The sequence below is a fragment of the Pinus tabuliformis genome, chromosome 3_2 (genome assembly GCF_031772625.1).
Source record: "Pinus tabuliformis cultivar Carrire ecotype Pingquan chromosome 3_2, CPIR1, whole genome shotgun sequence".
NCBI classification, from domain to species: domain Eukaryota; kingdom Viridiplantae; phylum Streptophyta; class Pinopsida; order Pinales; family Pinaceae; genus Pinus; species Pinus tabuliformis.
In genome coordinates this window covers 989,519,291-989,807,648 of record NC_142302.1, presented here as the reverse complement: position 1 = coordinate 989,807,648, position 288,358 = coordinate 989,519,291, and the positions used below count along the sequence as shown (strand labels likewise).

General features: G+C 38.2%; 1 protein-coding gene across 2 annotated transcripts; it reads right to left on the bottom strand.

Moving 5' to 3' along the window:
- Nucleotides 1-94,139: 94,139 nt before the first annotated feature.
- On the bottom strand, nucleotides 94,140-240,309 carry LOC149183934 (mitochondrial inner membrane protease ATP23-like). 2 transcript variants are annotated; one of them, XM_089417330.1, is made up of 5 exons: nucleotides 239,939-240,307; nucleotides 239,581-239,702; nucleotides 222,327-222,464; nucleotides 168,763-168,846; nucleotides 94,140-94,213 (listed from the first exon to the last, which is right to left on the bottom strand). In XM_089417330.1, exons 1-5 carry the CDS (start codon nucleotides 240,051-240,053, stop codon nucleotides 94,157-94,159), a joined length of 516 nt encoding a protein of 171 aa, XP_089273456.1. In that variant the 5' UTR covers nucleotides 240,054-240,307; the 3' UTR covers nucleotides 94,140-94,156. The 2 variants fall into 2 exon arrangements, with proteins under 2 accessions (XP_089273456.1, XP_089273455.1); XM_089417329.1 differs by lacking the exon at nucleotides 94,140-94,213 and adding an exon at nucleotides 128,781-129,046 and having other exon boundaries at nucleotides 239,939-240,309.
- Nucleotides 240,310-288,358: the final 48,049 nt, after the last annotated feature.

Here is a 288,358-nt window from a genome sequence, read left to right as displayed (position 1 = left end):
CCATAAATGTGACCAATCCATAGCAAAACACCCATGTAGATTGTTGGACCACTCCCTATTACACAATACATCATATGCTTCTAAAATGTCCACAATTACTATATTTATACATTGGTGAACTCGGTGATCATATGATAAGTGAATAAGCGCATTTATGAGTTAACTAATCGCATGGACATGATTCATGTCTAGCTGAATGATGTGTGCATCTCTTTTATCCCATTTTGCGTTGATTTTCTATATGATGGATAATGGCATTAAGTTCACAGATTCACTATAATCAACTAAGCAATTGTGTATGTTATAATTACAAATTTCAAATGCTAACATAAACATAGGGCAGAGTGTGTTTGCATCTAGTGTTAAGGCATTAAGTACATATTTGAGGGAACTAGAGGTATTACCAAATCCCTTCTATGAAGAATCGTCATTACCTGAGGCGGATTTTTCGAGGGTGCGAAGAAGCAATTCTCATTGGCTCGCGATATTTGTTAGTTCTAAAAGAGAAATATTCACATGAGCTTTATTCATCTCTTCAACTATGTTATAAGCCAGTGCGGGGGATATTGCCAAAGTGTCTGGAGGAGTAACTTGGTCTGCAACTTCTGGAGTGATATTCTTTCTCTTACTGCTTTCAGAAGTAATTTTTACTGTAACTACATTTCCATACTTGCTATGAGTGTTTTTGGTTGAGTTGGTAGGAAGACTGATATTCCTTAACACATGATCTTTCAATTTCTGCTTCATCTACTCTTGTTCGGTGGCCGACCCTCAGCTTCTCAAATTATATCGATTGTTCTGCTTCTTGGCTAGGCCATCGCTCAATGGTTTCTTTTCATCAATGATCTTTTCAGCAACAAGTATGCAACTAAATGTGTTCTTTCTTCAGCTGCAGCAGTTTCTTCCTTTTCTTCTTCAGGCTTGGTCTACTCATCAGAAAGTATTATATCAATAAAATGTAGAGAAAGATCATTCATCCTGTGGTTCCATTGTGGGCATGTTTTTTTCTGACTGATATTCTTGGTGAAATGAAGAATATCGGTCCATGCCCATACTTTCAACAGTCAGCACATCGTTCGAGGTTTACGTGCACTTGGCTGACTGGTTGTTGCTACTTCCAGAGTTAGCAGTCCTTCTTCGAAAACTAAATTTAGGAGGCTTGTTGCTCATGGTGGTCTGCTTGACCTTTATTTCATCTCTACCAATTCATTGGATAGAGACTTGATGGTGTGGATCAAACTCTCAAGATCATTTTCTTCTTTCTCCTTGGCATTACTTGTGGAGACCTGATACCTTTTACCTATGCCTTTGGAGTCCTTTATTGGTTCATCATCTGTGATGACTCCAATCACATGCAAGTCCTTCTCAACTGTGATCGCTTCTTCATAATTTTCAGCTAGTGTTGGCTTCACAGTTCTTTTCACGAACTGCGTAATTCTCGCTGGTAAGGAATATGTGTAATAATCAATGGAGATGGATTCATGATTTTTTGTGTCATCGGGAAATATATTCAATATACGGTTGAACCTCTTATTTAAATCCTTCACTTTCTCTTTCTACTCCATCTTAAGGCTTCCCATATCTCTTAATAGCATGGCAGGGGTTTTGTCATCAGTAAAATTTTCAAGAAAGAGTTTCTTAAAACCCCTCCAATTCTGGATTGAGTTTGGTGGAAGGTTATGATTCCATACATATACTATGTCATCTAAGGTACACATAAAAAGTCTACATGCAACATCATCATAATGTACCTCAAGAATTTGTAGATGCAGGTAAAATTTTCCCAAGTGATCTTTAGCCTTCACTGCTTTGTCAGGGTCATACTTTGTCAATAGTTTCTCCAGGTGCCTCTGCATCTTGTGTAACACACCCAACAGTGCAAGTGGACCCTGAGTCATCTAGTCTAGATCTTGGTCCACCATGTATTTATCATTATTTTCCTCCTCTTCATCAAAATCTGATTGGTCTTCTTCTTATTCTTCACCGCCTAACCCACAAAAAGTATCATCCGAGAGTACCACATTATCATTGTCACCACTGTTGAAGGATGGAGGTTGTTCTAGTTTTTATGTGTTCTCTTTTGAGTATGTTAGCTCATCAAGGGTGGAAACAACCAAATATTCAACTGTCAAAACCATTATCCTTGTGGGGGTGGTTGGGTTCTTCTTTGGAAAATATGGAAGATTGTGTACTTTGGGTATCAATCCAATAACTCTTGCAAACTTACGGGTAATAGGGAGAATGGCCCAGGTATGGTCGTAAGATATCTCACAAGTTTGTATAGTCTCAAGCTGTGAAGGATTACTAACTTTAGGAATATGCACAGGGGAGGTGATGGAAATATTATTGCCTTGATCGGAGGAAGTTGGATTAGGGTGGGTGAGCTTTTTAGCCATAAAAAACAAAATGCCCTCCTTCTAGTGCCAAAAATTTTGATGGTACTAGACCCGCCAACATTCAATGGTTATCCCCGATATGTGGTCCCAATTAGACCTCACACTGCTTGGGATACGAGCCCCGTCCAGAATATGGTTTGATTTCCATTTGTCTTAAAGATATGCCTTAGCTTTAACTATTAGAAAGAGAGAGGAGTGAAAATGTGCCTTTGAAAAGCAAGGGGGCATTCCTGGTGAGTTTTCTGTCGTATGTGTGTCAAATTCATTTTACTACAGAGGGAGAGGATAAGTGGGCCTCTAGGATAGAGGTAATAGTACCACCCTAGTAAAGGCACACATAAACAAGAAGAATCCATTCAACATTAAGCGGAAGAGTCCACAAATATGCGATAGTCATTGCAACCAATGCAACAAGGAATATTTGTCTAATATCCAATGGAATAGTCCACAGGGATGCAACAGAGATAATAACAATTATAGCACAATCTCAATATGTTAAGTACCTAAATAACTAAAATATTTCAACTACTTTAGCACAGATGAAAGCATACATGAATTACAAACATTCACAGGACAGTCTTACAAATATCCATATTCCATGCATGAAGAACGTGTTTACCATAAGGCCTATGATATTAAGTAAAATTTTCAAGACACATGTATACAATGAATGCCACTAGCTCTAATAGTGGATAGTTGGAGCCACTCCTTGCTCCTCAAAAGAACTAGCTTGTCTCTCTAATGCTTTGCGAGAGGAGCCAAGGTGAAAATTCCTTTGCTCATACAATGAGGGTGTATATATAACCAATGAGGAGGTGATGATTCACCTTCCTTGTGACTCTTTATCTACCCTCGTGATTTTTTTACTTCCTATGAATTTTCATTTTTACATAACACTTCATATTCCATACATGTCCTTTGGACTTCCACTTTACAATACATTTTTGAAACATAATTTACATCATCCACAATATGGTATGGCATGTGACAACTCATTACATGACATGACATGGACTTCTTGATGATATGGCAATGTCAAGCCACTCTTTCTACTCCTTTCTATGTGTCTACTTGAGAGCATTCTTTTATCCACCTCTGTATGACTTGATAGTAAGAAGTCTTCAATGATATCAAGTCTTGAGTTGTGGTCACAAACTAGCGCCCCTTTGCATTCTCTCAGCTAATTAGCTTGCATACTCAGCTACAAAGAGGTATTTGAGCATGTTTCGCTTCTTCATATCCTTCTTCATTATCCTTCCATGGCATGATAAGGTACCTGCATCTGCAATTCACTCATGACAAGACGACAGCAGTCTAACAAAAACCACTAGTCTAAGATAGTGTACATTGATCCAGTGACTGAGTCAAAACATGGTGACAACCTGGGGGAGGGCTCAGTGACTGCACAATTGTTTATTTCAAGCAGTCAAGGGTGAGACTTGAGCCTTGATATTGTGCAATGTGAATTCTAGGCTAGGATGAGGGAGGTAACTACGTAATTTTGAAGGTCAGTGTGATAGGCTAAGGGGATGGGCACTGAATCAGCCCATTGTGCTATTCTAGGAGATAGAGGAGGTTGTTCCATTGTGCATCTTAGGGGCTCAAGGGTTTAGCTTAAGGCTAGGGATTGCACAATGTACAGTTGAGTGCATGCTTGGAAGATGTATTGCACAATTCTGGGAGCCAAGGTTCGAGCTTGAGCATTGGAACTGCATGGTGCAGCAGTCTTTTGATATGGAGATACTACATAAAAGGGGTAAGGACAAAATAGTAATTTATGCTCTCTCATGAAAATATGAAGACTCATTGTCACTTGTAGTTTCAATTGTAGTTCTATCAAATAAAATATGAAAATAATCCAAAATCATGTGCCAAAATCAATAATCCTATTCAAAACTCCAAATTCGATTGGAAAAATAAAATCCTTTGTATAAAGGAGGAATTTAACTAATCCCAAAATCAAATTCAAGTCGAAGATTCTTAAGGAGTCCCATGACCCACCAACAATAGGACATGTATTTTTTTTTAAATAATATAATGTACATTAATCATTTTTTTGGATGGGAATGACTAAATATATTCAAAAATATATAGGAGAATGTGATCAATTCCAAAAAATAAAAAATAAAAAATAAAATAATATGAATTCAGGGGTTGCTCCTTCCCTTAAATATTCCAAACCATTAATGTGAAGAATAATCGATGGAATTTATTGAAGGATTATCCATGTTATATGGAAAGGACAAAATCCTCTAAGTACTTGATAGACTCACAAAGTATGTACACTTCATGGGAGTAAATAAATTATATTTTGTAAAACAATTCATTGAAGTACATTGCAAAAAATGTCTACAAATTACAAGAGTTTTCAAAAATCATTGTTAGTGATAGAGATGCCAAATTTAAAGGGAAATTTTGGAAGGAACTTTTGAAACAAATTAGAACATACCTCAACAAGAGTTCATCTTATCATCCCCAAATAGAGGGTCAATCAAAATCGTCAATAAATTTTGTTTCTTTGTAACAAATAAATAGAATAAGTGACTTCACTGGTTACACCGTGTTAAATGGTATTACACCTCCACTAACCACACTTCAACTAAAAATGACTCCATTTCAAGCTCTTTATGGCTATGAGCCTCCTCTGTTGGGTGTGGAGCCTGATTATCTTCTATATTCAAAGGTCTCAGCCGGATGTATACCTCAGGAAGATTTTACACCCCTCCATGCGGGGGGGTGTGGGGAGGACTTGTCCCCCTTGTAGGGGTTCGGAGGGGGGGATCCCCCCGGCTAGGGGGTCCGGAGGCCAGCCGTCCCCCAGCGGGGGTTTGGGGGCAGCGCCCCTGAAGCTAAAAACAGATGTAAAATTGCCTTGTAAAAGTCTAGTAATTTTTAGTCAATCTGGACCATTCATTAGGCGGATGATCTGACTGTAGAAGTTATGTTTAATTTAGGGTTTTTTGCCCTAGAAGGAAACCCCTCACTATATATGATGGAATTGTATTGCGTCTATGCATATCTGTATTCTGAGTGAAGAAGAGAGAGGAGATTGAGAGCGAAGAGGGTGTTACATCGGATCTATTTTAGGTTGTATCTCTTCAGTTTACTAGCTAATATAATAAAAGAAGGACTGGTTGTTTCTCCGTGGATGTAGCCCAAACTGGGTGAACCACGTATATCTGTGTCTCTCTTGTTTTATGCATTTTGTATGTTTATATCTCTACAATATTTTATGTGTTCCATTGCTCCGTAATATATAACTTTCTAACAACTGGTATCAGAGCTAAAGGTCTATTTGTCTGATAAACTCGCAAGAGAGAGAAGGGTTCCTGGTCCGTGTGGGAGCAATGGCGGAAGATGGTAGGTTTAGGGTCGAAAAATTTAATGGCCAAAACTACCAGCTGTGGAAGATGCAGATGGAAGATTATTTGTATCAGAGAGATCTGTACCTACCATTGAGCGGAAAGACAAAGAAGCCGACGAGTATGACAAACACAGAATGGGATATTCTCGACAGAAAGGCACTTGGAACAATACGGTTGTGCCTAGCGGCGTCAGTAGCATTTAATATTTCAAAGGAAATGACAACAAAGGATTTAATGTCGGAATTGGCCAACTATATGAAAAACCCTCGGCCTCAAATAATGTATTTCTTATGAATCGTTTATTTAATATGAAGATGTCAGAAGGTGGATCTGTTGCAGACCATTTAAATGATTTTAATATAGTTACAAGTCAGTTAAGTTCTGTAGGGGTAAATTTTGATGATGAAGTTAGGGCTCTGTTATTTCTATGCTCATTTCCATAAAGTTGGAATGGTTTAGTTATGGCCATTAGTAACTCTGTCTCTGGATCTAGTACTTTAAAGTTTTAAGATGTTGTCGATGCAATCCTTAACGAGGAAATGCGACGGAAAAGCTCTGGTGAGACATCAGGTAATGCTTTGACTGCAGAGACTAGGGGAAGAAAAATGGAAAGAGGAAAGAGCCCAGGATATCACAGTAAGTCAAGAAAAGGTAGATCCAAGTCCAGATCGGGGATAGTGTGCTGGAAATGTGGGAATAAAGGACACCTGAAGAAAGACTTCAAGTCTTGGAAGGGAAAAGAAGGAGACACGCAGCAAGAAACTAATCATGAAGCGAATGTAACAGGTGATGTGTTGCAAGATGCTTTGATTCTTTCACTAGAAAATATTATTGATGCATGGGTGGTAGATTCAGGGGCCTCATTCCATGCCACACCTAATAAGAAACATTTTCATGATTATGTTCAAGGAGATTTTGGACAGGTTCGATTGGGTGATGATAAACCCTGTAAAATCGTTGGAATGGGTACAATTTTCATAAAACAGCAGAATGGAAATCAATGGCTATTGAAGGAGGTAAGGCATGTTCCAGATCTGAAGAAAAATCTGATTTTAACAGGGCAGTTGGGAGGTGAAGGTTGCGTAACTACTTTCACAGATAAAACCTGGAAGGTCACTAAAGGATCCCTAGTAATAGAAAAAGGAGAAAAGGTTGGTACATCGTACTTATGAAATGGAATTTCTAATTCTATTAATGCTTTAACCTCTACAGGAGAAGATACGGCATTGTGGCATCATAGGCTCAGGCACATGAGTAAGAAGGGGATGTAGATTCTTCACTCAAGAAATTTTTTGCTAGGTTTGAAGCATGTTGATTTAAAATTTTGTGAGAATTGTGTTTATGGAAGACAGAAGAGAGTCAGATTCCTTAGAGTTGGGAAAGAAAAGAAGAGCGAAAAATTAGAGCTTGTGCATATAGATGTATGGGGACCTACTCAGGTATCATCTCTTGGTGGCTCTCGTTATTATGTTACTTTTATTGATGATGCAACCAGAAAAACCTAGATTTATTTTATTCGAAATAAATCTGATGTATTTGATACTTTCAAGAAATGGAAAGCTTTGGTTGAAAATGAGATAGGGAAAAGGTTGAAGTGTTTCAGATCAGATAATGGAGGTGAATATTGCAGCAAAAAGTTTGATAGGTACTGTTCAGAGAATGGAACTCGCAGAGAGAAGACAGTTCCAGGAACACCACAAGGAAATGGTGTGTCATAAAGGATGAACAAGACAATCATGGAGCGTGCAAGGTGCATGATATTGCATGCAAGATTGCCTTTACAATTTTGGGCAGATGTTGTAGACAATGTTTATCTAATAAACAGAGGGCCTTCAAGTTCCTTGGATGGTGGTATTCCAGAGGAGGCATGGATAGGTAAAAAGGTAAACTACTCATTTTTCAAGACTTTTGTTGTGAAGCCTTTTTCCACATTAATAAAGAAAATAGAACAAAGCTTGAGGCAAAATCAAAGAAATGTACCTTTATTGGATATGGTGTTAATGATTTTGGTTATCGCTTATATGATTATGAAAATCACAAAATCATTAGGAGCAGAGATGTAATATTCAATGAAAAGGTCTTGTATAAGGATCAGCTGCAAGAAAAGAAACTGGAAAAAGAAAACAGAGAATACACAATGCTTGACGATATCACAAGAAAAGTGATGGTGCCCGAAAATCATAATGATCAACAGTTATAACAACAACCACAACAGCAACAAGCACCTCAAACACCTGAAAGTGGTGTTAGAAGATCTACCAAGATAAGTAGACCCCCTGAACGATACTCTCCTTCACTATATTATGTATTGTTGGCTGATTCTGGTGAACCGGAATTTTATGAAGAAGTAGTGTAGGTAGAAACCGGGAAGAAGTGGGATCAAGCCATGAAAGAAGAGATGGACTCCTTAGCACATAACCAGACTTGGGACTTAGTCAGGTTTCCTGCATGTAAAACAACATTGCAGAATAAATGGGTTTACAAGTTGAAGGAAGAAGATGGAGGTAGAAAAAGGTATAAAGCTAGACTTGTGGTGAAAGGGTTTGCACAGAAAAAGGGTATAGACTTTGATGAGATATTTTCTCCTGTTGTGAAAATGACTTCAATCAGAACTATTCTAAGTCTAGTAGCAGCTGAAGATTTGCATCTTGAGTAGTTAGATGTAAAGACAGCCTTTCTCCATGGGGATTTGGAGGAAGAGATATATATGCAGGGTAAAAGGGAAGGAGAAACTAGTGTGCAGGTTGAAGAAGAGCTCATATGGATTAAAACAGGCTCCAAGGTAGTGGTATCTAAAATTTTACAAGTTTATGTCTGAACAAGGTTATACTAGGTGTCACTCTAATCATTGTGTTTATCTCAAAAGGCAAAATGATGGCAGCCATATTATATTGTTATTGTATGTAGATGACATGCTTGTTGCAGGTTCTAACATGAAAGAAATAAATGTGCTCAAAAGGAAATTGGCAAACTCATTTGCAATGAAGGATTTGGGTGCTGCAAAACAAATCCTTGGTATGAGAATAACTAGAGACAGGAAGAATCGCAAATTAACATTGTCTCAAAGTGAGTACATAGAAAAGGTGTTGAAAAGGTTTAATATGCAGAATGCAAAACCAGTTAGTATACCTTTGGCTAGCCATTTCAAATTAAGTAAGGAGGCGTGTCCCAAGACTCGGGAAGAAATGGCTCATATGTCTAAAGTTCCATATGCATCAACAGTTGGAAGCTTAATGTATGCAATGGTCTGCACAAGGCCTGATATTGCACATGCAGTGGGAGTTGTAAGCAGGTACATGAAAAATCCAGGAAAAGAACATTGGATGGCGGTGAAGTGGATTCTCAGGTATTTGAGAGGTACCACAAATCAAGCATTATGCTTTGGTGGTTCAAACATTGCTCTACAGGGATATGTTGATGCAGATATGGCAGGTGATAGAGATAACAGGAGGAGCACTACAGGATATGTATTTACTGTAGGTGGAACAACTGTTAGTTGGGTTTCAAAAATCCAAAGTGTTGTTGCACTTTCAACAACAGAAGCAGAGTATGTTGTTGCTATAAAGGCTAGTAAAGAAATGATTTGGTTACAAATGTTTCTGGATGAATTGGGCAAGAAGCAGGAGTTGGGTAGGTTATACAGTGACAGCCAAAGTGCCATACATCTTGCAAAGAACTCTGCATTTCATTCCAAGACTAAACATATACAGCTCAAGTACCATTTCATACAGTCAGCATTGGAAGATGGACAGTTGAAGCTAGAAAAGATACACACTAGCCAGAATCTTGCAGATATGTTAACAAGAGTTGTAACCAAGGAGAAACTGAGAATCTGCTTAGTTTCAATTGGTCTTCAAGTATGATGAAGAATATGAGAAACAGCCAGGTCCAAAGTGGAGTTATTGTCTAGCAAATGAAGCAGCGGTGGAGTTGCTATAATCAGTCTCCAAGTGGGAGATTTTTAGGTGTGGAGCCTAATTATCTTCTATATTCAAAGGTCTCAGCCAGATGTATACCCCAGGAATATTGTACACCCCTCCACGCGGGGGGCTGCAGGGGGGACTTGTGCCCTTTGCGGGGGTTTGGGGCGACCGATCCCCCTCGGTTGGGGGGTCTGGGGGCCAGCAGTCCCCCGGCGGGGGTTCAGGGGCAGTGCCCCCGAAGCTTAAAACAGATGTAAATTTGCCTTGTAAAAGTCTAGTAATTTCTAGTCAATCTGGGCCATTCATTAGGCGGATGATCTAACGGTAGAAGTTATGTTTAATTTAGGGTTTTTTTCCCTAGAAGGAAACCCCTCACTATATATGATGGAATTCTATTGCGTCTATGCATATCTGTATTCTGAGTGAAGAAGAGAGAGGAGATTGAGAACGAAGAGGGTGTTACAGCGAATCTGTTGTAGGTTGTATCTCTTCAGTTTGATGGATAATATAATAAAAGAAGGACTAGTTGTTTCTCCGTGGATGTAGCCCAAACTGGGTGAACCACGTATATTTGTGTCTCTCTTGTTTTATGTGTTTTCTGTGTTTATATTTCCGCAATATTTTATGTGTTCCATTGCTCCATAATATATAATTTTCTAAAATCCTACATGGAAGGAATTTTCTATCAAGTAAATAAAAATTCCAACAGTAAAGGTTCATTAGAAGAAAGAAAATTGTCCTTCAGATACACCAGGAAAACCTAAAACTAAAAGAAATTACATGAAAGAGAAAGTTGACCAACATAGGAAAGAAAGAGAAATTTAAATTGGAGATTGAGTATTTGTGAAGCTCCAACCTTACAAGATTATTCATAAAACAACAAGGAAAGAATAGATTGGCACCAAAGTTGTATGGACCTTATTGTATTAACAAAAATATCAACCAAATAGCATATGACTTGAACCTACCTAATAAAAGTTGCATTCACAATGTTTTTCATGTATCATGCCTCAAGAGAATATTTGGTAAGCACCAAACAGCACAGAAAATAGTCCCTACCTAAATTGATGAAGGGAAGATCGTTCTAGCACCAGAAGTATCATTACCACCTAAGAAGGAAATTTTGTTCGTCGATAGTTAAAGAATATCTCATTAAGTGGAAGAGCCTACCAAAATAAGATGCCTCTCGGGAGACATAAAATGTTTCATCAACAATATCCTTTGTTACACATGCTTTGAAGACAAATCATATTCTTAAGGTGAAGGCAACCTTATATAATTAAATGATCATGTCTAAAATGTCATGACTATTCATAAAGGGTATGTTAGGCTATGTTTAATTCAAGCCCCACTCATTTAATTTTATGCAACAAAAAATCAATCTTCTAGTATTAATTGACACTCAAGAATTGATACAATTACATGCAAATGGCATTGCAAACAACCATAAAAAGGGGATCCACTACATACCCATGGACACAAACCCTTCTAGATGTAGATGTGATGAGACCATAACATACTAATATGGATACCAAAACAATGGATAATGAATAGATTAGCTAAGCCAATAAATGTCAAATTGTAAACATGTGGATATGACTTTTTTTTGTTGTTAAAATCAAGGAAGGAGATTAGTCATATAATCTTCCTTCAAAATCCAAAGTAATAATGGGTTCACTAACCAAAGATAACAAATATCATTGAATTTGTCAAAAAGATTTGTGCATTTTATCTATGTAGAGTACACATTTTAAAACAAAGGCATATGATAAACAAAAGTAGTTTCATGGTTTAACTTTGACTAATATGGATGAGTTCCATGTGGACAAAGGCAAGTTCAACCATAGTTCTATAATCATTGTTACAAGATCACTATAATGGTTACAGGATTACCTATAGCATGCATTTTCTAAACTATCTTGCAAGTTCAAGTCTACTTAGCAACAAATGGCTTTCAAAGTAGGGGCCTAGAGCTACCAAACACCTCTAGTTGCTTTTGCTTCTCTTTCATTTCTCTACATTCACTAGCAACAATTCATTTTGGCTCCAAAATTCAACAAAATAATTAGCCTTCATTAAATAAATCACTAGCATTTGTCTCAAATCTTAGCATGATCAATAATGGTACCAACCTTAGTATTTCATTGATGTACAGATCCCAGGTTCTATTTCAGAGTTTCTTTACGAGTATAATTTAATTCCTAAGGTAAAAAATTGAGGTGACAAACTTAATTCAAGTTTTTTTATATTAGAACATGGAAACGGTGTTAACAAAACCTTGGTCCTATTATATTGCACATGTTTTTCCCCTTTAAAATTTTTCATTCTAATCCTAACACTTGCCACTCTAATCATTCTCTCACCTCATCATACTCTTTTCATTCCAAATGGGGTCCCTATCACTATAACCCCACTCAGCCACCTTGTCAAATGATTGGTCATTACTGATAATCATGGTCTTCGCATATGATCATTCGATGGCATAATTCCCAACTTGTATAATAGTTATACCTTGAGTTGAGTTCTTAGCATGCATTCTCACTCAGAATCCACTCCTAATTCCCAATTTTCTTGAATAGTAGTAGAATTACAAAGAGACAGTGCACCTTGCCTACTCCACTATCCTAAAAATGCAAGAAGAGGAGGGAAAGATGTTCAAACCTCCACCAAAGCATATATTCTCTATGTCATTATGCATGAATGAATTATATATGTCATTATGCATCAAAACCTCTGCCTCGAGTATGGGTAAGCTTGGTGTGGTGAGTCAAGAGTCATGGTCCTTTGAATTCTTAGATGGTTATTGAAATCACAATGTAGGTAAATCAATTCTTAGTGGCATGTGATGGCTCCCCTTTCTTCAAAATTTTAATGGGCATGACAACACAGTGACAATGGTGCTTACACTGGGGTTTGATGACCAAGTTTTCCAAATCAGAAACATCCTAATGTCAGTAATGAAATTTTTTGTGGCCCAAGCCACCAGAATCCCACAAATAGGAGATCATTTGTTAAAAAATAAGCAGGTGGAGAAGGTATCATGGACGAGGTTCTTTTTCTCTACAAAGTTAAGTCCAAATTGGGGTAAATGCATGCTTTGGTCATGGATCGTGGACAAATGGCGGAACCTTATGTTCATTTTGCAAAATAAATAGCCTTTTAAGGTGTGTTTCCCATCACATTCCTTTATCATATCTAGTTGCTTCTCCATTTCAAAGTTGGTGAATATTTAAATTTTCCTTTTTATCTTACTAGAGTTTGAGTTGCATGGAAAAGAGGGTCCAACAAACCCCTAAACACATTGGGCATGTCCTATATCAGCATGGCCTAATTAAGATATTGATTATAGAGGATCTCTAAAAGGGCTTGGGATGTTTTCCTAACCATAAATAAGTTTGGTATTATTCCCTAAATATTTCCAAGGGAAGCAGGCACCTAAGAAGTATTCCAGAGAAATACCTGAATAAATTGATAACAATGAGTAAATTGAGCCTAAAAATAAAAATAACAGTGATGATGATAATGTGCATGAATTTGAGGATTATGGGGAGAGCTCCAAGAGAAATAAGAGGAAAGGTGGGTAACCTATCATAACAAAAAGAATAACCACAAGTACAACCAAGAAGGAATCTTCAAAGAATATTGGAGAAGCCTCACTACCCCCTTCCAAACCCTCTAAAAAGACTCCATATTCTCCTCTTCAACCCTTTAGAAAGGCCACCTCAACATCCTTATCGATCAGTCTAAAGATATTCCATATTCTCCTCCTCAACCTTCTAGAAAGGCTACCTCAATACCCTATGAGTTTCCTAAAGGTATTACTTCTATGCCCACTATAGACATTCATATCAAACAAAACAATTATGTGACCTCTTCGTTTATAAAATCTAGAACCGAGTTCTCATAATCCAAAATTCATGATTCTCAATTTTATGACTCTATTGGTCTGCTAACACCTATTTATTTTTAGCGCACCATTGACTATTATGATCCCATAAATCAAACTTTGTCTTCCACTTCTCCAAGAAAGCCTTCATCAAAATTAAAGAAGAAGAATGAGAAAATTGAAAAGATAAAGGTTGAAATTTAGGAATTCAAGGTCCTAGATAGGTATATTAAGAATGATAATACCATCCTAAGGAGAAAGGATTCCCAATTGCAAGAGGAAGATGACAGGATGACAGTAATGAACAAGCTTTAAGTTGGAAAAAAGTAGTTCAAAAGAAATAATTATCTGGAAATACACAACACGACCTTGGAGAAGAAGCTTCAAGAAGCATGGAAAAGGAGTGGGGCCAATGTGAAAATATCCATTGGCACCTATTAAACTGGTAATCCATCATCAATCTTTCTCAATTTTGTCCAATTTTGTACTGAACATTGATCAAGATCATATCATATGGATTTTGTTTTTGTGTGAGGACATGCAAAGACTTAGGCATTGGGGAGATGTTAGTGATTTAAATTGATGCCATTCTCATTGTCATTCAACCCCTTTTGACCCCATAAAACTTCACTTGTTTCTAAACATTATCTTCCTTTTCACACAATTAAAGGGGAAAAGTCATTAAAAGGGGATGTAGTTACTAAATAATTGTTATTTCCATTGTTTTGATGTATCAAAAGGCTTAATGGTCAATTATCACTAATGATATTTTTGAGCTAGGTCTTATAACCAACACAGTTTCTGATAACTAGCCTCTATGATTGATGTGGTTGCACACTTCCTCATCAAAAATCGCAACATGGGTTTTTCCTATAACAACCTCGAGAAGCTCTCATGTTTATCAAATCAGGTCGAAGATGGTCAAGGGATGCATTGGTTACTAGTTAACGCAGTGGTCAGCCAAAACCCCAAATTTGGAGTGCTCAACAAAGTTATTGGGCCTATGTAGTGATCCACAAGTTATTGCGCCTATGAAACAATCTACAAGTTATTGGTCCTATGTAATGATCCACCCAAGTCTCCATATGTCAAAAAAAATCATTTTGTATGGATTGGGTTCAAGTCTAATATTGTAAGGGAATCCATTTGGGTTACCCAATAGATCCATTATGATATATATTTTATAGTCTCAATACATGATATAGGGGACTCATTGAATCATCCTTCTCGTCCCATTCCCTATGTTAAATCTATATGATTCGACCCCTGTGCATGGGAGGAGGTCAATCAATTTGTGATAACATATTGTAAAGTTGTGAGTTTGAAGTACAATCAATTTGATCATTGAGTACCTATGCAAACTCCTCAAGTACTTTTGAAGACAAATAAATATAATTTATTTAATGGTGTTTTCCAATTACATTCTTTTTGTTTGATTTGTTCATGATCTAATTATCCTCAGGAAACATGTTGTTGGTTGGAAAGGAACCACCAACTCAGCCACATTACCCCTATTTCCATAGCTATGTAATGTAGCTATGTTCCTCATTCATTTATATATTGTATGAGTGTTTATTTATAAATTCGATTGTGCTAGATTGTTATATGTATTATATGGTTGGTTTGATTTATAATTCCATTGTGTGTGTGATAAATCACTTTAGAATCAAAGTATGTGATATTATTTCTCCTTTGTAATAGGGTTATGTATTTATTTCTTACACGATATGGTTTGGATTATATACCATTCATTCCAATCGACTTGCATATTAGTTTTATGCCTTATGAATTATAATTAAATTTGTGGATTTAATATTCCTTTCTTTCATAATCAAAATTATACTATCCATTCTGACTAATAACTAGACCTGCAAATTGATTTCTCAATTACATTGATGCTCTATTTAGTTATCATTTGTAGTTTTTTTACCTTTGTAAAGGAAAGATAAGACCATTGAAGGGTGGGGATAACACTTTGCAACTCTTTAGGGTTGTGTTTAACTCTTTGTTTGAGCATTGTGAAAGATAATATCCTATCAGAAGGGATTTTGTGTTAAAACACCCCAATGATCACAACACCTCTTAGGTTTTATTTCCTTCTTTTTTTCTTTATGATAATGATGTAATTTCTTACTGAAGGGACCTTAGATTGATACCCCAGATAGTAGACATCCCTTAGGTTACACTCAATACCTTTTTTATTTGTTATCATACACAATGGACCAAGTTATACTAAAGATAAGGCTTGAGACTTCTTATAAATACTCTAACTGAAGCCCTCACGAAACTACCCTTAAACCTATTAACTAGTGAATGAGTTCCTTGTGGTCTTGAGTGTGATTTTTTTGGTATTCTCACGATATTTTCCTTTTATAACGATAGATTATAAGGCCTATTAATGACCCAAACTATGCACATGTAATGTAGTATCTCTAAGTTTACTCTCCCATATTGATAATTTAATGTCTCAAATTTAAGCAATTAAATCGATTGCCACTTTTTAAAATTGTTGTTTGTAGTATTGGTTGAAACAATTAGTATTGTGTATTACTTTCCATTTCTAATCTCTATTTAAACACTATGTGTCAACCCTTATATCATGTTTAATAAACTTGGATGGCATAATAGAAATATCATGTATATCATGTTTAATAAACTTGGATGGCATAACAGAAATATCATGAATAACAAATTTATGGTACACTAATTGAATAGTGTAGAGGCAAGGAAAGGAGATGTTATAATCATATAATTTATTCCAAGTCACCAAACATAGTGTATGTACATTATGTTTCACACACTTACACCCACTAAAGACGTCCCACATAGGAGGTAGGTAAGACCAAGCATGCAAGCATACTCACAAAACAACCAATTAATAATTATGCTAGTAGAAGACACCAATCCCTCGTAAAGAAATTTGGAATGAATTAGATGAAGTAAAATTTGTAATGTTATTTATATTAGCCACCAATATATATGTTACAACATATGTTAATAAATGTGCCTTATACAAAATCTCAAGGCCCTTCAACGAAAAAATGTAGAAGTATATCGTACCACCTCTATTAACAAATTACGGGAATCCAACTCCAATACTATCCTAAAGAGAATAATTTTAATACAAGAATCATCAATGGAATGAGTGCAATGGTGATAGTTATTTTATGTATTTTGACCATCATAAGTTAACAAGTGGAGAAAAAAATTATTTCAAAACTGCCAGGTTTGATTTCACACTTACCAACACTGGCATAATTTATCATATTGATAACAATTTCTCAAGTCACTTTTGATAAATTTTATGAAATCTAATGGATGCACACCTCAAGGATAGCATAGTTTACACCATGAAACAAATGGTCAATAGAAAGTGTTGAACAAAAACCATCGTTCTTCTCTGAAGTGCTTACAACATAATCACCAACTGAATATTGTATTCACTATAATTTAAGGATACACGGGTGATTAATATGGTAGTTTCAAAGTAACTATAACAAAGTTTGATATCTATTGTAAGCACTTAAATTCATTAAACACCTATAATAATTATGTTACATTTTCCTAAGGAGAGATTCACAAGGTAGAGTTGAAAGAGAAAACATTTGAACACAGTCGATACTCATAGCATTGTAACTAGGTTGTAATGCATTTTCTCTTGAGTGTTTTTCAATTCCTATGAATTAATCCAATTTTAAATATTTATTTTTAACTTACACAAACAATTATTATTTAGTGAAGATAAAGTGCTCATAGTTTATGAGTGAAGAAAAAATCATCTAACTATATGAATGCATAACTTGCCAAGGAATCACTAGGTTATGCAAAGTTGACGAAGTTGGAAAACACAATAAGACAAAGAAATAAAACAAGTGCAAAGAAATCTTGCAACTTTAATAGATGAGCAAGGAAATCCTTGTATATCAACAATTTTAGAAAATGCAACCCTGTTGTTCCTTAAAACTACTAGCAGTAAATGAGAATCAACCTCATGGGATATATAAATACTTCCTACATTTTTATAGAGGTGGTACTTCCCCTTTCTCACTTAGGTAATAAATTTTTCTTTCATTCAAAATAATAAATGTATTAACTCATAACATCAGTTCCTAATAGTGGACCAAGTGGAAAGACCAAAACAATAGAAAAAATATCTTAACTAGAAAATGAAGAATAAATAATCCATTCTATCATGACCACTCATCAAGATCAAGAGGTGGTAAAATAAATAACATTAGATAGAAAGCAACACAATAGTCTAGTCCTGACGATGAGTCTTGTCCTGGCTTTTGTCCTGACGATGAGTCTTGTCCTGGATTTTGTCCTGATGATGAGACTTGTTATAGAATTGAAACATTGACACTAAAAATTACTATTGTGGATCTAATTCCGAAGAAACAACCTACCCAAGATTCTCACCTTAGAAATCTTCAAACACATTATTCCTTCGTAGATATATTTAAATGATTTCATGCAATTAATTTCATATGGGTGAAACAGATACTCGTGATCTCATTCTTTATTGAGAGTTTAAAAACTACAAAAGTTGTGAGCTCTATGATATCTCTCCACGGAACTCTTTTCAAGAATAATACAAGTTGATTGTTCAAGATCAGATAAAATGTGTGAAAAAATAGCACTAAATAATATATGTGATACTTAAATGATAAAATAAAAATGTGTTCATCCTATTGGACTAGGATGGGGCTCTTGTGGACCATATATATTAGCAGAGGCAACTTGAAAGAGAAAAAGAGATAATTAGGGATCAACTTTATAAAAAGAAATTAAACAATAAGGCTAGAAGATCATAGACTAAGAATAAAAAGGGGGAAATGCTTGAAAGTATCCTCACAAAATTTTGGAAATGGGAAATTATGGATGGAATCCTCCTCTCCTTTTCTCGTTGGATCTCTTCAAATAGGAGGCTGACATCGTGAACCTAACTAGTGCAAACACTTATTACATCTTGGAAGTTATTGAATAATAGTTATTGTATCTATCATCTTTTTGAGCCAATTTTCAATATAATCTCTTAATGGTTACCATTATGTCTTATTTGACTATAAGTGAAAATCATTATCTTCATAATTTTTTTATCAAAACATAATTCTTGTAAGGTAGCCAAATGGTTTTCATTATCATTCACAAAGGTAACCAACCATTTTTAAATTTCTTCTTCATGGAAATTAGTGATGTTATAAAACTTACTACCACATGAAATTTTGAGTATATATTATTTAGATTCCAGTTGTTCTTTGATCAGCATTGTGGCATCTCTTATTAGTGTTGGGACTTCAAATTTATTTACTATACCTAAGGTCTTTAGAAACAGTTCACTTCTCTTCCCTTCCAAGGTGTTACAACAAGCTATTACTTGTTGAAGGATATCATCCTTGCAAGCCAAAAATATTTTTTTCTAATTTATTATGCTTTTAGAAGGGAAATATTATTGTTTTATCCATGGCTTATACTCCTACCACAATGTGCTTTATGCATTTTTGTAGAATTTTCATCATTTTCTAAATCTTTTTTAAGATACTTAGTGAGGAGAAATTATATTTTCCAAATCACTTGAATTAATAGAAACTTCCAAGGCTTCCAAAATTGTATTCAGTCCTTTGTTTATGTTCTTAGCAACATATATTTTGATCTCAATTAATAATTTGGTAACCTTTTTAACTTTAGAAGATAATATGGATGTTCCTCGATGAATCTATAATGGGGTGATGATAGACAATGACTTTGCAAGCAAAGGTTTAGGACTCACATCATCCTCAAGCTCATTCATCCTTTTTTTAGTCTAGCATTCTCTAATTATTTATTTTTTATCAAGTAAGCCAATGTATCACTAGTAGCTTGCTGGAATTTGAGAATCCCATAAGCTTCTAGTTCCTTGATCTCAATTTTTGAGTTTCATTTCTCTCAAGATTTCTTATTCTTGACATTGAATCTTTCAACTTTTAGTTTTTGGGCATCTTTATTATGCACAATATGGTGCAGTGTAAGAAATTCTCCCTGAAAAACAATTATTCCTTCACTGAATAACTCCTTCGTAATTTGTAGTATTTCTTCCTTCTATATTTCTGCACAGGGGGATGCTTAATTGACAACATCAACATCCATTTTTACCACCTTGTCTAATATATTTTCAGAGTCTAAGGCATTTTTGTACATTGTCCCTTTCATTGTGCTACAATATGTGTTCTCTCCAATTGAGAATGATGGGAATCCCATCTATCTCCATCCCCTCACATTCTTCATCACTCTCTCTTATTTTGGTAATATGCCTGGAGTTATAATAACAAGAGTTATTCCTTCTACATGGACTCATATCCTATGTTTGGAAGCATATCTACTTTCACACTAGTAAACAAGCTCTCTAAAGTGAAATAAATATGGCATGCAAGTAGCCTTGACTATCCCAGTCGTCTAAAATTTGTTAGCATGCTTTAATTCTTGTGAGATATTAGAGTCCTACTTTAAAGCTATAGACCAGTGGAAACCTTTGTTTTAGTGAGCTTAACAAGTAATGGTATCTCTAGAGATCCCCAAGGGATAGCTCAGTTGGTCAACTTCCTGTTGCTAAGTACCTTTCATATCGAGAGGTCACGAGGTCAAATCTCCTCGACGCCCTAGGATTAGGCCTTGCTAGTTTGGTCAGCAAGTAGATCCCTTCCAATTTATCTACCTTGATTTTCTCATGGATGTAGAGGCCATGCAATGTCATTGAACCACATTATAAAAATGGTATCTCTAGAGAATGGTTCTTTTTAATTCAGTTTACCATCCTCACTTTTAATAAAATTTGATATATGTGTGGATATTATTGATATAAATCATGCCTCTTTTTTTAATAAGAAATTAAAATCATAACTAATCCTTAACGAAAAATCCTTTCAATGTGTACACATGCTCCAAAATTCATGTGAACTATTGGTAGTAATTGTCATTTATGTAGAAAGAGTTATGAGAAAATGCAACAATTCACCGTAATTTGCCTCAACTAATTGTCCTTATCTCATGGAATGTACCATCATATATACACCATAAATCACCTCAAGAAAAGAAACCATAAAAGGTTGCATAGTGGAGGAATGATACACTAAGTGTGTGATTCCAAATCTATGGAGCATGTGAAATGTGAGATGTGGAGGCTATTTATGGTGCAAGGGTGGAGTCTATGTAAAGAATATTTAATGTAGATGGAAAATTAATGTGGTAGGAAAGGCAATGCATAGGAAAATTTAATTTAGTTCATTTGCATGGTAACTAAAGAGGAACAATAAATAAACTAAGTTTACCATTGGTGTGGAGGTCCTCTATGTGGAATATGAAGAAGAAAATCATATGGTAACCTCAATGGACTAGTTAGGCAAGGCTCTAATCCCATATGTAGAGTGTGCAGTCTACAATATTTCTCCACATTACAAAAAGAGACTCATGAAGATGACTAAGTGTATGTGTGTTGATAAATGGAATGGAAAGAGGTACGATATGCATGTGTAATATGGTAATAAGATTAGGAGGAAAGCATTCTTGCTTCTAAATCTGCATTCAATAGAAAATGAATCAAATAAGTATCAAATGGTCTTAGGTATACTAATTGAACTATGTAATAAATAACACACAAGCCCAACTTTCAACAATTACATATATTCAAACCATGCACAATGATAAGTAGATCATACTTAATGTATAACATCATACACAACAAATGATAAGAGTTTGCAAGTGCAACTATCAAAGCAATGTATAATAAGCTTCCACAAACACACATTGCATTGAAATTTAAAATGTCAAGCAAGCATTTTTCCATGAAAAGACCACACAATGAACATGGCATTATTGGAATGTAATGAATTTATCAATGAGTGTAATGAGACATGTTTTGAAAAGTGAGTGATAATTGTTTAATTATCACTTTTGTTCTAATTTACATTGCATTATATTAGAATAAATGTATAGTGGTCCAGATTGGGTCATTTGTCACCTATCTCAATGCTTTTTAAGTGGAAATTTTGGAGGAATCAACTTACAAGGTCATTTTTACTAGCAGGTCCCATTTTAAAGAATTGAGGTTTGAAACCTTTCGGGGCCATTTTGAAGCTAAATGATTTTTTTGGGGTCAAAATTTTTTCACTTTAATGCCATACCTCGTGATGTTTTTCCACACACATGCCTTTCCAACAATGCAAGAGAGGCATAAATCTCAATTCATATGCAAAAGTTATGCCTCGTGGAAGTTGACCTTTCGATTTAACCACCATGGTTCAAGAAGATGTCACATTAGCTCTACTTACTCATGCAAAATGGGTTAGACACATGTGGAATATGAAGAATATTCTAGAAGGGTCAAAGTTGTAACTCTATTTGAGAGTTGGATGAGTCAAACCTGACCCCTAGTTTCCCATCGGGCTATGTTAAAATTGAGCCACTAGGAGTAGAGGTTCCATTCTATGCTATTGTATCTTGTTACAAAGTAGAGTAGAGCAACTAGGAATGGGGGTTGTAGAACATAATAAAGGGGGGTTAGTATTCTATAGCATCCTAACAAGCCACATGTCTTAGGTAACTTCATAGAGAGTGTCTTCTCCTTTGTACTTGCATTATTTTCATACTACAGAAACGATAATAGACCAACCTCACCTTCTAGCAAGCTTTCTCCCATAAGGGTTTCCCAAAGAAAATATAGGTATTCATTGTGGATGTTGTGTGATTGTATTTTTTTTTCTATTTTTTTAAATTTATCTATTTCATGCATAAGAATAAAATCAATAATTAACAAATTTGGAATATAAAGGAATTTAACCTTTATAGTATAGATTTCAATTTATTTTATCATATTTGTTGTAATGAATTGTCTAATATAATATCCACAATAGGTTATAGATAATTAAGCTCCAAGGTCTGAAAGGAAGAGGAAGTTCAATATGATTCTATTATGTCATATGAGTGGTTAAATCATGTTTCACTAGTTTTTATAATAACATATTGCCAAAAGACCTAGACATGGAAGCCCCTTGGCCCCCCTTTTATTTCCCTTAATAGCATAAGGGTTGAGTAGATCCTTGAAGGAAGCCATTAGGAATGGTAGCTTTAATGGGATTAATGTAGCCAATTCTTGTTATGTCTCACACATGTTTGTATATGAAATACTGATTTTTTGTGAAGGAACGAGGGTGGTTGAGAAACTCAAATAAATCAAAGATTTATTTCGTTCAAACACTAAATGATAAAAAAATGTTGCAAAATCAACAATTTATTTATATGTTACCTTTGAGTTGGATATATTCTTTTTAATATTATTGAGTTGGATAGTGGCCCAAAATATTTGGGCTTCTAGCTCAAGGCCAACATTTACCAAATATGACAATAGAAATGATTGATCGCTAAGGTGGAAAAAAACTCAACTTATGGTGTACATGTTGGTTATCTAGAGGGGCCATTTGGTATTGGTAAAAGTTGTCTTAGAGGCAATACCAATATATTGGATGCCTTTGGAATTGATCCCAAAAGGTGTTATGGAATTTATCAGAATATGATGTTATAGTTTTATATGGTCAAGTGAGAAATATAAAAAAAGGATTTCCTTTTGTTTCTTGGAAGAAATTTATAGTCCCAACGGCTCAAGTGGGTTGGGCTCTAAAGTATTCTTATTTTTCAAAGGCCCTAGCAGAAAATAATGTTTAGATATTACTACAAGGAAAAGGTCTATGGCACTAAGTGATAAAGGATAAATATATTGTCCCTCAATCAGTTGAGGAATGGATAATAAGTCTTGAAAAGAGTTTACACAAGATCTTTATCATCTAGAAAGTGGTACTTATTTTGTTTTCATTGGTTGGGAATTGGATAGTTTGGCATGTAGGAAGGGGAAAAAGGTTGAAATAGGTTTAGTGTTGGAAAATCAGAAAGGCAGTAAATATTTTATTGATATTGATAATTACTTGTGATGTTTCTTATTATTACGATTCTTTATATCTTCTTTCTTTAGTTTGTCAAGCAATTACCAAATTTAGCTGAAGTACATAAAAAAATGGACACAAGATGTAGGCACATGCCAAGGAAAAACCCTTTCGAGGGGAAAACCCAGTCAAAGTAATTATTCCTTTCAATACTATTCTTTGAGACTCTTCACCCTAGATCATGACCAGACCTTCCCTCCACACCAAGTCAGCCTCCAGAATATTGGCCTCTTCCTAGAAACTTCGACTATGCAACAACTTGCAGTGGCTAACAGCTTCCGGTAGCAGTCCAAATTGGAAGACTTTGATCTCCCAATCCAGAGCACGAAACAGAGAGAGACCACCACAAATATTTCAATTTTTCTTGACTCCTTAGACTCACCCAAACTCGCATTCACTTCGGCTTCTCAGCACTAGACTTTCCCAGCTACCCACTTTGCACTTCTGCCCGGCAACAAGATTTTTGCACTTCTGCCCAGCAAGAGTATTTTTGCACTTCTACCTAGTAGAGAGAATTCGAACTTGATGAGAAGTGATGCTCCAAATGAATTCGATGTCCTTCCTTTTATAGGCTTCTTGTGGGGTCGAATAGGGTCTTAGGCCAACTTGATATTCCCTTAGGCTAACATGTTGTGGAGGTTCCATAATTCATATGTGTCTCAATACTAAACCTTTTTACATTATTCAAAAGCCCATGAAGGGTCTCTTTAAATATACAATAATTCTATAGACTCGGAATAAATCCTAGAAGTCCTCAATGGTGACTTTGACCTAAAACATGGTGACCCAAGCATGAAACCCATGCTTTAATAAGTCACAATAATGATAATAAAAATTCTTTGCCTTATTCTTTTGACAAGTACATTATTGAAGATCGAACATAGTCACTTTTTCCAACACTCCCTCTTAACGAGGGAGGTATTCATAATGTACATATATAATGGAAGATCTCAAACTATATGAACCATGAATAACTTTAGGCACCGCAATGCCATGGACTAGATTCCTAACTAGGGAAATCTATCTAACTAGCCACTCAACAGTTTAGGAACCTGTTGTAGCGGCTACAACACCCTCCAAAATTTTGGCCTACATTCAAACTTCAAAGCCTTCCTTGGTTTTACCCCTGATGGTTGCAAACACTCAGGCTCGTTCCATGAGCTATTTTCGAGTCTTTACACCCTTTTTTCTTGATCGACCATCGGTTGTCTTTTGGAATGTTGATTTATATGTCATGCTTGCGGTCTCGTTATGGAAATTTTGAAGGTTTGTCTTTGTGTGCATGAGTTGTTTTTGCTCTATGAACATCAGTCATACTCACACACAAAGCTGCACACACTATCGCACAAGTGTCATCATGATCGTTAAAATATCTATCTCAAGTGTTGCACTTGTCGCTCTTAACCTTTAAGCACATGTTTGTCTTGTCGGCTTGAGGTGTCTTGTCATCGAGTCATGTTAAGTGTGTGATCACAATGTCATGTATGCACAAGTTCACTTTCTCTCACACTTAGTGATTTTTCTTGAAAATATGTTGACCGGACAACCCTCCTTCAACCGAACCCCAACTGATATGCACTATGCAATCTCATCTCTCAGTGACCCTGCTTTGCTCCCCATAATTGCGCAAAGCTTGAAGTTGTCCTTAGAGGCAGCCTACACTATGCAATCCTGGAAGTGAGTAGGCCAACTGTCTCCCGAACTACGCAGAATTTGTCCCCAAGTCTAATCCAATCTACGCTTCCCGCATAATCCCTCATCAAGCCTTCCTCTGGTCTATTGGAAAACATGAACTGCACTATGAACCGGGGCTGCATTGCTCCCTAAAATTGCACAAAAGTTTCCCAGATGCCTGCCCTGCACTGTCTGCAGAAACTGCACAGTCATGTGAGTCGCACCTCTGCTGCCTGTCACTTTAATATTCCAAGGAATTTTGTAGATCTTACTAGCATACCCCCCTACTAGCTTGCCCTTCTCTCCCTCTGAAATTTGCATAGTTTTGACTGGAACTCTCCTTGTTTCCCCTCTCTGCACTCATCCCAGAAACTACAGAGCAACTGCATGTCTGACATTATCTCTCAGAAATGCGTAGTTATGACCAAAAACTACCCATGGCCCAATCCATCCTTGCTCTGGAAAACTATGCAAAAATGCCTTCCAGTCCTTCCAGTTGCCTGTTATGTCCTCCACGGAGAAACTGCACATATTCCCGGCTGAAACCCAAGATGACCTGCCCAGTCATCTTGAAAATTGCATAGAATTTCCCAGCAGTTCCTCCCAACACCCTGCCTTATTCTCCTCCCCGAAACTGCGCAATTCTGCCCAACTAGGCTCTACCTTGTAACTAGCACTGTTTTCCCAGATTACATAAATCTGCCTCCCAATGACATCTGCACAGTTTTTCCTGAAAGTGCTCTGAAGCCTCTCATTCTGACCTAAGTTGCACTCTACACAGTTTCAGTGCCTTGTCCTCTCTCCCGATCACCTATGCCCAAAATGGCAATCAATGCATCATGCTAAACTAGGATATTTTTGGATTTTATGTTGCCTCGTCATAATTGATTGCAGGAAAAGGTACATTGATAAAACAAGGCGTGATGACAAACGGGATGAAGAAGGAGCACATGTTAGAATACTTTCTTACAGTTGAACGAACGTACAAAGCACATCGAGTAGCAAGTGAAAGGGACACATACACGTGCACAATCAAGCAAATGCAAAGACCATCGAAGACCCCACACACTTTTCCATGCAGAGGTGAAGACATATTACACCAAGAGAACATCCATCACTCAGTAGCATAGCAGCTCAACACGGACACCACAGTCATCAAGTACATGTCATAAGTGCCATGTCGAGTTGTGTCATGAGTTGTCTCGGCCACATCACTACTATGGGCCAAAATGTTTGTAATCAAATGTAATGTAATGTGAAATTCCAAGAGATGCACATATGAAGTTGAAGAGTCATGTAAGCCAAAAATTCACGGGAAGTCAAATAGTAATGAGGGAAGTCAAAGAGTCACAAGGGTCAGCTACCCCCCTTGGCTATATATACCCCCTCATTGTATGAGAAAAATACTTTTCACCTTGGCTCCTCCCACATAGCCTTGAGATTCTATAGTTTATTCTTTGAGGAGTGAGGAGTGGCTCCAATGTCCCACTACTGGGGCTAGTGATGTATGGTGTACAGATGTGTCTTGGAAATTTTGCTTAATTCATAAGCTTGTCTGCTTAACGGTTTTTCTGGATATAACCAGCTTCTGGTAGCAGAACCTGGCAGGCTTAAAACTACATTTTGTACCAAGTGGGGTACGTTTGCTTATCGAAGAATTCCATTTGGGCTGGTAAACGTAGGCGCAACTTTTCAATGTGCTATGGACATCTCCTTCCATGGGCTAATCGGACAGAGCGTGGTGGTTTACCTTGATGATGTGACCATCTTTTCCAGAAAATGGTCAAACCACTTGTGCCATCTCAAGAAGATCTTTGAGTGATGTCGAAATTATGGGATATCGTTAAATCCCAAGAAGAGCATCTTTGTAGTATCTGAGGGGAACCTCCTTGGGCATATCATCGCCAAGAGTGAGATTAAGGTTGATCCGGACTGAGTTCAGACTATCACGCAGATTCCTCACCCAGTTAACAAGAAATCTATTCAGTCCTTCTTGGGGACAATAAATGTTGAAAATGGCAACAAGAAATGCTAAAAATAGAATTTCTATAAATAGCATTTCAAGATATACTCCAACTCTGTTGGAAATAGAAAAAACTAGAAATGCTAAAAATAGCAATGTTATAAATAGCATTTCAGGATAGATTCCAATTTTAATTAGTCCCTGAATTAAAATTCGAATTTGATCTCAGTAGCTATTTGAAAAATAATTAATTAATTCATCTTGAGTTAATTAGTTGGAGAAATTCAAACATGAAGTCTTTGTGAGGACGTGCAACAATTATCCCTTTGATTGAGGAAGTTATCCCTTAATTAAGGAGATAAGGATGAGTTGTATTTGAGTTGTAATTAGTTAGCTCAGTTAACTGAGTTAAGTCCAGTTAAATTAGTTCCAAATAGTTGGAGGAACTAATTGTGAGTTCAGTCAGTTAATGCATGCATGCATGCAACTAGTGTTCTCTAGATAACTGAATATTCTCTCATAAATAACTCATGCATGTCAGTTCAGAGAAAGACCCAATTGAGATTAAAGGAAGGGATAGTGTACTATCAGTTGGAGGAATTTTCCTATAAAGGAAACTCATCCATGCAGAAGGAATTATCTCCTTCAGGTTTGTGCAGTTATTTCAGAGGTCAAAGCAGTGTGTGAGGGATTATTACACACAGGTGGTAGCTTGAGGACCGAGGAGAAACTGTGCAAGGAAATAGGAGGCTTGGAGGGTAGAGGAGAAGGTTTGTGAGAAGCCTTTGACTGTCTATGAGTAGCAGTGAGGGATTGTACTGAGAGCTGGATAGCTTGTGAGCTAAAGCTTTGTGTAATCCTGAGATATTTCCACTTGTATGATAATACAGATAGCGGGGTTTTTAATTGAGGCTTTCCCCAGAGTATTCTTATGTGTTTCATGTGTGATTGAATCTTCTTCTCTGTTATATGTGTTCTATTTGATCTTCCTCAAAATCGGTTAAGCTTCCGCAAGTTTAATTGTAGAAGTAGATTAAGTATTTTTCTTTAATAAATTGCATAATCAGTTTAATCTATGGTGAAATTTCTACAATCAACTTCCTCCGGAAGTTCATTTCAGATTATGTGCATATTGTTAAACCTATCCAATATATGATCAAGAAGGATGTAGTCTACAAATAGGGAAAGAAGGAAAAGGACGTGTTTTCTCGTATCAAGCAGGCAATAGCATATGCACCCGCACTATACAGCCCATATTTCAACAAATATTTCTTGCTTTACACATTAGCTTCTGACAATTCACTCTCTTCAATACTCATTCAGAAGGATGAGCTAAACAACAAACGTCACATCTCCTTCATGAGTGTGAGCATGCAGGGACCCGAGATCAACTATCCCTTGATAGTGTGAACAGGATGACAGGACTACAAGAGTATGATCTTGATATCAAGCCAGTTCACACTATCAAGGGTCATTGTCTCTACAGACTTGCAACGAAATTAGAACACACACAAGAGGAAGAAGAAGAGTTTGTTAGATGGGATCAAGAAATAGATATGTATGATGTAGAGCGAGCACCACCCACTTCGCATGACAACTCTTGGTACAAAGAAGTGTGCCAACACCTTGAGCATGGCACCATGCCCTCTCACTTTTCCATGCGTTAGAAGAGGGTACTCCAAGTCAAAGCCTTATCTTACCCATTGGTGCACAGAGTGCTTTACAGAAAACACAACAATGGAATTTTGCTCAGGTGCCTAGAGGCACAAGACTCAAAGAGAGTGTTATGTGATCTACATGACGAATCAGTCAAACGTCACTTCGCGGGCAACATAACTATGCATAAATTCATGAGAGATAGTTTCTACTGGCCCAGATTGTTTAAAGATGCACACGCTTATGCCTGAAAGTCTCCAGTCTGTCAGCGATGCGCCAACAAAACTCAAAGGTCAGCAACCCCATTGCAGCGTGTTGTAGTGGAAGAACCATTCCAGGAGTGGGGCTTAGACATCATTGGGGAAATTTTCCCACATTCATCAAAGCAACATTGCTACATCCTAATTTCTACAGATTACTTCACGTAATGGACAGAAGCAGTTCTGCTCAAACAAGTTAATGACCAATAATTCATCAGCTTCCTTCAGAAAAACATCATTTTGAGGTTTGACGTTCATGTATCTCTTCTCTTTTACAATGCAACTTACTTATCTTCATTGGAACTTTATGATTTTGCATTGCAATATGGCATTTTTCTTAAACAGTCAGCTAAATATTGCCCATAGGGAAATGGTCTTACCAAATCTATAAACAAGAATCTCATTCGCATCATAAAAAATATCGTTTACTCTGAACAATGAAACTGGCATTCCGTTTTGGTGAATTCTCTTTGGACTAGCCAAGTTACACTCAAGCCCTCTCTGAACACATCTCCATACTTCCTTGTATACATGAAAGAAGCCATCCTCCCACCAAATATCTACTTGCATGCTCTCTATTTATCCTAGGAATCCCAAGGCAAGTGGTGCATATTGGTTCAGCGTAGGATGGACACATTACACAAGTTACAGGAAGAATGGATGAAATAAAATGAAAAATTTTTACTCCACCAAAACCATATCAAGAGATGGTTCGGTCGAAATTTTGCAAGGAACACCAGCTTCATTGTGGGTGACTTAGTCTTGAAGTGGGATAAACCCCATGAAGACAAAGGCAAACACATGAAGTTCCAATCCCTGTGGATTGGTCCTTTCACAGTTCACAAAAAACATGGCCAACACACGTATCATCTACAATCACTTGACGGGACAATTGACAACCTTCTTGTCAATGACCAAGATCTAAAATATTATTTTCAATGATCTGGGGCTGCTCCCCACCCTATGTACGTAGTCTTTTCATTGCTTATTATGTTGCTTAACTTTGTTGATTTCACTTCGCTTTGCTTGGCTTTTATGTCTTGTCATTTCTTTTTTGTAAATAAGTGTTGTCTTATACTATGTTTTGGATTTTGAAGTACAGGAGTCGTGTGACATTGCAGTGCTTGGGCAGTCCTGTGTCCATCTTCTCTGTGCTTGGTTGTAACTTTTGGTTGATGAAGTCTTCAGGGAAAATACGATCCGTATGTAAGGGAAGCTCTGGTCAAACCATGAACCTGTGTCCAAACTGGGAAGTCCCATGCCTATACTTAGTCTTATGTTCTGTGTGTTCAAGCCTATCCAACTAGTAGAAATGGAGAAGGGGAAAATCTAAACGAGCAAACCTAAATCAAAGGTCTTACATGCATCTCTGAAGGGACAAACTCTTATGCTCTCAATAAGTCGGGATCCCTCTTCCACCCAAAAATAAATAAGTTCCTCTGCATAGTTCCCTTTCAAAAAAGTACAAAGGTGAAAGAAGAGAAAGGCTTCCTGCATAGAGAGGTGAAGCAGGAAACTCCATCGGGGTACTGACCAGGATCGTTGGCAGTGGAACAATGTTTGTGTTCCTATGTGACTCCATCAAGGTACTATCCAGGCCTTCTGGCAGCAAAGCAACACTAGAGATGAAAATTTACACTCTGAAAATCCAAGCTGGCGAGCCAAACTACCCTTCCTAATTTTGAAATAATGTGATCTAGCTGAAAATTTGGATGTGTTTAACTAGGTTGGTACAAGGTGAACCATGTCTGTCCATGGGGTAAGTGGGGAAGCCAAAGTAACTTGCACAATGATAAACACTCCCTGAAAGGCCAAGGCCATGTGATGAAAATAAATCGAAACAAAGCAGTTGGTATTCAAAAAGTGCATCACCTAGTGTTATAACGACTACAACACCTCCAAAATTTTGGCCTGCATCCAAATTTCAAAGTCTTCCTTGGTTTTTCCCCTGATGATTACAAACACTTGGGCTCATTCCATGAGCTCTTATCAAGTCTTTACAACCTTTTTTCTTGATCTACCATCAGTCGTCTTTTGGCATGTTGATTGCTATGTCACACTTGTGGTCTTGTTCTGGCAATTTTGAAGGTTTGTCTTTGTGTGCATGATATTTTTTTACTCTGTGAACATTGGTTGTACTCGCACACAAATTTTCATGCACTATCGTGCAAGCGTCATCACAGTCGTTTGAAGAATTGTATCAATTGTTGCACTTGTCGCTCTTAACCTTTAATTTAGTCTCACTGAGCACATGTTTTTCTTGTTGGTTTGAAGTGTCATGTCGTCGAGTCATGCTAAGTATGTGATCACAATGTCATGTTCTCATACTTAGCCATTTTTCTTGAAAATATAACGACCAGAAAACCCTCCTTCAACCGGACCCCAACTGAGATGCACTGTGTAGTCTCAACTCTTAGTGACCCTACTCTGCTACCCAGAACTGTGTAGAGCTTGAGGTTGTCCTCCGAGGCAGCCTGCACTGTGCAATCCTGGAAGTGAGCAGGTCGAATCTCTCCCAGAACTACGCAGAAGTTGTCCCCAAGTCCCATTCAATATGAACTTCCCGCAAGATCACTCATCAAGCCTCCCTCTGGTCTATCGGAAAACCTGAACTGCACTACGACCCAGGCCTACACTGCTCCCCAAAACTGCGCATAAGTTTCCCAGATGCCTGCCCTACACTGTCTGCAGAAATTGGGCAGTCATGTGAGTCATGCCTCTACTGCCTATCACTGCATCGTTCTAAGGAATTGTGTAGATCTGACTGGCAGGCCCTCCTGCTAGCTTGCCCTCCTCTCCCTCTAAAATTTGCGCAGTTTTGACAGAACTCTCCCTGCTTCCCCGCTCTGCACTCATCCCGGAAACTATGCAGCAACTTCCTATCTGACATTGTCTCTCATAAATGCGTAGTTATGACCAGCATCTCCCCGTATCCTAATCCAACCTTGCTCTGGAAAACTACACAGAAATGTCTGCTAGTGCCTCCTGCTACCCGCTCTGTCCTCCTTGGAGAAACTGTGTATATTCCCAGTTGGACCCCCAGATTACCTACCCAGTCCTCATCCTGAAAACTACGCAGAATTTCCCAACAGTTCCTCCCGGAACCCTACGTAGTTCTGCACAGCTCGATTTTAACTTGCAGCTGTCATTGTTGTCCCAGATTGCGCAAATCTGCCTCCTAGTGACATCTGCACAGTTTTTCCCGATAGTGTTCTAGAGCTTCTCATCCCGACTAGAGTTGTGCTCTCCGCAGCTTCAATTCCTTTTCCTCTCTCCCAGTCACCTGCACTTGAAATGGAAAACAATGCATCATGCTAGACTAGGATATTTTTAGATTTGATGTCGTCTTGTCATGAGTTATTACATGAATAGATACATTGATTAAACATGGTGCGACAACGAATGGGGTGAAGAAGTAGCTCATGCTAGAAGACTTGCTCGCAGTTGAACGAATGTATGAAGCACATCGAGTAGAAAGTGAAAGGGACACGTACACGTGCACAATCAATCAAATAACAAGAACATCGAAGACCTCGGACACTTTTCCATGTGGACATGAATACATGTTACACTAAGAGCACACCCATCACTTTGTAGCATAGTAGCTCATCACGGACACCACAGTCAACCAGTACATGTTAGCAGTGTCATGTCGAGTTGTGACATGAGTTGTCTCAGCCACATCACTACTATGGGCCATACTTTTTGTAATCAAATGTAATGTAATGTAAAAGTCCAAGAGACGCACATATGAAGTTGAAGAGTCATGTAAGTTAAAAAGCCAGAAGAAATCAAACAGTCATGAGGGAAGTCGAAGAGTCACAGGGGTTAGTTATCCCCTTGGCTATATATACCCCTTCATTGTATGAGAAAAATTTTCACCTTGGCTCGTCCCACATAGTTTGTAGTATGTTCTTTGAGGAGCAAGGAGTGGCTCCAATGTCCCACTATTGGGGCTAGTGATGTATGGTGTACAAATGTGTCTTGGAAATTTTGCTTAATTCATAAGCATGTCTCAGGCCAGCACGTTTTCACGCATGTTTGGTATATGTTTGTAAGACTATTCTTTAAATTTCTGTAATGCATGTTTGCTTAACCTGTACTAAGATAGTTAAGCTAATTTGGTTATTTGAGTACTTACATTGTTGGAGATGTGTTGTATTTTTTATCACAATTTTCTCGTCCATGTGGACTACTCTGTTGGACGCTGGATAGACCATTCTTTTGTTTTCTTGGTTATAATGACCGTTACCCCCCTGTGGACTACTCCGTTGGACGGTGTACATGTTTTTCCTTGTACTTTGGTTAAAACGACTGTCGCATCCATTATGGAATATTCTGATGGGTGTTGGATAGACCCTTGTTTTTTTTGCGTGTGTCTCTCCCTGGCTGGTACTACTACCTCTCATCTAGAGGCTCACTTTTACCCTCTCCCTTACAATACAAGAACTCGGACACAAAGTTACATTATGCACTCACTAGGCATACTCACCTCTCTTTCTTGAAGTTACAAGCATAACACTCTCATGTGTTGAACAGTAAGAGCTAAGGAAAATCTCTAAGATAAATGGCAACCAGGCCAACGTACCAGATGGGAATCCTACACCAAACGGTGTGAGGTCTAGGTCGGACTTCATACCGGCAAGATCCCTGAAATGTTGACAGGTCCAGCACCATCAACATTTATGGTGCTAGAAAGAGGGCCACCAATAGTTTATGGTTGAGTTTCCTCTCAACCGCACGTATCCATCATTTGGTCAAGGCAGTAACACAAACTCCCTCTCTCCCATGTGCAACTTTAAAGTTGGTTACTCCTCACCTCCCATACCCGAACAAGAAATTTCATATCATCACATTCGCATTGTTCATCCCATCACCTACTAGTTTTCCAAAGTTGTTGGGCTGACTCTAGGAGTACACACTCTTCCCTCTTCACAAAGGAAGCAAAATACTACACTCACAGGAGTGGTAATCTCATATTTTGAAGAAGTAATCCTCGCCATTCTTGAAGAGCTGGCTATTGGAAAATACTGGGGGGGGGGTGAATTAGTATTCCTTAGAAATTAGCACTTTTAAAACTTTTTAGATCATTAGTTAATCTTCAATTATTATTAATGTTTATGCAATAATAAAAGTAAATAAAATAACACAGGAGGCACAAAAAATTTAGGTGGAAAACCCCCTCTAGGTCAAAAACCACCGAATGCTTTTCTAATAAAATTTTTAATCTTCAACCCAAACTGAAATGAAAGCAACAACTTTCTATAATTCTATAAAAGCATTCTTCTCTGACTCCCACTGGAAGGACACCCCAATAAAATGGTACTGAATGGATGCCCTAACACCCTAGACCAATCTACCACCCTGAAGTTCTCACAGGCTCTATCTTGTAGGTGACTTCATGCACCTGCCTAGCACCTCCCTGCCACCCTATAATGACTGAAATGAGACAAGAATTTGGATTCACATACTAGGGACAATGATCCACAATAAAATATGATTTACAATGATTTTGACCAAACACCCAATCACACTATGACTTGCAACCCAACCATGACATCAGCCTGACAAAAACTCTTATACCTCCCAACAATGCCTTTTCAACTCTAGGCAAATTCATTATTTTACAATAATGACTCTTCAAATGATGACACTTTTACCATTGACTCTTTTACAACTTTACAATGATGACTCTTGGCCTTGACACTTCTTCACAATATACGGATGGTTGTCATGTCTTTAAATGATGTCCCGCTACAATGCTTCCTTTGATTTGATACTTCATCTCTTGAATGCTCGCTTGATGTTGTCCTTGATTATTCTTCTACTTGCATGCAAATTTTCCCAGCAAAACCCAATCTCAAAAGGAAAAACAAAATACCCTTCAACTTACCTCTGCCTACAAAACCCATGTAAGTGCATAATAATGAATAAATACAAATTAAAATTGCAATGCGTACCTAAAATGTTCTTTTCTCTTTTGTTGTTGACTTGTTGCAGCAATAGACAAAGACTCCCACTCTTGATATAGGCCTGGACTCTATGTAAAAGTATATCCAAAACTAACCTAAAGACGTATACAATAGAAACTGATGATAGGCCCTAGACTTGTGATGAACCAAGTTCTAAGTACAACAATAGAGACCTTTCTATCAACTGTGACAAGAAAAGTAACATGAACCTACAACATCATATAGATTTAGCAGACTTGGTGTAGCATCAAATGTTTAGTATCAAGAATAGGACATCCAAAATGTGGTGTCAAAACTAATTGTGACATATAGAGACATAGAGATATAACCAAGACCTTGTATATACTTATTTTGTCCTGCAAAAACATATGTCAGAGGTGATACTCAAAATTCAAATGTAAACACTTAATCATACACACCTTTCTGTAGGAGACTTACCCTTGACTGTTGACGTGTGGTCCTTACTACAGTGATCCTTGAATGCATGCTTTTTCTTACCTTCTAGGAGCTCGATGTTGAATCTATTGTCTCTATGTAATTTGAGATCTATAGGGTCTAAAATTTCGTCCTATGGTATCCCTCTAAGTCCTCTTTATAACCCCATAAGTCTGATCAAGATTGGATTTTTCAAGAAAGAGTTATGCCCAATCTCCCACAATGACCTAATTATAGCCTAGCTCAATAGAGCGAACTTGTAAGAAGTTCCACGTGTCACTGTTGTGACCTTCGGCCCTAAAAATACTACTCAACAAACTAAATTTCGTCCACTTTTTGATATTACAACCTTCCTCTGATCTTCCAACCTTCCTAAGAGAAAGCTTCCCCTCCTTGCCCTAAAGGGACAAGCGAAATAATACCCCTTGCTTGACGCGACCCAACGTTAACAAGCTGAAATACGCCTTCGATTTACTAATTTCGAACTCCTTCCATCCATTCACGAACCCCTCCGATCCGGCACTTATAAAGGTCTTCTAGATTCCCTCCAAAGCCCTAATGGTATAGGTTAAGTAACTATGTATTGATGGTAGGTGGGTTAACTATTTACGAAATTTGAATCCAATTCTCAGAGAGAAATTTATGACAATTTTCCCAATGTCACCTGTTTGACATGGAATTCAGGAACCTACAAAAACCCTAACTTACTCAGATCATATCTCCACAAATATAGTGAACCAAGATCTGCAATTTGATCCCAACGTTCATCAAGAGTTCAACTCAAACGGGTTTTAATTTCAGGTTCTTAAGCTTCACATAAAAAACTTTATAGCGACAATTCCACAATTTCATGTTCAAAGCCACAAAATCCCTACAAGAGGAAGATATGATGGTCATTATTTAGATGAATGTATTGAGTTGAGAGGGTCCTCAACAACTGAAAATTGGAGGGATTTTAGGAGAAAAACAATATTATTAATTATTAACTATTCAATGACCACAACCAATTATGAGTGCCATGCCACAACCCTATAGGGTTTTAGCCCACTAACAGGGGTTACTAACTTCAAACGCAAATAACTCTCAAACCGTGAAGAAATGGGAGGAATACCATATATCAACAGAAGTATCTTGACAAGTAGAATACATCAAGATGATCTTTGATGCAAACTAATATGAGTTTTCAAGTCAAAATTCCCATTCAAGATCGGGGTAGCCCCTGGTGCTGCTTGGGTTGACATCAATGACAACCACCGATCAACAATATCCCCCTTTGGCATTTATGTCAACACAAGTACTCCCCCTGCGATCATGACACCTCTTCCTACTACCTTCTCTCCCCCTTTTTCATCAATGGCAAATGGTAACTCCCCCTGACAAACAGCCATCCTACAGACCTGTAAACACCTCCACTCCCCCTTTCTACTCGAGTAAATAAGAGATAGAGTCTAATGAAAACTTGGGAGAATCCCAAGCTTTTGGTGAAGATACCCAAATTCTTCATGAGGTAATGGTTTGGTAAATATGTTAGCAATTTGCTCCTTTGTTCCAACATATTCAAGCTCGATATTCCTTTCGGCGACCTGCTCTCTAATGAAATGATATTTAATCGGAATGTGCTTTATTTTGGAATGCATCACAGGATTCTTGGAGATACTGATGGTGCTGGTGTTATCGAAAAAGATGGGAATAGGCTCATCAAAATTGACTTGAAGATCTTGCAAAGTTTGCTTCATCCAGAGAACTTGTGTACAACAAGTTGTTGTCGTGATATATTATGCTTTTGTTGTGGATAACAAGATTGAAGACTTATTTTTACTTAACCATGAAACAAGACAACCACCTAGATAGAATGCTTCTCCACTGGTACTATTACAATCATCAACACTTCCTGCCCAATCTGCATCTATATAAGCTTGGATAACCATATCATTTCCTTTGGGATACCATAGACCAGATTTCGTTGTGCCCTTAAGATGTTGAAGAATTCTTTTTACGATAATAATATGAGATTATTTTGATGCTACTTAGAATCTTGCTACTTGTCCAACTACCCACATCACATTGGACCTGGAGGTTGTCACATATATGAGACTACCAATCATGGATCTATACAACCTTTGGTCCACATCCTTTGACAAATCTTCTAATTTTAACTTGCAACCTGTTTTCATGGGGGTAAGGACTGGCTTGCAATCTTCCATCTAGAATTTTTTGAGCATTTCCTTGATGTACTTGGTTTGATATATGAATATTCATTTATCCTGCTGAGAAATCTGAAGCCCCAAAAAGTATGCCAGCTCACCAAGCATAAAAATTTCAAACTCACTTTGTATTTTTGTGGAAAAGTCTTTACTTAATTTGTCATCAATGCTTCCAAAGATTATATCATCCACATATACCTTGATAATTGTTAGGTTATATTGATCCACTTTCACATAGAGATTGTTGTCAACACTTCCTTTCTTGAATCCTTGTTGATGTAGATACCTATCAAGACGGCCATACCAAGCCCTAGGAGCTTGCTTGAGACCATATACTGCCTTCTTTAATATGAAAATGTAGTTTTCTTTGCCAGTGAGAAGAAAACCTTTGTGTTGTTCAATGTAAAATTCTTCCCAATTCACCATTTAGAAAGTCTGACTTAACATCCATTTAGTATACCTTGATTTTTCTCGAGCATGCATAAGTGAGAAACATCCTGATAGCTTCCATTTTGGCAAAGGGAGCAAATGTTTCTTCAAAATCAATTCCTTCAACTTGTGCATATCCTTTGCAGACTAATCTTGCTTTATTCCTAGTAACCTGTCCATCCTCATTCAATTTGTTTTTGAAGAGCCATTTAGTTCCAATAACATTTTATCCTTTTGTCGTGGAACCAATTCCCAAGTGTCTTTCTTCTCAATTTGATCCAGTTCTGTTGGCATTATGATACATATGTTGTACTTGATGGCAACCCACTCATCTCAGATAATAAATTATAGTGTAGAGAAAAGTTCACGCACTTATATGCAAAGAAAAGTTTATTTCATGTAGAGAAAGGTTCACGCACTTTTATGCAGAGAAAAGTTTATTTCATGTAGAGAAAAGTTCACGCACTTTTATGCAGAGAAAAGTTTATTTCATGTAGAGAAAAAGTTCACGCACTTTCATGCAAGGAAAAGTGCGTATATGTTGGAGAACTTACCTTTGGTCCATGGTAGTTAGTCCTTGGTATTTGAACCTATGAGGAAAAGCGCGTATATGTTGGAGAACTTACCTTTGGTCCATGGTAGTTAGTCCTTGGTATTTGAACCTATGAGGAAAAGCGCGTATATGTTGGAGAACTTACCTTTGGTCCATGGTAGTTAGTCCTTGGTATTTGAACCTATGGTTTTGGACCATGGTACGCACTTTCATGCAAGGAAAAGCGCGTATATGTTGGAGAACTTACCTTTGGTCCATGGTAGTTAGTCCTTGGTATTTGAACCTATGGTTTTGGACCATGGTACCTCGTCAAAAGTGTTGATCTCACGCACTTTCATGGTTGGTTCATGGTATTAGTCCGACAGTTTTTGATCCTATGGTTTTGGCCCGTGGTATTGCATCCAAAAGTGTTGATCTCACGCACTTTCATGGTTGGTTCATGGTATTAGTCCAACAGTTTTTTAATCCTATGGTTTTGGCCTGTGGTATTGTGAAAGGCCTAAGACTATAAAAGAGGAAGGAGATCATTTGGCAAAGCATCTTCTGAATTATCGAATATCTGATAAAGTGCTAGATCTGGAATATTGTGATTGGGTTTTGGTGCAGATCTGGATCTGAATGAAGAAGGAACCTGAGCGTAAGGAGAAGGATAAGTTCTATTGATGGGTCAAAATCTTAAGGCTGGAATAGTGGTATATCTATATGATTTTGATATGTGATATGTGGCATACGCTTGATCTATAAATCTAATAATCTGGGTCTGAATTATTGATGCATGTTTTATTTTACACATGTTATGATCTGGGTATGTCTGATGTAACAACTGCAAAGTTATAAGGAAATATTTGCAGATCTGTATGCGGGTTGGCTTTGGTGAAATAAGAGATTGATGATGCAAGTGTAGTTGATGGGTTTTTGATGTTCTTGGATCCAGTTTGAAATTTTATGAAAAGTGGTCCTTGAAAGAAAAGAAGTAGGGGGTTGTAGCTCCCTTCCAGGAGAGACTGGAAAACGAAAGAGAGAGTTGTAGCTCTCTGCAGGTTGTAGCCTGCGTACTGGTAAAGGACTGCACCAGTACAAAATCATTGTAAAAGGAGTTTCTTATTAAAAGAAGATAGAGACATATTGCAGCAGGTGGTTTTCACCCACATTGGGTTTCCACCTTATATCTGGTGTTCTTTTGTGTGACTATTTGCTTTTCTTGTTCCTGCTCATTATTTTATGATTCTGACATACAAAGTAATGATCAATATTTGAAGAATTATTCAAAGTATAAATAAGGAAGATATATTGAAAAGAATTTGATAATACTGATTCACCCCCCCTCTCAGTATTATTTCCAACAATTGGTATCAGAGCAGGTCCTTCTGAAGAAGCTTGATCGCTTGAAGGAAGATCTAACATCATGAGCAACTACGAGAGGGAAGCATCAATCAGGCCACCGATTTTTGATGGGACAAACTTCGTATATTGGAAGGTAAGAGTTACTGCTTATCTTCAATCTTTGGGTACAGAAGTATGGGACATTATAGAAACAGGGTATACTTTTCCATCAGCTACTCCTACAGATTCAGCTGAGAAGAAGAAATATGAAACAAATGCAAAGGCGGTTAATACTCTTCTAGGATGTCTATCTCAATCTGAATTCGTGAAGGTTATGCAATATAAATCCGCAAAAGAAATATGGGACAAGATTGTTTTGAGCTACGAAGGAGATGAACAGGTAAAACGTGCAAAACTTCAAACCCTCAAGATTCAGTATGAGAATCTCAGAATGTATAATGATGAAAGTGTGGCTAACTATTTTCTTCGTGTGGATGAGATTGTTAATTGTATGAAAAATTTGGGTGAAGAAATAAAAGAGGTTGTTGTGGTTGAAAAAGTTCTAAGATCTTTGTCACCTAGGTTTGAATCTAAAGTTTCTGCTATAGAAGAAAAGGAGAATCTACAACATCTTAAAATGTCACAACTACATGGAATTCTAACTGCTTATGAAATGAGAAAAGGAGGTCCATCTGACAGGAAAGAAGCTGCCTTCAAGGCTTCAGGTAAAGGAGAGTACTATGAATCAGGACATGGGTCAGAAGAAGAAGAAGAATCAAATTTTGTCAGAAATCTTCAACGGGGTGCTGGACAGTTCAGAGGTAAGTTACCCTTCAAATGCTTTTCTTGTGGAAGAGTAGGTCACTATGCTGCCAAATGTCCTCATAAGGATAAGATCGACAAGGGAAAGGAACCTATTAGATGGAACAAGAAACATAATGCAAATAAGAAAAGCTACTACACTCATGAAGACAGTGATGGTCTATCAAATAGTGATGAAGATGAACGAGGTAATGACTATAAACTTTTAATGGCCTTTGAAGATGATGATTACATGGATACTATAGATGTGGATAGTTTTAATGAAGAGATTTCTAGACTTAAGACATGTATAGGAGAAAAGAATATGATCATTGATACTCTACAATTTCAAATTGATGAAAAAGAAAAATATCTTGAAAAGTTAGAAGGTGAAATTGTTGGCCTTAGAAAAGAAATTGAGAAAACAAAGGCTATTAATCTTAAGTTTGTCAAAGGATCTGAAACTCTGGATGAGATCATCAATATACAGCGTTCTCCACTAAACAAGACAGGTCTGGGGTATAATGGAGAAACATCTCAAGCATCCACCTCAAAGAATTATCTTGATGCAGCAAGAAGGAATGAGCAAAAGCACAATGGAGATCACCAAGTAAAGCAGGGGCGAATTACATCAAGAACGAACAAAGACTATTAGGTAAACCAGGGGCAATCTGTCTTAAGGATGAACAAAAGCTACAACCAGCCACAGGTAAAATCTTCTCAATTTACTTCAAGAATGGATGGCAATAGAAATTACAATCATTTGGCCGGTAGATTTGATAATCGCAGAAGTTTCTTCAATGGGCAATGTTTCTCTTGCCATAACTTTGGTCAAAAAGCAGCTCAATGTGTTGCATATAAAACAATCATGACTAGAGAAGCTCAAAAACAAAGAAGTATGATCGGGATTACAAAAAGGACCTATAACAACTTTTCGGCTCTTGAAAATGAAGTTGAATGTTCTATTTGCAATAACTTTGGTCATGAAGATTCTGAATGCAAGAGCAGGTTTCAGCAGATAAAGGAACAAGCCTCAAGCACCAGAACATGGAGAATAAAGGAACCACAAACAGAAAGATGTGGGATAGCCTTTTATGCAGAGGGACAGGAAAATCTATGTTACATCGACAGTGGATGTTCGAAGCATATGACAGGTGATAAAGAAAAACTTGAATCTTATTCTGCTTTAGAAAAGGGAAAGAAAGTTTCTTTTGGAAATGATACTCCAGCAGCTATAAAAGGAAAAGGCACAGCTCAGTTAAAAGAAAAGGTCAAAGCTGGAAATGTTTTGTATGTTGATGGCTTGAAGCATAACCTTCTGAGTGTCAGTCAGATGTGCGATCAAGGAACCGAGGTAATATTTTGATCAAATGGATGTAGCGTTCGTGATCTTGATACAGGGAAAACAGTGATCAAAGGTAGAAGAACTCCAAATAATCTATACATATTTGAAGAAAGACAACAACAATGCTATTTGAGCAAGGATGATGAACACTAGTTATGGCACCGGAGGTTGGAGCATCTAAGCTTTTCACAAATAAGGAAATCATGCAAATATCAGGTAGTTCGTGGTCTTCCAGATATCAAAATTCCAGACAACACCATATGCAAATCATGTCAGTTTGGAAAGCAAACCAGAACTAACTTTCCAGAGAAGGAAGGATCAGCTAGCATGCCTCTTGAGCTAGTCCATACAGATGTATGTGGTCCATTTAGGAAAAGGACACCTCGAGGAGAAGAATACTTGATATTATTCATTGACGATTTCTCCAGGTTTGTTTGGTTAGGACTTATGAAGCACAAAGACGAAGCATTCGAGAAATTCAAATCCTTCAAAGCCTTGGTTGAAAATGAATCAGGTTACAAAATTAAGTGCCTCAGGTCTGACAGAGTTGGGGAGTTTACCTCAAATGAATTTTTTGATTTCTGTGAAGAACATGGGATAAGAAGAGAATTCTCTACAGCTAGAACTCCTCAGCAAAATGGAGTGGTGGAAAGGATGAACAGAACAGTCCAACAAATGGCTCGTGCTATGCTGGATGAGTCTGGAACTCCCGTAACTTTCTGGGGTGAAGCCGCATATGCTGCAATTGTTATTCTCAACAAAACAAATGTCCAAGTGAACAGCACTCAAACTCCTCATGAGCTCTGGTATGGTGAGACTCCTTCGGTAAAGCACTTCAAAATCTTTGGAAGCAAATGCTATATTAAGAATACTGATGAGCAACTTGGCAAACTTGAACCTAGAGCAGATGAAGGCATTCTTCTTGGTTATTCTCCACACAGCAAAGCATATAAGTGCTACAATAAAAGACTTGGAAGAATTGTTGACAGCATTGATGTAGTGGTTGATGAAAAGGGATACATTCCTAGGCAAGTAAATCATGAAAATATCGAAGAAGATGAAGACTACCCTCAAATACAGAATGATGAAGAAGAAGAACCTCAAGGAGCACCAGAGGAACAGATAAGAATAGAAGAGAAGACTCCATCCCGGTACGTTCAGAAGAATCATCCAGAATCTCAGATTTTGGGGCAGAAAGAAGCAGGTGTACAAACAAGAAGAACAATTGCAGAAGCTTCAAGCTATTTGGCATTACTCTCCTCCACTGAACCACAAAATGTAAAAAAGGCATGCAAAGATGAATGTTGGGTCAAGGCAATGGATGAAGAACTTGAGCAGATTGAAAAGAAAAACACTTGGGAGTTGGTTCCTAGACCAAAGGATAAGAATGTTATAAGGACAAAATGGGTCTTCAAAAATAAGTTGAATGAAAATGGGGAAGTAATTAGAAACAAGGCAAGACTTGTCTGTAAAGGGTATGCGCAGCAAGAAGGAATAGATTTTGAGGAAACTTTTGCTCCAGTTGCAAGACTTGAGGCCATCAGAATGTTCCTTGCTCTCTCAAGCTTTCAAAAGTTCAAAGTATTTCAAATGGACGTGAAATCAGCCTTTCTGAATGGAGACTTAGAAGAAGAAGTATACATTGAGCAGCCAGATGGTTTCATTCTTAGAAATGATCCAAATCTTGTATGCAGATTGAAAAAGGCTCTCTATGGTCTTAAACAAGCTCCAAGGGCTTGGTACTATCGTTTGGACAAATATCTTCATCAACAAGGTTTTTCAAAAGGATCAGCAGATAGCAATATTTATATAAAAATTGAAAATGACAAATTGCTAATACTTGTTGTGTATGTAGATGACATTATCTTTGGCAGCAATGAAGAATCTATGAGTCAAAGCTTTGCCTTGGTGATGCAGAAAGAATTCAAAATGTCCTCGCTTGGAGAATTGACATATTTTCTTTGTTTGCAAATCCAACAAAATGAAGGAGGGATCTTCTTGTCTCAAACCAAGTATCTCAAGCAGATTTTGAAGAAATATGGTATGGAAGAAGCAAAACCAGTATGTACACCCATGGTCACAGGATGTAACCTCAATGCAAATGATGAATCAGCAGAAGTGCATCAACCAACTTACAGATCTATGATTGGAAGTCTACTTTATTTGACAGGTACCCGACCAGACATCATGCATGCAGTGGGAATAGTTGGAAGATTTCAGGCAAATCCAAAGGACACTCATCTTCAGGCAGTAAAGAGAATCTTCAAATATCTTCAAGGGACTCAAAACTATGGCTTATGGTATCCTAGAGATACAGATCTCACACTTCATGCTTATACAGATGCAGATTGGGCCGGAAGCGTGGATGACAGGAAAAGCACAAGTGGTGGTGCATTCTTTATGGGTTCTTTATTAGTATCTTGGTTCAGCAAGAAATAGAGTTCGATTGCCTTGTCTACAGCTGAAGCAGAATATGTTGTTGCTGCATCTTGCTGCACTCAACTCCTTTGGATGATGCAGACCTTGCAGGATTTTCAAATCACTTGTACACCACCCATCTCCATCTTATGTGATAATACAAGTGCAATCAGCGTTTCAAAGAACCCAGTCATGCATCCAAAAACCAAGCACATACCAATCAAGTATCACTTTCTCCGGGAACAAGTGCTTGAACAAAAGGTCAAGTTGGAGTATGTTCCTTCTAAGGAACAGGTTGCTGATATACTCACCAAACCATTGCCTAGGGAGACCTTTGAATACCTCAGGCAAAAGCTGGGGATTGTTGATGCATCATCTTGTTGTTGAATCTCTTCTGATTGTTGGTTGTACGCAAGGTTCATCTGAAGTATATGCGTACATGTGCTGGGTTGCGGATTGGTCAAAGATCGAATGGCACAGGTTCGGGGGGAGCATATCATGCATTGTTGGCATTATGGAGGAAGTACAGAAGGAGATCATGGATGCTGGTCTGAATATTGCTGTAATACGTCTCTATCTCTTTCATGGTCATGGATTATGGTTCTTCTTTGCAGATCTGGTTTATAGTCAGGGGGAGCATGTTCTTAGGGGGAGCATAACCCTTTGCCCTTGATGTCAAAGGGGGAGAGTGATTGGTTGTTGTTGCCATCAAGTCCAAAGGGGGAGATTGTTGGCATTATGATACATATGTTGTACTTGATGGCAACCCACTCATCTCAGATAATAAATTATAGTGTAGAGAAAAGTTCACGCACTTATATGCAGAGAAAAGTTTATTTCATGTAGAGAAAAGTTCACGCACTTTTATGCAGAGAAAAGTTTATTTCATGTAGAGAAAAGTTCACGCACTTTTATGCAGAGAAAAGTTTATTTCATGTAGAGAAAAATTTCACGCACTTTCATGCAAGGAAAAGCGCGTATATGTTGGAGAACTTACCTTTGGTCCATGGTAGTTAGTCCTTGGTATTTTAACCTATGAGGAAAAGCGTGTATATGTTGGAGAACTTACCTTTGGTCCATGGTAGTTAGTCCTTAGTATTTGAACCTATGAGGAAAAGCGTGTATATGTTGGAGAACTTACCTTTGGTCCATGGTAGTTAGTCCTTGGTATTTGAACCTATGGTTTTGGACCATGGTACGCACTTTCATGCAAGGAAAAGCGCGTATATGTTGGAGAACTTACCTTTGGTCCATGGTAGTTAGTCCTTGGTATTTGAACCTATGGTTTTGGACCATGGTACCTCGTCAAAAGTGTTGATCTCACGCACTTTCATGGTTGGTTCATGGTATTAGTCCGACAGTTTTTTATCCTATGGTTTTGGCCCGTGGTATTGCATCCAAAAGTGTTGATCTCACGCACTTTCATGGTTGGTTCATGGTATTAGTCCAACAGTTTTTTGATCCTATGGTTTTGGCCCGTGGTATTGTGAAAGGCCTAAGACTATAAAAGAGGAAGGAGATCATTTGGCAAAGCATCTTCTGAATTATCGAATATCTGATAAAGTGCTAGATCTGGAATATTGTGATTGGGTTTTGGTGCAGATCTGGATCTGAATGAAGAAGGAACCTGAGCGTAAGGATAAGGATAAGTTCTATTGATGGGTCAAAATCTTAAGGCTGGAATAGTGGTATCTCTATATGATTTTGATCTGTGATATGTGGCATACGCTTGATCTATAAATCTAATAATTTGGGTCTGAATTATTGATGCATGTTTTATTTTACACATGTTATGATCTAGGTATGTCTGATGTAACAACTGCAAAGTTATAAGGAAATATTTGCAGATCTGTATGCGGGTTGGCTTTGGTGAAATAAGAGATTGATGATGCAAGTGTAGTTGATGGGTTTTTGATGTTCTTGGATCCAGTTTGAAATTTTATGAAAAGTGGTCCTTGAAAGAAAAGAAGTAGGGGGTTGTAGCTCCCTTCCAGGAGAGACTGGAAAACAAAAGAGAGAGTTGTAGCTCTCTGCAGGTTGTAGCCTGCGTACTGGTAAAGGACTGCACTAGTACAAAATCATTGTAAAAGGAGTTTCTTATTAAAAGAAGATAGAGACATATTGCAGCAAGTGGTTTTCACCCACATTGGGTTTCCACCTTATATCTGGTGTTCTTTTGTGTGACTATTTGCTTTTCTTGTTCCTGCTCATTATTTTATGATTCTGACATACAAAGTAATGATCAATATTTGAAGAATTATTCAAAGTATAAATAAGGAAGATATATTGAAAAGAATTTGATAATACTGATTCACCCCCCCTCTCAGTATTATTTCCAACAAGTTCTTCATTCATAGCTTCTACCTAGTGTTCATTTTGACTAGCTTCCTCAAAATTGCTAGGCTCAAAAGTCACTAAAAGGGAAAGATGGGCTTGTTGTGATGAACGAAGCTACTGAATTCTTCTGGTTCCAATTCCTTCATTTATGTTTCCTATGATATGATTTGACGAGTGATTCTTTTGATACCATTCTTTTGAACTTTTTGGTGAAAGTTCTTGTACATCCTGTTGATCATTTCTTATTTCTTCTTGGCTGACTGGTGTTTCCTTATTTGATTGGTCTTGCTCTGGAGCTTCTTCTTCATCCTTAACAGATTCTACCTCAAGCCCCTCAAATTTGCTTGAAGAGACGATCTCATTGTTATCCTTTAGAACACAGTCTTCGTCAAAAGTAAAATTTATACTTTCAACTTTTTTTTTTGCCTTAGATTGTAGCATCTATAAGCCTTTCATTTGTGCGAACAACCAATGAAAATACCTTCCTTAACACAGGAAACGAACTTGCCCAATTTTTGGTCTTCTCTTTTGATGTAGCATTTACTTCCAAATATTTTGAAGTATTTGATGTTAGTTGGTCTTCCTTTACATAGTTCGCACGGAGTCATGTTACAATTGTTCCTGAGCAGACCTCTATTTATAATGAATGCAGAAGTATCAATTGCTTGAACCCAGAATTTATCATCTAAGTTTGAGTCTTTTAACATGGTTCTAGCCATTTCCTGTACGATTCTATTTTTTCTTTCAGCTACTCCATTCTGTTGTGGTTTTTTTGCTTTTGAAAATTGCCTTTTTATTCCATGCTCTTCACAGTATTGTTGAAATGGTTTGGATGTGAATTCTCTGCCATTATCTTATCTTAGACATTTGATCTTCAAATCGATTTCATTTTCAATCAATTCCTTGTATATTTTGAAACATTTGAATGCCTCAGACTTTTTCTTCAGAAAACTGATAGTTTGTCATTCTGGTGTAATCATCTATCATTAACATAAAGTATAATTCATCGTCTAAACCTTTTGCTCTCATAAGACCACATAGATCAGTATGTATTAATTCCAATGGACGTGACACAAAATGTTCTTTTGTCTTGAACTTGACTTTTGTCTATTTTCCATGCCGACAAGATTCACATATCGTATTGGTAGGTTTTGAGATTTTCGGAATTTCTCTAACTCCTTCCTTTTGTTGATCTTGACCAGATTGTTGAAATTTATATTTCCCATTCATTTGTGCCATAACCAGCTCTTGTCTTCTTTTTCCAAGAAACACCCTTTAGGTGTCTCATCCAAAATATATATGTCGTTTGGATTTCTGCTTGCTGTAGCCACAATTTTACCAAACGTGCCTTTCCTGATTTCACATTTCTTCGAGTTGAATAACATCGTGTGTCCTTGATCGCACATCTGTCCAACACTGAGCAGGTTGTGATTCATATTTTAAAACAGCAACACATCCTTTGCTAATCCTTGCTTCCAAGAGTGATCGTACCTGCTCCTATTACGTTTGAAGACCCATCATTTCCAAAAGACATTGTTCCATCCTTCTTTTCTTTCAAGGATATGAAATTATTTCTATCTCCAGTCATATGCACGGAGCAACCACTGTCAATATACCATATGTTTCTGTTGCTTTGAGCCTTGAGAACGAGAGCACACCTTTCAGTCTTCCTTTTCCATCCTTGTTCATTCTGATTTTGCGAGAATTCCTTTGAAGAACTTCCAAGTCTACAATCTTTGGTCTAGTATCTAAAATTGTTACATTTGTAACATTCGACATCATCTCTCAAATGATAAAATTTGTTGATATTATGTTGAGTTTTGGAATATCCAATTTTTGAGAGATCTCCTGGAATCATATTCATTCCAAACATACATGTGACATTCTGAAGCTCTATGTCCAAACCTTCCACATGAATAACAATGACCATAAAAGATAGGATGATACCTGGGAGGAAATGTTCTTCGAGGAATTGTCTTCCAAGGTTCTTCCTGCAAGTCTTGATCTCTCGATCTAGCTGGGAGATCTACCTTCTTGGTAGATTTTTCATATCCATCTTCTTTAGTTGTCATAGAAGGACTTGACTCCTTTTTGGATTTTTCTTTATAACCAAGACCAGTCTTGTCGTTGCATGATTGTTGGTTATTGATGAGTTTGTCTAAAGTCTTTGATCTGTTGGCGTAGTTTTGAGGAGTTTTTCCATTTTTTACTTCCTTTCGTAAAGAAACGATTTCAACTTCCAATGCTTCTCTTTCCTTGTTTCTTTCCTTTAATTTTTTCCTAAGAGATTCTTCAATTTTTTTGTATTCTTCAACCTTGATTTTAAGATTTAGGACCTATTCCCTTTCTATCCTTAATTCGTATTCAAGAGTGTTGACGTGCTTCTTCTTGGCCTTGAGCTCTTTGATATCCCTAATCACTTCATTTTGAAATTCAACCTCAGCCATTTCTTCTTCTTCGTCTCCTTCTTTGTCAGGTTTCTCTTGCTTATTGTGCTTGGCCATAAACAATACTCTTCCATTGAATTATTCTTCATTATCACTGTCTTCTTTGGATGAGGAGCTATCTTCTTTGGAGAAGAAAATTTTCTTAAACCATTTCTTCTTGCCTTTCTTTTTTGAACTTCCTGGGACATTTATTTCCTTTCATAACAACCTCATTTTTGTGAGGACATTTGGCTGCAAAATTCCCAACCTCACCACAATCAAAACATATTAATGGAAGTTTACCTTTAAATTTTCCCGTACATGTTCTCATTTTCTGTGAGAAATAGGCAAACTCTTTATCTGAGAATTCTTCTTCATCTTCTTCCTTTTCCTCATCCTTACAATTGCAAGTTTTTTCTTTCGAATTCTGCTTGTCCTTACTATTCCTCTTGGATGCAGAAAATGTTGTTTCTAAGTGAGATGTATAATCCTCTTATTCAATCCTCATTTCATATGCCGTAAGAATTCCATGCAATTCATCTATGCTGAGATTGGTCAAAATCGATCTATCTTCCAAGACAGATACCTTAGGGTTAAATCTTGCTGGCAAGGTTCTGAGGATCTTTCGGAAAATAATTTTCGTTTCAACTGGTTATCCAAAAATTTCCAATGTATTTGTTGTTTCATCAACACGCTATAAGCATGTAGCAATATCTTCATCTTCCGTCATTTTGAGTTGCTCAAATTTTTCCCTGAAAAAATTGAAGTTTTGCTTCTTTCACCTTTGAGTCACCTGCATATATATTTTCAAGCTTTCCCCATACCTCTTTAGTAGTTTTGCAACTCAATACCTTAAGATAAATACATTTGATAAGCCCACTCATCATAAGAACTTTATCCTTTGCATCATATACCATAGTTTTCTTACCTTGTTCATCCTAGGTCGGTGTGAAGCCTTTGTCAACGATTTCCCATACTTTGTATCCTTGCGTCAGCAAATGCACCTGCATTCTTCCACTCCAAAGTGAATAGTTATTTCCATTGAACAAAGTAACTCTATTCTTAGTATACTCCATGATCTCCTTCCAGTTGTTAGCCTGCTATTGAAGCAACCAAGATCTAATACCAATTGTTAGAAAATACTGAGGGTGGGGTGGGTGTGTCAGTATTCCTTAGAAATTAGCACTTTTAAATCTTTTTAGAGAATTAGTTAATATTCAATTATTATTAATGTTTATGTAGTAATAACAGTAAATAAAGGAACACAGGAGGCACAAAAATTTTAGGTGGAAAACCCCCTTTGGGTCAAAAACCACCGAATGCTTTTCTAATAAATTCTTTAATCTTCAGCCCCAACTAAAATGAAAGCAACAACTTCCTAGTGTTATAGAAAAGCATTCTTCTCCAACTCCCACTGGAAGGATTCCCAAATGCCCTAGTTTCTTCATTAATCAACTAAATGGATGCCCCAACACCCTAGACCAACCTACCACCCTAAAGTGTTCACTGGTTCCAACCTGTAGGCGACTTCATGCACCTGCCTAGCACCTCCCTACCACCCTATAATGACTAAAATGAGACAAGAGTGTGGATTCTCGTACCAAGGACAATGATCCATGATAAAATATGATTTACAATGATTTTGACCGAACACCCAATCACATTATGACCTGCAACCCAACCATGACATCATCCCGACAGAGACTCCTATACCTCCCAACAATGCCTTTTCGACTCTATGCAGATTGATTCTTTTACAATAATGACTCTTCCAATGATGACACTTTTACAAATGACTCTTTTACAACTTTACAATGATGACTCTTGGCCTTGACACTTCTTCACAATATACGGATGGTTGTTATGTCTTTAAAGGATGTCCCACTGCAATGCTTCGTTTGATTTGATACTTCAACTCTTGAATGCTTGCTTGATTCTATGCTTGAATCTTCTCCTACCTACATGCAAATTTTCCCAGCAAAACCCAATCTCAAAAGGAAAACAAAATATGCTTCAATTTACCTCTGCCTACAAAACACATGTAAGTGCATAATAATGAATAAATACAAATTAAAATTACAATGCACACCTGAAATGTTCTTGTCACTTTTGTTGTTGACTTGTTGCAACAGTAGAAAAAGACTCCGACTCTTGATATAGGCCTAAACTCTATGCAAGACTATATTCAAAACTAACCTAAAGATATATACAATAGAAACTGATGATATACCCTAGACTTGTGATGAACCAAGTTCTAAATACAACAACAAAGACCATTCTATCAACTATGACAAGACAAGTAACATGAACTTATAACATCATGTATATTTAGCAAACTTCGTGTAGCATCAGGAATATGTACCATAAAATGTACAGTATCAAGAATAGGACATCCAAAAAAACTAATTGTGACATATAGAGGCATAGAGATATAACCTAGACAATGTATATACTTACGCTGTCCCGCAAAAACATATGTCATATATGATACTCAAAATTCAAATGTAAACACTAATCATACATACCTTGTTGTAGGAGACGTACCTTTGACTATTGATGTGTGGTTCTTACTGCAGTGATCCTTGAATTCATGTTTTTTCTTGCTTCCTAGGAGCTCAATATTGAATCTACTATATCATATAGATTTAGAAGACTTGGTGTAGCATCAAATGTGTAGTATCAAGAATAGGACATCCAAAATGTGGTATCAAAACTAACTGTGACATATAGTGACATAGAGATATAACCAAGACCTTGTATATACTTATCTTGTCCTACAAAAACATATGTCAGAGATGATACTCAAAATTCAAATGTAAACACTTAATCATAAATACCTTGTTGTAGGAGACTTACCCTTGATTGTTTATGTGTGGTCCTTACTGCAGTGATCCTTGAATGCATGTTTTTTCTTGCCTTCTAGGAGCTTGATATTGAATTTGTTGTATCTATGTAATTTGAGATATTCAAGGTCTGAATATTTGTCCAGTGGTAACCCTCTGATTCCTATTTGCAACCCCATAGTTCGTATCAATATTGGATTCTTCAAGAAATATTTATGCCCAATCTCCCACGATGACCTGTTTATAGCCTAGTTTAATAGAGTGAACTTGTACGAAGTTCCATGTGTCACTGTTGCGACCTTCAGCCTTAAAAATACTACTCAACAAACTACAATCCATCCTCTTTCTGTTAATATTTACTAAATTTGAATCCAATTCTCAGATAAAAATTTATGACGAGTTTCCCAATGTCACCTGTTTAACATGGAATTCAGGAACCTGCAAAAACCCTAACTTCCTCGGATCATATCTCCGCAAATATAGTGAACCAGGATATGAAATTTGGTCACGAGGTTCCTCAAGAATTCATGTAAGAGGGATTTTAATCTCATCTTCTAACGCTTCACAGAAAAAAAAGTTATAGCAAAAATTCCATGATGACCTGTTTGAAGCCATAAAATCCCTACAAGAGGAGGATATGAGGGTCATTATTTATATGAATGTCTTGAGTTGAGAGGGTCCTCAACAAGTGAATATTGGAGGAATTTTAGGAGCAAAAAAATATTGTTAATTATTGACTCTTCAATGACAACAACCAATTATGAGTGCCATCCCACAACCCCATAGGGTTTTAGCCCACTAACTGGGGTTATTAATTTCAAACAAAAATAACTCTCAAACCATAAAGAACTGGGAGGTGTACCATATATCAACGGAAACATCTAGACAAGCAGAATCCATCAAGAAGATATTTGACACAAAATAATATGAGTTGTCAAGTCAAAATTCCCTTTCAATATCGAGGTAGCCCCTAGTGTTGCTTGGGTTGACATCAATGACAACCACTGATCAACACTGGCAGAAGCTGTTGAGAATGAAGAGGAACCTCATGTTTTCCTAGAAGGAGAAGAAGTTAACAACTTACTCTTTGGCTCAAGTTTTGGTGGAGGTGGAGATGAACCAACAAATTCGTAGGTTGAACCGTCAGATTTAGAAGAAGATGATGAGGATGAAGAAGAGGACAATATGGCTGATCAAAATCTAGAATGGATGACATAGGGCCCATTGGCACTCCAGGGTGTCTTGCACAAGATTTCGAGACACGCAAAGAAGTTGTTAACAGAGTATGACCCTGACAAAATAGTGAAGGAAAAATACCATCTAGACACATTCTACCTACATCTACAGACACTCAAGGTACGTTATGACGATGTTGCATGTAGATTGTTTCCATGTACCTTGGATGGCAGAGCAGTTGTATGGTACCATAGCCTTCCTATCAACTCCATTCAGAACTGGGGGATGTTCAAGAGAATTTTCCTTGAGAAATTTGTTGAGGACAAAACCCCTGCCATGTTGTTAAAAGAGTTGGGTAGTCTCAAGATGGAGCAGAAATAAAAAGTGAAGGATTTTAACCAGAGGTTTAACCGTATCCTGAAAAAGTTCACTGCAGACACTAAACCTCATGACTCCATCACAGTTGACTACTACACATCTACACTACCGACCAGTATTGCGCAGTTCATCAAGCAAGCTGCAAAACCAACACTTTTAGAAAATTGCCAAGAAGCAATTGATCTAGAGAAAGACCTATGCATGATTGGAGTCATTGTAGATGACGAACCAGCTAAGTACCTAAAACACATGGGCAAGAGGTATCATACTATTGTGAGTAAGGTAAAGGAAAAGGAAACAAGTGAAATTGAGACCCTTACTCGTCTCCTCAAGTCCTTGACAACCAAAGTAGTTGAACTTAAGCAACAGATGACCAAGACAGCAGTGAGTAGCAGAACTCCCAAATTTGTGCAAAGGAAGAATGTGACATCATGTAGCAGTAGTAGCCACGCGGTTAAATCTGTGAAGAACTCCAATATTGTGTTCTAAGTGGACCAAATTACGAAGGATAACTTCTGCACGATCCACGTAGAACAAAATTCAGAGAAGTCTTGTCCAGAATGGGACTGAGTTATGAGCACTATGGCTTCAACATTGAATGATCATTTTAAATCTAATGAGAAGGTTTAGCCGAAGGACGAAGATGAAGAAGAGGATGTTGCATCTAATGAAGCTCCAAGTTTTTGGCACGTAATTAACATGTATTAATGTCTTAAGGCTACCCAGAAGAAAACAACTATTGAGAAGGAGCCCCCAAAGTATAATAGTTGATATAACTTGAGAATTCAAGGGGCTCCCACTATGTTTGAGATACAGAAAGAAAAATTTAAGCAACTGCTCAGAACAGTTGATCCACTGGCATTTCTAGGAAGACATCTACAACGAAAGATACATCCATGAGAAGAAAAGTCCAAAACACTCCACCGGACAATACAAACATAAGTCTTCCCCCAGATAACTCAGTGAGTCTTCCTACTTTGGATTACAATATTGTTGAAGATATGAAGAAGACTCATGTAAAAATTTCTCTGTATGATTTAACCAAGCTCACGGGTCAGCAGGATATTCTTTTGCACGCACTGGGGAAAACATCCATAGGCAATGTTGCCTCTTCCAGCAAGGGACCAAGAAAGTCTCCTGAATCACTCGCCTCTGTGCTCAACACACTTCGCATGATAGAAGCAAACTAACTATGCCCACCATTTTTGTTATCATTCAAAATATTCAACTTCAATGTCCACAACTATTTGGTTGATTCTAGCGCATCAGTCAACGTCATGCCACTCTCCATCACTAAACATATCAATGCGCAATGGAGTGGTATAACTATGCAGATCATCCAACTTGACTGAACATGTGTACCAACCATTGGTGAACTGTGGGATGTGATCATCTAGTTATGGTCTGACCGACGAGATCACCAGTGCATTAACATTGTGATTGTGGACATCCCGAAGCATATGGCTTATTAATCAGTAGAAACTGGTCCAGCAAGTTGCAAGGATATTTTGTGAAAAACTAGTCACACTTATGGCTTATGTACTAGGGCAGAAACAACCAAATCGAAGTGTTAATAGAGAGATATATGAAACATAACATTACTCCCTTGGATGGTCAGAATGAATCGTTGGCTTTCGCAGAACTTCTGTTCGGAAATTGCTTTCTGGAAACGCAGTTGGGGTGTTATCTTGCACAGCCAAACCCCACCCCACCAGATACACAGTTGGGTCTCCTTCCTTGCCCAACTGGTGGAAATGAAACTTGTACAATACATTGTAACAGTAGTAGTAGTAGTGTTAGCAGTACTAGCGTGGAAAGCGGTCCTTGTATAGATGACTTGTGGACCTTGTATTTCAACGGATCCAAAACACAGGATGGCTCTGGAGCCAAGTGTGTTTTGATAGACCCAAGGCAAAGGAAACACTTAATCTCAAGTCATTTGGAGTTCGAGTGCATGAACAATACTTCTGAATATGAAGCACTCATTTTGGGTTTATAGAAATCCCTCAGCCTCAATGTTGTTATGCTAAAAGTTATAGGTGATTCAAAAATTATGGTACGTCAGGTACGTAACACCATACACTATGTCTCACTTCGTATTAAGAGTTACCAACAAGAGGTATGGTGGATTATCTCTAATTTCCAAGCTTCTAATATCATCTTTATACCAAGAATTCATAATGCAGCTGTAGATGCTCTCGAAAATGTAGCTGCTAGGATGACAACGCTTAGGGATACATTTACTATTGAAATTTTGTATAAGCCATCTATCCTTTACAACATAACTAATTTGTATGTTTTTTATGATGATGAACAAATATTGATTTTCATGGCCAATGCTAATGTCTTCAAGGAAGGTGATATATGAAGACATGCACGAGCAATCTCTACAAGACGCGGTTGATGACAGTAAATGCAACCTCATCCCCAAGGGTGTGGTTTCACTCGAGAAGCTATATGACTTGCAGAATCACTTCAAAGGACCCAGGAACACTAAAACCCACAGTTCCATATAGGTGCACAAACAGATTAATCTGGGAACAGACAGAGATCTGAAGTTCATGAATCTCAGTACATGTTGCACACCGGAAGAGCAATAAGCCTTTGTCCACATGTTTAGACGATATCACGATGTATTTGCGTGGACATACGATGACTTTAAAACATATGACACACAAATTATCCAACGCATCATTCCAATCAAAGAAAGGGTCAAGCCATTTCAACAAAAGCTCAAAAAATTCCATCTGTCACTTGAACCCCATACATACATAATTGACTAAGCTGTTGGATTCTTGGATCATTTACAAGGTTCATCATTCTAATTGGGTTTCAAACTTAGTTCCTATGAGGAAGAAGCCTGGGGAGATCCTCCTATGTGTTGATTTCTGAAATCTGAATCGTGCCTCGAACAAAAATAATTACCTTGTGTTGTTTATGGAGCACATCTTGCAGACAATATCTAGAGCAGAAATGTTTTCTTTGCTTGATGGTTTTTTCCGGATATAACCAGGTTCTGGTAGCATAACCCGACATGATTAAAACTACATTATGTACCAAGTAGGGTATTTTCACTTATCGAAGAATTCCATTTGGGTTAGTAAACACAAGTGAAACTTTTCAACGTGCTATGGACATTGCCTTCCATGGCCTCATCTGATAGAGCATGGTGGTTTACCTTGATGATGTGACAATATTTTCCAGAAAATGGTTAGACCACCTGCGCCATCTCAAGAAGATCTTTGAGTGATGTCGAAAGTACGGGATATTCTGAAATCCCAAGAAGAGCATCTTTGCAGTATCTGAGAGGAATCTCCTTGGACATATCATCGCTAAGAGTGGGATCAAGGTTGATCCGAACCAATTTCCGACTATCACGTAGATTCCTCACCCAACCAACAAGAAAGCTATGCAGTCCTTCTTGGGGAATATCAACTTCCTCCGGAAGTTCATCTCAGATTATCCAGAGATTGTTAAACCTATCCAAGATATGATCAAGAAGGATGCAGTCTACAATTGGGGGACGAAGGAAAAGGATGCATTTTCCCATATCAAGCAAGAAATAGCAAATGCACCCGCGCTATACATCCCAGATTTCAACAAATATTTCTTGCTTTAAACATTAGCTTCTGACAATTCACTTGCTGCAGTACTCACTCAGAAGGATGAGTTGAACAACAAACATCCCATCTCCTTCATGAGCATGAGCATGCAGGGACCGAAGCTCAACTATATCATTGTGGACAAGCAAGCATACACACTATAAAATGTGGTGAACACTTCAGACCCTACCTGCTGAAAAACTATTAGATAGTCTTTGTGCCACATCCAACAATCAGATCACTGCTTGTTTAGCAAGAGTTAGTTGAAAGACATGTGAATAGGATGATAGGACTACAAGAGTATGATCTTGATATCAAGTCAATTCACACTATCAAGGGTCATAGTCTCTACAGTTTTCTAGCAAAAGCAATACACGCACAAGACGAAGAAGAAGAGCTCGCTGGATAGGAGCGAGAAATCGATATGTATAATGTAGAGCTAGCACCACCCACTTCGCATGACAACTCTTGGTACGAAGAAGTGTGCCAGTACCTTGAGCATGGCACCATGCCCTCTCACTTTTCCATGCAGTAGAAGAGGGAACTTTGACTCAAAGCCTTATCTTACTAGTTGGTGCATGGAGTGCTTTACAGAAAGCACAACAATGGAATTTTGCTTAGGTGCCTAGAGGCACAAGACTCAGAGAGAGTGTTACGTGATCTACATGACGAACCATCCGTAGGTCACTTCACAGGTAACACAATTGTGCATGAGGTCATGAGAGCTAGTTTCTACTGGACCATATTATTTAAAGATGCACACGCTTATGCCCGCAAGTGCCCAATCTATCACCAATGCGCCAGAAGAACTCGAAGGTCAGCAGCCCCACTGCAGCCTGTTGCAGTGGATGAACCATTCCAATAGTGGGTCTTAGACATCATTGGGGAAATTTTCCCACATTCATCAAAGCAGCACCACTACATCCTAACTGCTACAGATTACTTTACACGGTGGACAGAAGCAGTTCCACTCAAACAAGTGAATGACCATGAAGTCATCAGCCTCCTTCAGCAAAACATCATTTCCAGGTTTGGTGTTCCTATATCACTTGTTTTTTACAATGAAACTTACTTCTCTTCATTTAAACTTTATATCTTGCATTCCAATATGGTATTGTGCTTAAACATTCAGCTAACTACTGCCCACAAGGAAATGGTCATGTTCAATATACAAACAAGAATCTCATTTGCATCATTAAAAAGACCATTTACTTTGAACAGGGAAACTTACATTCCTCTTTGGTGAATGATTTTTGGGTTGAGCGAGACACACCCAAGCCCTCTCTAAACACATCTCCATACTTCCTTATATATGGAAAAGAAGCCATCCTCCCAAAAAATATCTACTTTCCTTCTCTCTATTTATCCTAGGAATCCCAAGGCAAACCGCGCATATTGCTTCAGCGTAGGATGGACACATTACACAAGTTACAGGAAGAACGGATGAAAGAAAATGAAAAAATTTCACTCCACCAGAACCGTATCAAGAGATGGTTCGATCGAAAGTCTGCAAGGAACACCAGCTTCATTGTGGGTGACTTAGTCTTGAAGTGGGATAAACCCCATGAAGACAAAGGAAAACACACAAAGTTCCAGTCCATGTGGATTGATCCTTTCACGGTTCACAAAGTCTTTTCCAACACATGTATCATCTACAATCACTTGAAGGGAGGATTGAAAACCTTCTGGTCAATGGCTAAGATTTAAAATGTTATTTTCAGTTATCTAGGGTACAGTCTTTTAATTTCTTGTTCTGTTGCTTTACTTTATTATTTTCACTTCGCTTTGCTTTGCTTTTATGTCTTGTCATTTTTGTTTTGTAAATAAGTGTTGTCTTATACTGTGTTCTGGATTTTGAATAAGTATGTGGCTGAAGTATAGGAGTCTTGTGACATTGCAGTGCTTGAACAGTCCTGTATCCGTCTTCTCTGTGCTTGGTTGTAACTTTTGAGTGATGAAAAATATGATCTGTTTGTAAGGGAATCTTTGATCAAACCATGAACTTGTGTCCAAATTGGGAAGCCCCATGCCTATACTCAGTCTTCTTCTCTATGTGGTCAAGCCTATCCAACTATTATAAATGGAGAAGGGGAAAATCTAAATAAGAAAACCTAAATCGGAGATCTTACATGCTTCTCTGAAGGAAAAACATCTTCTTCTCTCAATAAGTTGAGAACCCTCTTCCACCCAAAAATAAATAAGTCCCTATGCATAGTTCTCTTTCAAAAAAAATACAAAGGTGAAATAAGAGAAAGGCTTTATGCGTAGAGAGGTGAAGTTGGAAGCTCCACCAGGGTACTGACATGGATCACTAGCAGTGGAGAAATGTTTGTGTTCCTACGTGACTCCGTCTAGGTACTATCCAGGCCTGCTGGAAGCGGAGCAACACCAGAGATGAAAACTTATACTTTCAAAATCTCAAGCTCACGAGCCAAACTACCCTTCCCGATTTTGAAATATTGTGATCTAGTTGAAAATTTTGATGTGGCTGACTAGGTTGGTACAAGATGAACCATGTTTTTCCATGGAGTAAGTGGGGAAGCCAAAGTAACCTACAAAATGAATCAATACTCCTCGAAAGGCCAAGGCCCTGTGCTGAAAATGAATTGAAACAAAGAATTTGATATTCAACTAGTGTGTCGCCAAGTGTTGTAGTGCTGCAACACCCTCCAAAATTTTGTCCTGCATCCATATTTCAAATCCTTCCTTGGCTTTTCCCTTGATGGTTGCAAACACTCAAATTTATTCCATGAGCTCTTGTCGAGTCTTTACACCCTCTTTTCTTGATCGACCACTGGTCATCTTTTGGCTTGTTGATTTCTATGTCATGCTTGAGGTCTTGTTCTGGCAATTTTGAAGGTTTGTCTTTGTGTGCATGGGTTTTTTATCTCTATGAACATCGGCAGTACTCACACACAAATTTGAATGCACTATAGATAAAGTGTCGGGTCATTTGAAGAACTCTCTCAAGTATCGCACTTGTCACTCTTAACCTTTAAGTCAATTTCACTGAGCACATGTTTGTCTTGTTGGTTTGAGCTGTCTTGTCATCGATTCATGCTAAGTGTGTGATCACAAGGTCATGTATGCACAAGTTCACTTACTCTCACACTTATCCATTTTTCTTGAAAATCTATCAACCAGACAACCCTCCTTCAACCAGACCCCAACTTAGATACATTACACAATCCCAGCTCTCAATGACCCTGCTCTGCTGCCCAAAACTATGTAGAGATTGAGTTTGTCCTTCGAGGTAGCCTACATTACGCAATCCTGGAAGTGAGTAGGTCGATTGTCTCCTAGAACTGTGTAGAAGTTGTCCCCAAGTCCCATCCAATATCCACTTCCCACAAGATAACTCATCAAGCCTCCCTCTAGTCTATCGGAAAACCTGAACTACACTATGACCCGAAGTTGCACTACTCCCAAAAACTACACAGAAGTTTCCCATCTTCATGCCCTGCACTGTCTCCAGAAACTATGTAGTCATGTGAGTCTTTGTTGCCTGTCATTACACTGTTCCAAGGAATTGCATAGATATAACTAGAAGGCCCCCCCTACTGGCTTGCCCTACTCTCCCTCTAAAATTGGCACAGTTTTGACTGGCACTCTCCCTATTGCCCCACTTTTCACTCATCCCGGAAACTGCACAACAACTACCTATCTGACATTGTCTCTCAGAAATGCGTAGTTATAACCAGCAGCTCCCCGTAGCCCGATCCAACCTTGCTCTATAAAACTCCACTAAAATGTATGCCAGTGCCTCTTGCTACCTACTTTTTCCTCCTTAGACAAACTATGTAGATTCCCAGCTAGACCCCCAAATGACCTGACTAGTGCTCATCCTGAAAACTGTATATAATTTCCCAGCAGTTCCTCCTGACACCCTGCGCAGTTCTGCCCAGCTAGGTTCTACCTTATAGTTATCATTGTTGTCCCATATTGTGCAAATCTGCCTCCCAGTGACATCTGCGCAATTTTTCCCGACAGTGCTCTGAAGCATCTCATCCAGACCTGAGTTATGCTCTTTGCAGTTTTAGTGCCTTGTCCTCTCTTGGTCACCTACACCTGAAATGGAAAACAATGCATGATGTTAGACTAGGAGATTTTCGGATTTTATGTCATCTCGTCATGAGTGATTGCAGGAACAGGTACATTGATGAAACATGGCGCGACAACAAACAGGATGAAGAAGAAGTGTATGTCGCACGGAATGAGTCGATCTTGCGGACAAGATAGACCTTCCTAGAATCTAAAGAAGACCTAATGACAAGCAAACCAACCAGACACTATCTTTCTCTAAATATGCTTCAATAAACAATAGCAAACAAGTGTTTTTAGGGCCTACCTTTGGTCCAATGCAAGCTTGTGGATGCCCTCACTCGTTTGATCCAAATGAGCTCCTTTTCGCGAAGCAAACGAATTAAATATCACCTGAAAAACCAGTTGCACAAAACATATTTAACATGAAAGTCAAGGAGTCCATGAAACAAATAGCATTAGATACTTGTTGAGAAAAATGAGTTTGATTGTATTAATTCAAAAAAAAAAGAACTTTACAACCTTTGCCTTGACGTTGTACAAGCTCCTCCCAGGGTCCAACAATATGTCTCCTCTACTTTGACAAGTTTCACTCACTCTCCAATGGAACCAAGAGGTATGTGATCTCTCCTCTCAAGCTCAACCAAAGAGTCTTAATTTCACCAGCATTTACCCTCAAAACGTTCAGCTTCTAACCTCCCTAGTCCTCACCCCAATGCCTGTATTTATAGTGAAATGGAGGGAAGTTACTAGGTCCTCCTTCAAAGGGATAAAGCCCTCCTTCAAAGGGATAGCTCCTTTAGTCAAGGGATTAGCTCCTTCTCTTTTGGGATGCATGAACTACCTCAGAGCGAACAATCCACGTCAAAATTCCTTCTAGAAAACTCTAGAATTACCCCGAAGTGAGTTTTTTGAGATAAAACTTGCGCCTTTTGACTTTCACAGGGGTCTGCACCTACACCGTTAGGGACAGAGCGGGTAGGTACACAGCTTTTGTACACAGAAGGTGCGGGACCGCAGGTGACCATGAGAGAAAGTGTGGAACCAGAGTTACATTGATTTTTAATGTCTTTCTCCCATTTCCAAAGCTTGATTTGAAGAGCTGAGGTCTTAGACTTGCTTAGGAGGTCAGTACAAGTGATGATAGACCCATACTGACTCTAAATAATCATGGTGACGATATTTTTTTGTAACAAATTGCCCCCTAAAGTGCGAAGTCTGTAGTAGATGAGGATTTCATTTATCATATAGGAAGAGTGAGGTACTTTATCATTTCGAGGATCATCTTATGGAGAGCCCGGTCGGAACCTATAAAAACATTCAATGCAAGATATATATATGAGATCATATCATCGTTGAGGTAGGCATTCCCATACTCAGATCAAAACTAACTAGAGAACTATCTATTGCTCTGATATAGGGATGATCTTGTAAAACATCACAAGTATAGACTCATGTGAACACAGTATGGGCGCAGCCATCTGTTTATGAATAGTCCACAATATAATGAATACAAAATTCCTCACAGCCTGGATGGTGGAAACTAGATCCAGGGTCTTCATTTCTACTTCCTGAAATAGTACGATTCTATCCATGCGAATAAATGTGTTGATGTCGAACATGGTAGAAACCACTTGATTACCAGTCAATGATGTAAACTGTTAACAAGTGTGAGAGAAACCACCAGTGATGTCAATGGCTCTCAAAGTACCCAGTACAATCCATGAGATGTGAATAAATATGTTGATGTCGAACATATCACGGAATCCTTCGATCGAAAGTCAATGATGTAAACTGTCGTCAAAGGCGAGAAACCTGCCATTGAGGCATGCAGATCTCAAGGTACTAACGATTCCTAGATCATCTTTCTAGAAATGTGCTGATGTCGATAGAAAGCGATCCGTCGTAGGCAAACCCACAACACGAAATCATAGATCAAGTTGAAGAACTTTAGTTGCAAGGCCTGACTCAGGGATGGTCAAGATGGATGACAGATATTTTACATATGAATGGATTATTGGCAGTGACCTCTTGAACACATAACGACACGATAGATGGCTTGGTGACAATTGACCCAAAGTTAATACCCAGAAACCGGCTGAAGACTTCCAATGTGGTTTGATCAACTGTTAGGCAAAGGATTTCCCAACCCAGGTGAATAAAAGTGTCATGTTCAAGAGTGGTTACACAGTATGACAAACAGACTCATTTTTCTCTCTTTTCCCCCACCATTTCTGGCAAGTACCTCTTTATTTTTGACAAGCTTGAGGAAGATAACATTTGCTTGATTATAAGCTCATCCTTCGGATGAGTCCAACTTAGTTTAAATTCGAACCCTAAGAAGGAGTGGTTCGTTCCTGTTTGTAATTGAACAGGTCCTTTACTGTGAAATTTTAACGAGTCCAGTATAGGAGAAACTCAGCGTTTGTCAATTTTAGAGAGTCTGAAAAAACTTAAGAAGACTCCAGGGTTGACATTTTTCATAAGTTTGTGTCTCCCAAGCCCGAAAAAGTATAAAATAATACTTGAGAGAACCGCTTGATCTTTTACGACCAAGGAGTACTTTTCGTAATTAGTGTCCCTGATCCGAAAAAGTAAAAAAGCGATCAACGACACGCCGTTTTATAACCAATATCAAATTTGAAACGAAAAAAATCCGGCAATCTTTTCATGTTTTTACGGTCGGAAAAGAGTTGTAAGTCGACCGTCTTTTGATTCCGTTTTAACGAGTCTAAAAGAAAAACTCGGCGATCTTTTCATATTTTGAGAGTCTGAAAAGGGCTTAAAAGAGAACTCCAAGGTTTCACTTTTTCGTAAGCTTTAGCAAGTTCGAAAAAATGATAAAAATGTACTCATGGTTTTCATTTTCTCGTAGTTTTAATGAGTTCGAAAAAATGATAAAAATGTACTCATATGGTCGACTTTCAATTTAATTTATGAGCAGGAAAAGACGGAAAGAACTCGGCATTTTCATTTGTTTTACAAGAATGAAAGATAGCAAAATAATCTCGGGATTTTCATGAGTTTAACGAGTCTTGAAAATAATTGAAATTGACTCGAGATAGGTTTCATTTTTACAAAAGCTTGAAACAGAGAAAAACTATGCTTCAAAGTAGTTTCATTTTTACACAAGCTTGAAACAGAGAGAAAACTGTGATTGATGCCCCCTAAGCGTAACTGCTAGAGCGCATGCCCCCCAGCTTCATTTCATTCAACTAAGTACAAGCTGGATGGAATGAAGGTTCATTTACGAGATCATTTGAAAGACTCAACCTAAAAATGTAAGAAAATTATGCAAAAACTGAAATAACTAACCTAAATATACAACATTTATGAGATCTAGTCAAACTCTCGACTCAATTAGAGGAGGATTTGTTTCATTTTTTAACGAGCTTGACACAGGAAAAGAACTATGCTCGGATTCGGTTTCATGTTTACGCAAGCTTGAAACGAAAAACTATGCTTGTTATAAGTTCGCATGCCCCCAGCATAATGATGCAAATCAAGGTACATGCCCCCCAAGCTTCATTGCATTCAACCAGGTGGATGAAATGAAGGTTTACTTTCAAAATCTTGGAAAGACTTGTGGGAGTTGTTTCATTTTTTAGTGAGGTTGACACAGGAAAAGAACTATCCTCAAAACCCTTGTTTCATTTTTTAAACGAGCTTGACACAAGATAAGGAACTATGCTCATAACTACTCTCTACAATCTACCTATATAACCTATCCTTGTTTCATCTTTTAACGAGGTTGACACAAGACAAGGAACTATCCTCGAACCTGATTCATTTTTTAACGAGGTTGACTCAGTAACAGGAACTTTCCTCGAACCTGATTCATTTTTTAACCAGGTTGACTCAGTAACAGGAACTTTCCTCGAAACATCCAATTTCATTTTTTAACGAGGTTGAGAGAGGAACAAACTATCCTCGCTTCTACTCTCTACAATCTACCTATATAACCTATGACCCTTTGTTTCATTTTTTAACGAGCTTGACACAAGACAAGGAACTATGCTCCAGAAGTTCGCATGCCCCCCAAGCTTCATTGCATTCAACCAGGTGGATGGAATGAAGGTTTACTTTCAAGATTTAACTTGAAAAGGGAGTTGTTTCATTTTTAAGGAGGTCGACACAAGAAAATAACTATCCTCATACCTGATTCATTTTTTAACAAGGTTGACATAGGAAAAGAACCGTCCTCTTACTCACTGATTCATTTTTTAACAAGGTCGACACAGTAACAGGAATTATCCTCAAAACAACTGATTCATTTTTTAACGAGGTTGACATAGGAAAAGAACTATCCTCATGACAGCCTGTTTCATTTTTTAACGACACTATCCTCGCAACACCCTATTTCATTTTTTAACGAGGTTGACACAGGAACAAAACTATCCTCGCACTCACTGATCATGGCTTCCAACTGGAAGACAGACATGTCAATGGACACACCTTGATCATGGCTTCCAAGAGGTCTTCATCAGAAGGAAGAATAGTTCTATGGAAGGAACATATGTCAAGGGACTCAAAAGGGATAAGAACATCGCATTCAAGTAATCCCATAGAGTTTTCCATGTCAATTACCAGATCTAAATCAAAGGAAGATGAGCAAATAGTGAAAGGCTCACTTACATCGGTAACTGAAAACATGGGACCAGTTGCCACATAATTCGCCCGTGGCGGGGTAGATACCACTTTAGAATCAGGAACATTTAGGGGTGTCATATTGTTGGTAGTTGAAACAAGACTAGGGAACGAAAGCTGGTCTACAGTCACAATATTTCCATTGTGAGGGAAAGACATCACGCGAAAGAGTGTCGATACGACAGCTTTCATTTCATAAACATAGTCTCGCCAAAGGAGTAAATTAAAATCCAAGGGACCTCGAACTACAATAAGATCAATATAGACAGTTTTACCTTCCAAGGTAATAGAAAACTTAGGAAGGGTCCCTAAAGGTTCACTAATGGTTCTGTTAAAAGCTTTCAGATTCTGCGTAATAGGTGCAAGCTGAGGGGAACCCAAAGCTTTCCAAGCAGTTGAGGATAAAATACTAACAGAAGCACCTTCATCTACCTGTGTACGGTGCATGTCCCTACCACCAATCTTGACAATGATTTGGAAAGGGATGGAGGAAGGAAGACGAGGTTCTGTCAATCTATTCCAATCAAAGGAAAAGACCTCAATACTTGGAGGGGGTTCTGTAGAAACAGGTGAAATGCCCCCTGGCGTAGAAGAATCTGATGTAACAAAAAGAACCTGAGCAGTATGAAGTTCACTCTCTAAAGGGAAAGTGGGATCGATCGAATGTGAAATTGAATCGACCACTTGATCAACTAATGGATCATCAACCTGAGTGACCTGAGTTTCACTCTCTAATGGAAGAGTGTGATCGATTGTACTTGAAATTAGATCAATCACTCTGTCAGTTGACGGTAGGTTGGGAAAAAGTTTACGGTAACCAGTTGGAAATTCTTGCTGTGGAACAGTAAGGTTTTCCAACAATTTTGAGGCTTCATCCATGTGAGGGCAAATGTGAGTTTGATGACTCCCTTTGCATAACTTACAAGGAAACCTAACTTTACCCTTTTTCCCAGGAACCTGACTATCACTGGTTGATGGATCAATGGAAAGTTGATGAGATTTTTCTGACCATACTTCCAAGACCTTTGGAATACCAGGACAATTGATAAGGAAGTGGTCACCCTTACAAAGCCTGCAAGGGTATTTGGGTTTACGATGCATGTCGGAGTTTTCCTCAACACAACTAACACTTACAGTCGTGGTTGGTTGGTTGACTTCTTTCTTATCTTGCTTCTTCTTCTTATTCTTCTTATTCCCTTTCTTCTTCTTCTTAGCCACCTGGTTACTAGCATCGAGGCTTTTACCAAGCGAAGAGGAAGAAATGGAGGAAGAAAAATTAGGCGAAGAAGGAAAAGGGTCAACAGAAGGTTGGTGATGTTGAGATGGTGAACTCTGTTGAGGTGAAGCATTCGGTTGAGGTGGAACAATTGGAGTATTTGGGGCCAACGAAGTTGAAAATAACCATATCGGTAATCCTATTGTAAATCCAGGTAATGACAAAGTAGCCATATAAGGAGGACCAACATTTTCAAAATAAGGAAAGGTACTAGGATTCTCGTTAAGAGGGGTTCCTTGGTCGGTAAATTCCGGAACATTTGCCATTGTATTCAACTTCAGTGAATTTTATTAACAATTTAAGACTAAGATTAACAATTCACAATTCACACCTAACAATTAAAATTCACAATTCACACCTATGGTCTCTAAAAGTAAAAACAAACAAATTAACACGCGCTATCAAATCTAGGAGTCAAACCACACACAAACAGTAACTTTCCGTACTGAAAACACTAGTTGGTGATGAAATCCAACGTTGCAGAGTTCAGTACAGAAATGGCGGTTGAAACAGTTACCCCGGTAACCTGCTTAATGAATATACTGGCACAAGTTCCTCCACTTAACCGTCTCGAGTGAAGTGAACCCCCCAGAAAATCCAAGTGAGTGTAGCCGACGTCTGCTCCAGGTACAGTGGGATCTTCCCACCACTGTCACCTCAGGAAGAGTCCTAAAGAATATGGCCACTAAGGTTACCAACTGAGACAAATACACCTAGGGGAATAGTCTACGATCCGATACGCACGCAAGGGCAGAGTAGCAAGCTCAATCCCCTTGAAGGCTCCTTGACATAATCCAAGGTTTACCAACAAGTGACCCCAGGCTCCTCGACAATGGTTAATCCGAGGTTTACCGTTTTTAATACGTGAATATCTGGCGTCGTTCCCAATGAAGAAGGATTAATTACCACACTGGTTCGGACACGATCTCATGCTTCTCCTTTAAGAGGAGCTTTCCCAGAGCATAAATGCAACAATTGGATTTCTTCCCTACCACAAGATACAGCTACTTGTTTGTTTTACTGTCTTGGAGAGTTAATTACTCCCTACTCCAAGACACTAGCCTAAGCTATGTTGGTGGAAAGAGTCCTAAAAATGCAAAAATTACTAGATAAATTTTAATTAAGCGCTGTGTTATTTAGGTTGTTATTACTCAAAAGGGTAAATGGATATGAAACCAATGGTGTTATGACCCGACTCAAAACTGAATGCAATCGAATATGATAATGTAATCCTTTCAATTCGATGAATCCTAACTAGAGTAAGGGGAGAGTTTCCATTCACTTCCAACAATGAAAAAAAATTGATCACTAAGAGAAAATATAACAAATTCTCTAATGTGCTAATTTCATAAAGAAAAACTAATGCAAATCAATTCCAAAAAAGTTTTTTTTTTTTTTTTTTTTTGGGGTGTAAATTCAAATCAAAGAAAATTGATCTAAATCTACGATTGATTTTTCAGAATGTAAACTATGCAATTGTAATCTATGCACAATTCACTTGAAAAGTATGCAAATGTAATCTATGCACATTTTTCATTCATATTCTGAAAATGAGAATTCTAATTATGCAAATGTGATCTATGCAAGAGAATTCTCAAACACAAGATGATTCTAATGTAATCTAAGAACCAATCAAGTGCAAGTCAATAAAATTGGGTGAAAGTTCCAACGATCAACACTCAAAGGCGATTAACACTCATACACAATTTAGCCCCCCCCCCCCCCCCCGGGGGAATGAGGGGGAAATTTTTTTGCAAAAACAAAAGCAAAAAGATGCAAAATTGTGAAAAGATTGAGACAAACCTCCAAGTAATGACCAAAGGAAATCAAATTAAGAATTTCTCAAAAAAGAGACTCAAAACACCCAATTGATAAAAGCTTAAAACGAGAATGCCAATGGAATTAACCTAAGGAAAGCTTCTGATAGGTTATATGCAGGTCTGGGCAGTAGACAATAACTTCTAAACAAAAACTAAGCTGACTAACAGAGGAAATCCTAGGTTTTTAAATATTTTGACAGGGTCCGCAGGCCCACAGTTGACACAGGTGCGGTCCCGCTCTGTGCTAAAAGCCAAGCTGCGGGTAGGTACGCACTGTGTCAAACGGCTAGGGTGCGGTCCTCTCCCAAAGCTATGAAAAACGAAAAATAACCCTGGATCTACAAACTCTACCCACTTTTACACATAACAAGCCAAAAACAGAAACAAAAATAGAGTTTCTCGGGTCAAAGTAAAAACAAGGAAAACAATCAAGTCCCCAGTGGAGTCGCCATTTTGTCGCACGGAATGAGTCGATCTTGAGGACAAGATAGACCTTCCTAGAATCTAAAGAAGACCTAATGACAAGCAAACCAACCAGACACTATCTTTCTCTAAATATGCTTCAATAAACAATAGCAAACAAGTGTTTTTAGGGCCTACCTTTGGTCCAACGCAAGCTTGTGGATGCCCTCGCTCCTTTGATCCAAATGAGCTCCTTTTCGCGAATCTGCAAACACAAACAAGGCAAACGAATTAAATAGCACCTGAAAAACCAATTGCATAAAACATATTTAACATGAAAGTCAAGGAGTCCATGAAACAAATAGCATTAGATACTTGTTGAGAAAAATGAGTTTGATTGTATTAATTCAAAAGAAGAAGAACTTTACAACCTTTGCCTTGACGCTGTACAAGCTCCTCCCAGGGTCCAACAAGATGTCTCCTCTACTTTGACAAGTTTCACTCACTCTCCAATGGAACCAAGAGGTATGTGATCTCTCCTCTCAAGCTCAACCAAAGAGTCTTAATTTCACCAGCATTTACCCTCAAAATGTTCAGCTTCTAACCTCCCTAGTCCTCACCCCAATGCCTGTATTTATAGTGCAATGGAGGGAAGTTACTAGGTCCTCCTTCAAAGGGATAAAGCCCTCCTTCAAAGGGATAGCTCCTTTAGTCAAGGGATTAGCTCCTTCTCTTTTGGGATGCATGAACTACCTCAGAGCGAACAATCCACGTCAAAATTCCTTCTAGAAAACTCTAGAATTAACCCAAAGTGATTTTTTTAAGATAAAACTTGTGCCTTTTGACTTTCACAGGGGTCCGCACCTACACCGTTAGGGACAGAGCGGGTAGGTACGCAGCTTTTGTACACAGAAGGTGCAGGACCGCAGGTGACCATGAGAGAAAGTGCAGAACCAGAGTTACATTGATTTTTAATGTCTTTCTCCCATTTCCAAAGCTTGATTTGAAGAGTTGAGGTCTTAGACTTGCTTAGGAGGTCAGTACAAGTGATGATAGACCCATACTGACTGTAAATAATCATGGTGACGATATTTTTGTGTAACAGTGTATGCTAGAAGACTTGCTTGCAGCTGAATGAATGTACGAAGCACGTCGAGCAGCAAGTGAAAGGGACACATACACGTGCACAATCAAGCAAAGACCAAGAACATCGAAGACTTGCACACTTTTCCATGCGGAGGTGAATACATGTTACACCGAGAGCACACCCATCACTAAGTAGCATAGCAGCTCGACACGGACACCACAGTCAGCCAATACATGTCAGAAGTGTCACGTCAAGTTGTGTCATGAGTTGTGTAGGCCACATCACTACTATGGGCCATAATTTTTGTAATCAAATGTAATGTAATGTGAAATTCCAAGAGACGCACATATGAAGTTGAAGAGTCATGTAAGTCAAAAATTCACAAGAAGTCAAACAGTCATGAGGGATGTCGAAGAGTCACAAGGGTCAGTTATCCCCCTTGGCTATATATACCCCATCATTGTATGAGAAAAATACTTTTCACCTTAGCTCCTTCCACATAGTCTGTAGTCTATTCTTTGAGGAGCGAGGAGTGGCTCCAATGTCCCACTACTGGGGATAGTGATGTATGGTGTACAAATGTGTCTTGTAACTTTTTCTTAATTCAAAATCATGTCTCAGGCCAACACATTTTCACGCATGCTTGGTATCCACTTGTATGACTATTCTTTAAACGTTTGTAATGCACATTTTCTTAACCTGTGCTAAGATAGTTGAACTACTTCGGTTATTTTAGTACTTACATTGTTGAAGATGTTTTGTATTATTTATCACTATTGTCTCATCCATGTGGACTACTCCATTGGATATTAGACTGACCATCCTTGTGTTTTCTTGATTATAACAACCATCACCCCCGTGTGGACTAATCCGTTGGATGGTGTACATGTTTTCCCTTGTACTTTTGTTTTAACGACTACCACATACGTTGTGTACTATTTCACTGGATGTTGGATAGATCCTTGTTGTTTTCATGTGTGTATCTCCCTGGGTGGTACTACTACCTCTCATCTAGAGGCTCACTTTTACCCTCTCCCTTACAGTAAGAGAACTCGGACACAAAGCTACATTACACACTCACCAAGCATATTCACCTTGCTTTATTGAAGTTACAAGCATAACATTCTCATATGTTGAATAGCAAGACCTAAGGAAAATCTCTAAGATAAATGGCAACCGGGCCATTGTACTAGATGGGACTCCTACACCAAACGATGTGAGGTCTAGTTGGGACTTCATACTTGGGAGATCCCCTGAATGTTGGCGGGTCCAGAACCGCAATGCCATGCACTAGATTCCTAACCAAGGTAATCTATCCTGGTGGGACTAAGGTGGACTCAAGCTTTCAACCCCTCTAGGTACCATCAGGCTTACTTGCTAACCACCAACCCAAAATCTAGGTTTGTGTCAGAGCTCAATGAACAACGCCACCTTTCCAACTTCAGGACCCAGACATCAACACAAAGTGTCAGACATATGTCTACCCAGGCAATGCTTCACTCATAGAGCCTCAATACCCCTTGATCTAGTAGATCAAGAATGTTCAATCTCTCCCAATAAAAATTATTGGTAACCAGCATCTTATAAAATCCTTCGAGAAATTCATCTGTACAAACACAACCCCAATCAATAATATACTTTTACATGTACATAATCAAATACAAACCACCGGGGTCTTACAGAAAACAAATGTTGCTTCTCAAATTTCAATATAGGATTATCAAATGAATCTTTGACAAAAGAATCCTCAATCATACATTTTCTTCCTAATTCATATGCAGTAACATATTATTCAATCATATCCTACTTTCCTTCTTTCATCAGCACTTCAAAATGCATTCTCCAGTTTCCTTTTTCTCATTCATGGCATTCACTTATAATTATGGTTGTTAGTCATGGTCTAGTGCATGACACATGAATAAGAGAACAATATTTGTCACTCCCTCTCAAACAGGAAGCACCTCTTTATCCAGATTCCCTCTTACTCTTAGGGAGATCTCTTCCATTCATGCTTCTTCCAGGAGATCAGCTTCTTATTTTTGACATCGAAGAATCTTTCTTCTTCCAACCATTTTATCAAAGTTATCATCATCCCCATCATGCTTATCACATCAATGAGCATCTTCACCATGTTGAAGATTGTGTACCTGCAAAACTTCAATAGCAAGTAGAACCAAATCTACAGAAGCATGATGTTAGCCATATTAAAATCACGGAAGCATTTCAACTTTATTCATATCAGATTCCCAGACTCAAAAACAAGAGACATACTCTTCAACATCTTTCTAGGGACTTTATACACCCTAAACTACTGCATAAAAATATTCATTCCATCTAATGTTCAATGTGTCTTCCAAAGGTATGACATACCTTACTACAACATATAGAAAACCCTAGAAACAATTCACACAACCTTTCAAAATACATATGTTATACTTCTCACTAGGGATTCATACAATCCTAGATTTCATACAAAAGAGACAATCAAAGTCAATCACAGCTTAGTCATTAACCTGAACAGCTTCCACTAGGGTTAGTTCCAAACCCCTATATTTTCAATCAACCATCAATCATTCACTATCATGACCAACTACCACTGGGGTTTGTTTGCAGACCCTAGATTTCTGAGCAACCATCAAACCCAACCAAAATTTCAAATTTCAACAATCTCTTCAAAAATCTCAAATTATCACATTTCAGATATTTTACATTGACTAAGGTTTAACTCAAAAACCCTAGAATTCCATAATCTCAACAATCATACATAGATCTCAGATCGTTAAATTTCACACTAGACAATGCCACTACTAGGATTAAACTACAAAACCCTAGATTTTCATTTCCAACAATCACTTAATAGATTTCAAATTGTTATGTCACACGTACTAGACAATTTTATTTCACTAGGATTTAGCTACAACACCCTAGATTTCCAGATATCATCATCCTGGAATCTCAGACAAGGACTTCCATTAAATCCTAAAACAAGGATTTCCATTAAATCCTAAAGCTTATGACCGTTAAAAACTAGGTAAACACACATATCTAGGAATTCATAATCATTCATACATAAGCATATCATATGCCCAACAACATTAATACATCTGATCTAGATCAAGCTAGGATGTCCAACCAAAAGGACATATCTATACATGCCTAAATTTCATCATCATGTAAATATATTTCATATCATGTGTTAGTCAAACCCTACTTCACAAATCAATAAGAGTTAGGCACACAATCATCTTTATTACACTTAAGGTTTTATCAGACGAACATACACATACCAAAGGAAACATTTCTAAGACAACATAAGGGTCTTGCTCACACATTCCACCAAATTCTAATGGGCTAGGGTTCCAATGTAGAACACACATTCCACCAAACCCAAATGAGCTAGGGTTCCAATGCAGAAATATATTTCAACAAACCCTAATGTGCTAGGTTTCCAATGTAGAAACATAGAAAACCATATATTACCAGAATTCAAAGGTTTCGGGGTTTCAGACCTTATCACTCAATCCTAACAAGTTAGAATTTCCTGATCACGCCAAAAGCCCAAACATGACATCCTCAATAAAACTTTCACAATATCCCTAATCAACTTAGGATTTAAGACATTCACATTAGCATACCCTTCAGTTATGGTTTTCTAGAACCTATCTAGGGTTCTACATAGTCAATCAAGAATATGAGTGGGGTGGGTAGATTTATCAAGAGATGAATCACCCAAACAAGAATCACTAAGATTCAATACAGCTAGTCATAACAAAGTTAGTAATATATCATCAAATGAATAATCATTTCAATCAATGTATTCAAAGCATACCTTTGTTTCTTGACTAACCTTGTCTTGAGAGATCCTCCTTTTTGCAGATGTTTTTCCTAGTCAAGACAATAGAGGGAGAAAGGTGATTAGTACTTAATATAATCAAAACTAAATGAGTACATGAACCCAAAACTAAAAATACTTGAGATACTTATCTTTTTTTGGAAATCCCTCCAAAGCTTGAGGGAAACCTACAAACTTAAAGCAATCCAAAAAATGCCTTTTCCAAAGATATGTTAAAACCCTACAAATTTTAAAACATATAAAACAAGATATGTAAAGATATAATCAAAGGAATTAGTAGTGTAAGTCCCTAATGTCGAGTTCTTCAAGCTTGAATTTATTTAAGTCTCCTTCTTCATCTAAGTTGGCTTGATCTCTTCTTCTATTCTTATTCTTTGGCTTCTCGGGACAGCAGCTTTTGTAGTGACCCTTCTTGCGACATTGATAGCACTCTATATTAGACATGTCAACTTTCTTCCTTGATCCCTTCGATCTCTTGAGCATGATCAAGGTTAGATATGAATGGGAAAAGATTGTCTCTTATCCCTTCTACCATTAGATTCATGCCCACCAATTCTAGATCCCTGAATTTTACTTTGTCGGCATCACTGGCTTCTTCTGTAGGCTTCTTTACATTTCCTTTAACCAAGTCTAGCACCTTGTTCTTCTCGAGTCTTAGGTCAATCCTCTTCTTCCATGATCTGAAGTTAGATGCTCCTTCAATTTTTTTCTCACCCTTGATTGAGTTAGACATCTTCCTTGAATATAATAGATTATTTCCCTGAGATAGTGCATATGAATGGATCTGCCTTTTTCTTCTTTCTTCACCAAAGCTCTGATACCATGTTGGAAAATCAGAAAGGCAGTAAATATTTTCTTGATCTTTATAATTAATTGTGATGTTTCTTATTATTATGATTCTTTATATCTTCCTTCTTTAGTTCATCAAGCAATTACCAAAAGCAGCAGTACATAAAACAATGGACACAAGATGTAAGCACATGCCAGGGAAAAACCCCCTTCAAGGGGAAAACCCAGTCAAAATAATTCTTCCTTTCAATAGTATTCTTTGAGACTCTTCACCCTAGATCGAGACCATACCTTCCCTCCACACCAATTCAACCTCAAGAAGATTGGCCTCTTCCCACCAACTTCGACTATGCAACAAATTGCAGCAGCTAACAGCTTTTGACAATAGTCCAACTTGGAAGACTGCAATTTCCCAATCCAGAGCATGAAACAGAGAGAGACCACCACCAAAATTTGATTTTCCTTGATTCCTTAGACTCACCCAAACTTGCATTCACTTCGGCTTCCCAGCAACAGAGTTTCCCAGCTACCCACTTCGCACTTCTGCCAAGAAACAAGATTTTCGCACTTCTGCCCAGTAGAGAGAATTCGAACTTGATGAGAAGTGATGCTCCAAATGAATTCGATGTCCTTCCTTTTATAGGATTATCCTTTTTACATGATTCAAAATCCCAATAAGGGTCTCTTTAAATGTACAATAATGATATAGACTCAGAATAAATCCTAGAAGTCCTTAATGGGGAATTTGACCTAAAACATGGTGACCCAAGCATGAAACCCATGCTTTAATAAGTCACAATAATAATAATTTATTCTTTTGACAAGTACATTATTGAAGACCGAACATAGTTTAATTTTTCCAACATTTAGATACATAGATTGAAAGTTGTGAATAGTTCAAGTTACCACTTCAAATGATTTCTTAACTAATACCAAGAGAACATTGTACATTAGCTCAGTAACTAAGTGGAATATGACTACCTTTTTGGTGACATGAATAGCTTAACTAGAGGGAGGTTGGTCTAAATGAGGAGAATGTAGACACATGTCAAAGATAAATTGGCAATATTTAGCTTGATTTTAAGGTTAAGTGATGAAGAGGATCAACTTGTTTGGCCATTGAACCCTAATTTGAATACTACATTCATAAAAATGAATACAAAGCTCACGTGGTAAACAATAGAGAGGAAAAATAAATTTGATACTAGAAATTTTTATGGACATTTTAGTTCCATCAAAGTCCAAAATTTTCATGTGGCTATAAAGCTTCTATACGTGACATATTATAGAGGGGATATTTTAGGTTCAATTCAATGTAGGTTATGTAGACAAAGTGAGGAGTCAAACTTTCATTGCATTATGCCATATCCTTTTGCTAATTATGTTTGAAGGGAGGTAGAGGGTCTAACATTTTAAAAAATGTTTGGGTTGGAAACTCCATTGAGGAGGCTCTAAGGAATTCATGTTTGAAAACTACCATAAGAAAATTTATAGCTCTTCCCCTAAATATAGCATGGGGACTGTGGTTGGCCACAAATGAAAAGTTGCTTGAGGATAAATATACACTTCAATTAAATTTTGTTGTTCAAGGTCTTAACATTACATATGATTGTCAATAAAGAAATAAAAAATAAAAATATTAGGTAGCTTGTTGAAAAATATATTGCTAGTGGCATCCCCTAAGCTTCCTATGATGGAGTCTTGCAAGGGATTACGCCAAGTGAGAAGGGAAGGGAGGATCCTCACTTCTCAATTTATATTAGTATATATTTCAAAATTGGTGTGAGATACGACACAAACTTCTTCAAACTTATGGTGCTAAAATTGGTTTTGGTTCTTGCTTAGGAAAAAAAAGTGTTACATATCGAAATTTTTGGTAACTCATTATTTGTAATAAATTGGATGACGTAGTAATTTGCTTTGATGGACTTTACATTCCAACCATTGTTCAATGATGTTTGAGATCCATAGTCAATCCTTTCTCATATAAAATTTGTTCATGTTTATATGGATAGAAATGTTGTAATAGATGGGTTATCTAATTAAGAAATTTATTTGGACATAGGAGTTTGGTTAATGATAGCAAACAAAATGACCATCATCCAAATTACATCCATGATTCTTGGTTTTGATGATTTTCGTTGTTACTAATGTTAAGATTTTGGTACCACATGTTTTGTTTCTTTTTTTCTTTTGGATTATACACAACTCTCTTTTTCAAAAATTTGTTTATAATTATTAATGTTTTGGGCTCTAGGAAAAACATTTTATGGTAATTTTGATAATTAATTGCACTTTTGTAATGAAACTTGATAAAGTCATCAACTTTTGGGCCTTAAAGACTAGACTTGAATGCTTATAGCCTTTGTCATATGTAATTTGTTTATTATGAAATAAATTTACAAGACATCTTTCCCTAGGGAGAAAAAACATATGGCTCTACAACTCAACCTATGATTCACCAAGTCTACTTGACCTACAATTCAAACAAGATATTTTTCTCACAACATGGGTTGTATAACTCCAACCTAGGTTTAAACCCCTAGATTAGATAAAAAATAAATAAACTCACAAAGTCTACCCAAAAAATGAGAAAGCCTTCAAGTCAAAAAGATGAAAAACAAAGTAAATCAAAGAGTCTACAGAATCAATTTAGTTTGTCATTTTCACCATTATTATGGTTTTCGCTCAATGTTTTATAAGGGGCTTCTTTCATTGCAAGTGTTCTTATAAGATAAGAATGAATATATTTACTAGCATATTGATATGAATTAAATGGTTGGTAAACATCGATAAGGATCAAAACAATTATTTCATGATACATCTCACATTGCAAAAATTAAAAAACTCATCAAAAATAATTAAATTATAACTTTATTATTATTTATTATTATTAATAGCAATATGCTCTGCAGAAACCCTAATTCCTTCCTATTTTCTTTCCCATCCAGTGATGGCATCCCCACAGGGGGCTCCTCCCCCTCCTCAACTTGATGAAGTTGTAGCCTTTCAGGCGTTGGTGGTTACCATTTCAAACAGGCCGAGAAGCAAAGAAGTGCAATCCAGGTTCATTAAGAAGTATGATTCAATACCCTCGGTGGCCCTTCCTGTAACGGCGAAAAGAACAATTTTGGCCTTTGCGAAGCATTCCCTTGTTGAAAAAATCATGGAGATGTGGCCATCTCCCCATTCAATGCAAGCTTGGATTGGAAAAACTTGGAGATCAATGATGAAAGGAAAAATCAGGCTTTATGCATGTGGTAATGGCTTCTTTGATTTTGTTTTTGAGCTCAAGGAAGACAAGGATGTAATATTCATAAATGGTCCTTACTTCTTTGGTTCTAGAGGTATGTAATTGAATCAATGGTTGTTGGATTTTAACCTAGATGAAGATATCCCAATGTTGATTCCAGTATGGGTTAAACTTCCTCGACTTCCATTCTCTTGTTGGAGTGATGATTGATTGATTGAGAGCCATAGGAAATGGATTAGGCCGATGTTTGGATAGAGCTAAGCCCAAGGGATCTCAGTTTGCATGTGCCAAGATCTATGTGGAAGTAGATCTTGAAAATGGTTTGCCAACAAAAATCAACCTCACTTTAGGGGGTTCGACCCATTTTCAAACTTTAGATTACAAGAAAATCCCTTTTAAATGTCACTTTTGTCAAAATTACGACTACTTTGCAAGGGACTACAAGAAAGCCCCACCTGGAAAGCGGCCAAATCCGCCAACAAATCAAGGAGAACAATGGTAAAATTAAAAAAGAGGAGGAAACAAAGGAAGATCCAATGGGAACAGGCAACAACCTATCCAAAATAAAAATGGTGATTCTACCTCAACAAACTCATTTAATACTCTACAAGGTCTTCCAGAAAGTGATCAAGCGAATCCTAATCTTGATCAAAATAAGGGACCCCAAATTGGTAATCGATTCCTGTGTTAGGGTCCTATAAATTATAGGATCTCAAGGTGATTGAGTATTTTGTATTTGCAATTTCATATTGTACATAATTTCAATATTCAAATGGTTTCCAAAAATATATGAAAAAAAAGAATGAAAAGAGGGTATGTTAAAAAAAAAATAAGAAAAATGGAAATAAGAACCCCACAAAAGAAAAGATACAAAATAATATGGAAAGTGTTGCAAGTATAAATGTCACTACTAATAAGTTAGTTCTTTTAGTTTATTTTCAAATAAGGTTGTGTGAAAATTGTTTTTGAATGCCACGATGACTAAAGTTTTGTTCAAATCATATAGTTTAATCATGATTGAGCACATTTAAATTTCTATTGAATAGGTCAGTGAATAAAGATTTACCAAACAACTTAATCTTGGTAAATCAGTAGCTAGGTAGAAATAAAATTGATTCAACAGTTTAATCTGAATCAATGGTGAGATAAGTGATAGGATAAGGTAGATTTTCATTAAAAAGTGATTTGGGTTTGCTAGTCTAAATGCACCCTGCAAAGCATGAAGAAAAAATGTTAGCTTAGAAAAAGAATTGAAATGAGAAAGGGTAGGTAGAAGCACAATGATGATTTCAGGATAAGCATGAAAGTTTTATCCTAAGTTGAATTTTAAATATATTTTCATGTGCAGAAGAAAGGAAAAGGGATAAAAAATTTATCCTAAGGTTCGGTATATCAAATGAGGTTTGGTACATTATTTTACTATTCCTAAAGTTTCACTACCCGAAAATCCCTCCTCTGCTCATATTTTCATTTATTCGCCTCCCTCACCACACATCCAATCATATTCCATTAAAATCATTTCCCTACCCCACCATACGCCCATCACATCACGATAAAGTACCGCCACCTCTCACATCATCCGAGCCCACCTTTTTACATCCGACGGCATATATGATGTTTTTCCCCCCCTCACCATCCAAACTTTACCATCGTGGGGGTCTGAAATGGGTGGTATTCAAACCCGCGCCCACCGTAACATGTCACCATCTCATGTTTTCACACCCCCCTTAGCCGAAACCATTAACCACCTTCCCCCCTCTGAAAAATGGTTTCTTTGCCATGCGATACCACTGCCCTATCCGTTACGCTCCCGCAAATTCCCCTTCGCCACCTCATCTATCAGTTGATCACGCCAATCACATCTACTCCCTCTGAAATCAATCCGTTAAGTAATTTAATTACTTAACCATTAATATAATGGACTCGTGCCACCATAAATGGGAAGCCATAAAATTATAAATTTTACTCCCTTCACCCATTCATAGGTTACCATTTCGCACTCTGCCAATACCATTTTTATGTGACTAGTTTGCCAATTCAAGCTGCAAATGTTTCACTCGACCGAGCATCACACCTGCTAACTTTCGTTCAAGCCAGCGCCTCTGTTTCATGTTGTCTTGAACCCAAGACCCTCTATGTACCCTACAAACCTGCATAATTAAGATTCCGTCAGTGTTATTTCCCTTATCCAATGATGCCTCCGAAAGAAAAGGCACATGAAGAACTTGTAAGTCCTCTAATCCACCCTCCCATCACCATATACCTCTAGTGAATAGGGACTACAAAATCCATGAAACCCTGTCTGAATTTGATCTATTTGAAATGTATTTCTCGCTTGAAGACAAGTTCATTGACAAGTATAATGATATTGGACTATGGGAATCCAATTTACCCCATTATATCTTTCCCCGCACCCACAGTGCCCTTGAATTCATCAGAAAATGTCATGCTTGTTATCTACCCAATCAAAGAGCGATTATTGCCCCTACAGGAGAAATTCTATTTACCATAACTTCCCAATCAATAGATCAAATGATGCAAGCTCCTGTTGCAGAGAATGCCACTCCTTTCTCTCATGAATCCCTCATTGAATTGTACCAGAAATTGGACTTTGCAAAAAGAGCCAAAACCCTTGAGCTTTTCTTAACTGAAGATGCCCCTTTACCCAAGAAAAATCCTCCCTATCCATCCTCCATTTTCCCTAAGAGAGCCAAGCAAATCATCATTGTCACTTCCTACCTCCTTGGTTATTACTCATATCAGTGGGTAGATGAGGCTATTGTAGGTTTTCTTTCTATTTTCTCCACAGATTCCAAGCCTTCCATCTTGTTCAATTTCAACCAATTCCTTGCAGATTCCATCCATGAACAGTTTGTCAAATTCCAAACTGAGGAAGTATTCAAATATGCTTATGTGTTAGTATACATGTTTTTGTATTTTCAAGGAGACAACCTCAAGCTTGCATTACAAAAGTTGGATGAAGAGGGAAATCAACAATCAGTCATCTTCTGGACTACACTGGTAATGAAGGAGCAAAAAGAGTATTCATACAAACAATTCATAGAAATGTTTGTACATCCAACACTCAGTCTCCTAAGCAGCACTCTAGAGCCAAGAATCAGTGAAGAAATCAGGAAAATTTTGCAGTTATCAGACCAAGTCAAAACAGGAGATTGGTATCTTTACCAAAATTACACAGAGCTAAGGATATATGGTTGTGAACTTGCTCCTTACAAGCTGCCAAAATTCCTCCCAATGAGGATTTTTTCCTTAGAATACATCAGGAAAATGCTCAATGTTGATGAGATTCATTTTGTATCTACCAAGAAGAAATCTCAATTCAAAATCAAAACTCAAATAGGACCTTTAATTTGGAATAGCAGGGCAGCAGGGGAAGAAGCAACAAATTGCTGAAAGAAATGCAATTCAATGTCAGTTTCACATGGTAATATGATCCATTAGGGGTCATCTCCAAGTTAAGGGTAGAGAACAAATCTACTGCTTATTTTCATACATCCAGACCAGAGATTGAGAAATACAAGAACCAGCTAGAATGGACTGAAAACACTCTACAAGAGGCAAAGGAGAAATTGGTGTCAACTTCAACATTACAGACTCCTGTTACAAAGGAGAAAACAAGAAAAAGGAATAGAGAAGAAGAGTCACCTCCAGTGACTGATACTCCTAGTGAAGACTTCAAAATCATGTACAAGAAGAGGACCAAGCTCAATTCCAAACTAAGCCTAAGCAAGGATTCAGATCAAGAGGTTATTATCACCACCAAAGAGACACCTCTTTCCTCACTAGTAGGTGATCAAACTACACTTTCTCCTACCACCTTGACAGCTTCACAGGATCAACAGCAAGTTATGTAAACCAATACATCTACCATAGGGGAGACAGAAAAGAGCATATTTGATATTTTCAAGGAGATTAAAGTAAGAAATGAAGCTCTGAAGATCAATACATATAATCAGTTCTGGAAGAAGACTTCCAGTTCTCAAAGTAGACTACTATCAGCCTTTGACTCTGAGAAAGGCAAAATGCAGATGGCCTTCCTCCAAGCATAGATCCCATGGCCCAAGACAACGTCAGATTACAAAAATACTTCATTTGAATTAGAAATAAAGGACATACATCCCATTGATCAAATGGAGATGCACAAACAAATTGGTCAAATGATTTCATCCACACTCACTAACACTGTTATGAGTTTGTCTAAATTGCAGGTTACTTTAGCTAATGTTCAATCACAATTGAAGATGGAGAAAGTCTCTTCACTTGCCAAAGATACAAGGATCAAGACTTTGGAGGACTTGGTGATCAAGATAGGATATGATCCTTCAAATATCAATGCTACAGAAGAGCTCATAATAAAGAATAACACTGACATAATAGCATTGAGAAAACAGTTAAAGTTATCGGCCACAGAAGGCCCTCTGGCCAAAGACATTGAAGAGACAGAGTCACAGAAGGAAGACATGATGAAGCTCATCATGGAACAGAATGTACAGTTGAAACAAATGGAAATAGAGATGGAGAAAATAATCAAAGAAAAGGAGAAAGTTGCCAGAATGTCTATTGTCCCTTTGGAAGTTGTACCTCTTACAGCAGTTCCTACATCTACATCTTCTACAACAAACATAGGGAATGTTGCAGATCAGTTGGCAAGTGCAGTGGAGAATATGTCTCTCCAAATAGAAGAAATTAAAAGATTGTAGGCTCAAGTTAATATTCTACAAGACCAGAAGGCAAAGACTGAAACTTTCCATGCAGCAGAGCTACAAAGAGCTCAAAACTAGATAGAAGCATGGCGGAAATCTGCAACCGAATCCTCCATTGGCCACACACTAGCTCAAGTTAAGGAAATCATATGGAATAATATAATTGAAGCCATGGATGAAATCTGGCCATGTATTCAAATTATATTTGAACAGAAAGAGTTGATTGAGAAAGCCAATCAGGCCATTTCCACCATTAACAATGAGTTGGGAAATATGCCTGCCACAGCCAACAACATCATCAAGTTTTTAAATTCCAAAAATAGATATGAGTTAGATGATTTGGGAGTAGATGACAGGACAGAGACAATCTTGGAAGTGAAGAAAGTTCTCACAAAGAAGAATTTGATTGTGCAGCTTACAAAAAAATGTCATAGTTTGGAAATAGCAGTCAACATATTTTTCACCAAAATAGAGGCATTAACTAAGAGGGGTCTGCCTTCTTTATTTGTAATTAATGACAAACTAATGACCAAGGAAGATTATAAGAAGAAGCTTCAAGATATGGCAAAGGATACTGCTAAATATTACCACTTTAAAGGTGTTATGACAGGGAGAGCTTTTTCCAAAGCCATCAACAACATTATGTTCATTCAGCATGAGATAAAGCATATTTTCGTGGTAAAGCCCACATTTTCTAAATATACCGAGGTAGATGAGATCTACCACAAAGCAACAAAAATCACCATCCCAGATGAAGAGCAGTGGGATAAACTGTGTGAATTCCAGGATTAAAGAAAAGATCAGCTACATCCAGCACAACACCCAAATAGTGGCAACTCAGCAACTGTTCTCCGCGAAAATAGTGCCAGACCTCCAAATCACTTCACCAAATTCGCCTCTTTTGGTCACATTACTCAATTCTGTTAGTTTTAAATTAATAATAGATTTCCATGTCAATGCGGCATTCATTGTAATCTTTTTGGAAATTTTGTTTAAATACTTCATTCATTCGAAGTATTGAGGGTCGGTTCCTGATCATTGTAAGACTTCTTTTGAGTATTGTACTTTTTCCATGCTGCTGGAGCGTTAATAATACAAAGACTTTCACAGGATTCTTGTGCTACAATTTACTGGTGATGTTTTTCCTATTGTAACAGTTGTTCCTATTGTTTTTCTCTGCGTTATAATCATCTGAAAATCTAATTGTAAAACAGGAAATGTGAAAAATAAGATTTGTTAATTGAACACCTTATTTGGATTGTTTTTACAATCTGTATGTTTTTCTTCTGAAGTCTGATTGAAAATTTCTTAAATTCTTTTTGATCATTACTGAAATCACCTCTTCTCCATTTCATAATTCACTTTAAGGATCCAGTAAATGTAACTAGCTTGCCCTGTGATTACTCTTTTAAACATTTGATGCAATATCCAGCTTTATCTAACTCCATAGCCCAATGGAAAGTAAATAATTTGATTAGATCAACCAACCAAACTAATCAACCAAATTCAAACAAACAATCAAGAATAATCATAACTAGCCTAAAATCAACTTAAAAAACCAAGTTAAATCATAAAGAGAGATCCCTCTCTGAAAGCAGGCAAGGCTAGATCCCAGCTTCAAAAGTGGTTTGATGTTGTCCAATGTATTTACTCCAACAACCTCAAAAACACAGAATGATAACATCCTGAAGAGCACGAAGAAGTGGATTAAACGAGGAAGAGGAAGATAAAATATACATGAGCATGAGATCCTCATCAATCAGAACCGACTTAGGAAGTATCTCATACGGCTTCTCCTATAAACATGAGTAATTGCTATAAATATGGTGCATACCCTAGTTTGGGTTGATGACGGAAGTAGTCATGAGATGGAAAGCAATAAAAAGAAGCAAGGAAGACAGCTCAAGAACACAATTCGGGAAAGAGAAGAGGAGAAAAACAATCAAATGGGAAATTAGTCGATAATATCATATTTTCTCAAAATAAAAGGTCCCAAAGGATCCAAATTCCAAAACAAGCAGGAGGTCCCTCTCAAAACCCTCCTAAAAAATGATAATTTTGTATGGAATATAAGAGGTTTGGGAAGCCACATAAAATCCCAAGTGGTTCGAGATCTGGTGAAACAAGAGGACCCTTGGATACTCCTTCAGGAGACCAAGCTCGAGGAAAAGGATGTTAATATGGCAACTCAATATTTTAGGAGAGATAGTGGTTGAATAGCTCAAGGTTTGCGAGAAGCATCTGGAGGACTAGGTATGTACTCGTTTGATTTACATTTCGATATAATTGACAGTATGAAATCGCAGTATTGGCTAGCAGACATCCTAGAAAGAAAAGGTACGAAGGAGAAAATCCTTGTTCTCAATATATATGTTCCTATGCAATATGGTGACAAAACGGAGTTTTGGGACTCTTTAAATTGTATCAAAGCAAAATCATGGCATATCAACTATATAATCAGGGGAAATTTTAATACAATCCTCATATATAAGGAAAAATGAGGTGGATGTATTGTTCGAGACCCTTTCAAAGAGAAAATGGAAGACCTAATTAGTGATTGGAATCTAGTGGAAATTCCTCGTAAATTTGGAAAATACACCTGGACAAATTGAAGAAGTTGTAATAATCATAATGTTGCTCATATTGACAAGTTTCTCACTCATAACAATTGGTTATTGAGGTAATTAGATTGTGTTTCTTCAATAAGGGCCCAAGGTGAATCGGATCATCGTATGATCTCTTTGACTTTAGAGTACATGGAGAATTTGGGTCCAATTCTATTTAGATATAACCTGGCATGGTTAAGTGAAGTAGTTATAGAACTAATCAAGAAAGCCTGGAGAACCCCTATGACTAGGTCTTTGTCTTATGTATGGGAGTCCAAATTAAAACTTGTAAAGCAAGATTTAAGAAAATGGCTTACAGAAAATTATTAGCGTCTTGGACAAAAATGTAAGGAATTGGTAAAGTAGTTTGAGCATCATCAAAGCCTGATTGAAGAAAGTAAGGTAGAACCGTGGAATTTTGACAAAGAGAGGGAACTAACAAAACAATTTTGAAGCAAGAAGACAAGAGGAAGATTTATGGTGCTTAAAATCCCGAAGTTTATGGCTTCAAACATGAGACCAAAATACCTCCTCCTTCCATAAGTAGGAGAAAAGCTTGTGAATTATGGAAGAAGGTTAAAGAGATAGTCCCTGAAGGAAGGACGAAGATAACCTCCTTTGAAGAGATTAAACAGGAAGCTTATCAACATTTTCAATCTCTATATCTTGAAGATCGAATGATTGACATGGTCCAAGCTCAGGAGTTTATTCAATGCATCCCTACTCTAGTGTCAGATTATGCATGTTTGTCTCTTGTCAAAGAAATAGATGAAGCAGAGGCTTTGGATGCAATTTGAAATTTTGATCAAGACAAGGCCTCTGGCCCTAATCGCTTCATTGTAAGTTTTTTCAAGACTTTCTGGATCATGATCAAAAAGGATTTGCTGCAAATGTTGAATAGCACAAGGATAAAAGAGAAGCTTGGTGGTTCCACAAACTCATATTTCCTTGCACTTATCCCAAAAAGAGTCGAATCCAATGAACTTCTCTAGATTTCGTCCTATATATCTTTGTAACTCTACTTATAAAATATTAACAAAAATCATAGCACACAGCTTAAAGTTGTTTCCAGAGTTTATATCAAAGAACCAGGGGGGCTTTATGCAATAGAGGTAAATTTTTGATAATGTCATTCTCGTTGAGGAAGTGATTCATTCAAGCAAGGAAGTTGTTGAATCTAAAATGGAGATAAAATTAGACATGGAAAATGCCTTTGATCGGGTAAGACACTCTTTCCTTTTTCTAATGCTTGAGAAATTGGGATTTAGAAAGGATTTCATTCAATGGATCAAAGCATCCATAGTTTCCCCATGGATAGCATCATTGGTAAACGGCCAACCCACTCCTTTTTTCATAGCTTCCATAGGATTAAGGCATGGATGCCCTCTATGTCCTCTTCTCTATATCAGTATGGATGAAATTTTAAGTAGGAACGTGGAGAAATATAGGCAGGATGGTATATTTGTGGGACTAAGTATAATGCAGAATATAAAGGGGATGAATCATTCCCAGTTTGCAAATGACACACTTATACTTGGGGGTGCCTCGGATATCATTGTGGCTCGTTTTAAGAAGATTTTGGATTCATATTTCGCATTGTGAGGAGGGATGGTTAATAAAAAGAAATGTCTAAGTCTATGGATGTAATTGTTTTGAATCAACAATACTTGAGATAAGGATTCTCGAATTGATCCAGATTGGAGGTTCTTTAAATATCTAGGAATACCAAATTCTCTGGGTGCATCTAGTGTGGATGACTGGGAGGAAGTTATGCAAAAATAAAGGAAGCGAATTCGTTCTTGGGGTGCTCAATGGCTAAATGTCGCAGGTAAGGTAGTTCTAATAAAAGCGGTGTCATATTCTCTTCCAGTCTATATGGGGTCGAGTTTGCTAGTGCCAAAGAGTATAATACACCAAATTAACAGTCTTCGTAGGAAGTTCCTCTCGGAAGGAGGGAAGAATAATGAAAATTGATTTCATCTTGTGAATTGGAATATTGTTTGGATACCCAAAGCACTTAGAGGCCTAGCAATTAAGGATCCTAAGTTGATGAACCTAGCATTGGGTGAAAAAATAATATGGTGTCTCCTATCAAAATCCAAGGAATGATGGAAGTTGGCTTTTATTCGAAAATATTTTCACAATAATAGAATTATTGGACCAAAACATGAGACATGGCCACAACAGGGATCAAAGATATGGAAGTTGTGCAAAGAGGTTTCTCCTAATAATTTGGGATGGCAAACCGGAAATGGAGCATGTAATCACCTATGGAAGGTTCGAACTCCATTTGCAGAATTAGCAAATGAAAATGAAGGATTAAAATATTTGGCAAGTTAAATGGATGTTAAGGACTACAAAAATCTTATTGACATCTCCCAATGGGATCAAAAAATTCATTAGATTGGTTGGCATTGTTTTGATGCTCCTCCCGACCTTCAAAAATATCTGGTAACTATTGGTCAAAGCCTTAAAGGGATTCGCACCAGTCATAACTTCAAGGTTGGATCACCGAATTTGGATGGGTAGTAAAACTACCTCCTACATAGTAAAAGAGGCATATAACTTGTTGATTCAAAATCTTCCACACCCTCCTGTAGACCAGTTGTGGGGAAGAATATGGAATAAAAAGGGAATTCCAAAAATAAACCTCTTTTGTTGTGAGCTCATTCATGGGAAAGTGCTAATAGTAGAAAATCTATAAAAAAACATATTCACAGACCCTCTCGTTGTATTCTATGTGAAAAAACAAAAGATATTCCACATCTTTTTTGTTGGTGTCCTTTTGCTTTGGAGCTTTGAAAATTGGCCCTGGAAAAGGTATTAACTCTCTCAAACATTCCAAGGAATTGGGAAGAAATGCTCGACACATGGAAGAAAAAGATACCATGGAAAAGGAAGTCAAATTCGGTTGTTATGAGAAGTTGGATGGCCCTTTCGAAGTATCTTTGTTGGGAAATATGGATAACATGTATTCATGCAATCTTTAAGGATGTTTGTCCTAACGCAATTTCCACTGCCTCTAAAGATTTAATGATGCTTTTTGAGAAAATCTATGCTCGGGGGTATAATTTGAAGGAGCTTAACGATCTGTCCCCAATTGAAAAGGATTGGCTTAAATTGGATCAAACCTCTCATCATGTTAGCAGCTTCATTTCCAAAAACTTTGTTCCCAATTCGCTCTCCATTCGAATGGAACTTGATGAATTCCATACCTAGAGGAAAAATAAGGGGCATTTCTCATTATTCTTTGATGTATCATTGAAAGGCAACCCTAGGGAGGTAGGAGCGAGAGGGGTTATCTTTCGCCCCCACGAAAAAATGGAGATTCAATTTGCCTGGGGACTAGGGGTTTCATCTAACAAGCAAGCTAAATATTTAGCTTCAAAACTTGCCACTGTCTAAGGGAATTCATCACTTGATGGTTTTTGGCAATTCAATGATTGTTATTCAGCGAGTGAATAAATCCAAAAGAAACTTTGAGCAGATCTTAGCCCCTATTTTGCATCAAATAAGTCTTCATCTCAAAAAATTTGAAACAATTGAATTATTCCATGTCAAGAGACATCTCAACATGGTGGCAAACTCTCTAGCCAAATAGGGACCCACATTGGAACAAGGAGTTTTGAAGATGGGTGATGGAGACCTATTATTAAACCAATTCCATGAAGGGTATAAATCAATTTCAATTGATGAAGTTATTAATTGAATTTAATTTCAGAGAAATGGGATGGGAGGTATCTCTTTTCCTTGTCAGATCTTATCTTGAAATGATATTAATTATTATAATTCCCTCCATGCATTGGCGGATGCTTCCTTACATTGAAGGACGGGATCGTGTGGCCACTTGGATTGCACTTGTCATGCATCATCGACCAACAGACAGATTGAGGGTGGCGTTAGAGGTTAATAAATTTGATAGAATGTGCGGAGGCAGTGCTTCCTTATCCGAGGTGCAGAATACATTCGTGAGATCTTTGCCTTCAATGGAATTTGATCCAGATAGTAGTCCATAATGGTAATGGATTTCCCAGTCTGATTAGTGCCCGCGGTTAAATGTGGCATTAATGGTGCAAAAAGGAGTGTTGAATCATAGAGAATCGGCCCAAAGGATTATAAAGAGAGTTGGAGCAAACATGTTAGTTCATAATTGTTTGTGAGCTACATAATTTGCTAGGGTAGAAAGAAGGCCTAGTGTTGGGCACTTTCAATGGTTCGAAACCTCAATGTAGGAGAGGAGGATATTAGTCTCTATTTAGTGCAAATCGCGGGCGTCATGGAGTTTGTCATTTCAGTGATATTGAAGCATGCAGAGATGATATTTACTGAATCGCGGGCTCATTTCAAGCTCTTGAACCAAAAATTGGGCATAATCGAAGTCAAATTGGATATACCACAGCGGGTAGCAAAAATGCTAAAATTTTGTATGGACAATTTGTTCCCCGCAATGGAGGATCAAGCCTTTGAGGCACGTAGTGACAAGCTTGAGGAACTTCTGATGCAACGACAAGCGACCACAGACCTGCAAGAGATTGATTTTGAATCTCTCACAGGCCAGGCTCCCCTCGGTCTTAGCCTAAGCTAGAAGCAAATGAAAACTAGGTTATTGTTGTTTATGAGGAGAATGTAGTAGGATAGGTATCTCTTAGTTAGTTTTGTCATGTTATGCAAATATATAGCTATTTTAGGAGTTTTTTGGAAGTTGTATGAAGAAAGTCAATTCAGGCTAGTAGTATGCAAACAAGGTGTTAAATGTATCAATCTTTTTATGGAGTTTTTGGACATCAGCAAAAGAAATTTTGGTCCAAGATGTACAATGTTTTGGCTTTCAAACCAGAATATTTTAATGCAAAACTATAATTGTTTATGTGTGTGTGAGATAAAAAGAATTAGCATGAGCTAAACATATATATACATTTAAAAATACATGTAAAATATTTTTAACCATGGAAATTCAGCCTCATTTTAGCATAGAGATTCTTAATCTATAAATAGATTTTGTTACAATACCATGGGCCAATATCATGACTTACTAATATCACATGTCCAAAAAAATCATAACTCATATTCATATGAGAGATGTTCATATCACATTTTTTTGAATTAATCAATTTAATAAAAAAGACAAAAAGAACATAAATACTTTTGAAATCAATCTCAATCTTAAACATATGACTACTAAAAATATTCTAAAATATTTTATAAAAGTTAAATCCCTATTATCTATCTTTTAATTATTAATAATTAAATTGAAATTTGAAAACCATATTTCAAAATAAACTCTAAATAATTATTTAGAAATTATTTTAGTACTTGCCCTATAATTTTAATCACATACAATATTTAAACAGTGTCTTAATACTTCCCATATTATTTCAAAGATATACGATTTTAGTGTTGACTCTCAAATCTAGACAATTGACAATCACAATCGTGAATCATAAGCAGCCACAATCCATGGCAATTTTCAATCGTGATACATGAATGATAATATCGATATGATTGTTGATAATGATTATATTATATACATTGTACGATATATGACTGTTGATAATGATAATATTATATACATTGTACGATATACTTGTTATATTTGGATATGTTATTTTCACATTGCAATGCGTATGTGCATTATAATCACCAGAATCTATATAGTATTTTTAAAATGTTTTTCCTTGTCATAACAAATCTAGTTTAACCCCACCCAAAATCTAGTTTAACACCACCCAAATTGAGTCATGTCCTTGGCAAAATCTGGTGAGTGTCATATACGTATGAAGTTGCTAGATGATGTTAAAATAAATAAAAAAATAAAATAAAAATTAATTTTTTGCATTATTCTTTCTATATTGGACATCATATAGACAACAACCCATTCAAAAATACCTCCATTTTGATGAGAAACCTCTGTTCTCTACAATATTTCAAAAACAAAAAACAAAACAAAAAAAACAGCAAATGAAAGAGTATTAAAATCATCTTGCCATAAGTTTAAACAAAATTTTCACAATATTGTTAAGAATAGTCATCATATCCACCCAAATTCAAAACTTACTTGTAACATGTTTCCCTTGTGGTACTAGAATCTCACTCTTGCTCAACTGCTTGAGGGTGGGGACAAGATGTTTCCAAACTCAATTAGTTCAATCTAGTTTGAGTGGTTAGGGAGGAGAAATGTCATCCTCCATACCTAAGTTCAAATGTCACTTTTGTGACTAGTCGGGGTTCAAATCAGGCTTCTAACATGTTTCATGCTTTGTGACCCAATTGTTATTAACGCTATCAGTCAGTCAGAAATATTTCTCTTGCTTATAGACACAAGGTTGGGGTGAATAGTGAGTGAAAAGTAAAAAAAAAACATGTTCAAGAGTTTCTTTTGAAAAGATTTGTTGACAAAGTCAAAATGTTCATAAGTTCATTCTTCGTCATGATTTATATGTTGGACATAAAAGATCAAAGAAAACATTTGACAATTTTGTTTTCTATCTTGTCAAGAGTTAAATAAAAAAAATATTTCTCTTGCTTATAGACACAAGGTTGGGGTGAATAGTGACAAGTTAAAAAAAACCATGTACAGGAGTTTCTTTTGAAAAGATATGTTGACAAGGTCAAAATGTTCATAAGTTCATTATTCGTCATGATTTATATGTTAAACATAAAATATCAAAACATTGACAATTTTGTTTTCTATCTTGTCCAGAGTTGAATAAAAAAAATTCTATCTTATCAAGATAGCTGAATTTTTATTTTAGAATGTCTTAAAACGTATATAACATATTAAAACAAGATTTGGACAGAGTTCCAAAGATTAGACTGTAAATCTCAAAATGAAGTTTCAATCAAAAACAATTACTTTCAAATTTCTTGAAACACAACCATATACATAACTCAAATATAACAGTTATATATATATATGTATATATATAATTTAAATTCTAGTTGCACAATCCATACTAACCAGAATTCTAGTTCCACAATCCATACTAACCAGAATATAGTATCGTGAACAGCCCAATTATGTGAAGTATTCCTTTGCTTAACAACCAGAATATAGTATCCTGAACTACTACATTACAGCCCAATTATGTGAAGTACTCCTTTGCTTAACATGCAGCAAGCCACTGAGCCCGTACATAATAGAAACAGATTTTCTTAATAGCCATTTTATTGATGGAAACAGATTTTCTTAATGCCCATTTTATTGATGGCACTAAACATTTATAATCCACATATAAATGATGAAGGATTGAATTAATGGTCATCTTATTGATGGCATTAAACATGTAAAATCCACATACAAATCATGCAGGACTGAATATACGAATGGATACCCTGATTATAGCCTTACCAACAACCATAATAAACACATTTACTCAATTATATCCTTCCCAAAAATATAGTTGTTCATGTTCTCATGAGTTGCACTAGCATAACATGGATGTTCAATGGTCATTGTTCAAATGCTTGATTATGTCCCATTAATGTATTCATACAACAAAACTTTAACCAAACACTCTTTTGTGGAGATCTTACGAGACACAGCTTGTGGAATGTTAAAGTGCCATGAAATAGGTATAGCTAATGCATCATAAGATGTTTAGAGTACTATAACCAGGCCCATTATATCCATTGTGTATTCGTTGGAAGCCTATAACCAGGCCCATTACTGTTGGAAGCTCATGGTTGAACATCGTCGTCAAATCCAAGCTAGTTAGCATTTGAATTTGATGCCTGAGCTTTCTACTATCAACTACGTGCTCTGTCATTTCTGAACCAAGCCGTGCCCTTGGTAAATAACTCAATATGTTCATGTTGTAGTTGCACCAAGCAGGGGTTCAATGTGCGATGTAAGGAAATAATTTTCTTCCGAAAGAATCAGTCAGGGCAGCTTAAACTCAAACTCACATTTAGACAATTTATTTTGCAGACATCATTTGAAAAAAAATAAATTATACCATAACTCCATAGATTGCAAAACTCGGAGTAAGATATTCCATGACTCTCACTTAGCCAAGAAAATACCATTTTATTCAACAATTAACAACAGACTTTAGAAGAGAGTTTCACTTCGCACAATACCATGAAATCCGCAAATTATCCCCTCAAACTTATTAGACTATCTAATTCAAGACTTGGCCGAGGTTTGGTTAAATGGCTTAAAATTCAATTTCTGTGACAAAAAGGTAGAATAGTGATATCCGTGATTGGTGAAGCCCATCACCTTCACGAAAACTCGTTAAATGAAGAATTGAAGGCTCATGCAAATGGCTTTGTATCATTGTAACATATATCCCAAACAGCATCCATCGCCTGTTTTGCTGCTTCTTAGGAACAATGTGGATTTGCATAGACAGACTTTAGAACTCTCCTTTTCACGCATTCCTATAATTTAAATGCAATTCATGCAAAACCAATGATTAGACCCAGGGCAACTTTAGCATATTAAAAGATTCACACTGATGTGCATATCGCAGAGAAAGATTATGGCATCAGAAAAAATTCAATACATAACCAAGCTAATCCACTTATTATATCAACTATACTAACATCAAACTTGATAATCTAGAAGTAAAAGACACCACTTAATCCAGTATAAAATCAACGACTGCTAATCACAAACATGATATTGATGCATTACACAACCTTAAAGATGACCTATAGAATATGAATGCCCATTTCAAGGCGATGAAACAAATTGTCAATAAAGGCAGTAAGAAAGTAATCTCATAGTAAAACATACTACGTATATATTATGTTACTATTGTTGATTTTTCAAAGAGAATTATTAATTCTTTCCAATGATTTTTTAATCAAGCTGTTTTATGTCACATAAATTATTAAGCATTTATACATAATAAAAAAAATCTCAACAATAATGACAATAGGATCATAAAGAGACAACCAAGCACACAAAGGGACACAAATTTTCACCTGGGAAACCCTAACTTAGAGGAAAACCCAGCAAACTTTTCTAGGAGATATTCTTTAGTTCAACAAAGTTACAATTTGATATTCACAAGTCAAATCAGTTCAAACAGAGCACTAAAATCCCATAGGTCAAACCTCGTCAGCACCACAACTTGGTAAAACTGCCCATAACAGAGCTCGGTTAATTGCCTCATAAATGCCATCAAACTACCCATTACAGACTCAGTCTAAACCTCAGAAAACTCGATCAAACTGACCACGGAACAGCTCAATCAAAGCCTCATAAAACAAACTTCCTCGGGAAACACAGACTCTTCCTCAGTCCTCTTCGCACGTATGAGAGAGAGAAAATGTTTTTTTGTGAGTGAGTCCAAAATGAGGAGGTCAAGTGTCTTTATATAGTATTTGTTGGTCAACCTATGCTTTGGGGCCAACTTGAACAATTTAATTCAAATTTTAATTTTAATTTCCCTCCTTTCATATTTCTTTCATGAGCCGACTTGAGTAGTTGGGGAATACCAACCACAGCGACCCAAAAGATCAACACTTTCTCTTAGCTAGGGAGGTATTCACCTTGACTTCCTCAGATGTCTTCTTTGCTGAAAAATTTCTCCAGCCAAAGAAAAGATTGAATGAGCTCGCTATGTTAATGTATCCATCCACTTCATCTTCTATCCTATAACCACGCGGAAAGCATCCTGCATCAGCATCATGCAAAGGATCTAGTTACCCATTAATTAAATATCATTTGCAAATGGATCTAGTCACACAAACCAAATACCTTTTGGCAATATGGTCAAGTACCCCCTGACCAGAGTGAACACAAGACTAGTCCTAGGTCACCAGTTATCCAAGTCGTTACCCTAGGTCAGTGTCCCTGACCAATGGTGAAACCTAGGACCAATTTTGTTGAAGAATGTAACTAGTGTCAGTGTTCATAATTGAATTCTAGTCATGTATCTATCCTGTTGACCACTCCGTGTCAACGACCCCATAGCAGTACACCCCCTTTTTTTGCAAAATAGATATTGCTTGATTGATGTGTATATGTCGTCTAGCTATCATCATCATCATAATCATCATGTCATAATGTAAAACCCATTTTGCATGTATATGATGTAAATAATCTCAACAAATCGTGTCGTGTATGTAACAACCTAGCTAAACCTACTTTTCTAGTGACGATCTCCATTCTGGGAGGTTTTTATCTCAAACTAATCATTTTCGGATGGTCAGCAGAGCTTCTCCCTCTAGTCTTACTCCAAAGCTCGAATGGATTTTGTCACTAAGATCTTAGACGAGTCTTAGTGTTCTAGATCGAGTCTATGTAAAAGTAATTTGGGAATAATCGTAACTATTTGGTTAGATTGTTTTATTACAAATTGTTTGGTTTGTTGGATTATACTTGTGTCACAAAAATGGGTAGTCTGTGAGGGTTTGTAACAAATGGATTTTCCCCCTTTATGGTGTAAAAATGTGTAAATATTGATATAAATGTCTAGTGCATGGTCCCTCATAATTAGAACACCATGGCTAAACATTTGAGGGTTCGAAAAATAATTTATCCCCTCATAGATTAATTAATTAAATTTTCTCGCCCAAAAATAATTAAAATTCTAAGCCATAAATTTAATTAATTCTAAGTTTTAGGTAAATTTAAATTCTCCAAAAACAAAATTCGTTGGTCCTAGAAAATTAAATTTTAAAAAGCCTCGGGACTAAGGTAAATTAATTATTTTGATGAATTTTAAACCTTTGATCCCTAATGGTTAAGTCAAAGTCAATTTTTTGGGGAAATTAACTCAAAAGTTTTATTTTTGAGTTAATTAAAGTGAATTTAAATGAAAATTTTGAATTTCTTCAAAAATTAAATATTTCGACGAATGAGATTAAAAGATATTCTGATATTTATCAACAGTCGAAACTTTGACGGGGATCACTCAAACTAGTTGTTGGAGGATTTATTTTTAAATAGGAAGTCATTTGTCAATCAATCTATCCGATCTCTGAGTCGTGTGTTAAGCAAAAAGTTATTGTGTAATCTCTTATCGTAGACCAATGTTGGTCATTCAAAAGTTGTAATCCTCAAATAGATCTTTCTAACGGAGTATTGTACATGTCAAATGGAAATCGTATGCCAAAGTTATGACCCGAGAAAGTTGATGTACCAATTTACCCAAACGGAGCCCATAGTTTGGCACTTCATCTCCTAGGGTTAGGTTTTTGGATGTTTAGGGTTTTCCATTGTTTCTCAATAATAAATCGGCCTTTGAGCCTCATTGTAACACAGTTTAGAGGCATGTAGCCACCACATCTCTTCTCAGAGATAAGCTACCATCATCGAGCTAATCTTATTTCCATTATGTTTGTAAGCATATTTCAGTATTTGATATTAATAAAATGAAGTGTTATTTCTATTGCATCTTTGTATTTATGGTTATATCTGTAATTTGTTGTGTTTCTCTTTAAATCCAGAATCAGGTTCCCAAAGGCGAACCTCATGTTGGATGTTATCTTTTAAAGTCTCTATGAAGACATCAATCCTATGCTCCTTTGGAATATCAGTTACCATAATATTCAATTTTTGAAAGTCTTCAATGTGCTCCACCATTGAACCCTTTTGAAGAGATTTATCAATTGGTTAAAGAATGTGTTTATCTTTGTATCTTCATAATGTGCTATCATTTCCTCCATAAAAATTGACCAGGTGACAAGTGGTTTACGAGAACAAATCCATCTATACCATACAAACTGATTGGGTTCTAAATATAAAGATGCAATACATACCTTTTGTGAGTATTGCACATCATGTAGATCAAAATATTGTTCCATCTGTAGTATCCAAGTTATCGAATCCTTGTCATCAAACTTCTTCGTATCTATATTTTTAATGTGGTGGTTATTAAACCCCACATTGGAGTCTCTAAAATCGTAATTGATATTCCTTTTGTCTTCATCATGATTTTGATGGATTGCCTTGTCACCACTAGGATGCATTTCTTCTAGCAACTTTGCCAAACCTTCCTTCAACCCCTCTATCTTGACATTTATCATTTCTTCCATGTCTGCTTTTAAACCATCACTCAAAACTCTCACGTCCCTTTTTATACCATCTATCTTAAAATTCATCATGAATTCCAATTCATTTTTTGTTACTTTTTGCGAGAGCAAAAGTTTTTGCACTTGGTCTCGTAAATTTGATATATCATGTTGCATTTTTCCTCTTCTTCATGTGCCATAGAAGAGCTTTCTAACTTCTTTCTAGGTGTGTCCATTTTTTTGTTTCGAGGCATTTTGGAATCACACAATGATATTTATGCTTCAATATGCCCCTTGAATCACTTCAAACTGATTTTTCAAACAAAAGTTATGCCAAAAAAAAATTTAAAATACACACATTTTTCTTGTTTTTAGGAGCTCGATCTTGAAATGATTGTAACTCTGTAATTTTGGATCTCCAAGTTCTAAAATTTCTTTATGTGGTAGCTCTCTAAGTCCCCTTTCAAAACCCACAAATCTAATCAAGATTGGATTCTTCAAGAAAGAGTTATGTCAAATCTCCCATGATGTCTTGATTATACACTGGTTCAGTAGAGTGAAGTTGTATGGGATGCGACGTGTCGCTGTTTCAACTTTCGGCCCTGAAATTGCTACATGAAAAACTAAAGTCCGTGCACTTTTAGCTATGTTTTACAAAATTCAAATATGATGCCTGAAACGATGACGATTTTCCCTAGGTCACATGTTTGAGATAGAATTCTGGATCCCGAAAACACCCTAACTTCCTCAGAACATATATCCGAAATTTTTACACAAAGTTATATGAGATTTCGGCTCCACGTGGTAAAAATTTCACCTTCTGAAGCCTCGTAAAAAAAAATAATAATAATAAATAAATAAATTATAGTTAAAATTCCAAGATGACATGTTTGAGAATTGAAACCCTAGAATCCAAAGTTCTGATACCAAATGTTATGCAACCAGCTCACAAATAGATAGATCGACGACTTAAAAATTTTCATCTTCGAGGGGGAAACCTCCTTTACATTGCATAAATGAAAAATTCTTTAATGATACAAATGACAAGACCTCCTTTGTATATATAAGTCTCTAAGGGGTCACAATATAATCAGAGCGTACATAACAATAATAATGTAAGGGCACAACAATAACAATAAGGGGGGTACACTAGTAATATAGGACCTAACAATAATTATGTCATGAAAATACCACACAATCAACATGACATTATTGGCATGTAATGAATTGATCAATGAGTGTAATGAAACATGTTTTAAAAAGTGAGTGATAATTGTTTTAATTATCACTTTTGTTCTAATTTACAATGTATTATATTAGAATAGATGTAGAGCGGTCCAGATTGGATCATTATATCATTTGTCGTTTATCTCAATTCTTTTTAAATGGAAATTTTGGACAAGTCAACTTCCAAGGTCATTTTTACTAATGGGTCCCAATATAAAGTAATGAGGTTTGAAACCTTTTAGAGCCATTTTGAGGCTAAATGATGTTTTTTGTAGTCAAAACTTTTTCACTTTAATGCCAGACCCCGTGATGTTTTTCTACACACATGCATTTCCAACAATGGAAGAAAGACATCAATCTCATTTTGTATGCAAAATTTATGCCTCTTGGAAATTGGCCTTTCGATTTAACTACCATGGTTTAAGAATATGCCATGTTAGCCCATGTTACTCATGTAAAATGGATCAACCACATGTGGACTATGAAGAAGATTCTAGAAGGGTCAAAGTTTTAACTCTAGTTTAGAGTTGGATGAGTCAAACCTAACCCCTATTTTCCCATCGTGCTATGTTAAAATTGAGCCACTAAGAGTAGAAGTTCCATTCTATGCTATTCTATTTTGTTACATAGTAGAATAGAGTAACTAGGAATGGGACTTGGAGAACATAATAAAGGGCCACATGTCTTAGGTAACTTCATAGAGAGTGTCTTATCCTTTGTACTTGCATTATTTCTATACCAGAGAAAAGATAATAGACCAACCTCACCTTATAGCTAGTTTTCTCGCATAAGGGTTTCCCAATGAAAATATGTATTCATTGTAGATGCGATTGTATTTTATATTCTCTATTTTTCGCATTTTATCTATTTCATGCATAAGCATAAAATTAATAATTAACAAATTTGGAATATAAAGAAATTTAACCTTTATAGTATAGAATTAAATTTATTGTTTTATATCTATTGTAATGAATTGTCTAATGGAATATCCACAATAGTTTATATATTATTAAGTTCCAAGGCCTAAAAGGAAAAGGAAGTTCAATATGATTCTATTATGTCATTTGAGTGGTTAAATCATGTTTCACTATTTTTTATAATAACATATTGCCAAATGTGTTATTATAGGCTAGAGAGGAGACCTAGACATGGAAGCCCCCTCGGCCCCCTCTGATTTATCTTAATAGCATAAGGGTTGAGTAGATCATTGAAGGAATCAATTAGGAATGGTAGCTTTAAGGGGATTAAGGTATCTAATTATTGTTGTGTCTCAGACATGTTTGTATATGAAATATTGAATTTTTTTTTAAGGAATGAGGGTGGTTGAGAAACTCAAATAAATCAAATAATTATTTTGTTTAGCCACTAAAATGATAACAAATGTTGCAAAACAAACAATTTCTTTATGTGTTATCTTTGAGCTGGATATAAATTTTATCACATTTTTGTTTCCAATTAATATTATTGAGTTGGATAGTGGCACAAAATATTTGGGCTTCTAGCTCAAGGCCAACATGTACCAAATATGACAATAGCAATGGTTGATTACTAAGGTGGAAGAAAATATCAACTTATGTTGTATGTGTTGGTTATCTAGAGGGGCAATTTGGTATTGATAAAGTTGTATTAGAGGCAATACCAATATATTGGATATCTTTGGCATGGATCCTAAAAGGTGTTATGGAATTTATCAAAATATGATGTTATAGCTTTATATGGTCAATTGATCAATATAAAAAAGGCTTTCCTTTGGTTTCTCGAAATAAATTTGCAGTCCCAAAGGCTCAAGTGGGTTGGGCTCTAAAGTATTTTCCTTTTTTCAAAGGCCCTAACAGCAAATAATGTTTAGAGATTACTACAATGAAAAGTTATATGGAACTAAGTGATCAAAGATAAACATATTGCCCCTCATTTAGTTGAAGAATGGATCAAAATTCCTACAAAGAGTTTACACAACATCTCTATCATCTAGAAAGTGGTACTTATTGTGTTTTCGTTGGTTGGGAATTGGCTAGTTTAGCATGTAGGAAGGGGAAACAAGGTTCAAATAGGTTTAGATACATAGATTGAAAGTCGTGAATAGTTCAAGTTACCACTTCAAATGATTTCTTAACTAATACCAAGAGCACATTGTACATTAGTTCAATAACTAAGAGGAATAGGACTACTTTTTTGGTGACATGGATAGCCTAACTAGAGGGATGTTGCTCTAAATGAGGAGGATGTAGACAAATGTCGAAGATAAATTGGCAATTTGTAGGCTTGATTTTAAGGTTAAGTGATGAAGAGGACCAACTTGTTTGGCCATTGACCCCTTTTGAATACTACATTCATACAAATGGATACAAAGCTCACATAGTACACAGTAGAGAGGAAAAATCAATTTGATACCTAGAAATTGTTATGGACATTTTAGTTTCACCAAAGTCCAAGATTTTAATATGGCTATTGTTACATAATAAAGCTCTTATATGTGACATATTATAGAGAGGGAATATTTTAGGTTCAGTTCGGTGTTGGTTATGTACACAAAGTGAGGAATCAAACTTTCATCCCATTATGTCATATCCTTTTGCTAATTAGGTTTGAAGGGAGGTAGAGGGTCTAACATGTTTAAAAAATGTTTGGATTGGAAACTCCATTGAGGAGGCTCTAAGGAATTGGAGTTTGAAAACTATCATAAGAAATATTATAGCTCTTCCCCTAAATATAGCATGGGGATTGTGGTTGGCCACAAATGCAAAGTTGTTTGAGGAACTTCACTTAAAATTTGTTATTCAAGGTCTTAAAATTACATATAATTGTCCTCAAAGCCAAAATAAAAATATTAGGTAGCTTGTTGAAGAAGATATTGATAGTGACATCCCATAAGCTTACTTTGATGGAGCCTTGCAAGGGATTACCCCAAGTTACAAGGGAAGGGAGGATCCTCACTTCTCAGTTTCTCACAGTATATATTTCAAAGTTGGTGTGAGATATGGCACAAACTTCTTCAAACTTATGGTGCTAAAATTGGTTTTGGCTCTTGATTAGGAACAACGTGCCACATATCGAAATTTTTGGTAACTTGTTATTTGTAATAAATTGGATGAGGTAGTAATTTGCATTGATGGACTTTACATTCCAACCATTTGTTGGCTTATATGGGCTTGACCCAGGTTTGGAAGAATTATTTAGCCAAACAAATCCTGCAGCTACTGGCCCTTTCGGCAACAGCCCGCGAAGCGCGGACTGAGGTCTCACCCGAGGTAGCAAGGGAGGGTGCTGGAACCAGGTTTCTGCACCCTGGGGATGTCTTGGATGTGGTTTGGGGCTTGCGCGCTGTTCTGCAACCTCGTACTACGCTAGATCCGCGCAGATCGGAATACCCTTATCGCGCTTATTATAGATTGAATCACTTATTACTGGTTTGATCTAGTTAAAACGGTCTTTAAGCAAACATTTATTACTTTTGGTTACTTTGTGCATCAAGATTAACCCAGTTCACATGTATTCAACCGTAGAAAATGCAAAAATCATAATAGTTCATTTATCATAAAAGAGTAAAGTCGCAATCAACACAGAATTTAGAAGAAACTTATCTTTATTATCAATCTTCCACAATACATCCAGATCCACCCTGCGCACTCAGCTGCAAGGGTCCGTGCACACAGTTGCGGACTTTCCAGGCCTCTGTGCACACAGTTGCAGAGCCTCTACCTTCTACCCTACTCCCTTGACTCAGACTTACAGACGCTTTCAAGCTATTGCCTTAAAGGACCCATTACATTCCATTTTTCAAAGAACTCATTTCCCTCATAGAGCCCCGCTCTATTTATACTTTCCCTTGGCCCGCGATCCCTCCGCGGGCCGACTCTATAACTATTTCTTTACATTATTTTTGGGCGGACTACCCTTTGAGTCAACCTACTATAGTTCGCGCTCCGCACTTTCTGCGGAGTCTTTTACCCTAATACTCGTTCTACGGGGCTTGCGCTACCCAACACCATTGTTCAATGATGTTTGGAATCTATAGGCAATCCTTTCTCATATAAAATTTGTTCATGTTTATAGGGATATAAATGTTGTAGTAGATGGGTTATCTAATTAAGAAATTGATTTGGACAGAGGAGTTTAGTTAGTGATAGTGAACAAAATGACCATCGTCCAAATTGCATGCATGATTCTTGGTTTTGATTCGATTTTCGTCATTACTAATGTTAATATTTTGGTACCACATGTTTTGTTTCTTTTATCTGTGGGATTATATGCAACTCTATTTTTCAAAGACTTGTTTATAATGATTATTGTTTTGGGCTCTAGGAAAAACCTTTTATGATCATTTTGAGCTAAAATTGGACTTTTATAATGAAAATTGATAAAGTCATCAACTTTTGGGCCTTAAAGACTAGACTTGAATGCTTATAGCCTCTATCATATGTAATTTGTTTATTATCAAAAAAAATTACAAGACATCTTTCCCCAGGGAAAAAAAACATATGGCTCTACAACTCAACCTGTGATTCACCAAGTCTACTTGACCCACAATTCAAACAAGTTGGTCCACCTACAACATGGGTTGTATAACTCCAACCTAGGTTTAACCCCCTAGATTAGACAAAAAGGAAATAAACTCACATAGTCTACACAAAAAATGAGAAAGCCTTGAAGTCAAAAAGATGAACAAGAAAGTGAATCAAAGAGTCTATACAATCACTTTCTTTTGTCATTTTCACCATTATTATGGTTTTCCCTCAATGTTTTATAAGGGGGTTCTTTCATTGCAAGTGTTCTTATAGGCTAAGTAAAATTATATTTACTAGCACAGTGATATGAATAAAATGGTTGGTAAACATCGATAAGCATCAAAACACTTAGTCATGACACATCTCGCATTTCCAAAAAAACTAATAATAATAATAATAATAATAATTAAATAAATAAAAATAAAATAAAATAAATAAATAAAATAAATCATAAAAAATAATTAAATTATAACTTTATTATTATTTATTATTATTAATAGCACTATGCTCTGCAAAAATCATGACTCACTTCTCCCAATTTTCTTTCCCATCCAGCGATGGCATCCCCAAAGGGGGCTCCTCCACCTAATGAAGTTGCAGCCCTTCGGGCATTGGTGGCTACCCTTTCAAACACACCCAGAAGCAAAGAAGTGCATTCTAAGTTCGTTAAGAAGTTTGATTCAACACCCTCGATGACCCTTCCCACAATGGAGAACAGAACAATGTTGGCCTTCGCCGAGCGTTCCCTTGTTGGAAAATTCATGGGGATGTGTTGGCTTGACGGGGCCTGACCCAAGTTCGGAATTGTTTTAGCCAAACAAATCCTGCACTACCGACCCTTTCGGCAACAATCCACGGAGCACGGACTGAAGTCTCACCCGAGGTAGTATGGGAGGGTGTTGGAACCAGGTTTTCGCACCCTAGGGATGTCTTGATGAGGACTGGAAGGGTCACGAACCGATTTGCGCACTCGCGCTACTCTGCACAATTGTCTGGCCTTCGCATAGCTCGGCGACGAGGCACTTCTTAGATTCTTATTATTAATGTGTTTATTATAGATCAGATCTAATTCTTAAGGTCTTTAATCAAGAATTCAACAGTTATAACCAGCACGCACAACCATAAATCTTACAGATATGCATAAACTCAGAACATAAGCATAAACATATAGATTTGCGATCAAATGCACAATAATTCAGAAACACTTATCTTTATTAATCTTCTATTCAGTACAATCAGTTCCACCCTGCGCACTCAGCTGCAGGGGTCCGTGCACATAGTTGCGGACTCTACCAGGCCTCTGTGCACACAGTTGCAGAGCCTACTCTAACTACTACCAACCACAACTCAGACTTACAGACTCAGAGCGAATATTTCCTTCACAAAACCATAATCCTAAGATCAAAACCCAAAGAAAGATGCCTTCTACCCTTAGAGCCTTGCTCTATTTATACATTCCCATGGTCTGCGGACCATGGGCAGGCCGACTCGCTTTCTATTATTTTACATTATTTTTGGGTGGACAACCCTTTGACTTGACCTATTACAGTTCACGCTCCGTGCACTTCGCGGAACTTTTACAATATCGTTACCCTAAATTGTGGGCTTTAAGCCCCAAAACCATTACACGGGGGATCCGCTACCCAATAGGCCCCCAACACAATCATCGTGACTCGTCCCGAGTCACTCGTTGGTGCGGCGAGACACGCTGCCAAGGCATCGCGATTCACCATCCCTGTGAGTGATGCACTACATTTTGTTGCTCCATCCTTGCCTCCTGCAAAACTCCTTCAAGCTCCTGCTCCATTGCCTCTACTAATTCACTCAACCGATGATGCTCATTCTGCTCTGCTCGGTTAACACAAAGTGGCCCCTCATAGGATTTTAGCTCTAGCTGAGGCGCCAAAGGCGGGAATTCTTTGTGCCAAAGCAGCAAGTTTCCAATCTTTGGTCCAGTATATGCACTGTCTGGTGAAGCTTGTGTTGCATTTTTGCAAGAGAGATGTTGCTGTCTGTGAGATCCCAATCTTCAAGGTGCATCAGAGACAAACTGTTAACTGAAATTCCATCCTTTGTCCCAAGATTCACCATCCTTTCCTTATCTTTCATGGGTCGCCTGCCAGCCCGTGGTTTAGGCAGTGGCATCCGGACCAGTTCTGCTTCGTGGCTGAGAATTTCCGGTACATCCCCTACCGTCAGTGCTGAGCTCGACGCAGCATCCATGGTTGTCGACATCACACTATCCAGAAGGTCCTGCATCTTTGTTGGCCATATTAAAACCCCCGGGCTTACCCCTTGAGCGTCGAAGTTCAACGGTTCCATACTGATAGGAAGGCACAATAGCTTACTTCTCTAGACACCACAGATTGTTCAGTGGATGCCCCCCTATGAGTTATAGGCTTGTTGAAATTCAAATTCAGTCGTTCCCTCCTTTTCTGGCTCATTAATGTTAGGGCTACGGTAGATCGTTCTGAATCTGACTCGTACGTCGTATCTGAATTGCCCGCCGCCCGCTCCATTTCGTCGTAACTCGGACATCTTGTCATGAACAGTGACAGCAACGGTCACTTCTGTGTTTATCCACACAGCAGCGCAGCCCCTTTTGCGCATTCACGACCTTGGTGACAGACCGATCCTGCGTGCGCCCCTGATGTCACACAGCTCCTTAACAGACTGTTTTACCGTCCCTCACTCTCTTTCAACTATCAAGAGCGGTGAGACTGTGCTTCGGTCGGTTAGTCAAGTAGCCGGCCCGCCTGTGTAGAGCTTCAGGCGACTGCCATTTACTCTTCCTAGGAAGGACTCTCCATTAAGCTTGCCGAGCTATACCATGCCTCCATCTGTGACTTTTTTGACTACATATGGTCCCAACCAATGCATTCGGAGCTTTCCAAGGAATTTCTCGAACTTGCTATTGTACAGCAATACTAGATCGTTTTCTTTGAACGTGCGCAACTTGATATGGCGATCATGCCAAGCTTTTTTGCGCTGCTTCTGTACCTGCTAATGGAATCCTGCCAAAAACCATTCCTCCTCAAGTTCTTCCAGTTGCACGAGCCTCTCTTCCAAAGCCCCGCGGTCTGCCATGCCTGTCATTGCTGCTATTCACAAACTAGGTACAATGTATTCCATTGGCATGACAGCTTTCGTGCCGTAGACTAACCGAAAAGGTGTCTGACCCATCAACTTCTTGCATGTGGTTCAATATGCCCATAGCACAGCAGGGATGCGCAAATCCCAATCGTTTCGTTGCGCATTACATACTTTGGTCAATGTAGTCTCCAAAATCTTGTTGAAAGCTTCGACGATCCCATTCGCTTGCGGATGGTACGACGTACTTTGCTAATGATATATCTGGAATTCCTCAGTGAGTGCGCTGATAGTTTCATTTAGGAAGTGCATTCCGCGGTCACTCATTAGAATTTTTGGGCATCCAAACCGTGTCAACACGTGATTGAACAAAAATCTCGCAGTTGTAGCGGCCGTGCAGTCCTTAACTGGTTGTGCTTCCGCCCATCGAGTCAAGTATTCTGTCGCGGTGATGATATAGCGTGCACCCGTCTTTCCTTGAGGTGTGATAGGCCCTACAAAGTCGATCGCCCATTTTTCGAACGGTTGTAGTGTCATCTGTGGATTGAGCGGCATTTCATCCCGCCACGATGGTTTCCTAGTCCGTTGACATACGTCACAGGCCCAACAGTACGCTTTCGAGTCTTGATGTAAAGTTGGCCACCATAGTCTAGCACAAAGAATCTTATGTGTTTTTGTGCGTCCCGCATAATGTCCTCCGGCAGCCCCCCCATGTGCTTCCGCAAGGATCTGTCCTCGCTCAAATTCAGGTACATATCTTCATAATATTTCATTGTTTCCCATTTTGTAGAGGTGCCCTGCAATAACAGTAAAATCTGCCGCGCGTATCACCAGTTCTTTCCTCTGCTGAGCTGAATATCCCTACAGCGCAGTCCCTGTGGTTAAGAAGTGGATTATATCCTCGAAGTGGCCATCCGCGACACACACTGCATAGAGTTGTGCATCAGGTAGTCCTTCCTCCAAATTTGTTGGCTCCTCACCATTCTCAATTCGCGATAGGTGATCTGGACCTGTGTTTAGGTGTCCCAGCTTCACGATGACCTCGAAGTCATATTCTTGAAACAGTAACAACCATCTACAAATGTGCCCCCCCAACACAGGCTTATTCACTAAGTATTTCAACGTGGAATGATCAGTATACATCTTAAAGTGCCCGCCCAGCAGATAGTGGCGGTATTTCTGGAGTGCATATACCATCGCCAATCCTTCGCGCTCGGTAGTAGAATAGTTCTTTTCGGCTTTGGACAACCATCGACTTGTGAACGCAATGGGGTGATCAAGCCTTCCTGCGTGAGTATAGCGCCTAGCACAATACACGACACATCGACATGTACATGAAATTCGATGTCCCACTTTGGAAAAACCAAAATGGGAGCGGATGCCATTTTTTCCTTGAGAATCTCCAAACTTTTCTTACAATCATCATTCCAACAATATGTAGCATCTTTTTTCAACAACTGTTCCATTGGTGTCGTGATTTGTGCATAGCCCTTAATAAACTTGCGATAGTAGCTAGTGTGTCCCAATATGGTGCGGAGTTGTTTGACACTTCGCAGCGCTTGCAAATTGAGGATGACAGCAATCTTCGTAGGGTCCACCATCAGGCCTTGTCTGTAGACCACATGGCCGAGCAAGTTTCCGAAGGGGACGAGGAAAGTGCATTTCTTAAGCTTCAGCGTAATCTAGTGTCGTCGGCATGTATCCAGCATCAACCATAAGCTCGCGATGTGTTTCTTAACTAGCCCAAATACAGTCCAATCATCAAAATAAACTTCCAAAAACTTATGGATGAATTCCTTGAACGTGGCCACTACTACGCGTGAAAATATTGTTGGGGCATTATTTAACCCAAAGGGCATAACGGTGTACTGAAAACATCCCCATTCAGTCGCAAAGGTGGTCTTGCTTCTATCCTCCGGCGCGATCTTGATCTGATGGTACCCTGAGAACCCATCCGTGAATGAGTATGCTTCCTGTCCACCCACATTCTCCAGAACTTCATCTGTGAATGGGGTCAAGAATGGGTCATGAACGCAGGTGTCATTCAGTTTTCGGAGGTCCACGCAAATTCGAATTTCACCCTTCTGTTTTTTCTCCTGCACTATCATGGGACTCACCCAATCAGACTCTTCCACAGGTTCAATAATTCCTGCTACAAGCATTTTATCCAATTCTTCGCGGACCTTCTCTTTATACTTTGGATTCAACCGGTAAGGCCGCTGCTTAACTGGTTTCGCGTCCGGTTTCAGAGTTATCTTCATTATTCCTAGGTCACAGAGGATCCCTTTTAACTCCGTTATTTTGGCCACGAATAAGTCTTGATATTCGCGAAGTAACTCGACGACCTTGTTCACTGTGGCATCGTCCCAATAGTCCCCAAGCATTGTGTACTTCGGCTCCGCATCCGTACCAATGTTCACTTGTTTCGTTTTCAGTGGCGTGGTGATGTCAGGGTTCTCGATCGATGGTCCGCAAACCTCGTGACTCCCCTCTGTTTCCAAAATATTGATGTTTCTGGGGTCATCATCATCATCCTCTACTTGCACATTGTAACATTCTAGGGCCTGGCTTAACTGATGTGACCATACTGGTTGCACTATTTCTTCTGGTTCCTGTGGTATTTTGAAAATGGCAGCTTTCACAACTTGTAGCGCATCGTCAACAGTATCCATCCATTGGTCCTCAAATAAGAATGTTAATAAAAATCCTTCACGCAAGATATCCCATTCGCCTGTACCATGTCGAAGTTCTGTCTCAGTATACCAGTTCCTTGGGATGACATCCAGGGTATGATAAAATAAGTGTACCCACTTCGGCTGGGGTTCTTCTCCATAGGCTTTGGTCCATTTTGTGAGGTGCACGCACGGGTCATCATGTCCATCGTATTTCTCAGTTATTCGTAGTTCTGGCTTCCCAAACCTTATCTGCATCATCCTCCTATAGCCACACCAGTCTTCAAAGGTTCCTTCATGTGTTCCCCACCAACGCGCAGGCATCGCGCGCAGCACCCATTTTAATGCATCGAACCTTTGGTGCTCTAGTACTGCGCTCTCAAACTTGTTCAAGAATTCATCCACCATTGTCAACCCATCATATGTTGGTAGTTCTCGATCATGGGTTGTTACGCAACACAACGACCTAGTCATCATGTTGTAGTTTAACATTTTTACTTCGTTCAGCCGATTATGCCAACGTTCATCTTCTTCATCTGAATCCGAGGTGCAGGAATCTACGCGCCCACAACATTCGCCCCTTCATAGTCAGATTTACCCAATCCTAATCTCGCATAGTTATTTTGTAGATATAATCCAAGTCATCATCACTTCCATCGTCACGTACAGGTTCAGTGTAGCGCGCTCCTTCGATTGGATCTAGCAGAATCACTACGCGTAGGGACTTTTTCTCAAATATCATCTTCTGCTTCTTTAAGTTGATGACTCCATTCATATCTGTGGCCCAGTCTATTCCTAGCAATGTGGGGTAAGGGTTGTTGTCATCCATAATTTCTATTACCTCAAAATCCATTTGTGTGCTCACGCCTTCTATATCCATTGTTACTCCTTGCAATCTCCCCATGGGCAAGATCTTTTGTTGGTTCGCCATCCATAATTGAATAGGAGACCATTGTAATGTGGGCATGCCCATGCGTTCCCATGTCTGTTTAGGTAGCACATTCGCATCCGAACCCAAGTCCAGGATGACCTGATCCATTTCAAAGTCGCCAATCTACGCCGTCAATCGCATTTCCCACCCGATGTGCAAAGCATGCCTTCCGAGTTTGCGGACCACGCGTGGTTCACCTGACCCTGCGCACCTGGTTATCAGCTCTTGTAATCCCTTAACTGCCTTATTGTCACGTAGAAGCTTTATGCATGTCTCTAAAAAGGTAGTTAGCATAGAGGGATCCATTTCCGGCTCGGGTTGATCCTTACTACCTGAAGTAGAGACCTCCATGAAGCTCTTCTTAGCTTCCATAAACGTCTCCTTTGCACATTCCAAGTCAAACTCAGGTTGCTTTGTAGGAGCCTTGCGAACCCATGTATTTTCTTCAAGTTGTTTCCCTTTATCTTCCCCTATGGTTGCGCCACTTTTGAGCATCATGTTCATGTTGGGGTCTTCTTCACGCGGTTCGGACCTCATTATTTGGACATTCTGCATCGGCATAGGTTGTGCTACCCTTTTCTCGCGTATCTATGCTATCAGCATGGGACAATCTATCATTTCATGATCAAACTACTCACAGTATGAACATGATATCCTAGTTGGGTTGGTACAGTCACGCGCGTAGTGCCCAGGTCCTCCACAATTGTAGCAGATTAACTGTCCACGGCCTCGTCCAAGTCCCATTCCTCCTCGTCCTCGTCCTCGCCCCTGGAACCCACCGCGCGCTATTGCTACAGCTGGATCCTGACCTCGTGCCTTGGTCTGCATCCTATAGGCAGGTGTTCGATCCATCAACAATTCATAACTCCGATAGTCTCATTCATCGTGGCCCATCGATCTACAAAAATTGCAAAACAACTGCTAAGGGGTTTGTGTAAACTTCTGTAATAGATGACAGTTGTATGTCGTGTGCTTTCCTCCCACCTGACAGATTGCACACCAGAGCGCGGGCGTCGCGCTTGGTCCTACCTGCGCCTCTGGTCTCAACGGCATTGGCCCCCCCTGCCAAATAGTTCGCGAATACTGAACAATGATCCTTATCGTGGCCCTGGCTTCTACATTTTATGCACCACACTTCTTCTCACGCTTCTGGCCGGGGCGCCCTATCTTGTTTCAAATTCTGCATCTCCAAGCATAGGTTTTGTAGTTGCGTGTGGATTTGCTGAACTCCCAACCCAGGATCTTGTATTGGAGTTTCATGCAACCTCATCGCTATCTCTAATGCTTCAGCCTGGGTTGAGATCTTCTGCTGTGACAGCGTTGTCCTCAGATGTGGTGTCAAAGACGCCACAAACCATGCGCGGTGTTGCGCATCCGTCAGCATCATGTTAGCTTCGCGGATCGTGCTCTTCAATCTCTGATCCAAATCCCAGGGGGTTTCGCCTGGAAGCATCGCAATCTCCTTGAATCCGATGATCGACTGCGTCTCTGATTTCGGCCGGCTAAATTCTCTGTTTAGTGCAATCTGGATTTTCGCTATCCCAGCATTCGGATGATCATTCGAGTGCTTGATATACCAAGTCAGCACGCGATCCTGCAGCGCACTTACCAGGGTGGCCTTCTTAATGTTATCATCCATAACTCCGTGCGCTTCCCATACTGCTCTTACTACAAACCAAAATTGATCTGGATCTTCGCTTCCTACTCCTCTGAATATAGGCAACTTAATCGCGCTCGCCATGTTAAACTTCTGGGTTGGTGGAGGTGGTGTGGGCGAAGATGGGGGTGAAGGAGGTGACGTGAGTGGTGGTGTTAATGGAGATGATAGTTGTGGAATGTATTGCCTTATCAAACTGACCGCACTCCCTGGAGAAGCCCAAGCGCGCTCTTCCTCGTCCTCTTGCGGAGGCAAAATTAACAAACTGTTTCCTAACCCTTCGATACCCTTGTAGGCCCTCCCGCTCCGTGTCGTTCCACTCATTAATGGATTTGCATCACCCGTTTTTCACATAACAGCATCTTAATCCAGGTATTCAGGGATTTGATGTACCTACCTCACGGTCCCTTGAGAAAACACTGCTCCGCTTCGCTGTAGCTCACGGTTGTGTCTATCACGAACTCAGTGATAAACCCTCCTATTATCTGATCCAGCCAATGATCTACTACTTGTGCGATTTTATCTTCAGATGCCTCTAGCCTGCGCACCAACTCTGGAGTCCACACGATGGGTTGTTCAAGTTTGCACCTTCCCTAACTGTCAGCTAGCCTCGCGATCCACTCATACAGTTCTGTCGAGAAGGACGCGAAGAAGATCTCGTGGATTTTCGTGTATATGTAGCGATCCAGCCACCTCTTCTCAGATATTTGCAGAGTTCTATTTTCCTGTACCACAAACTCGTGAAGCTTCTGATCCAACCAATCTTCAATCTCTTTCTTCGTAGGGTTCCAGTGTTCCGACATCAGACATCCCTTAGGCAGATCTCGGTCCCGACAATAGAACCATTTGTTGGCTTGATGGGGCCTGACCCAGGTTCGGAAGTGTTTTAGCTAAACAAATCTCGTACTACCGTGCCTTTCGGAAACAAGCCGCGGATCGCGGACTGAAGTCTCACCCGAGGTAGTATGGGAGGGTGTTGGAACCAGGTTTCCGCACCCTAGGGATGTCTTGATGAGGACTAGAGGGGTTGCGAACCGATCTGCGCACTCACGCTACTCTGCACAGCTGTCTGGCCTTCGCGTAGCTTGGCAACGAGGCACTTCTTAGATTCTTATTATTAATGTGTTTATTATAGATCAGATCTAATTCTTAAGGTCTTTAATCAAGAATTCAACAGTTATAACTAGTGCGCGCAACCATAAATCTTACAGATATGCATAAACTCAAAAAATAAGCATAAACATATAGATCTACCATCAAATGCATAATAATTCAAAAACACTTATCTTTATTAATCTTCTTTTCAATACAATCAGTTCCACCCTGTGCACTCAACTGCAGGGGTCCGTGCACACAACTGCGGACTTTACCAAGCCTCTGCGCACACCGCTGCAAAGCCTATTCTAACTACTACCAACCATGACTCGAACTTACAGACTCGGAGCAAATATTGCCTTCACAAAACCATAATCCTCAGATCAAAACCCAAAGAAAGATGCCTTCTACCCTTAGAGCCTCACTCTATTTATACATTCCCATGGTCCGCGAACCATGGGTAGGCCGACTCGCTTTCTATTATTTTACATTATTTTTGGGCGGACAACCCTTTGACATGACCTATACAGTTCACGCTCTGTGCACTTCGCAAAACTTTTACAATATCGTTACCCTATATTGTGGGCTTTAAGCCCCAAAACTGTTACGCAGGGGATCTGCTACCCAACAGGATGTGGTCATCTCCACGTTCAATGGAAGCTTGGATTGAAAAAACTTGGAGATCAATGATAAAAGGAAAAACCAAGCTTTATGCATGTGGTAATTCCTTCTTTTCTTTTCTTTTTTAGCTCAGGGAAGACAGGGATGTAATATTCAGAAATGGTCCTTACTTCTTTGGTTCTAGAGGTATATACTTGAATCAATGGTCACTAGATTTTAACCTAGATGAAGATATCCCAATGGTTATTCCAGTATAGGTTAAGCTTCCTCGATTTCCATTCTCTTGCTAGAGCGACAATTTCTTGAGAGCCACGGGGAATGGAGTAGGTCGATATCTGGACAGAGCTGAGCCCAAGGGCTCTTAGTTTTCATGTGCCAAGATCGATGTGGAAGTAGATCTTGAAAAGGGTTTGCCATCAGAAATCAACCTACTTTGGGGGGTTGGACCCATTGTCAAATTTTCAATTACAAGCAAATCCACTTTAAATGTCATTTTTGTCACAATTACAGCCACTTTGCAAGGGACTGCAAGAAAGCCCCACCTAGTAAGGGACCAAATCCGCCAACAGAACAAGGAGAACAATGGAAAACTCAAAAAAGAGGAGAAAACAAAGGCAGATCCAAAGGGAACAGGAAAAATCTTGAGTAAAATAAAAATGGGGCTTCCACCTCAACTAACTTGTTTAATGCTCTACAAGGTTTTCCAAAAAGTGATCAAGTGAATCCTAATCTTGATCAGATTAAGGGGCCCCAAATGGGGAATTGATTCCTGAAGAGCACGAAGAAGTGGAATTAAATGAGGAAGATGAAGATCCAAATATACATGAGCATGCAGATCCTCCCCAATCGGAGCCGACTTGTGCAATATCTCATTCGACTCCTCCTCCTATAAACATGAGTAATTACCAGAAATATGGTGCATAGCCTAGTTTGGGTTGATGACGAAAGTAATCATGAGACGAATTTACATTTCAAATCAATTTGAATTGACAGTATGAAATCGCAATATTGGTTAGAATTTGTCCTAGAAAGAAAAGATACGAAGGAGCGAATCCATGTCATCAATATATATGGTCCTATGCAATATGGTGAAAAATCATACTTTTGGGACTGTTTAAATTGTATCAAAGAAAAATCCTGGCATATCAACTATATAATCGAGGGTGATTTTAATATAATCCTCAAATATATGGAAAAATGAGGTGGATGTCATGTTCAAGACTCGTTTAGAGAGAAAATGGAAGACCTAATTAGTGATTGGGATCTAGTGGAAATTCCTCCTAATGTTGGAAAATACACTTGAACAAATCGAAGAAGTGGTGATAATCATATTGTTGCCAGTCTTGACAAGATTCTCACTCATTACAATTCGTTATTGAGGGGATTAGATTGTGTTTCTTCAATAACGACCAAAGGCGAATCGGATCATCATCTAATCTCTTTGACTTTAGAGAACATGCATAATTTGGGTCCAATTTTGTTTAGATATAACCCGGCACGGTGAAGTGAAGGAGTTATAGCACTGATCAAGCAAGCTTGGAGAACCCCTATGACTAGGTCGTTGGCTTATGTATGGGATTCCAAATTAAAACTTGTAAAGCAAGCGTTAAGAAAATGGCTTAAATAAAAATATTAGCCCCCTGGACAGAAACATAAGGAATTGGTAAATTAGTTAGAGCATCATCAAAGTCTGGTTGAAGAAAGTAAGGTAGAACTGTGGCATTTTGACAGAGAGAGGGAACTAGCAAAACAATTTTGAAGAAAGTAGACAAGAGGAAGAGTTATGGTGCTTAAAATCCTAAAGTTTATGGCTTTAGGCAGGAGACCAAAATACCTCCTCCTTCCACAAGCAGAAACAAAGCTCGTGAATTAAGGAACAAGGTTAAAGAGATAGTCCTTGAAGGAAGGACGAAGATAACCTCCTTTGAAGAGATTAAGCAAGAAGCTTATCATCATTTTCAAGCTTTATACCTCGAAGATCAAATGATTGACATGGTCCAAGCCCAGGAGTTTCTTCAATGCATCCCTACTGTAGTGTCAGATTCTGCAAATTTGTCTCTTGTCAAAGAAATAGATGAAGCAGAGGCTTTGGACACAATTTGGAATTTGAATCCAGACAAGGCACCTAGCCCTGATGGCTTCATTATAAGTTTTTTCAAGACTTTCTGGATCATGATCAAAAAGGATTTGTTGCGGATGTTGAATAGCACAAGGATAAAAGAGAAGATTGGTGGTTCCACAAACTCATCTTTCCTTTCACTTATCGCAAAAGAGTCGAATCCAGTGAACTTCTCTAGATTTCCTCGTGTATCTCTTTGTAACTCTACTTATAAAATCTTAACAAAAATCTTAGCATGCTGATTAAATAAGTTACTTCCATAGGTTATATCAGAGAACCAAGGGGCTTTATACAACAGAGGCAAATTTTGGATAATACCATTCTCGTTCAGGAAGTGATTCATTCAAGCAAGGAAGCTAGTGAATCTAAAATGGTGATCAAATTAGACATGTCAAATGCCTTGGATCGACCAAGACACTCTTTCATTTTTCTAATGCTTGAGAATTTGGGATTTAGTAAATTCGAAGGATCAAAGCATGCATAGGTTCCCCATGGATAGCATCATTGGTAAACAACCATCCAACTCCCTTTTTCATAGCTTCCAGAGGATTAAGGCAGGGATTCCCTATGTCTCCTCTTCTCTATATCATTATCATTGAAAATTTAAGTAGGAACCTGGAGAAATATAGGCACGATGGTAAATTGGTGGGACTAATTATAGCACGGAATATAAATGGGGTGAATCATTCCCTGTTTGCAAATGACATGCTTCTACTTGAGGGTGCCTCGAATATCATTGTGGCTCGTTTTAAGAATATTTTGGATTCATACTTCACTCTATTAGGAGGGATGGTTAGTAAAAAAAAAAATCTAAGTATATGGATGTAACTCTTTTGAATCAACAAATTCCCTATTGATCCAGATTGGAGGTCCTTTAAATATCTAGGAATACTAATTTCTCTCGGTGCATCTTGCATGGATAATGGGAGGAAGTTATGCAAAAATTAAGGAAGTGAATTCATTCTTGGGGTGTTCAATGGCTAAATGCGGCAGGTAGGGTAGTTCTAATAAAATCGGTGTTGTCTTCTCTTCCAGTCTATATGGGATCGAGTTTGCTAGAGCCAAAGATAATACACCAAATTAGTGGTCTTCTTAGGAATTTCCTCTGGGAAAGAGGAAAGAATAATGAAAATTGATTTCATTTTGTGAATTGGAATATTGCCCGGATACCCAAAGCACATGGAGGCTTAGCGATTAAGGATCCTAACTTGATGAACCTAGCATTGGGTGCAAAAATCGTATGGTGTCTCCTATCGGAATCAAAGGAATGGTGGAAGTTGGCTTTTATTCGAAAATATTTTCACAAGAATATAATTCTTAGACCAAAACATGAGACATGGCTAGAATGATATGGAAGTTGTGCAAATAGGTTGCTCCTATTATTATTGATAATTTGGGATGGAAAACCGGAAATGGGGCACGTAATCACTTGTGGAAGGATCGAACTCCATTTGCAGAATTAGCAAATGAAACTGAAGGATTTAAGGATCTTGCACAAGGCTACAAAAAGCTTGTTGACATCTCTCAATGGGATCAAAAAGGTCATTGGATTGGTTTGCATTGTTCTGACACTCCTCTCAACCTTCAACATCTTTGGGAACTATTAGTGAAATCCTTAAAGGGATTCACACCAGTGGTAACTTCAAAGTTGGATCGTTAGATTTGGATGGGTAGTAAAACTAGCTCCTACACAATAAGAGAGGGATATAACTTGTTGATTCAAAGGCCTCCACACCCTCCTGTACACCAGTTGTGGGGAAGAATATGGAATAAATATGGAATGCCAAAAATAAACATATTTTGTTGGGAGCTCGTTCATGGGAAAGTGTTGAGCGTAGAAAATCTTTAAAAATATATATTCATGGGCCCTCCCGTTGTATTCTCTGTGAGAAAACTGAAGATGTTCCACATTTTTTTCGTTGATGTCCTTTTGCTTTGGAGGTTTGGCATTTGGCCCTGGAAAAGGTATTAACTCTCTCAAACATTTCGTGGAATTGGGAAGAAATGTTTGACACATGGAAGCAAAAAACACCATGGCAGAGGAAGTCAAATTCGGTTGTTATGAGAAGTTGGATGGCCCTTCTGAAGTATCTTTGTTGGGAAATATGGATAGCACGTAATCATGCAATCTTCAAGGATATTTGTCCTAATGCAATTTCAACTACTTATAAATCTTTAACTATGCTTTTTGAGACAATATCTTCTCTAGGGTACAATTTGAAGGAGCTCAATGATCTATCCCCGATTGAAAAGCATTGGCTTAAATTAGATCAAACCTCTCATCATGTTGGCAAGTTCATTTCCAAAATCTTTGTTCCCAATTCGCTCTCCATTTGAATGGAACCTGATGAATTCCATAACTAGAAGAAAAAAAGGGGACATTTCTCATTATTCTTTGATGGAGCATCGAAAGGCAACCTAAGGGAGGCAAGAGCGAAAGGGTTTATCTTTCACCCTGATGAAAAAAGGGAGATTAAATTTGCCTAGGTACTAGGGGTTTCATCTAACAACCAACCTAAATATTTAGCTTTATGGCAAGGTTTAGATTTGGCACTCTCTAAGGGAACTCATCATCTGATGATTTTTGGCGATTCAATGATTGTTATTCAAAAGGTGAATAAAACCAAAGGAAACTTTGAGCAGATTTTAGCCCCTATTTTGCATCGAATAAGTCTTCATTTGGAAAATTTGAAACAATTGAATTATTCCATGTCAAGAGACATCTCAACAGAATGGCAGACTCTCTAGCCAATCAGGGAGCCACATTGGAACAAGGAGTTTTGAAAATGGGTGATGGAGAACCTATTATTAAACCAATTCCATGAAGGGTATAAATCAATTTCAATTGATGAAGTTATTAATTGAATTTAATTTTAGAGAAATGGGACGGTATTATCTCTCTTCCCTATCAAATCTTATCTTCAAAAACTATTAATTGTTATAATTCTCTTTGTGCCTTGGAAGCTTCTTCCTTACTTTGAGGGACGGGATCATGTGGCCACTTGGATTGCACTCGTCATGCATCATCGGCCAACAGACAGATTGAGGGCGGTGTTAGAGGTTAATAAATTTGATAGAATGTGCAGAGGTGGTGTTTCCTTATCCAAGGTGTAGAATACATGCATGAGATCTTTTCCTTCAATGGAATTTGATCCAGATAACGATCCATAATGGTAATGGATTTCTCAGTCTAGTTAGTGCCTGTGGTTCAATGCCACATTAATGGTGTAGAAAGGAGTGTTGAATCATAGAGAATCGGCCCTAAGGATTATAAAGAGAGTTGGAGCGAACATGTTAATTCAAAGTTGTTTGTGAGCTACATAATTTGTCAAGGTATAAAGAAGGCCTTGATTGAAGCCTCAGTGTAGGAGAGGAGGATATTAGTCTCTATTTAGTGCAAATGGTGGTCGCTATGGAGTTTGTCATTTCCCTGATATCGAAGCATGTAGAGATGATATTCACTGAAACGCGGTCTCAATTCAAGCTCTTAAACCAAAAATTGGGCATAATGGAAGTCAAATTGGACACATTGCAATTGGCAACAAAAATGCTAACATTTTATATAGACAATTTGTTCCCTGCAATGGAGGATCAGGCATTTGAGGCACATAGTGACAAGCTTGAGGAAATTCTGATGCAACGACAAGCAACCACAGACCTGTAAGAGGAGATTGGTTTTGAAACTCTTGTAGGCCAAGCCTCCCCTCCATCTTAGCCTGAGCCCAAAGCAAATGAAATTAGGTTATTGTTGTACTCCATTGAAGGCTTGAGAGGTTCAAGCAAACTCCTCGGTATAGGCCCGTCATACTACCGTGACCCTCAGAGGTCTAGTTTCAGTAAAGAGAGTCTGTGCATTCCATTCCTACTAACTTCATTCTGTTTAGTGAGTCTCGAATCAAGCTCACTATTGTAAAAACTCTGCTTGAAAACATAATAGAGAAGCCACCACTGAAAGGCTGGACCAGGAGACGTAGCCCAGGAGCATTGGGTGAACTCCTTATTAAACTTGTTTTGTTTACATGTTTGACTATTATGTTTTCTCTGATTGCCTCAGTGTCTATGTATTATAGCAATCTTATCGATCCGTTGCATAAGTAACATGGGCACATCCATGCACATGAGTCTGTAATACCTTTAATTCTTTGTCCTGGATAAATTCCAGATCAATAGTATCTTAAGACTTACTATATAATTTCAAAGATACACGATTTCAGTGTTGACTCTTGAATCTAGACAATTGACAATCACAATCGTGAATCACAAGCAGCCACAATCCATGGCAATTTTGAATCGTGATACATGAATGAAAATATTAATATGATGGTTGATAATGATTATATTATATACATTTTATGATACTCTTCTTATATTTTCACATGTTATTAGTCCCTGGCGTTAGGCACGGACTATAGTGATCGAAATGGTCGAGTTAACATTAGTCCCTACTAAAAGTATCCAAGTATTTCATCGTCTTATCTAAGTTTTTGCATAGTCTTTTTTCTGAAGACCAATACAATTCCAATAAAAATTTTGGCCTTCTTATTTATCGTCTTATCTAAGTTTTTGTGCAGTCTTTTTTTTGAAAACCAATAAAATTTCAATAAAAAATTTGGCCATCTTATTTGGCCTCTTCCCGAGGCGAGGAGGCCATAAGCATGGATATTATCTCGTATGTATTATTCATATTTCGCAACAGAAAACTAATGCTAGCATTAGTTCATGGTATTAAATTTTATTTAGTTATTTAAATTATAAAGCAAAATAAGCCTGTATTATCTATAGTTCAGCAGCGATATGAATCAGAGCTATTAGTCGTTCACCGCTTCAATCGTTCATCGAGACTAGCAAGATTACCAAGTAACTCGTTGCCTTTCATGACATCTGGATGTTGGCTTTCGTGACATCTGGCTATTGACGTGACATCTGGCTGTTGGTGACTAGTGATAGTTGCTCACCAGTGACATTTGGCTCTGGGACTAATGACATCTGCCTCTGCGCATATTTCTGGAGAGCTCTTAAGCAACATTGGCACCTCTTCTATTCTCTTCTATAAACCTCTTTTATGCATGTTCTCTTCTCTAACATAGAAGGCTATTGAGCAGGCTACTGAGTTTCGCTATTGTTTATCATATCAGACCTACATGACAAGACCTGCATCACAAGTGTGCTTGAAAGTCAGACCTACAGGATAACATGTTTCCTGCATACATGAAAATTGAAACTCAAACTCAAACTCGATAACAAACTACCTCTTTCATTAATACCTCTCCTACCTTTGCCTGTTATATGTTGTTACCTTTACCTATTATATGTTGTTAGCATGTGAGAGACCTCTTCTTGCGCATGTGATCTATTTCTTCCCATATATGTGTGGTTTTTTTTAGTCTTTCCCATATATGCTCAATTGTTGTAGATCTGGAAAGATTATGGCCAACATCTAGTAATGGATTTGCTATTGTTGAGCTCAAATAAATTGATGAGTCTAATGTATCTCATTATGAACTATGAACTATTAATTACACTTGTTTGAATCTCTCATTGTGTAGTAACCAGTGATATTGCTTCCATGTTTTGAAGAGCATTTAGCTTGATTATAGTTGAAATGTCACTGTTTACAAGCTAATAGTATAAGATGAAAGAGTAATGGTAGTCAGACTGATAAGAAATGTCATTGTTTACAAGCTAATAGGATAAGATGAAAGAGTAATGGTAGTCAGACTGATAAGCTAGATATTGATATTCTATGGTGTCACTATTAGATATATTCAGGCTTATAACTCCATGGATATATCTAGAAAATTCGACATATTCAGGGTTATAACTACATGGATATATCTAGGAAAGACTTTATATAAGTTGAATACTATCTTGAATACAAAAATCTTAAGGCATTTAAGCTTGAATTTCTATGAAATCATTGCTTTTAAAAACTTTGAGATGCTTAAATTCTTTAAAAAAAACTTATTAAATCTTTATTAATTCAGCAACTTGAAAAAATAAAAAAAATAAATATTGAATCATATATTTCTAAACCTTGAGAAAACAAATATTGAATCTACAATAGATTCAGTACCTGAAAAGGAAAATATATTTTTATAAGTTTATTATCGTGAAAAAATACTTGAATTAAACCATTAATTTCATTTCATTTCATTTTTAGGATGTTTAACAACATTCGAAGTTGTTTCAAGTCAAAAAAATGTGCATTCGAATCCCCAAAACCATTCAAGTTGTACCTTCGAGGTGGAATTCTGCAAATTGGATGCGTTGAGTTTCAGTGATGCCCGTGCAAAGCTTGAAATAGGTCCAGCCAGAATGGCTAGGGAGCTGAGAAAAGGATGGCTTTCCTCTGTTGTCCAAATTTTGTTCAAGAGCTTGTCCATGTTCATGCTGCTAAACAGCTTGTTGGTGTCCCCGAGTATTGTCCATGTTCATGTTGCTAAACAACTTGCTGGTGTCCCCGAGTTGGTTCTGGACCTCCTCAAGTGTTAAAATGTATAAAGAATTCTGACGAACAAGTGTTGAGTGTCCATCCGCCATTAGAGGACATCATTGTGCGGGAACCCATTCCCTGAGAGCTTAGTTTTTTCCCAAACTTTAGTTCAACATTGATAGCTTTCAATTTTGTGACTGGAACCTACAGGCCCAATTCATGAAACCTCTGTGAGCCCAAACTGAGGCTTGCATTTTATTTTGAAATTCTTCCTCTGCTGGGTATCGAACCTGAGGCCTACCAATGTTGTTGTGCTTTCTTTTCTCGGATGAGGGTCTCACAAGGATCGACCCTAGTATCGAAATTTATAGTTATAGATGCCCTGAAAATGGGCTTTAGTCATTCAGCTTAAGGAAAACTGTGATTTGGCCGTCTGGGCCTCATCATTTCGAGCCAGAAAAGCTCCGCAAAACATCATTTGATACAGAGGCCGAAACCCTGATTAAGTTATGTCGCAGAAAACTTAGACAATGAATCAGTTGATGCTGTAAACTGCCCTTGGTATCTCTGTCGACTTGAATGCTGCATGCGCTGCTACACGACTATGCCTCTATCTTAGCTTCCGAGGCTACTCTCTGGAACTGGACGTTGTAAGAAATAATGCTAGAGTGGTGGAAGTTGAATTTGAAAACCACACCCTGAAAAAATTAGCGACTCAAATGAAAACGAAAGAAAACATTTCTCTGAAAACCCAATTCGAGCACCTCCATACTATACAAGTGTCGTGCTTGACACCTGCAATGCAGAAGACAATTGTGTTGATTTGGGTTTGTGTGTGCCTTATGTGATAAGTTAAATTGACATGAGTATTCCTGCATCAGGAAAACGCCAGTTGGAGTTTATTGGGTCAAACATGCTACAAAGATGACTTCGATAATGGTGATAATCATTTGCCTTTAAAAGATATAAGAATGCCATAATCATAACATTGGTCATAATCACAATCTAAGCTTTTACTATATTTATAAGGTGCTCCATCTGTTATGTTTATTATTTATAAACAGAACAATACACATTTGAATAACATATGGGTGGTGTTCACACCGTTTATCGAGCATTTGAACATTTTAATAATATGTAACTTGTTTGTAATTTTTCTTTGACAACTGCATCATGCGTGATGAAATTTGATGATATAGAATTTTCCTTCCCCCTTAAAATATCTATTAAAAAATGCAAAAGGTTTCTTAGTCTTGAGGATTTCCATGAAATATGTTGATATAAAATTTTCATTACACCTTCAAATATATTCTGAAAAACCCAAAAGGTTTCTTATTCCTCAGCATTTCCATTTGTAGCTTGACCCATTATAACGCAAAAAATTAATAAGAAAATGATATATTACATACATATGTATCAACGCACCCAGCGTGCATGATATGACGGTTGGGGCGGATGGCTTTCGCTCCCCCCAGCTGTGTTCGAACCCTGCGGAGGTCTCTCTCGGTGATATGTGACGGCTTTGCCGTATCAGCCGGCTTCGGCCGTATTCTGTCTGGCTTCGGCCTTATTGTATTCTGGCTTCGGCCATATTGTAATCATGAAGGCTTCGGCCATATATGGATTTTCTCTCTGAAAAAAAAAAAATGTATCAAGTCAAATTTCGCTCTTTCATCAAAAAGTCCTTTTGTAGTTTGACCCATAGTAACATATAAATTAATGAAAGTCCACGCTGCATTTTACTAATAGACTTCCCTGCTCAGTTGCATTGATACATTTATATTTCGTTTATACATTTATATTTCATTTATAGTATGTGCCTATATTATTTTTTTTAGAACCTGCTACACTCTACAATCACTAAAAGCACAAGGTCTTCTCACATCATATCTCAACAGGCTCGGGCGCCAATTACTAACACCATTTTGTTCCGATTACTAGCACTATTTTGTTCTGATTGTTGAAGCTTGGATGTGTTACACTTAAATTTTCTGACAACTCTCTATTCCAGACAGTCTGTCTCTCCAAGCACAAAATTTGGGAGATTTTGGATGTTAAGCCCTAACACCATGTTAAACTTCTAACCCTACAGGAATAACTCTAAATTATTGGTTCTTTGTTAAATTGTTAAACTTTTAACCCTACAGGGAAAAACTCTAAATTACTACTTCTAAGAACTATGTTACATTTATCCATAACCCGTTGAAAAACTCTAAATTACTACTTGTAAGAACTATGTTACATTTATCCATAATCCACTGAAAAACTCTAAATTACTACTTCTAAGAACTATGTTACTAATCTCATCTGGTCTCACGGCCAAGAGGAGTTAGATCTCTTCTTTGATCATCTCAACAGTGAATCCTCGGCCATTATGTTCACCAAGGAACAAGAAGTCGAGGGTTGCCTCCCTTTCCTTGATATTCTTATTTCTAAGAATAGTGATGGTTCCCTCTCCCACCAAGTGTTTCGTAAGAAAACACATACGAAGCAGTGTCTTCATGCTAGTTCCCACCATTTCCCGGCTCAGAAGTTGGGGGTTCTCAACACCCTTGCTACTCGTGCCATAAGGATCTCTGATGAAAAGAGCTTCGAGAAGGAGAAATCCCATCTCCTTAATGTCTTTGTTGAGAACGATTATAGTAGATACATGGGACAGAAAGCTTTCCTCAAAGCGACCAAGAATTTGTTAACTAAAAGAGAACCAAAAGAGCGGATTCCAAGTATCCATCTTTCGTTTGTTCAGGGGACCACTGATAAAATTGCGAGGATTCTTAAGAAGCATAATATCCCCTCGATCTTTAGACCCCTTAACACCATTCGTAAGTCCCTCAGATCAATGAAGGATCCTATTAACCCTAAGGACATGAAAGGGGTATATATTATTCCTTGTTCCTGTGGGACCCCCTATATTGGTGAGATTGGTCGCTCTATTAATCAAAGGATTAGTGAGCACCCAGCTGACCTTAAACATAGGAGAACCAAGTCTTCTGCTTTAGCAGAGCATGCGGAGAAAACCAATCATCATGTCTATATTAAAGAAGCTAGTGTTATTGCTAGAGTTTTGCAATTCCATCACCAGAAATTTAGGGAAGCCCTTGAGATTGAAAAAAGGTCAAGCAATCTCAATAGAGAGGATGGTTGGAAGATCAGTAGTTGTTGGGTCCCAGCCCTCTCTTCCTAGTCGTTTTCTTCCCTTCCTCCCCTCCCTAGGTTATAGCTTGTTCTTGTTTTCTTTTTAGTAAATTTCCCCTTGTTATCCCGTATCCTGTGGCCTTTGTTCTTTGATGAGTGGTTGATATAGTTTGAGGTATTTTAATAGCATTTAGTTTATGCTATTAGTTATATACTAATAATTTTAACTTAATTAATAAAAGAAAAATAATCTTGAAATCGATCTATGATAATATGCTAATTTAACAATTAAATAAACAATTAATTAAATCTAAATATTTAAAATATTCTTTCTAACCCTTAAATTATTCTAATATTTATATATTTATATTTAGTTAATAACTTTTATAACTAACTATTAATTTAAAATTAATTTATTTTAATATATATTTATAATTAAAAGTTTATAAAATAGTTAAAACTTCTATATTCATATGTCCCTTTAACCTTTAATTTAATAAGAATATAACTAACTATCAATTAAATTAACTTATTTAATTAAATAAAAGTTATGCCCCTAGTCAAGTCCAACTAACCATTTCCTGGTCAAATTTAGTTGTTAGTCAATATAGTCGTTACCTGGTCAAGAATTATAGCCATTGGATGTTCTGCTCTGACTATTTAATATGCAAAGCTAGATCTGATTCTTCAACTTGTCCTGACGATGAACCACACTAGTTGGTTCGAAATGCATCGACAAATGAAATATCATGTGATTTACGTCAAAAAAATCTCTCATAAACTTGATATGGATCACAGAAGCTCAATTCAACAACTATGTTACATTTATCCATAACCCGCTAAGAACTATGTTACATTTATCCATAACTCGCTGAAAGAGCATTCACAGTTCTAGAATAATTAGTCGCAAAAAAAAGTCCACTACCTCTTGTTCTATTGGCAGGGACTTGCTGCTCCACAGCCAGCCATTCTTGTTTTCACATTGCATAGTGTATGTGCATTATAATCCCCAAAATCTATATGATATTAAAAAAAAAAAAATCCTGGTCATGTCAAATCTAGTTTGACACCACCCAAATTGGGTCATGTCCTTGGCAAAATCTGGTGCGTCATATACATATAAAGTTGTGATACATGAATGATAATATCGATATGATGGTTGATAATGATTATAGTTTATACATTTTATGATACTCTTGTTATATTTTCACATGTTATTTTCACATTGCAATGTGTATGTGCATTATAATCACCAGAATCTATATGATAATTTTAAAAAGTTTTTCCTGGTCATGTCAAATCTAGTTTGAGACCACCCAAATTGGGTGGTCATGTCCTTTATCTGGTAAGTGTCATATTCGTATAAAGTTGTTTAATGATAATAAAATAAAATAATTATTTTTTAATCTTTTCATTATTCTACATATATTGGACATCATATAAACAACACCCCATGCAAAGAACCCTGCACTTTGAAGAGAAATCTTTGTTTTTTACGATATTTCAAACAAACAAACAAAAACCGCAAATGAAAACGAGTATTAAAATGATTTTGTCAAAAGTAGTTATTATATCCATCCAAATTCAAATCTTATTTTTGACATGTTTTCCCTGTGTGGTACTAGAATCTCACTCTTGCTCAACTGCTTGAGTAGTTATTATATCCATCCAAATCCAAATTCAAATCTTATTTTTGACATGTTTTCCCTTTGTGGTACTAGAATCTCACTCTTGCTCAGCTGCTTGAGGGTGGGACAAAATGTTTCCGAAACTCAATTAGTTCAATCTAATTTGAATGGTCAGGGAGGAGAAACGTCATCCTCCATACCTAGGTTCAAATGTCATATGTCATTTTTGAGACTAGTCGGGGTTCAGATCACGCTTCTAACATGTTTCATGCTCTGTGATCCAGTTGTTATTAGCGCTATCAGTCGTCAGAAATATTTCTCTTGCTTATAGACACCAGGGTGGGGTGAATAGTGAAAGTACAAAAAAACATGTACAAGAGTCTCATTTGTAAAGGTATGTTGACAAGGTCAAAATGTTCACAAGTTATTATTCATCATGATTTATATGTTATACATAAAAGCTCAAAGGAAACTTTGACAATTTTGTTTTCTATCTTGTCAAGAGCTGAATTTTATAAGCTTAAATAAAACTTTAACAAACAAAAAAAAAATTCTATCTTGTCGAAATAGCTGAATTATTATTTTAGAATGTCTTAGAATGTATATAACATAATAAAACAAGATTTGGACAGAGTTCCAAAGAGTAGACTATAAATCTCAAAATGAAGTTTCAATCAAAAACAATTAGTTTCAAATTTCTTGAAACACAACCATATACATAATTCAAAAATCACAGTTTCCAATATATATATTTAGCAGAAAATTTATCGATGCAAATTTAAATTCTAGTTCCACAATCCATACTAACCAGAATATAGTATGGTGAACTACTACTACATTACAGCGCAATTATGTGAAGTATTCCGTTGCTTAATATGCAGTAAGCCCGTGCATAATAAAAACAGGTTTTCTTAATGCCCATTTTATTGATGGCACTAAACATGTAGGATCCACATATAAATGATGCAGGATTGAATTAATGGTCATCTTATTGATGGCATTAAACATGTAAAATCCACATACAAAGGATGCAGGACTGAATATACGAATTTATACAAAGATTATAGCCTTACCAACAACCATAATAAACACATTTACTCAATTATATCCTTCCCAACAATATAGTTGTTCATGTTTTCATGAGTTGCACTAGCATATCATTGAATGTTCAATGGTCATTGTTCAAATGTTTGATTAGGTCCCATTAATGTATTCATACAACAAAACTTTAACCAAACACTCTTTTGTGGAGATCTTAGGAGAGACATCTTGTGGAATGTTAAAGTGCCATGTAATAGGTATAGCTAATGCATCATAACATGTTTAGAGTACTATAACCAGGCCCATTATATCCATTGTGTATTCGTTGGAAGCCTACAACCAGGCCCATTACTGTTGGAAGCTCATGCTTGAAGATCATAGTCAAATCCAAGCTAGTTAGCATTTGAATTTGATGCCTGAGCTTTCTACTATCAACTATGTGCTCTATCGTTTCTGAACCAAGCCGTGCCCTTGGTAAATAACTCAATATGTTCATGTTGTAGTTGCACCAGGCAGGGGTTCAATGTGCGATGTAAGGAAATAATTCTCAGAAAGCACCAGTCAGGGCATCTTAAACTCAAACTCACATTTACGCAACTAATTTTGCAGACATCATTTGAAAAAAAAAGATACTATACCTCCATAGATTGCAAAACTCGGAGAAAGATATTCCATGACTCTTACCTAGCCAAGAAAATACCATTTTATTCAATTAACAACATATCTTAGAAGAGAGCTTTCACTTCAAAAGTGTTGAAATTGCTTAACTAAAACATGACCACAATACCATGAAATCCGCAATTATCCGTTCAAACTTATTAGACTATCTAATTCAAGGCTTGGCCAACGTTCGTTAAATGGCTTAAAATTCAATTTCCATGACACAAAAATTGAATGGTGATATCCGTGATTGGTGAAGCCCGTCACTTTCACCAAAACTCGTTAAATGAATTGAAAGCCTACATAGCTCGTGCAAATGGCTTTGTATCATTGTAACATATATCCCAAACAGCATCCATTGCCTGTTTTGCCGCTTCTTCGGAACAATGTGGATTTGCATAGACAGATTTTAGAACTCTCCTTTTCACGCATTCCTATAATTTAAAATGCAATTCATGCAAAAACAATGATTAGACCCAGGGCAGCTTAGGACATTAAAAAATTTAAATGCAATCCATGCAAAACCAATGATTAGACCCAGGGCAACTTTAGGACATTAAAAGATTCACACTGATGTGCATATTGCAGAGAAATATATGGCATCACAAAAAATTCAATACATGACAAAGCTAATACATCAAACTTGATAATCTAGAAGAAAAAGATACCACTTAATGCAGTATAAAATCAAAGACTGCTCATCACAAACATGATCTTGATGCATTACACAACCTAAAGATGACCTATAGAATATGAATGCCCATTTCAAGGCGACGCAACAATTTGTCAATAAAAGCAGTAAGGAAGTAGTCACATAATAAAACCTACTATGCTATTGCTAGCCTGATTGTATATACTATGTTACTACTGTTGACTTTTCAAAGAGAATTCTAATCTTCTAATCTGATAATTACTTTCTAATGATTTCTTAATCTTGTCTTATGTCACATAAATCATTAAGCAGTTATACATGGAAAATTTCAACACTAATGCAATAATGACGGTAGGATCATAAAGAGACAGCCAAGCACACTCACAGAAATTTTCACCTGGGAAACCCAAACTTGGGAAAACCCAGCAAACTTTTCTAGGAGAAATTCTTCAGTCCAGCAAAGTTACAATCTGATATTCACAAGTCAAATCAGGTCAAACAGACCACAGAATTCCCACAGGTCAAACGTGGTCAGCACCACAACTTGGTCAAACTGCCCATAACAGAGCTCAGTTAATTGCCTCAGAAATGCCATCAAACTGCCCATTACAGACTCGGTCAAACTGACCACAGAACAGCTTGGTCAAAGCCTCATAAAATTGTCTTCCTCGGGAAACTCGGTCTCTTCCTCAGTCCTCTTCGCAGGTGTGATAGAGAGAAAATGTTTTGCTGTGAGTGAATCCAAAATGAGGAGATCGAGTGTCTTTATATAGTATTTGTAGGTCAACCTATACTTTGGGGCTGACTTGAACTGTTTAATTCAAATTTTAATTTTAATTCCCCTCCTATTATATGTTGTTCATGGGCCGACTTGAGTAGCTGGGAAATACCAACCGCAGCTACCCAAAAAATCAACAATCCCTCTTATAGCTAGGGAGCTATTCACCTTGACTTCCTCAAATGTCCTCTTTGCTGAAAATTTTTTCCATCCAAAGAAAAGATTGAATGAACTCGCTATGTTAATGTATACATCCATTTCATGTTCTATCCTAGAACCACGCAGAAATCATCCTGCATTAGCATCACGCAAAGGATCTAGTTACCCATTAGTTAAATATCCTTTGCAAATGAATCTAGCCACCCACAAACCAAATACCTTTTGGAAATATGGTTAGGTACCCCCTGACCGGAGTGAATACAAGACTAGTCATATGTCACCAGCCATCTAAGTCATCACCTAAACTAGGCCAATATCCTTGACCAATGGTGAAACCCAGGGCCAATTTACCATTCCTTCATGTCGTCACATGATACTTGAATGGTAAAACACTTGCCCGATGTTATGTGGCACTCTACCCACTAGCCAAGTAACCCTTGGCAATATGGTTAGAACCTTTCAACCGAGTGAGCACTCCGGGCCCTGATGCTCTATGGCCAATCTGCCCTTTGATGCTACAACATCAACAGTCCCTCTTACCCAAGGAAGCATTCTCAACCACTCCAAGCTTTTCGCTAAAGTAAACAAACTTCACCCTGGGACTGAGGTTTTGTGAGTGTCAGCGCATTGCTCGTCCATAGAAATGTATTGGAGCCTCACTGCTCCCTTCTGTAGCATATCTTGATACTTGATCTCAATGTGCTTCGACCTATCATCACAATTGTCTCCAGCACCTAGTCAAATAATCTTGCGAACAGCTTCTAAAGCCACACTGCTTCACAACTCGCCAAACTCGCTGCAATATACTCAGCTTCTGCAATGTTGAGTGAGATAAATGTCTTCTTCTTGCTCATCCAAGATATCATCGCAGAACCTAGACTGAAGCATCATACTAATGTGCTCTTCCTGTCTTCTACACTCTCTGCTCAATCTGAATCTATACTTCAACATTTGAGACATATTTCAATCCATATCCAAACATGTTGGTACCTCAACACATGTTGTGTTGCATGCCTCGGCACAACCATAAACGAACTAACTTCCTTCACTGGATCCATCACCACAGCGACTTTCTGGTCACCCTGACTAAGTGCTCCCTCTGAAACAAATCTTTTTTGGAAATCTTGGTTGCTCCCTTTGCCACTGTTGCTTCCTAGTCACTAAAGCATATCGGTTGTCTTGGCATCGTCCACTCATAGAAGGCATACTTCTCTTAAAGACTTTTGTCTTTGAGCATCTAGTCTAACAATCTCAATCCCATGACATCCACTTGGACTTTTGGTCCTTCCCCCAAATCTGAATCAAAGCCTCTCAGCTTCTTCAAATTGGTCACCATAGGAGTGCCCATGGCCTTGCAGTCCATCATCCCAAATCTCTTAAGGATCTCAATAGTATACTTCCCTTGACCAAGGAAGTAATGCATCAAATCTAAATCCTTCATCTCGAACTCAAAGGTCAACTCCCTCTAAAGTTGAAGCAAGACTTGATTGCTCTCTCTATCATAGAGGCAAATCCTCCTGCCACTATTGCTCCCTCTGTCACGAGTTCTACTCCCGTCAGAAACAAGTCATATAATAAGATCAACCAAAACTCATCAGATATCCATTAATCCGAGAATACCATGCCCGAGGTCTATACAAAGCTTTCCTCAGTCTGTAGACATGAGATTCCTTCTCATGTACCTCAAATCCCTGAGGTAGCTCTATGTACACTTCTTCCTCAATTACTCTATTGAGGAAAGCGGACTTTACAGCCATCTAATGTAACCTCAAATCCATAACAGAAGCAATAGAAATAATAATTCTAATATAAGTGTACCTCGCAACTAGAGCAAATGTCTCCTCGTAGTTCTTTCCCTCTTTTGGGAGAACCCTCTTGCCATGAATCTCGCTTTGTACTTCTCTATGTTGCCATCCACCATATCCTTGATTTTATAGATCCACTTGGAAGTCACCATTGACTTCCCTTTGGCACAATTTCCCACACGTCATTCTTCATAATGGCATCTTTCCAAACTACCTGGTTGTCTGCTCCCACTTAACTAGGAGTTCTTCCAGTCATCTGGCACAGTTCTAGATGTCAGTAAAATTTCTCCCTCTTGAACACAAATCACTCTAGTTGAATTTATGCTCGATCCTGGGATAATCATCTTGTCACAAACTTGCTTCGTTCTTCCCAATGCTTCCATCTACTGCCAAAGCCTTGGCAGCCTTCACGATGTATCTGTAAACCTCATTAGGAGGCCATGGAAGAAACAATTATAACCAAGCAAATAAAAAAAATATAAAGACAAGGGGCTGACCAGAAATAGAGCACGTGTGACATTCTAGGCATATTCTAGTTATATGTGACTTTCTAGGCATATTCTGGGCAGCAGGTCTGAAATTTTGGGCAAAAGAGTAGAGTTTCTGGGCAGTTTCTTGGAGGCCAAAATTCGGCCTAGACAAATCACACAAGGCTGAAGTTGTTGGGCTTGAAAAACGGGTTGTTTGACCAGGTTTGACTATTGAATAGATGACCAGTTTGACCATCATATTGACTAGCAGAATTAGGTGTATCTCTTGTTGAACTAAAGAATATCTGTAAGGAAAACATTGTTGGGCTTTTCCCCCAAGTGGGTTTTTCCGAGGTAAATCTTGTGTTGTCTTTGTGCATTATGATCTGTACTGTCCTTATGCATTTATGGGTGATTTTCTGAAGTGTAATTATTTAATGATAAATTGGAAGCAATGTTTTAAAACTCTGACTCCAACTCCGACTCGGCCGAGGGTCGACTCCGACTCCGACTCAGCCAACTCGATTTCAATGACTCGGTCGTTGTAAAAAATACATTAAATATTTATTTTTTATAAAAACACATAATTTTAAAGATTTTCATTCATGTTTCCAAACACGCAGCATTAGAATATAGATAGAAGACAACATATGATAAAAGTAGGCTCATGAATATATCCATTATATCAAAATGGCACCCAATGCATTGTCCAATACATACACGATGATGATATAGAGATCAAAACAAAAACTCATAACCAAGGAGGCTATAAATGGCCTCTACAACAAAAGTCTATGACCAGTACTACTGGCTACTGCTAGAGTTGCCAACATCATCTAGCTCAGTGTTACTTGGGAGCAGGAGCGAAAATAGGAACGGGAGCGACATTTTCAGAAGCTCCTGGTTTGGGAGCGAATCCCAGAGGAGTTCGACAACCAATGTCACTAACATCAAGGTACATAGAGGGATTGGTGCTCTTGATTAAATACGAGTTCCATACCCTAATACATGACAAAATTCAATGGAAACATTGCAATCCTCCAATCCTGAAATCCTGAAAAACTGATAAGTCTGCTGGATTTTGAATGAAATCTAAAATTCTACTTTCTCCATATGAAATCCAATGAGGCTGAAACCACTCTCAAACATCCTAAGTCATTTCATGGTAATGTTAAAAATTTAAGTAAAAGGATGAAAATGAAGATTAAGGAGAATGTCACTTTTACTTTAAGAATTTAACATTACCATGAAATTTGAATAGCATATCAATAGTATAGAGCATTTGAGTGTGTTAAATAGGGTTTGGGAGGGGGAAATGGACCCCAAATAACATTTAACTAATTCATAAAACACATTGGAGTCCAAACCAATCAGCAAACACTTCAAAATTTCATTAAAAAAAAGTCAAATCGTTGTTTTGATGGGGTTGCAGGCCGCTGGTTATGACTCGGCCGAGTCAATACGGAAACGGCCGAGTCATGGCTGACTCGGCCTACTGAACCGTTTCCTCCACCGAGTCACATTTCTAGGCAATGAAACGGATCAACTCGGCCGTTTCCGTTTCAAATCGGCCGAATTTTAAAACTATGATTGGAAGTGCTAAAGGAATATCTACATCATTAGATGTAATTATAAGTTTTCAGAAATTAGTGCTTGTATCTATTTCACTTGAAAAATCAATATGGTATTAGAGCTTTGGTAAAGGAAAGACCATTGAAGAGACTTACATCTACAATTTGATTGTTTATCTATAGCTATGGGTTTCTCTCTGAAGTTGGGGAACAAGTTGGAAGGAGCTACAAATTTAAGGGCTTGGAAAACAAGGATTGACCTCATGCTTCCAAAAAATTATGTCTTGGATATTGTAAAAGTCAAGGTTACTAAACCTTCAAATGATGAGTGGAAAGCTAAATATAAGAAGGAAGACATCACAACCAGAAGTACCATTGTAGATTATGCTAGAGATCAGTTGATTCCATATGTCGCAAATCTCGACACTTCAAAGATGTATCCCTATTTGGATCATACACCATCAACAACATTGGTTAATCCATGAGTTTGAAGAATTAGCTTCATGATATTAAAATTATTAGCTTTTAGTTATGGTGGTAGCATCAGACAGGTGTTCTAGTCTCAAATGGTGCTAAGAGGCTAAAGAACAAAGGATCTCCAATACCCAAAAATGGTTTCACGAGATATGGCTCTGAAACACCTTAATTAAATTAATTAGCCAATAATTAAATTATTTCCTATGTTTAACTTAAGAAAGTTGATTGATTAAAGTTAATTAATTAAGGATTTTCGAGATTTCTCTCGAGACTTCTATTGATGAAGTCTAATTGATCTTTAGTCGTTGATGGAGATTTAATCTTGGTCATTGAAGTCTCAACAAGAGATTATAAGAGCACTCAAAGGGATGGAGAGAGGACACATCAAGCATCAATTATCTTGGTAGACCAAGCTACCCAGTTCACAACTTTAGTGACGGTGCAATTTGAGCCAAAGGGAGAACGTCGAGGGAGAGAGCAGCAGAAACTCAGAGAATGGGATTTCGAAGAGTTTTCCAATGTTTCTCCAGTGTCGAATTGGTAGGAGACATGAGATTGAATTATCTGCAGAGAGGGCCACAGAAGCCAGTGCAAATAGCCAAAACCCCATTGCAAGTTGTCGGAAGAGCCACAAATCAGCAGCTAGAGGTCGGATCTATTTCCGGAAGGAGGTGCGCATGGTTTCCAGTGACAGAGGGAAGCAAGACAACTCACTTGAAGCCAATTTCCAGGCAGTGCGAGTTACCTAGGGCCAGCAGTGTGAATTCCAAGTTGTGGTGCGAGTAGCTAGCGTGGGGTTTGAGCAGGCCAGAGGAGACCAAGTTGTTTGGCAGAGGAGATCTGGGATCTTCAGATCATTTTCGCCAGTGTATTTGCCAAAGGATTGCCAGTTAGGCATCCAGATTATTATACCTCAAATTTTCTACATAATAATAAAATAAACCCTCATCTGTTGCACCAATTTTCCCTTTGGGGCTTTTCTAGGGACTTTACTCCAAATTATTGGTGTCTATTTTTATGTGTGCATCTGTTTCTCAATTCCTGATTTTACTTTTGCAGCGTCTTTTCATTATGAAGAATTGTAGTGTAATTTATTCGGTATTTTCCATAAAGCAAAAAAACTACTAATCAATTAGATAAATATATTCCAGCTAATGCAATTGAAGGAAATTTTCACATGGTATCAGAGCATTATTGATCAAATTAGAGGCTCAAAGGCGAAAGATCAAGAGATCGTGCAGTTTAAAAGGGAGATCTAAGCACACAGTTCAGATCTTCACAGGCCAAGCCAAGGGTGCAAATCGCAGAGGCATGGCGTTCAATTTCCAGATCCAGTTCGAAGGAAAAGTTTGAATAGCCTCAAAGCAGAGTTTGCAGGAAATGTGGTTGTCGGGAAGCAGTTTTGGTGGGCAGATCAGTTGATTCGCAAAGCAAAAGATTTGCAACAAGGGTTGCAGTTGCATATCTGCGTAGGGCAATAAGAGAAAAGCACACTAAGGGGATTTCTAGAATTTCTCAGAGGGGTTTCCATTTTCCAATTTCAGGGAGGAGACCTGTGATTTCCAGCAGTAGCAGGTCGTAGCAGTTTTGCTAGTCATCCAATGCGAGCTTCAAGAGCAGCAATGCTTGTGCCAGATTCCAGAGGACCTCCGGAAGGTAGAGCGAGTTGCCTAGTAGTAGAGTAGCAGGAAGGGCGAGAGCTAGAGAAGAACTTTCAGAGGCAAGCAGGCACAGATCTATGCATCCCTAATGGAGTGTGAGTAGCAGAAGAAAGGCCAAGCAAGGAAGAGAAGGAGATTTACAGATCTAGTCTCCAGTTTATTTGAGTTTCCAAGAGATGGTCACAGCAGGACTCAAGGATCAAGATAAACTTGATAGAGCCTCTAACTTAGGTGTATGGAAGGCTAAAATGCATTTTTTGTTGGATGAGCATGGTTTGAAGGAGTTTGTGACAAATGTCATGGCAGAGGCAACAAATCCACACAAGAATTGGCTACCTTCGAGAAAGAAATGGCCAAAGCTAAGAGAATGGTCTTGGATGGTGTTCGGGACAATGTCGTCCTGCATATTTTAGAAAAAAATACGGCAAAGGACATGTGGGATGCCATCATAAAGTTGTACCAAGATCTGTCAGAGGATGGCAAAATGCTTCTCAGGGAGAAGCTTAAGTCAACTAGGATGCAAAAGCGTGAAGACATTACTTCTTATATCTCACCAGAATTCAGAATATCCAAGATGAACTTGCAGTCATTAGAGAGAAACCATCTAATGATGAGCTAGTGCATACAACTCTAAATGGATTTTCCAAGGAGTGGCATACATTCGTCCAAGTTATTTCTGGGCAAGACACACTACCAGGATGGGATTGCCTATGGAGTGACATCACCTAGGAGGATCTAAGGCTCAACCACGCAGAAGGTACTATCAGCGATAGCAGCAAAGGACCGAAAGAGGAGGAGGAAGAGGAGAACGTAGCCCTTCCAAGTAAAGGTAAGGAAAATAAGGGTCCCAGTCAAGGACAAAACTCAAAGGAAGGCGAGAAGAAGAAAAAGGACTTGTCCAAGGTCAAATGCTTCGGATGTGGTGAGTTTGGTCACTACATCACTCAGCGTTCAAAGAGAAAAAATGACAAGAAGGGGCAGGAGCATTCAGCCACTTCAGCAAAGATAGATAACTTGACCTCCAGGTTGGAGGAGTTTGCATTGATAGCAATGGTACCTCCGAATCGAGGAGGAGTGTGATGCTTCAGAGTTGCAAGATCAGGCAAGATTTGAGGGAAGAACATTATTCTTCACATGGATCAATTCCTTTCCTACGGGAGCCCATAGTACAGAGTAGCGGGATCAATGTTCAGCAGACACAGTCAAATCTTAAGGGGTAGTGCAGAGCTAGTTGTAGTCAGATACTAGAGATGCATGGAGACAGTTGGGTGTAGTCAGATGTTCAATAGACAGTACAACGCTAGTTGCAATAAGTGAATCAAAGGACGGTAGCAGAGCCAGTTGTAGTGGCAATGTAGATCTGTATAGATTGACTTTCCAGTTGCAATTGCAGGAAATTCATGTGATTAGAGGACACAATGGGAATTGCTTAGTTGCAAGTTGCAGATGCAGTTCCATCCAACAAGCAAGATTCCATGAGGGAGTCTCCATCCAGGTAGTGTTATAAGCACTAGACCAGAATCAGTGGAACCAGCCAATCCGGTCGTTTTTGGCCCAAAACTGGTCTGAACCGAGCCTTTGAACCGTAATAGGTCGGTTCAGTACCGAATCGGCTGGTTCAAGACTGGCTCTGTGCTTTTTGTACCTATGCAGTGTTGAATTTTGAGTAGCTTGGGAGGTACTCCAAGCCCTAGGGTTCGAGGATTGGAGGGCAAAGCACCACAAGTGTCACTTGTGGGCTTGGAACCCAAGCATGGGGTTTTGCACCCATCAAGATTTGGTCCAAAACCATGAGCGCATTTCGACATGTGATGGATGAGGATGATAGCTCTCGTCGAGACGAATCTGATGCAATGAAAATCATCCGATTACGAGTTGTAGAAATGGAGATATGAATTTTTGAAGTCTAAGAGTGGGTTTGCAAATGAGGAGTCTAGGTCAGCTTGCTGTTAAGAAGGCATGTGACAATTGTACAAGCCCCATGATGATGTTTTAAGGAGCCCTTGCTATGTGTATATAGGAGGTGAGATGAGTCATTTTACTCATCCATTGGTGCATCACAAGAGCTCATCAAAGGAGCCCAAGGAACTCAGCTAAGGGAGAGAGGTAACTTTGTTGGAAGCCACAACAAGAAGGCTAGGGCAGCGAGGGAGTTAAGGTTTGTTTCAGGGCTAAATTGAGGAAACAAAGGTGTTGTTAGAGGGCCGAGGAGTTGGGCTTGAAGGCCGAGTTGAAGAAGGGTGAACGCAGGTCTGTTTGGGGCAACAAAGAGGTAAGGGAAGTCTGTTTTGAGGTGGGTTGTAGGTGCCAGCATGGACTGTGGTAGGCCGCAAGCCTAACCACTTCAAAACAGTGGCAGCGTGGGATGTTTCGGGGCTGAAAAGTGCCAAGAATAGCAACACAATTTGGGAGCACCCTTCCTTGATGAGGCCACAATGAATCAAGGGTTGTTCGAGTGGTGGATTGAGAGTTGTTGCAACGTGCAAGTGCCCTAACCAGGGACGGCAGTGATAACAGACTTGGAGCAGCATTTTTGTCTTGTGTTGGGTCATTGCTTTGACCAGTTTTGGATCGATTTGACTTGCAGCCTGTGGGAGCCAATTGTTGGGGTTGTCTTGGGTGTGAAGAAACCCCAACTAGGAGAAGATCTTGCAGTGATTGGATTGGGTGTCATTGGTCTGGTGGAAGGCAACGTGTTGGCTACCCAAAGTAGCCCTAGACTAGCAGTCTTGAAGTGACGAAGGTAGTTGAAGATTGGGTGAAGTTTGGAGCCTTAAGAGTAGCTCTTTGTTGGACGAAAGAGGCTACTAGAAGGTAGATTGGAGCTCAAGTATTGGCCAGTCTAGAGAGCAGATTGGATCAACCTGTGTACATGCAGCAAAAGTGACTTGCAGCAGTGTTAGGTGGCAGCCCTCCTGGAGTCTATGTGTTGTCCTTTGAAGGACTAAGGGGCATCTAGAGAGCAATACAGAAGCGAAGGACCGACAGGACAAGATACGACATAGAAGTTGCAGTGAAGATTGTCATTGTATCTTGTATTCCATACACTGTTGTACTGGTTTAATATAACGAAGATTGGATTGTACATTATTGTACAATATTTTGTTAAAAATTGTGTATCCTTGAGCATGTGTGGTTTACTGCTTTATATTTTCTGTTGTGCAAAGTAGTTTTTGTTGAGATTCTTGGTTTGGTAGTGTCAGAGATTCTAAGATTCTAACCTAGACCCAAGATCATGGAAATTCAACATGGTATCAGAGCGTGTCTAAGCTACTTTGGAAGTCAATGAATCAGAGTTGTGCACAGTGAAGTACAGCTTAAGAGGGAGTTGGTCACATTGTAGGTGACAATGTCTAAGTTGCAGGCATGTATCCGGTATGAAGACAGGTTGGAGGGGTTGTCCAATTAGAGTCCATGGAAGGAAAGGATCAAGTTGGTGTTGCAGGTCAACAGGATCTGGGAGTTCATCGAGAAATCCATAAAGAAGCCAACTGACCCAAAGGATCTAGAGGTGTACGAGGATTTGGATATGAGGGCGAGATTGACCATCCTTGAAGGTGTGAAGGATTCCCCAATACCTCATTTGTCTGGGAAGAACATTGCACATGATATGTGGATGGCTCTTCAGAATTTGTGCCAGAATAAGAACAAGAACCGAGTATTCATATTGGAGGATAAGTTGAAGTCCACCAAAATGATACAGGGTGAAGGAGTGACTTTGTATCTGACGATATGGTCTCAAGTGAGAGATGAGCTTGCTGCCATCGGTGTGACTATTTCAAATTTGGATATTGTAAGGATTGCTTTGAAAGGGTTCACTGAAGAATGGAAGCCCTTCATCAAAGGGACTGTTGCCAAAGAGAAGTTTCTAGACTGGAATAGGCTATGGGAAGACTTCATTCACGAAGAGTTGCAAGACCAGGATCTTCATCCGAAGAAGAGGGCTTCAAAGGATGACATGGCACTTGCAGCGCGAATGAAGGGTAAGTAGAAGGACTTGAGTAAAGTAAAGTGTTTCAACTATGGCGAGATGGGTCATTTTTCGTCGAGATGTCTGATGAAGAAGAAGGGAGATGACGAGAAAAAGAAAGGGAAGCAAGTTGACGGTGTTGCCACCTCTGCTGAGAAAGATGCTCTCACCAAGAGGTTGGAGGAGGAGGACTTTGCCATGATCTCTCATTTCTCGCAAGGTACTATCGATAAGGATGGGTGGTACATGGGCAGTGGTGCGATGAAACATATGACGAGTTCACAAGAGGTTTTTGAGACTCTAGTTGAATGGGGCTCGAAGTTGCACATGGTGTTGGGCAACAAGAATCAAAAGGAGATCCGAGGATCAGGAGTTGTGCCATTCAGAATGGAGACAAGATGAGTGATGTGGGTCCAGGATGTATTGTTTGTACCAGGACTCAAATATAGCGTGATTTTTGTCTCGATGATCAAGAAGAAGGGGTTTGAGGTCTTGTTCCAGGATGGGAAGGCAAGACTCAAGCCTAGAGGCTCTAGCTCTAATGGGATTGTGCTTGGAGTTAGAGTGCATGGTCTATATAGGCTGATGAGCAAGCCTGTGGACCATGTGAAGAAGCAGGTGGAATAAGTACAGGCTCCAGAGAAGCAGTTGCATGTGCAGGCTTCAGAGGAGCAGGTACAGGTTCCCGAGAAGAAGGTCCAAGTTCCAGAGGCTCAGAGGGAGTTGAGTTCTAGCGGGAGCTTGCAGATTCAGAGGGAGACTTTGTAGCCCAAGAAGAGCACGTGGTCAGTGGGAAGCAAGGGTGCTTCCACATCTGGCAAGAAGGAATCATGGAGGGATTGGAAAGTGATACAGGAGAAGAAGAAGGAGGATGCTTTCAGTGACAGTGACACTTCTGAGAGAGGCGTAGTTCACAAAACAGGGATTGCTGCAATTGTGAGCGCCAAGAGTTGGGCATGTGTTGTGAGTAGTGATGATGATGATGAGTTACTTCCTAGTCTTGGAAGTACCTCCCTCACTTAGAGGGGGTTTTGATTTTTTAGTAGCTTGGGAGGTACTCCAAGCCCTAAGGTTCGAGGATTGGAGTAGAAAGCACCACAAGAGTCACTTGTGGGCTTGGAACCCAAGCATGGTGTTTTTCACCCATTGGGATTTGGGCCAAAACCATGAGCACATTTCAACATGTGATGGATGAGGATGATAGCTCTCGTCGAGACGAATCCAACGCAATGAAAATCATCTGATTCCAAGTTTTAGAAATGGAGATATGAATTTTTGAAGTCTAAGAGTGGGTTTCAACATGAGGAGTCTAGGTCGGCTTGGTGTTAAGAAGGCATGTGACAATTGTACAAGCCCCATGATAACATTTTAAGGAGCCCTTTCTATGTGTATATATAGGAGGTGAGATGAGTCATTTTACTCATCCATTGGTGCATCACAAGAGCTCATCAAAGGAGCCCAAGGAACTCGGCTAAGGGAGAGAGGTAACTCTGTGGAAGCCACAGCAAGAAGGCTAGGGCAGCAAGGGAGTTAAGGTTTGTTTCAGGGCTAAATTGAGGAAACCGAGTTGATGTTAGAGGACCGAGGAGATGGGCTTGAAGGCTGAGCTGAAGAAGGGTGAACACAGGTCTGTTTGGGATAACAAAGAGGTAAGGGAAGTCCATTTTGAGGTGGGTTGTAGGTGCCAGCAGGGACTGTTGTAGGCCACTAGCCTAACCACTTCAAAACAAGGGAAGTGTGGGATGTTTTGGGGTTTAAAAGTGCCCAAAACAGTAGCACAAGTTGGGAGGACCCTTCCTTGATGAGGCCGCATTGAATCAAGGGTTGTTCGAGTGATGGATTGAGAGTTGTTGCAGCGTGCAAGTGCCCTAACCAAGGACAGCAGTGATAACAAACTTGGAGCAGCATTTTTGCCTTATCTTGGGTCATTGCTTTGACTGGTTTTGGATTGGTTTGACTTGCAGCCTACGGGAGCCAATTGTTGGGGTTGTCTTGGGTGTGAAGAAACCCCAACTAGGAGAAGATCTTGCAGTGATTGGATTGGGTGCCATTGGTCTGGTGGAAGGCAACGTGTTGGCTACCCAAAGTAGCCCTAGAATAGCAGTCTTGAAGTGACTAAAATAGTTGAAGATTGGGTGAAGTTTGGAGCCTTATGAGGAGCTCTTTGATGGATGAAAGAAGCTACTAGAAGGCAGATTGGAGCTCAGGTATTGGCAAACCAAAAGAGCAGATTGGATCAGCCCGTGTACATGCAGCAGTGTTAGGTGGCAGCCCTCCTGGAGTTTCTATGTGTTGTCCTTTGAAGGACTAAGCGGCAACGAGAGAGCAATACAGAAGCGAAGGACCGACAGGACAAGATACGACATAGAAGTTGCAGCGAAGATTGTCATTGTATTTTGTATTACATAGACCGTTTTGTTGGTTTAATATAACGAAGATTGGATTATACATTATTGTACCATATTTTGTTAAAAATTGTGTATACTTGTGCATATGTGATTTAATGCTTCACATTTTCCACTGTGCAAAGTAGGTTTTGTTGAGATTCTTGGTTTGGTAGTGTCAGATATTCTAAAATTCTAACCTAGACCCAAGATCGTGGAAATTCAACATGCAGGCCAATGTAAAAAAATTGTCTTTTTTTTTTACTTTTTTATTTTTTTCAGTTGGTTGGTCCATTCTAATTCTCCCCAAGGCTAGCCTAATATTCAATCCTATGGCTCTTAGCCTAATAACCAAGCCTATGGCCCTAGTATTGCTATGCAATTCACAGGAAAGTTAAATTTTTAAAGTAAAAGTGAGATTCTCCTTTATCTTTCATTTTCATCCTTTTACTTAAATTTTTAACATTGCCATGAAATGGCTCGCGATGTTTGAGAGTGGTTTTGACTTCGTTGGATTTAATATGGAGAAAATAGAATTTTAGGTTTCACTCAAAATCCAGCAAGCTTAACAGTTTTTCAAGATTTCGGGATTGGGGGATTGCAACATTTCCATTGGATTTTTTCATGTATGAGGGTATGGAACTAATATTCGATAAAGAGCACCAAGCTCACTATGTACTTTGACGTTAGAGGCAATGGTTGTTGAACTCCTCTATCATGACTACTAAAAATGTACCCATTTGTTAAAATTGGCAACTAGGGCCAAACTCCACCTTGGACAACTCATATGATGGAGATGATATTTTTATTGGATTCCTCTTTCCAAGAGGTGCAGGATTGATCTAAATATCATCTCATTTTGTCAAGCAGAAATGGAATTATGAATTTATTTCTTCTATGGACAAATTGTCAAGATCGGCTCCAGTCAAATGTAGGCTCATGAAGCCCAACAGATGTGTCTTTTCACCCTCAACATTGTGTATAAATAGGAGAGACCTTTTCCTCATTTGGACACACCATCAACACATCTTTCTCTCTCTTCTTCTCATTGGTTTGTACAGCAAAAAGGAGCATCTATTTTCTTCATGCGTTGACTTGGGTTGACTAGAAATTACAGGCAGAAAATCGCAGATATGTTTTGGGCAAATTGCAAGGACGTTGACCGAGGGTCAAATCTCCTCCTTTCACTGCGTTTTTCACGCAGAAAATCCGATCTCTTGAGGCTACATCTCCTGGCATAGAAATTGAGAAAATTGCAGTAGTTTGACCTGTGCTGACAGCAAGACCTTTGACCGCAGCGTTGACTGAATTTGACCAAGAATTTCTGGATTGTTTTGAGCTGATTCTGACTATCTTTGGAAGCCGAGTTGACTGGGTTTGACCGAGCTCATTTGGAGGAGTTTTTCTGTTGGTTTGACCAGCGTTGACTTTCTGGTTAGGACATCATGTTAATTTTTCTTTGAATGGACTGTTTTGACAATGATTGGGCAAGTAAATTTTGTATGATGTACTCTCTCTCTTCTGAAATTTTGAAGAATAATAAAATTTGATCAAAGGGTTTTCCCCACATTGGGGTTTTTCCCTAGCATCGCCAAATATTGTGTCCTCTTGTCTTGGCTTGTCTTCTGCTTATTGTTTATGTTCTATTTGCATTTACTATCAATGTTAATGTGATTGCTAATCTAGAAATTGATATTGGGCTAATAAGAAAAATTGAAGTAAATTGCTCTAAAGCATACATAGAACATACCATTGTTATCTAAAATTAACACCATCACTCAAACAAAATCTTGACATGACATGCTATGTTTTTTCTATCTTCTTGCAATGCCTAAATGGTTATATTGATGACAAAGACCCCAATATAGGCAATGATTTTGATGATATGTAGGCGTTTGTTGTAGCATGATTTTTTTTGGATGCTAGAGGCCATCTAGAGCCTATTTGTTGATGTCTTTTTGTTCAAAGATGGATTGCACTCAATGCTATTTTGGTTGTGTGCACCCTCACATGCTATGTAAATGAGAACTTTTGCATATTTGTGTATAAATGGTTTGGATTCATATGGATGCACGTGAATATATATGTTTTTCTTTAAAATATGAATATTTTATGTGCTTTTGGTAAACCAATTTTTTTCTGGCTTTTTACCGGTTCTGGTCCGGTTCCCGGTCCACAAGGTTTTTCAGTTTGATCACCAATTCGGTTCTGATAACATTTCATCCAAGAGAGATTTCCCAGTCTTGTTTCAGAGGGAGATCAACTGAGATCAGACTCACTACTACAATAATTGCAACCACAGTGTAGTATTAGTAGCAGCAATGTGAAGTAGATCAGAGCATGCGCATTAGCTAATGGACAGTATTTGCCAGCCTTCATAGTGATTTCCAGTGACAGGGAGTCATATCAGTATGAGATGTGATGAAAGGAGGTGAAAAAGTTGTCAGACATTAGCAACATGAATCAGTTTGACTATAGGATGTAGATGAGAGATGACGGGGAGAGAACACTTTCCTCGCTAAGAGGGAGTGTTAGTTTTTGGTTATGGTGGTAGCATCGAACAGGTGTTCTAGTCACAGATGGTGCTAAAAGGCTAAGGAACATAGGATCTCCAATACCCAAAAATGGTTTCGTGATATATGGCTCTAAAACACCTTAATTAAATTAATTAGCCAATAATTAAATTGTTTCTTAAGTTTAACTTGGGAAAGTTGGTTGATTAAAGTTAATTAATTAAAGATATTTGAGATTGCTCTAGAGACTTCCATTGATGAATTCTAATTGATCTCAGTTGTTGATGGAGATTTAATCCTAGTTGTTGAAGTCTCAACGAGAGATTATAAGAGAAGCTCAAAGGGATGGAGAGAGGACACATCCAGCATCAGTTATCTTGGCAAATTGAGTTACCCAGTTCACAGCTTCAGTGAGGGCATAATTCGAGCCAAAGGGAGAGAAACGAAAAGATGGAGCAGCAGAAAATTAGATATTTCGAGCAGTTTTCCAGTGTTTCTCCAATGCTAGATTGGCAAGAGACGGGAGGCTGAATTATCTGCAGAGAGGGCTGCAAAATACAGTGCAGCCAAAAACCCTAGTGCGAGTTTTCGGAGGAGGTGCAATGGTTTCTAGTGACGGAGGAAGGCAAGGCGGCTCACTTGGAGCCAATTTCCAGGAGTGTGAGTTACCCAATGCCAGCAATGCAAATTCCAAGCTGTAGTGCGAGTAGTCAGTGTAAAGTTAAAGCAAGCCAGAGGAGGCCAAGTTGTTTAGCAAAGGAGATCCGTGATCTCCAAATCATTTTGGCCAGTGTATTTGTCAGAGGATTGCTAGTTAAGCATCCAAATTGTTGTACTTTCAAATTTGCTACACAATAATAAAATAAATCCTCATTTGTTGCACCGATTTTCCCTTTAGGGTTTTTCCGGGGACTTCTAGTCCAAAATATTGGTGTCTCTTTTTATGTGTGTGCATCTATTTCTTAGTGCCTGATTTTACTTCTGTAGTGTATTTTTATTGTGAAGAATTACAGTGTCATTTATTCGTTATTTGTCGTACAACAAATAAATTGCTAATCAATTAGAAGAATAAATTCCAGTTGTTGCAATTTAAGGAAATTTTCAAAAAAATGTCAAGAAAGGATACTATCACTTCATATTTCATGAGGATCTCTCAACTAAGAGATCAACTTCAAGCAACTGATGAAATCATTTATGATAAAAGAATTGTGATTACAACAATTAATGGTTTGCCTAACTCATGGGATTTGTTTGCATGTAGTATTTTTGGTAGGAAGGAGATTACAAGTTTTGAAGAGCTAAGGATCTCATGTCCTCAAGAGGAATCTAGACTTATATCAAACGGAAGGATTCGTAGATCTGAAGAAGGTGACTCTCAAGCATTTGTAGCACGTTCCAAGAAGCTTGGAGGAAGAAATAAATTTGGCTTCCAAAGAAGAAATGAAGGTAGAAGACCTAAAGGAAGAAGACCTACTTCTGAGGGAAAGAAACATATGTCAAAGATTCAATGTTATTGTTGTCACAAATATGGTCATTTCAAAAGTTATTGTCTAGAAGGATCAAATGATAGGAAGAGAAAGAGAAAGCATCATGCTACAACAACAAACATTGATGAACATCCAAAGAAACCCAAAATTGAAGGCTTAGGTGACAAAGATTCTATTTTCCTGCTCTTACCGGTTTCGTTGCAAATAGCGATGATTTATGGCTAGTAGATAGCGATGTCTCAAGACACGTGACTGGATATCGTGACAACCTCACAAGTCTAATGGAAAAGAGACTATATCAAAAGGTAAAGCTTGGAGATAACAATAGTTATGCAGTCAAAGGCATTGGGAAAACATCCATTGCGCTGGAATCAAGTGAAAACTTTCATCTTAGCAACATACTATATCTACCAGGTTTGAAAAAGAATTTGGTTTATATTTTATGTGTGGAAGATAAAGGAGATAGAGTAGCATTTGTTGATGGTAAATTCCTTCTATGGTCCAAGGGCTCAAGTATAGACTATGCTAGAGTAATTGGGGTTCGTGAAGGAAGGTTGTATAGACTCTTGAAACAACCAACTCAAGCATTAGTGCATAATGATATCAATCCATGTGAACTATGGCATAAAAGATATGCTCACCTTCACTATAGAACTTTGCCAGCTTTAAACCAAATGGTTTTAGGTGTTCCAGAATTGCGGATGGGGCATGAAGGAGTATGTAAAGGTTGTGTGTTTAGAAAGAATGTCAAAAATCCTTTTCCATGCAGTGAAAGTAGGTCCAAGGAAATCTTGGATCTAGTTCATTCTGATGTATGCGGTCCAATGCTAGTGAAATCTCTTGGAGGCTCTCTGTATTATGTAACCTTTATCGATGACTTCTCTCGCAAGACGTGGATTTACCTCATGAAGACCAAGGATGAGGCCTTCAACAAATTTCAAGAGTTCAAGGCTGAAGTAGAGAATTTGATAGGAAAGAATATCAAGATTATGAGATCAGATAATGGAGGAGAATACACTTTTAAGGAACTCATTGCCTTTTGTAAGGAAGCTGGGATTAAGAGGGAGTTGATAGTCCTTACAATCCACAACAAAATGGAGTTGTTGAAAGAAAGAATAGGTCCATTGAAGAATTTGTTAAACATAATGATACATGATCACGACTTGTTCATGTTCTTATGGAGTGAAGCATCCATGATAGCAATCTATATTCAAAATAGAAGTTCTCATCAAATCTTGGAAGATAAGACTCCGAAAGCGTTCACGGGATAGAAACCAGAGGCTGGCCATCTAAGAATCTTTGATTGTCCAGTTTATATTCATGTACCCAAAGATAAGAGGAAGAAACTAAAGCCTTCAAAAAAGAAAGGAATATTCGTTGGATGCAGCGAATCATCAAAGGCATATAGAATCTATGTTCCAAGACAACAACAATTTGAAGCTAGTAGATACATTACCTTTGATGAGAATGTTGCCTATTGGAAGTATAAAGAAGTTCCCATGGACTTTGATGATGATGAAGAACATGAGGCCCCCAACGAAGAGGGTTTAGGTCCATCCAATCCTTAAGAACATCTCATAGATCATTAGGAAGAGCTAGAAGGGCCTAGTGAACCAATGGATCCAATTGTTGTTCTTGAAATTAGGAAGAGGCCAACTTGGCTTAGATCTACCTTGTAGGAAGCAGAAGGACATGTAGCACCATGTGGCACCTTCAGGGAAAGCAAGAGACCGAAGAGGTATTCTGGATATGCAACATTGATGACTAATCTCATTGATTCTGAACCTTCCACCTATGAAGAGGCAACTAGCCAACAAGTTTGGAAGGATGCGATGATGGAAGAATACCAATCTATTATGAAGAATGATGTATGGGAAATTGTGCCTAGACCTGAAGGGAATTCAGTGGTGACCTCCAAATGGATATATAAAATTAAGCAAGCAGTGGATGGCAGTATTGACAAATACAAGGCAATATTCGTGGCTAAAGGATTCTCCCAAAAAGAGGGAGAGGATTACGATGAGACCTTTGCTCTAGTTGTTGGGTACACTACTATTAGATCTATTATTTCTATTGCTTCTTTATGGGTTGGAATTTAAGTCAGATGCATGTAAAGACTACTTTCCTCAATGGTGTGATTGAGGAAGAAGTGTACATAGAATAACCTCAAGGTTTTGAGGTTCATGGGAAAGAGTTTCACGTATGCAAACTGAAGAGAGCCTTGTATGGACTTAAGCAAGCACCTAGAGTCTAGTATTCTCAAATTGATGGTCACTGGACAAGACTTGGTTTCTCCAAAAGTGATGTTGATCCAAACCTATATATCAAGGTTGAGAGGAATAAACCTGTGATCTTATTATTGTATGTCGATGACTTATTTTTAACAAGTGTAGAGCATCTCATTATTCAGTGTAAGAGGAAGTTGGCCTCTTAATTCGATTTGAAGGATCTTCGGTTGATGCACTACTATTTGGGGCTAGAAGTTTTGGGACCTTCAAAGGCACCCGATGCTAAGTGGAAATAATGTTTTGTTTGTGATTGAAGATGGACGTTCAGGCCGCAAAGGTACTCAATCTCCAAGCTAGAGGAACATGTAAAAACTTATGATCTTGCCAAGAAATCAATAGTCGTAAGTGTAGCTTGCATAATGAAAATGAGTAAACATGTTATTTGTGGAAAATTGGCAGCCCAGGGATGAATTTCCTTAAATAAAATGTCATTTCTGACAATTCCTGAGTGATTATCTAAAAATAGAAAGTCATGTCTAGCATCTCAAGTATGACTTTCCAAAAATAGCAAATCACCTTGCATCAATTGGTAACCCAGTATAGTTGAAGGAAAATCACTTATCTTATCATTAATCAATCCTAATAGTTCAATCTTGACTTAATCATGAATATTATTAATATTATTATTATTATCCTTTATGATACTATGATATTATTATTAAAAGGAATTACAAGGCACCTTACCTTCACCACCTCAATCACTTCGCACCTCTCTCGTTGATGACTCACATGGCACTTTGTAACTCTCTCTTACACAATTATTAAAGACGTGGCATATTCCTCTTACACTCATTAAAGGCATGTCATAAAAGATTCCTCTTACGCTCTCTTTAATGCATATGTTACACTCTCCTTAACTAAAGCATGCATACCTCTCTTAATGGCATAAGTTACTAAGGCATGTGTTCCTCTCTTAATAACATAAGTTACTAAGGCATGTGTTCCTCTCATAATGACATAAGTTACTATGGCATGCATTCCTCTCTTAGTGGCATAAGTTAATAAGGCATTCATTCCTCTCCTTAATGGCATATGTTACTAAGGCATGTGTTCCTCTCCTTAATGGCATGAGTTACACTCTCCTAAATGGCATATGTTACTCTTCCTCAAGGCATGCATATTGCTCCTCCTTTATGACAAAAATTCATTGCTCCTCCTATATATGTGTCTCTTGTATTCTCACCTAATGACTATTACTTGTGCATTAAGAAAGAAGAATTCGATCTTGAGAGAGAGAGTTGGAGAGATTTGAAGAAGATTGTGAGAGAGAGAGACTTGGAGAGTAAGAGCAGAACTTGGTGAGCCAAGGTTGATTTAGTAGTTCAATGTTGATTTAGTTGAAGGGAAGGTTGATTCAGTGTTTGCATCTGCTACTGCTACCAGTGATCTTCATGCTACAACTTGTTAAAATTTGGGTGAACTTACTCATTCTCTTGATCTCTCATTGTACTTTGTATCTCTGCTGAACAATTGACATATAATAGAAGAAGAATTTGGTTGGGTTTTCCCCTTGTGTGTTTTGACTTGATCATTAGACCTAAATTCTTTGTCTCATTTTGTCCTTGGTTGTCTTCAATTATGCATATGGTTTATGTTCTATCTACAATTGCTTAACTAATATTGCTGCCAAAAGAAGTTTTTGGAATTAGTAATTGTTACAACATAGAATATCAGAATTTCAACATGGTATCAAAACTTTGGTGAAGACAAACCCAAGAAGATAAGAGCTATCACTCCTTTGCAGAAATTTTACTTCAAAGAGATCTTACTTGCTGCTAAAATTTGTTGCCCAAGAAAATAAGAGCTATCACTCCTTTGCAGAAATTTTACTTCAAAGAGATCTTACTTCCTACTGAAATATGTTGTCCAAGAAGATAAGAGCTATCGCCCCTTTTATAGGACTTTTACTTCAAAGAGATCTTACTTGCTACTGAAATTTGTTTGACTTGATCAAGATGTCATCTTCTTACTTCAAGAATGAAGAGAATCTGAATTATGCTTCGAATTCTGGTGCATGGAAGGCAAGATTGGATATTACTCTTGAAGAACATGATGTACTAGAATATGTGAAAGGGGAGGTAGCGAAACCACCAAAAATTTTGAATGTTGTTGTCAAGGCCAGATTCAAGAAGGAAGAAATCAAGGCTAAGAAGATTACCCTTGATTCTCTTGGAGACCATCTCATCACCTATGTCTCCATGTTGAAGAAATCTAAGTAAATGTATGACAAGTTGATTGGAATGTATCAAGTAAACAACTTGAGTCAAATCCTTGCTTTGAAGAATCAACTCAAGGACATTAAGATGAACAGAGAAGAGAACATTCAAGCATACTTCATGAGGATATCAAAAATCAAAGATCAGTTGTCAACTGTTGGTGAAATTGTATCTGATAAAGAGTCGGTGTTGATTACACTTGGAGGTCTTTCTCCAACTTGGGAAACTTTTATTACTACCATCAGCAACAATGATAAGTTTTCCACATCGTATGAGCCCCTAGGAAAGTGCAGTCAAGAAGAGGCCAGATTCCAGAATGATTTCCAAAGGAAGAATTCCCAAACATGAAGAGGGAGAACCTATTGCCTCTGTCGTCCAAGGCAAGAAGTAGAAAGGAAAAAGAGAGGTCATCACTTTTCAATAAACTTGCTACTAGATCCAATAGTTCCTATAAATGGAACAGGGACTTATCAGAATTTCAATGCTACAATTGCCATAAACATTGCCAGTATGCCCATGATTGTCCAGAAAATAGAAAAGCACCAAGATCCAACTACAACAATCATAGCAACAATTTCATATCTGATTATGGAAGAAGAAGAGAAGCTCTTTTGTTCGTAAAGAAAGCTATAATTCTTCCATGAGTTCAAGGAACCCAAGGTATGATAATAATGTAGTTGAAACACAATTATAGTACTTTCTCGTTTCTGCTCTTTCTAGTTCCTCTCCTGCAAATTCTTGTGACAGTTGGTTGGTTGATAGTGGTGCTTCAAGACACTTTACCAATTATAAAGTTCTCTCAAATCTAGTTGAAAGGGAGACAGATCTAAAATTCATTCTTGGAGATAACTCTACATATCCTATAAAGGTATCTGGTTTTGTTTCTTTTCATCCGGATTAAGATAAAACTACATCTCTCCAAGAAGTTTTGTATGTACTTGGTTCGAGAAAGAATCTTGTATCTATATTTGCCTTAGAAGACAAAGGAATGAAAGTTGCTTTCATAAACGGAAAAGTTCTCACTTGGCCAATGAGTTCTAGCATGAGAGATGCCTTCACTCTGGGATCGAGATTTGAAGGTTTTTAAAAGTCAATGGAAGACCAATCCATGTGTTGATTCATGATAGTAATCATCAATATGAACTTTGGCACTGAAGGTTCGCTCATTTGCACTATAACGCATTGTCACATGTGAGAATGATGGTCTCTGAAATGCTTGAGATTAAAGTGGATCATGATGAGGTCTGCCAAGGGTGTGCAAGTGGAAAGCATGTAAAGGGACCACTCCCTTCAAGTAAAAGAAAAACAGTCAAGTACTTCATTTTATACATTTTGATTTATGTGGACCTATGCCTATAACTTCTCTTGGTGACTACTTGTATTATATAATCTTTGTGGATAATTTTTCTCGCAAGACATGGATTTTCTTTTTGAAAAAAAAATTCAAGCATTTAACATGTTCAAAGACTTCAAAGCTTTGGTAGAAAAACAAAATGGAAAGTAGATCAAAATATACAAATCTGTCAATGGACGAGAGTTCACTTCAAATGATTTCATTGACTTCTACAAAGAAGCTAGAATCAAGAAAGAGACCACCGTACCATACAACCCAGAACAAAATGGCGTGGCCAAAAGAAAGAACAGAACTATCATGGAAGCAGTCAAAGCTATGTTGCATGATCATAAGCTACCAAAGTTTATATGGGGATAAGTTGATAACACTTTTGTCTATGTCCAAAATAGATCTCCACATCGAGCCTTCAACAAGTCTCCTGAAGAAGTCTTCACTGGTGAAAAGTCTGAGGTTCGGCACCTGAGGATTTTTGGCTGCCCTGTCTACTTTCATGTGCCAAAGGAAAAGAGGAACAAGTTGGAAGCTTCAGGTAAGAAAGGTACGTTTGTTGGTTATTGTGAAAATTTTAAAGCTTACAGAATATACATACCTGGTCAAAGAACTATAGAGTTTAGCAGGGATGTAAAATTTGATGAAGATGCAGCTCTTGGAAAGACGAGACACTCTTCTTCCTCCTACTAATGTTGATATACAAGATGATGCCTTTGAAATTCAAGAAGATCCTGAGCATGAGCCTGATCTTGTTGATGAACCCATGGAGCCCATGGACCCCTTGGATCCTCCTCCATGTGATCCTCCTACTAGAAAGAGACCATTATGGCTTCGTGACACTCTACAAGATGTTGATAGACATGTTGCCCCCAAAGGAACCTTCAGAGAAAGCAAGAAACCATGTCAGTTCCAGGGATACATTGTAGCCATGAGCAACATTATTTAGGTTGAACCATGCACTTTTGAAGAAGCAGTGAAAGATCAAGTATGGAAAGATGCAATGGACGAAGAATATGAGTCCATCATACATAATGATATATGGGAAGTAGTTTCAAGACCCAAAGGTAAGTTTGTTGTGACTTCTAAATGGTTGTATAAAATTAAACATGGTGCGGATGGCAGTGTTGAAAAATATAAAGCTAGATTTGTGGCTAGAGGTTTCTCTCAGAAAGAGGGAATAAACTATGATGAGATTTTTGCACCTGTTGCCCGATATACTACCATCCGATCTATTATGGCTCTAGCTACTAGCCAGGGATGGACTCTTCAATAAATGGATGTGAAAATTGCTTTTCTGCGTGGCTTCCTCAAGGAATAAGTATTTGTGAAGAAACCACAAGGCTTTGAATTACATGACCGGAAAACTCGTGTGTAGACTAAAGAAATCTCTCTATGGATTGAAGCAAGCCCCAAGAGCTTGTTATGCCCTCATTGATAGCTTCTTGATCAAGCTTGGTTTTACCAAAACCGATGCTAATCCAAATCTCTACTTCAAAGCAGTCCAAGGTATGCCTTTGATTTTGGTAATATATGTTGATGACTTATTCTTGACAGGGGGAGAACCTCTTATCCTGCGGTGTAAGATGGAGTTAGCTTCTGAATTTGAAATGAAAGATCTTCATTTGATGGACTACTTTCTGGACCTAAAGGTGTGGCAAAGACTTGTGAGATTTTCCTTTCTCAAAGAAAATATGTTGCCAAGTTACTGGAAAGATTTGATATGACAAAATGTAAGTCCATGAATACACCAATGGAAATGAATTTCAAGAAGTTATGTGGTGAAGTTGTAGGTCCTGATTTGACAAATCCTTCTGAGTATCAACAACTTATTGGGGCACTGATGTTCTTAGTGAACACTACACCGAACATGTCTTTTGCGGTCAATACTCTAAGCCAATATATGATTAAGCCATCACACATACATTGGATTGCTACAAAGCATGTGTTGAGATACTTGCATGGGACCATCAATCTTGGATTGAGATATAGAGATGTGAGACTACATGGGTACTCTGATGTTGATTGGGCTGGTAACTTTGCTGACAGAAAGAGCACATATGGATGTTGCTTTAGCTTGGGATCTGCCATGATGTCTTGGATGAGCAGAAAACAAAAGTATGTAGACCTTAGCACGGTTGAAGCCAAGTACATTGTTGCTAGCTGTGAGACAATATGGTTGAGGAAGCTCTTTGGAGACCTGTTTGAGCATGTACTAGATACGACAGTAATATACTATGATAATAAAAGTGGGATTCGACTTGCAGAAAATGCCCTATTCCATGACAAGTCCAAGCACATTGAGATTAAATATCACTATATCTAGGATATGGTGCAGAGAGGAGCAATGAGGCTCCATCATATTGCAATTGATGATCAGATAGCTGACATAGTTGCGATTGATGATCAGATAGATGACATGACATACTTAACAAGCCTTTGCTGGAAGGGAAGTTCTTGGTATTTAGAGAGCAGCTTGGACTGATGAATGTGACCCTTCCTGGTGGGGTGCAGTCATGGATGATTGAGAACATTGAGCTATGTTCTTCCTTATAGTTTGAGCTCACAAGTTGGGAATGGAGCCAAGAGAGCTCTTGGGGTTAAGGGAACTCTTGACTGTAGGTTTGCGCGATCCTTGTCATGTGTTGACAAGAGGTAATCCCCACTACCATCATGTCTAGGAATTGCCAAGAGTATACCCCAATATGCATCCTACCCAGAAGTTAGTCTTCTTGGGGTTGCCACCCATCTAGCCAATGGGTGTGGTAAAGCTTGGTTGTGCACGATCTTTGTCAAGTGTTGACAAGTGGCAACCCCCCCAAGCAGAGATGAGACTTGGTTGTGCATGATCCTTGTCATGTGTTGACAAGTGGTAATCCCCCAAAGTCTGTGGATGCAGGTGTTCTACCACTTGACTCTTATGGTAAAGCTTGGTTGTGCATGATCCTTGTCATGTGTTGACAAGTGGTAATCCCCCCAAGTCTGTGTCAAGTTGGGAAGATCAGTGGATTTAGGGTGATAGATGAATCTCCCCTATGACAATTCTTCTTCATTAGATTGAAATATCATTGTTCCAGAGTACATATGAACAGAGAAAGCATACATCTATGTTGCAGAAAGAAATCTCTCCCTAGTTGAGAGTGAGTGTTGAAAAGTCGCAGCTCAGGGATGAATTTCCTTAACTAAAATCTCATTTCTGACAATTTTGGAGTGACTTTCTAAAAATAGAGAGTCATGTCTAGCATCTCAAGTATGACTTTCGAAAAATAGTAAATCACCTTGCATCAATTGATAATCAAGTATAGTTGAAGGAAAATCACTTAACTTATCATTAACCAATCCCAATAGTTCAATCTCGACTTAATCATCAATATTATTAATATTATTATTATTATCCTTTATGATATTAGGATATTATTATTAAAAGGAATTACAAGTCACCTAACCTTCATTGCCTCAATCACTTCACACCTCTCCTTGATGACTCACATGGCACTTCGCAACTCTCTCTTACGCACTCATTAAAGACATGGCATATTACTCTTACAATCATTTAAGGCATGTCATAAAAGATTCCTCTTACGCTCTCTTTAATGCATATGTTACAATCTCCTTAACTAAAGCATGCATGCCTCTCTTAATGGCATAAGTTACTAAGGCATGTGTTTCTCTCTTAATGACAAGTTACTAAGGCATGCGTTCCTCTCTTAATGGCATAAGTTACTAAGGCATGTGTTCCTCTCCTTAATGACATATGTACTAAAGCATGTGTTTCTCTGCTTAATGGCATGAGTTACACTCCCTAAATGGCATATGTTACTCTTTCTCAAGGCATGTGTATTGCCCCTCCTTTATGACAAGAATTTGTTGCTCCTCGTATATATGTGTCTCATGTCTTCTCACTTGATGACTAATACTTGTGCATTGTCAAAGAAGAATTCGACCTTGAGAGAGAGTTGGAAAGACTTAAAGAAAATTGTGAGAGAGGGAGACTTAGAGAGTAAGAGCAGAACTTGGTGAGCCAAGGTTGATTCAGTGTTTCAGTGTTGATTCAATTGAAGGGAAGGTTGATTCATTGTTTGCATCTGCTACTGCTATCAGTGATCTTCATGCTATAGCTTGTTCAGATTTCGGTGAACTTACTCATTCTCTTGATCTCTCATTGTACTATGTATCTTTTTTGAACAATTAATATCTAATAGAAGAAGAATCTGGTTGGGTTTTCCCCTTGTGGGTTTTGCCTTGGTCATTGGACCTAAATTCTCTGACCCATTTTGTTCTTGGTTGTCTTCAATTGTGCATTTGTTTTATGTTCTATAAACAATTACTTAACTAATATTGTTGCAGAAAGAAGTTTTTGGAATTAGTACTTGTTGTAACATAGAACATCAGAATTTCAACATTATTTAATCGAGAAACACATGCAATATTCAATTCAATAATACAAACTACCAAGAAGACAAACAAACAATTGTTTGTCTTCTCGTTTGGACAATTATGTCCCTTTTAAAGCCTAGGATACAAACTCAAAGCAATGAAATTACAATAATACAAGGTTACCTCAAGAAAAGCTCCAAGCAAACCACACAAGTCACAACACCATAAGCCTCTAAAGCCTTCTTTTATTAATCAATGATGGAGCAATTACAAAATAGCAACACTTCCCGAAGCTCTCAATCTTCCATACTAACTTACAATGGAGGAGAAACTCCAATTTATAGAAGAGAAAGGGGTGCAGATCTCAAGAAATTGATAATCCCTAGAGAGGTACAAATCCCCCAAGTGGCAAAAGGAGCATCCCAAGGCAGCCACACAAGTTCAAGAGTGGGAGCATGAGTTCACAAGTGTACAATGCGTAGCTGCTAAAGAGGGTTGTGTAGCATAGGAAAGGAGCACGTAGGCTCCAAGTGTGTAACATGTATGGATGAGAGGGAGTGAATGGGGGAGTTAACTCCCCACTTAACTCGTATTGTCTCCCACTCAAACGGCCACACTACAAGTGCTAATTTGACCTACCACTCGTGCTCTTTAACGAGAGTAAACTCAGCCCTTCTAGGTGGCAGAAAATTCGTACTTTATGATAGCCACTTGATTCCTCAATTCATGGGCCTTACTTAGCCTCTTATCTTGAGCTTAACTTGCTCTTATGTTTAGTCACCCCAATTGACTGCTTGAGAGACTCAGTTCACTGGAAACATGTTTTTTAATATGTTCCTAATTATTTAATTTCTGATTTTTCATGTCTTTTTCTCACTTTTATGAGTAAAAGTGATTTTTCATGAGGAAAAATTAATAATTTCCACCCCAAAGTGGGTACTAAGATAATGTTGATACTCTAAGGATGAAATACGAGTACTCACATGCCAAACAAGTCGTCCTAGTGCCACTTTATTTGTTACATAAAAATTAATCAATTATTCGTGTTTTGCTAAAATATTTAAATATTAAAAAATCCTACTAGAACCTAATGCAATTTCTTGAGACTCAAGATAATGCCTAGCACGGTAATATACAGTGACCTTAGACCTAGAAAACACAAAAAGGCCCAGTTATTAAGACACACTCCAGGTTTAGAGGGTATGAGTGAAAAACCCCAATTAGTTATTTACAGCTAAAAAAGCTTAAATAATTAATTAAGTGAAAAAAAGACGCTGAAGCAACTTCCTTAGTAACCAAGTCCCAAGTGTCTAAGCTTTACATAAGTTCATCATGCTAGCAACATTTTATACAACTCCCCCATGGGGGTATGAAATTTGCATGAAGAAAAAGAGAGAGAAGATAGAAGAATAAAGAGAGAAGGGGCAAAATTGCCATGTTGGACTTCTGGTCTTTCAAAAATTTGATAGGTGCCTTGTTCATTGGGCATTGGACTCCTTATTCTGCTAAGTACAACTTAGCAAGTAACGGCGCCCAATAACGCTACAGTAAGAGGACCATGGGCTAAAGGATCATGCATGTTAGAAAAGTAACTAGGTTTGGTCTTCATTCTTGTATCAATTTGTATTTTTATGTAAAAGAAGAAAAAGAATTTTATTTGTTCAAGCATGGGTTTCATGCTCAAGTCTAGGTCAAGCATGTTCTTCATGCTTCTAGGTTTTGATTAAGTCAAAGAATTAAATTTGAGTCAAAGTCCATTTGGACTCTTTGTAAGAAAAAGGGAAAAGAATTTTTGTTTAGTCAAAAAGAGTCAAATTGACCTCCATAAGACCAAGTCGGCTCACTCAAAGGGACATGTCTGTTCGTATGTGAGAACAACTATTTATAGGCGTGAATCCTCCTCCAAAACAGAGGTAGATCGTTCAGGTTCTGTAATGACATGTGAGTTACAGTGGAAAGGATATGCGAGTCTCTGTGGAAGGATAAACAAGTTCTCTAAAGTTTTGATGACAGGGCCGAAAATCTGAAGCAGTCTGCAACTTTGTGACAGGGCCAAAAATTTGAAGAAGTTTGCAATTTGTAGCAAGGCCGAAATTTCTTTGAAGTTGGTAATAGGACAGTGATCTGATTTTGCAGTTTGATTGAAGTTTGAAGAAGCTTGCCTTTGACTATGACTTGGGAGGAGGGCTGACTTGGGGATCTTATGGAGGAAGTTGTCTTGGTCTTTGGGTCTTGGAGGTCTCATCTTGATCTGATTCTATAAGAAGAGGATTGTTCGGGTTTTCCCCAGTTGTGGGGTTTTTCCCTGGCGTGGAGCCTATATCTTGTGTTCTTTATGTTTTGTGATCTTCATGTTTTGATAATTGCTTGATGAAGAAGTGAAACATAATAATAAAATGCCAACAAATATCACAAGTAATTATCAAGTAAGGAAAATCTACAAATGCCTTGATTTTCTGGTAAGTTCATTTGTGTTTGAGTAATCTGAAGTGGGCTGGTAATGCCCTGGGTTGTTACAGCAAGTTATTTAGGTTGTAGGTGTTGTATTTTGTGCAGAAAAGGACCAAAGGGAATTGGCCTCAACCGTAGGTATTTAGTCAAAGGACAAATTGTATTTGGCATTGTACTGGTATATAAAGGGCCATTATCCCTGGCAAAGGAGCCCTATGAGTTTTCTTATTAATGGAATTGTAAGAAATAAGTTTTGGGCATATATACTATGTACTATACATTGATCTGATTGCTGGTGTAATTTTCGTTGTGCAAAATTGTTTAAAGTTAGGCACTGCTCGTGTGTTTATGTTTCCTAGCTAAGGCATAGATTAAACCTATGTGTGTGTATTTCTAACAGGTCTAGATTGTGAAGAGAGGCCAAGTTTTTGGAGTAGGTCGAGACTGCGAGGAGAGGCCGAGATCTCTAGCTAATGTCGTGTGAGGAAGGGAGCTGAGATTCTCCTAGAGCGCAGCTGTACAAGTGGAGGGCAAATTTTCGCAGGTGCAGGACGAGAAATTTCCAAGGTTGAATGATCTTCCAGAGCAACCATTCTTAAGAGGATGGAGGACAAGATCTTCCTTGGGCTGAAAATCCTAGGGCCTATTCCAAGTTCTAGTATTGTTATATTTTCTGTGTAATTTCTATATTCAACCAAAAATCTTACGTCCTATTTCAGGTTCTAATATTGTATTTTCTGTGTAATTTCTTTGTGGTTCTTGGCACTAAATTTTCCGTTTTTCAATATAAAGTGAAGGGAGATTTATTGGGCTGAATTTCAGTTGTCTTCTGTTGATTTCCTATTTATTTTTCCGCTGCAAATTTACTGTTTAAAAGTTGAGAACAGCAGCGTATTTATTTTCATAATTTCAAATTTCAATTTTGGTAAAAAATATTTTCAGGGTATAAATAATTGTGAGAAAAATAAATCAGATATGGTGTTTAAAGTTCAACATCAACCTTCCTCCTAATCTTACCTGGGACCTACATCACCAAGGTCCTATATTTGCTTTGCTTGGATTTTTGTTGTTGAATTGGTTTGCACTACAATATCACTACCTTTTGTACATTATGAGGCATATTACTTTGTATCTGGAGGATTGTTTTCTATTTTTGGATGATAGAAGTTGACTCAATTCTTTGTTGGCATGTGGAACATATTTGTATGTTTATATTAGAATTTAGGATATTTATTTATGCATAAATGAGTTTTGGCAGATATCGTTTGTGGGTGTTGAATGGAGTTAAGTGTTAGTAATTATTTGATTTATATGGGACAACAATGTGACATTTTGGTTATGATGGTAAACACGTCACTATTTTAATGTTTCATTGTTTAACTTCTTTCTTTTTCTTGCTCTCGTGTATGCAAGAGGTAGTCATAAGGAGGAAATAAGAGGGCTTAAGGATTTTTCCCAAGAGTAATTGTTAAAATTGGCAACTAGGGCCAAATACCACTTTAGACAGCTCCTCTGAGGAAGATAATTGTGGCATTGAATTCCTCCTTTCGAGAGGACCAAATTCGACCTAAAGACCACCAAATTTGGATAAGGGGAAAAATTTATTTATTTAAAAGAAATTCTACTAGTCATGACTTTATTAAGGTGGGAAATTTGAAAATTTGAAATTAAAATTTACCTCCAAATGTCAAGGTCAGCTTCACCTCCATAAGGACAAATTGTTATATATATAGGTGTCCCCCATTCTCATCGGACAAACATCGTTTGGGCATAAATTAAAAGGTTTCATCTTCTGTGGAAGCCGCAGCACAAGGAGGACAGGGCCGAGGTTGCTATGGGTGGTTTGGAGATCTCATTGTGGGTTTTTGATGGGTCTGAAATGCAGCTGAGGTAAACCAAGGCATATCGAAGGAGGGTTTGTAAGGCCGCAAGTCTTGTAGTAATTACAGGAGGTCTGCAGGTCTATTCTGGGCTAGTTGGAGGAGTCGTTAGGCCTTACTCCCTCAGCAAGTCAAGTTACAGGCAACCATGATGTAGAAGTATGCCAGCCACAGTGATTGGAAACTTTGTTGACAGAATAAGAATGGGCTAACCAGGTTCGAGATCTTCTGCTGTTACATCATCACTGTCTAGTATATATCCATTTTGGGTTTATCATAATCAGTTATGAAGGCCGCTCAAATTGAACTAGGACCGAACTCTATTTGGAGTCTTCCTTGTAGCTGCTCTGTCTTCTATTGATCTCTGGTTAGGGCAGAATCTGGTTGCTATTGTTTGAAGGCAGAATGGAAGACTTGCCTGGGCTGCCTCCTTGTCATAAATTGTATTTTCTCCCTCTCTTTCTCTGCTGAACATTTGAAGATAATAATAAGAAGATTTGATCAAGGGTTTTCCCCATCTTGGGGTTTTTCCCTGGCTTGAGCCAATCTCGGTGTTCTCTTGTCTTGGCTTGTCTTTTGCATATGTTATTTATGTTCTTTCTTCAATTATTGAGATAATAGTTTATGTGAAATGGAATTAATCTTGGGCACTTATGAATTATTGAAGTAATTTACCTAAGCAAAGAACATGTTTCAAAATTAACATGGTATCAGAGCTAGGTAAGGACAAGCCCAAGTAGGAGTCAAAGAGAAGCAATCACCAAGAGCAGTCTGTCGACAAGTCTCCATGATCTCTGTGGTTCCTCCTTTGCCATTGTATGGGCCTATTCATTGAGAAATCATAGTCCTGATCAACAGCATATGAAGAAGGTTGATAAGGTATCTCTTCAGCACTAAGGACTCATTGAATATCAAATGTGTGATAGTGAGAAAGGTTGGCTTTGTTCTTGTTTAAAAGAAAATCAGTCTCGGCCCTCATTAGGGCACCATAATACATCCTCATCTCTATGTTTTGAAGACTTGCAGAGGAAGAAAATACTTATGTTGGTACCTGATATTGGATCCTCTCTTATAAAAGACTAAGAGTCGTCTTATCCCTGCGGAAGAGTTAGTAAGTATTGCACATCATAATTTTAAGATCTATTCTCAACCTTGGGTTTCTTTAGAAGCTTTGACAATGACAATGAATGATTGCTATTGCCATTCTATCCATGAATTTTAATGAGCCAAATTACAGTTCCTAAAGCCTAATTGCAGCGACGATTCCGAGTCTAATTGCAGTAGTCAAATTACGATTGCAGCTCTCTCCTTTGCCATGATCCATTAAGTATTCATATATATCTGTCAAAGAAAATTAAGCCGACCTGTGCCAGTTCAAGAATGAAGCATCTATAGCTGAATGTTTTAATCTCACTCTTCAGATTGGCCTATGACATAAGGTTTCGTTGTTGTATTGTCTTTCTAACAGCAGCTTCAGGACTCTCGCAATTGTTGGTCTCATGATATCTATACAGGGCATCCCTAATAATCGTTCTTTGGCATCTCTCCAATAGCAGCTTTGTGAAATCGTTCTTGATGATAATGGCTACAAAACTCTCGCATATAATGGCATGGGCTTTGATCTTGTAATAGCAATGCTCTCAGGCACTAATGTCGCACACTTATGAATTCGTCTCCCTACATGGTGCAAGTTTGTTAGCAATGTCAAATACCAATGTACAAATCAGTGAAGCTTCAAATGATCATTAATGACATCCAATGTATTGATAAGTGAGAAGGTTGTATTGAAGGTGTGAATTGTATCAGCTTTCATCTCGGTATAGCTCATCTCGGACTAGCAAAATCAGACGATAGCTACTGTAAAGCATTGTCATATGCAGGCCCGTGGCATCTGTGAGTGTGTTAGAAATACACTTTATTTATTAATTAATTAATAAATAAAGTGAACTTCTGAAAAAGCATTGAATAATTTTAATGAAGATTTCCATAAGTAGACACCTTCATGGAAATACTTGTTTGAGCTACAGACACTAACATTTTACTAAAGGAGATTCATTTGTATAAGAATCTTGTCCTGTGCATTGGATTCACCATAAAAGGAGGTTTCCCCCTTAAAGTGGATTGTTATTCATTGACTTTTTATCATTCTCAAGGTGTGCAATATCTTATTCTTGCTATTCTTATACTATTTGTGTAGTTTGGTTTATAACATCATGGTTGATCCTCCTAGTTGGCTACATCTAATGCATGACTTACTCGATGTCCCTATCGAGTCAAGTGCCATAATTAATTATGACAAGATACGCTAAATACTATCTTTGAAATACAGGAAAGGCCCAAAAGCTCCCCACAAGATTTTACCTGAAAAATTTAACATTATATCCTAAAAATATCATCTTCTTCACCATGCTTCCTCAAATACCCTATGCTAATAACTAAATTTTGACTATCCAGTTGCCAACAACCTTTGGCATGAGGATGTTGACTCAATTCTCTCATATGCAACCGTTGGTTCTAATATCATATTAAATTATAGTTATACACAACATATATCTAGAATACTTACAAAGAGGGGAGGAGAGAGATGACACCATATTAAAATTATACATGACATATATGTAAAATACTCACAAGGACGGAAGGAGAGAAATAAAAATACTCAACGTGAGAATGAAAATGTAGACAATCACTTATTGTTAAGTTGAAATATAGCATTCCTAATTAAATTTATGACTTAATGTTGTGTATGTCATTCACTTCGTTCTCTGACACTAATGCCTATGTAAGTAATATATTTATTCTATCCAATGTACTTTAATGTATATGGCATGATACTTTCGAATTAGTAGCAAATATAGTGACTTTTGAGTTATGTCACATGGGTTATTTCATTGCATAATGTTGGTTGTTGTCATGGTTTGTCTCTATATAAGAAATGAGTTTTGTATCCTACTTCCATATTGAATAATGATGATGATGATAATGATTAACATCCAGTGTGACCAAATTGGTCTACTGGACCTTAAAAAGGTAAAGGATTACTTGAAATTCTTTAAATTTTTATTTATATGCTTTAAAAGCATTAAGAAAAGCATTCCAAGATCACCATAGTTTTGTTGAGCTAAAAGGTTAGTAAGGTTGGTTATGTCACAAATCTTTTGACATTGAGATCTAATCTCAGTATATGTAGGGCATTCTAAGATAAAATGTTTTTCATCTTCAACCCACTTAGTGTCACAAAGGTGACAGATGCTTTCATCCCAACTTCCCAAGGCGTTTTTGGAATTGATCAACGCTTAGTTTTGCTATGGAGCTCATGATAATTAGTTCTTATTTTAGCAGTGTTTATTTCCTTTTCAATTGTCAATACAGAGATGTTTTCAACCTTCACGATTAGGGTCCATCACCTCCTTGCAATATCTTAATTTTCCTTTTCCCTCTAACATTTTATCACACCACATTTTTTCCTTAAATTTTGATGTAATAATATTTTTAATATTTTATCCTTATTCTGCAAAATGATCTCTTCCTTTATGCCCAACGCTTATGCTATATACTCTCTCTCATGCCAGACAATTTCATGTTACAATGTGTCTACATATTTTTATAGATAAGCTCATCAAAATAACTACATGTGGGATTGTAGGGGTGGAGAAATTTTCTTTGGAAAATAATTATATAAGTAACTAAATTAATGTTGAATGCCATGATTCGTGTTTTATCAAGTCACTAAAAGACAAAGTAGACTTCGTGACAAAGTTCATTTCAGCGACATATCTAGGGTTAACACTAAAATTGTAAAAGCCACACCTACATATGGATAGTAAGGGGTGCAAAATTTTCCTTTGGAAAATAATTATATAACCAACTAGACTCGTGTTGAATGCCATGAGAATTCATTGTTGTCAAGTTTCCCGTTTTATCAAGTCACTAAAAGACAAAGTAGACATCGTGACAAAGTTCATTTAAGTGACACATCTGGGGCTAACACTAATATTGTAAAAGTCACACCGACATGTGGATAGTAGGGGGTGCATAATTATCCTTTGGAAAATAATTATATAAGAATCTAAACTCACATTGAATGCCATGGGAATCCAATGTTTTCAGATTCCCATTTTATCAAGTCACTAAACAATAAAGTAGACTTGTGACAAAACGCATTTAAGTGACACTTGGGGCTAACATTGTAAAATCCACAATGTTCCTCCATAACGCATTTGCAGGACTTAATTTCCTAATAAAGCAATGAAAGAAAAAAGCTTTGGGCAAATCTAGAACATGACGAGCTGACAATTGAATAAATTGCAAAGCTAGAGTCAAAGTGCGTCCATTACCCAAAAAACTATTTTTCCCTCATATTTACCACTTCACTTGGTTGGCTTGATGAATTAGCCAATTTACACCATGGCGATTCTGGTGTGCAGTTTTCTTTTTTTGAGAGAGATGGAGTTGGATTACGGCCACAGAAAAGCATTCAAGAATTCTCAGCTCCATATCATTAAGAAAATAGCTGGCACAATTCCTAAAAGTCAAAAGGATTTTTACCTCAACCTGTCACTTTATTCCTATTCAACTTCTGAATGAAGCAATCTGAAACCACCAATCACGCAGTTTAAGATTCCATTGTTATGATCTCATTTCCCTTGTCCTTACCATTGAAATATATAAAGTACAGCAGAAAAATGTATCCATCTTCCCAAAATAATGCTCCACGTTGCTGAAGCAATTGAAACTAACAAAAATCAAATCTTAAAATGTCTGACTTATTTTACAAGTTGTGACTCTAAAATAAGCAACCTTTTACTTCTCGGATTCAGAGCATGAACTCCCAGTGCAGAAGGCCAAATTACCATGCTGAAGCATCAACACGTTTCCAAGATTTCAGAATGCTGATCCCAAGGAAATGATATACATATACATACGATGGTCTGGAAGGATCCATGATATCTTCAACATAAGTTGATCCCTATTTTACTATCTTCAACACATTGTGCACACTGTTCGATAGACCAACCATGTTTCAACATTTTCAATACAATATAATCACCTATATTTTCCACTCTTCAGCAAAATCTAGTTATTCTTATTTTCCCTAAACCCAAAATGTGTACCTGAACAATTTTTCAAAAGGAGTTGGTTCTGCATGAATATCTCGAGAAACCCATGACAACAGTTTAGAGCAATCTTATAAACATTTGCACATAGAAAGAACATAGTCATTCAAGAATACAATTTGAGCTTAAGAAACAAACTTGTTTAAATTGGGTAGCATTGGGAGGTATTCTCACGCGCCACTGATGCTAGTTGTGAGAGAGGAACACTCATAAAGTGTGATTTTATGAGTGTGTGGCCTTTGCACCCAAGTTATGGGCCTTGTACCCAAAGTGATGGGGTTTTGTGCCCAAGGAAAACATTTAAATTTTTAATATTCTAATTTATTGTTGAGCTTGATGTTGGAGGTTTCTTGAAGGACAAGAGACATTCCAAAGGGGCCTTTGGTCTAGTATATATTCAAGTCCAATGGAGAGGCTTGAGGAACAACTCACGTGGACAAGAAGTTATGGATTCTTCTGCATTGAGCTCTGAAATTTATTAGGAAACTGCAGACCTGCAGCTAGGCAGCAGGGTGTTTTGGGGCATCTTTTCTATGGTGTATAAAGGCTTTGGTTTTGCTGCTTGTGGGTGAGAGGGCAAAGGAAAAGCTAGAAGAAACCTAGCCACTGGCCAAAAGGGAGAAGGTTGTGCCCTAACGAAGGACCGGCAGGCTAAAAGAGGAGGCCTACCCTAGTTTAAGGGTTGGTTGATCAAGTCGCTGTCTCAGCAAGCAGGCCGAGGGTGAATAAGAGCAGCGTAGTGCAAGCTGAGGCCTAAGGAGCAGGCCATAAGGAAAAATAAGGGCAGTCGAGTGAGAGCTGCAGTCTAAGGAGAAGGCCGCAGGCCTGTCCAGGCTGGCCGCAGCTAGGAGAGGCTGGCTGAAGGTGAGAAAAGGAGGCCCCAGCCTGTTTGAGGTTGCTGGGAGCGTTCGGCAAGGAGGCCGCAGTGACGCAGTCTTGTTTGGGGTTGCTGTAGGGTACAGCAGCAGGTCGCAACCTATATAGGGCTGGCAAGGTGGAGAAAAGGCTACAGCTGGACTGTTGAATGTACAAGGGGCATGCCAGGAGGGCTGCTAAGTGACTAGGAGCAGTCCAAGATTTCCAAGAGATTGTTTGTTGGAGCTGCTAAAGGAACATCAGTTTATACAGAGCTAAACAGTTGTAAGTCAATGTTCCACCAAGACTCTGAGATGGGAGGGCACCAGTGCAGGGAGATGCACAAGGGGAACGTGTGGGACTACCCTCAAATGGCAGGGAAATTTAGGGGGGGCAATAATGAAATACATTGATCCATATTCATCACTCTAGAATCTACATTTATTTAAAAATTAAATTCATCATTCTAGTTTCTAAATTAATTTAAAATTTAAATTCATCATTCTAGAATCTAATTAGTACGAAGCAAAATAGACTATAGCAAACACTGAAGTCTGAAGACTAGAATAGTAAATTGATATAATTCAAACTCAAAAATAGTAAAGAGTGATGAATCAAAGAATCAGTCTAAGGTCATCGTTATCTAGAGTCAAGACTTGAAAGTTAAAACTGAAAATTAAAAATGGATAATGAGCATTGAAGGAGCGTCGCATGGAGGAGAGGCAAAAGCTAACCGGTAAGTTAGATAGCATTGCATGGTAAACCAAGTAGAGGTAATCTTGGTAAGTCAAATGAGTGAGTTAGGGATTGCAAATTAGTTTAGGTTTTAATATTTGTTATGTATTTTTATTTTTTATTTTTTATTTTTATTATTTATTTATTTTAAATTTCAAGGGTTATTAGACAAAATTGAGGGGAACGTGTCCTCCCTCAAAAGGGGTAATTCTGGGCTTGGTGCTCTTGATTAAATGCTAGTTCCAGACCCTCATACTTGATAGAATCCAATGGAAACATTGCAATCCCCCCAATCCTTAATTCCTGAACACTGTTAACTCTGCTGAGTTTTGAATGGGATATGAAATTATATTTTCTCCATATGAAGTCTGATGATGTTGGAACCACTTTCAAACATCTTGAGTCATTTTCATGGATGAAATTGGAAGATAAAGGAAAATGTCACTTTAGGTTTTCCAACTCATAAATTATTGTTTTCAAGAAAAATTAAGGGGGCACGCCTAGCCCTTTCTAAGGGTGGACACCCAGAAGCACCCTTTTTGAGGAGTCGTGTCCCCCACACTGGGGAAATGTCCCCCCTTCTATCTCCCCGCGTCTCCCCAAAAGGGGGACGTGGATAAACGTTTCCCAAAATTTCCCCCCATCCCAGGTGTGTGGGGTGCATGCACCCCACCCTCGGCAACTCATCCCTGTGGAACACTGCTGTAAGTATTGTATTATATGTTGGTCTCTACAAAGGATTGTAAAAGAGTCAATATCCCTTGTACAAGAGCCCTGTGGATTTTCTTATTATTGGACTTAAAAGAAAATGAGCTTGGCAAATTAAATATTGTGCTTGATCTAATTGCTTATATGATTTCTGCTGTGCCAAAGTTTTAGAAGGTTAGGCATTTTAGTGTGTTGTGTTTTCTAGCTAAAACCTAGACCAGACCTGGGGTGCATGGAATTTTAACAAAACTTACTTGCTCATGTCCACGAAGAGAAACAAATCCTCGCAACAACTCACGTTTGTAATGGCAATCACCACTTAGATGACCTGCACGAATCTAACCCATCAATAAACAAAATCAGTACACCTCAAGTGTGAGCTGAAAACTCCAAATCATATGAAAAATAAGCTGAAGATTGTATTCAGTCCAGCTGTATGTCTAATTGATAAAATATTCAGACCATTACAAATTCAATGACATCAAATGACCCAAGAAATGGAAACGTTTATCAAACAAGATATATAGACATCTCAATCTAAGTCAAACAAAATAATGATAAGAATGCCCTTCAACTGTTTGCCAAAAAATAGTATTGAATAGTTTAGAATGTCTGTCTAATGGGGAACCGGAGAATTCTAAGAGACATACAAGGGACCAAGTTCCATCAGAATGGAAGACAACAGCACAGAGAATTTCAAGAATGAACTGAACGCTAGGTGTATTAAAACAGGATTTGGGAAGAGCAATGACATCAAACCAAAGAAGCCAAACTAGGCTCAGCAAGGATACTTGGGAGTGGGAGCGAAAACAGGGAGCAGGAGCGACACTTTCAGAAGCTCCCGGTTTGGGAGCGATTCGGGGAGCGATTTTTTATATAATATATATATTTTTATATTTTTTATATTTTGATGCATATATGTCAACAAAAGCATGTAGAATGATGAATTAGATATAAAAAGCATAAAAAACATAGATTGAACCATATAACAACAATCATGTAGAAGTTATAATCTTCATCAACCACATCCACAAGTTAGTGACATAGCAACATACAACATATTGAGTCTCATGATTCATCAATCTTAAAGTTTCAAGCTTTCAAAATTCAATATATAACATTTATCATCAATGATCACCAAAGTTGTACTTGTAAGCTAAGTGTAACCATTACAACAAATAATATCTAACATGAAATGAAACAACTTTCAACTTTCACATAGCATCATATTCATAATTCATTACCAATGAGTTATACTTGCCAACTTCAAACTTCAAACTTAAATTGTTATATATTGTTTACAAAAAATATCATAATAAATATGAAAGAGTCGACGGTTATAAAAACTACTAGAAATTAAAAAAGAAAAGTAAATCTATTATCTATTGCTAATGCTTGGGCCTTTTGCCACCATGAGAAATGTTGAATTTTTTATTCTTGTTGGAAAATCAGGATCTTTGTCATTAATATCACTCTCTAAGCATTAATATCTAGAGAAGTATCTTTGTTATTACCTTTGGATCTATATAAGGATCTTTGTCATTAATATCACCCTCTAAACATTAACATAAGATAGAAAAAACATAGCATGTCAAGTCAAGATTTTGTTTGAGTGATGGGTACATTTTTAGTAGGGGCATGATAGAGGAGTTTGACAACCAATGTCACTAACATCAAGGTACATAGAGGGATTGGTGTTCTTGATTAAATACGAGTTCCATACCCTAAGACATGACAAAATCCAATGGAAACATTGCAATCACCCCAATCCTGAAATCCTGAAAAACTGATAAGTCTGCTGGATTTTGAATGAGATCTAAAATTCTACTTTCTCCATATGAAATCCAATAAGGTTGGAACCACTCTCAAACATCCTGAGTTATTTCATGGCAATGTTAAAAATTTAAGTAAAAAGATGAACTTTAAGAATTTAACATTACCACATATCAATACTAGGGCCACAGGCTTGATCATTAGGCTGCCCCACTAAAAAATTATTTGTTTATTTGAAAAAAAAATGCATTTGAAATGTTACTGCAAAAAAAAAAATTGAAAAAAAGACTAGGGAGCTCCCATAATCGCTCCCTAAAAACCAGGGAGCTTTTTTTTAAAGGGAGCGCGCTCCCGACTAGCTCCCAAGTGGAGCGCGAATTGGGAGCAGGTTCGTGGGGAGGGGGACGCTTCCCTGCAACCCTGGGCTGGAGAGCAAGAGTATACCTTGGAAAACAAAAAAAATTGAAAACATACACCAAAATTTCACCAAACAATTTCTGAGCTTTTTCCCAGACAATCTCTCCAGTCTGAAAAACTTGCCAGCCCATATCTGATTCACAGACAGCAAGATTTTTCTGGACCAGGTCCACTCGGCCCAGTTTTGGCACTGATCTAGGTACGACTCATGAGTCTGAATCATACCCAACAAGTCCTGATAATAAATCTCAAACGTAACATGTAATAGCATCGTGTGTAAATGTGCAAAAGGAACTCATGCAAGAAAGAGCAAGATCTGTTCCTGCTAACATTTTTGTAAAAAGAGGAAAAAGAAGCTAGGAGATGGATTGATCACGGAGAAGGCAGCAAACTGAACATACTATACAGAATCACCACACCTAGAAAAACAATTTTGGAAGAATCATAGCATCCAAAAAAGTATGGATGATCTAATCTCCATAGATATTGATTAAATTCTGCAGGACAATTATATCCTGCAAGAGAGAACAAAGGCACTAAAAATCAAAGTGGAAGAACTTTCCTTTATTATAAATAAATTAAAGATGGAATAAAGGTATCATAAAATAAGAGAGAAGACGTGAATGGACTGCAGGAATTTCTAAGGTGGAGCAAGGAGAAAATGACAGATGACATAAGAGTCTTGTTTAATATGATGGTCAACCAAAGCCTTCAGGCTTTTACAGTCTTGTTCCAGTGGTGGGTTTTACATCTAAAGGTAGCAGCCCATATATCAAGTCAGATAATATATGGATTTGCCCATAAAGAAACCATTGAAAATCAAGAGCCTAAAAGAAGGGAAGCAACTTATAGATAAAAGCAAAAATGTAAATCTTAAAAAGTGGAAAGAGACCAAGCAGCTTGCTCAAAGGGAAAGGAAGAACTCAATGCTTATTTCCAAGAGAAACTCAGATTTCTGTGTGAAATACAAACACAAGAAAGAATATTACTGGTCCCTTGTAACTATAAGCACATGGTATATACTATAACAGATGTTGCATGTGAACAAAATCTGATGGGAAAAGCAAATGACGGCATGACTATTGACAGTTTCTAAGCAATGTTTCTGCAAAGGTGGAAAGTGGATATAGTTGCCAGCAATAGGAAGAGTGAGCATGCAAATTGCTATACTCTAGCGAAGTCAGAAGACATTATAATGCCAATTGATGAACAAGAAGTTGTGAATGGGACTATAACATTAGGAATACAGTACAACAAGTGTAGATTAAGAAAATAAAAAAGGCACATTAACATCTAATTCGAGAGGATGCCAAGACTGCTACTACAGATACCAGTACCACAAGCTGCAAAGAAATCTTCTTATTTGCAAATGTAGAGCTACAATGTCAGCAACATAAGTTCAACCAAAATTTAACAAATAGTATTTATTTGTGTATGACTATCAATTAAAACTTAAAAGGCATCCAGCAAGGTCCGGTTGGCACATTTCTTGTCTCTAGAATATTGATGTTTGTAGCTCGGGCAGGTACTTCTGCACAGGCCTAAGTGTATAGGCATGCAGAAGTCACCCACAGTCTTCTTATGACACTTTATCAAGTGTGAGAAAGTTGCTATTGTATCTTAGCCCAAATCTAACTTAGGGAAAGAACATAATAAATTTTGTTGGCTAATTATGATGAGGCAAGATCTAATCTCAACCAACAATCACTTTGAAGATTAGGGTTAGATATTTAGCTCAATGTAAAGTTATAAAAGCAAGGCTAAGAAAAGAAGAAAGAGACACCATACAGCAACGCAAGCATTTTGAGAGAGGGATTTTTTCAAGTGAGGAGTGTGATAATCTAGTTTGTCAGGTCTAAGGAGCTGCAGAAGTGCAGCATTGGATATCCATATCAGCCAAGGACATCGAAGACAGATCTAAGGCCTAATATAATAGATCAAACCCAGAGAATGCTGTATCTATAATTTTCTTCAGTTGGACCATTATCCCAGGAAGGAACCCCAAGTAGATTCTGAGTTTTCAAAGAAGAATTGTAGATTGGGCAAAATCTATTTGTGTCACTTGTGATTGGGATTGGTGTAATTTTGCTTTCGTTAATTGTGTTAAGAACTTAGTCATGCATTTATTTAATAGATCTACAATCTGCTAGGTTAATAAATTACCAAGTGCTAGGTTCAACAGAGATTTAACATGGTATCAGAGCAAAAACTCTAAAAATTGATCTCCGAATCACGGTGCTAGGTTTGTACAAGCATACGAGGCATAGATTTACCTTTACAAGGTCTCAAGTCGACTGTATGCAGGTTGAGAAAGCAAGTCATAAAACGATACGGCGTAGGAGCAGTTGAAGACTAAATCCATTCATACAGGGCCCCAAATCCAGGTAGTCTGTGAAGGTAAAAGGATAAAAAAATAATTAAAAAGGGGAGGTTGATGACTGAGTCGACTGCCAACCAGTTTTGGCTGACAATCAGGGGGTTTTCAGACCTGCCTGGCTAACATTGGTGATTGAGAGCCAACAATCAAACGCAAGGGTGACGGGACAAGGAGATAGGGGTAGTGAAGGAAGCCCACCAGCCGCAACCAACAATGAAAGAAAGTGTCGAGATAGAGGAGGCTCAGGGGTGGTCACATAGCAGGGACACATGCGTAATGAACCAAATGCAGCAGACTACGATGAAGTCAATCATTGTTTCCAATACGTAGTGCCAGCCAGGCCACAACCACCATTGAGATCGCAGTAGGGAAACGACAATGAAGGTGGACCAGTTAGCGTGGCCAAAGGCCTCACGCAGATAGACCTGGACATTGTCCATGAACTCTTCGAAATTATGGTGAGCTGACAACAAAGGTTTTTCGTAAATTTGTTGGACTCAACAAAGAAGAAAGGGAAATCCACGAGTGGATTCGTTAAGAGGAGAAGGATAACTGGCAACTGGAGAGAACAAAGGCAACGCAAGAAAGTTGTGCCACAGTAGGGCCGACACGCCAATCGAACAGGGCCATTAGGCGCCACAAAGGAGATTCCTATCACTGCCAAAGTGCAAGAACCGTTAGAGGTGATCGAGATTCAACATAAGTAACTGCTGACACCATCAAGAGGGCTAGCAGAACGCGATGCATAAGCAGTATGGTTGGCAATGTGGCTAGCAGAACACGATGCATAGGCACTACGGTTGGCAATGTAAGCAGTGCAACAAACACCACGTGGGGGAAATGCACAAGGAGTGATGTGGCCATGCATCAAGTCGATGAGAAAGGATTTTGAGCAACTAGTGATAGGTACATTAGAGTAATGTGTGGTCGGGACGTGGAGGGGGCATAGGTTAGTGTTATAGAAGACAACAATTGCATAAGGATGAAAAGTCACTAGATAGGGGATCTACCATGACATGCACGAGTTGCTAGTGGCCAATAGAGCTGGTAACAACCAGGAGGGCAAGTCAACAATTAAAGGGAAAGGGGGGGACCATACCAGTTAAGGGATTTGGCAGCAAATTTCGAGGGTGTTACAAAGGATCAAGATAGATCCACAAGGGAGATCCTAGCAGATCTATAACCCAACAGCAATGCTAGATTGACTTAGCTCAAGGGTTATTGTAGCAGACCAAAGGGTTTGGAGAATATCCATGGTGAAAAGGGATGTTAAGGAACAGGAGGCTTCTAAGAACAAGTGCAAGGGGAGTAGGTCTTCAAGGATACTTCCAAACTAGGTGGCAAGGAAGGCTTCCAAATCAAAGGGTGCAACCATGGCAAAGGATGCAATTCCAGAAATGAAGCCAATTCCAGAGGGGGTAGAAGTACCTGCTAAGAGGGAGTGTTGATTCTTGTAGCTCGAGAAAGTACTTTTGCACAGGCCAAAGTGTCTAGGCATGCAGAAATCGCCCACAGCCTTTGGCCATTTGGCCACTTTAAATTAAACTCTATTGAATAAGAAAAACATAAAATTGCTTAAAAAAACTGAACATAACTTCAATTTTTCAAAAATAGTTTGATGTGTCCACAGGGGCTTGGATAGATGGTGATCTAGTGTTCTGTTAAGGCACTCCTTGATGTGAAGTCACCGATTCAATTCCCTGCCCCGATTGGGGTGATATATTGGACATGATGAAGATGTCTCCCTGCCAAGCTTACAAAAAAAAATAGTTTGCCGCAATTTAAAGAACATACAAGGTTAGACTATATGGTGTAAGCAACCCATCATAAAATTGTTGCAAATAAATAAACAAAATTAGATAGAACAATAAGAAAATGTAGTGACTGTAACATTGTGAAACCATCATAAATGCCAAGTTCATTTGAAAAGACTTAGGAGACCTTGACATCAACGACCTCATGGTCCAATCTCTATCTCTTAACAAGTTCTTTACTTGTTCTTCTTTCTAGTCATGGACAAACTCAGTTAGTGGTTTGTATCATTGTACCCTTTTCATGGTTTTATACATATGTTCTGTTGTTATGCTTATGTAAGTTTCTTTCTTTTATTATTTTCGGCATTTTCTGGGAGTTGCACTTGCACTCCCCACCTTGCATTCATTCTGGTTGTAGTCTTCAATCCCATTGGCCTACTTGTGGCCATTCATCGGACATTAATATAATTATCTTATCTTATCTTATATCCCAAAACATCATTAACAAACACAGCTAGCAATCCTCGGTAGTAAATTTTGTTGCTATTGTGTTAGTCGCCAAGGCTAGAAATTATGAGTTAATTAAATTAAATTTTGGGCCACTTACAGAAGTTGCATCATTACCTCATGTATATATCATGGCATAGTTGCCATGGAAAGGTTCCATTGGGGTTGCTGAAGAGCTGGTTAGAATTTGCATAGAGAGTCAACACACATATAAATCAAAGGAGGCATCTCATTAACACTACGATGGGTGAATGTAGTATTTGAGGGCAATTTTCTGGCCTTAGTTTCTTAAAAACTAGGACTTTCAACAGCACTCCAATAAATCATAATTTAAATTCTAATAGACAGTGCAATAGTTTAATGCAATAATTAAACTTCAATAAACAGTGTTGAAGAATCTAGGGCAATGAGATGTAGAGTGATTCTTCGGGACTAGATAACAATTTGTGAAGTCTTTTTCCAATTTGTCTTTGTTAGCTTAATCTTCTTTTTCTCTTATTAATGCATGTGTGTGTACTTCATCAAACTGCTATCAAAATCACAAAACAAGAACACAAAATATTGGCTCTCTGCCAGGGCCAAAACCTCTCTTCTCTTGTGAGGAAAACCCTTCGGTTAGTTTTCTCTTATTGAAGCCTCTTTCTTGATCAATGCCAAACCCTAGACCCTTGACTAGAAGATCCTCCCAGCACAAGTCAAGACCTTCCTTTTCTCTGCACTATGTCTTCCCGACACTTTGTCCACCTTCTTCCAGCATTTTTTCCTCCTGGCACTTCGTTCTTCCTTCCACTGTTAGTCGTCCTTCTAAAAGAGACACTTATCTTTCGTACTTAGTGAGATCCTTCACCTAAGGATACTTTTTCCTTGTCTTGACCAACAGAGTTTCTTCTTTGATGTATATTTGTAGATTGTGTGACAGCACTGCAGCCCTAATTCTCGCACGTGTGAGAGGTCTTGTTGATGTTATATGGCTCATTTTTCCTTCGCTTTAGGTCCTTCCTTCTTCGCTTGGATAGGAGGCCTAGGAGGCCTAGTTTGTAGCCCAAACGATGAGAGATGAGAAAAATTTGATGGTGTTGATGTAGTGACCGCAGACAGCCCTCCTTTTCCTCGCACGTGTCACTGCAATTAACCCTAAAACGGTCCTTTAGACTTCAATTATACCTCCTCCTTCTTCGTTGCACTAAAGGCTCCTTTAAGCTTGACTTTTCAACCTTTTCTTTTACTTCACTTGCTCGCTGATTTCAGAGATGATTTGCATTGTCTTTGGAGGAGTGGACAACCTCTATATATAGAGGATTGTCCCTCCTTTAGGCCGACTTGCTGCCTTGAGGCCGACTTGACTTCCTTTGCTTCGATGGGTGCTTTTAACGATTCCATTGCTTCTTTTGATGGTGTCTTTGCTAGGAGGAGACCTATCTTTGCTTGGAGGTGACTTCTATGACTCTTATACATAATGTAACATACCCTTAAGGTCTTTAACATAATTCTTTTGACCTTTTGACTTACCTATAGCACTTTAAGATGTGCTAGACCTACTTCAATGAGCAAAAAACTCATTGACATATATTATAAAAAAATATATTTCTTTTCTTGCATAAATACATATATCAAAAGTAAATTTATGAAGACCGAACCTAGTTACATTTCCTTCAACATAGTGTGTCCTCAATAATAAATTATACAATACAGTGTCACAATTTATCCAACAAACCCAACAGATCAATTCAGGCTAGTTCCATAATTTAATTCCAACAGTTGACATAAATTTCGTATTCAACAGATGAATAATTCCAAGGCCAAACCCGAAGCGTACTAATATAATCTATAGGGTACTTAAGATGGAATCGAATGGCACAAGATAGCTTTCCACCACAATTTCTTAAGAAGGTGACGTCAAACCCAGCATACTTCAACCTACTGTAGATGTATTTTCCTGTTACAAGATGACTTCACAAGAGTTGGACCTTCGATCTGTGATCTCAAGCCCTGACTCTAACGTGTGCTCTATCGCAATTAATCTACCCAGGATTCACATTGATTCAATGATTAGGCAGCACAACTCCAGAGTTATTTTGGATTGTGGCTAAGCAGAATAGTCAATCTACAATTTAATCGGTCCAGAAAGATTACATGGGGTTGTCGGACTCCATCAAGGATTAGTTAGTGTGGCTCCAAGATTTCTGTGAACTACTCCTTAAATTGTTCATGTAATGACCCACCTACAACTATAAATAAAATACGAATATTAGCATACATACGAGACCTCCATACAATTGCTACGTATGCATGGACCCACATGTATTGCACTATATATATGCTGGTTACTACAAGGAAAGGTATAAATTAAGGTAATGAATTAATTATCGAAATGAATCGCTACCTCACCAGAATATCATGAATATATCAAATGGAGTCGTCTACCGAGGCGAAGGTATTGCCCAGACGTCCAAAAGTGGTTGGAATCCGAGCAAAAAAAATTCCAAAAAATCTTGTAGACACAGTGTTTGAATTGTGTTTATGGTGGAAATGGATTCAACACCATCAAAAACGTCTAGGACACCTAAAATTTTGAAGTTTAACAACTATAACTTGGATTTACAAAAATCCTTGCCCGAATTTCCATAACTTTCCGGGCAATTCCTTCAACTTGTTAGACTACGGCATATCAAATTAGGTTGGTAATACGTATACCACCTTATATATATACCTTAAAGAAAATGTTAATTTTAATTTACAAATTATATTTAAAATTAAAATTAATAAAATAATAATATAAATTAACTAAAATTATAAACTAAATTAATTAAATTAATTTATTAAAATAATATAAACTTTAATTAAATCAAATCCTACGTATTCAAATAAAATCCATAAAATCAAATGAGATTTGATTTTATAAAAGTTACACATAACAAAAACAATGACACGGAGATGGGAGGAAGGCAGTGGGTAGAGAAATAAAAGGAGGAAGGAAAAGGAGGCTGAGAAGAGGAAATTTCAGAGTCTTACTTACTGAGAGGAAGAGTTTCAATTGTTCTTAAGTTTTTCGGCACAGGGGACCAGATTGCGTCAATTGAGCCACACTCGGGCACTGAGTACCTAGGTTGTACCCAGTTTGGCTGAGTGGTTTCGGTATTTTGGTATCGAAATCAGAGCGGGAGAAAATTGGAATTGTCTTCAAGTTGTTTTCCAGGTATTCCTCTGTACTTAATTTTCAAATTCTATGTCTGCTTCATGATAAACTCAAGCCAAATCAAGGATGTTGATATAATTGTTAAGATAGATTTATATTAGGAAAAATAGGACCTTACAGTTCACGCAGCCACAAAGAATAATTGACTAGAAACACTGGGGTAGAATTACCCAACCCCCGTCTCATAAAGGTTTCGACTTGTCTTAGCGAACCGTATTGTATGCCTCAGAATGTTGAACGGTTGTCTTGTCTCACGAGATTTTGACTTATTCCAAGAGATTCGCTTTAGGACAAATACGCATTAACTAGGAAAATTTCATGATCTTCGTTTAGAGTCCCCTTAGTTTGCGTTATGAAGTTGGCCAGATATTTTCTCAATTATTTACCAAAATCCCGCGCAACTTCAGACAAATACCTCCATGTTTGCTATAACAAGTAGAAAGAAAACACAAAACAAGTTCCTAGGTGTTTTATGAAATTTTAACCTGCTTCAAATACAACTGACCTTATTTATCCTTCAATTAGATGATCCCTTGTTTAACAGAACAAAGAAGGAAAGATAAAAAAAAGAGTTACTAACTAGGGTGGAATCTTTCACCACTGCAACTGAGAAAAGGGGTCTTAAAGCCTTCAGAGCCTCAGGCACCAGAAAAACAAAGACAAATGATCCAATCCAATGATGATCCAAATGAATTCAACCCTCTTGAATTTATAGATTTCCTTGAGGGGATTCTCTTCTTAATTAATTGAGTAAAATTCACACCAAACCCCAACTTTGGGTTTCTTTGCCCAGTTTCCCCAAAGCTTGCCCTTTGCTGCCCAAACATTGGGTATTTTGGGGTTTTCCCCTTTATCAAGGACTATATCCTAGGGGGATTGATAGGTTGCTTTGTCTCTTAGACCATTAATTTCTTAGGAACATTACAATCCCCCCTTCCCAACATTGCTTGTCCTCAAGCAATGACAAGTTCATTGTGGCTTCCTTCAATGGACCTGTTCTTCTGGGCAAAGATTCTTCTTCTTCTCTTTGTTGTGACTTGGATAGGTAACATTTTATCTTTGCAATCATCCAATCGCCTGCATTCATGTCTTCCAAACTTGACCTAGTTGAGCAAGAGTCCAATTTTTGACGTTTCTACAAGATTTCAAGCAGTCTCCTCAAAAGCTTGGCCTTGGAACCTGCAAACTCAAATAGTGTTTCATGTTCATCCATGTCCTCTCTTGCAGGTTCACTTCCTGCAATCAGGTCACCTATGCTCCTCGTCTTCATCCTTCTTGGTTGATTTCCCTCTGAGTAACATTTACGATTTGCATAAAAGTTGTTGCTATAACACACTCTCTTGGCAACTGAATTAGTAACTTGACGAATATGGCCCTCTAGTGTACCTTCTAATGTGAATACAGACTTTGGGAAGCCCTGCTTACCTAAAGATGTAGTTTGAAATTTGAATGCCTAAAGCCTCCACGAAAATCTTAGCAGAATATACTGGTCCCTTACAAGCAAGGATAGTAGATGCTTGGGCACAAACTACGATAATTTCAAGGTTGCATTCCATATGGGGAGATTCAACAAAACTCTAGATAGTTGAAAGGAACTTTGAGGGATCAAATGAATAAATGACATGGGAAATATCTATAGAATTATTCACAATTGCACCTTCATGTATTCCACTATTAGTCGTAGCTTTATTTTCAAGTATATGTCATACTTCTTAAAACTGACAAGAACAATATAATCCTAACTCTGCTCGTTTGCCCAATTCATCCAATGCATGCATCAATGCATTGCAAAACGCCCTTGCACTAGTCCACTTTGCATTCTGTGAGAAATGAGATTGAAAAGGTACCAATTGAGATTCCCCACACCAACCAAAGGTGGCATCACCAAAAAATGCCACTAACAAAGTATCATTTCAAAAGTATATATTTGCAATTTTTGAAATATCTGTGGGATCGAAAATCTGTCTAGGCCACCTGGGATGGCTCCTCACTTTACCCCATACCAAGTCCCCGACAAAAAGTTGACACACTGATACATAATTAACAAGAGTCAAGTTTTCAAACGTAGAACCTCTATTAAAGGACCTTATATGATGGTGTTTATTTGCAGTTTGTGGTAAAGGTGATGTTCATGAGCAATCCTGGATATTTTTATCATTTCCTTCCTACATATCAGATGCTTCCACGTGTCCTTCTGGTTGCAATATGTCCCTTGTTGCCCTCAAACTGTCAAAGTTCCAGGGAAGCGGAGGTACCAATTTTTTCAACAAGGATCGGATCACTTATCAACAATCTGTGTGTCATAGTCATCCCATTCTGCAAGTTATATATTGTAAATGATCTTAGTAAAACCATGAGCCTATGTAACAACCTAGGTAAGAGGACTAATGGATACCCTAACACCTGCGGCCTCTCCAAACAAGGAATACAGCTATGGTTTCATCATATGCAGTAAACCACACGAGACCTGTTGTCTTGTGCTGTCATACTCCGTCAATGGCTGGATGCCTTTCGTGGTCACCGTTGTCTCCTGTTGCCTTTCACTACCGCTAAGGCTGTCGCAGAATGTCGAACATGGAGCTAGAGGATGTGGACTACTCCGCCAACCCTATGTTTCTATCTAGCGAAGCCCTAACCCTAGGTCGGCTTCCTTACTTGTCGGTTATCAGGAACCGTCTATTCCGCTCATCTCCGTTTCGCCCCCCGTCGTTACACTCCCCGATCCATCTACTTCTGGTCTCCCCTTTGCCGCCCTTTCCATAGACTCCCCGGAACTCGACTGTCCTCCACTCTCGCCGGCAACCCTCCATCTGCTAACTGCCTGCTCGTCATCTTCCCCTCCATTTGAGCCATCGCCATCAAGGAATTTGTCTCAATCGACTCCCTTCGTGCTTCCCTCCTCGACAGGCTTCGAATCAGCACCCGGACTCAACCCACCCGCATCCTCCACTCCTTCCACCCCTGCTGCAACACCAAACCCCTCTTCCATCCTCTCCAACTGTTTCGAAACCCCAGTCATTAAGGCCCGACACTCAGCTCAGCAATCACAATAGGAGCACCTAGGCTCTCCAAACCTCTTGCAGGATCATCTGACTGCGCCTCGTTCTGGAAAGCGGAAAATCAAGTGTGTGAAGGCCACAAGTAAGGACTTGACCCTCAAATTTGGGGAAGGGATTAACATGGGGGAAGTTGTCGACACGGTTGGTAAGGTACTTGTTGGTAGGGTTCAGGGTTGTGCCTATTCTGCCGAGAGGCTCAGACTCTGGGTCAAGGAGATTTGGGGAAATATATTCAAGGACCTCCCAAAAGTGCAAACATTGGCTCAAGGGTGGTTTGCGCTCCATTTTCAACATGAGGAATACACCAACTAGGCTCTTACTAGATATTGGCACATCGAGATGGCGTCAGTCATGCTAAAGCATTGGAGCCCACTCTTTGATCCAGAGAGGGAACAAATTGGTGCCGAACCATTATGGGTTAGGCTTCTTGGTCTTCCCCTGCATTATTGGTCCAAAGACATTTTCATTCGTATTGGCAATGCACTCAACACCTACCTGGACTACAACAAGTCATACATCAAATCTAGAAACCGGTCTCTGGCTCGCATACTGGTCTATTTGGATACCAGAGAAGGGTTGGAGGAAAAAATCACATTGCAGTGGAAAATTTTCACCAGGATACAAATCTTGGACTACGAAGGAGTACCGTTCAGATGTCATAGGTGCCACAAGGTTGGGCACCTCTACAAGGAATGTCTTTTGATTCGGCCCCATCAAAAGAAGCAGAGAACGTTGCAGCTAGGGCATCAGCAACCATTCCTGGGCAGACTCCTCTAGCTAATGCACCTCTGCCAAAGAAAGGAGTATCGACTCAAATGCCATCCTCAAGCACTCCCCGCCCTCCCTCCCCGCCAATGACAAGATCAAGGGCTACTACTGAGGCTGCTCGATCCTCAGGTACTCCTCTCCCATGCTCTGTTTTTGCATCTACTATTTCATGGTCTGCACTGCATTTGCATTCTCCATCTGCATCTTTTCTGGATTTGATTCCTTGCCCCCTTGTCTCCCACCTTCTGGTTAACTCTACTACTCCTCCCTCCTTCCCCTTCTCGGATCATGCCACTCTTGTTGATTCTTCGACCATCTTTGGACTCCTGCACCCCTACAACCTCCGTCCCCATTCCTCGCACCCTCTTGAAAACTCTGTAAACTTCGGGTTGGGCCTGATTTCCCCCTCCTGCACCCCCAAATCCACCAGAGGGCGTAAATCACATTTGTCGAAGGCCATCCTACTAGCTGGGGTCGAAGTGGCATCTTGCAAACAATCATCTCTTGATTGGGTACTTAGAGCACAGACTACCCACCCTCTGTCTCCCCCATGAAGTGGCTTTCTTTTAACTGTCGGGGTCTGGCTAGCTCTCCCAAAAAACTAGCCCTCAGACGATTATTTGAATCTGAGCCTATTGACATTATCTTTTTGCAAGAAACCCTAGGGTTGGTTGATCATGTTACTCCTATGCTTCAATCACTAAAACCGAGCTGGACTTTCCAGTCCCTTTATGTCAGGGGCGATTGGGTGGGTTGGCCCTAGGTTTTAATCCCTGCACTATATATCTCAAGGCCTCCTGGGGTGGCGTCGGATTTATCAGCATGGATATTTTTTCCTCAGACTTGGGCATGGATCTCAAGATTGTCAATATTTATGGCCCTTGTCACAACAGAGAGGCTTTTTGGAACCATCTTCTAAATCTCTCCATTATCAACTCTGATAATATCATTCTGGGAGGTGATCTGAACTTCTCCATTGGCTTTGGGGAAGAAATGCTTAGGTGGATCCTTTATCAGATATTATGGAGCAGCTCCTTGAACAACATCACTTGACGGATATTCCGATGGTAAAACCCCAGCCCACTTGGCGCAATCACAAAATTGGGGAGGTTGCCCTGGCCAGGCGCCTGGATCGCTTCCTCATTAAGGATACCCTGTTGAGCAGATTATCACTTTACAGACAATGGGTTGGTTCTGGAGGTATATCGAACCACTCCCCCATCTTCATGGAGATCTCTGGCCCTTTTCAGAAGCCAAGGGCACCCTACAAATTCAACTCTTCTTGGCTATCGAACCCCTCATATATTCAATTGGTCAACAGATACTGGAGTTCTCACCCACCATCCTTGGGGAGATCCATGGCGAGAGGCTTTTGAGCCAACCTCCTTGAGATTAAGCGATTATCCATTATATGGGCCAAGGAAAAAAGAGACCAAGATGATCAAACCCTCAGCTCTATCGAACAATGTCTGGCCAATCTTTTGGACGATCAAGGACAGGGTTTCACATCTGTGGAGGCTAAGTCCCATCTCATTGAGTTGGAAGAACAATGATCCAAGATTTTAAAAGAGAGGGAAGAAACCTGGCGCCTCCAGAGTCGGGTTGTTTGGTTACAAGAAGGGGATGAGAATACAAAGTTTTTCCACAACTTTGCAAAGGGAAGGAAAGTCAGCAACACTATTTGGAACATGCCCATGGAGGATGGGAGATTGGCAACCTCTTTTAATCAGCTGACTCACCTAGGTAACTCTCACTTTCGAAACTATTCAAGGCTCCCCCTAGTGCCACTCTTGCTGAAATTGTCCGGATTGCAGGACACTTCCCCAGGTTTGTCGACCTGGATGAGGCTGAGGAACTCATCTCCCCTGTCTCTATGGGGGAATTGGAAAGCACATTAAAATGGTTTTAAAAAGATAAGAGTCCAGGGCCTGATGGATGGACTATTGAGTTCTACCTCGCCTTTCATGAGACCATTGGACAAGACCTTCTCAAAGTGGTGGAGGAATGCAGGACATCTGGGCGTATGTATGAGGCCATCAATTCCACTTTCATTGCCCTTATCCCCAAATCTGACTCCCCCTCTTCGTTCAACGATTTCTGACCCATTTCACTCTGTAACTGCCTCTACAAGATTATCACCAAGATCATAGCCAATCGCCTCAAGCCCATTCTATCCTGTCACATATCCCCTGAACAATTTGCTTTCCTCCATAACAGACAAATCCATGAGGCTATTGGCTCTGCGCAGGAAGCCCTTCATTCCATGAAAACTAAAAAGCTCAAAGGGGCCATCCTCAAAATTGACCTTGCTAAAGCTTTCGATCGGGTCAGTTGGCTCTATATTAAAATGATTCTAACCCACCTGGGCTTTCCCCTTCCCTTCATCGATTGGATAATGTGTTGCATCACCTCGGCCTCCTTCAGTGTCCTTATTAATGGCTCAGCATCACATTTCTTTCATGTTGAACGTGGTCTTCAACAAGGATGCCCGCTCTCACCTCTCCTCTTTCTGATTGTTATGGAAGGCCTCAACAGACTCATTGCATCTGCCAAGCAGGATGGGCGACTTCAAGGACTCAAAATATTTGATCAATGCTTCCTTACTCACCTGCTCTTCATAGATGATGTGCTCATTTTCCTTAACGGAAGTATAAGGGACACCTCTACTTTCTTTGATATTCTCACACTCTTCGCCAAGGCCACAGGTATGGAAGCAAACCACTTAAAATCCACTATTACTCTCTCTGATTGTTCTCCTCATGAAGCAAGGGTTGCACAACAAAAATTTCCTTTTCAGAGCCATCACCTGGAGGATGGACTCAAATATCTGGGGTTCTGGATCAAACCTCATTGCTACAAGATTGTTGACTGGATCTGGCTTGTGGTCAAGATCGAGAAATGATTACTCAATTGGAACCACAGATTCCTCTCCAGAGTTGGCCGGTTAGTCCTCATTAAATCAGTCTTAGAGGCTACACCTGTTTACTGGATGTCTCTGGCTTGGATTCCTAAAGGAATCTTATCCCGAATACAAAAGATATGTTGCAGATTCCTTTGGAATGGTTATAAGGAGGGCAAGCCATTTGCCTGGGTGGGTTGGAATCATATTGCTCTACCTAAGAAATGGGGTGGATGGGGCCTGAAGGACTTATCTACTTTCGCACATGCGCTTGCTGCCAAGATGGGTTGGATCATACTCACTTCAAAAAGTCTTTGGACTAAAGTTACTTATCATAAATATATCTGGCCCCATCAACTTATGGATTGGATTCATTTGCCCTCTTGGCAGCGAACTGGGATATCCATGGTCTGGCGAGCAATATTACACACTTTGCCTACTATCAGAAATGGACTAGCATGGCAAATCAATGATGGTACATCTATGCGCATAGGCTTGGATCCCTGGTCAGGAGGTGGGAATATGTTTCGATTACCTCCTGACCTTATTCATTTTCTCAATCATAGGAATATCAATGTGATTGCACAGGTGGTTGATCTGGAGAATAGTACCATATTTGAACAAGCTTGGTTATCAGTGGTGCAATTAGGTATCCCCGATCAATGGCAGCAAGACTGGGAAGGATATGTCGCTGCTCTGACTGAATCCCATGTTCGTATAAAAGAAGGAGTTGATGAGCTCATCTGGACCCCTGTTGAACATGGCATATACTCCCCGAAGGTCGGATATCCCATCATCCACTCCGCGCACAGACCACTTGTCCTCTTGGACTGGTGGGGAAATCTTTGGAAGCTCAAAGCGCCGCTGAGAATGAGGCTCTTCATGTGGAATGTCATTTGAAACAAGACTCCAACTGGTAACAACCTAATGCATCGATCTTTCTACGGCCCGACCTGGTGTGTGCTCTGTCAACAGGCAGAAGAAACCAATGAACATCTTTTCCTATCTTGCCCGATGGTTGTTCAACTTTGGAATCAAGTCCTAGATGCGCTTTCTCTATCTATCAGATGGCATGGCCAATCTGTAACTGAAGCTTGGGACCTCTGGTGTGCTGCAAGTTGCGATACAAAAATTCACTGCCTACCTCTCCTTGTTTGCTGGTCCATTTGGCTGACAAGGAATGGGATTATTTTCAGGGGAAAATTGGCTAGATGGCCATTCATCACTACAAAGATCATTGTTGCATATCATGAATTACCAGATGAGGATCACACTCCTACAAACCGAGTAGTTACTCCAGAAACTATTGATCTTTCTATTCCATGGGCTTATTTCGATGGCGCAGCTCAAGCACAGGGATGTGGTGGGGGAATTTTATTTCATCTATCTGAACACCACCATTTCAAAATACAAATGGGGTTAGGAGTGGGAACTAATAACTTTGCAGAACTGATTTCCCTCAGACATCTCTTACATTTTGCACTGGCTCATTCATGCAATCATTTACAAATATTTGGTGACTCTAAAATCATTATAAATTGGTTCAATAACATTAATGCATGCCATGTGCATTCACTCAGGAACATATTGGATGAAATTCTGATTTTAAAAGCACAATTTAATTCTGTTACATGTCAACATATTTACAGGGAACGTAACTCGGCTGCTGACGAATTATCCAAGGAGGCTACGACACATCCCAGAGGCCTGTGGTTGATATAGGAACAGATTGGAGAGGAACAATATCAGTACTATCACCGGCCCTACATTGATAGGGCATATCCAAGGGCTACCAGGCCCTAAGTTATTTTGTTTATTATTGCAGTGTTTATTACAGCTACTTGCCGATGTTATGTATATATTTATACTCCTGTTTTTAGACTTATCAGTATACCCTGTGTGGTAATATATGTACAGAACTATACATTTTGCAATGGCTTCGGTCATATGTTTTTTGATTTCTACTTGAAGGCTACGGCCAGCAGACTGCATATGCCACAGGCATCTACTACATGTAATTTTTCAAATTAATGAAAAGTTACGATTTTTCCTCGAGGAAAAAAACCTAGGTAAGCCTATAATTTGATGACGAATTCCATCCTAGGAGGTTTTTTAACCTCACTAATTACCTATGTTTTTCAACACAGCTAATTAGAAGAGTTTTTTTGCTCCAGCTTAAACCCCCAAAGCTAGAGTGAAATTTATTGTCAAATTATTAGGTGAGTCTCAGTGTTTTAATTGAGTCTGATGTAAAAGTGGTTTGGGAATAATTTAAGCTAATTGGATAAATTATTTTATTACAAATCACTTGGTTTGCTAGATCATATTGAATCGCAGATGGGTTATGTGTCTTGAGGGTCTAAGACAAATGTGTATTTCCTCTTTGAGTCTTGTAAAAAAAAAAATCATATCTATTAGAGGGTCGGAAAAAATAATTGATCCCCTCGTGTAAATTAATTAATTTTTTTAGCAAAATAAAATTAAAATCCTAAGCCAGAAAATTAATTAATTAGAGTGAAAATTAAATTGTCTAGGAAAATAAATTCTCCAAATGGAAGGTAAGCGAATGATAAATGTTGGGAGGGAAAACTTCGGCTCTGCTTGCGGAGGAGATAGGGTTTTTTCGACTCTTGCTGCCGCCGTTGCGCTTGCGGCGGCAGGGCCGCCTCTGGTGTGGTCTCTGGCAGCCTCTTGTCGCCACTGTTTTGTGCTTCGACGCTTTGTCGTGTGGCCAAAGTCTGCTTTTTGTAATATCAGTGTCGGGTTTCGCTGATTCAGTTGGGGTTTGCAGTTTTGCGGTTCCTGCACTGCCTGTGGCGGGGATACGCCTTCGGCCTCCTCTACCCCCATTCCTGCAGATCCGAACCCTTGCGACATACAATATATTCATTTTCCATAGCGCGGCTCTAAGTCCATTTGCTCGTCTTCGGCTCTGACGATCCAGGGTTGGAGGTCCGCCCATCTTGGGCTCTGAGATCATCGGAACAGTTCCGGGGGACTAGCTTCGTGCATCGAGTCGGGAGGCGGCGGCGTGTGTTTTGTTTTTTCCTGGTTTTCGGCGGTCAACTGCTCGACCTTCCGCGCTGCTCTGCTTTGGCGGACTGACCAAGGGTTTTGGCCTTTGGCGTTTTTGATCTGAGCCGCGACGCGGGTGTGAGGACATTTTTTGGTCTCTAGCTTTACTCTTCATGGGGGCGAGGTGGCTGCCCTAGCCGCCTCTGCCCCCGGAATCGCCTCTGCCCTGGTTGGGACCTGATGGGTTCCCTTGCTGAGGCTTTTGGTCCTATTTTTGGTCGCTTGCTGGCATACCTCTGCAGTTATCTGGAGCGTTGAGGGAACTGGGGTGTGGAGACTGTCTCTGCATCGTTTCGTGCCGCTTCATCATGGTTGTTTCTGGTTGATTTCTGCAGGCTGCTGAGGATGTATGGGTGGTTTATTCCTCTGGTTTCATCAGTTTCAGGAGGAGAGTTTGAGGGGGTGGGGGAGGTGTGGCTATCTTTGCTGCCCTCTACCTCATTTCGTGCCTCTCCTCCTTGTCTTGGCGGCCATTAGAATTTTCTACACATTCCTCAGGAGCTGTTTTCTTTCTGCTATTTTTTTGTTTGTGATGGGTATGGCTATCCTCCTCGGGTCTGTCTGCAGACTGCTATGGGGTTTACATACCCATTTTACTTGCTGCCCTGTCTGAGGGCTCTTCTGTATACTTCTCTTGAAGTATAGTTATTGTAAGTGGCTTGCCCACACTACTGCATATGCGTACAACATCTACAACATGTAATTTTCTGAAATTAATGGAAATTACAGATTTTCTCCTCAAAAAAAAATAAATAAATAAATAAAATTCTCCAAATGGAAAAATTCGTGGTTCTTGAAAGAATCAATTTTTAACAGTTCTCCACCAAGGGAATATTGTCTTTTTCAAGAAAATTTGGACCCTTGGACCTTGGTGGTTAAGTCAAAGTCACATTTTTTAGGAAATTAGCTCTAAATAATTAATTTTTAGCTAATTAAAAGGAAATTAAATGATTAATTCGAAAATTCCTCAAAAATAAGAAATCAAGGGCCAAAATTAAAAAATCTTGAAAAAATTATCAACGGCCAAGATTATTTTGACAAAGATCAAAGAAATCAGCGGTTATTTTTCCATTTAGAGGATTTATCAATAAATTAGAGTCATTAAGTCTCTAGTCATCTTGGTCTCTGGCTAGAATTGTTGCGGAAGCATTTTGTAAACTATCATCCCACTAGGAACTATTTGTTCTATCATAATAAAAGACTTTGGGGTGCAATTCAAGGTGTTTTTGCTTATTGATTTAAGATATGTGTTGACCACAGACATCTCTATGTTGTGTTGAATATTGGTAAGATTTGTTTTTTCATTAGATGGAGATAAAATCATGCTATTGATAGTTTTGGGTTAATCTTAGGTGGTTTGATTCCCCATGTGATCTAACAAATTATTTTTTGAGATAAATACATAGTGTTTGCAGGTACTTCAGTCTTTGGCCTCCAAGTTCACAAACTTGGGCAAGAATCACTGTTGCTTGGATCTCTAGTTTTTATATGGTGGATTTAATCTTCGCTTGGGCTATAGTGAATCATTAATTTTTCTGAAGCATTTTAGTCATTCTTTCAAGTAAAAAAAAGAAATATATATATATATATATATATATATATATATATTCTCAAAATCCATTTAAAAACCCATGTATATTTTGTAAATTTAAATTGTAAATTGTAATTGTAATTGTAATTTATTTTTCTAACTTGGGTTGGGGTTTTAGAACTATTTTGTATATATTTGGGGTTTGGGTGTTTCTATTTTCATTTTTGCAGGTTAGATCAAAGAGTTAAGTGGAAGAAGAGCTAGATCTATACCCTGAGGGTAAGATCTAGTCTCTTGAAATTTTTTGCAGCAGTTTCTCACGGCAAAATTTTCAAAAAATCAAGGAGTTGAAGCATAAAAAATTCAAAGCAATGATTTTCAGTTTTTGGCTTTCCTGGGGCAAATCTACCTCCTCCAAGCCCAACGTCTCTCTCTCTTGGCCTGCGTCAGCCCTCCTTTCCCTCTGCGTAATCTTTTCGGCCCTCCTAAGCCTGTGCAGGCCTCTCCTAGCCTTTTCGGCCTCCCCTCTTCCATTCGGCCCTCCTCCCTTGGCCCTCTCTCTTCCTCTTCCTTGGTCATAGCCCTCTAAGGGCTTGCAGCTCCCTTGTGGAGCCTTTAGGCCCTAGGCCTTAGGGCTTGGGGTTTGGCCCCTAAACCTTCTTTTCACAAATGTTAGCCTCTCTGAGCAAAGTGTTGCCTCTATGTGGCCTTTTCCAGCCTTAATGACCCTTGATCTATCATCTTGACCCTTTTATCCCCGCAAATTCCGCTCCCATGACCTTGATCTCCATTTATTGGCCTCTTTTCCCCCAAAATTGGCCTAAAACCCTAATATGGAGTTTGAAGGCTAAACACTTGGCGATCTTGCAAGATTAAGGTCTCAAAATTCATTACTGTCAAGCGGCAACATTATCCCAAAGTTTCAACGATTTTCAACGGTGGGATCTTCAAGGCCTTGGGCCTAGGGTTTGATCTCTAAACCCTTATTTTTCTGCAATTTTATTACAACAATCAAAACACAAATAATTAGGCCCTAAAATCAAAATTCTATATGGTAAAAAATGTTTAAAATTGCAAAATCTTCGTTTTCACAATTTTTTGACACTTGGGCATCTCTAATTTGACTTAGATCTAACATTTTAGCTTGCTGGAAATTTTTGCATAACTGTAAAAATCAAGTATGAACATTTCTGAATCACACACATCCTAATTAAAGTCTAAAAAAATCTGAATTTTCAGTTTTTTTGGCGAACTTACTATTTTTAGACATTATGGGGATTATTTGTAGTATTTTCAATTTGTTGATCTGTCATTAATATACCGTTGCCATCTAGATAATCGGATTCGTCCTATAGGCCCCACGAATCCCAAATCCATCGTGTCCAACACGATTCTCTCGAGATTCGTGTCCAAAAACCATGACACGTCATGTCCTATTTTGACACGTCGAAGCCGACTGCGTGTCACGATTTTGGCAGCGTGTCTTGTTTTCCAAGACTTGTTAGGCGACAAAAGTAACCTACGTAGGTATGAGAAGGCCGCATTTGGTCATTACAACCACGCATATTTTCATTTGGCAAGCGTTTTGGCAGCTTAATGATCAAGTCTAGGCCCTAGTATTGATATGCTATTCATGGTAATATTAAATTCTTAAAGTAAAAGGAAGAAAATGAAGATTTTCATCATTTTACTTAAATTTTTAACATTACCATGAAATGACTCAGGATGTTTGAGAGTGGTTTCGGCCTCATTGGATTTCATATGGAGAAAGTAAAATTTTAGATTTCATTCAAAATCCAGCAGACTTATCAGTTTTTCAGAATTTTAGGATTGGGGGATTGCAATGTTTCCATTGAATTTTGTCATGCATTAGGGTATGGAACTCGTATTTAATCAAGAGCACCAATCCCTCTATGTACCTTAATGTTAGTGACATTGGTTGTCGAACTCATGTATCATGACCCTCCTAAAAATGTACGCATCACTCAAACAAAATCTTGACTTGACATGTTATGCTTGTTCTATCTTATGTTAATGCTTAAAGGGTGATATTAATGACAAAGATCCTTATACAGATACAAAGGTAATGACAAAGATACCTCTGGATATTAATGCTTAGAGGGTGATATTAATGACAAAGATCCTGATTTTCCAACAAGACTAAAAAATTAGACATTTCTCGTGGTGGCAAGAGGGCCAAGCATAAGAAATAGATAATAGATTGACATGTATTTGAATTTTGTATGTACTATGCATGCTAATAGCTATAGATGAAGATCTATATTTGAAATCAATAAATTTGTATCATTAATTAAAATTTGTGTAAGAAATATCTAATTTTTAATATATATATATATATATATATATATATAACGAATCCTACGTGTCCTGTTCCGGGGGGTCAACGTGTCCGAATCCGACACCACGAATCCTGAATCCTACAAATCCCGAATCCCCGTGTCAGGTAACTTAGGTTGCCATAAACTTATCAGTTCTGAAACATAGGGACTACCCCCATAGCCTATTGTTGGGAGACAACTAGAACGGAGTGGGCGAGGATCAGAGTGACAACCCCCGTCCTGAGCTTTGTCGCAGTGCCTATACAATCCGGGCGGACAACATCCCTCACAAAAGAAACTTATTTTTCCTGATTAAAAGATACTCCCTTGTGTTGAGAAATGTAACTAGTACTGGTCTTCATAATTGTATTTGAGTCATGGTGTAATGCATTTTTCAAAAGAAAAAGAAAGAAAAAATATTTATAAGCATGGGTTTCATACTCTATTTATTTTGTTTCTAGGTCAAAGCACCCACTAAGTGCTTCTAGGGTTTGTGCCATGTGTCATTGTCCAAGTCATCACGTAATAGACCCTTCTTAGGCTTCTTATGTTAAGAAGGAATTATTATTTTTATGTAATTGGTCATGTAAACAATCCTCCACCAAGTCGGCCTCAAGTGCAGTCAAGTTGGCCTAAAACGAGATGATCCAACCACTATATATAAGAAGGATCTCGACCTCAATTGCTCATTCATTCATCAAGTTTGATCTGTAATTGCAAAAGGAAGAAAATAAGTGTGAAGTACCTAGAAGAAGAAGGATAATTATAGCAAAGAAGGACACACTTATCTAGCTAAAGGAAGCCAAAATTATCAGGAGAGCCAAAGTTGCAGGTCTGCAGTAAGGCTGAAATTCTTGATGCAATAGGGTCAAAATCTGAAGTTCATGCAGTATTGAAGAAGCTAAATGAAAGGACTATCTTGGAGGCTAACTTGGTGGATTGGAAGAGGTCTTTGTCTTGGTCAAAATGTCTTGGTTGTCTCATTTGATTTGGTTCTATAGGAAGAGAAGAGAATTTTGGGTTTTCCCCTAGAAGAGGGATTTTGCCTTGGCTGAGACCCTATATCCTATGTCTTTGTTGTGTTGATCTTCATTTACTTATGTTTTTGGTAGTTGCTTGATGACAAGAAAATAAAAGTAGATATAAAAGAAAATAATAAGAATTCAAAGAAATCACAAGTAATTATCAACATAAAAAAACATTTCTGCCTTTCTGATTTTTCAACATGGTATCAGAGCTAAGATGAAATAGAAGAAGAAAAAGGCAGCCTAAACATCACTTAGTAAAGGTTCAAGAAAGGATTTAAGGAGAAAGAAGAAGAAGTTTTGGACTCTTGAAATGTGAAAGGAATGAAGTCTTGAAAGACCACAAACCTGGGCTAGAAAAACGAAGAAAAAGTACATGCCAAGAAGCACTCTTTAAGCATCATTTGTCATCATTTCAAGGAATCCAAATAGCAAAGATAAAATCAAAGACCCTGTGAAGAATATCTTGAAGTCATCACTGAAGGAAGTATAACATGGTAAGCAATTACTATCAAGAAAGGGTAAGTAAGGCTACTACAAGGTACGTATAACAAAACGTGTTCATTTGTGAAGTTTTTGTTTAAAGGTCTATATATAGATATGCATTAGGGTTTCACTACATGTTTTTAACTCTAGGGTTTGTAGTCTTATATTTGAAGATTTTTTAATATCTAGGATTATAAACCCTAGATGAATATTAAATTAGAGATCCATATTCAAAAACCCGAACCCTATTCTATTTTGTTCCCTCATAAAAACCCTAGCCTTTGGTAGAATTGGATTTGAGATTCAAACCCTGGAGATGATGTTTTGAAAGGTAACATCATGATACTTAGGGTTTGGATCTGGAAACCCTTGGAATTTTCCCTCTCTACAAGATTCCATAGATTGATGAAATTGTCTTCATGCCTTCGTACTTGTATATTTCACTTGGTGTACTCGTCTATAAATGTTGCAGGTACTTAATAAGAAAGATATGACGATCTTATGAAGAATATGATGAATAAAGCCCTAGTAATCAAGTTAGATCCTTGGACTCATATCGAAATGGATCATGAAGATGTTATCACTGTCACAAGATGGGACAGGATAAGAACGAATGTCTTGAAAATCTGAAAAGCAAGAAGAGAGAAAAAGACCAATCTATAGTTGATGAAGCTCCACCAAAGAAGACCAAAACTGAGGACTCTAAATATTATCCCTTGTATATACCTTGCTTATGGTATAGGTTATTGTATTTAGGTATTGTAAAAAAAAATTTATGTTTAACTCAAGGATCAATCTTTCTTTTTAATTTCTAGGGTTTATAGATCTAATATGCTTTGTTAAAAAGTTCTTGAATTGTTCTGATAAGTTCAAGAAATCCCTCACAAAGCTAGATTGATGCAAGATCAAGAAGGAGCTTCCACCTGTTCACAAAAAGATAAGTATTCCTTATTTCTTTCATTACTTTGTTGATTCCCTCTATACATATTTAACTTTATTTTTTAATACTTGATTATAATCCTTTCCTTGTGTTTTCTTTGGAAGTAAGATTGCAGGTATACTCTAAAGAAGAATGGAGTGTGGTTAGAGAGGGAACCTCCAAAAGGAAGACTTGGGAAACTTTGTTGTGCAGAAGCCCTACAAGGTTTGTGAAAGAAGCAATTCAAGGTATGTTTAAGTCTACAAGATTTGTAGCAAGTCTTCTTTATATAAGTAGGTATGCTCATTTTGTCTTTAAAGTTTGCTTTATATGTCTAAGATTTTGTTATAGAATTATGAAGATTCTTAGGGTGATTGATCTTTAGATTAAATCATCCTTTGTCGTACTCTCCGCCTTTTGTTCAATTTGGTAAAATCCTAACATTTAGGGTTCACTATAAAAACCCTAGCCTTATGATGTTTAGGGTTTGTTGATGGTATCTAGAACATATGATAAAACCCTAGCTTTTTAGGGTTTGATGAATTAGGGTTTATGACAAAACCCTTATAGTAGTTAATGTAAGATCCTAGGAATGAAACCCTAGGTGTTCCATATGGCTAAAACCCTAACCTGGTCTAGTTTTATATCTAATATTAAAGTTTTGATGACTATATCAAGGGTTTACGACAAAAACCCTAGTAAAGATTGATAAGAGATTCTAAAAACCCTAGATGCAAAATGCTTTCGCTATGATCGAAATATGTTGTTGAAATCTAAAGTTTGGTTTTGATAATGGAATCTAGAATTTGTGACAAACCCCTAGCAAAAGTTTGTTGTGAAATTCTAGGGCATGAAAAGTGTAACCCTTGTTGATTGTGAACCTAACTAGGTTTAGGTTTTGGATATCTAAAAGTTTGACTTTGTATCCAAAGCTTTGATAACCCTAGACGCTCCCATTGTGATGACATGCTAACCCCAAATTGATAAAGTTAACTTCATGCTCTTGTATATTTCTGCTTGGTTGTACTTGTTGTACTTGATGATGATGATGAGCATGATGAAAAGAGGGAGTTGTAAGAACCCCAAATACATTGAAGTTTACCTTAATGATTAATAAGATGACCTTGTTACAATATGAAGATAAAGAATGATGATGAAGTTTTAGAAGGTCTAAGTTCTCTGATGATATGACGATGCGAAAGAAAGAGCTTGTATGGCTGAAAAAATAAATTTGTTGATGGACTTGTCCCCTAGTTGAGAAGAAGCTTGGATAAAGGAAAGTGAATCTCCTCCATAGTTGATAACATGATGTGAAGGCCATAAGTATGATTGAGATCAAAGAATAATTGAAGCATTGTTGATGGTTACCCTTGTTCAATGAAGTCGAGACTTGGTTGTTTTGAGAAGTGTTGAAGTAGAGTTAGGTGTTGCTAAAGAAGTTGGAGAAGCAAGCTTCCGTCGATATTTGTTTGAAAACTATGATGACATAGGCAGCATCAGAATGATTGAGGACCCTAGAAATTGTGCTAGCATATCAATAATAAGAATCAGTATATTGGAAGTGATTAGGGTTGCGTGGCTACAGTATGATGAAGTAGTTGATGTGTGGATCTCTCCCTGATAAATTTTGAATAATTAAGTAGCATACTTGGATTGATGGATATCTCTATTTTGGTTGAAAGGGAGAAATGAGTACCATAAAACTGCGCGAATGATGGTACGCGGAAGGACATCTTGGCCTTGTTAGATTGAGATCCAATGTTGCGATGCCTGAATCCCAGTGTGGGAGGGTATCTGTTGAGAAATCTTAGGGCTTGAGAAGTTAATGATTTCTCTATCTTGATAACTGCTTGTGAAGTAAATTTATCCTTTAGATTTATTCAAACAATATATTTTATATGTTAGCGATTATTAACTTCATCAACCAGCTACCATGAATGATAAACAAAAGAACAATAACACAAGATATAAGCAGCAACCAAGGCAAAAACCTCTCCAAACCTGAGAGGATAAACCCATGGTAATTCTTCTTATAGTATCTTCACTTGATAAAATTTCCAAGACCAATATAAGACCCTTCTTACCAATGTGACTCCAAGATCAAGGCTAGCTAGATCATTATGCTACTACAATTCTTTAACCTGTTGTACCATGGATCAGATCTGCGACCGTGAACGGATGAACTCGCTTCCTCCTTCCTTCCTCTTCTTCCTCCAAGCTTGCCTTGCTCAAGATGGTACACTAGCCTAGTGGATCTCCTCAACGCTTGCCTTGAGACAATGTGATCTGCTTCCTTGAATGGACTGCTCAGAAACCCTAGTTGCAGACCTAAAGATGACACTTTCCTCCCCACGTGTGAATGAGCTTTTTGCTCTTTAAGGTCTTCTTCTTCCTCGCTATGCTTGGAGCTTTCTTCTAGCCCAATGACCGAGCTCTTTAGGCCTAGAACTAGCCCTTATCATCAAGATACTCTAGGACTGTAAAGCAGCCCTAATACAGATTTTCTCCTTCGCATGTGTGAGGGGTTTAGGGCTCTTCTAGCCCTCCTAAACCCTTGCTTCAATAGTCACCCTGCGAATTCTTTAACCTGTTGTACCATGGATCAAATATGCTACCATGAACGGATGAACTGGCTTCCTCCTTCCTTCCTCTTCTTCCTCCAAGCTTCCCTTGCTCAAGATGGTCCACTAGCCTAGTGGATCTCCTCAACGCTTGCCTTGAGACAATGTGATCTGCTTCCTTGAATGGACTGCTCAGAAACCCTAGTTGCAGACCTAAAGATGACACTTTCCTTCCACGTGTGAATGAGCTTTTTGCTCTTTAAGGTCTTCTTCTTCCTCACTATGCTTGGAGCTTTCTTCTAGCCCAATGACCGAGCTCTTTAGGCCTAGAACCAGCCCTTATCATCAAGATACTCTAGGACTGTAAAGTAGCCCTAATACAGATTTTCTCCTTCGCATGTGTGAGGGGTTTAGGGCTCTTCTAGCCCTCCTAAACCCTTGCTTCAATAGTCACCCTTCTTCGCATGGATCTGCCTTTCAAATGGACACAAGACCGAGCATTTTCCTTGACAATGATGGCATATGAAATGATGCCCTAACCTCGCACGTGTGGCAAAACTTACTGTTGTTATGGATGACAGAACAGACTTCTACAGCTCCTTGATCTCCTCCTCCTCCTCGCACTCAGACAATCTTCTTCGCATTCATTGGAGACTAAATAGATCTTGTGATTGTATGTCTGAATAGATGAGGAGAGGCCTTTATTTATGGTGTTTGAGGGTTGTCCATTAGGCCGGCATAACATGCCTCTAAGCCGACATGAACACTCAAATATAAATATATATTTATGCCGAAAATACATTGCTTCTTCTATATTTATTTGGAGGGGTCAATTACTAGCTTTTTGTTCTTGACCTTGAAGGAGTCTTACACCATGATTCTGCCCTTGATCTTGGAGTCATACATTGTACATCTTCAAGTGTAACCATTTACATCAATGACACAAAACTATCACCTAGCCTAGAGCTCATAATGAGAGCTACTAAAACAAATACATTTTTAAGCATGAAACCCATGACTCAAATTCACAAAATACTTTGCTAGCTACAATTTATATCATTTACATTGGAATGTGTCATTATGAAGACCGAACCTTCAACACTCCCTCTTAACTAGGGAGGTATTCATACATACATGGTCCTTGGACAATTTTTTTTTTCAAGTTCACAAAGGAATTCTCATAAGAAGATCGGATTTCCAATCCATCTGTTATAGCATCATTCCAACCAACATTGTTTCCATATAGCAAGGCCTTGACTAATAGCTCTATCTGTCAATTAGATCAAAGTACAATGTTGGCGAGACCAATGACTAATAGACACACATCATCATTGTCTCTCTTAGGGTCATACCCACCTGGGTGCTCTCCAAGTATGCCCTACTAGGACTATTCTAAGCTTGGGTTCCCAGCCCTCAAGAATATCGTCCTCTTCCCCACTCTTATCTTGGATGCCCTACCACATCCTCAAAGAGTGTCGAATGCCAGATGATTACACAATCCTCCATTCTTTCTTCCAAACTGAAGACAAGGATGCCGTGCCTAACTTTCCCTCTTAACCAAGGATGAGTTCCAAGTTTCTCTTTACTCAGAAACTTACTCATGTTCCTTTACTCATAGGAACCTTGCAGAGCTCCCTCTTAAACAGGAACCCTATCATCAGTATTTTATAGGGTCTTCTAGTTAACTGATGATTCAACACCTTGATGTCATCAATTTCTTCATATGTAGGGTTCAGCCATCCATCACTTTCCTTCATCATGTCATTTCCCAGAAAGTATCCTCCTTGGATCTACATCTAGGGCTTTCTTCATAGGGCGAACTAGCTCCACCTTTCTTTCAGCAGTGATTGCTCGAGGTACATAGTTGTGGCACAACTCTTCTTACCATGGCCCTGCACACATACCCAGATTTATCCAAAAAGTCAGAAACCAAAAACAAATCACATATTACCTTTTTGGTGATGGCCTTTTCCAATGACATCTTCTTGTAGGAATCAACACCATGAATACATGTTGACACATCTCCGTAGATATCTGTAGTCAAGGGTCTTGAACTTTTCAGACTTCTATCCAAGTCTCCATATCTTTCTAGGAGATTCCCTCGTCAAATCTTCTTTGGATGTTGACTGCTTCCATCATGGTTGCATATCTCACGATCTCTATCATCCTTACACCTTTTATTTCCAGGAAATTCCAATCAGAGTTCCTTAATTGTAGTCAACTACCTCATACTCCATATGAGGACATATTATGTTGATTTCATCTTTAAACCTTTCAGAGGAGGAGATCCTTTTTCTCTTGATCATGCTTGATCCATGTTCCTTGCAACCATGTGACGTGATATTATAATATTAAACAAAAATATATATACCTCATCAGTCTTGAATCATACCATGATTCTTGCAGCGGACTTCTTGAGGGATCTTTGACCTGCAATGTAGTTGATAAGTACCATTGACCTGGATTCTTTACAGAGGATATTTGCTTGTGAACATTCTTCAAAGATTCGAAGAACCAAAGTGTTCTCATCTTAGAATTTCCTACACATAGCAATTTCATTTCTTCCTAGAATCCTTACATAAATAGATAAAATATACATTAATCATAACCATTAACACTATTTCCATAGGATTCAACATATCCTCATTCATCAATAGTTCATCAATTGTTGGCATGGAATACATAGTCACTTCATTCTTAAAAAGAATTATTTTTGACAACACATAGGAATGTTCATGAACCACAACATGTCACTAAATGCTATGCTACCTAAGACCTATAAAAAAAAACAAAAGGTGATCTTTTAATCATAGTAAAGATCCTCAGGCTCCTCCTTCTTCGGCTTCTTTTCATTGTCTTTAGTTTCCTGAGCAACATGAGTTGCTTCATGTTTCCTCTTTCCATTCTTCTTTCGCTTGGGACAATCTCTTCGATAGTGTCCATATTTGTGACATTCAAAGCATTGAGTCTTTGACATGTCTTTCTTGGGATGTTGCGTGTGACCAGATCTCTCAAACTTTCCAAACTTCCCTTTTCTTTTGAACCTATCAGCAAATGCTTGCTCCTTTGATCCAACTGCAATATCTTCCTTGGCCTTTAATCGGGCTTCTTCCACTTTGCATATTGCCCATAGATCATTGAGTGAGGATGCCTCCTTCTTAGCCCATATGCTTGTTGTAAAGTTTCCCCACTCCTCAGGTAGTGCATTCAGCACTATCGTAGTCATCTCTTGACCAGAGATGATTTATCCTCGTTCCTGCAACTGATCTCTTATTTCAGAGACCCTCATGAAATATGAAGCTATACCTTCTTCTTTGTTGATCTTCATTTTGTATAACTCATTCCTCAGAGAGATCCCTTCTCCTGCGGTGCTGACGGAGAATAAATCTATTAGTTTGTCATAGATCTCTTTGGCTATTTCAAGCTTGGCTACATAAGGAATCAGAGAGTCCTTGATAGATTCTATGAGAATCTTTTGAGCTCTCACTTCGTTCTTGTTATGCTTAGCTAGTTCTTGACTATCAGAAGGAGCAGCAATTTTCTTTTGTACATAATCAATAACTTCTTGTTCTTTCAAAGTGAGGTCAGTCCTCTTCTTCCAAGCAAGGAAGTTGGCAACTCCAACTAACTTATTGCTTTCCTTGCAAGAAGACATCCTTTTCAAGATTAGGTTTGCTCAAATCAATAAGATACTTACTTGATGTAATGATCCTTGAAGCTTGACTTTAGATGGTTGCCTTGAAGGAGCTTGAGGAAGCTTGACTACCCTTGAATGCTAGGGAACCTGAGATCTGCTTGCCTTATCCTTGAGGATCTGCTTTTCAACTGAAGTAAGAGGATTCTTGATAACTTCCTCTCATAGATCCTTCACTTTGATAGATCTTGGAGTTTCAAAATGTGGATCTGAATTTTGAATCTTGCTTTGCCTTCAACTTCAACTGCCTTGCCTCTTCCTTAATGTTCTTTATCATCCCTTCCCTGATGTGCTACCAACCGCTAATACCATGTTGAGAAATCTTACGGCTTGAGAAGTTAATGATTTCTCTATATTGATAACTGCCTGTGAAGTAAATTTATCCTTTAGATTTATTCAAACAATATATTTTATATGTTAGTGATTATTAACTTCATCAACCAGCTACCATGCATGATAAACAAAAGAACAATAACACAAGATATAGGCAGCATCCAGGGCAAAAACCTCTCCAAACCTGAGAGGAAAAACCCACGGTAATTCTTCTTATAGTATCTTCACTTGATAAAATTTCCAAGACCAATATAAGACCCTTCTAACCAATGTGACTCCAAGATCAAGGCTAGATCATTCTACTACTGCAATTCTTTAACCTGTTGTCCCATGGATCAGATCTGCTACCATGAATGGATGAACTGGCTTCCTCCTTCCTTCCTCTTCTTCCTCCAAGCTTCCCTTGCTCAAGATGGTCCACTAGCCTAGTGGATCTCCTCAACACTTGCCTTGAGACAATGTGATCTGCTTCCTTGAATGGACTGCTCAGAAACCCTAGTTGCAAACCTGAAGATGACACTTTCCTTCCCACGTGTGAATGAGCTTTTTGCTCTTTAAGGTCTTCTTCTTCCTCGCTATGCTTGGAGCTTTCTTCTAGCCCAATGACCGAGCTCTTTAGGCCTAGAACTAGCCCTTATCATCAAGATACTCTAGGACTGTAAAGCAGCCCTAATACAGATCTGCTCCTTCGCACGTGTGAGGGGTTTAGGGCTCTTCTAGCCCTCCTAAACCCTTGCTTCAATAGTCACCCTTCTTCGCATGGATCTGCCTTTCAAATGGACACAAGACCGAGCATTTTCCTTGACAATGATGGCATATGGAATGATGCCCTAACCTCGCAAGTGTGGAAGAACTTATTGTTGTTATGGATGACAAAACAGACTTCTGTAGCTCCTTGATCTCCTCCTTCTCCTCACACTCAAAGAGAGTCTTCTTCGCATTGATTGGAGACTGAATAGATCTTGTGATTGTGTTTCCGAATAGATGAGGAGAGGCCTTTATTTATAGTGTTTGAGGGTTGTCCATTAGGCCGACATAACATGCCTCTAAGCCAACTTGAATATAATATGAAGCCGACATGAACACTCAAATATAAATATATATTTATGCCGAAAATACATTGCTTCTTATATATTCATTTGGAGGGGTCAACTACTAGCCTTTTGTTCTTGACCTTGAAGGAGTCTTGCACCATGATTCTGCCCTTGATCTTGGAGTCATACATTGTACATCTTCAAGTGTAACCATTTACATCAATGACACAAACCTATCACCTAGCCTAGAACTCATAATGAGAGCTACTAAAACAAATACATTTTTGAGCATGAAACCCAAGAACTCAAATTCATAAAATATTTTGCTAGATACAATTTACATCATTTACATTGGAATGTGTCATTATGAAGACCGAACCTAGTTACAACTTACACTTTCTTCAACAGTATATCGGTCTTATGGAGCTCCAGTTTAGTGTTGATACTTGGATCCATGTGAGGGTTGGTTTCAGTGCATGGAGGCCTTGATGGTATCTATATTGATACCAGGGTTGTGTCCTAATGATACCAATAGTCGCATGTTGCCTTGATGACACCTTAGTCCCTGTTGAGAGGATACCTTAGCAGTTAGGGTATCCCTAACATTGTTGTACTCTTCTTGGAACATTTCAAATTGAGGTCAACATTACACCAGTGGAACAATTATGAAACCACCCTAGTTAAGAGGGAGTGTTGATAAATGTAACTAGTATTGGTCTTCATAATTGTATTTGAGTCATGATGTAATGTATTCGTCAAAAGAAAAAGAAAAGAAATTTTATTGTAAAAGAAAAATTATTTATGAGCATGGCTTCATGCTCTATTTATTTTGTTTCTAGGTCAAAGCACCAATTGAGTGCTTATAGGGTTTGTGTCATGTGTCATTGTCGAAGTCATCATGTAATAGACCCTTCTTGGGCTTCTTATGTTAAGAAAGAATTATTATCTTTATGTAACTGGTCATGTAAACAATCCTCCACTAAGTCAGCCTCAAGTGCGGTCAAGTTGGCCTAAAAAGGGATGATCCAAACACTATATATAAGAAGGAACTCGACCTCATTTGCTCAATCATTCATCAAGTTCGATCTGCAGTTGCAAAAGGTAGAAAAGAAGTCCAAAGTACCTAGAAGAAGGATAATTATAGCGAAGAAGGAGAGACTTATCTAGCAAAAGGAAGCCAAAATTCTCTCCTTTTTTGTCACACGTACGAATTTCTAGAATTGTCGGAGGGCCGAAGTTGCAGATCTCCAATAAGGCCGAAATTCTTGATGCAGCAGGGTCGAAATCTGAAGTTGATGCAGTATTGAAGAAGTTGATTGAAAGGACTTATCTTGGAGGCTGACTTGGTGGATTATAGGAGGTCTTTGTCATGGTCAAAAGGTCAGGTCTTGGTTGTCTCATTTGATTTGGTTCTAAAGGAAGAAAGAGAATTTTGGGTTTTCCCCTATACGAGGGGTTTTGCCTTGGCTGATGTTGATCTTCATGTACTTATGTTTTTGGTAGTTGCTTGATAATAATAAGACAAAATAAGATATAAAAGAAAATAATAAGAATTCAAAGAAATCACAAGTAACTGTCAAGATAAGAAAATATTTCTGCCTTTCTGATTTTCCAACACCTTGGAGGTGCCTTTCTCATCAACATTTCTTGAATGTACTGTTGTAGAACTAACATTTATAGAAATATTTTCTACAAAGGGTTTTCCAGTGTTACCGACTGGTGTTTCACCTTGAAGTTATTTGTTAAGTTCCATATCCTCTGACGAAACAAATGCATCAAGGCACGATTTGACCTCTAGTTCTACACTTGGATGTAAGTTTCTCGCCATAGGGTCATGTTGCACATTAGAAGGTTGGTCTCTAAGTTCTCCTTCCTACACTTCATCAATCAAAGGCAAGAAGAGGTGGGATTCAACAACGTGGCCTGCTGCTGGACAAACTTCAGTGACACAAGTATTGTTCTCCTAATGTTGTTCCACAATTGTCCCACAATTGTTCTAACAACATCCTTGGTCAATAATAGTGGCCCTAAAGTCTCCATCCTGATTTGGCTCCTTAGGCTCGACAAGTTCAACAACCAATTCTCTTAAAGCACCATCTTGCTATACAAGGTGTTCATTCTCTGCAAAGTCCACTGCATATAATTCTTATTGCTTTCCACTTATACTCGTCTCCTCCTGGGACACTGAAATACTCTCCCTATGTTCTTGAACAAACACAATTTTCTCTCCCTTATTGTTCCCTAAAACATGTTACACAGATTCTTCAAGTGATTGCCATGAAATATTTTTAGATCCTTCTTGTCTTCTAATTTTATTCATGCCATTCAGCAATCCAGAATCATTGTGAATCTCATTTGGCTCATTTTGTAATCCGTCATTGACTTTCATGTCCACCGTCTCAACACCTGCATTGAATAACTCATCATGTGATCGAATAAACAATCCACTGCCTACTTCGTTTCCATTTCCTGCACCACCTTGTGTAAAAGCATCTTCTATGCTATTTTCACCAATTGGAAAACAGGTTTGCGAAAATATACTAGGCATTATATCATCTATCTCATGGTTACCACCCACATCATTAGAAATGACTTCCAATCCTTTTCTTCCTTCAACAATTGAATTTGAATTCAAAAATTCAACATCTAGATTTCTTCCAGCCTCATTCTGCAATGGAAGAAGAGCTTGTTTTCTATTCACTAACTCATCCTCCGAACCCAACAAAAAATCCCTTGCTTAAGTTGCTTTCATTTCCTGCATCGCCTCTGTTAATTTCACCTACTGGAAAACAAGGTTGTCAAAATACATTTGGTGTTATATCCTATGTCTCACAAATACCACCCACGTCATTAGAAAGGCCTTCCATTCCTTCTTTCCCCTCCAATAGACCAGACGTTTAAAAACTCAACATCCAGATTTCCTTGAGGTTCAAGTTGCAATTCAACTCGAGGTTTTCCTCCATTCAGTGGCTCATCCTCTGATCCTACAGAAGAATCATTGCCTATTATACCACGTTCAAAATCAAGATGTTTCCCCAAAACTATCTCATTTTCACATTCATGGGGTGCACTAGTTGTGGCAACTAAGGTTGGCATTCCATCTTCCAGTTGATGGTTGGACAATCCATCACGACCATTATCTTCATTCCTTTCCTTCCTTTTAGGGGGATACAGCCACGTCCATGTTTTTGCCACTATCTTAGTTTCTCTTGTACTTTGTTTTGCGGCCCTGAGTTTATCATCAGTGTCGCTTGATTTGTTTTTCTTACAGTTAACCCAAAGATCGTCCCATTTCCATGTACATGTTTTCTATTTTGTGTTCTTATCATCAAGGTCAAAAAATGGATCCCGTTCATTCTCCTTAAATGTTGCAGCCTTTTTGTTAAATTCTTCTAATTTTGTAAGGGAAACTTTGTTCCCTTCTTGCATTCTTTTCATAGTTTTTGTTTGCTGCTCTTCTAACTTTCTCCAAGACTCTGCAAATTCCTAGCCAAAAATTTTGTGCAGCTGCTCCATCTTCAAACACCTTCTAGGCTGTCAGGATTTCCGCTCTAATACCACGGTAGTGTTCTAGGGCAATTTTCTGGCCTTCGAGTTTCTTAGGAACTAGGGCTTTCAACAACACTCCAATAAACCATAATTTAAATTCTAATAGACAGTGCAATAGTTTAATGTAATAATTAAACTTCAGTAAACAATGTGTCCTCAATAATAACTTACACAGTATAGTGTCACAATTCATCTGGCAAACCCAACAAATCAATTCAGGGTAGTTCCATAACTTAATTCCAACAGCTCAGATGAATTTTGTATTCAATGGATGAATAATTCCAAGACCAAACCCAACTCATTCTAATATAATCTACAGGCTACTTTGGACGGAATTGGATGGGACAAGATAGTTTTCCACCACAATTTCTTAAGAAGGTGACGTCAAACCCAACATACTTCGACCTATTGTAGATGTCTTTTCCTATTACAAGATGATTTCGCAAGAGCTAGACCTTTGATCTGTGATCTCAGGAAGTGATTCTAATTGCACTCTGTCCGCAGTTAATCTACCCATGATTCGGACTACTTCAATGATTAGCCAGCGTGATTCCAGAGTTATTTTGGATTGTGACTAAGGAGAATAGTCAATCTGCAATTTAATTGGTCCAGAAAGATTACACGAGGTTGTTGGATAGCTTTGAGGATTAGTTAGTGTGGCTCCAAGATTTCTACGAACTGCCTCGAAAATTGTCCACGTGGCTAGAGAATAATCGACCAGGAACGCAACCGCCGGAATTACCCAACGCCCTTCTCAGAAAAGTTTCAACCTCTCTTAGCAAACCATATTATATGCTTCAAACTCTCTTAACACTTCAAAATGTTGTTCGGTTGTCTTGTCTCAGGCGATCTCGGCTTATTCTAGGAGATTCGCTTCAGGACCAATGCGCATTACCTTGGATAATTTCAATGCTTTTCATTTAGAGTCCCCTTGGTCTATGTTATTAAGTTGGCCACGTATTTCCTCATATCTTTACAAAAATCCTGCTCAGCTTCAGACAAATACCTCCTTGTTTGACAGAACAAATAGAAAGAAAATACAGCATAGGTTCGTAGGTGTTTCAAGAGATTTTAACCTACTTCAAATAGAATTGACCTTGTTCCTCCTAAAGTTAGATGATCACCTATTTGCCAAAAAAAAAAGAAGGATAGATTAAAAAAAGAGATACCTTCACCATTGAAATTAGTAGGGAGAAAAGGGGTCTTAAAACCCTCATAGCCTCAGGCTCAAGAAAAACACAGATAGTTGATCAAATCCAATGATGATCCAAATGAATTCAACCCTCTTGTATTTATAGATTTCTCTGAGGGAATTATCTCCTTAATTAATTGAGTAAAATTCACACCAAACCCCAACTTTGGGTTTCTTTGCCCAGTTGCCCCAAAACTTGCCCTCTACTACCCAAACATTGGGTATTTTAGGGTTTTCTCATTTATCAAGGACTATAGCCTACAGGGATCGATAAGCTACTTCATCTCTTCGGCCATTAATTTCTCGAGAACATTACAGTGAAAGAAAAATCTTATCACTAACCATTATAAGCATCGTGCAGAATGTAATAGCCATGTGAGTTGTGATAGTTGGAAGTATTATAGAAGACTTTGTTGTAGATATTGAAATTGTTCCATTAGTTGAATTAGCACATTAAGGAATTAACTAAAATGTAGTATTGAAACACTATCATAATTAGTGGAATTGAAAATATATAATAGGGTTTGAAAAAAGGAATTATAAAAATAACCCCTTGTTCCATTGAAAGGTTATAGAGGGTTAATCGAATAAGATAAATTCAAGCCAATAAAATGGGAAATGAGGTACACTTCAATTCAGTGTAGACTCTTAAGTGTTTAGATATATCAAATAAGAGATTGTCAAGAATATACTTAAAATTATAAAAATAATAATAATTGCACAGAAATTAATTTAAAACAAAAAAATTAGAGAAAAAAATTGCAAGCAAAATGGAGTCTAGTAATTGTTGGAAAATGTAACTAGGTTTGGTCTTCATAATTGTCATTGTACTTATGTCATTATATATTTTATGTAAAATGCAAAAGAAGAAAAAGAAATATTATTTTTCTAGCATGGGTTTCATGCTCAAGAAATTATTATTTTATTAGTTAAGCATGTTCTTCATGCTTCAAGGTTTTCTTGAGTCAAAGTGTCAAAGTCCTATTTGGACCTATTGTAAAGAAAAAGGAAAAAGAATTTCTAAATATGTAATTTTGAGTCAAATCGCCCTCTAGGTGCCAAGTTGACCTACCTGTCGAGTAGGCCCTGCCCCAATGGACATGTTTATTCGCACCCGTCTAGACAGTGTAAATAGAGGGAAGATGGAGCTCATTTGGACATACACACTTGGATGTTTTTTGTCTAAAATATCACAGATCGGACAGAGATGAAGAGGAGGATCGAAATATGAGAGAAGGAATTTCTTCTTGAGCTTAAAGTTTGTGAAAGTTATGCCTTGATACATCTCTTGTTATTGGTCTCTTAATGATGGATTCGATGTCCTAAAGGAGGGTCTGAATCAACATCTAGAGGGAAAAAATTTTTTTAGTCATGAGGTCTTGGATATCTCACTTTGATCTAATTCTATAAGAAATGAATTTTCTGGGTTTTCCCTTTGGAGGTGTTTTACCTGGCTTAGAGCCTATATCTTGTGTTCTTTGTTTTCTTGTGATCTTCATGTCTACATTTTCATAATTTCTTAATGAGAAGAACAAATTTAAATAAATAAAAAACCAACAAATTTCACAAGTAATTATCAAAGAAAGGAAAATATAATCTAATCGTAAAGTCTCCCAATTTTCCAACATGGAACTAGAGCTAAGGTTGAATAAGGAGGCCTTAAGATCACATTTTGTCGACTCAAAGGTTTGAAGTTTGTTGCATCCAAGAAGGTCCTCGAATCTCTCTTTGTGGTTTAATAAAGTTGACAAATTGTTGTAATTGGACAAGATTCTGGACATACAAATAATCTCTGTGTCTAAACTCGCTCGATGTTTTTGGTCTAAAATATCGCAGATAGGACAGAGATGAAGAGGAGGGTCGAAATATGAGAGAAGAAATTTCTTCTTGAGCTTAAATTTTGTGAAAGTTTTGCCTTGATACATCTCTTGTTATTGGTCTCTTAATGATGGATTCGCTGCCCTAAAGGAAGTTTTTTGTAGTCATGAGGTCTTCGATATCTCACTTTGATCTAATTCTATAAGAAGTGAATTTTTTGGGTTTTCCCTTTGGAGTTGTTTTGCCCTGGCTTGGAGCCTATATCTTGTGTTCTTTGTTTTCTTGTGATCTTCATGTATACGTTTTGATAATTGCTTAATGAAGAAGAAAAAGATTAAATAAATAAAAAACCAACAAATTTCACAAGTAATTATCGAAGAAAGGAAAATCTAATCTAATCGTAAAGCCTCCAGATTTTCCAACATGAAATCAAAACTAAGGTTGAATAAGGAGGACTTAAGATCACATTTTGTTGGCTCAAAGGTTTGAAGTCTATTGCATCCTGGAAGGTCTTCGAATCTCTCTTTGTGGTTTAATAAAGTTGACAAATTGCTGTAATTGGACAAGATTCTGGACACACAAATAATCTTTGTGTCTTAACTCGCTCGATGTTTTTGGTCTGAAATATCACAGATAGGACAAAGATGAAGAGGAGGGACGAAATATGAGAGAAGGAATTTCTTCTTGAGCTTAAAGTTTGTGAAAGTTTTGCCTTGATACATCTCTTGTTATTGGTCTCTTAATGATGGATTCGCGTCCTAAAGGAGGGTCTATGTTAAAATTGGCAACTAGGGCCAAACTCCATGTGGGTCTTCTTATTTATGGCAACTGATATTTTTCTTGGATTCCTCTCGTCAAGAGGTGTAGGATTGATCTAAAGATCATCCGATTCCAACATGTATTCATGGAGATATGAATTTATTTATGTTATTTGACAATTTGTCAAGGTCGGCCAGCAACCAAATTACCCCAACTTATCCTCAACGTTTTATTATAAATAGAAAAGGTCTTCAAGTCGTTTTGACACACACTTCTCCTAAGATCTCTCTCCACTCGTTTGGGTTTGGTGGCTAAAGAGATCAAGAGGGAGAAGCCCTAGACACAGCGAAGAAAGGGTCTTCTAAGAGAGCCCTAGACGTAGAACTAAAGAGCCCTAGCCGCAATCTTATGAGGAGAGACGTTTGCAAGTAAGAGGAGATCTATACGTTGTCAAGAGGGAGTTATATTCTCAGCCCAAGGAGGAAGTCTAACCGTTATAATAAGATGCCATAGCCGTAGTCCAAACAAGGAGTTCAAGTTGTTGTTTAGTTGTGCCCTAAACCATTGTCAAGGAATGACTAATGTTGCCCTAGTCGCAGTCCTAAAGGAGGTGATCTTAGCCGCAGTTGGAGAGGCCCTAATCAGCAGCAAATGAAGGCCTAAAGCCGTAGTTAAAGGAGCCCTTATCACAACATGAAAGGGACCTTTAGATGCAACTAGAAGAGTGGACCTAGCCATAGCAAAAGGAAGTATCTCATCAGCGTTAAAGTCACATTGTTGTAGGTGACAGCGTGGACTATTTTGGGCATGATCAAGCTGTTCTTGAACTCGGTATGTTGGGCAGGAGAATCCACACAAAGGAGGAGCTAGGGGCTGTTGTGTAAGGGTTGATTGGATCACTGTTTGAAGGGACCTTAGCTACAGTCCACTGCTGGGCTAGGCTGCAGGCCATAGCCAGCAGTTGGAGGCCTCTTTAAGTGTTGTGTTCAGAAGGTTGGCAGCCCTATAAGGCAGCGTATCATTGGAGGACTGTATGAAGGCTATCTACAGTAATTAGGTGGACTGAGGGGTGTGTTTAGGGTGTTGTAGCACTCTGAGTTTGTGCCCTAACCAGTGATCAGGTTTGCCAAGATATGCTTCAGTCCTTGCTGCATATGAAAGGTGCCAGATCAGCAGCCTTGTCATGATCAGTGAAGCAGCGAAGGAAGGAGAATCTTATTGAAGGAAAGCCTCAGTATTTTGGGTAATTGGTTGAGTTGTCCTAGGCCTATCATCTGTTGCATATATCTTCAGTCCTTGTTATCAGATCTGCAACCTCATTGTGTCATCGTTACGGAGAAGATCTTTAATGTCCTATTTGGCAAGTCAAGTATTGACTTCAAATCATTATACTCTATCTCTCTCTCTCTGCTAAACTATTAAAGAATGTAAGAAGAATTGATCAAGGGTTTCCCCACATTGGGGTTTGTCCTTGGTGGTCCCACATCTTGTGTCCTCTTGTCTTGGCTTGTCTTCTATTGTTTATGTATATGTTCTATCTGCACTTTACTATCATGTTGACGTGATTGCTAATCTGAATATTGACATTGGGCTAATATGAAAAATTGAAGTAAATTGCTCTAAGCATAGAACATACCTAAATTTAACAGTCTGACTTAGCATCTAGAGGGTTAAGTTTTTGTAGTCGTGAGGTCTTGGATATCTCACTTTGATCTAATTATATAAGAAGTGAATTTTATGGGTTTTCCCCTTGGAGGTGTTTTGCCCTGGCTTGGAACCTATATCTTGTGTTCTTTGTTTTCTTGTGATCTTCATGTATACGTTTTCATAATTGCTTAATGAAGAAGAACATAATTAAATAAATGAAAAACCAACAAATTTCACAAGTAATTATCAAAGAAAGGAAAATCTAATCTAATCGTAAAGCCTCCTAATTTTCCAACATGGAATAAGAGCTAAGGTTGAATAAGGAGGCCTTAAGATCACATTTTGTTGGCTCAAAGGTTTGAATTCTGTTGCATCCTGGAAGGTCTTCGAATCTCTCTCTGTGGTTTAATAAAGTTGACAAATTGTTGTAATTGGCCAAGATTTTGGACATACAAATAATCTTTGTGTTTAAACTTGCTCGATGTTTTCAATGACTACTGAAGCATGCTATATACATAAATTTTGAAATAACATCACATGTATGAAGGATCACACCTGTTGTATAACCATATGGCTCGTATAAGGACAAACAACTCGCTATGACTATCTTGTAGCTCGTATTAATTGAGAGAGGCTTGTGTATGTTTCCTATGGCACACATTAATCAACAGTGTCTCGTAGAGATTCGATGTATATGTTTTGTGGCATCAATGGTTTGTTTACAATTTCTGAGCTCGTACTCATGATCGTAACAATCACACCGTGGCTTGTATCTCTTACACAATTGAAGGTCCGCATTTTACAACGATTAATATGACTCGAAGGTTGACTCACTTATTGACCTCGCACTATGGTAAAATCTCACTATATTTCCATGGTATCATGTTTCTACTATAGTGTCATCGTCATGAACATGTAGTGTTTCAACATACAATAGTTCGCATATTTTATGACTCGCACAAAATTTACAATGACATCGCATGGCATCACACTCTCTTGTTGGTTCGATTTGGTCCAATGGCTGAACAACTCGTTCTCACATTCAATTAAAAATAATGTCACTGCACGTCTCTGTGTTGACTCGCATTTGTGACTTGCAAATGAGGTAGTGACTAGTAATGCCTTCATGACAATGGATTTATGATGTCGACGTAAAAGAAACAACATCGGGTTTCTTTGAAAAGCTCGTTTATTTTCTTATGGAGACTTGTATCAAATTTTTGTGGATCATTGAATATTAGATGCTCGCAGTTCAAACTCAAAATGCACGTGACCCATTCTTACAGTAGCTCTGATTTGTGTCTCTAATGGTCTCGCTATACTCTATAGCAAATATCCATTGGGCAGTGGTTTGTAGACAAACCACTCATCGTTGCCAAATTGCTCAGTGGCTCAATCTCCCACAGTGGCTCAAGATTGTGTGACATGTAACATTATCTCATTGCTTGTAGTTCTGTTTGTATATAGCGGCCCAAACTCACATATAGGATTGGTCAATAGTAGAAGATGTATATGGTTGCGTTTCGACTTACTTTATGGACGAAGCCGACTTTGAGTTTGAAAGAAATGATGATGTCTCTTTTAAAGGATATTGTTTAGGTCCAGATCTTTGTAAATTGGACAGGAAAATTTGTAAGAGGTATGTATACTTTACAAACTATGATAAGCAGCGACGTTATTGTTGGCATTATGACACACATGTCCTTGATGGCAACTCTCACAGATGACAGATCACAGTTCAGGCTCACAGAATGAAGAAAGAGAGGTATACGCAGGTTCCCATTGACCAAGCCGTGTGTACACGCAGGTTCGCAGACCAAAAGGCACGTATGGCATACACACGCACTTTCACGAAAGGAAAGGCGCATACATGTTGGAAAACTTGGTTTTGGTCCGTGGTATTTGGTCCATGGTATTTTGATCCATGGTATTGGTCCAAGGTATCTTGTCCGATGTGTTGACCCCAGGTATTTGGTCCAAGGTATTGATTCTAAGTGGTTTTGGACCATGGTATTGAGTAAGGCCTAAGACTATAAAAGGAGGAGAAGATCATTAGGCAAAGGCACTCATGAATTGAATATCTAATGAAGAGCAAGATCTAGAATACAAGTGATTGGGTTATGGTGCACAACTGGATCTGAATCAAGGATGAACCTGAGCGCGTGATGAAGGATAAGTTCTATTGATGGGTCAAGATCTTAAGGCTTGAAGAGAAGTATCTTTGTGTGATTTTGATCTTTTATCTGAATAATTGGCGCATGTCGTAATCTGTAAATATGATGATCTGGGTATAACTGATGTCTGAATAATTGTAAAGGTTAAAATCATCATTTACAGATCTGTACGCAGGTTCATTATAGCAAAGGCGTGTATACACGCTGGTTCGGCATTTCAAAAGTGTGTATACGCAGGTTTTCCTTGATACAAGTGTGTATGCACGCAAGTTCGTCACATTGAAGTAGCGTACACCTCATAAAAATATGCTTTAGCTACTTCTAATTGCTGTTACAATGTTCTGGGTTCTGTCTTGGGTTTTGGTTACTGTTACTGTGTTCTAGTTATAGCATTCAGAGAAGTGATTGTATGATTCAGTTTTGGTTGGTGCAAAGGAGATTGGTTGATGCAGATATATTTGACGTTTGATTGATGTTATTAATGGATCTAGTTTGAAAATTTATGAAATGTGGTCCCTGGAAGAAAAGAAAAGGTTGTAGCCTTTTGTAGGTTAGCACCTATGTACTAGTACATCAGCTAGTACAAGAGCTAGGGGGTTGTAGCTCCCTTCCAGGAGAAGCTAGAGAACGAGAGAAGGTTGTAACCTTCTGCAAGTAGAAGCTTGCGTACTGGTATAAGACTGCACCAGTACAAAATATTGTAAAAAGAAGTTTCTTATTAAAAGAAAGATACAGACAATTGCAGCAGGTGGTTTTCACCCACATTGTGTTTCCACCTTATATCTTGTGTTCATGTGTCTGATTGTCTGTTTTATTTTTACTACTCCTAGTTACTGTTTAAAAGGTTCTGATGCACAAATTAAAGATCAAAATATGAAAAATTAACTAAATTATAAGTTTACAAGGTTCCTTATATACAGTTGCCTATACACGCAAGTTTCATTAACTGAAGTAGCGTATATGAATCAAAATATGGAAATGAAATATTATTGACTTGCTAATACTGATTCACCCCCCCTCTCAGTATTATTTCCAACAATTGGTATCGATGCATCATCATTAAAATTGTTAGGGTTTTGCAATATGTTTGTAGGGTTTTTCTATTTCATTGGTGGCATAATTGCTAGGATTTAGAACCTTAGAGTTTCTATACCTACATTGAATTAACCCTAGGAGAGAAAACCCTAACCCTAATTATTTGTTACCTCTAAAGGAATCCCTAGTTTTTGGGAAATGGACTCTAGGGTATATATTAAACCCTAGCAAAAGTTGGATTAAGACAAACTTAGGGCTTCAAGTCAAAACCCCAGGACCTACTGTGTCCGCTAAAAGTAAAACCCTAATAAAGATTTGGTCATGAAATTTCTAGGGTTTATAGCTAGAACCCTAGAACTACACTTTTGAATAATCATAGAAACCCTTGATTGATAGGATTGGCATCATCCTCCTGTACTTGCATATTTTGCTTGGTTGTACTTGTTGGTGAGAATTGCAAATACATAATGAAGGCTATCAAAATGATGGAAGCAAGATGAGAAGGATGGAAGGACAAAGTAATGTAAGATTCATGCTTGATGATGACTTCTTGATAATGGTGAGCATAATGGAAAGAGGGAAATGTTGTTGTTCATAAAAGATAAGTGCTCTATCTCTCTTCTTGTACTATTATTGATTTCTTTAGTAAATCTAGTCTCTTGCTTTATTTTCATTACTTGATTGTAACTATTCTTTTGTGATCTCCCCAAATAGGATTGCAGGTACATGCTGAAAACTATTTGGGCTAGAAGAAGTTTTAATATCAAAACAAAGTTTGTGACAAATCTTGGATATAGAGGGAGGTTCAAAGGGAGCTTTGAACCTTGAAGGGGTTGTGGATTCAGAGTAAGCTTTTTATCCAAAAAGAGCTAAACTATGATTTTAAAAGGAAGTTTTGATTCAGAGGGAGCATTTCAACTCCCAAGTTTTAAGGCAAGTCTTTGAGTATTATCTTTAAATTATATTTAAAGGCTAAAGCTATGATAGGCTTTTGAAAAGCCTTTGTCCTGGATGAAGTACATATACTTCAGTGGCAAGCTTGGACTTGTTAAGATAAATTATCTTAATAAGAGGGAGCATTAATAGGATAACAATAGGGACAAACATTCTCCAGATTTAAGAAGAATGGCCCAGAGTCCAAACTATTGTTGAGGGTAGACATTCTCCTAGTTTAGGAAAAATGGTCCTTAACGCCTAGTTACGCAGTAGAGTAGATGCCTTTCTATGATAGAGTGGGTGCCTTTGCCAGGCTCGATTACTTGTTGAGTGAGCTTTTCAGCCTAGAATGAGGCATATGATGTTAGGGTTTGACCAAGATAATGGCAACCCTTTAATGTAAGGATCCTTTAGGGTTTTGACCTTGTGATGTGAGGGGTTGAATGTCCTCTAGGTTTTGGCCAACCATGCATAGTTGGAACACTGATGTTCCTAAAGGTTTGACCTTGGTGATGGAAAACCTGTACTAGTCTGTATACCATGAGGTTGAGGCGTCGACTAGATCATGGTGACTAGTTGTTGCACCTTAGGCTAGGTAGTCTGTATGATGGTACATAGGGTTGGTACCTTGGCAGCAACCTAGATGGTACCTAGATCCCTATGAGAGGTTGGGTTGGTACCTTGGCAGTAGCCTAGATGGTACCTAAATCCCTATAAGATCTTGGTTTGATACCTTGGCAGTAGCCTAGATGGTATCTAGATCCTTGGAATAGTATATGCTAGTTATGATGTTGATTCGGCTCTTCCTATGATCTCAATTTGAGAAGTATCCTTGCACTGGTTATGGAATTATGAATACCTCCCTAGTTAAGAGGGAGTGTTGGAAAATGTAACTAGGTTCGGTCTTCATAATTGTCATTGTATTTATGTCATTATATATTTTATGTAAAATGCAAAAGAAGAAAAAGAAATATTATTTTTCTAGCATGGGTTTCATGCTCAAGAAATCATTATTTTATTTTGGGTCAAAAACCCCTCTAGGTGCCAAGTCGGCCTACCTGTCAAGTCTGCCCTGCCCCAATGGACTTGTTTATTCGCACCCTTTTGGACAATATAAAGAGAGGGAAGATGGAGCTCATTTGGACATACACACTTGGATGTTTTTGGTCTGGAATATCACAAATAAGACATAGATGAAGAGGAGGGTCGAATTATGAGAGGAGGAGTTTCTTCTTGAGCTTAAATTCTGTGAAAGTTCTACCTTGATACATCTCTTGTTACCGACCTCTTAATGATGGATTTGCTATCCTAAAGGAGGGTCTGACTTGGCATTTAGAGGGTGAAGTTTTATGTGGTCATGAGGTCTTGGATATCTCACGTTGATCTGATTTTATAGGAAGAGAATTTTCTAGGTTTTCCCCTTGGAGGGGTTTTGCCCTGGCTTGGAGCCTATATCCTGTGTTCTATGTTTTCTTGTGATCTTCATGTATACATTTTGATAATTGTTTGATGAAGAAGAACATAATTAAATAAATAAGAAGCCAACAAATTTCACAATCAGTTATCAGAGAAAGAAAATCTAATCTAATAGTAAAGCCTCCTGCTTTTCCACCAGTAATGAGAAGGGAAGATTTCCTAAAACATCAAAAATTTATGTTTAGGTTCTACTTCAAATGAAAGGGGCACTTGCAAGGAAGGATATCACTATTTCTATTACTCCCGCTAAATGTAATAATTATGCTAATGTCAAATTCGCTAACCAGTTAATGATTCCTTTGTCAAATATAATCAAAAGGCTAGATTTTTGGGACAAGACACCATATGACATAAGCAATTTACAACTGAACATTAGAGATTATATCATTGTATTGCAAATTTACAGCCAGTCCCTTATGGAACAATGAACATGACATAATTTTGGGTTCACCCTCAATGGAAACATTGGGAACTTTCATCTTTAACACGAAAAGGAAGTTTTGACATTCTCATAAAAGAAGAGGATAACATTACAACACGTTAAATTGGAGAGAGATTCAATAACATCAAAAAACCTTAAAGATATTTCAAAGATGATCCTTTAGGATACCAGGAAGACAATACAATAGAAGCAAAAAGAATATGACAAAATTATCACAAATAAAGATGAAGAAATGTTGTTCCTTAAGAATCATTGTCAAAACTTGATCGCACATACTAAGAAGTTACAGGATGAAGGGAAGTTGCAACAAGAAAGACTAATGCAACTTATCATCAAGGAATAACTTATGGATAGAGAAACAATGACTAATCCTACAGAAATAGAGAAGTCGTCAGCTATAAAAACCCAAAGTGTGGAAAAAGGAACCAATACATATCCAAACGAAACCTCATCACTATTAAATTTCCATGAAACTCTACAACTACTTAAATGAGTAACTAAAAACTGAAACTAGTTTACTTTTACCAAAATACAATGTTTCTTAACAGCTTATAAGCAACGTAATAAAACACCAGAGATAAAAACACATCACACAAATTGACACAATTGTTTACCAGGGAAACCCAAATGGGAAAACCTTATTCCTTTGATGTAGTATTTATTGATTGAGCTTGAGCAATTGAATCTCTTACAAGGCAATTTGTCTCACTGAGAACCCACATGTTCTCTTGTTGAACTAGCTTGGACTCACCCTGCAAACCCTTGATCCCTGCTCCTACTTCCTTGCGCAAATCCTAGCCCTACTTCTTGTGCACTAGGCCTCCTATTTCCTAGTGCAAGAGAGCCATATCAAGGGTACTTAGTTGTTATGAGTACTATTATTCAATCTGAGCTGTGTACGTTCAAAGAAGCTGTAAAACACAAAGTCTGGAAGGGGGCAATGAATGAGGAATATGAATCCATCATGAAAAATGATGTCTGGGATGTGGTACCTAGACCAAAGGACAAGTCCATAGTCACCTCAAAAGGGCTATACAAAATTAAACATGGAGTTGATGGGAGTGTTGAAAAATATAAGGCCAAGTTTGTCGCTTGAGGCTTCTCTCATAAGGAAGGAGTGGACTATGACGAGATATTTTCACCGGTTGCCCATATACCACTATCTGATCTATTATTGCTCTCGTTGCCTCTCAAGGATGGAGCCTACACCAAATGGACGTTAAGGTTGCTTTCTTACATGGCTCACTTAAGGACAAAGTCTACGTAGAACAACCTAAGGGGTTCAAAGTGCAAGATCGAAGGACACACGTGTGCAGGTTGAAGAAAGCCCTTTATGGGTTGAAGCAAGCCCCTAGGGCTTGGTATGAGAGGATTGATAGCTATCTTATGAAGCTGAGATTTACAAGGAGCGAAGCGGATCCTAACCTATACTTCAAGGTTGAAAAGGACATGCCTCTCATTTTGGTCCTTTATGTGGATGATCTCTTTTTGACAAGTGCAGACCATCTCATTTATCAATGCAAGAGGGAGTTGGCTTCCGAGTTCGAGATGAAGGACCTAAGTATGATGCACTACTTCCTAGGATTGGAAGTCTGGCAAAAGCCAAGTGAGATTTTACTTTCCCAAGGAAAATACATTGTGAAGTTGCTCAAGAGATGTGGGATGGTGGATTGCAAGTCTATGTCTACTCCGATGGAACTCAACTTCAAGAAGCTATATGGAAGTGTTGTTGGGCCCGAATTGGCAAACCCTTCCGAATATAAACAACTTGTGGGGGGCCTGATGTTCTTGGTAAACTCTCGTCCTAACATATGCTTCGCTATGAATATGTGGAGTCAATTTATGGTCGATTTTCATCACATACATTGGATTGCTGCTAAGAATCTCTTGAGATATCTCCATGGCACAATCAACTATGGACTGAGATACACTGCTGGGAATTTGAGGCTACATGGATATATTGATGCTAACTGGGTTGGCAGTGTGGTGGATCGTAAGAGCACATCTGGATGTTGCTTCTCATTGGAGTCTACTTCAATTTCTTGGATGAGCAGGAAGCAGAAATCGGTTGCTCTAAGCACTGTCGAGGCTGAATACATTGCAGCTAGTATGGCTTGTTGTTAGGCTATTTGGTTGAGGAAGCTTTTTAGTGAGATATTTGAGCACATGTTGGATACCACTATGATCTTCTGCGACAACCAAAGTGGGATTCGCCTTTCAGAGAATCCTATGTTCCACGACTGCTCCAAGCACATTGATATCAAGTACCACTTTATCCGAGATATGGTACAGTGGAGAGCAATAAGGCTCCAACACATCAGGACTAATGAGGAGGTCGCAAACATGAATCCTATGTTCCATGACCACTGCAAGCACATTGATATCAAGTACCACTTTATCCAAGATATGGTACAGTGGAGAGGAATAAGGCTCCAACACATCAGGACTAATGAGGAGGTCGCAAACATCCTCACGAAGCCCTTGGGGAAGGTCAAATTCTTAGTCTTTAGAGAAAGACTTGAGTCATGGAAAGACCCTCCTATGAGGGTCCCACTTGAGTTGGACATTGAGCTCTGGGAGCTCCTGGGGGCTTGGGGTACTTCTTGGAGCTATGAGCAACCATAGGGTGAGTGGTTCACCTTTCCCTATTGGTGCATTGTGTACAAGGTGAGTGGTTCACCTTTCCCTATTGGCGCGTTGTGTACAGGGTGAGTGGTTCACCTTCACCTGTGATACCCCGTGATGGTTGATTGTGTGTAGGGTGAGTGGTTCACCTTCCCCTACGATTGACATATGCATAGGATGAGTGGTTCACCTTTTCCTATGGCATATGAGCAGAATGAGTGGTTCACCTTCTCATGTTGATGCCCTAGCATACATCCTACCCATGTAGTCTGGGACTCATGGGAAGTACCTCTCATCTAGCCAATGAGTTGGGAAACGTGGATAGGGACCATAGCACTACCAATGGACGCATCGTGTACTGTTGTACTCCCTATGTCTAGGATGAATGGTGTTCAACAACTTGATCTGGGATCAAGGCTAACTTTTGTCAGTGGAGAGTGGCAAGGTATTGTGACATAGTCTCGATCAATCCTTCTTCACTATTCATATCAGTGTTCCGCAGAGCAAAGATGGTACATGATGACACGATGGCATGATGATCGATGATTGGCAGGTGGAATTCTCCCTAGTTGAGAGGGAGTGTTAAAATTGGCAACTAGGGCCAAATTCCATCTTGGGACAGATCATTTGATGGAGATGATGATTGCATTAAATTCCTCTTTTCGAGAGGACCAAAATTGATATAAATATCATCTCATTTGGACAAGTAGAATTGTGATTTTGAATTTATGCCCACTCATGTGCAAACTGTTCAGGTCGGCCACATCATCATGTAGGCTCATGAAGTCCAATGGACATGACTCTTCACCAAATACAAGTGACCTTTCACCTCATTTGGCATCATCATCACTCACATATTCTTTCTCCTTCTCTCATTGGTTTGTACAACATTGGACATTCTCTCTCTCACATGTGTGGCACAAGAAAGACAAATTTCTGGGCTGAGTTGCAAGGCCAAAAATTTCTGGAAGCAGACCAAGTTTGACTAGCGTTGACCAGGGGTTCTTTGACCAGCTTTGACTACAAGTTTTGGAGGATTATTTCTGTCATTTTAGGCCGCATTTCTGGACACAGAAAACAAGGGAATCTGGGCAGTTTTACCAGTGCTGACATCAGGGTTGACTGCAATTTTGACCGCAGAAATTACAGCAGCTTTTCTCTCTCCTTTGACCGAATTTGACTGGACTGTTTTGGGCTGATTTTGACTGACAAGGAAGGCCGAGTTTGACTGTGGTTGACCGAGCTCAAGGAGGCAAGTTTGACAGCTGCTTTGACCATCTTTGACTTTCTGGTTAGGGATGATTTGACTGCAGTTGACTGCAGATTTTGACAGGGCTGTTTTGACTTTGAATTTGGCAAGTCAGTTTGACTTTTGTACTCTCTCTATGTTGAACATTTTGATATAATAATAAGAAGAATTGATCGAAGGGTTTTCCCCACAATGGGGTTTTTCCCTGGCATCCGCCAAATCAGGTGTCCTCTTGTCTTGGCTTGTCTTCTGCATATTGTTTCATGTTCTACCTACTTTTACTGTCAATGTGATTAATGGTTAATGTGATTGCTATTGGATATCTAAATTGGAAATTGGAAATTGGGCAGCTAAAGGAACATTGAAGTAATTGTGCTAAGTATAGAACATACCATTGTCAACTAAATTTAACAATACGCAAGTTAATCCAATATGCTTAGCCTAACAATTATAAATTTGTAAAGGATGGCAATCAATCTTATTGCTTTCATTTATATAGTGCCAATCATATTATATTTCTCAGCATCTCCAGCCAGTAGAAAACCAAGCCCCGGTTTTATGTTTGTAGTGACAGGTCTAAAACATTACTATCCTGAAACAACACGTTAACTGGCAATGGCTCAGAAACAATCTTCTTTAAAGACAAAGGGTTATATCTCAATATGGAGTGAATAACTCAAAGCCTCCCATCTTAGAAAGCCCTTATTAAATCACTACAGTTGTTCATATCCAACCATTGAATTAATATCAATGCATGGAGACAAGAAAGACAAAGAGCCAAGCCAAATGTCAACCTCAATCAACATATGCACCTGTAGAAACCACGCATTTCAAATCATTTTATGTAGTTGAAAGGAATTAACACTCCCCACTCACCCCTATGTTTTTCTTCGCTTTAGACTTCTAACAACTAGTTCTTTATTTTTGGTGAGTGTTTCTATCCAAAGTATTCCCATCGAGACCTCTAGTTATAAGGAGTTTGTTTGGTGTAGCCAAGATTCAAGATTTTCTTGTTAATTCTTTATCAAGTGCCTAAAATGCATGTCAACCCCTTCCCAGCTAATGTGTATTACTGATACCTTTTTTAATCTTGTTGGCAGAAGAATGCAGAAATAATACAGGCAAGTTAAATAAATATGCACAATTGCTTATCAATTTGATATACTAACCTCACTGCAAGCATGATGTGCACAATTTGTCCAATCCAGGTTTGCTGCTCGGCAATCATCATATGCATGAATCAGCTCATGAATTATAACTTGATCTACTTCATCTTGAAAAGTCATATGGTTACTGCACACCAAAATCTGCCACAAGAAGGAAACACAAATAAGTGCATCAAAGGTTATCTTTCTAGCCGACATGTAGTCAATAACCTCATACCAAATCCTTAATTCAAATTAAAAGTATACAAATATCTATGCCTTTAACATTTATACTAGCTTGCATTTCACATATCTTGTTTAATATACATCCCTACAAAACATACTCAAAGAGCACTACATAATCATAATATGTATCCATTGAACAAAAAATAAAGGAACATGAGTGTATATTTCCCCCTTGCATATGGAAACCCCCTCAAGAAAACTGGGCAAAACTTAACCTTGACAGGGCAACTAGAGGAAACTTGTGGTCTGCTGGAGAAGTAATCTGGAGGACATAGTAATGTTAAGGTATTGTATTTCAAATTCCTAGGGAGATCTACAAACAATAGAGCAGAAGTGGATGCCATAGTGGAAGGAATAAAATTAAGTCTTAAATTGGGCTTCAGGAATATAGAGGTTGAAGGGATTCCAAAATTATCATTGATCTACAACAAGGTAAGGACTCATAATATTTACAAACTAAAATTGAATGTCTTAAACAAGCAGTAGCAGGAGGACCATTTAATTTATACAATTAAATACAGACAAAAAAGGAATGGAACAATGTAACGGTTAGCCAATGTGGTGAGGGATAAAGTTATAAACAGAGCGGGGTTAAGATATCCATTGTCATTAAGGATTTCAAAGGGAAAAGAGGTGCGAGGAAGCTTTGAAGGCCCTGTGCTAAATCCTAAGTTACATCCCCAGGTGACATCCTAACCACCTCACTTATCTCCCTCATCCTTATTACCTTTGTCCATATCATATTTATTATGCACTTATCTCTCAATTGTCAGCAATCTTTAGTGGCTCCTCGAAGTAGAGAATAATGTACTTCCCAAGATCCCATCAACATGCAAACTTAATAATCCCAGTTGACCGGCAAGTGAGCGAGAGAATATCAGCAGGTGGGTTCATTCTCCAGGTTTATTCCTCAGTCAACAGATAAATATCTCAGAGCATGCAGATAAAAAGCATGGAGAAGGCATGACAGAAGGCAGTCCCTCACGTCCATCATGTTTGACAAGCTGAGGGAGGAATTTGGATAATCTATGGAGACATAGGGCCAAGATTGTAGTTTGTGGAGTGTAATAGAGTTTAGTAAACAAAAACAAAGATGCCATAGAAGATGGACTGGGATGCCATGACAGATAAGTTGCATCAGGTTATGGTGGCTCTAAAAAATGTAGATCTTAAATGGAGACTTGGGCAGCACTGTCGATGAGTATGGGAAATCATCTGCCATAGAACTTCTAAAGGGTGAAAGATGAAACGCTGCTTCTCACCAGCTGCCTCCAAAGGATCAAAGATTCAAAACAGACCAAGGCCTGAAAAGAAGCTATATTAGACAGATAAAGGGAGTTGTATACAATATTAAATCTGCTATAACCAAGGGTGAATAACTCTAGACCTGACCAGCAGGTGTCAGCACGCAGAGGGACTTCAGACTTCAAACCAGCACATCCCCAATACGTCACCAGTCTCCAGATGAGCTTTGATCATGGAAATTCCAGTACATCTTAATTTTCTATTGTGTTATAAAATAAGTTCTAAGAAAACAGAAAAGCTGGTTGGAAGTAGTTTTCTATTTGCAATCCATATTATCCTGTATGCAGGATGTGTTGATTTTTGTGTAGCATCGGGAGGTATTTCCACATGGCTAAGAGGTCTTCAAGTCGACCTGGATAAAATATGTAAAATTTATTTTTTATTATATCAAGTCGGCCCAGGAAAGTCAAATTGGCCAGCCAGTCCCTTGGGTTGTCACAGCCCATTCAACATGTATAAATAAGACATTGTGATGCCTCATTTGACCACCAATGAAGAGGAAGTCTGAGCAAGAATAAATCTATTTTGGAGATCATCCTTTCTTTCTTTTATCTCTGTCTCCTGGCCGAACGTGTGAGAAGACAACCGAACTTGACCACAGAAGTTTGACTGGATTTTTACCATAGGGCATTGACCAAATCTGACTGCAGGCTGACCACAGGAGGGCCGAACGTGCAGACTGTTGACCGCAGACTGCAGGGTTGAACGCACGGCCTAAATTTGACCACATTCCTGTTTGACCAGGCTGAGTTGACCAGCATTGAATTTCTGATTTTTCGGCTAGTTTGACCAGCATTGACCAGCAGATGTTTTGACTAGATTTGATTTGTATTTGACTTGGAATCTTGGCACACATTTCTCGACAAATTGTTGATTTGTAAACCTTGCCGAAGAACAATTTCTCCTAAAAAATATTGCTGGGTTTTCTCAAGTTTGCGTTTCCAGGGTAAAAATATTATCTCTATTGTGCAAGACTCTCCTTCTATGATTTTTACTGTTCCCACCGCATTTACTGTTGAGATTTTGTGTAATTGCTCAATGATATCAATGGCATAAGAAAATTGTTTGGAATTCATTAGACAGCAATATCAGATCACGAAATCTACTGAACATCTTGTAGAATTTCAACATGGAATCAGAGCATTGTTGAAAGAACATCCATTGAAGTCAGCCTACGATACCAGTATTCAGTGTTGACCAGAGAAAGATTTGTGCTTGGTCATTGGGATGAAACCCTCACTAATGATGGAAAGTTACAGGAAATTGATCAGTTTGATGATGATCTTTGTCATGATCTGAGTGTTCTCAGAGGAATAGACCCAGTTGAGCAGGCAGATAAGTAGCCTGTTGGAGAGACAACATTAGAAACCAAATGTGCCAATTCCAGCCCACAAAACAGATGTACAGCCTCATCAAAATGACATCAAACTTGAATTGATGCCCAGGCCAGAAGATGATGGTTTTGAAGATTGTATATTGAATGCTAAGGCTGCTAACGAATTTGACGACATCTCTTTTTTATGAAGACCAAGGATGAGGTCTTCAGCAGGATGAGTTCAAGGCTCAAGTAGAAACTTGACAGGGAAAAAGAACAAGGTTTTGAGGTCAGATAATGGAGGAGAGTATACTTCCAAAGACTTCAATGATTTTCTGCCATGGAGGCAAGGACCAAGAGGGAGTTCACAGTTCCCTACAACCCTCAGCAATTTCCTCCTTGATCATTGTTGAAGAAAAAGGTACCAAGGAGGTGTTTACTAGTGCATTTACCTTTTGCCTAGGAAAACACTTTAATACACCTTTTTAGCATGTGATTTTATGAGTTATATTAAAGTCATGATAATGTCACTTTATAAAGTACTTTAGGTACTATGTACCTTTAATATTAAAGTTACTTTATGTTTTAAAGTTGACTTTATGTGGAGAAAAAAAGTACATGGTACAAAATATGAAGTGATAAAGTGACTAGGAGTCATTTATGAGGGGGGCCACATGAAAAGGGGGTCAAGTGATGGAATGATCTCCACCATTGATCTAGAGGGCTGAGATCTAATGCCAACCCTTAATCAAAAAGGGTTAGGGTTTCCTATCTAATGAGAGCTAGAGGGAGACAAAGGTGAGAAGCTCTATTATTATTCTTGTGCATTTGTAGAAGTGAAAAGAAGAGCAAAGGAAGAGAAGTATGCTGTGATAGCAAGGCTGAACAGTATGCTGTGATAGCAAGGCTAAGCAAGCAGAACGTACAGCAGAGGCACCAGGCACGATCTCCATAAATCCGAGTTTTCAGCTGGGTTCCAGGCACTCAGATCTAGGAATCGAGTAGTGTGGCAGGCCGAGATTCCAGGCTGGTTCTGCGTGGGTTATTTATGGAGAGCTGAGAGGGATTCTCAGTAAAATTCCTGGAGTATTTCAGAGTTGTTTCTAGCTCATGTCCTCTGCCAAATACACTGTCTGTTGGCCCAAGTTTTAAGGTCTCAGACATTGCAAATCTCATGTCAGAGTTCTGGAGTACAGCCCTCAATTTTCAGACATTCCAGCACAAGTTTTGAGCAGGATATTCAGGTCGAAACTGAAGGATAAATGTTAGTATGAAAGTGTAATTCCAAGGCTGGAATAAAGCTACCTGTGACACACTAGTTCAAGTTTGTCAGGCAGCTCGAATTTTGAGGCACATTTCCAGAAGTTCTAAAGCAAGCACAAGGAAAGAGATAAGTACCCAAAGTGTGTTTGTAAGCTGTAATTATTTTCCTCAGAAATCAAATAATAAATTCTCCTTAGTACTGGTTTTCCCCATTGTGGGGTTTTCCAGGGTCAAGTTAGAGTCTAGACCAAAAATCACTGTGAAAAAATCTGAGTATGCTTGTGTTATTATTTTCTTATCAGAGGGAAAATCAAATGAAGTAGACTAATCCTGAACAATGTTGCACGAAGCGGGGACGAAACGGGGACGTTTTTTGGAAGCAGGGACGCAGAAGCGTCATTTTCCAAAAATCTAGGAAGTGAAGCGTCTGCGGAAGCATCTGCTATATGTATATATATATGTATATATATATATATATATATATTATATTATATTTTTTTTTTGCATTTATATTCAAAACAAACAACCCAAATACCAAATTAGTTGAAGAAGACATGAAAACATGCATATTTTTGCATAAATCAAGATAGACATGGCATCCATGATTCAATTATAGTTACTAGTATGTACATCAATGATTAATTATTCGAGCATCAACCATCTATATTCTAGCAATTACAAACATACATCAAATTTTTAAGCATATTATAAAACATAAAACATTTAAGCATATTATAAAACATAAAACATAGAGCATATTATGATTTATCTAGCAAGTGAGCAACTGTCAACATTTGTCATGTCCAAAATTCAAATAATAATGTTTACAAAATAGGTCACTTGGTCACCGCCAAGACAAAAAGGTTCAAATTCACAAGCCTACAAGTCTAACGATTAATCTATGACAAAAGTAGTAAATTGTGAATATATCTACTAATATCTCCTCCTTCCACCACGAAGAGAACGTGGCGGTGGGCCTCCATGTGGTGGCAATGAAGAAGATGGTGCCTGTGGAAGTTGTGGCACTGAAACTGATGAAGACGAACCCCCTGTTGTTGGCGTTGAACCATGGAACCTAAGAACCAAGAGACCAGATGGGGGTGGCATCTCAACTCGATCATCATCATCCTCGAATCGCTAATTGCATGCATGCTCCCAAATGGACCAGTGCTAAGCATATAGTTGCGCAATACACAGATCCGGAAAACTGAAACACGGATCGGAAAAACCGAAACGCAGATCGGGCCGTAACTTGTAAGGTTCCGAAATGGCAGGAACCGTATTTTTCAGCCCGATCCGCATTTCGGAGGGCGGATCACCCACGGATCCGTATGGATCGCGGATTGGGCTTTTGATCCGGGGGGGGCATTTCCTGCAACACTGATCCTGAATGTTTCAAAATAATTTGTATTAACAGTTTACATATCGGCGGTACAATGATGTGTGGTTTGACGATAAGTCCACTTGGGCGAAGCTCAAGAGACCGCGGTTCAAATCTCATTGAGTACATGACCTGCTGTGGTGGCGGCTCAAGAGCAGATTCCCCACCCCCGCCTTGGCAGCACGAGAGTCTCACTTTGCTAAAATCATAGGATCTTAGTATATCGACTTGCAGGTAGTTGGATGTACTCTTGGTGTTATAGTGGCAGCTACGAGGATTGATCCTGGGTCTCCCATAGATTAGGACTGGTAGTTACCAATTCACCATGTGGTTAAAAAAAAACAGTTTATGTATCAGCTAACTTGTGGGAGCTGTGGGCATTAAATTTTATGCAAAAACCTTGAAACTGGGAGGGCTACACAAAACTAAAAAATTCTAGAATCAAGAGATAAGTATTTCCAATGATATTTTTTTCTCCTTTCTTATTTTTTTGGTCAGCCTCTTGTCCTTTTATTTTGTATGCTTTGGATATCAGAAAATGATTGCTTGGTTATAATTTTTCCCTTTTTTCCATGACCTCCTGAATGGGGTTTGCGAAAAGGAAGAATTGTTCTATTGCGGAGGCTGCCAAGGTGATGATTCATGCAGCAGATGGCAGCATCGAGAAGTACCAAGCAAGGTTTGTGGCAAGAGGGTTCTCCCAGAAAGAGGGAGTGGACTACGAGGAGACTTTTGCTCCAACCACCAGATGGTCAAGTTCTTGTATGAACTAAGGGCTCGAGCATAGACTCGGGATGAGTGACTAGTTGTACATATTGTTAGGATGTCCAGGACCATGCCAAATGATTGGAAGAGCTTCCAGTTCAGAGGGAGCAGACAATCAGGCAGAGTGGAAGGAGCAAATGTCATGGCTTAATATTGTCAGACTAGATGCTCAGAAAATGGTATCTTAGGAGACCCAACAAAGATTGTTGTTATTATTAACTTACTTGCACCATCTAATGTTCACACATTGCCCTTGTCATTGAGTCATGCTAGATATTATAGAGATTTATAGAAAATTATGTTGCTATTACCAAGTTTATAGAGAGGACACTAAAAAAGTCTAACATTTTCCATTAGGCAACTAAAGGTGAAGCTTATTTTTGTATTTTGATATAGAAGTTGGTTAGTGCACCAATCCTAACATTCCAAAACTAGTCAATTGAATTTTGTGTCCTTGTAAATGCTTTAGCTATATCTCTAATATCAATGCAACCAACTGAAGGGAACCTTGACCATCTTGTATACCTTGTTAGCGGATGTCTAGAGCTGAATACACTAAACAAATATCAAACACGAGAATCTAGCAATGGTTTATGCACTTTAAAAGTTTCAAGAATATTTACCAAGTGGTTACTTTTCACCATTCTACTTCAAGGTATCTAGACAACATATTGACGTCAAAAGGTAGAATTTGGAGATGGATACTCTTATTTTAGGAGTTCGATCTTAAACACGTCAATAATCCTACGAAGCATAACATAGGCCCCAACCACTTGTCATGAATTGAATTAATGAAGTTTGGAGGTGCAATAGAATCTAGATGATCAATCACCGAAAATGGATATTTGTAGTATGTACAAGGTTGAGGCTATACCAAATTTCCTCACAAAGGTGGCTCTATTTTGGACAATAAGCAATGTGCCTAAAGAGAACATTGTAGCACAAAGAAGACTCCCAATTGCCAAAGCTACTGTTGAAATTTGGTACCGGAGGACAGGTGGTTCCCTTAGGCTTTGATCTTTGGCCTAGGGAAAAGTGTCCAAAAGAATTTAATTTTTCTCCTAAAGTGACTTTATAATTTTATAAAGTTAAATCTAATTTAAAAGTGACTTTAAGTGATAAAGTTACTAAGTCTAATTTTAAAGTAACTTTTATAAAGTAAATGAAAAATTAGAAAGGAAAAGTGACTTTGGAAATAAATGACTAAGTGGGTCTTTATTAAAGTGGGGTGAATTAAAAAATAGAAAGTGAGATTTAAATGAGCATTTAATCTCAGCCATTGATCTAAATCTATTTCAGCCATTGGATTTAGAGATCACCCAAAAGTCACTTGGATCACCCAAAAGTCACTTGGAGTTATATTAAAGGAGGAAAAGGAGGAAAAGGTCATTCATTCTTTCATGCGCAGATTGGGAGAAGGAGAGCAAGAGAGCAAGAGAGATTTCTGAGCAGAGAGGAGAAGGAGACAGCAGCTTGGCACACATTCCAAGGCAGCAGTTGAGCAGATTTGTACAGCTGATTCAGCACATAGTGAAAGGCAGATTTTTGCACAAAAATCGAGGAGCAGTTTGCTGATTTTTCTGCACACAAAACGGAGGCCGTACAGCATTTATTGCTGTCCTGTTTGCTGTAATTTCCAGATTGCTGTGAGGCACGGGAAAGAAGATAAGTTGTAAATTTGCTTGCTGATTTTTTGCTGAATAATTCTCACTGTAAAAAGGCAATTTTCAGAAATAAAGAAGAGCTCTCAAACTGGTTTTCCCCAAGAGTTGTAGGGGGGTTTTCCAGGGTCAAGTTGACCAAAAATATCAGTGTTTTAATGTGTTTTAATGGCTGTTTTTTATTGCTGATTTTTAATTCTGCAATTTCCAGCATTCTGAAAAATTTCCAGAATTTGTGTTTTCAGCAATATTTATTTTTTTCAGTCTGTTAAATGTATGGTTATGGGAATGGGTATTTAACTACATGGGAGAAATAAGGAGAAACTGAAAACCGGGGTGGGAAAACAGAGATTTTTACATGGTATCAGAGCTTGAGTGCTGAAGGGCAGTTTGGGACAGCAAAAGGAAAAATTACAGTTGCTGATTTTTCACTCAGAAAATTCCAGCAAGCTGATTTTTTCATAAACAGCAATTTTATCTTTACTACAGCAGTGCTATTTTTCAGTTTTAGGACAGCAGGATGTCATTGGGATTGAGGGTGGAGGATAGGCTGGATGGCCATATAAATTACAGCGTTTGGAAGGAGAGAATGCAGAGTATCTTTGAGGAGGCAGAAGTCTGGGATATCATGGTGCATACCGCACAGAACCCTGTTGTTGTGCCCACTGATGTTACTCAGTTGGCTGAGTATAAAAAGAAGAACAATAAGGGTAAGAGGCTGATTCTAGACGGAATCAAAGACCATTGCATTCCTCATGTGAGAGGAAAGAGCAATGCCCATGAGATGTGGACAGCATTGTCCAATCTCTACCAGAGTACCAATGAGAACCGGAAGATGGTCCTGAAGGAGAAACTGAAGAACATTAAGATGGGGAATGATAGTGCAGCTGGATATCTCACAAAGATTACCAATGTGAGAGATGAGTTGGCAGCGGTTGGAGAGGCCATTCCATCCACTGAGTTGGTGCGTATTGCAGTGAATGGCCTCCCCCGTTCATGGTTGAACTTTGCTGATGGGGTTTGTGCACGTGAGACCCTTCCCACATGGGAGAGGTTTTGGGATGATTGTATTCAGACAGAGATCAGGAAAGGACAGCTTGGGGCAGCCAAGCCAGTTGAGCAGGATGAGGACGTAGCACTGGTGGCAGGAGGCAAGAAAGGCAAAGGGAAGAAGCAGGCTTCCACAAGCAGTGGTGGGGGCAAAGGCAAAGGTAAAGGTAAACAGGGGAACACACAGAAGGACTATTCCAAGGTGAAGTGTTGGAATTGTCAAAAGATGGGACACTATGCAGTTGTGTGTCCGGAGAAGAAGAAGAAGAAGGGGAAGAACCAGGATGTGGCAGCTTCAGCAGAGATTGAGGACTTTGCAGGTCGTTTTGACCGGGAGTTTGCGTTCACTACGTGTGAGTCCTCTAGTGCAGGATCACCTGCCACACAGGTTCAGAGGGAGCATGCTTTTCCCTCGATTAGCGGAGCATCTTCAGGTATCTGGTATGTGGACAGTGGGGCTTCACATCATATGACAGGAGTCCGTGAGTACTTCTCAGAGCTTTCAGAGAGTGGCACTGATATTGAGGTAGTACTCGGTGATGACAGAGTTGTTAGAGCAGTCGGGGTGGGGACAGTGACATTTCAGAGGGAGTCCAAACCTCCCTTGAAGGTGTCAGAGGTTCTTTATGTGCCAGGGATGAGGAAGAACCTCATATCCGTCTCAGCTTTGGAGGACAGAGGATATGAGGTACTGTTCAGGAGAGGACAGGTGTTGATGTATCCCAGGGGCACTCCAGCTGATTCAGCTAGAGCGATAGGTGTACGCCATGCAAAGGTGTACAAGTTTGCATTCCAACCCCTTTTGGCATTGAGTAGTAGTACCGACAGCAGAGCTAGCAGTTCTGAGCTGTGTGAGATTTGGCACCACAGGATGGAACATATGTATCATGGAGCCTTGAAGACATTGCGGGAGATCACTACAGGTGTGCCAGATTTCAGTACTGATCACTTTGATACTTGCAGAGGTTGTGCGATGGACAAGTTTGTCAAATCCCCTTTTCCCAGCAGTGACAGCAGAGCGACGGGGATACTTGATTTGATTCATTCCGATGTGAGCGGTCGAATGTCTCATGTTTCCTTGAGTGGATATGAGTACTATGTGTTATTCATTGATGATCACTCCAGGAGGACCTGGATTTATTTTTGAAGACCAAGAGTGAGGTCTTCAAGCGGTTTCAGGAGTTCAGAGCTCTTGTGGAGACTCAGACAGGTCGAAAGATCAAGTCCTTGAGGTCGGACAATGGAGGAGAGTACACCCTTGGAGAGTTTGTTGACTATTGTGCGGAGGCAAGCATTAGGAGGGAGTTCACTGTTCCTTACAACCCCCAGCAGAACGGAGTTGCAGAGAGGAAGAACAGATCCATCATAGGGGCTGTCAAAGCCATGTTACATGATCAGGGGTTGCCATTGTTCTTGTGGGCAGAAGCCTGCAACACAGCTGTTTACTTGCAGAACAGGAGTCCGCATCATGCCTTGGGGCACATGACTCCGGAGGAGGCTTTCTCTGGGAAGAACCCTGATATTGGTCATCTTCATATCTTTGGATGCATAACATACTCCTATATACCCAAAGAGAAGAGGACCAAACTAGAGCCCACCGCAGAGAAGGGTATCTTTGTGGGCTACAGTGAGACCTCAAAGGCCTTTCGGATTTACATTCCTGCACAGAGGAGAGTTGTTGTCAGACGGGATGTGAAGTTCGAGGAGGACAGGGCCTTTAGGAGGTCACGGGAGTTAGAGTATCTGGATCAGCCAGACCCTCAGCAGCAGTTGAGTCAGTCGCAGGGATCCAGTGGGCAGGGATCAGGAGGATCCGGAAGTACATCTATGAGGATGTCAGGTCCATCAGTGAGCAGTGGCTCGCCGAGCCAGAGGGGTGGTGCTCCAGGCAGCATGCAGAGCAGCTCACAGAGCAGTTCACTAGGGAGTCCACTGATGGACAGTTCACACAGTACCTTAGCTTCTACAGGTTCAGGGGCAGGCAGGAGGACAGTAGACAGACAGTCAGGAGTTCAGGCTACTGATGATGATGAGGAGGAGGAGTTTCATTCTCCAGTGGGAGAAGTGCGCTCAGGGAAGAGGAAGCCCAAGTGGCTTCAGGACACCTTGAGAGATGCCACATCTGTTGCTGAGCCGAAGAGGCCGGTCAGAGAGAGTAGACCACCTGAGAGGTTTTGTAGCTATATGGCAATGGTTACCAGCATCCTTGACTCTGAGCCTTCTAGCTATGAGGAGGCAGCTAGCCAGCAGGTCTGGAGAGAGGCCATGCAGGAGGAGTATTCTTCTATCATGAAGAATGATGTTTGGGAGGTGGTGCCGAGGCCTGAGGGCAAATCCGTGGTTACTTCCAGATGGCTTTACAAGGTAAAGCATGCTGCAGATGGCAGCATTGAGAAATTCAAAGCGAGGTTTGTGGCTAGAGGGTTCTCCCAGGTAGAGGGAGTTGATTATGGGGAGACCTTCGCTCCCGTGGCTCGATATACTTCGATCCGCTCCATTATATCGATAGCAGCAGAGATGGGTTGGAAGATCCACCAGATGGATGTGAAGACCGCATTTCTCAATGGCTTCATACAGGAGGAGGTGTACATTGAGCAGCCACAGGGCTTTGAGGTGCATGGGAAGGAGTCCCATGTGTGCAGACTGAAGAAGGCCCTTTATGGCCTGAAGCAAGCTCCCAGAGCTTGGTACTCCAGGATAGATACATACTTGCAGGAGATGGGTTTCACAAAGAGTGAGGCAGATCCGAACCTTTACTTTATTGTGATTGGTGAGGAGCCTCTCATTCTGGTGCTGTATGTGGATGACTTGATCATTACAGGTGCAGAGAGACTCATAGAGCACTGCAAGAGAGATCTTGCGGCGGAGTTTGAGATGAAGGACATCGCCCTGATGCATTACTTTTTGGGTTTGGAGGTGTGGCAGGAGGAGGGGCATTTCTTCCTGGGGCAGGGGAAGTATATTGTGGACATCCTTAGCAGATTCCACATGGAGGATTGTAGACCCATGTCGACACCGATGATCACCAACTGGAAGAAGCTTCATGCTTCGGATTCCGAGTTGGTGGATCCCACATTGTACAGGCAGCTGATTGGTTCCTTGATGTATTTGGTCAACACTAGACCAGATATTTGTTTTGCAGTCAACACGATGAGTCAGTTTATGTGTGAGCCTAGGAAGGTTCACTGGGTGGCTGCAAAACACATTTTGCGGTACTTGCAGGGGACAGTGGATTATGGTCTGGACTACAGGCAGGGAGATGGAGTGAGATTGGCAGGATACACTGATTCTGATTGGGCAGGTTGTGCTTCTGATAGGAAGAGCACTTCAGGGTGTTGTTTTGGGTTGGGTTCAGCAGTAGTGTCATGGTTCAGCCGGAGCAGCAGTCAGTAGCACTGAGTTCAGCGGAAGCATAGTATATGGCAGCCAGTCTAGCTAGTTGTGAGGCCATCTGGCTTCGCAAGATGTTGTTTGGCTTATTTGGTCAGCCGTTGAGACCTTCAGTGATTTACTGTGATAATCAGAGTTGCATTAAACTCACGGAGAATCCAGTATTTCATGACAGGTCAAAGCATATCGGGATCAGATATCATTTCATCAGAGACTATGTTCAGAAGGGAGTTGTGAAACTTGAGTATATTTCCACTGATGAGCAGGTTGCAGATATTCTTACCAAAGCCTTACCACGGGGCAAGCATGTCTACTTCAGAGACAAAATGGGTGTGGTGAGGAACACCTTCCTCGGTAAGAGGGAGTGTTGAAATTTGGTACCGGAGGACAGGTGGTTCCCTTAGGCTTTGATCTTTGGCCTAGGGAAAAGTGTCCAAAAGAATTTAATTTTTCTCCTAAAGTGACTTTATAATTTTATAAAGTTAAATCTAATTTAAAAGTGACTTTAAGTGATAAAATTACTAAGTCTAATTTTAAAGTAACTTTTATAAAGTAAATGAAAAATTAAAAAGGAAAAGTGACTTTGGAAATAAATGACTAAGTGGGTCTTTATTAAAGTGGGGTGAATTAAAAAATAGAAAGTGAGATTTAAATGAGCATTTAATCTCAGCCATTGATCTAAATCTATTTCAGCCATTGGATTTAGAGATCACCCAAAAGTCACTTGGATCACCCAAAAGTCACTTGGAGTTATATTAAAGGAGGAAAAGGTCATTCATTCTTTCATGAGCAGATTGGGAGAAGGAGAGCAAGAGAGCAAGAGAGATTTCTGAGCAGGGAGGAGAAGGAGACAGCAGCTTGGCACACATTCCAAGGCAGCAGTTGAGCAGATTTGTACCGCTGATTCAGCACATAGTGAAAGGCAGATTTTTGCACAAAAATCGAGGAGCGGTTTGCTGATTTTTCTGCACACAAAACGGAGGCCGTACAGCATTTATTGCTGTCCTGTTTGCTGTAATTTCCAGATTGCTGTGAGGCACGGGAAAGGAGATAAGTTGTAAATTTGCTTGCTGATTTTTTGCTGAATAATTCTCACTGTAAAAAGGCAATTTTCAGAAATAAAGAAGAGCTCTCAAACTGGTTTTCCCCAAGAGTTGTAGGGGGTTTTTCCAGGGTCAAGTTGACCAAAAATATCAGTGCTTTAATGTGTTTTAATGGCTATTTTGATTGCTGATTTTTAATTCTGCAATTTCCAGCATTCTGAAAAATTTCCAGAATTTGTGTTTTCAGCAATATTTATTTTTTTCAGTCTGTTAAATGTATGGTTATGGGAATGGGCATTTAACTACATGGGAGAAATAAGGAGAAACTGAAAACCGGGGTGGGAAAACAGAGATTTTTACAACCACTGGCCCTCAGTTGATTGCAAGGAAACTTTATATGCTAAGTGATGGAGTACTCAATTATTTGGCAACTTTATATGTTGAACGATGGAGTACTCAACTAAGTTACCTGACACATCCCTACCCCCCTCCCGCCCATGTCTCATATTCTTCATGTCGGACACAACACGAACCTAACATGTGTCAGACATGAGTCCCCCCACCCCCTGTCTCATATCCTTCGTGTCGAACACAACATAAACCTGACACGTGTCAAACACACCACCCCCGTGTCTCGTATCCTTCGTGTTGAACACAACACAAGCCTGCTACGTGTCAAACACAAGCTTGACTCGTGCCAGGTTTGTGCCATGATTTTGAACACATGTCTACTTGTTTTCACCCTCGCCCTTATTTTTCACCCATTCAGTCGAATTTTTAGAGTTGTGGCGGGATTTGGAGTGAGAGCAAGGGAGCATAACCAGTTTTAGAGGAGATTCGAAGTGTTGGTAAGTGGATTTGACATCCATATTTATTTTTTATTTTGCTACAGCAAATTGTTTTTTACAGTATTTTGTTTTTCTTCATATCACAGCAATCATGGCTCAATCAAGTGCAGCTGGGAAAAGGCAAAGGAAAGGGAAGAATGCCCCCATTGATAATGCCCTTCTTACTTCAATTTGACAGGGTCTGCAACTGTTCCATTTGTTGGAAGTGGGGGCTACAACAGCAACTTCAAACATTGAAAAAAACATTCTTTTGCTGTCAATTTCTTGTTTGTTTGTCAATTTATCATCATTGATGTAGTACTAGTTGTATGTATGATTGAATTTGTATCATCATCATGTAAATGATTTAGTTTCTAAATTGAATCCTTGTCTCTATTTCATTTTCTTTGTTTAATTCACTAATTTGTTATATTTTTAACATTTTTAACAATTGATTGAATCAAAATTGTTTTAGTGAATTAGTGAATTAAACACAGAAAATGAAATAGAGGCAAAGATTCAATTTAGAAACTAAAACATTTATATGATATATATATATTATGTCCTCCATGTCCTGTTCCAGGGGTCACCTTGTCACATGTCAAATACTCGTATTTCTGTGTCCTGTGTCATCATGTCAGGTGACTTAAATACTCAATTGTTGGGTTCTAGACCATGAGAAACACGAAATTATGTGGAAATGCCAAAATAGAATTGTTGGGGGTCATTACAGGCCAAAGTCACTGCAAGGCTGTGTTACAACAATGACTGGTGGCCCACAATATTCAGAAATACTAAGGATTATGTTATAGCTTGTGATGTTTGTCAAAGAATTAGAAGGTATTCTGGGAGTAATTAGTGACCTTTGCATACAGTGGTAACAATCCATCCTTTTGAGAAATGGGCAGTAGATTTTATTGGGTCAATTAATCCCCCTACTCGACATTCAAGCACAAGGTACATCATTACTACTACCAACAATTTGACCAGACAGGCACCAACAGCACCTATCCAATATTACTCTCTTGAGATTGTAATGAGGTTCATCTTGGAGATCATTACCTACTTTCACTACACAAGGATTTAAAGAAATGATCAAGGTAAGCATTTTCTGAACACAATGATTACAAGCCTAACTTGAGAGTTTATGATAAAACACAACAACAGCAACCTTTATCTTCTGAGTTGGCTATGGACGATAAGCATTAATCCTATGGTGTTGATTTATAAACACTCTCGAGTCAACATTGCAATTATTACATTCATAAAATACTTACCTTGATCACTCAACTCCTTGGGTAACCAAATTTTGACTAATAATGATCTCAAAGATGAAACTAGATGCAACCTTAACAGAGTAGTCCTAAGCGTGTCGCCTCTGCATACCTGGCCAAATAATGGTAGCAGTAATGATGTACCTTTGACCTAAATGTCAAGAATGAGGATTAATCGGGCCAATTAAATCTACTCCTCATTCCTTGAAAGGTAGATTACTATTACTAGATGCAAAGGTAACTCATCCCTCCCGGAAGGCCTCCCAATCCTCTAATAGACATCGAAAGCTGCAGCATATTGCTTAGCATCTTTGAACATTGTGGGCCAATCAATGCAAAGGTAACTCATCCCGCCTGGGACAAACATCACAAGCTTTAACATAATGCATAAGCATGTTTGAATATTGTGGGCCACCATAGTCCTGCCTGTAACACTTTCCTACAATGGCATTTCCACAATAATGTCCCCAAGCAGCTCAATTGTGGCATTCCTGCAAAATATCATGTCTGTCATTCTCCAAGACAAAACATCAGAGTACTTCGTCACTCCCCAACATATAGGGTTGCCACACGATACGCTGATTGTTAGCAGTTCTGGGAACTAGGTGACTTTTTTGCGCTGCAGTGTACTCCTGAAGACTGAGACACAACTACTGTTGGCAAAAATAAGGTTATCCCTGCAAGGGGTGTGGTCTCAATCTTGAACATATAGTAACCAGTAATCCATCATCTACTGCACCTCTAGGTTCCCCTGACTCAAGTCGGGACAAGTGATCAGAAGCTACAGACTTTGTCACTGTTGAACTTCATTAGCAGACTTTGCTTCAGAAAAACTGTAGGATAACAAATGACAGGTTAGAGAGTATATAAACGCATAAAGCTTTAGTGTTAGGGTCTTGATCAAAGCCGTTTTCATCTGCTGACTTACAGCCAACCGTTTTTCTAACCTGTATACCATTTCTTCCAGAATTGTCTAGGTTTCTCCAGCAACGTGTCACCCATCCATAAATAAGTAATGTGCCCCAAAAACAACATTTCTAATTCCCTTCTGGTTTCTGACAGGTTTCACCCAGGAGAAATAGCTAAATGTCCCATTTCTGGCAACCTGGACACACAACTTTATAGTCTAATCATATGTAATCTTGACCAATAATTGCACGTGTTTTTCACTAGTTTACATGTATAAAACCTTATCTTAATTCATTGTAGTACTTACAGGTTGTATGCATGTCATATTTCATCAAGATCACATGCACTAGATCTACTCAACTGAGTTTCTAAGATATATCTTCAACAAAGATTCGTTTTAGAAGTTGATCTGCCAAAGTTGACATGGCAATTACAATGTAGCACAACTGATGTGGTAACTGATATAACAAAATTGGCATTCATTCGTAAGTTTCACATATTGAATTGGAAAACTCCAGTTAGATTCTGCAGAATGAATTATTACGAATAAAAGCTTCACCCCCTCTATCTCTTATAATAGACACTGTTTAAAAGCTCCTCAGTTTTTTCATTGTTTGACATGTTAAACAACCTTTGGCAGTTGTTATGAACAATGCAGTTGTTCGATATTTGCAAGCATAACATACGAAATTTATCACAAACCAGACTTAACTCTCGGGCATGGTGGTTCAGTGCAAGACCTTTTGATGTTGAAGACAATAATTAAATGTACTTCATTTTTTATTTGATGAAAAAGTAATCGGAAGAAACAATCACACCAGCAAATACACAAGCTTAGTAACCACAGACCCCTTCTTCTCTCAAGTATCCACCACTGATCTGTTTCTCACATTCAATGGCCTTGAAGAAGTTCCGATTCACCGAACACCCTGCCTTTTCGAGATGCTCCCGAAGGAATTTTACAGTGGGACCTGTCGAATGTTACCAATAAACCCTAATTATTCATTCTTCATATATATATATACAAATATGTATACAAATTATACTCATGGACACAGTTTAGTTTTGTAAAAATTGCAGGTTTGCTTCTACTTTGAAGCTTCCAATTGGAAAAACACGTCGTCCGAACACACACAAAAATTGAAGGTTTGAAGCTCTGGGTCGAACATTTAACCAAAATGTGTGCATAATGTGGAAGAAACCTTACTTCTGAGGCTCTTCTGAATCATCCTTTCGCACTCCTCCTTAGTGGTGCCAGTGGAGCTGTAGAGCGATGATGCAGCAGAGGAGGAAGAGGATTTCTTCTCAGCAGAGTCCTCCATTGTTGTGAGTGCAATGCTCGCAAAGCTTCTTGAGGAAATTGGCAGATCAGAGTTAAACCCATATACCCATCTGAGATCTTAAACCCTAAACCCGCGGAGCACTTTGTCTAGGAGAAAATTGAAGGCTGAGAGCGCAATCAAAGATTGCAAATGTTTTGCATCGTCCGGTTAGTATTTGTGGTCGGAACTGACTTTCATTTGTGAACGGGGAGAGAAAGATTCAATTTGAGTATTTGTGAACGGGGTGAGAAATATTTAATTTGAGTATTGCAAGGTGCAGAAAGAAAGATAATGTTTACTAAGTTAAACATAGTTTATGGGACGGAGTTGTCTATAATGCGACTTTTTGAGATTCCGGTGACGGAATCCGGCGGAAGAAATTGAGATGAAATCATGATTTGTTGCAGTTAAAATGGTTTTTTAACTGCATATTCGGATTCAGCACCCTGAAAAACCCCTGGGACGGTTTCATTGTGCAGAAATTAGCTATCAAACTTGGATTCCGATAAATTACTGCCGGATTTTCACCGGAAAAAATCGCCGGAAAGACTTTCAAAAAGTCGCGTTAAAGACTACTGCTTATGGGACAGATTGTTTTTTCATTTGATTGATGTATTGAGTCTTTATTTCGATTGAAAGGTGAATTATCGATTTTAAAAGTAACCATCCATTTGTAATCCCTCTAAAGTTAAGTGTGTATATGTAAAAAAAAAGTAACCATCCATTTGTAATCCCTCTAAAGTTAAGTGTGTATATGTAAAAAAAATTAAAGTGAGCATAAATTTCTGACCCTCATGAAGTGATGTATGTATCGAAGTGATGTATGTATCTAAGTGAGGCAGGTATGTATAGTGAATTTGTAATATGTTATATTATATTAATTTAGATAAAATTTAAAATTAAATATTTTTGTTGTAATTATAATAGCCATAGTATATTTACCTCTTGTTAAGTTAGATATATTAATAATTTATATTTACATATAAAGTGAAAATATATAGTTGGAATCAAAGTGAATTGATACATTTCAGATATTGATATATTAATAATAATAATTTGTTTGTTTGAAAGCTTGGATTAACCAAATAGATTTGTAAGAGTGTCTACTTTTGGGGCCATAAATAGATCCATAATCAAGACATAAAGCTTAGGAAAATAATATCTAGGAAAAATATAAATATGAGAAACAAAAGGAAAAAGGATAAAAGAATGTCAACTGTGAAATTTTTAAAGATTAATTTCTAATAAAAAATACGGCCCATAAAAAAATTTAAAGATTAAAACTTTTTTTTTTAATTATCATTGTAATCTATTAAATTATTAATGTAATATATTTTATTACATTGAATAACTGAAGTAATCTATTATTTAAATTATTATTATATCTATTATATTATTAAATTGTTATGGATGTGATAATATTATTATAACAATATTTATTGTTATAATATTTAATAATAATATTATCAATATTATGTTATTGTTATTATACTAATTCATTGTCTTTTATTCTCTAATTTTTTTGGCAATATAATTATTATATTATATAATGAAAATGTTATTTAGAAAACAAATGCTATAGTAGTAGTAAACAAATATTATAGTAGTAGTAGTAAAAAGGAGGGAAAGTGGAATAGAGAGGGGAGATGGAAGGATATTTAGGAGAAGGAGAGCGGGAAGAAGAAAAATTTAAGAATTCTTAAATTGGTTAATGATGGGAATCCAACTATTGTTGAGTTCTAGGCCATTATCTCTATTTAAATTGTTAGGGTTTTTGATAATCTCCAAGGCCTCCCTGAAGCATCTTCTCAAATAATGGTTTTCCCTAGCAATGATTTCAGAGTTCTCAAGGTTTATATGGTACTTGGTTTTGAAGGAGTGTTCGGCAAGGGTAGAAGAGTGAACATGCTCATGTTGAATATTAGCAACATGTTCTTTCATTCATGTTTTAAAGGATCTTCCAATTTCCCCAATGTAGCATTTACCACATGAGCAGGTAATTTTATAGATACCTTGGTGTTGATGTGGGTCAATGTTATCTTTGATGGACCTCATCTCCTAATTGATAGTTCTCATGAGATTGAAAGTGGTGGAGAAATTATTCTTTCTTAGAACCTTGGTTAATTTATCAGTTACACCTTTGATGTATGGAAGATAAATCATTTTGCAAGGTGGTCTAGGTTCACAAGGATGGAGCCTTCTTTACTCAGCCTTTTTAAAGGTATTTATGTTCTCTTCTTCTTTGTAGCCAATGTTACACAGTATTTTGTCACACCTCCTGTTCAGTTCTTGTTCCATATGCCGAAGCGCCAAAACATTGACAATTGTGCAGTTGCATATCCATCATGATATACATACCAAAACCTCCCTGAAGAATCAAAGGAAAACTACCCTAAATCAATTCTGAACAAGGTTAACTAAAAACTAAATTTTAGGGTCAACGTGTTTTGCTACACTGCCTGCCCGTGTTGATGGTAGGTTGCTCTTCTTTACCCTAGAGTTGAACCTCTTCTCGCAGGTTTTCCCAAACTGGAAGAGAAGATTTGTGCACTAGAACCTTCGAGAACAACGAGCTGGATATTGGTTATTATTGATATGGTCGAGCTCTTCCATTTGGACCTCTTGATCTTATCATCATGGACTTTCCCCTTGAGATGTGGACCTTCCTCCCTCTTTTGTGGATCCTTAACTCCCTCTCCCTTCCTATAAATTTACTCCCTTCCATCCCCAAATGGTTGGTCATTGATTGTTGCATCCCTATGCTGAGATTATGCTTACATGCTACCCATTCTAGCTTGGAGAAGGAGTGCTTGAAGAGTCTTTGCTTAGACTTGGACATCCACCAAAAGGAGGTCTCCAACATCAAGGCATAGGTTGTATGCTTCCCTTTTTAGCTTATTAATATATACATCTAATGTTCACTTTCCATAATTGTGTAAATGTTTATGCTTTTAGCTTAATACTCCTTGATCTATTAAGTAGTTTATGTTTGATGTATGCCATATATGCTCTTGTATCTTGCATAGCTCTTTGATCTTCCTTGAAGGTACTCGAACATGAAGAACAAGTAAGGAGCGAAGCCTGTTTCTTCTCTTTGCATTTGTTAAACATAAGCTAGGAAAGTGTATGTTAGTTTGTTTAGTTTGTTTCTAGACCTATTCATTGGGCTAGAGGGATCCCCTCTGTCCGTAGAGGGGATTTACCTTCGCAACAACCAATCTTCTTGAAAGCTTTGAATAGATGGTTTTTCTCTTGGTCAATGTGCTCTTCATCTTATATTCTAAGGGCTCTTATAGTTAAGGTGTTGAGGACACCAATTATCTGAGAGGGGTGATGGTGGCAATTTTTGTGAAGGTAACTGTCGGTGTGAGTCTTCTTTTTGTAAAACCGGTGCCCTAAGGTACCATCATCTTTTTTGGTGACCAACACATCAAGGAAAGGTATGTTGTTGTTTTCTTCAGTCTCCATGGTAAATTTGATGTCCTTCGATCTGGAGTTAAGGTGGTTGAAAAATATTTCAAGTTCAGTATTACCATGAGACCACTTTACATTAGTGTCATTGATGAATCTTTTCCACCAATCGGGTTTTAATGGATAAGATTCTAGGGCTTGTTTCTAAAATTTCTCCATGAAGAGGTTAGCCACAATGGGAGAGAGGGGGAACCCATCATAATAGATTTGTTCATAATACTTACCCTAGAAGCTAAAAAAGGTGGAGAGAAGGAAAACTTCAGCTAGTTCGGTAATTTGGGGATCAGTTACTTCTTTGATAACCTCAATGGCTTCATCAAGGGGAATCATGGTGTAGAGGGATACTACATCAAAGCTGATAAGTGGATCTCCATTTTCAACCTTCTCTTTTTCAATCATTTTTACAAAGTCACTAGAATCTTTGATGAATGAATCAGAATTACCAACAAGAGGCTTAAGGATTTTAGAGACATATTTTGCAAGTTCATAAGTGGGGGAGTTAATAGTGTTGACAATAGGTCTCAAGGGAACCCCATTCTTATGGATTTTATGAAGACCATAATTTTTTGGTGTAATTTCACAATTGGGGGTTAGACACGTCTTTGTCCATTCATCCAAGTTAGGTTTCTTGATGATTTTCTTAACCTCTAAAAATCTAATTTTAAGGTTATAGCCAAGCTTGTAACACACCTCCCCCCTTCTAATCCCCACTAAAAAACCAGTTAAAAGGAGGTGGTTACTATGCTGACCCGAGATCCAAGGTTATGGAAATGGGGTCTAAAAATGTTGATATTTTTAGCTAGCTTAAAACCTCAATTAGACATCATTGTTATGTCTATCTCGTCAAGAAGATTCTGGTGATATAAAATTTTACTTTAATCCATCCTCTAAATTAAGAGATATGATTAATTAAACTTCTCATGAATCAGAAGATGCCACATCATCAAATTAGCCACGTGGATATCCTAGCCAGCCTGTCGGCGCCACCTAGAAATGGTATATCGGCTACCGACCCATTCATGGTTTTGGTCTCACTTCAGTCTATATTTATATGTGTGTGTAATCCCCCAAGCCTTTTACATTGACCACAAACACTAAAACATGTGCGCACACACAAATACACATATATTTATATTCATGTGTTAGCTGACGGGTTGCCTATTGATGAAGACATTCCCATTACCCCAGCCCTTCCTCACTTGCGCACATTACATTTGCTCTCGGTCGGCCTTTATGGTTGACGTGTATAATGGGGTTGCACCACTCTAATGAATGGACAGTCAGGATTATGTGTACTCCATCGTGTCCCCGCGTTATGTCACCCCACTCCATTCAACTTACACCTCACCTTTGACCTCCCGGGGACCAACATCTAGCCTCATCTGACCTGGTGGGTCCAGTCCTTTGTACTGCAAGTAACCCTAATTAGTCCACCACTTCCACTTCTCACGCCACGATGTCCCAACATTGAGTCATCTAGGTTATTCCTCAGGAGTGGTGCGAGGCTACTTCCCCAGAGATAGACTCTGGGACATGAAAGTTCTTGTTGGTTATTGCTTGAATTCCCATCTATGTGGGTCCCTCTTTCCACTACTTGCAATGTGACAAGCCATTTTTACATGGGAGTTAGTTCTCTCGCCAGCCAGTGCATGACCTCCAATTCATCCTGGCCTACTCCATTTTCTCGACACTGCCATGCTAGCCCAGTCCTTGTCAACCCAACCTTTCCTTTGCACGACTTCTTATGGGCTTCTGAGATGTAACCTTTGGCCTTGTGTCATCTCAAGTTTCTTCTCAGTCATTGACCTCTCACACTAAATATTGGCCCTTCATAATGTTGGCCTCGTGCTTGGTTATGCATTGTGATCGTATGGTTAACAACCTGGCTTTCCCATCGACCGCCGCATAGGCCGATAAACCCATCCAAGCTCATGGATAAGGTTAAGAATATGAGCTAAGGTCTCTTTCCTGCTCTGCACTTTGCACCATTTGTGAAGGATTCGTCCATGGCTTGGCCACGGTGGTTCTACAAATGTTTGGACTTGCGTCAAAGTCCAACCATAACCATTAAGGATTTGTGAAGAAGACTTTGGTGCTATCCCTCTTGAGCTTACCACCATAATACTATCTCAGGGTTCTCGGTGACAAAAATACAAGGCACAATTCAAGGACTTATCCATCAAGACTAAGGACTTGTCCATTCAAGCCATGGACTTACCAATTTAGCTTCTTAGAGTTTTGCGGTCCCTTGGGTCTTTAATTTCATACAGGGATTGGATCAATCTCGGCTTAAAGATCTACAAACCCCTTTAAGGAATAAATAATCATAACAAGCTTATAAAAGCAACCAGAAAGCGTGCGGTACCAAGAAGGCAACAAGGATATCAACATTATACAATCATACAAGAAATCTTCCTTTATGATTCAATTACAGGCCTAAACCATAACTACAGGTACATAAGAGACAATAATATAAATCTACGAAGCCAAAAAAATGGAACAAAATAGAACTAGGGTTTATTTGAGAAAAAATGGGGGTTTCAGAGCAGCTGCCATGTTCCTTCCCTTAGTCGTCTTGCTGGGCAACAAGGAATCTGATGCACCAGGTCGAGGGAGGCTCCATTCTCTCGAATGGGTTTCACCAGATGGATCATTTCAGAGGGAACAAATAGGATATTGGTTTGCGGGCGACCTGGAACTTAACGGAACATGAGCTAAATGTCCAAAGGAGGTATATGGTAGCCAGGAAACTAGACCTTCATTGCTATGCTACTTTCTTTCTCCTTATCCTTTTGGGTCCATAGAGGTCGGCTCTCTCAGAATGATACGTTTGTCACGGTTGTGTTGGCAGCTTCAACGGCTTGAGAGGACTGCCCTTTCCACAACGAACTTTGGATGTGTTTTCCGCAGGATAGGAGTCGCAGTCTCCTATGGCGGCCTGGTTCTTGCAGGTGGTTTGGCTTCGGGGAGCGGCTTTGTTGCCGGTGAGTTCAGGTGGATGGGTCACAAGGATTTTGGCACTGTGGTGGAAACGAGTCCTTTGCCACTTCGGGGCTTTATGACTACGTGGGGAGCTTGGAATACCTCATCCAGAGGGCACGCTTTACATCCTTCAGCCACTGTTGACTCCTTGGAATGGCCTCCATCCCTGCAGGAATGCTCGAACATCAACCCTCCTGTGCTTTGGCCGGTTCTGGGTTTGGTTCAGGGCCTGAAGGTGGTGGCCCGACATCTGTTCCCCACCTGCATGCCCCTCCCTCAACCCTTTGCACCTTTTGAACTATCTGCTCTCGAGCAGTCGTTCGACCACATTGGAGTGTTGGACTCTTGGAACCTGGTAAGTTCACCTTGTTTTCAAATTATTTTTTTAAATCCCTGTGGGGTCTTCAGTTTTAATCTACGTAAAATACACAGACAAAGTGATAGAATTGAAGCAAAACATCTCGAAAAAAATTTGATACCCTGCCCAATCACAAAATTTGATCTTCGAAGGCAAAGCATTACAAGACCATCGGTCCTTGAAGGAGTATCATATCCTTGTTGCCTCCACCATGACGCTCAACCTGAGATTACGTGGTGGGGCTGCAACAAACTGCAAATCAGGCTTGGGAGGTAGTACAATAATAGGCTCGGGAACAAAACAGAAGCACGCAAATGGGGAACTATCTTTCAATAACATTCTTTAAGGAAAAAAGACAGCCTCTGAACCAACCAAACAGGCAGGAAACACTCCAAGCCCATACATAGTGGAGAAACTAAACTACACCCCAAAACTAAACATAGACATGACATAAATAGACGAGCACTACACCTCATTCGAATCCGATGCAATTATTTGTCGTTTTAACTGCTTCTAGCCAAAACCAGTTGAACTTTTCCACTAGATTTTAACTAACTGGTCATTAGAATGTGATATACATCTCTGCTCAAAAGGATTCTTTATTGTAAAGTTCCCAACACCTGAAGCTACAGACACAATCCTTCAGGAAGGACCATGGTTCTAGGGTTCGACTAGCCTTTTCACTACTCCCTGGTTTCCTGACTTTCATGCAAATGCCATGGTAGTCTCTAGAATGTTGGTTTGGGTTCGGATGCACAATCTCCCCCTACATTTCTGGGATGACAGGGTCCTAGCTGGCATTGGCAACAATTTTGGGCAGTTCATCAAGATTGATTCCCAACAAATAGAGGAAATGGTCTACGCTTATGCACGTATATGTGTAGAAGTAGGCCTCAGCAAAGGCCTACCGGACAACATTCGACTAATACACAACAAGCAGAGTTGGACACATATTTTAGATTATGAGAACACAACATTCAAGTGTAGGAATTGTAGGCAAATAGGGCACTTGCACAATTCATGTCTAGAAGCTAAAAAATACAATTGAAGAAATAAGAGTCTTGGGAAATAACCCAAAGGATGGAAATATCCCCCACTTGGAACCCGAAAAGGAGGAGGACGAAGCTAAGGATGAACCATAACCAAAGGGGAATAACCAGACTTCAATGGAACCTGAATCACAGGGGGGAACCCCACAAGACCCAACCGAAACTTGGAATCACCGGGTGCAAGCAGACTTGATTCCTGATGATGGGGACATCAGTGGGAATAAGCATATTCACTCATCTGATAATTTAGATTCATATAAGGACAATGCCAAAATGGATGCAAGGAATTAGCTAGCACTTGTCTCTTCGATGTCGTCCCAAGGGGAATGGCGAAGGGTTGAAAAAAAGAAGGGGATAAAAGCTTAGCTTTTTCCCACCATGTATATTATATTGTATTTTTTGCTTGTTTCTGATTATCATCGGTCTTGACTAGATGATGTTGTCTCTTAGCCAATGCAACATGTAATTTTGTTTTCATTAATAAAATTACGCTTTTTTCCACGGGAAAAAAGATAATATAAACCTACAAGCATTTCATTCTTAAGGGTAGGAATTCCAAGCATGGACCACACGGTTGGTCATCCAATATTCAATACTACATACTTGAATCCACCTAGCAAGCCTCCAATTTTCATACCACAAGTTGTACCTTAAGAAACCAATTTCTTGGCTGTGGAGAAATTATGCTTACGACATTAATAATTATTGTTTATTGTCACTTATTTGTCACTTTATTGTTTGTTGTATTCTCAAATGAAGGACCTAGAAAACTTGGTCTTTAACCCTTAATACATATGTGACCGGAAAATCTCAAAATGCCATTTGTTGCTAGATATAAATGATGAATGAAGAATGCTTGAAGGAGAAGTTAAAGATAATATGTTGCTTAACACATAAACTATTATCTGTCACTTAAAAGAATTATGAAAATGAGAACTGAATCATAAACAATATGCTGCTTAACACAGAAACTACTATCTGCGACCCTTGGAGAAGTTAAAGATAATATGCTGCCTTACACAGAAACTATTATCTATAGCTTAGAAAGGAAGGTGAAAAACTTCAAGTATAGGAGCGCTCTTTTAAGGAATTTTAACTTTATCTACATAAGCAAATAAAGACTTGCAGCTTCATTACTATACTTGAAAGAAGAAACATAAGATGACACATGACAGAGAAGTTACAAAATTATATCCAACAATTTATGGAAACTTCTGATTCTTTGATTAATCAATAGTTATAACAGGAATACAGTGGTCTAGTCTCCAGGTTCTCCAAAATTCGAACCCCTTCTCTGTAAATCTTCCTCCTTTTATACATTTGTGAAACAGTTGCTGATCTCTTAAACTGTCAAACTACTAAAATGTTTCCCTAACTATCTGAATTAAAAGCTATTACAAAATTTTACAGAGGGTAAAAGACACCTCAAAGAACATGAAATAACAAGAAAATAACTAAATTTAGAAGAGGACAATAACTGTTGGCTTGCTCTGTTAATCCGTTGCCGAGTTCCTCTGTGTATGCCTTAATGATGTTTAATTCATTCTATCCGTAAGAAAATGTGTTTGACTTGTGTAAACTTGGGCTTACATATGTATTGGGCGTTTTGATTGGCCAAAATACAAAGAAAACATACCTAATTGCCTTCCTCTTCAGATTCGGCTCTAACATTGATTTTCCTCTTTACACAGCAAAATCAACGCGAACCTTTGATTAATACAAAACTCAAAAAGAATTAATCTTGCTTCATAAATCCGTCAGATCTGCCCATTCAGCGCTCCATTGACTTCGCATCGTAAATTGCAATTGGCCCTTTCAAATGTTATATCAATACAAAACTTAACAATATGCAATATAACGGACACACGGAGAATTTAAAACATAATGCATATATTTCGGGTCCGGCCATTCTCCACCGTATATTTAAACCCCAGGATCTGATGGCTGATATCAATTTCGGGTGGGCTACTTGCACGAGAGTTACCCACCCGAAATGAGCGGTTTTTCTCTCTCCTATAGTGCTACGTGTCAACCATTGAATGGAATTGGGCGCTTTCCTCTAAATATCGTTTACCACTTTGCATCCCCCTGAAATCCCGCTTATAGCTTTAAATCTGCCCTTCATCTTGGTTAACGCCCGGACTTATTCGCGCTCGATGACCGCAAATCCTCGACCATCGACGGCGGCAATGCACCTTCGGATTTCTCTTCCACCAGCACTTCTGGTTAATCTCTGTCGTTAATTCCTTGATTCCAATCTACATGATTTAATCTGGATCATTCATTTCCTACGACCTTATTCGTTGATCTCCAAGATCCAACGGTTCATGTGCATTCATTCTTCATTTGTCCACTCACTTTGACTTTGTGCCATTCCTTCAGTATTTTGTGGTTCCGGGGTTTTAAAACATAATATATATGAGTTTCGGGTCCGACTATCGCGAATCGCAATCGGCCAAAGCTGAGGTGCTATGTTATAACTGCCCACTATGATTTGCGATTGCGATTTAATCGCATCGCTAACATATCTATATATATATATATATATATATATATATATATATATATATATATATATATATATATATATATATATATATATATATATATATATATATATATATATATATATATATATATATATATATATATATATATATATATATATAGATTTGGTTTGATCCTTGGCTATACCGAGGCCGATTCTTTTATTCTTACTTGTTCCTTTAGCGATTTCCGATATACCATTATCACTTCTTCCTCTTGCTTTTATCTATTTTTTGAAATATTTTCAAGTTCTTGAATGAAAAATGAATACTACAAGCAACAAAAATGCATGTTACAACATTTGGCTCCACTTGGGGATAGTGCTTTTGCCACAGAAGCACTAAGAACCACAGATTAGTGCCTTCACTTCGGGCATGGAGTCATATATTGCTTCGCATAAATTTAAATTCTATGGCATTTGTACACTGATTTCACTCCGGTATTTACAATGAAATGATGCTTATTCTTCAGAACTGGAAGTAATGCTTTAAGTATTGCCCATTGACAGGCAGTTGTAGAGTTTCACCATCAAGATTCTCAAGAATGAAGGTATTATTGGATCTTACTTCAGCAATTCTAAAAGGGCCATACCAGAGAGGATCAAACTTCCCATGTTTACCCTTATCTTCTCTTCTGGTATCCCATCTCAATACTAAATCTGCAACTTTAAAATCAATTTCCTTGGCTTTTTTGTCAAAAATATTTTTCATCTTGGATTGATACATAATCAAGTTGTCTCTTACCTTGTCCCTATTCTCGCTTAGCTCCATCACTTTATTCATTCTTCTTATCAAAGCATTTGGTTCTTCTTTCACCTCCTAAATCATTGCAATCACCAGCTTCACAAGTTGACTTGGAAACAAAGCCTGAGTTCCATATACTAATTCAAAAGGTGATTTCCCTGTAGATCTTCTTGTAGTTACTCTAGCAGCCCACAGAGCAAACTTTAACTTAGAATCCCAATCTCTTTGATTTTCTGCAATGGTTTTCTTAAGGATCTTCATCAAAGTTTTGTTAGTAGATTCAGCTAATCCATTTCCTTGTGGATGGTAAGCCGTTGAATGGGACAAAATAACATTATACTTGTGACAAAAAGCAATGAACTTACTTGAATTGAAGACTTAAGCATTGTCTGTTATAAATTTAATGGGGCATCCAAACCTGCTGAAAACATTTTCCTCTAGGAATTTCATTACTATCTGATCATTTGCTCTCTTAGTAGGGATTACCTCTACCCATTTGGTGAAGTAATCAGTTGCTGCGAGAACCCACTTGTGTTGTCTACTTGAAGGTGGATTGATTTCTCCAACAAAGCCCAATCCCCATTGTCTAAATGGCTCCTCTATGAAAACTGGAATCAAAGGTAAAGGGGCTAATTTCTTTTTCTCAGTAAAAAGCTGACACTTCTAACAACTTCTAACAAACTTATATGTATCACCAAATAAAGTAGGCCAATAAAATATTGCCTGAAGGATCTTATATGCAGTTACTTTCCAACTGTAATGTCCTCCACATAACCCTTCATGATAATCTTTGATTGTTTCTGTAAATTTATCCTCTGTTAAACATAGCAATAAAATTCCAACAGGATCCTTCCAGTACAATCTGCCTTCCACAATCACATATGGTTGTGCTTTGATCTTTATTGCCCTATACGTTGTTCTATTTAAGGATCGGGGACAGGAAAGAAAGCACAAATAATGAATTATATTCTTATACCATTCTGAACACAAAAATTTATACCTGATCTTCATTCCTGGATCTTGCTCTCCTTCACTTTCTTCAGCTGCTTTTTCATCCACATGTGCCAGCAAGTTGATTCCCAATGCCTGAAAGTTTGATTCTGTCAACATTTTTGCCAATCCTTGTCCTTTCACCAACTTTGTGGGTTTTATGTCCAAATCATATTCTTGGATCTTGGCTATCCATTTTCCTCTTTTGCCTTCTACATCTCCTTGCGGTAATACATTTTTCACTGCAGCATTTGGCACATAAGCAATGATTTGTGATTGCAGCACATAAGTTCTAAAAGCTTTCAGGGATTTTACCAAAGCATACACCTGTTTCTCAAGAATACTATATTTCAGCTTATAATCCCTAAGAATCTTACTGAAGAATGCAACTGGCTGCTCTTTCTCTTCATCATTCTTCTGCAGTAAGACAACAACTATTGAACTTGATGATGTGAATGAAAAAACTTGGAAAGGCTTTTGGTAATCAGGGATGATTAAGACTGGAGCTACCTGTAATGCCTCTTTAATCCTGGAAAATGATTCTCTAGCTTCTTTGGTCCAACTCACTTCGTTCTCCTTCTTTAGCATATTAGTAATTTCTTTTGCAATTTCTACATAGTTGGATACAAATCTTCTCAAGAAGTTTATCTTTCCGGTAAACTTTTGAATATCCTTTTTACTCCTAGGCAATAGTATTTGTTGCACAGCTTGTACTCTAGCCGAATCTATCTTCACTCCATCTCTGGAAACAATGTGCCCCAATAGTTTTCCTTCTTCCAGAGCAAAAATGGATTTCTTGGGATTTAAGGAAAGTCCAAATCTTCTACATTTATCAAAAGTCTTTTTCAAATGGTCCAAATGTTCTTCATCAGACTTTGAGAAAACAGTAATATCATCCAAATATATTACTACAAACTTATCTCCAACAAAAGCAATGTCCATAGCCCTTTGAAATGTAGCACCTGCGTTCATCAATCTGAAAGGCATTCTAGCATACATAAAGGTTCCCCAGGGAGTTGTGAACATCGTTTTCTTCTGATCCTCCTTATCCACAGCCACCTGGTTATAACCAAAAATCCATCTAGCATTGACATTCTAAAAGATCTCGTTACCTTTTGCAACACATGATCCATTTTAGGCAATGGATAGTTATCTTTCAAAGAAGCCCTGTTGAGATTTCTGAAATCCACACATAACCTTATTTCTCCATTTTTCTTTCTCACAGGCACTAAATTAGCCACCCAATCAGAATACCTGAGTGGAACTATTATTTTGGCATCAAGAAACTTCTTGACCTCCTTTTCAATTGATGGTAGAAGCAGAGGATTTATCTGTCTAAGCTTCTGTTTGTAGGGTTTAATTCCCTCCTTCAAGGGAATCTTGTGCTGAATAATATTTACATCATAGGTTTTGAGATCTTCATAAGACCATGCAAAGACATCAACATAATTCTTAAAAAGTTTAATATATCTTTCTTGAAAATTAGGTGGAACTCCACTGAATAATTTCACTAACCTGGGATTCTCCTAAGTTCCAAGGTTGTGATCCTGAATGTGTTCCTCCTGTGAAATTTTCCTTGAGTCAACAACCACATCATTGGGATTAAAAAGTCTTTCAAGGGGAACAAGTCCCTTTGGCATAATATTATCTTTCAATTGAAAGATTTTCTGATTAGCTATTGAATCTTTTAAACCATTGACTTCTGCAACTTCTGTTGTTTCTTCTTCATCCTGATCAATTTTTGTGCCCTAAAACTCTTCAACCATAGTAAAAAACTCCTTAATTTGCTGATCATCCTCAAAAACTTGCCAATTCTTAACATTATCAGGAACAAAGGATCTGTGTCTCATCTCTATCTCGTATCTTAGTCTTGGATTAATAGGAGGCTTAAAAGTACTAGCAGCCACAGCCAATGAATCTGCTAATCTATTCTCATCTCTTGGAATGAATTGAATGTTAAAAGCTTCAAAAAATTTCTCAATCAAATCCCATACCTCATTTTTGTATGCCCTAAGCCTAGGGTGCTTTGTTTGGCAGTGATCTTTTATTTGCTTAATAATCAACTCCGAATCTCCAAAAGCAGAAATTGACTTAACTCCCATCTGTTTAGCTGTTTGTAAAGCAATAATCAAGGACTCATATTTTGCCACATTGTTTGTTACCTCGAACTCTAATTTAAAGGAAAAGGAGAACATATTACCTCTAGGTGCAATTAGAAGAAAACCAACACCTGTTCCTTCCTTGGAATAAGCTCCATCAAAGAAACATTTCCACACTTCTTTAGTTTGCAGCTTTGTAATTACATTGGCTGAAGCAAGCTGCTTCTGATTATCTTCAACTAGCTCTGCTTTATCATGCAGCATGAAACAAGCAAAGTCATCCTTCTCTTGGCTATATATAGGTGAATTACATGCTCCATTTTTTGTAATTGTTTTTACAAATCTAATTTCTCTGTACAATATCCTTTCTTCCCCACCAAAAGTTGGTATACTACTACATCCATGGCCAAGCTTCTAGCTGGAATTTGGGCTAGTGATACTGCCAAATCCTTAATAACCCCCAGACACTTGACTTTGTTCGAATCAAAAGAATACAAGTCCCTATAGGGTTTGGTAACTTGTAGATTTAGTTGCTTCATTACTGACAAAGGCATAAGATTGTGTGAAGCTCCCAAATCAAACATACAATTATGTAAGAGGAAGTCATGGACCAATAAGGAAATATAAAAAGGAGGTATTGAAGGGTCTACTTCCTCTACATGTGGACCAAAAACCACTACTGGTTTGTCTTCCTGCAGATTTACAGTGTCATTTATAATCTCATTTTCTTTCAAATTTACAAACTCAACAATCTCCTTTTGATAAATAGGTATTTTTGCCAATTCTGTAAGGGGAACTTGTATTCTTACCTTTTCCAACTCCTTAGTAAGACTAAACAAGTGACCCTATTTAGCAGTCCTTTCGTTCTCATCTTCACCTTTATTCATGACTGGAATTACTTGAGGAATTGAAACAAGTTTCTCCAAATGAATTTTTTCAGTTTGATCTTGAGAAGGCTCACCTTGAAGTATTTGTGTATTTCCATTTGCATTCTGTTGCTGCTTTCCTTTATTTACTTGTTTTGCAGGCTAAGATTCTTGTGGAGTCGCCTTTGGTGAGGAAGTTGAAACTTGCTGCTCACTTTCATTTTCTTGACTTCTTGATCTTTTCCTCGATCTCAAGTCATACTTCTTATGTAGTTCAGCTTGCATAAAATCAGAAAATTGTTTCCAATATTCATCAATTTCATTTTCTTCATGAATGGCATCTGTTTCATCATATACATACTCTTCTCATTCGATACCAAGTTCATCTTCATCTACTGTATATAACGTGGAAATTTAATCTTCAGGTTGTTCTTCACTAGGATCTGCTTCTATATATAATGGTGCTTGAATCTGATTTTGATCTTTTCTTTCCTTTTGCAAGATTTACGAAGGTTGTCTTCTGTATCGGGGATTAAAGTTCTTATTATATTGTGTTTGTCTCTGAGAATTCTTATTTTTCTAACTCTAATTTATTTAACTTATCTGACAAATTTTTAATTACATTACACATATCGTCCAATGCTTGACTTCGAGAGGATTCCATCTTTGCCTTTCCCTTGTCTTGGATAGGCTGTGTCTCTGGTGCTTTTCCTGTAGCCACCAAATTTGCTTCTATCTCTAATGCATCTGTTTGGATTTGATCAAGGGTTGGAGATCTTCTTTCCCTTAATGTGAATCCAAAATTTGATTCAAAAGCCCCTACAAAAGTTATTTTTGCACCAGTAGAAGGAGGCTTGATCTCCACTAGAAGACTATTGTACAATTTGTTAAACCTTCTGACAAATTCGACCACAGTTTCATCAGACTTCTTCTTTATGCCATTAAACTTTGTTAATGAATACCCATGGTCTCTTTTTTCTCCCCATTTCTGAATAAATAAACGTTCCATCTCTTCCCAAGAAGGAATAGTATTATTGGGGAGTCCTTTGAACCATTTCCTTGCTTCTCCATCCAAGGACTAAACAAAATGTCTTAGAACAACATCTAAATGTTCAACATTTAGGCTTTCTGGAAAATTACAAAATACTACTACATGATTCTCTGTTGTCTGTTCATCTTCCCCTGAAAAATGAGGAAGAGTTTTGAGGTAATCCTGTGGCATTTGATTGAACGGTTGTGGTAGTTGAAGAGGTGCATACCTATTCATCAAGAATGCAGGTGCTGCCATGTTTATTGAACTTTGATTACCAACAGATGTGGAACCTGACTAAGAGGTAAATGGAATGTGCAAAGGTGGTAATGTGGTTATTGGTTCAGGTTGAATAATTATAGTAGGTAAATGAAAAGTAACGGACTCTAAAGATTGCTCTTGACAGTTAGGTTCCTGAAATGAAGATGATGAAAAAGATGACTCTTTATCAGATGAATGTTCGGATAAGTTGCTGCCTGATGCAGACAATGTAGGAATTGGTGTAATTGGGATCTTATACTTTCCAACCCTCCTAGAAACTAGCCTTTCAGGATCTGAAAGAGCTTGAACCTTCTGTTGTGAAGTGTCTGATCTTGTATGGGGTCTTCTTGAATCCAGAGTTATTGCTTTGATTCAAAATAGCTAAATATTTCCTCCTCACTAAACAACTAGAGGAAAATATTGAAAACCCAGGGAAAAGTGTTCTTGTCTTCTCTCCCTCGCAGCAGCGCCAATTAATGTTGTACCTTAAGAAACCAATTTCCTGGCTGTGGAGAAATTGTGCTTAAGACATTAATAATTATTTTTTGTTGTCACTTATTTGTCACTTTATTGTTTGTTGTATTCTCAAATGAAGGACCTGGAAAACTTGGTTTTTAACCCTTAATACATATGTGACCGGAAAATCTCAGAATGCCATTTGTTGCTAGATATAAATGATGAATGAAGAAAGTTTGAAGGAGAAGTTAAAGATAATATGATACTTAACACAAAAAATATTATCCGTCACTTAGAAGAATTATGAAAATGAGAACTGAATCATAGACAATATGCTGCTTAACACAAAAACTACTATCTGCGACCCTTTGAGAAGTTAAAGATAATATGTTGCCTTACACATAAACTATTATCTATAACTTAGAAAGGAAGGTGAAAAACTTCAAGTATAGGAGTACTCTTTTAAGGAATTTTAACTTTATCTACATAAGAAAATAAAGACCTGCAGCTTCATTACTATACTTGAAAGAAGAAAACATAAGATGACACATGACAGAGAAGTTACAAAATTATACCCAACAATTTATGGAAACTTCTGATTCTTTCATTAATCAACAGTTATATCAGGAATACAGTGGCCTAGTCTCCGGGTTCTCCAAATTCGAACTCGTTCTCTGTAAGTCTTCCTCCTTTTATACATTTGTGAAACAGTGGTTGATCTCTTAAACTATTTCCCTAACTATCTGAATTAAAAACTATTACAGAACTTTACAGAGGGTAAAAGACACCTCAAAGAACATGAAATAATAGGCAAATAACTAAATTTAGAAGAGGATGATAACTGTTGGCTTGCTTTGTTAATTCATTGCCGAGTTCCTCTGTATATGCCTTAATGATGTTTAATTCATTTTAACCGTAATGAAATGTGTTTGACTTGTGTAAACCTGGGCTTACATATGTATCGAGCATTTTGATTGGCCAAAATACAAAGAAAACATACCTAATTGCCTTCCTCTTCAGATTCGGCTCTAGCACTGATTTTCCTCTTTACACAGCGAAATCAACGCGAACCTTTGATTAATACGGAACTCAAAAATAATTAATCTTGCTTCATAAATCCGTCAGATTCGCCCGTTCAACACTCCATTGACTTCGCATCGCAAATCGCAATCAGCCCTTTCAAATGTTATATCAATACAAAACTTAACGATATGTGATATAACGAACGCGCCGAGAATTTAAAACATAATGCATATATTTGCTGGTCCAGCCATTCTCCACTGTAGATTTCAACCCCAGGATCCGACTGTTGATATCAATTTCAGGTGGGCTACTTGCACAAGAGTTACTCGCCTGAAATGAGCGATTTTTCTGTCTCCTCTAGTGCTACGTGTCAACCATTGAATGGAATCGAGCGCTTTCCTCTAAATACCATTTACCACTTTGCATTCGCCCGAAATCCCGCTTATAGCTTTATATTTGCCCTTCATCTTGGTTAATGCCCAGACTTTTTTGCGCCCGATAACCGTAGATCTTTGACCATTGATGGTGGCGATGCACCTTCGGATTTCTCTTCCACCAGCGCTTCTGGTTAATCTCTGTCGTTCATTCCTTGATTCCAATCTACATGATTTAATCTAGATCGTTCATTTCCTTCGACCTTATCCGTTGATCTCCAAGATCCAATGGTTCCTATGCGTTCATTCTTCATCTGTCCACTCACTTTGACTTTGCGCCATTCCTTCAGTATTTTGTGGTTCCAGGGTTTTAAAACATAATATATATGTGTTTCGGGTCCGACTATCGCGAATCGCAATCGGCCAAAGCTGAGGTGCTATGTTATAACTGCCCACTGTGATTTGTGATTGCGATTTAATCACATCACTAACATATATATATATATATATATATATATATATATATATATATATATATATATATATATATATATATATATATATATATATTCTTACTTGTTCCTTTAGCGATTTACAATATACCATTATCACTTCTTCCTCTTGCTTTTATCTATTTTTTGAAATATTTTCAAGTTCTTGAATGAAAAATGAATACTACAAGCAACAAAAATGCATGTTACAACACCACACACAACAACATTAACCAATTTGTATTACACCCCAATATATATAAGTGTTTCATGCATAAAGAACAATGATACAATATCACAATAACAATGCACACATGCATCAAATTCTCACTATTCCAATCTTAGTGAACCATGAGCCATTCATACAATATATACAACAATGATTTACAACTTAACATGAGCTCAATAATGAGAAGAAGCAGTCACAAACACTTATATGGAATTAATACTAGAGTTGGTAACTGAGATTGGGACAACTACTTTCCACCCAACCATAAATAGTTGCAGCCAAACCTTACTTGCAATTCTCACCCCCGAGCCAAATCCAAAGCTTGAGTTGGGGTGCTTCTGAGTGTTTTTATATAACCAACACAATTGAGACGGGATGTCACAAGGCCATTGTTGCCTTCATCCACCAACTAGCTCATTATGACTCACACAATTCAGGAATACATAGAGTTATGCCAACATTAACAATACAAAGAACTTCCAGCTCACTTTCAGGAGAAGAGAGTCCACTATCATGAAGGTTCATTAGTGGCTAAGTTGTTAAAGGGTAAGGAAATCTATCTTTAGGTGGTTCCTAGGTGAGTCAAGCATCAGAGCTTCAACCCCAAGGCAACTCCTAATGGATCTTCAACCCTCACACACCTAAGTGATTCTTCCCAAATATAACAAGTTCATCAATCCACCAACTTCCATTGGGTTCTTCAGCCTTATAGGAAAACCATGTTCCTTAAACAATTCACATAACAAGCTTCACTCAAATGGTTCCTCAATTGGCGCTCCTTTTCCTCAAGTTGATTCAATGTCAGAGACCACTTAATCTCTCTTTCAACTTTGTGTTCTTCAACACACAATAGCTCTAAATGTCGCGTTTTGTTGCCAATACTTCCCAACTTGTGTGCGCATGAGAGCAAGAGGGAGCATGTATTTCTGAATGAAAGTATCTTCCCATCACCTAACAGATTAATTGCCTTTGTTATTCCCATAATTTGCACAACAGACACCTCCTGACATTGCAACCCATGTTGCTCTTAATTTTTGTCCTTTTCTATACTTGTTGTTTGAGTTGAAGGATACTTGGACTAGTCCTTCCTCTTTCAATTACATTCAATGCACAATCAACACATTAAATCCCTTATAGCCAACCAAGACTAATATTTAAAAGACAACCATTTGCTCAAGCAACCCTCCTACCTTAAGCAATGGAATCTTTGTCCCTTTCTTGGATATTTTAAAGTAATTACAATTATTTACAAAAGGGGAAAATGTTAACCATGGTATATCACAAAGCTAGACACCCAATTGGTGTATGAAATACCCCTCTTTGTAAGAGAAGGGACTCCCTTTGGAATGGTGATGTAATTGTTAAAGTTTACAAAGTTATGCATACTCTACTCCACTCTAGATTTGAATATTCAAAGTAAAGGTTACATGCAACATCTTTACAAGGGAAGCAGAGCTTCGATAGTGGTTTGCACAGGCAAAAAACCAAATAATCTATCCAAATATCAAAAACAAAATACTAGTGCCTATACAAAGAGATTTCTAAATCAGGTGTATATCACTGAGTAAACTTAAATAAAATCAATAAGGATTATGATGAAGAAAATTTAAGTAGGTACACTTACAATCCCGACAAAAATAACAAAAAGAAACTATCATGTTCCAGATTTCTCACAACAAACAAAGAAATCATTTTCCAAAGGAAAAAAAACAGAGACTATTTAAGCAAGTTTCATAAGGAAAGGTATTGTTGAATACTTAGACATGTCAATGGCAAGCTAAATTCGTGAGTTAAGAGGAAGACTTCCTCTTTTCAACAAAGAAGTAGCCAACCATTTTTCAAAAAATATATATCCTTCTTCGATGGAAAATGTCCTTCTCGATAAGGTGTTCGCTTAAATATTCCATTCCTTATGTATGTATTGAAAAGAGAGATATTGAAATTTTTTCTTCATGTTTATTATCCCTAGATATTGAAATTATTAACCCTTCTTCAAATTTGAATATATAATCTTTAAAAAAAAATCCTTTATAATCATTTAAGAAAAAATTCATTCATAATCAAATACAAGGATACAATTGATCGGCCTGGAGTATGCCGTAAAACTGCTTCTGCTTGGCTAAGAGCTCGTCTTCCTCGGACGTAAGGAAACAGGTTAACGGCCCAAGACCCAGAGGCATCTGGCAGGAGTGAGAGCCTGCTCCCGATTACGGACCACCAGCAGGGTTATTCCAGGTGGCGTGGTTTTCCTATTTAACAGTGATGAGTCAAACCCAGCATTCGTGGATAGCAGCCAGAGATGGCTGTCCTCACTGTTGGTTTGACACCTGAGTTGATAGGTTTTACCACCTTCGGAAAAAAAAGGATACAATTGAATATAAAAATCAATTACAATACTAATAATTATAATATTTTTGCATACCATGATTCCTTTGAACTCTATTAAAAACAATATGTACATACATATATAATATTTTTAAGTGTTTCATAACTACAACCATCATAATCAAAAGCAAATATCACTTCATGATAGTATCAAAATTGAGTAGCGCTCAAAGTGCATATCAAATAATAAATTCTCAAATAAAAACACTAACATTAGAATTATATAACTAAATATTAAATAATAACATTTTAAAAACAAAGTCCTTGATATGTAGATATGTTAGTTTGATTGGGGTTTAGTTCTCATCAAGTCATAAGTTTAAATCTCACGAAAAAAATTAAAAATTAAAGATAAAACCGTTTTTGAAGGAATTAAACTATCTCAAGGGATATCCAAACTCAATCGAACTTCACATAATTATGAAAATAACATCCCGTTAGTAAATACACTGTTATTTTATCCAATAAATAAATTAACCCTAGGCTAACTAAACATAAGTGATGAGTTCGAATCATTAAAATTTGGGACCACCCAATCATTTACCCAACACGAGGTTTCACGTCAACGTGATCACACTGAATTTAAAAGAAAAAGAAAAATTGTTATCTTAATATTAAGACTCTCGTCATAACTCACTAATATGTATGCAAATTTTGATAAGGGATAATTATGTTTTCTCTTTTTTTAAAATGATAACTTGATATTTTAGCTACTTCTCAAAGAGCTCAACTTGTCATGTCACGTACTTCATATATGTTAATTTAAATGGCACATCCTTCGTCTATGTGAATTCAAACCTTTAGGACTTAAACCCACTACAACCATGGATATGAGGTGAAGGGTATTCACCCTCATGAAGGAGTCTAAAATGGGAAACCTCGTTAGTTATCTTGTCAAAGGTGTGTAATTCTTTTTAAAATAATTATGTGGAGATTTTTCATTGGTTTCAAATTTAAAGTTGAACATGAAAAGTATTTCTTGACAAAATTGTCATTATGCTTGTTTTTACAATTTTTTTATTATATTCTTTTTAATATTAAACCAGTGTAAGATTCATCTTAATCTTAAATTTAACAAGTGTTGAGAGGGATCAAATCTCTCGAGGTGAAAACATTTTTTTTTTGTGCAAAACTTGAAGAAAAGTCTGCACCTTGATAGATTTGATCCCCTCGACGCTTGATAGATCTAGGATTAAGATGGATCTAGGCTAGTTTCAGTCATGCATGATCACACCAAATTTGTTGAACATCTAAGTATTCTGATTATTTTAAATATGTTAAATGTGTCTATGATTAATCTAGTCATTTTAATTTTAAATTTGCTCAATTACCTTAGTTTGTTGAGATGATAGAAACTGTTAATAACTTGAATGATGAACAATGATGAAATAAAAAATTTGAATGCAAAGTGACAACGTAAAAATGTTGACTAATAGAAAATGTGAGTAATAAGAATGTAGTCAATTACAATTACTATTCATTGTGATCAATCCCAAACTATTTTCTTCTACTATTCTTATTGCCACACTTGTTAGTTTTTCCATATTTTCATATCGATCATGCGAAAATGTTGGTTGAAATGTTAGACCATTCAAATCTTTAACTCAAGCTATTGTAGTGAACGTCACACCATGTATCTCTTGCTCTCCAATATTAATAGTAGTTTTCTCCAATGTCAATCATTGTGACTTATAGAGTGTTAAACCCCAAGTAAGTTTCAATGATAGTTGTTTTCTATCACCTCTTTTCAATGCAAAGTGACTAACAATGTTGAATGATGGAAAATGGGAATAATAAGAATGTAGTCAATTACAAATAGTTTGTCGTTTTAAGAAGCAAACATTTCACGTAAGTGAACTTTTTATTTAAGATTAAAACTCAAGTATTTTATTTATGGTTGAATTATTGTAACACATAGATCAATGCACGTCATCAATAATTTTTTTGTTGTTACACTAAAATCAATGCACACTATTTATCTAATTACTTTGAAATTAGTGTACATCATACATCTAGTTACATCAAATCAAAAATCAATATCTACAGTGAAATTAATGCATCTAGTGCAAGCAATAAAATAGGAATAAAAATCAACATCTACACTAAAACCAAATCATTGTAATATCCCTCCCCTTAATAATAAATAATAAATAATAATAATACAAAAATAATAATTAACAATATAAATAATAAATAAATCACTTAATAATAAATAATAAAAATAATAAATCATAAATGATAAATAATAAATAATATTAAAAATATATACAAGAAAATAAATAAAAATAAAAATGGTAATAACTATACTAAAGCTCTAAATAAGAATAAATAGAAATAAAACAAGAAAACTATCAAAAAGAAGAAAATAAAACAAGAAAGCTAAAAACCAAAAGAAAAGTAAAGAAATAAAGCAAGAAAGCTAAAAATCAAAAGAAAGTTGCATGTAGACACATAGAGTGTGTGCATGTGGTTCCCCTTCCAATGTTTTGTATTTAATAGATGGTGAGGAAGATGAGAGGCATTCCTGCATTCCATCTTTCCGAGATTCTATCTTTCATTCTCTTGGGAGAATGGTGTTCTAAGACATAGGAGTCACTGGCAGTAGTACGTTGATTGAGGGCTCGGGGGTGGCCAGTTGTAGCAAATCCTTGCGCAATTGAACCTATGGTTGGGTGGAGAGTCGTCCCCAAAACCTTGTCATCTGACAGACATCGATCATAGGTAATATAGGTAAGTGCTCATTTGTTTGAATCTGATATTAATTAGGCAATTAACTTTATATTTACTTTGGACTATCACATATGGTATCAGAGCAAGTTTCAACCCTTAGGACCTATGGGCATCCCTTTTTTTCTTTTTTTTTCTTTTTTTTTCTTTTTTTGTCGGGATATTTAACTTGACTTGTTTTTGAAAGTTACAGGATGCTTGCTTTCCTACGAGTAATTTCCACAGCAATTGAACTTTGGAATCAGGGTTTCTAGAATTCTGCAATTCTGATTTGTTTTCATTAATTCATTAGCCATTTCTAACAATCGTTTGCAGGTCATGCCACAAACTGAGTGGTGTGTATTTTTATGATAGGCATCAGATAAAGCTCGTTTATCATAAATTTATATATTGTGGTTCTGAAGGATAATTTGGTTCTGCAATCATTTTGTCCGGGAATTTTTTATTATTTGTTATTTATTTAAATTTGGTATCAATATTTGAGTTGTCTCTAGCCCACAAACATCTTCCACGGCCTCTGGCATATCAAATTGGCTTCATCGAAATTTCAAAATCTAATCTAAAATCAGAGCATACACAACTCATGATTTTCAGATACAAAGTTGTCTTTAAAGGAAATACATGTTTTACGTGCTGGAAGTTGGCACAAACTCTGGAATCTTCCCTCACAACATGTCTTATTCTTTTATTAATTGCATTTTAAAGAAATTTAAAAAAATAACCTTTATTTTTGTTGTGTATTGGAATTTTTGTTCCGACACACAGAATCTTGATTGTGCATTTTCTTAGGGTCTAGCTTCTGCTTGTGTCCTCTCCTTGCTGTGCGTTATTATTTTCTTTTTCTGGGGTCTTGCCAAAAGAAACCACAGGTCTTCATTGCTCAATCTGGTGAAGTATGTCGATGCATGAAGTATTTCTAGACTTAACGTCGACATGATCGTTTCCCAGAACCATGCGCTTCATGAGAGCAAAGTCTATAACTGGGACGGTCAGGATGCCATCCATGTCGAACACCACTCCCCTTAATTTCTGGCTTGACCCTGCCAATGGAAGAAGTACTCATTCGAACATTTGCAGAGGGGACATTGAATCCTGTCGCCAAGGATTTAATTTTACGCTCCTTTTCGGTTCAGAATAGAAGTAGAATGCTTTACGGAACTGAAAATATTTATATAAAATTATTTTGATTAAAATACATCAATACAGAAGATAGATGACAACAAATGGCTAAAGCTGCCACGTCCTACTCTTTTTTTCCGATTCTGATAGCAATAGTTTAATGCGTAATTTTTATTTTCCGTATTTTTGAAAGATATTAATATCAATTTGTACTTATTAGGCCGATAGGCCTCTCCTTTGAAAGAGACTTTCATCGTCTTTTTTATTCTCAGCCTGACACCTGGTGGAGTGGGCAATTTGGTTCATATTTGTTCAGCTTGATTCTCAGGCTGACACCTGTGCGCATTTTCAAAATATTCGTCATGGTCTCCTTTAATTATTCGTTTCCGCTGATTCTGGAACCGTCTGCATTCAATTATTCGTTTCCGCTCATTCTGGAACAGTCTGCATTAACTTGGGCGATGTCGGTGCCATGGCCTATAGGCACTCGGGCCAGCCTCTACTCACACCCAGGCATGCTTTCCGTGCCCTGCTCGGCCTCGACGTGGTCTTGACCGACATCGCCCCCGTTCTGCCCGCCCTCAAACGCAACGTGAAGAAAAACACGGTGGCGACCTCCCTCGCCTCAGCCGGAAAACCGGGATCCGGCGTCGGAAGAGTGAAGATTTCTCAGCTCTTTTCGAACAATGAGAAGCAGATTCAGGGACTGAAGCCTCCATTTGATTTTATTGTGTCGCGGATGTTGTTTATTTGGAGAATACTGTGGAGCTTTTGATTTCCACCATGAATGCCCTTTCTAGAGTGAATACTGTAATCTATTAGGTTATCAGATACGATCTCCAGAAGCCCATCAGCGTTTTTGGCAGATTTGTCCTAATTATTTCACTGTGGAGAAAATACCCCATGAGGATTTGCATCCGGAGTATGCCTATGAAGAAACTGATGTGTATATTCTCAGGATCCGGCGGTGGAAGAGTGAAGATTTCTCAGCTCTATTGGAACAACGAGAAGCAGATTCAGGTACTGAAGCCTCCATTTGATTTCATTGTTGTCATGGATGTTGTTTATTTGGAGAATACTGTGGAGCCTTTGATTTCCACCATGAATGCCCTTTCTGGAGTGAATACTGTAATTCTATTAGGTTATCAGATACGATCTCCAGAAGCCCATCAACTTTTTTGGCAGATTTGTCCTAATTATTTCACTGTGGAGAAAGTACCCCATGAGGATTTGCATCCGGAGTATGCGTATGAAGAAACTGATGTGTATATTCTCAGGAAAAAAATGACCTAAGTGTGGGTAAAACAAGGTTTTCCACGGTTTAGGGGTCGGGCGCAAATTGTATATGGGTTATAAATTAGAGGGCGCATAAAGTACGTGGCCCTGTTATGCAAAAACTCTGGTCACCGTTGCTGATAGCTTAGCAATACAGACGCGAATTCCGTTGTTCCGGTATCTTTCGGAGGCGTTTTAACAGTCTCCCACGGTGGTCTGTGTTCCTCCCTGCCATTTAATTCCCCAATTATTCCAGGTACTCACTTTCATGTTTGCAAAATTTTAGTTTTCTTCAAGAATCATTTGCTATGTGTTCATCTTGCATTTATTGGTTACCGAATCAGTGCGGATATCCATCCAGTGCATTTAGTCATGGATGTCTTCCTTAACTAATGATTACTGGACTGGATTGAATTGAATTGCTCTCAATAAATTTAGGGAGACATCTCTATTGGGGTATGCATCTGAAAGATGAAATTATTCTACTCTAAAATAGAAGGCCATTACATTTCGTGCTATTCTTCATATACCTTTAAGTCTGGTGGGTTCCTGCTTGTCAATCTCAAACCCTAATTGACTTGTTATTCTCCACTGATAACGCCCATATATATACCAACAAATAATGTGCATTTTTCTTTTTTACCCTTTCTCCGAAGCCGAAGCAAATTGTAAGCCGCTTACTTTTCCTGAGACTGATAGACGAAGACCATTTCCATTTATTCATTTATATTTTTCACCGCGTCCTTTAAACTCCAAAAGCATTACCTTTTGGATCTAATGCTCCATGCACCACAAGCAATCCGCTTTCATGACATAGGCACTTTCGATTCGGCTGAGCTCCCACGGCAGTGGGTTACTCTTCTGTCAAGATCACTCTGTGTCTCTGAGGATTGAAATTTGGTGGATTGTCCCAACCACTTGTTTTTGTCTCTGGGAAGATTTTAACTTGGTGGATTGCCCCATTTGCTTATTTCTTTCTTTGGGAGAATTGAAGCTCGGTGGATGGCTTGACATCTCACTTCCTTCACTACTGAACCGGGACCCCGTTCGCAAAGACCATTTGATCTGATAATGGTTAGTATTAAATAAATGAACGTGTAGTATTTTTTTTCTTGGCTAGTCACATTATGTTTAGCAGAGATTTAATCCATTCTTCATATTAAATTGCATCTGGAATTACTGCCCAGTTTAGGTCAGGATTATGGAATCTTTTGATGTTTCTGTTCTGTTATATTCAGACCAAGGTATTGCTTTCTCACTCTTTATTAAAAGCACAACGGCATAGCCTTTTCTCTTATAATCACAAGAGGGGCTTCCTTTGTGGACGGTATTTTTTTCCTTTGGTCATTAAAGTCAGTTATCATGGGCTTTTCATTGATATTTCTTTCATGTCATGCAAAAATATAATGCTGAATTAAAAATTAAAAACTAGGGGCATCTTTGTTCAGGGAGCTCTTCCTCATTGGTCATTTAAGTCAGTAATCCATGGGCTGTACATTGAGATCTGTTTCAGGTCATTACACTGTTGTCATGCAGAAATGTAAGTTGTAACGTTGTTGAATTAAGAATTCAAATTGTAATTTAAAAAACTGTATACTAATATTTGATTTATCCAGCATTATGTTAAATAGACAGTATACGTCTCCCTTACTTGGGAACTTTTGTGTATCTAGAGTTTTTGCGTCAGCTGAACTTTCTATCCACTACTAGACGTTCCAGTATATCCTGTATGCTTTAAGTTGCAAAATCACTTCTTTTCTGCCATATTTCTCTTGCTTTATATAGTTCCTTCTCCAATTTGTAAGAGTTTTGCTTGGTCTCACTTAATGATATTTATATTGTGACAGGAAAACATGTTTTAATTTGCAATTTTAATTGTCAGTTTTTTTGTTGAATATTTATGTTGAACAAGTCCCAGGAGACAGATGACATATTACTGTGTCTTAAGATAACAAGAAGCCTCACTGAGTTGGCTGTAGATTGATTGAGTGAAAAACTGACTAAAGACCTCCATGCATATTGAGTATTGATGATATGCTAGGACAAGCGATATTCATCATCATTTGCTGTGCCCTTGTTGCAAGATCCTGTCTCATGGAACTGTTGGTCTGATCAGTTATCTTTGTCCTCTGACACCTTGCATATTTTGAATGTTTGTTAAAGTTATTCTCCACTAATAACGCCCATATATATACCAACAAATAATGTGCATTTTTCTTTTTTACCCTTTCTCCGAAGCCGAAGCAAATTGTAAGCCGCTTACTTTTCCTGAGACTGATAAACGAAGACCATTTCCATTTATTCATTTATATTTTTCACCGCGTCCTTTAAACTCCAAAAGCGTTGCCTTTTGGATCTAATGCTCCATGCACCACAAGCAGTCCGCTTTCATGACATAGGCACTTTCGATTCGGCTGAGCTCCCGCGGCAGTGGGTTACTCTTCTCTCAAGATCACTCTGTGTCTCTGAGGATTGAAATTTAGTGGATTGTCCCAACCACTTGTTTTTGTCTCTGGGAAGATTTTAACTTGGTGGATTGCCCCAATTGCTTATTTCTTTCTTTGGGAGAATTGAAGCTCGGTGGATGGCTTGACATCTCACTTCCTTCACTGCTGAACCGGGACCCCGTTCGCAAAGACCATTTGATCTAATAATGGTTGGTATTAAATAAATGAACGTGTAGTATTTTTTTTCTTGGCTAGTCACATTATGTTTAGCAGAGATTTAATCCATTCTTCATATTAAATTGCATCTGGAATTACTGCCCAGTTTAGGTCAGGATTATGGAATCTTTTGATGTTTCTGTTCTGTTATATTCAGACCAAGGTATTGCTTGCTCACTCTTTATTAAAAGCACAACGGCATAGACTTTTCTCTTATAATCACAAGAGGGGCTTCCTTTGTGGACGGTATTTTTTTCCTTTGGTCATTAAAGTCAGTTATCACGGGTTGTTCACTGCTAGAGCGTGGGTGCTGACTCGAGGTAGCAACACCGGAAGAAGGGCGAGAAGGAGCGCCCCGAGAGGTGCCTCTGCGGCTGAGCATTCTTTGGCGGAGCCGAGGCATGACAGCAGAGACAACACCTTTATGAATTACAGAACAGACCACCGGAGAGATATATCTCAGTCCAAACACACAGGCTATCGAACGGGAGCCCAAAGCAGCAGCGGGAGTCGGAGAAGTAGAGCTAGAGCCCAACCAACACGGAGGCTTCGAGCTAGCTGAGCCAGAGCCCAACCAACACAACACAAGGAACAACAGAGTAAACCCATGGCGGAGTCTAGTTAATAAGCATTTTCCCCTGCCTCGAGACCCTCCCGCCATAACTATGGCATTCATGGGAGCCGAGAGCTGATACCAGCCAGCGCGTGCGGAGATGGACGGCATATTAATGTTACCAGCAAACATTCCCTTACACCAAGTTAAACCCACCTGCATGTGATCCTCCCTCCACATGGATCCGGCTTCGCTGTACAAGGCTGGCAGGTGGCGGCTCTGCTCCGCCCACTCCAGTCCCATCGTAATGAAGGCAGCCTTAGACACCCGCATTCGGGGGTTCTCATTGTCCTTTAGCAATAGCAGTGGCTTGGCATTTCTCTGGTCTATTATTACAAGAACACCACTCTCTCAATATGATCTTGACGATTAAGATGTTGTGAACCCATTTGGAGTGCTTACTTAGCTAAGACAGACTAAGTCATGTTTTATGGTTTGAACGTTATGATACATCTAAATCGTACCCTATGATTTCAGTTTAGTTTAATTAACTGTATGATGTTGAGTATAAGTTACATGAGGTTTCGTGATTCAAGGTTAATTGCATATAGTGGATAAAAGTTGTCTAAGGAGAAACTTGCAATTTTTTAAGGATGATAACTAATGATAGCTCATGTGATTATGGCCAAAGTGGATCAGATGCTTAAGGTGGTAGAGAAGAAGTATCACAACAAGGGTAAGAAATCAGTAAGAAGAGACAACCTATTTTGGAACATAATGGAAGAGCTTGATACTCTAAAGGTATCACTATAAGATCTATCTAAGGATGATGCACGTAAAGAAGAAAATATTGGCAACCAACTAATGAAGTTGAAAAATCATGGTAATAATGAAGGTCATTTTAAGGAACCTGGAAGGTATGATAAATAGAATGATTGGAGAAGATAAGTTGTGTGCATAAAGTTTTCCATAGGTGACTAACTATATGAATGAATTATGGATAAAAAGATAAAGGATCAGGCAATTTTATTATGTTGATGATAAGCGGATTACATTTGGTGGCCATCTTAATGAATTTATTTTTCAGGTATTACCCAAGTTGGGAAAGAGTAACAACATTTCCAAAGTATATCAGTGCTAAGTTTTAAGAGGAGGAACAGAAACCACAATGACTGGAGGTGAGAAATTAAAGTCAATTTAATAAAATAGAATGAAGTAAAGAAGTTCCATTTTTAAGCTACTAGAAATGGAATATTGGGAAATTAAGACTAGGAGAAAAATATAAGAATATCTCGTAGGAGGAAATGAAGGGATGTTCTATCAAGAAGAAAGTTCTTTAAGGGTATTGATGAATGGACCGAGAAACATGATTGGTAGTGGTCATAGTGATGATCTACATAGCTCAAAAAATAAGAAAAAGTTTTATTCCCATTAAATTTTTCCATGGACAATGATGATAGTAGTGTTTCCAACTGTTTCAAAATCTAAAGATACAAGAATCTCTTGTCCAACTTGAAGAAGGGTGAATTTACAATAAAGCAATCAAATGGTATTGAGATAGGAACTTGACGACATAAGAAATATTTTTGGTGGATGAAAATGATAATTGTTAAGTGATATATGTATAAGTCAACATGGATCAACAAACCCTCATACTAGTAAATTAAGCATGATAAAACAATGAAATCATGATGACCTAGTGTCTGCATATAGCGATATTGGAATCGGTAAGCCAAAGGGTAAATGGATGCAAAACCAAGGGATTTTAATTTTGAGATAATGATGGTATAACTAGTAATATCTTAAACACTGAATTTCATCGGAATTTCCTCGAGAGATTAAGACTCAAGATGATGAGGCTCATGTGAAATTTAACGAGATACTTAGATAATTATACGATGGTGTAAATGATCAACTTCCTAGTTGAAAGAAGTAATTATTGAAAAGTAATTGACAACTTGATGAAACCATATTGACGATGTTTCATGATATTATGATTCTTATAGTGATAATGTATCCATATGATGATAGCGATATGAATATGTATTATGACATTCTGTCAAGGTATATCGACATATTCATTTACTACGTGATGATAGGTTTCAATGTTCAATACTCATGATGGATATGATATGCATAACATGGCATAGGAATTATGATGCTATAATATGAGGTTTATTCACATGTGGTTCACTTATTATGTGAAGTCATGATATGTCTTTGATGCAAATACATTGATGATCTAACTTATGATGGTATTTCATGAGGTGAAGCATGCGATAGTTACATACAAATTTATGACATACATGAACATGCAGTTTGTTAATATTCATAATGTTGCGATTAACATTGATGAATGTTCTCATTATGACATGCAAGACTTGGCATGTGGATTATTTTCTATGATACTATGATGGTATGGTTAATGCATTGGTTGAATGTTGAGGTGTGATGATTCATAGGACTCCACAAATGGGCCGGTTTATTTGATGATCTCGTGTGAGCCCATACGCACGAGGGAGAATAAGTAACACCATATGGGTTGGGGACAAAACTTAATCAACACTACATATGCCAATGGTTTCTTTGTCTTGTGTATAGCTCTCGATGGATAACTCTTTAAGGGCTATGGGATCATATTAAGGAGGCCAAGTGCCTGATGTTCCAGGCTAGGTGCCTGTTATTGGATTGGGATGCCGAAGTCTGGAAGGGATGTAAAGGACTTCGATGCCTGGGGTTGTGCGCCTTAATAGTTGTGGAGGGAGTGGGCCAGCCTTGCGAGATGCCCGGAGTCATTGAGTACTGTACCGGATGCCTGCCTTGGGGCAAATGAGGTCTGAGTTAGGCGCGAGCCTTGGGGCTAGCTTTGGACTAGGATACAGACCGAGTCAGGCTTATTCCTGGTGCCGAAAGTGGGAAAAATGACAAAGATTCCTTGAGATTTCCCGGGGTGTTGGGGACTTTCGATGCCTGCTGGTTATACTAGTTCAGCAGAGGATGTTGGCAACATTAAGTAAATAAAAATAAATAATAAAATAATAATAAAAAACATAACTTTGAGACGAAGTTCCTTAAAGTGGAAGAGTATGTAATATTCCTCCCCTTAATAATAAATAATCATAAATAATAAATCATAAATGTTAAATAATAAATTATATTAAAAATATATACAAGAAAATAAATAAAAATAATAAAAATAAAAATAGTAATAACCATACTAAAGCTCTAAATAAGAATAAATAGAAATAAAACAAGAAAACTATCAAAAAGAAGAAAATAAAACAAGAAAGCTAAAAATCAAAAGAAAAGTAAAGAAATAAAACAAGAAATCTAAAAATCAAAAGAAAGTTGCACGTAGACACATGGAGTGTGTGCATGTGGTTTCCCTTCCAATGTTTTCTATTTAATAGATGGTGAGGAAGATGAGAGGCATTCCTGCATTCCATATTTCCGAGATTCTATCTTTCATTCTCTTGGGAGAATGGTGTTCTAAGACATAGGAGTCACTGGCAGTAGTACGTTGATTGAGGGCTCGGGGTGGCCAGTTCTAGCAAATCCTTGCGCCATTGAGCCTACGGTTAGGTGAAGAGTCGTCCTCAAAACCTTGTCATTTGGCAGACATCGATCACAGGCGATCACAGGTAATATAGGTAAGTGCTCATTTGTTTGAATCTGATATTAATTAGGCAATTAACTTTATATTTACTTTGGACTGTTACATGCATCTAGTGCAAGTAATCAATTGGGATTAGAAACCAACATCTATACTGAAATCTATGTGTCTAGTGCAAACAATCAAACATGAAATCAACGTCTACATTGAAATTAATGCATCTATTGCAAGCAATAAAATAGGAATAGAAATTAACATCTAGACTAAAATCAATGCATCTAGAGCAAGTAATCAATTAGGATTAGAAATCAACATCTACACCGAAATCAATGCATCTAGTGCAAACAATCAAACATGACTAGAAATCAACATCTACATTGAAATTAATGCATCAAGTGCCAGTAATCAAATAATGTAACAAAGTATGACAACACTTTTTAAATGTAGGGAAAATATATATAGAAAAAATAATAATAAATAAATAAATGTTGGCTTCATATGCTTTAATTAATATTCAAAATTAAACATATATAGATATAAAATATAAAATGTAAGGCATAGAGCTACTCATTTCATAAGAAGAAATTGGTTTGTCTACACTGTAAAGTTAACATACTATTGTTTATTTTAGAAGTTATTTCTTTATATATTATTATTAGTTTAACAATAAAAAAATATTGATTGTTATTATTCCAATGTATTGTAATACTAATGATCTCCATTATAAGTATTTTTTTTCCCATAGGAAAAATCGTAATTTCTATTAAAAGGAAATTACATTTTGTAAATGCATTTAAGCATATTCAAATAGAGAGGCACTGCTTATCTTCAACAAAATTATGTTCAGGGACATATGTGATCAAAACATTGATACCTTGTGTCCACGCAGGGAGGTATCAATGGCTGTAAATATACTGAATAGGAGTTCTATATATTAATTTGGCACTTTGTGAGTGTAGATAAAATGTCAAAAAAGAAACTATGAATATTTACAGATGACATATATATGAAGTCTGTTCTTCCTGTGAGATTAGCATAAATTAAAATTATACAGTGATATCCATAAATGGTCGATCGTAAAATTGGTAATGTGCACCATCACGCTGTTCCCGGATCAACCAGTTGTCCGGATCCCTGTTCGCAGCCTCTTTGGATAGCCTGTCAGCAGCTGTGTTCCGCTCCCTGTAAATATGATGGCATGTAAAAGAGTCAAATGACGTAATCAATCTCAATGCCTCGTCCAAAATGTAACTCAAAGTATAAGCATTGCATCTAGAAGATTTATTTAGCCAATCACAAACAACTTTTGAATCCCCAAATATTTGTAGATCTCTATAGTTTTTCTCCAATCCAAATTGAATGAGGAATTTTGCTGTGAATAATTCAGCATGGTTATTAGTGCCTCTGCCGAATCCCATAATAATACTGTGTGAGTGATGTGCATTAATATGAAGGATGTCGCCCCCGCCACACCCATTCTCCTGTGCAACGCCGTCAAAGTAAGCCCACGGCCTCTGATAATCAATCGTCTCAAGTATAATGTTGTGCGGTCGAGGGGGTGGTGCATCTTCGGGGATGAGGAAGAATCAGCCAGCACGCGGGCAGCAATGGAGGGCCAGTGAGGGGAGTCATTCCGGAAGGTGAGTCTATTCCGGGCGATCCAAAGCGCCCAACAGACATAAGAGGGATATTATGTAGCCTGGTAGGGGAGGCAAAGGTGCACCAGTTCGTTCATGCCTCAAGGATAGATGCGCCCTCCCAAGTATTGTGAGGAATCTCTGTTATAAGTATTATTATAATAGACTTTACATATATTAATGATTACATTGAATGACAATTCTCGATCATATGGAGAGAGAGAGAGAGAGAGGTGGGGGGGAGATAGAGAGATAGGGTTGGAGGGTGGAGAGAGGGAGGGAAGAACAAGTACATAAAAAAGTAGAATGGGAGAGAGAGAGGGAGTGACAAGGGAGATTTAGAGAGAGTGTGAGGGGGAGAGGAGAGGAGGGAAGAGAGAGAAAGATAGGAAAGAGGGAGGAAGTGAAGGGGAAGAGTGAAAGAGAGAGAGGGAGACATAGAGATGGAGGGGGGAGAGAGTGGGGAAAGAGAAGGAGAGAGGGAGGGAGATAATGACAGAGTTGTAGGGCACAGAGAGAGAGAGAGAGAGAGAGAGAGAGATGGGGGAGAGATAAGGAGAGAGAGATCGATTTGGAAGGGGAGGTGGTGACAAAATTGGAAGTTGGAGAGAGAGAGTGATAGGGGGGGAGATAGAGGGAGGTGCAACAGAAAGGGGGAAAGAGGAAGGAAGATAGAGATGAATAGAGAGAGAGAGATAAGGACAAAGGGAGGGAGAGATAGATGGAGTTGGAGGGGGAGAGAGAGGGAGGGGAGAAGAAAGATGTAAAGAAAGATAGGTGTAGAGAGAGAAGGAGTGAGAAGGGAAATATGGAGAGAGTGTGAGGGAGAGAGGGGAGTGAGAGAGAATGAGAGAGAGGGAGAGAAGGAGAATAGAGAGAGAGAGAGATGCATAGAGAGTCTATATGTTTGGGGTGTGAGATAGAGAGATAAAGAAGGAGAGACAGAGGGAGAAAGAGATATAGATGAAGGGGGGAGAGAGGGAAGAAGAGAGTGACAAAGAGAGGGCGGGAGGGAGAGATAGATAAATATGGAGAGAGAGAGAGTGTTTGTGTGTGTTTGGGGGGTTGAGATAGAGATACAAAGAAGGAGATATGGAGGTAGATATAGATAAATATGGTGGGGAAAGAGAGATAAAGACAGAGAGAGTGAGGGAGAGGTGGAGAGAGAGATAGAGGAGTAGAGAAAGGGAAGAGGGAGGGAGAGGCGGAGAGAGAGATGGAGAGAAAGGGAAGAGGGAGGGAGAGAGGGGGAAGACAGACAAAGAGGAAGAGGAAGATGCAGGGGGAGAAAGATAGATAAATATGGAGAGAGTGTGTGTATTTTTGGGAGTGAGACAAAGAGACAAAGGGAGATATATATATATATATATATATATATATATATATATATATATATATATATATATATATATATATATATATATATATATGGAGGAGGGAGAGAGGGAAGAAGAGATAGACAGAGAGAGGGAAGGAAGGAGAGATGGAGGGAGATGTAGATATAGATGTGTTGTCTAGGTAAATCCTCTATGCAGATAGAGACGATCCCTCTAGCCTAATGAGTGGGTCTAACAATCGAAGTGACAATCTACTAGACACTTTCCTAAGTTGCAATTGAAAAGAAAGACGAAGAAGATGGCCTACCTCGTTCTGATGCTATCTCAATCTCCTTCATTATAGACCTTGAATCACTCACGTCACGGGCTCGTTCCTACTGCTCAAATAAAGACACAACAAGCCATGCAAACAAAAATATCATATTTAGAAGCAACCTACTTAACTGATCAATGAATGTTAAGCTAAATGATACATTAACATACACATTTAGGGAAAATGAACCCGCATTTGTATATTAATAGAAAATAAGGGGAAACATACAACCAAGCCTTGATGTTGATAGGCTCTCCTTGAATGGATATCAAAGACCAATCTAAGCTCTCCAAGCACTCCTTCTCCAAGCCAAATGAATAGCATATATGCACAATCTTAGCATAAGGGTGCAAATAGTCAAAGACCAACCAACCTCTAACCCTTTGGGAATGGGAGAGGATGAATATATAGGCTAGGAAAGGAAGTTAGGATCTCTCCAAAGAGAGGAGTAGGCCCTTATCTCGAGGATGTAGCTCTTAGGGATAAGACCAAGAGGTCAAGTTGGGATAATTCGACCTCATCTATGCCGAACAACTTCCAGCTCGCCGCCCTCGAAGCTTCTCATCCTCTATGGGAAAATTGCCTTTTGGGATCATCGCGAGTATACAAGTAAACAGAGCGATGCCATCCCGGGTCAAGCGCAGTGCAATAGGCGAACATTGCTATTTTTAGTCTCATGAGCACGATGATTCTCAACTTAGGGTTTTAGAGCTATTTCTTTCAGGGAAAGCTCAAGGCATTTTCCAATCAATGTCTTAGGAAGGATCTCAACTGCATATATGAATTAGTACACTACATAATGGTCAAGTTTCGGGCACTTCGGGGTATGTCACAAGGAAGTACATGAGGTGTGACAAAATATTGTGTAACAGATGCCCCCTAAAGCATTAAGGCAGAACAAAGAGTGATGGTTGAGATGCTTTACGAGTTTTTGCAAGGGCGAGAACAAACACTATCAGGAGACGTGCAAATCAAGGACGCATATACATATATATATCTGATATCAAAACATGAATCCACGGTATGGACGCAGCCATCCGGATAATAAGGACTATATGAAAGGATCCATGGCATGGGTGCAACCATCCAATACAGAAGGATCATCTGTAATCTAAGATCCAAGGCATGGATGCAACCATCTGATATAGAAGGATCATCATAAATGTAAAGTCCCACGGTATGGTCACAACCATCTGTATAGAAGAAACATGTGTACAATCATGAATAATACATAACTCCACGCAGCCTGAGTTATATTAAACAAAACTCAGGGTCTTGTGCTCCATCCCAACCTGATCAAAGTACGAATTCTAACATGCGAATGAACGTGTCGCAGTCGAACATGCTAGAAAACCACCTGATTACTGGCCATTGATGTGGACAGTTAATGGGCACGAGAGGAACCACCAATAATGACAACGACTCTCAAGGTACGACAGTACAATCTGTGAATGTGAAAATAGAAGCTGAAGTCGAACACTCGTGGAATCACCCAAACGAAGGCCAATAGTGAAAACCTATCATTGGATGCGAAGAACTTGCCATTAAGGCATGCAAGGTCTAAGGTACTGAAAGGGAGTCTCTAAGTCATCTTCCTGGATAATGAGTTGAATTCGACAGGAAGTGACCCGTCAAAGGAGGGTCAAAATGATTCCCTCATCATCGACACAAAACTAGGAATAAAGTGGAATAAATGAATCTGATCTAGGACTGTGACAAAAGGTCAGACAATGTATAGGTGGCAAACTGCAGATTGTACTTCTCTTGAACATATTGGCGACACGACTCTGGAGTGTGGTAGCATTTGACTCAACATAGGACCAAGGGTCATAATGACGAAGTGGAATAGTCAGATGAGAGGCAAAATGGATCACCCAAACTCGGAAGGACAAGTGACTAAGCGAGGATATCCCAAACTCGACACGAGAAACAAATGAGTGTCATGTTCAAGAGCGACATGTTGCCTATACAAGAGATGTTTCACTTTCACTTTTTCCCCACTATTTATAGTGAGTACCTCTTTAATTTTACACAAGCTTGAAGAGTTATGCTTGTCCTATAACTTCATCCTTCGGATGAATCCATCATAGTAAGTTTTACGAGTCCTAGGAAGGAGAAACTCGGTTCCATCATGGTGACGAATCTTTCGTCGTTTAATTTTTTATGAGTTCGACAGAAGAATAACTCGATGTCTTTTTTCATATTTAGAGAGTTTGAAAAAATACGAAAAAGAAAACTCCATCAAGTCCCTTTTCGTAATTTGTCTCTCGAATCTGAAAAGGTGGAAAACCATATTCGAGAAAACCTCTTGACCATGTCGACCACCGTGTACCTTTTTCATAAATAGTCAATCTCAGCCCGAAAAATGGGTAAACGTATACTAAGACAACATCAATTCATTTAATTTAACGAGTTCAAAAAGACAAGTACTCGACAATCTTTTCATATTTTTGGAGTCTGAAAAGAGCTGAAAGGGGACTCCACCTGGAGGAACGAGTGGTATAAAAGGACAACAAATGGTTCCATTAATGATGGAAATGCTCAAAACATGTAATGGTCATGAGGCTTGCTAGTAAGACCACTCATTGCAGTTGTTCCTCAGGCAAGGGTAAAAAAACATTGAAAGCGTATGATCGGCCAAAGAGATGGTGACAATGGAATGAAAAAAACCAAGGCTCATCTGGAAGAATAGGATGATAAAAAATGGCAATCACGAGATGTAAAATGGGAATGGTTTCATTTTTACATAAGCTTGAAAACATGAGAAACTATGCTCGAGTATACTTGAAGATGGTTTCATTTTCCACAAGCTTGAAACATGAGAAAAAATATGCTTGGGTTTGGTTTCATTTTTACACAAGCTTGAAACAAAGATAAACTATGCTTGAGATAAGTTTGAATGCCCCCAGCATAATGACTCAATTCGAGGTATATGCCCCCTAAGCTTCATTTCATTTACCTAAGTAGACTACTGGTTACTAACAGGTGGATGGAATGAAGGTTCACTTACAAGATCAATTGAAAGACTCGACCAAAATTTTACAAGATCTAATCAAAGACTCGAATTGGAAGGGGATTTGTTTCATTTTTTAACGATATTGACACATGAGAAGAACCATGCTCATGACCTATTTCATTTTTTAATGTTTTTGACACAAGTAAAAGAACTATCCTCATGGTCCTTGTTTCATTTTTTAAGGAGCTTGACACAAGATAAGGAACTCTACTCCAACACCTTGTTTTGTTTTTTAACGAGCTTGACACAAGACAAGGGGCTTTGCTCCAAGATTCTTCATTACATATCAAAATATGCGATGGCTTCCAAAAGGTTCTCATCAGATGGTATAACCACAACCTGGAAGGGATACATGTCCAGGGATGCAAATGAAAAATCAGGTGCCAATGCCCCCAATACATGCTGTACTACATCACCTACTAGATCATCATTAGATGTGGGCATAGAATAGGTAGCCACGTAATTAACCTGTGGCGGGGGTGATACCGCTTCTGCACAAGAACCATTTAGGGATGATGGTTGAGTGGGAGTTGATTCAGGACCAATGAATGTAAGTTGATTAATGATCACAACATTTCCTTCATGCGAGAAACACATTACTCAAAATAGGGAGGAAACAAGAGCTCCCATGACATAAACATAGTCAGGACCAAGGATTAGATTAAAATCTAAAGTGTCTTGGACAACCACCATGTCCATATAGACAATCTTTCCTCCCAAAGTAATAGGCAACTTAGGAAGGATCCCTAACGGTTGAATGGTTCCTCTGTTAAAAGCTAACAGATTCTGGGTGACGGGGACAAGCTGAGGAGAACCTAAAGCTTGCCAAGCAGTTGAGGACAGAATATTAACAGATGTGCCCTCGTCTATGACTGTGCTAGGTACAGTCATATGGTAAGCCTGTACTATAATCTGGAAAGGCACATAAGACAAAAGGCAATATCTTTCCAGTCGAATCCAATCAAAAGAAGTGACTAAAATACTCGTAGGGGTGTGGTAGGAACGTGAGAACTACCCTCTTGCTTTATGGGAACAGGAGAACTACTCTCATGCACCTCAGGAACGGGAGGATTTCCCTCTAGTTCATTCAAAACTAACGAAACCAGAAGAACCTGAGCAGTATGAGGTTCACTCTCTATTGGAAAGGTACGGTTAAACTTAAGGTTGAGTCAGGTCTACTGTTTTCTCAACCAATGGTTGGTCGAGAACGGGCTCATGAGACTCACTTTCAGAGAGAGTGGGGTTGACCAAAGATGACTTTTGATCAATCACTATATCAACTAGTGATGGATCAGGGGAAAGCTTTCGATACCCAATTGGAAGACAAGGTTGAGAAGCTGTAAGGTTTTCCAACTCATTATAAGCTTCATCCATAAGAGCACAAAGGTGAATGGGATGGTTACCTTCACACAACTTACATGGAAATTTTACTTTCCCTTTTTCCTATAGGCTTTATTGTTACTAGTTGAAGGTTTATCACCAGCATGATCACCAGAGGCTGATGACAAAGGTTGATGTGAACCTGTGGACCACACTTCTAAGACCTTGGGAATACCAGGACAATTCCGAAGAAGGTGGTCACCCTTACATAACATGTAAGGGAATTTTACTTTTTGAGGCTGGTTGGAAGATTTTTCTTCATTAGTTGCATAGACAACAATGGTTTCTTGGTTTCCCCCTTGCTTATTTTGCTTCTTCTTCTTCGTCCTCTTCTTCTTCTTCTTAGCTTCCTGGTTACTAGAATCCAGACTTTCACCAGGCAAAGAGGAAGAATGGGGTGAAGAAATAGGTGAAGAAGGCAAGGGGTCAACTTTAGGATCAACATGAGGTTGATGTTGTTCAGGTGGAGGAGAACTTGGTTGAAAAGCAGTTGGACACTCGGAACCACCGACGTCGAAAATAACCAAACTGGTAGACCAATGGTTAATCCAAGAAGCAACAGGGTCGCCATATAGGGAGCACCAATATTTCCAAAAGAAGGAAAAGGACAAGGATTCCCATCAAAGGGGTTTCCTTGACTAGTAGACTCAAGAAATGTTGCCATTGGTACCAACCTAAGATCTACCAAGGAGTATTTTCACAGGAAGGATGTTGTTATGTGGTCAATTAATTTTAGAATTTGAAACAAAAACCTTGCCTTTTCGTGTTTTAAGAGTCGAGAAAAGGACGAAAAGGTCATTCTAGTCGCTTTTGGTGGTTTAGCGAGCTTGAAAGGACAAGTTTTCGATGATCATTTCCAATTTAAAGAGTGATAAAAGATCAAAATGGCCACTCAAGTAACTCTAGGCAAAAAGGAGTACTAAGTAACCATGAACTGCAATATACACCTTAGCAAATAAATTTACCAAGGACTTGACGTACGTGCAGGAAATCTCCTCGAATGCTATGTTCGATGTATCACGTTCACAGGGCGACAGACTTAGCTTCCTATGGATAAAGGTTTGCAACCTATGAGGGTATCCCTTTATATACTTGTAGTACCGGTATCACAAGTCTATGCTAGCGCTTGTCTAATGCAAGAGTATTGCGAACAACAACTGCTAAGTTTTATAGACGTCGAAACACGTCTCTAGCCTAGACCACTAAGTATGAGCGTTAATGATTCAAATGCTCCTTAGATAAATTGATAGATTTTAAAGTTTATCTTAAATTATGTTTCAGTTTTGGGCTTAAAACAATGTCACCTGAACACCTATGATGCAACTGTATGAGAAAAGGAAAACTTTTCTTTCAATGAAAGCTAGACTAACCAAGGGAAGCAATTTCAATCAATAATGCATCAAACAAAATGCATCATGCAAAATGCCTTCCACTAACTTTCACTTTCGTCTTCCAAACGCAATGTCAAAATAAAAAATATTTTCAGTTTTCACTATCCTAAATGCAACTTTTTCGAAAGCAAAATGGTTTTACTTTACAAAGATGCACTTAGATGAATTATGCTTTTCCTTCCATTTTGAATGATTTGATGCATCTAATACATTTTTTAGCTTTCAATCACTGAAAATTGTAATCTATTTTCAATGATGAATCTCAAAAATAACTTTTCAATGCAACTAATCTAATGCATTTTCACGAAATGTAAATTTCGAAATATGAGCTAAAACAAATGTAAAACAAGGTTTCTAATGATTTCCACAGAAAACAACACTCAATCAATCAACAAAACAAACATCTCAACAACACCAGCAAGCAGCAAGTGATGACCAATTGACTAGAAACCTTAGAACTCAATCAGATTTCATTTCAAATCCAATGAGACATTTTTTTCAAATTAATCAAGATAACCAATAAAAAAACACCATAGACACTCTGGAAAATCATTGATAGAGAACACAAAGACTGAAAACAAGAAGAAAAACCTTATTTTCTCTTATACTCTGGGATCATCGCCTCTGTTAAGGGAAAAACAATGATAATCCCGACTGTCATTAAAACATCCGCGATGTCATCGCGACTGTCAGGAAGAAAACAATGATGGGCGAAAAAAAATAAAATTAATTAATTAAAAAAATAAAAAAATAAATAAAAATAAAATAAAAAATTCTTCAAGACCAAACAAAACTCAATGTCCTCAAGCGATCACCAACAAGTGAAAATAGTTACAGAAAAGCAAACAAGTTAGAAAACTGACAATTGGTCAAACTCATCACAAATCCAAGGTGAAGGGTTGAATGGAAAGGGTTATAGCTTCCCCAGCAGAGTCGCCATTTTTTTCTAGGTAAATCTTCTCTGCGGACAGAGACGATCCCTCTAGCCCAATGAGTGGGTCTAGCAACCGAAGTGACAATCTACTAGACACTTTCCTAAGTTGCAATTGAAAAGAGAGACGAAGAAGATGGCCTACCTCGTTCTGATGCTATCTCGATCTCCTTTGTTGAATACCTTGAATCACTCATGTTACAGGCTCGCTCATGCTGCTAAGATCAAGACACAACAAGGCATACAAATACAAATAGCATATTCAAAAGCAACCTACTTAACTGATCAAGGAATGTTAAGCTAAATGATACATGAACATACACATTTAGGGAAAATGAACCAACAATTGTATATTAATAGAAAATAAGGGGAAGCATACAACCAAGCCTTGATGTTGATAGGCTCTCCTTGAATGAATATCCAAGTCCAAGCTAAGCTCTCCAAGCACTCCTTCTCCAAGCCAAATGAATAGCATATAGGCACAATCTTAGCATAAGGGTGCAAATAGGCAAAGACCAACGAGCCTCTAACCCTTTGGGAATGGGAAAGGATGAATATATAGGTTGGGAAGGAAAGTTAAGATAGCTCCAAAGATAGGAGTATGCCCTTATATTAAGGAGGTAGCTCATAGGGATAGTCCAAGAGGCCAAGTTGGGAGAATTCGACCTCATCTATGCCGAACAACCTCCAGCTCACCGCTCTGGAAGCTTCTAGATCACGAAGCTTCTCATGCTCTTTGGGAAAATTGCATTTTTTGGATCATTGTGGGTATACAAGTAAACATAGCAATGCCATCGTGGGTCAAGTGTAGTGCAACAAGCGATCATCGCTAATTTTAGTCTCATAAGTGCGATGATTCTCAAATTAGGGTTTTAGAGCTATTTCTTTCAGGGAAAGATCAAGGCATTTTCCAATCAATGTCTTAGGAAGGATCCGAACTGCATATATGAATGAGTACACTACATAATGGTCATGTTTCAGGCACTTTGGGGTATGTCACGGGGAAGTGCAGGAGGTGTGACAAAATACTATGTAACAAGGTGGCAGAGAGAGAGAAAGATATAGAGAGAGAGAGAGGGGGAAGAGAGAGGGGGAGCTACAGTGTTATTCATTGAAATAAATGCATTGATTTAAGTGTAGATGTTGATTCTTCATTGAAATAAATGCATTGATTTAAGTGTAGATGTTGATTCTTAATCCTATTTGATTGATTGTACTTGATGCATTGATTTCAATGTAGATGATGATTTTTAATCTTATTTGATTGTTTGCATTAGATCCATTGATTTCAGTGTAAATGTTGATTTATAATCCTACTTGTTTGCTTGCACTAAATGCATTAATTTCAATGTAGATGTTGATTTCTAATATTTTTTATTGCTTTCAGTATAGATGTTGATTTCTAGTTATATTTGAATGCTTGCACTAAATACATTCATTTCAGTGTAAACAAAAAAAAATTATGGTATGCATTGATTTCTGTGTTACAGTAATTAAACCATAAATTAAATACTTGAATTTTCATCTTAAATAAAAGGTTCACTTACCTTAAATGTTTGCTTCTTGAAACTATAAACTATTTGTAATTGGTTACATTCTTATTATTTCCATTTTACATCATTCAACATTGTTAGTGTGTTTGCTTTCAAGCGAGGTAATATAAAACAATCACCACTAAAACTTACGGAGGGTTTAACACTTCATAAGTCACAATGTTTGACTTTGGAAAAAACTAATATTAATATTGGAGAGCAAGAGAGACAAGGTATGATGCTTACTACAATAAATCGAGTTAAAGATTTGAATGGTCTATGGCAAATATTACAAGTGTGACAATAAGAAAACTAGAAGAAAATAGTTTGAGATTGGTCACAATGAAGAGTATTTGTAATTGATTGCATTCTTATTATTCACATTTTTTATCATTCAACATTATAACATTGTCACTTTGAATTCAAAATTTGTATTTCATCATTTTTCATCATTCAAGTTATTAGCAGTCTCTATCATCTCAACAAACTGAGGTAACTCTGCAAATATAAAATTAAAATGACCCGATTAATCTTAGACATATTTATCATACTTAAAATGATCATAATAATTAGATGTTCAATAAATTGTCCATGGTCACACGCGACAAAAACCATCCTAGATCCATCTTAACCTCGGATCTATGAAGTGTTGAGAGGGATCAAAACTCTTGAGGTGCAAACCTTTCCTCGAGTTTTGCACTAAGAAAAAACTTGCACCTCGAGAGATTTGATCCCTCTAAGCGCTTGATAGGTCTGAGGTTAAGATAGATTTTTTAATTATAAATCTAAAATTTTAGGGCAATCCTTTTGAAAAAATTACACTATTTAACTCTACTCTATCATATTTTACGAATGTGTTTTTTGGTTTTATTCTTTTGGGGTTAACATTAACACCTTGGTATGATTCTCTTCATTCTTTATTGAAGTCATTTCTATGTTATTTATTTATTTTTTAAATAAAGCATTAAAACCATTTCCTTTTCTCTTTATTGAAGGCAATTTCTGCTATGATTCTCTTCGTTTAAGATATCCACCTAAGGTTTTAGTATTTTTATTTTCATTTTAAAACATAAGACATTTTTGCACTTCCACTCTTATCAATGTTGAGATATTTAGCGATTTTTTCTTTATTTTTTAAATATAAATTATGTTTTTGGAAGCAATGTTATAGGCCATTTTGTCGCATCTGGTCAATAGGCCTTCAAACAGGATCAATTCACATCCTTCAACATATTGTCATCATCCCTACACAAAGCCCTAAGCATGACTTTGCTAAATCCCTGAGTTTCTGCTCTTGACTACTAAGTTTCCAAGCTTTTAAGGCCCAACACACCCTGGCCCTTTAGGGACCAACGTTGACTACCAAGTTGACCCTCTCTGCACCTGCATTGATCACCAACAAGTTGCTCAGTCTTGGGGGTGTGCTGATTCTAGAAATTCGGGAAAAATAAAAAGAATCCCAAAGCTTCCTCTTCCAGAAGCTTCCTGAGGTTGTTTCAACCATTTACCTTGGATAAGAGTCTTGAATCCTATCCTATCCTACCTTGAAGTTTTCACCTCTTATCCCTTGAGTTCATCCTTCCATCTCAAGTGGATCTCAAGCCTAGATTGGTAAATGGATAAGAATTCATGAACTACCTCCCTCATCTATATATTTATAGCCATCCATGGGCAAGGGGTTGGCTTTTGGAGATTGATTCTACCCTCATGTTGTTGCTTTGAGAGTCATTATTCCATGCATTAGGGTGACATAGAGGCATACTTTGTGGCAAGAAAAGGACAAGTCAACTTGGGGATCTCTTCTACAAGATCAAATCCTATTTTTTGTTGTAACTCTCTCCATTTCTATTAATACAAAGAGTAGATTGTTTTCCTATATATGATGTTATGATTTCATGTATTTCAATACCATGTTGATCTATTGAATTAAGTGATTGGACTGTGCTACATAGATATCGTAGATCGTTGGCTTGTCTTGTTTGATTGTGCAGGTTCTAATTATAGCAATTGGAGTTAGGATTGGAGCGTACAAGTCGAGGAAGGAGTGAAGCTTACGACAGATTCCATGTAGGCCTCATCCCATCATTCAATTACTTTAAGGAAGACATTGTGCCCTTTGCTTTATGTTGTTCTAGGTCATTCTACCAGGCATAGGGAAGACACTTATGTCCACAATCATAGATTCTGTATTAGAAATTGGTGACCATATTGGGGATCGGTTCATTTCCTTGGTGGTTCTCCTTGCCATTAGTGTCTATTTTCCCCTTGTTTTGATCTTTATAGTTTCACCCAGTCCTGATTAGACATAGGAAGACATGTCATTGAGATTCCATTGCATTTTTTGTGTCAGAACTTGAGATTCCTTGATCAACGCACCCCTTGGTCGAGAGACAGTGCATTGCAATGCACCCTAACCTTCTCTGCACCTGTGTTGCAGTGCACCCTATCTGTTTCAGCACTTGCACTGATCCCCGTTTGATGCAAAAAATTGCCTTTTTGTGATTTGCTCTCTAATTAACTTTCGTCCTCCTTGTGTCCCTGAGTGTGTTTTGGTCTCTCAATAGCCTTCACTTGGTTTGCTTTTGGTTTTTATAGCCTTTGATGAGAATTTGTTTAGATTTTTCTTTGTTCTTGTCAATTAGGTCATTAGCAAACTGATTTGTTTGATCATTGAGTGCTTAAATGAATTGGTGTTCTAGTCATCATTCTAAAAAGTTTTCTTTTATCAATGATTAGACATATATCTTGGTTTTCATCTTAAAATTAAGTGGAATCCAAAAGAAAAATCTCATGCATCATTCATCGTTTATAGGGCTTTGATTTTGATTGGAATAGTGAGGAGATCGATGGTTGCATCACTTGTTTGTTGCATTGTTTATTGATTTCTTCTTCCCCTACTTAGTTAGGCCTTTCATTGTTAAAAGGAAAATGAAAATAGTTATTTTTGTCATATTAGTTGCATCATAGGTGTGTTCAGGTGACATTGAGTTTTGAGCCTTGAAACTGAAATCTAATTCAAGATCAACTCTAAAATTCACATCAATTAACCTAAAGAGAATTTGAAATTTAATGGCACACATAGAGGTCTAGGCTAGAGACATGTTTGGACATCTTTAAACGTAGGAGTTGTTGTTCTTTGTCAACGTTACAATCCGGGGTGATATCACATTCCACGTATGTAAGTGTATCAGACTGTTCTCCACGTACCTTCAGGTATATCGGATGGCGCACCACACATGATAAGTATATGGGAATGCTCTCATCTAACAATTACGCATTAGACAACACTACTATGGAATGCACTTCCATGTAGTCAAGTATATTTTGGAAGTCCACCATAGGTTGCTACCCTCGCCATAGGTAACCAAGGGGGGATCCTCTCGTTCACATGATACAAGGGAGCAATTATCCTATTCCCATAGCGCAAGGGGGCAGTTCTCCCATTCCCATGGCATGCCCTCCAA

Bases quoted from the DNA above. Each gene is read 5' to 3' on its own strand.
- LOC149183934 (XM_089417329.1), bottom strand. From the start codon at position 240,053: ATGGAGGACTCTGCTGAGAAGAAATCCTCTTCCTCCTCTGCTGCATCA. The intron at 168,847-222,326 runs GTTAGTATATCA...TTGATGGGTTAG, and splicing joins CACATCATGCTTGCAGTGAG to ATTCGTGCAGGTCATCTAAG. The intron at 129,047-168,762 runs GTAAGTTTTGTT...TTTAAATTATAG, and splicing joins CTCTTCGTGGACATGAGCAA to GAATGCGTGAAAAGGAGAGT.